The sequence below is a fragment of the Bombina bombina genome, chromosome 8 (assembly GCF_027579735.1).
Source record: "Bombina bombina isolate aBomBom1 chromosome 8, aBomBom1.pri, whole genome shotgun sequence".
Taxonomy (NCBI): Eukaryota; Metazoa; Chordata; class Amphibia; order Anura; family Bombinatoridae; genus Bombina; species Bombina bombina.
Window position 1 is genome coordinate 200,045,852 of NC_069506.1, and position 243,793 is coordinate 200,289,644.

A 243,793-nucleotide genomic window follows, 5' to 3' on the forward strand; every position below is an offset into this window, starting at 1 on the left:
GACCTTCTAACTCAGGGTCCATTCCTCCATCCAAATCTCTGAAGCTGACTGCTTGGAGATTGAACGCTTAGTTTTTTTCTGAGTCGGTCATTTACTCTAAAAATTTACCATAAGGTATGGCGTAAATACCTTTATAGGTGTGAATCTAAGGGCTACTCTTGGAGTAGGGTCAGGATTCCTAGAATTTTGTCTTTTCTCCAGGAAGGTCTGTAGAAAGGGTTGTCAGTCAGTTCTCTGAAAGGTCAGATTTCTGCATTATCTATTTTGTTACACAAACGTCTGGCAGATGTGCCAGATGTTCAATCTTTTTGTCAGGCCCCGGTCAGAATCAGGCCTGTGTTTAAACCTGTTGCTCCTCCTTGGAGCCTTAATCTTGTTCTTAAAGTTTTGCAGCAGGCTCCATTTGAGCCAATGCATTCCATAGATATTACGTTGCTATATTGGAAGATTTTGTTTCGTATTGCTATCTCTTCTGCTCGGAGAGTTTCAGAACTCTCGGCTTTTCAGTGTGATTAGCCTTACCTTATCTTTCATGCGGATAATGCGGTTCTTCGTACTAAATTGGGGTTTCTTTCTAAAGTGGTTTCGTATAGAAATATTAATCAAGAAATTGCTGTTCCTTCTCTCTGTCCCAATCCATCTTCTCATGAAGAATGTCTGTTGCACAACTTGGATGTTGTGCGTGCTCTAAAATTCCACCTATAGGCGACTAAGGATTTTCGCCAGTCTTCTGCCCTGTTTGTTTGTTTCTCAGGAAAGCGTAAGGGTCAGAAGGCTACTTCTACTTTTCTTTCCCTCTGGTTGAGAAGTATGATTAGTTTTGCTAATGAAACTGCTGGACAGCAGCCTCCTGAGAGAATTACAGCTCATTCCACTAGGGCTGTCTCCTCTTCTTGGGCTTTCAAAGATTAAGCTTCTGTGGAACAGCTTTTCAAGGCTGCAACTTGGTCCTCTCTGCATACTTTTTCCAAATTTTCCAAATTTGATACTTTTGCCTCGGCTGAGGCCTCTTTTGGGAGAAAGGTTCTTCAAGCTGTGGTGCCTTCTGTTTAGGTCCGCCTGTCTTGTTCTCCCTCCCTATTCATTCTGTGCCCTCTAGCTTGGGTATTGGTTCCCACTAGTAATTGAATGATGTTGTGGACTCTCCATATCTTAGGAAAGAAAACTAAATTTATGCTTACCTGATAAATGTCTTTCTTTTTGGATATGGAGAGTCCACAAACCCACCCTTTATTAAGACAGTTATTTTGGACTAAACCTCAGGCACCTCTACACCTTTGTGTTATTACTTTTCCATTTCCCTTCGGTCGTATGACTGGGGATCATGGGTAGGGGAGTGACACTTAACAGCTTTGCTGTGGTGCTCTTTGCCTCCTCCTGCTGGCCAGGAGTGATATTCCCACTAGTAATTGAATGACATTGTGGACTCTCCATGGGGTCTATTTATAAATGGCCTGTCGGACATGATCCAACATTGCGGATCATGTCCGCCAGACCTCGCTGAATGCAGAGAGCAATACACTCTCCGTATTCAGCATTGCACCAGCAGCTCTTGTAAACTGCTGGTGCAACGCCGCCCCCTGCAGATTCCCGGCCAACCGGCCGCTAGCAGGGAGGTGTTAATCAACCCGATCGGGTTGAATTGCGGTGATCTCTGTCCACCTCCTCAGAGCAGGCGGACAGGTTATGGAGCAGCGGTCTTTAGACCGCTGCTTCATAACTGGTGTTTCTGGCAAGCCTGAAGGCTCGCCAGAAACACAGGGCTTCAAGCTCCATACGGAACTTGATAGATATGCCCCCATATCCGGAAAGAAAAAAAATTATCAGGTAAGTATACATTTTGTTTTTACATTTATTTTTTTTAAATTCATTTGTGAATGGTTCATTACTTCCTGTCACAGCCCTACAATCAGGATGGGGTGTTTAAAGGAAAGGCTCCTTCTTTTCTCTTCCCTTAATGTGGTTGTTAATAGACACAAGCAAAAGCTCTAGTCAGTTTCTTGCCCATGCTCAGCAGATGACTTTTGCTGCAAAAATCATGCTTTTTTTTTGTTTTTTTCCTTCATTTGGGAAGGGTCCATTACTTCCAATATCGTAGATTGACAGTTAAATCATACCTGGCACATCATGTTCGACTAGGCTCATCAGTGCAGAAAAACTGGGTTAAATGTGATTGCTTTAGTTGCATTTTCAGTAGTTCGACTGGTGGTATATTTGACTGGTAACTGATGTATCATTTTTTGCGCCCAATGCATTCTTAAAATTCTCCTTCATCTACGTGCAATAAAGTTCTGCATAAATACAGCAGTAGAAATCATTTCTCTTTGAGCTTGTGTTGTGTGCACATCATGGAATACTTTCTGATTTTGGCTGCTTTCCACCTGCACAGACATTTGTTGAGAAAAGTCCAGATGAAAACGATGGTATTGAGGATGAAAGTGAGTTATTTCTTTGTTAAAGACTTAACTGACATCTATCCTCATGTTTATAATGTATTTTATATTCCTACACTTTCTTGCTTTCATGCAGCCACCTATGGATATAGATTAAATAATACAAATTATTTATTGATAAAGTTACATATCTTTTTCAACTACAGATAATAAAGATAAAACAAACGCCAATAACAAAGATGAAATAATGAAACGATTTAAGTGAGTGGAAATTACACTTATTTTTGATGACTGTAAAAGAAACACATTTTTAATGGTAAATAAGGTGCAAATACTAAATCTATTGGAGGAATTTATTTTTACTTCACTTTTTAACTAATATACGGCTTTTTTTCCCCCGCACCTTTTAAATACAGCTGGTATTTAGAATTCACAGAAGGGCTGCGTTAGGCTCCAAAAAGGGAGCGTACAGGCATATTTACCGCCACTGCAACTCTCAATACCAGCGGTGCTTACGGACGCGGCCAGCTTCAAAAACGTGCTCGTGCACGATTCCCCCATAGGAAACAATGGGGCAGTTTGAAAAGCAGCGTTCAGCTCCTAACGCAGCCCCATTGTTTCCTATGGGGAAACACTTCCTAAGTCTGCACCTAACACCCTAACATGTACCCCGAGTCTAAACACCCCTAACCTTACACTTATTAACCCCTAATCTGCCGCCCCCGCTATCGCTGACCCCTGCATATTTTTTTAACCCCTAATCTGCCGCTCCGTACACCGCCGCAACCTACATTATCCCTATGTACCCCTAATACCGCCGACCCCTATATTATATTTATTAACCCCTAATCTGCCGCCCACAACGTTGCCTCCACCTACCTACAATTATTAACCCCTAATCTGCCGACCGGACCTCGCCGCTACTCTAATAAATGTATTAACCCCTAAAGCTAAGTCTAACCCTAACCCTAACACCCCCCTAAGTTAAATATAATTTAAATCTAACGAAATAAATTAATTCCTATTTAAAGCTAAATACTTACCTGTAAAATAAATCTTAATATAGCTACAATATAAATTATAATTATATTGTAGCTATTTTAGGATTAATATTTATTTTACAGGCAACTTTGTATTTATTTTAACCAGGTACAATAGCTATTAAATAGTTAATAACTATTTAATAGTTACCTAGTTAAAATAATTACAAAATTACCTGTAAAATAAATCCTAACCTAAGTTACAATTAAACCTAACACTACACTATCAATAAATTAATTAATTAAATAAAATACCTACAATTATCTACAATTAAACCTAACACTACACTATCAATACATTAATTAAATACAATACCTACAAATAAATACAATTAAATAAACTAACTAAAGTACAAAAAATAAAAAAGAACTAAGTTACAAAAAATAAAAAAATATTTACAAACATTAGAAAACTATTACAACAATTTTAAGCTAATTACACCTACTCTAAGCCCCCTAATAAAATAACAAAGCCCCCCAAAATAAAAAAATGCCCTACCCTATTCTAAAATTAAAATAGAAAAGCTCTTTTACCTTACAAGCCCTTAAAAGGGCCTTTTGCGGGGCATGCCCCAAAGAATTCAGCTCTTTTGCCTGAACAAAAAAAACATACAATACCCCCCTCCCAACATTACAACCCACCACCCACATACCCCTAATCTAACCCAAACCCCCTTAAATAAACCTAACACTAAGCCCCTGAAGATCTTCCTACCTTATCTTCACCACGCCGGGTATCACTGATCGGTCCAGGCTCCGATGTCTTGATCCAAGCCCAAGCGGGGGCTGAAGATGTCCATCCTCTGGCTGAAGTCTTGATCCAAGCCCAAGCGGGGGCTGAAGACGTCCATCCTCCGGCTGAAGTCTTGATCCAAGCGGCGGCTGAAGAAGTCCATCATCAGGCAGAAGTCTTCATTCTATCTGGGCAGAAGAGGAGATCCGGACCGGTAGACATCTTCATCCAAGAGGCATCTTCTATCTTCTTCCATCCGATGACGAGCGGCTCCATCTTCAAGACCTCCAGCGCGGATCCATCCTCTTCTTCCGACGTCCTAAAACAGAATGAAGGTTCCTTTAAGGGACGTCATCCAAGATGGCGTCCCTCGAATTCCGATTGGCTGATAGGATTCTATCAGCCAATCGGAATTAAGGTAGGAAAATTCTGATTGGCTGATGGAATCAGCCAATCAGATTCAAGTTCAATCCGATTGGCTAATCCAATCAGCCAATCAGATTGAGCTCGCATTCTATTGGCTGTTCCAATCATGCTTAAAATTGTTGTAATATTTTTCTAATGTTTGTAAATATTTTTTTATTTTTTGTAACTTAGTTCTTTTTTTATTTTTTGTACTTTAGTGAGTTTATTTAATTGTATTTATTTGTAGGTATTGTATTTAATTAATTTATTGATAGTGTAGTGTTAGGTTTAATTGTAGATAATTGTAGGTATTTTATATAATTAATTTATTGATAGTGTAGTGTTAGGTTTAATTGTAACTTAGGTTAGGATTTATTTTACAGGTAATTTTGTAATTATTTTAACTAGGTAACTATTAAATAGTTATTAACTATTTAATAGCTATTGTACCTGGTTAAAATAAAGACAAAGTTGCCTGTAAAATAAATATTAATCCTAAAATAGCTACAATATAATTATAATTTATATTGTAGCTATATTAGGATTTATTTTACAGGTAAGTATTTAGCTTTAAATAGGAATAATTTATTTAATAAGAGTTAATTTATTTTGTTAGATTTAAATTATATTTAATTTAGCTTTAGGGGTTAATACATTTATTAGAGTAGCGGTGAGGTCCGGTCGGCAGATTAGGGGTTAATAATTGTAGGTAGGTGGAGACGACGTTGGGGGCGGCAGATTAGGGGTTAATAAATATACTATAGGGGTCGACGGTGTTAGGGGCAGCAGATTAGGGGTACATAGGGATAATGTAGGTGGCGGCGGTGTGCGGTCGGCAGATTAGGGGTTAAAAAAATGTAATAGAGTGGCGGCGATGTGGGGGGGGGGGGGCCTCGGTTTAGGGGTACATAGGTAGTTTATGGGTGTTAGTGTACTTTAGCGCACAGTAGTTAAGAGCTTTATGAACCGGCGTTAGCCCAGAAAGCTCTTAACTCCTGGCTTTTTTCTGCGGCTGGAGTTTTGTCGTTAGATTTCTAACGCTCACTTCAGCCACGACTCTAAATACCAGCGTTAGAAAGATCCCATTGAAAAGATAGGATACGCAAATGGCGTAGGGGGATCTGCGGTATGGAAAAGTCGTGGCTGCAAAGTGAGCGTTAGACCCTTTCCTGATTGACTCTAAATACCAGCGGTAGCCCAAAACCAGGGTTAGGAGCCTCTAACGCTGGTTTTGACGGCTGACGCCAAACTCAAAATCTAGGCATTAATTTTTTGTTTATTATTCTGGGTGCACGAGTTTGCTTGGATAAAGGTGATCTGAGGTGAACAAATAGGAGAATGACGAGGCGTATTGAGATTGAGCTTGATAAATCTAGCCCTAAGTGTTATTGCATTGTCTTTTTTATTATCCATTTGTTGATTATGTAATTCCACATTGTTGCTTTGATTTTATTTTAAAAGAAGATAACACTACACCAAATGCCTGAATTAAAGCTAAATGTATAGCTGCACCAGTCCAAATTAGAATTTCATGCACTGCAGTGACCATATTTCCTCATATTTATCCCATACTTCCGCGTCAGTTTTGGCACAGTGTAATTGTTTAGCTTTCTTCTGCCCTGTGAATTAGATGCTCATGTGAGAATGTTTCAATGAATGGCAGTTTACATCAACTTTCCCAAGTTCCCAGTCACTGTGAAAAGGAGTCACAGAGACAGCTCTTCCATTGGCTGAGGAGAGCTCTGCGTCTGATAAGAAGGTGGAGACAAGAGGACAAAGTCGTATCATTTTATTTTCTTGGCATTCCATATACCCCGAACAAAGTAAGTGTTATCTTTAAACCACAAATGTTTTGAGCAACTCCCAACTTAAGCCTGCAGCTTGCTCAGCTATTCTCAGGAAACAAGCGCTGCTTCTGTTCACACATTTGCTTACCGTCATGTGTCTCTTGGAAAAAACCCACAGTAAACAAGTCCAAAACCAAACACTGATCTTCAAAGAATGTGAATAATAAACATAAGATATAACGCTGGAGTCTCTGAAGCATGTTGTCACATTGAAAACAACGTGAAAAAAAACAACATAACTACAAAAAACAACTCTCATCTTGGTTTATTATACTCAGGGCAAATTCCAAAAAGTAGTATTAAAATGGTTTACTCCAAAGATCCAAATTGATATTAATTGTAGCCTGATATTTTTATTAATATTTCACATGAACATTTGCAGTTTTCTTTCATTTACAGTTGCATTTTGTTGTCTTTCTACGTGAAAAAGAAGTTAAAGGGACAGTATACTATTACATTTTCTTTCCCTTAATGTGTTTCCAATTACTTTTTTTTACCAGCTGCAGGGACAGCTTGGCCATGAGGCCAAAAATTTTAAGGATAGGTCGGGATACCACAGGCTAAATAAACTATTTCAAATGCCAATATAAGGGTAATGGAAATACTTGTAAACAATTTAATACACTCCAGCATGTAAAGTGGATCATTGGGAACAAATAAAAGGGGAGAATTTTTTTGAGTAAGCTGTCCCTTTAACACGTCTGAAAACTGCTTTAATGATACACAGCAAGTCTCAATATAATGCACAATCCAGAACAATTAGCATGGATCAAAAATAAAAATATAGAATTTATTGAAAAGTAAAAAACAACAACAAGCTTAGTAAAATTAACAACTTAGACCCATGGCTGCAACAGTTTATAATGTTCCAAAATATGCAGCCACCAATTAGCAAATAGCACCCAGGTGCTGAACCTACCTAGCTATGCTTTTCAAAAAAGGATACCTAAATAATGAAGCAAATTAGATAATAGAAGTCAATTTTAAAATTGTATGCTCTATCTGATTCATGAAAGAAAGAAATGTGGGATTGCTGGGATTGCTGTCCCTTTAACAGTGCAATAGAAGCACTTCAGGCTGTATAGCTCATGGCTAGATTTGATAATATATTTGTATTTCTTATTAATGCAGGGCATATATTAAACAATCTTTTGAATGGTTACTAAAATAAATTTTGACAGCGCTAACAGAATTATTTGCAAATTTTTTTAAAGATTGGTGGTTAATAAGGAGTATTTAACGTTACACTAAACCCAAATTTTTTCTTTCATTATTCAGATAGATAATACAATTTTAAACAACTTTCCAATTTACTTCTATTATCTAATTTGCTTCATTCTTTAGATATCATTGTTTGATGTTTTAGTAGGCCAGGAGCTAGTGGGTGTACCTTAAAGGGACACTGAACCCAAAATGTTTCTTTCATGATTCAGATAGAGCATGCAATTTTAAGCAACTTTCTAATTTACTCCTATTATCAATTTTTCTTCGTTCTCCTGCTATCTTTATATGAAAAAGAAGGCATCTAAGCTTTTTTTCTTGGTTCAGAACTCTGGACAGCATTTTTTGATTGGTGGATTAATTTATCCACCAATCAGCAAGGACAACCTAGGTTGTTCACCAAAATTGGGCCGGCATCTAAGGATGATCAGTTCGTTGTTTACACTAAAAAGTGTTAGTGTTATAATTGGATTGAATATTTAGCTTAGGAAGGACAAAGGAATCTGTTGTTTAGATGAAATGCAACTAGATATAAGAAGTATTTCAGTGACGTATTCTTTAGGAAAACGGAAACGAAGTTCCCAGTGGCTCAGCTGCTTGCTACTAACAAAATCACTAAGCACCTGAGAAACGTTAGCGTACAGAATATGTAGAGGAAGTGGGATGGGCTAACGATAGAGAAAATAGGTGACAAGCAAGTAGTTGAAAGAGGAAGGAGCTAGTATATTGACATGACCCCCCCTTCAAGCAAGCCGCTCCACGGCTTGGAGCTGAGGCCGCAGGGGATAACGCCTATGAAAGAGAGAGTCAAGCTTTGGGGCATTGATGTGTGTGTACAGTTCCCAAGTGTCATCCTCAGGGGAATAACCCTTCCATCGGACCAAGTATTGTAGTGTACCTTTGTATAATCTGGAATCAAGTTGACATGATTAGCTTGTACGTATGCAATTCCAGAGCTGTGTGATGTTTAGAGTGATCCGGTAATAATTACTCAATTCTGATGGTAAATATGCACAGCTCTGCATACAGGAAGCAAGTTGCCAGGATGATCAGTTTGTAGTTTACACTGAAAAGTGTTAGCATTATAATTGGATTGAATATCTAGCTTAGGAGGGACAAAGGATTTCGTTGTTTAGATGAAATGCAACTAGATATAAGAAGTATTTCAGTGACGTATTCTTTAGGAAAACGGAGACGAAGTTCCCAGTGGCTCAGCTGCTTGCTAATAACAAAATCACTAAGCACCTGAGAAACGTTAGCGTGAAGAATATGTAGAGGAAGTGGGATGGGCTAACGATAGAGAAAATACGTGACAAGCAAGTAGTTGAAAGAGGAAGGAGCTGGTATACTGACAAAGTGGATCTTCGGGGGTTAGTGTTAGGTTTTTTTCAAGGGTTTATTGGGTAGGTTTTATTTTTAGCTTAGGGTTTGGGCAGAAAAAGAGCTAAATGCCCTTTTAAGGGCAATGCCCATACAAATGCCCTTTTCAGGGCAATGGGGAGCTTAGGTTTTTTAAATAGGATTTTATTTGGGGGGTTTGGTTGTGTGGGTGGTGGGTTTTACTGTTGGGGGGTTGTTTGTATTTTTTTTTACAGGTAAAAGAGCTGATTTCTTTTGGGGCAATGCCTCGCAAAATGCCCTTTTAAGGGCCATTGGTAGTTTATTGTAGGCTAGGGTTTTTTTATTTGGGGGGGCTTTTTTACTTTGATAGGGCTATTAGATTAGGTGTAACTAGTTTAGATATTTGATAATTTCTTTTTTATTTTGTGTAATTTAGTGGGGGGTTATGTAATTTAGTTAATCGTATTTAATTAATGTAATTTATTTAATTGTAGTGTAAGGTTAGGTGTAAGTGTAAGACAGGTTAGGTTTTATTTTACAGGTAAATTTGTATTTATTTTAACTAGGTAGCTAGTAAATAGTTATTAACTATTTACTAACTAGTCTACCTAGTTAAAATAAATACAAACTTGCCTGCGAAATAAAAATAAAACCTAAGATAGCTACAATGTAACTATTAGTTATATTGTAGCTAGCTTAGGGTTTATTTTATAGGTAAGTATTTAGTTTTAAATAGGTATCATTTAGTTAATGATAGTAATTTTTATTTAGATTTATTTGAATTATATTAAAGTTAGTTGGTGTTAGGGTTAGACTTAGGTTTAGGGGTTAATAACTTTAGTATAGTAGCGGCGACATTGGGGGCGGCAGATTAGGGGTTAACAGTGGCGACTCTAGGAACAATATATAGGGGGGGGCACAAAAAATAGCAGAGACAAAACGGGGGGGCACTAATAATTTTCACCACAAAATTATGCCGCTGAAAAAAACTAAATAAATATAAATAAGATTCCAAAATACCAAAGTAATGCAGTATGCAGCTATACCTTTTTATTGTACTAACCTAATACTAAAAAGACAAGCTTACAAGATTTTTCCTTTCTTCCTCAAGTATAGCTTCAGACCTAAGAAAGAGAGGGAAACTCTCAAAAGCTTTTATTTATAGTTTAAAGCAATAACAGCATGACTCTGTAAATCAGGGTTCTTCAAACTTTTTTCCCCCAAGACCCAGTGCCATGATACCACATACCTTTGTGACTCTATTTTTGTGTTTGGTCTGAAAACACACACACACTCACCCTCATGCAACACACACAATCTTATACTACACACACCACACACTCACCCTCATTCAACACACACACCACACACACACTTTAATACAGCACACACACTCATACTACACACACTCAACATCATACTGCACACACACCACACACTCACCCTCATACTGCACACCACACACTCACCCTCATATACTCACCCTCATACTGTGCACACACCACACACTCACCCTCATACTGCACACACTCACCCTCATACTACACACACACCACACACTCACCCTGATACTACACACACTCACCCTCATACTACACACACACCGCACACCCTCATACAGCACACACACACTCATAATACACACACCTTACCCACATACTACACACCCTATATGGTATACCACAAGTTTTTTTGGGACAAATACTTTTTTTCAATAAAAGCAAGATGTGTTTAAAGGGACATGAAACACAACATTTTTCATTAATGGTCTAGAAAGAGCATGCAATTTGAAATAACTTTCTAATTTACTTCTATTATCTAATATGCTTCATTCTTTTGATATCCTTTGCTGAAAAGCATACAGTATATAGATAGGCTCAGTAGCTGCTGATTGGTGGCTGCACATAGATGCCTTGTGTGATTGTCTCACCCATGTGCATTGCTATTTCTTCAACAAAGTATATGTAAAGAATGAAGCAAATTAGATAATATAAGTAAATTGGAATGTTGTTTAAAATGTTATTCTCTATCTGAATCATGAAAGAAAGAAAAAATGGGTTTAGTGTCCCTTTAATGTCCTTTTAATCGTGAATATTCAAGTTTTCTACTGTAAATACTAGAATATATAAGACAATGTGTAAAAGAGTGAGTCAATTTGAATATTGAATGTACTGTACCACAATTACATGAAAACAAATTCTAGCTCTCAATTCATGGCAAGATTCCTAACTGAACTATTTAATAATAATGTGTTTCTGAAATGCAGTGTCTCATTCACTGAACATGTTGTTATCTGCAAAGTATTTATTAAATTGGTGGCCACAGAAAGTAATGACATAATTATTTTACAGTGCATTATTTATACAGTTCTAATCATAAATTATACTAAAATTATATTATATAAATAATATTAAATTATTCACAATTGCACCATTGCAGAATGCTGGCATGTGCAACAAATATGCTATTGTTTCTATGCCAGAGTTGTTATACACACCAGTATCCAGAAGATGGAGCCATAGAGAAAAATGTGGTGGAAAAATACTTGGCAAAAACGGAGTGTTATATTTTCTTGAAGAACCATACACTTCTCATTATAAACAGTGCTCTACTGATGGTATGAATGAATCTGCTTTGATATTAGCGATATTTGACCTGCAGGTAGTCACTTTGCACATCCACATTACCAAGAAGATATAAATTATTGGTAATAGTAAATTTAGGTATTCTTTTTTTTTAACGTTTACACTCCTGAGTCCTGAAACAGTGAATCATGTATAATGGAGGAAGGATGTGCTTGGCAATTGTTATGCTTTTTAGTGATATGACCTGCAGTCAACTAGCACAGAACACCCAAATTAGCAAGAAGATATGCCGGTAACAGTAAATTTGGGGATTTTTTTTTAACATTTACAGAACAGTGAGTGAATCATCATGCATTCTTATTCTTACCCCAGAATAAGATCTGCTCTATTTTCTTCGTCACAGATTTGATTATTCTTACTGTGCCACTGCTGGTGCTGCTGCATTTGATGTTCCCGCGCTTCTGCACACAGCACCAGCTGTCTGGCTCCTCCCTCTTCCTCTCCAATGGCAGTGAGTCTCCGGTCACAATTATGTTCCTTGTGCTGGCATGTGTGATAGGAACGCATGTGACTTTGATGCCTTGCCTGATACTCAGACTGGAGAAGGAGGAAATAGCGCACCAGCATGCACGGTATATTAGAGTGCCGTGGTGCTGCGTGTAGAGCCGGTGTGGTGGGTTCCAAGTGTGAACATGGGTTTGGGGAAGCGCGCTGTCACTGGGCAATTATTTACCTCAGTCTTCATTCTCAATTCACTGACTCAGTCACCCATCCCGCCCAGAGTTAAAAATAAACATAAAAAAAAAAAACTCCTCCAAGTCCTCCAGCATTATGTAAGTGCTGGGGCTGGTGGGGGGGAAAGCCATTTTACAAGGGGGGCAAGTGCCCCCCCTTGCCCCCCTGTAGCGACGCCACTGGGGGTTAATAAGTGTAGGTAGGTGGCGGCGGTGTCAGGGGCAGAAGATTAGGGGTTAATAAGTGTAGGTAGGTGGCAGCGACACTGGGGCGGCAGATTAGGGGTTAATAAGTGTAGGTAGGTGGCGGCGACATTGGGGACGGCAGATTAGGGGTTAATAAGTTAGGTGGCGGCGACATTGGGGGCGGCATATTAGGGCTTAATAACTGTAATGTAGGTGTTGGCGGTGTCGGGGACGGCAGATTAGGGATTAATAAGTTTAATGTGGGTGGCGGCAACATTGGGGTGGCATATTAGGGGTTAATAAGTGTAGGTAGGTGGCAGCGACGTTGGGGGTGGCAGATTAGGGTTTAATAAGTGTAATGTAGGTGTCAGAGATGTCGGGGGCAGCAGATTAGGGGTGTTTAAACTCAAGGTTTATGTTAGGGTGTTAGGTGTAAACATAAATTTTCTTTCCCCATAGGAATCAATGGGGCTGCGTTACAAAGCTTTAAGCTCCTTTATTGCAGGTGTTAGTTTTTTTTTAGCCGGCTCTCCCCATTGATGTCTATGGGGAAATCGTGCACGAGCAGGTAAAACAAGCTCAAACCGGCGCTGGTATTTGGGTGCGGTATGGAGCTCAATTTTGCTCAACGCTGCAATATTGCTTGCTAACGCCGGGTTTATGAAAACCTGTAATAGCAGCGCTATAGGGAGGTGAGCCGTGGCAATCAGGACCGTCTTTAACACAGGGCAAAAGGGGCAGCTGCCCAGGGCCCAGTCTTTGTTATGGGGCCCAAGAGTCCTAAAAAAAAAATTTTTTTTTTTTTTGGTTCATGCCAGACTGCTGATGTCAGTCCTAATACTGTCACAGTCAAAAGTTCTCTGCTTATATTTATTTGTGGGAAACTGTGCCAGACTGAGCTGGGATCATGTAACATGCCAAGCTAGTGCCATGTGCTGTTTTAGGTGTGCACTGTGCAGCACTGAATGCTAAGCCCTAACTCGGCATCCAACCAATCATACTGTATAAGAAAAGGTTCTGCTGGGGTTACGACTGTTACCAGGTAACTGCTCTGGTGGTGGGGATTATTCAGGGTAGGGCATACTGTAGGCGCATGCAGCAGAAAGCTGGAGCGGCAAGCACGTGAGGATTTGAACATATGTGCAGCTGCAGACACTGCTCTCTTCCGTCTTGAGGCACACATACATTGTATTTTTAATATTGGATTATATATTGGAGTGTGTACATAAATTTGTGTGTGCTCTGTAGTGTGTGTTTGTGTGTACATGTATATGTGTATGCTCTGGAGAGTGTGTGTGTATATGGGTTAGGGGAGTTTGGTAGCATTCCCTTGGTATTCATGAAAGTGGTAATTTTGCTGTACAGTGGCTGTCTAAACAATAAATATGTAGTGAATATACCAAAACTGGTGAGATGCTTTTAGGGGGGCCCAACATTCTTGTACTAGGGCCCTGTAGACATTAGGTCCGACACTGATTTTTACTATGCAATGCTGTGCATTGCATTAAATATTTATGTACTTAAACAAATATATAAATAAATTAAAAACCAACATTTAATTAATTAGTAAATATTTTAAATTAATCCACAGTGGAGGAATTTATATATTTATTTACTTATTAGTACTGCTTAGGTCCAGTTTCACATATTGCAATTTATTTCATATTTTTTTGAAAATGATTAGCCCAACAGTGGATGATCCACTGCTGGGCTAATCATTTTAAGAAAATAAAATAAAAAAAATTGATTTAGTTGTTTTTTGGAGTGTTGGCATGGAGAGCGAAATTGCATGGGCGGGGGGCCCAAGGAAATGTTTGCCCAGGGCCCAGTCAGTATTAAAGACGGCCCTGGTGGCAATAACTTGCAAATTAGCACTGAGCCGCTCATAACGCAAAACTCGCAATCTAGCCGATAGTCTATCGGCCTTTTAGACCGGCCCAGATTGTTCGTGATAGTCTATAGTAAAGAGCCTTACCGGTCCTCTGAATTGGAGTTCATAGGTGATTATGATCACTTTCAGTGTTGTCACCTAAATTCTTCCTGTCTTCAATGTTAGAGTTTGAGCTTCTTGCAGCGTATATACATTCACCATTGGTAACGGGTGTTCACATGACCTGTATCATTTACCAATCAGGTAACCTGTATCCCTTTGGCTTCAAATAAAAAGTGGAACGTTGGTGCAATAAAAATTATTTTCACTCTGAAAGGTTTCAAAATTTAATCCTTGAGATTTGTCACTTTGCCAAAGTATTCATTGATATTCAAACAAGTCTATCTTCTACGCGTTTCAGCATAGAATTCCTTTATCAAGATGACTTGTTGGAGTTAATTGCCCCCTTGTGTGTTCCAAGTCCATGCCAGTGCAAAATATAGCCAAACAGGGAGTCACATGTGTGTATGCACCTTCAAATAACTAATGTCGGGTTAGCGCACATGAAGAATTAGTGTACTCCAGTTGCGCACATAAACCCAGCAGGAGTACACTAATTCTTCATGTGCACTAACCCTTGTTAAATATAAAATGTTGAAAAATATGAATAATGTAACTAATTATTATAGATGTACTAAGATATTCTAAATAATCCATAGGAAAAAAAAAATATATAAAAAATTATATATATATATATATATATATATAAATAAAAATAACCCGTGAAGTGAGATTTAGGATCAGGGAACATCTAAACAACATTGAGAAGGATATAGATGTCTCAGATCTGGTCCATCACTTTATCACGATCCACAATAAAGTGGTTAAAACATTTAAATGACAAGTGATTGAACTAGTAAGAAATACTCCGCGAGGGGGTGACAGAACGGCGAAACTATTACATAGGGAGGCATTTTGGATCTTCACCTTAAGGACCAGACGTCCGCAGGGATTTAATGCAACAGGTGATATCATTAACCATTGGCAATTCTAAATGAGTCACTAAAGAATACACTATTTTTCTAAACACAACTTGGTTATAGGGTTAGGACTATTGGACTGGGACATCTTTACTTCACCTAGTATTGATTCTTATATCAATTAGATAGAAATACTGTAGTCTGTGGTTATTTAATAAATGAAATATTGAAAGGTCACCAGGGTATAAAATACAGGAATATTTAAGTTTCATATATATAAGTAAAGGTAGATTGTGGGAGATTGTGAATTAGATAACGACTCTGACCTATTAGATTTATAAAATGTATTGCCTTTCTGTATTGAAGTTTAAATTACCATATATTGTAATGAAATATGAAGGATTACAATATAGACCATTAGAGTGTATATATTCTGATAGTTTGACTAATTTCAATTAAACACAGACTTTTTCAGGTTAGAATCTAATACTAAATGTACTATCTATTTTGAAGGAGAGGTTGTCTAGTTGTTAGTATATCTAAGTCCACCTATCACATTATTGTCTGTACTCGTTCTCTGTATGTATTGAGTATGTTTGTTTTTGTCATTACACATTAAGAGCTCACATATCCAGACACAGCTGTTATCCCTTATAATTGCCTTTTTTCTGGCTTTATAAGGGTTAACACCGGATGTAGCAATATGGTCTATGATTAAGGCAGTTTGTAAGCCGAAACGCATAAGACCGGCTACGGCTTAATCTGGAGGCATGAGCTATTTTTTACAGTTTTATGCTGTTTGGAAATAATTTTGTACCTGGAATAAAATGCTGAAATTTTAAAGACGGCTCACTGGATTTGTACTTGTTCCATGTCATATATATATATATATATATATATATATATATATATATATATATATATATATATACATACAGTTGTGCTTATAAGTTTACATACCCTGGCAAAATTTAGGATTTCTTGGCCATTTTTCAGAGAATATAAATGATAACACAAAAACTTTTCTTTCACTCATGGTTAGTGTTTGGCTGAAGTCATTTATTATCAATCAACTGTATTTACTCTTTTTAAATCATAATGACAACAGAAACTACCCAAATGACCCTGATCAAAAGTTTACATACCCTGGTGATTTAGGCCTGATAACATCCATACAAGTTGACACAAAGGGGTTTGAATGGCTCACCTGTGATCTGTTTTATTGTAATTAGTGTGTGTGTATAAAACGTCAATGAGTTTCTGGACTCCTGACAGACCCTTGCATCTTTCATCCAGTGCTGCACTGACGATTCTGGATTGTGAGTCATGGGGAAAGCAAAAGAATTGTCAAAGGATCTGCGGGAAAAGGTAGTTGGACTGTATAAAACAGGAAGGGGATATAAAACGATATCCAAGGAATTGAGAATGCAAATCAGCAGTGTTCAAACTCTAATAAAGAAGTGGAAAATTAGGGGTTCTGTTGAAACCAAACCACGGTCAGTTATACCAACTAAAATTTCAGCCACAACTACCGGGAAAATTGTTCGGGATGCAAAGACAAACCCACAAATAACTTCAGGTGAAATACAGGACATGTGGTGTGGCTGTTTCAAGATGCACAATAAGGAGGCACTTGAAGAAAGATGGGCTGCATGGTCGAGTCGCCAGAAGAAAGCCATTACTACGCAAATGCCACAAAGTATCCCGCTTACAATACGCCAAACAGCACAGAAACAAGCCTCAAACTTTCTGGCACAAAGTCATTTGGAGTAATGAGACCAAAATTGAGCTTTTTGGCCACAACCATAAACTCTACATTTGGAGAGGAGTCAACAAGGCCTATGATGAATGGTACACCATTCTACTGTGAAACACGGAGGTGAATCGCTGATGTTTTAGGGATGTGTGAGCTACAAAGGCACAGGAAATTTGGTCAGAATTGATGGCAAGATGAATGCAGTATGTTATCAAACAGAACGCCTCATTTTTCACTTCTTGATTAGAGTTTGAACACTGCTGATTTGCATTCTCAATTCCTTGGATATCTTTTTATATCCCTTTCCTGTTTTATACAGTTCAACTACCTTTTTCCCACAGATCCTTTGACAATTCTTTTTCTTTCCCCATGACTCAGAATCCAGAAACGTCAGTGCAGCACTAGATAAAAGATGCAAGGGTCTGTCAGGAGTCCAGAAACTCATTGACCTTTTATACACACACACACTAATTACAAGCAAACAGATCACAGGTGAGGATGGTTACCTTTAATAGCCATTCAAACCCCTTTGTGTCAACTTGTGTGCATGTTATCAGGCAAAAATCACCAGGGTATGTAAACTTTTGAAGAAAAAAAAGTTCTGACGCGTTTCACGCCCCCTAGTGGCGCTTCATCAGAGTCTCTGATGAAGCGCCACTAGGGGGCGTGAAACGCGTCAGACGTTCAGTCCATGATGTACCTGTGTGCTTGAAACATTGCTCAATAAAAGTGAATTATTTTATCACTACTATGTGCTGCCAGAACTTTTTTTCTTCTTTGGACATTATTGGCAAGTAATCCGTTGCTTCACGGGCATTACACCCGATCACCGCAAGCCAGAGTGTGCGCAAGCTGAATGCGGAAGCGTCAGTGACGTCATCCCCAGGAGTCTGCCACCGGAGTATGGTGTGTAAGCTGGAAGCGGCCTCTCCTGTTACCTGATATGTAAACTTTTGATCAGGGTCATTCGGGTAGTTTCTGTTGTCATTATGATTTAAAAAGAGTAGACACAGTTGATTGATAATAAATGGCTTCAGCCAAACACTAACCATGAGTGAAAGAAATATTATTGTGTTATCATTCATATTCTCTGAAAAATGGCCAAGAAATCATAAATTCTGCCAGGGTATGTAAACTTATGAGCACAACTGTATATATATATATGTGTGTTTGTATTTTACAGTATCTATAAAAAATAAGAATAATTATTTTTAATATTGTTTTAATATTTATATTTAATAGTTACATAATGCACCTTAAGATAACTAAATCATCATGTGCGTTAACCCGACACCGCATTAGACTTAAAGCACGAAACCCAAAGCATGTTACGCATATTTTACATTCCTATGTTCTTCACGTATAATTTATTTTTACATTTTTTATTATTAAATATATAGTTCTATATGTGATAATGTTAATGTAAAATGTATATCTCTACCTATATATCTATGGGAATATAGATATATAATTATAAGTATATATAGATGTATATAGAAATATCTATTTAAAATAAAAATAACATTTTTCTGCATGTAAAGAACATTGGAATGTTAGAAATGGAAAGAACATTGGAATGTTAAATATTTACAGTAAATAAACAGTAAAACATATGATTAAATATTATTATAGAATTATCATTTAGACATGTGTGTGTATTATAGCCCTTTGCAATCAAATACATAACCATATACCATATACATTGGAACCCTTCTAAAAATTGTTTATTAATATTTATTTGAATATTTTTTATCAGACAGTGTTAGTTTTTAATAGTTCACATCATAGTATGGTACATTTGCAGACTGGCATTGCCAACCAATAAAATAGACAGCATGCACTTATGGAAATTTACACGACCTAACGTACAAGCATTTTAAAGGGGCATAAAACCCAAAAAAAATTCTCTCATGAGTCAGATAGAGCATACAAATTTAAAAAACTTTCCAATTTACTTCTCTTATCAACTTTTCTTTGATTTCTTGTAATCCTTTGTTGAAAAGCAGTACGGTAATCTCGGGAGTGTGCACGTGTCTGCATCACTATATGGCAGCAGTTTTGCTAGAATGTTATACATTAGCAAGAGCACTAGATGGCAGCACTATTCCCTGTCATGTAGTGCTTCAGGCATGTGCAGGATATCCTACCCAGATATCTCTTCAACAAATAATAGCATAAGAACAAAGCCAATTTGATAACAGAGGTAAGTTGGAAACTTTAAAAAAAAATGTATTTTCTATCTGAATCATGAAAGAAAAATGTTGGGTTTAAATGTCCCTTTAACATAAGGGATTATTAGGTGAGCAGATGTATCACAATTTCTCTTTATGCTCCCCCAGGCCTTATGACTCAGGAGTATAAAGGGTTAATGCTATTATCCTGTACACTATTTTCTGCCTCTTTCCCATTGCTACTTAGCTATATTAACCATTTCAGCTATGTCATTCCATGTTAGGCTGTTGCATCTGAGTTTCTCCTTAGCAAAGTCAGCTACTTCTGCTCACCTCATTCTGTTGCCTATTTGGGCTCCTGTTCCAGTTCAGTCTTGCTGCTTCTGTTTGAATAATACACACTGGGATTCTTTATCTACCTTTACATTCTACTGAAACCTGAGCCTATTCACCGGTGAGCTTTCTAAATCTGTCTTTCATTCTGAATACCTTTGCTAAGAAATGGTAAATATGTCCTAGGAAATACTAAACTGCATTAATAGAAACTAAGCTTACTTGAACTGCATAAATGTAATACAAGCATTACTTTCATTCCTTGTATCCACTTATAGTGATGTCCCGAACTGTTCGCCCGCGAACGGTTCACAGCGAACATAGCTTGTTCGCGTTCGCGTTTGTGGGCGAACACATGGCGATGTTCGATCCGCCCCTATGTGTCATCATTGTGGAAACTTTGACCCTTTATGTCACAGCCGCCTGACACATTAGAGCCAATCAACATCAGACACTCCCTCACAGACACTCCCAGCTACTCGGAATCCGCCATTTTAGACTCATAACGACCTTGCTTTTTTAATGATAGGACGTGTTATGTTTTTGCTCCTGACATTCATAGGAAAAACATAGCTAGGCTAGTGTATTTACAGTCCAGAAGGACTCCACTCATCTCTGCTGCAAGCACAGCACCCCAAAAAGCCCTTTTTAGGGCTATATTTCGTGCCGGGTTTTTTTTTTATTTCTTTTTTTTTTATTAGCATTTGCCTGGCTTTCAGCTGTGTGTTTAAGGCTCACAGCATATGCTGTGACTACTGCCACCACTGATATCTCCCTAACAACATTAGTTTAAATTTAACTAACCCAAAAATATAATTATTTTTCTAGTGTAATTTTTTTTCATTTTCTATCAGGCCAGTGTCACACAGCATATACTCTGGTTCATTGCTCTGTGCCAGCCAGCAGTGTTAATATCCGTTTATAACATTATTTTTAATTTAAAAAAAAACCACAAAAAATATTTTTCTAGTGTAATCTAATTACATTTACTATCATGCCTGTGTCTGTCAGGCTCACTCAGCATTAATATACCTCTTTTTTTTCAGTCTTTTGGTTAATTGGTCTGTGCCAGGCAGCCACCCAGCACTCATATCTATTTTTCTTTCACCTTAATTTTAATATATAAAAAAAAAAAAGTTTAAATTTGTTTGCTAGTGTAATCAAATCTAATTTTCTATCCGGCCTGTGTGTTTTGCTGACATAGAGAGCCTACTGTGTTTACTTGCTGCCCTCCCTAGTCTATGAGCCACGACTCATATGTGTTTAACCTTTTTTTAATTTCCCCCCCCAAAAAATAATTTCAATCATTTTTCTAGTGTAATCTAATAGTATTTTCTATCAGGCGTGTGTGTATCCGACATACATAGCCTACTGTTTTTAATAGCTGCCCTTCCAAGGCTATCAGCCACGACTCATATGTATGTGCTTAACCTTTTTCTTAAAATTTCCAAAAAAAGTCTTTAAATCATTATGCTAGTGTAATCTAATTGTATTTTCTATCAGGCCTGTGTCTAACTGTCTATCTGACTTACACAGCATACTGTTGTTATAATTGCTGCCCTACGTAGCAGCCAGCCAGTGCGACCACTCATAGAGTCATATGTGCATTGCACTTCTTAACATAATTTTAATATTAAAATCTAAAATTTTAAAATATTTTGCTAGTGTAATGTAACTTAATTTTCTATCAGTCCTGTGTTTTTGTCACTTACACAGCATACTGTGTTAAATTACTGCCCTACCTACCATCCACGACTCATATCTGCCAGCCTGTCTGCCAGGCCCAAGTAGCCAATTAGTGGCACCAATCACAATTCTTGTAACAGTAATAAAAAAAAAAAAAACATAATTTTTTGGACTGCAAATATTCAGTCTCCTAGGGCCATTGAATTTCATTTACCTCCTGCCTGCCACTGCCAGCCTTTTGTGCCAGGCCGTCTAGCCAACTATTTACACCAATCATAATTGTTGTCACAGTCAGACAGTATAGTTATTACTTTAAATAAAAAAATTTTTTAGTGTTGATCTTAACCCTCAGTTTGCTCGTGCCTTTGAATTGCAGTTTTCTACAGCCTTACAAGCCTGTGTGCCAGGCCTACTTAAAAAATATTTACACCAATCATATTTGTTGTGACAGTATTCTAATAATTAAAAAATAAAATTTTTGGTAATAGTTGCTGTGATTTGAATCCTCAGTTTGCTGGTGCCATTGAATAGCACTTTCCTCCTGCCTTGCAGCCTGCTGTGAGCCAGGCCCACCTAGCCAATTGTTGTCACCAATCATATTTCTGTTAACAGTATTGCAAAAATTGTCAATCATCACTGTTTAGACTGTCAGTAATCAGTCTCCTAGTGTCCTTGAATTGCATCTCCCTCCTGCCTGCCATCCTTTTGTGCCAGGCCGTCTTGCCAACTATTTACACCAATCCTAATTTTTTGTCACAGTATAGTTACTAATTAAAATTAAAAAAATCTTTATTATTGATGATCTTAACCCTCAGTTTGCTCGTGCCTTTGAATTGCACTTTTCTACAGCCTTCCAAGCCTGTGTGCCAGGCCTACTTAAAAAATATTTACACCAATCATATTTGTTGTGACAGTATTCTAATAATTAAAAATTTAAATTTTTGGTAATAGTTGCTGTGATTTGAATCGTCAGTTTTCTGGTGCCATTGAATAGCTTTTTTCTCCTGCCTTGCAGCCTGCTGTGAGCCAGGCCTACCTAGCCAATTGTTGTCAGCAATCATATTTCTGTTAACAGTATTTCAAAAATTGTCAATCATCACTGTTTAGACTGTCAGTAATCAGTCTCCTAGTTTCCTTGAATTGCATCTCCCTCCTGCCTGCCATCCTTTTGTGCCAGGCCATCTTGCCAACTATTTACACCAATCCAAATTTTTTGTCACAGTATAGTTACTAATTACAATTAAAAAAATCTTTATTGTTGATGATCTTAACCCTCAGTTTGCTCGTGCCTTTGAATTGCACTTTTCTACAGCCTTCCAAGCCTGTGTGCCAGGCCGTATAGACCTCACCAAATAGGGGGAGTTACAGAGATTAAAGTGCTAAGAATGGTAGTACTTAAAACACAACCTCGTTAAAATAGGTAGCAGACCACATGTCTTATTATTATAATTTTTCAGGGTAATCTGGCAGGCCATATAGAACTCCCCCGATAGGGGGGGGAACAGGGATTAAAGTGCTAAGAAAAGTACTAATTGACACAAGCTAGTTGGGTCCAAGAACGCATGTTTGATTATTAGAATTTATTAGGGTAATTATATATCTAACAAATCTATCTATTTCTCTTCTATCGATTCTATCTAACTATCAATCTATGTATATCTATCTATCCTATCTATCAATATCAATCTATCTTCTGTCTGGGATGTTTTGAGACAGCCACTTTGGGAATGTTAGTTGATTTAGACCCATTATGGCTTAAAAGCAGACTCTGCATCAACTATGTAATTTTCCATGTGAGTTTTGCCAGGGATCCCCCTCCAGCATGCAACAGTCCAGGTGTTAGTACCCTTGAAACAACTTTTCCATCACTATTGTGGCCAGAAAGAGTCCTTGTAGGTTTTAAAGTTCGCCTGCCTATTGAATTCAATGGCGGTTCGCGCGGTTCACGCGTTCGCGAACAATACCGGAAGTTCGAGTCCGCGGTTCGCGAACCGAAAATTTTAGGTTCGCGACATCACTATCCACTTATAACTATTTATTTTCTTCACAAATTATTCCTTCATAAATAATTGTTTTAAAAGCATTTACAATGGTTATTTTGTTAGAAGAATATGCCTTATTTTGCAGGACCAGGACACAGCCATTGAAAAGCCTTTTGCATGTTGCTTAGCTATGACCAATTGGTACAGATATAAGCAAACTCCTGCATATATCACAGTAGGAGTTGCAAGTTTCTGAATTACACAAAATGCACTCCAGCCTCTTAAGCCTCTACAGTAAAATCAGGCAAAACAAATACAGGTGGCCCTCGGTTTACAACGATTCAATTTGCGCTGTTTCAGAATAACAACCTTTTTTTTCAGTCATGTGACTGCTATTGAAAAGCATTGAGAAGCAGTGTATTGATTAAAATAGCCAGTAGGTGGAGCTGTCCGCTTGTGTTGCAACAAAGATATGCAAGCCAAGCAAGCTAAAATCAATCAGTATAACTAGACCTGAGCTATCCAGCAGCTTTCATAGGAACAAGATCTTCCTGTCTATAAATCAGTCCAGACTGGAATGCATAAAAAAGAATTGTTTGCAGAAAAATGCACGTAAAGTCTGTGTTGTGTGATTATTTTATTAGGTTTATAATGCTGTTTAGCAAATGGTTTTATTAATTTAACTTAGTTTAATTATATATTCTTTGTTGTGTGATTATTTTATTAGGTTTATAATGCTGTTTAGCATTTAAAGTCTTCATTTCAAAGCTTTAAACTCCCTCACTTCCCATTGACTTATACTATAAACTGGGTTTCAATTTACAACGGTTTCGATTTACAACCATTCCTTCTGGAACCTAACCCCGGCGTAAACTGAGGGCTACCTGTAATGAATGAATTGGAGCACTGTCATTTGAAAGAGCACTAAATGGCAGCACTATTTCCTGCCAGATAGTGCTCCAGTCAGACACCTACCTAGTCATCTGTTCATGGTAACTTTAAAATTGGTTGTCAAAAGAGACAGCAAACACAAAAGTACAAAACTAGATGTCTCAGTTTACAGTACACCACATGCAAAACCTGGTGTAACAATTTAACTTAAAGGGACAGTATAGAGCATGCTATTTTAAATGACATTCCAATTAACATCCATTATCAAATTTGCTTTGTACTCTTGGTATCCTTTGTTTAAAAGCTTACCTATGTAGGGTCAGGAGCAGCAAGCGCAATTGGTGGCTGCACATACACTCACCGGCCAATTTATTAGGTACACCTTGCTAGTACCAGGTTGGACCCCCTTTTGCCTTCAGAACTGCCTTAATTCTTTGTGGCATAGATTCAACAAGGCGTTGAAAACATTCCTCAGACATTTTGGTCCATATTGACATGATAGTTTCACGCAGTTGCTGCAGACTTGCCGGCTGCACATCCATGATGCAAATCTCTTGTTCCACCACATCCCAAAGGTGCTCCATTGGATTGAGATCTGGTGACTGTGGAGGCAATTGGAGTACATTGAACTCATTGTCATGTTCAAGAAACCAGTTTGAGATAATGTGAGCTTTGTAACATGGTGCATTATCCTGCTGGAATTAGCTATCAGAAGATGGGTACACTTTAGTCATAAAGGGATTGACATGGTCAGCAACAATACTTAGGTAGACAGTGGCGTTTAAACGATGCTCAATTGGAACTAAGGGGCCCAAAGTGTGCAAAGAAAATATCCACCACACCATTACACCACCACCACCAGTCTTAATCATTGATACAAGGCAGGATGGATCCATGCTTTCATGTTGTTTACGCCAAATTCTGACCTAACCATCTGAATGTTGCAGCTGAAATCTAGACTCATCAGACCAGGCCATCCTTCTATTGTCCAAGTTTGGTGAGCCTGTGCAAATTGTAGCCTCAGTTTTCTGTTCTTAGGTGACAGGAGTGGCACCTGGTGTGGTCTTCTGCTGCTGTAGCCCATCTGCTTCAAGGTTCGACGTGTTGTGCGTTCAGAGATGGTATTCTGCATACCTTGGTTGTAATGAGTGGTTATTTTAGTTACTGTTGCCTTTCTATCATCTCAATGTTACAAGACTAAGTATGGCGCCAAGTGTGGATTCCTAAGCTCCCTTACAGGCTAACTCTTCCCAAAAGGTAGCCAAAAAAATAAGAACAGAAATAAAATCAGTGGTTATGGAGCACTAATAAAGCTAAGAAATCCTAGAGGATAATAAAATAAAGTCCTATTATAGGTAAAACAACATGTTTATGAATGTAACAATTTATAAAACAGTATGTACAGCATAAAAGGAATATAGGGACGACTCCCTGGATGGCAAAATCTAATTAGATACCCAAAATAGTGCTTTTCTCATAATAAAAGCCAAAATTAACTTTTATAGTTAATATAAAACCGGATAAAAGATTGTAGCAATAAAACAAACTGAAATTCAATAAAACAATTCTGATTCCACCTTAAGACCTGAATTTGTCCGTATGCATGCAGCATAGTCACTTTCAGATGTGATGTATAAATCACTGAGATAGCTATTGCTTGTCAACACGGATCAAAATGGCACCTTGTAAGTCTATTTGACCTGAAGGATGAGTTCTGCCGGTCTGCAATACTTTCTGTTTGTAAGGATAAAAGGATTCAATCTTACCGGTAGCCTCAGACACGCTTATCTGCAAATTTAGGCTTGCAGTGTTCTTCTCCGGTGGTCCGTATACTTCGCGGCAACTCCCTTAGGGCCCACATGACTCTGATGATGTCACTTTCCTTTGTAAAAAACAGTGGACCCAGAGCCGCTACTATGTTGCACGCCCAAGCGTGTTGCAGGAACGTAAGAAAACAAACTGTAGTATTGCACCTTTCCCTGTACTTGGTATTCAAGATCTTGCAGGTAAAGGAATAAACTTCTTAGAATCCTCTATTGGCAATACTGGAACTCCTCAAATGGTGGTCATCAACAAGTCGACGCATTTCGCCCTAGTAGGGGCTTTATCAAGACATGTTCTTCTGTTCTGTTTAGGGGCATTTAAATAGCCCTCCTACTCATCTCATTGGTTGCTCACTTCAAAGTCTTTAAAGGTGGAATCTTTTTTTAAGGTGGAAATAGGAAGAAGATCTCATATTTCTAATATACCTATTTTATGTTTAACATATTTGTTCATAACATATTCGTTTAATTTACAACATATTTATTCATATGTGATTTGCCTTTTCAGGGTTTATAGACATAGGTTGAAATAGGCAGAAAATCTCGCATTTCTTATATATCTATTTACCTTATGACATATTTATTCATAATTAATTTCATTTACAACATATTCATTTATATGTGTTTTACCTCTTAAGGATTTATTGACATAAATATTGTCTTATTGACCTTTTTCTTAACAATATGAGAATCCATAACATTTCAAATGTATACTAATGTTTAGACAAAAATCATTCTACAAAATGATAATTCATGGAAAAGTGCATATATTCTAGTGGAAATGTTGTGGTATGACAGGTTAGGAGGTGAGGAATGGGGAGATATCTAATTCAGAATTCAGGCCCGATGGGAAGAGGATTTGCATGTTGTATATTAATTTTGCTTCTTTCTTCAAGAGTTTTGATTCAAAATTCCCACCTCTCCAATCGGGTCTGACTTTCTGAATCCCCCAAAAATTGAAGTCTTTTAGATTATTATTGTGCACTTCCCTAAAATGGGTGTACAGGTGTGTGTCTAAATTGCCCCTCTCTATGCAGGTTAGGTGTTCACGTATGCATTCTCTTAGGGTCCTGATGTATTGTCTATGGCATGAACGTTGAATAATGTAGACTACACCCTTAACCTGACACCTGTCTTTTATTTGGTGAACAAAACTATTTTGACTTGATTGTACTTTTTACACTTACTACTGTATTTGCAGGATCTGCATTCCAAAACAAGAGTAGAATCCCACCAGCTTTTTTCCTGTTAAAGGGACAGTCTACCATAGAATTGTTATTGTTTTAAAAGATAGATAATCCCTTTATTACCAATTCCCCAGTTTTGCACAACCAACACAGTTATATTAATATACTTTTTACCTCTGTCATTACCTTGTATCTAGGAACCTTCTTCCAGCCCCCTGATTACATGACTGTGACTGTTTATTATCTATTGTCTTGCATTTAGCATTGTTTTGTGCTAAATCTTAAATAACTTTCTGTGCCTGTGCACAGTGTTATCTATATGGCCCATGTGTACTTTGTCTCTTTGTGTTGAAAAGGAATTTAAAAAGCAAGAGGCAGCCCTCAAGGGTTTAGAAATTAGCATATGAGTCTGCCTAGGTTTAGTTTAAACTAAGAATACCAAGAGAAAAAAGCAAATTTGATAATAAAGTAAATTGGAAAGTTGATTAAAATTACATGTCCTATCTGAATAATGAAAGTTTAATTTTGACTAGACTGTCCCTTTAAGTCTCCCTCTATTGTTGGTCTCTTATCCATTTGTTTAAACTCACTCGGAGCTAACATGCTTTTTAGATTTTTTTATTTTTGTAGATCATCTGCGGATAGTCTGGCATTCTGTCCCCTATTACAGGGTCTGTCTGGATTAGGTGCCAGTATTTCCTCATTATTTTCTGTAAGAGGTGATAGTCACAGTTATAATAATTTCTATCATCTCAAACCAGTCTGCCCATTCTCCTCTGACATCAACAAGGCATTTTCGTCCACACAACTGCTGCTCATTGGATATTTTCTCTTTTTCGGACCATTCTCTGTAAACCCTAGAGATGGTTGTGCGTGGAAATCCCAGTAGATCAGCAGTGTTTGAAATGCTCAGACCAGCCCGTCTGACACCAAAAATCATACCACGTTCAAAGTCACTTAAAACCCCTTTCTTCCCCATTCTGATGCTCGGTTTGAACTTCAGCAAGTCGTCTTCACCACGTCTGGATGCCTAAATGCATTGAGTTGCTGCCATGTGATTGGCTGATTAGCAATTTGTGTTACCAAGAAATTGAACAGGTGTACCCAATAAAGTGGCCAGTGAGTGTATGTAACGAGAGGACACACTCAGTAAGGGTTTGTGATCATACTTCACGTGATACGAAATGTCAAGAGCGAAGCATGGCCTGCACAGACACCAGATCAGCTATGTGGTGTGCAGTCAATACACGCCAAAGGTATTTGGAATAAAGTTTGTGGCATTGCACATGCAAGGTACTTTTTACATATATTTTATTTGCAAAACTCGATCTAGATTCTCTTTCTCCAACATAGGTGTGTCCGGTCCACGGCGTCATCCTTACTTGTGGGATATTCTCCTCCCCAACAGGAAATGGCAAAGAGCCCAGCAAAGCTGGTCACATGATCCCTCCTAGGCTCCGCCTTCCCCAGTCATTCTCTTTGCCGTTGTACAGGCAACATCCCCATGGAGATGGCTTAGAGTTTTTTAGTGTTTAACTGTAGTTTTTATTATTCAATCAAGAGTTTGTTATTTTAAAATAGTGCTGGTATGTACTATTTACTCTGAAACAGAAAAGAGATGAAGATTTCTGTTTGTAAGAGGAAAATGATTTTAGCAACCGTTACTAAAATCGATGGCTGTTTCCACACAGGACTGTTGAGAGGAATTAACTTCAGTTGGGGGAACAGTGAGCAGACTTTTGCTGCTTGAGGTATGACACATTCTAACAAGACGATGTAATGCTGGAAGCTGTCATTTTCCCTATGGGATCCGGTAAGCCATTTTTATTACAGACAGAAAAAAAGGGCTTCACAAGGGCTTTTTAAGACTGTAGACATTTTCTGGGCTAAATCGATTTATATATAAACATATTTTATACTCCATAGCCTTGAGGAATTATTTTAATCTTGGGAATTTTGTAAAATAACCGGCAGGCACTGTATTGGACACCTTATTCTCTAGGGGCTTTCCCTAATCATAGGCAGAGTCTCATTTTCGCGCCTGTATTGCGCACTTGTTTTTGAGAAGCATGACATGCAGATGCATGTGTGAGGAGCTCTGATACATAGAAAAGACTTTCTGAAGGCGTCATTTGGTATCGTATTCCCCTTTGGGCTTGGTTGGGTCTCAGCAAAGCAGATACCAGGGACTGTAAAGGGGTTAAATAAAAAAACGGCTCCGGTTCCGTTATTTTAAGGGTTAAAGCTTCCAAATTTGGTGTGCAATACTTTTAAGGCTTTTAGACACTGTGGTGAAATTTTGGTGAATTTTGAACAATTCCTTCATACTTTTTCGCAATTGCAGTAATAAAGTGTGTTCAGTTTAAAATTTAAAGTGACAGTAACGGTTTTATTTTAAAACGTTTTTTGTACTTTGTTATCAAGTTTATGCCTGTTTAACATGTCTGAACTACCAGATAGACTGTGTTCTGAATGTGGGGAAGCCAAGGTTCCTTCTCATTTAAATAGATGTGATTTATGTGACACAAAATTTAGAGAAAATGATGCCCAAGATGATTCCTCAAGTGAGGGGAGTAAGCATGGTACTGCATCATCCCCTCCTTCGTCTACACCAGTCTTGCCCACACAGGAGGCCCCTAGTACATCTAGCGCGCCAATACTCCTTACTATGCAACAATTAACGGCTGTAATGGATAATTCTATCAAAAACATTTTAGCCAAAATGCCCACTTATCAGCGAAAGCGCGACTGCTCTGTTTTAGAAAATACTGAAGAGCATGAGGACGCTGATGATATTGGTTCTGAAGGGCCCCTACACCAGTCTGAGGGGGCCAGGGAGGTTTTGTCTGAGGGAGAAATTTCAGATTCAGGGAAAATTTCTCAACAAGCTGAACCTGATGTGATTTCATTTAAATTTAAGTTGGAACATCTCCGCGCTCTGCTTAAGGAGGTGTTATCCACTCTGGATGATTGTGAGAATTTGGTCATTCCAGAGAAACTATGTAAAATGGACAAGTTCCTAGAGGTCCCGGGGCCCCCCGAAGCTTTTCCTATACCCAAGCGGGTGGCGGACATTGTAAATAAAGAATGGGAAAGGCCCGGTATACCTTTCGTCCCTCCCCCCATATTTAAAAAATTGTTTCCTATGGTCGACCCCAGAAAGGACTTATGGCAGACAGTCCCCAAGGTCGAGGGGGCGGTTTCTACTCTAAACAAACGCACCACTATACCCATAGAAGATAGTTGTGCTTTCAAAGATCCTATGGATAAAAAATTAGAAGGTTTGCTTAAAAAGATGTTTGTTCAGCAAGGTTACCTTCTACAACCAATTTCATGCATTGTCCCTGTCACTACAGCCGCGTGTTTCTGGTTCGATGAGCTAGAAAAGGCGATCAATAATAATTCTTCTTCTTATGAGGAGATTATGGACAGAATTCGTGCTCTCAAATTGGCTAATTCTTTCACCCTAGACGCCACTTTGCAATTGGCTAGGTTAGCGGCGAAAAATTCTGGGTTTGCTATTGTGGCGCGCAGAGCGCTTTGGTTAAAATCTTGGTCAGCGGATGCGTCTTCCAAGAACAAATTGCTTAACATTCCTTTCAAGGGGAAAACGCTGTTTGGCCCTGACTTGAAAGAGATTATCTCTGATATCACTGGGGGCAAGGGCCACGCCCTTCCTCAGGATAGGTCTTTCAAGGCCAAAAATAAACCTAATTTTCGTCCCTTTCGCAGAAACGGACCAGCCCCAAGTGCTACGTCCTCTAAGCAGGAGGGTAATACTTCTCAAGCCAAACCAGCCTGGAGACCAATGCAAGGCTGGAACAAAGGAAAGCAGGCCAAGAAACCTGCCACTGCTACCAAGACAGCATGAGATGTTGGCCCCCGATCCGGGACCGGATCTGGTGGGGGGCAGACTCTCTCTCTTCGCTCAGGCTTGGGCAAGAGATGTTCTGGATCCTTGGGCGCTAGAAATAGTCTCCCAAGGTTATCTTCTGGAATTCAAGGGGCTTCCCCCAAGGGGGAGGTTCCACAGGTCTCAATTGTCTTCAGACCACATAAAAAAACAGGCATTCTTGCATTGTGTAGAAGACCTGTTAAAAATGGGAGTGATTCATCCTGTTCCATTAGGAGAACAAGGGATGGGGTTCTACTCCAATCTGTTCGTAGTTCCCAAAAAAGAGGGAACGTTCAGACCAATCTTAGATCTCAAGATCCTAAACAAGTTTCTCAAGGTTCCATCGTTCAAAATGGAAACCATTCGAACAATTCTTCCTTCCATCCAGGAAGGTCAATTCATGACCACGGTGGATTTAAAGGGTGCGTATCCACATATTCCTATCCACAAGGAACATCATCGGTTCCTAAGGTTCGCATTCCTGGACAAGCATTACCAGTTTGTGGCACTTCCGTTCGGATTAGCCACTGCTCCAAGGATTTTCACAAAGGTACTAGGGTCCCTTCTAGCGGTGCTAAGACCAAGGGGCATTGCAGTAGTACCTTACTTGGACGACATTCTGATTCAAGCGTCGTCCCTTCCTCAAGCAAAGGCTCACACGGACATTGTCTTGGCCTTTCTCAGATCTCACGGATGGAAAGTGAACGTAGAAAAGAGTTCTCTATCTCCGTCAACAAGGGTTCCCTTCTTGGGAACAATAATAGACTCCTTAGAAATGAGGATTTTTCTGACAGAGGCCAGAAAAACAAAACTTCTGAACTCTTGTCAAATACTTCATTCTGTTCCTCTTCCTTCCATAGCGCAGTGCATGGAAGTAATAGGTTTGATGGTAGCGGCAATGGACATAGTTCCTTTTGCGCGCATTCATCTAAGACCATTACAACTGTGCATGCTCAGTCAGTGGAATGGGGACTATACAGACTTGTCTCCGACGATACAAGTAAATCAGAGGACCAGAGATTCACTCCGTTGGTGGCTGTCCCTGGACAACCTGTCACAGGGGATGAGCTTCCGCAGACCAGAGTGGGTAATTGTCACGACCGACGCCAGTCTGGTGGGCTGGGGCGCGGTCTGGGGACCCCTGAAAGCTCAGGGTCTTTGGTCTCGGGAAGAATCTCTTCTACCGATAAATATTCTGGAACTGAGAGCAATATTCAATGCTCTCAAGGCTTGGCCTCAGCTAGCAAAGGCCAAGTTCATACGGTTTCAATCAGACAACATGACAACTGTTGCATACATCAACCATCAGGGGGGAACAAGGAGTTCCCTGGCGATGGAAGAAGTGACCAAAATCATTCAATGGGCGGAGACTCACTCCTGCCACTTGTCTGCAATCCACATCCCAGGAGTGGAAAATTGGGAAGCGGATTTTCTGAGTCGTCAGACATTTCATCCGGGGGAGTGGGAACTCCATCCGGAAATCTTTGCCCAAATTACTCAACTGTGGGGCATTCCAGACATGGATCTGATGGCCTCTCGTCAGAACTTCAAGGTTCCTTGCTACGGGTCCAGATCCAGGGATCCCAAGGCGACTCTAGTAGATGCACTAGTAGCACCTTGGACCTTCAAACTAGCTTATGTATTCCCGCCGTTTCCTCTCATCCCCAGGCTGGTAGCTAGGATCAAGCAGGAGAGGGCATCGGTGATCTTGATAGCTCCTGCGTGGCCACGCAGGACTTGGTATGCAGACCTGGTGAATATGTCATCGGCTCCACCATGGAAGCTACCTTTGAGACGAGACCTTCTTGTTCAAGGTCCGTTCGAACATCCGAATCTGGTCTCACTCCAACTGACTGCTTGGAGATTGAACGCTTGATCTTATCAAAGCGAGGATTCTCAGATTCTGTCATTGATACTCTTGTTCAGGCCAGAAAGCCTGTAACTAGAAAAATTTACCACAAAATATGGAAAAAATATATCTGTTGGTGTGAATCTAAAGGATTCCCTTGGGACAAGGTAAAAATTCCTAAGATTCTATCCTTTCTTCAAGAAGGTTTGGAGAAAGGATTATCTGCAAGTTCCTTGAAGGGACAGATTTCTGCCTTGTCTGTGTTACTTCACAAAAAGCTGGCAGCTGTGCCAGATGTTCAAGCCTTTGTTCAGGCTCTGGTTAGAATCAAGCCTGTTTACAAACCTTTGACTCCTCCTTGGAGTCTCAATTTAGTTCTTTCAGTTCTTCAGGGGGTTCCGTTTGAACCCTTACATTCCGTTGATATTAAGTTATTATCTTGGAAAGTTTTGTTTTTGGTTGCAATTTCTTCTGCTAGAAGAGTTTCAGAATTATCTGCTCTGCAGTGTTCTCCTCCTTATCTGGTGTTCCATGCAGATAAGGTGGTTTTACGTACTAAACCTGGTTTTCTTCCGAAAGTTGTTTCTAACAAAAACATTAACCAGGAGATAGTCGTACCTTCTTTGTGTCCGAATCCAGTTTCAAAGAAGGAACGTCTGTTGCACAATTTGGATGTTGTTCGTGCTCTAAAATTCTATTTAGATGCTACAAAGGATTTTAGACAAACATCTTCCTTGTTTGTTGTTTATTCTGGTAAAAGGAGAGGTCAAAAAGCAACTTCTACCTCTCTCTCTTTTTGGATTAAAAGCATCATCAGATTGGCTTACGAGACTGCCGGACGGCAGCCTCCTGACAGAATCACAGCTCATTCCACTAGGGCTGTGGCTTCCACATGGGCCTTCAAGAACGAGGCTTCTGTTGATCAGATATGTAAGGCAGCGACTTGGTCTTCACTGCACACTTTTACTAAATTTTACAAGTTTGATACTTTTGCTTCTTCTGAGGCTATTTTTGGGAGAAAGGTTTTGCAAGCCGTGGTGCCTTCCATCTAGGTGACCTGATTTGCTCCCTCCCTTCATCCGTGTCCTAAAGCTTTGGTATTGGTTCCCACAAGTAAGGATGACGCCGTGGACCGGACACACCTATGTTGGAGAAAACAGAATTTATGTTTACCTGATAAATTACTTTCTCCAACGGTGTGTCCGGTCCACGGCCCGCCCTGGTTTTTTAATCAGGTCTGATAATTTATTTTCTTTAACTACAGTCACCACGGTATCATATGGTTTCTCCTATGCAAATTTTCCTCCTTTACGTCGGTCGAATGACTGGGGAAGGCGGAGCCTAGGAGGGATCATGTGACCAGCTTTGCTGGGCTCTTTGCCATTTCCTGTTGGGGAGGAGAATATCCCACAAGTAAGGATGACGCCGTGGACCGGACACACCGTTGGAGAAAGTAATTTATCAGGTAAACATAAATTCTGTTTTCTCTGAAAGTTTATGGAAGTTTTTAATGACTGTTGATTTGAGACTCAGTTACTAAGACTACAAAAAGGGAAACAAGAAGGGTGCCTGCTAGTATAGCCAATAAGGTAGGTGTATATATAGGTAAGGGAAAAATTAATACTCACAATTCCCAAAGGCAAAGATAATGCCTAGGTACAAGGGCTGTGAACTCACTGACGTATCAGTGCACTGAGATGAATGGGAGACGTCCCTTTTATTATTAATATTACAATTTTATAATAAAATATTTCTGATTAATATTTATGTTTTATATGTGTGATTATTACTTTGGCTTTTAAATGCTGCTAAGTATATTTCTTTTGGAATGTATGAAATATTTTTTCTGCGCCTTTAATTAATTTAACAAAATCTTTGCCAACCTGCTTGAAGCCCTGTTAGCTTGAGATAGTGTCTCTGATTCATCCATTAATAGGTTATGTAAAGCAAGGAGACTTAGATATGTCAGCATGCGCCTTTCCACTATTGCCCTATGTTTAGAAAAGTGATTTATATTTTAATTTACACATTTTAGAATTTATAATTATTATAGCAAAGGCATTTCCTGTTCACGCATTTGTAGTATGTAGATTGCATTTGAATATGTTTTTAAACCTATTTATAAACCAGGAATTGTTAGAATACATTCTGATTTGCACAGAGCACATGCAAAAATGTGCTTCTCCACAATAACGAGAGAGAGCGAGAGAGAGACTGAGAGAGAGAGAGAATGAGAAAGAGAGAGAACGAGAGAGAGAGAACGAGAGAGAGAGAACGAGAGAGAGAGAACGAGAGAGAGAGAACGAGAGAGAGAGAACGAGAGAGAGAACGAGAGAGGGAACGAGAGAGAGAACGAGAGAGAGAACGAGAGAGAGAAAGAGAGAATGAGAGAGAGAGAACAAGAGAACGAGAGAGAGAGAGAGTCATTGTGAACCTCATTTGCATATCTTACCTAGAATCCATTGCTGCATTAAAAACAATGTAATTTAGTGGTTTTCTGTGGGGAAAAACAAGCCTTCTGGCCTGTCTAGATTTGTTAATGAACTACACAATGAGTTATTTTCTCTATATTTTGTGCGTAGTAGATATATATATATATATATATATATATATATACACACAGTATATAAATTTATTTATATATTTACGAGCCAAAACTTTATGTGATTTTTATTAAAAGCTACATTTTAATCTCCAGGGTGCTTGGAGTTGTTTTCATGAGTGGCCTTAGAGATGGTCTGTTGAAACAAGAAAGTGGTTTGGATTTAAAGGGATTTTAAACACTAAATACTCATGCACCTCCCTCTAATCATGGGTGCTGCCATTATGGAACCTAGGTGACACTGCAGGTATCTGAAGGAAAGTTGCTGCACATGTGCAAATAGATCAGTAGTGTAATGTACTGAAAGAAAGATTTAAACTTGGTGGCACCCATGACTATAGTGGGAGGCAGGAAATGACCTCAACACTATGTTTATAAAAATGTATTAAAGTGAATGTAAACTTGAGCGTACTCGCTCAAGTCATAGGATAGAATTTAAAAAAAGAGTGAGCCTTTCATTCATCAAATGGGTAATTTATCCTGATCTTCTGAGATTTTTACATTTTATGCCAGAACGATAAGCACCGTGGAATGCAGATTCGTCATCTGTCAATTAACTGAGGACTATGGCGGGCGGAGGAACGGCACTTATCGTTCTGGCATTAAAATGTAAAAATCTCAGAAGATCAGGATAAATTACCCATTTGATGAATGTACGCTCAAGTTTACATTCACTTTAAGTATTTAAGTATTTAATGTTGCACCAGAGATGTTGTTTATGTTTGTAGAGAGTGCATCTCCCAACAGATATACAGTATATATTTATATATATATATATATATATATATATATATATATATATATATACACATACATAAAATTATAGGTTTATTTGTATCAATATGGTTAGCTCAATGACGCTCTGCTGGCTGGTTCCTAAACAAATATAGCTGGCTGCTAAGTTATATATATATATATATATAGATATAGATATATATCTATATATATATATATTATTTAATAAAATTATATTGACAATGTAACATGAGTTTTGCACAGTCATAAAAATATCTAGGTAAACATTCTAATCTTTTACAGGTAACCGCTACAGTTCATTTATCTAATTTATGTGTGTTGGCAAGAGAAAACTCTCTTATTACAGCAAATATAAAGTTCTTATTATAACATATATAAATAAACTTGCTTATTACTGATCTAATCCATTCTGGGAACTTAATTCAGTAGTATTTGCTCCCTGTCATGTGTGTAAGCTGAAAAGAAATGTAATTATCTAACTCCTTTGCCACCAAATAATCAGCCCCACAATAACTATGGGGAAGCTATCAAACAAGTAAAACCATACTTTAATAATACCTTAAATAATAGCAGCCTCTGGACTTTCCCAATAACAATATAAATTAGTGAATTACCGTATGTTGCATAAAATGTGATTACCTTAAAGGGACAGTCTACTCCAGAATGTTTATTGTTTAAAAAGATAGATAATCCCTTTATTACCCATTCCCCTCTTTTGCAGAACCAACACGGTTATAGAAATATACTTTTTACCTCTGTGATTACCTTGTATCTAAACCTTTGCAGACTGCCCCCTTATTTCAGTTGTTTTGTCAGACTTGCATTTAGCCAATCAGTGCCCTCTCATTCATAAGGGAGTAATCACAGTGTTATCTGTATGGCACTCATGAACTAACGCCCTCTAGCTGTGAAAAATGCCAAATGCATTGAAATAAGGTGCGACCTTAAAGTGCTTAGAAATTAGCATATGAGCCTACCTAGGTTTAGCTTTCAACAAAGAATAACAAGAGAACAAAACAATTTTGATGATAAAAGTGAATTGGAAAGTTTTTTTAAATTGTATTCCCTTTCTGAATCATGAAAGTTTAATTTTGACTAGACTGTCCCTTTAAAGACAAAACAAAGTTCTATTTTATTACAAATACCTGCACTGTTCAGCTCTTGATTATATAGTTTTGTGGTATTTTATTGTTAATCAAATATTTTTAATGATTGATTTGAGCACAGGGTAAGGTCACAATAGATACATAGGAATATGATGAAATAACAATAGGCATATTACCAACCAGCAATAGTGTAGTCAGTCAGTGCTGGATAATAATTGTAAATAGATTGGTGCACCTTTTGTATTAACTTTTTACACTTTATGCTAGGCAAACCCGACACGCGCTAAATTTGTTTGCGTTTGACCTAATGCATTTACTTTCATCTTGTAATATGTGTGCTAGTTGGCGCAATCGCAGTATTGCTTATCATGACTCGCGCTAACAATAGCACGTCATTTAAAGGGACAGTCAACACCAGAATGTTTGTTGTTTAAAAACATAATTTATGCTTGCCTGATAAATTTATTTCTCTTGTAGTGTATCCAGTCCACGGATCATCCATTACTTATGGGATATTCTCCTTCCCAACAGGAAGTTGCAAGAGGATCACCCACAGCAGAGCTGCTATATAGCTCCTCCCCTAACTGTCATATCCAGTCATTCGACGAAAACAAACAGAGAAAGGAGAAACCATAGGGTGCAGTGGTGACTGTAGTTTAATTAAAATTTAGACCTGCCTTAAAAGGACAGGGCGGGCCGTGGACTGGATACACTACAAGAGAAATAAATTTATCAGGTAAGCATAAATTATGTTTTCTCTTGTTAAGTGTATCCAGTCCCCGGATCATCCATTACTTATGGGATACCAATACCAAAGCTAAAGTACACGGATGATGGGAGGGACAAGGCAGGATTAAGCGGAAGGAACCACTGCCTGAAGAACCTTTCTCCCAAAAACAGCCTCCGAAGAAGCAAAAGTATCAAATTTGTAAAATTTGGAAAAAGTGTGAAGCGAAGACCAAGTCGCGGCCTTGCAAATCTGTTCAACAGAGGCCTCATTTTTAAAGGCCCAGGTGGAAGCCACAGCTCTAGTAGAATGAGCTGTAATCCTTTCAGGGGGCTGCTGTCCAGCAGTCTCATAGGCTAGGCGTATTATGCTCCGAAGCCAAAAGGAAAGAGAGGTTGCCGAAGCTTTTTGACCTCTCCTCTGTCCAGAGTAAATGACAAACAGGGTAGATGTTTGATGAAAATCTTTAGTAGCTTGTAAGTAAAACTTCAAGGCACGGACTACGTCCAGATTATGTAAAAGACGTTCATTCTTTGAAGAAGGATTAGGACACAATGATGGAACAACAATCTCTTGATTGATATTCTTGTTAGAAACCACCTTAGGTAAAAACCCAGGTTTGGTACGCAGGACTACCTTATCTGCATGAAAAATCAGATAAGGAGAATCACATTGTAAGGCAGATAGCTCAGAGACTCTCCGAGCCGAGGAAATAGCCATCAAAAACAGAACTTTCCAAGATAAAAGTTTAATATCAATGGAATGAAGGGGTTCCAACGGAACTCCTTGAAGAACTTTAAGAACCAAGCTTAAGCTCCACGGGGGAGCAACAGGTTTAAACACAGGCTTAATTCTAACCAAAGCCTGGCAAAATGCCTGGACGTCTGGAACCTCTGCCAGACGCTTGTGCAAAAGAATAGACAGAGCAGAAATCTGTCCCTTTAAGGAACTAGCTGATAATCCTTTGTCCAAGCCCTCTTGGAGAAAAGACAATATTCTAGGAATCCTAACCTTACTCCATGAGTAATTATTGGATTCACATCAATAAAGATATTTACTCCATATCTTGTGGTAGATTTTCCTGGTAACAGGCTTTCGTGCCTGTATTAAAGTATCAATGACTGACTCGGAGGAGCCACGCTTTGATAGAATCAAGCGTTCAATCTCCATGCAGTCAGTCTCAGAGAAATTAGATTTGGATTATTGAAAGGACCTTGTATCAGAAGGTCCTGTCTTAGAGGCAGAGTCCATGGTGGAAAGGATGACATGTCCACTAGGTCTGCATACCAAGTCCTGCGTGGCCACGCAGGTGCTATCAGAATCACAGATGCTCTCTCCTGTTTGATTTTGGCAATCAGTCGAGGGAGCAGAGGAAACGGTGGAAACACATAAGCCAGGTTGAAGAACCAAGGCGCTGCTAGAGCATCTATCAGCGTCGCTTCTGGGTCCCTGGACCTGGATCCGTAACAAGGAAGCTTGGCGTTCTGGCGAGACGTCATGAGATCCAACTCTGGTTTGCCCCAACGATTAATCAACTGAGCAAACACCTCCGGATGGAGTTCCCACTCCCCAGGATGGAAAGTCTGACGACTTAGAAAATCCGCCTCCCAGTTCTCCACGCCTGGGATATGGATTACTGACAGGTGGCAAGAGTGGTACTCTGCCCAGCGAATTATATTTGAGACTTCTAACATCGCTAGGGAACTCCTGGTTCCCCCTTGATGGTTGATGTAAGCCACAGTCGTGATGTTGTCCGACTGAAATCTGATGAACCTCAGTGTTGCTAACTGAGGCCAAGCCAGAAGAGCATTGAATATCGCTCTTAACTCCAGAATATTTATTGGAAGGTGTTTCTCCTCCTGAGTCCACGATCCCTGTGCCTTCAGGGAATTACAGACTGCACCCCAACCTAGAAGGCTGGCATCTGTTGTTACAATTGTCCAATCTGGCCTGCGAAAGGTCATACCCTTGGACAGGTGTACCCGAGAAAACCACCAGAGAAGAGAATCTCTGGTCTCTTGATCCAGATTTAGCAGAGGGGACAAATCTGTGTAATCCCCATTCCACTGACTCAGCATGCATAATTGCAGCGGTCTGAGATGAAGGCGCGCAAATGGCACTATGTCCATTGCCGCCACCATTAAGCCGATTACCTCCATACACTGAGCTACCGAAGGGCGCGGAATGGAGTGAAGAACACGGCAAGCATTTAGAAGTTTTGATAACCTGGACTCCGTCAGGTAAATTTTCATTTCTACAGAATCTATAAGAGTCCCTAAGAAGGAGACTCTTGTGAGTGGGGATAGAGAACTCTTTTCCTCGTTCACTTTCCACCCATGCGACCTCAGAAATGCCAGAACTATCTCTGTATGAGACTTGGCAACTTGAAAGCTTGACGCCTGTATCAGGATGTCGTCTAGACACGGAGCCACCGCTATGCCTCGCGGCCTTAGAACCGCCAGAAGTGAGCCCAGAACCTTTGTAAAGATTCTCGGGGCTGTAGCCAACCCGAAGTGAAGAACTACAAATTGGTAATGCCTGTCTAGAAAGGCAAACCTTAGAAACCGATGATGATCTTTGTGAATCGATATGTGAAGGTAGGCATTCTTTAAGTCCACTGTGGTCATGTACTGACCTTCTTGGATCATGGGTAGGATGGTCCGAATAGTTTCCATTTTGAAAGATGGAACTCTGAGGAATTTGTTTAAGATCTTTAGATCCAAAATTGGTCTGAAGGTTCCCTCTTTTTTGGGAACCACAAACAGATTCGAATAAAAACCCTGTCCTTGTTCCGTCCGCGGAACTGGATGGATCACTCCCATAACTAGGAGGTCTTGCACACAGCGTAGGAATGCCTCTTTCTTTATCTGATTTGCAGATAGCCTTGAAAGATGAAATCTCCCTTGTGGAGGGGAAGCTTTGAAGTCCAGAAGATATCCCTGAGATATGATCTCCAACGCCCAGGGATCCTGAACATCTCTTGCCCACGCCTGGGCGAAGAGAGAAAGTCTGCCCCCTACTAGATCCGTCGCCGGATAGGGGGCCGTTCCTTCATGCTGTCTTAGAGGCAGCAGCAGGCTTTCTTGCCTGCTTGCCTTTGTTCCAGGACTGGTTAGGTTTCCAGGCCTGCTTAGATTGAGCAAAAGTTCCCTCTTGTTTTGAAGCGGAGGAAGTTGATGCTGCACCTGCCTTGAAATTTCGAAAGGCACGAAAATTAGACTGTTTGGCCTTTGCTTTGGCCCTGTCCTGAGGAAGGGTGTGACCCTTACCTCCAGTAATGTCAGCAATAATTTCCTTCAAACCAGGCCCGAATAAGGTCTGCCCCTTGAAAGGAATGTTGAGTAATTTAGACTTCGAAGTCACGTCAGCTGACCAGGATTTAAGCCATAGCACCCTACGTGCTTGGATGGCGAATCCGGAATTCTTAGCCGTTAGTTTAGTCAAATGAACAATGGCATCAGAAACAAATGAGTTAGCTAGCTTAAGTGTTCTAAGCTTGTCAATAATTTCAGTCAATGGAGCTGTATGGATGGCCTCTTCCAGGGCCTCAAACCAGAATGCCGCGGCCGTGACAGGCGCAATGCATGCAAGGGGCTGTAAAATAAAACCTTGTTGAATAAACATTTTCTTAAGGTAACCCTCCAATTTTTTATCCATTGGATCTGAAAAAGCACAACTGTCCTCAACCGGGATAGTAGTACACTTTGCTAAAGTAGAAACTGCTCCCTCCACCTTAGGGACCGTCTGCCATAAGTCCCGTGTAGTGGCGTCTATTGGAAACATTTTTCTAAATATAGGAGGTGGGGGAAAAGGCACACCCGGTCTATCCCACTCCTTGCTAATAATTTCTGTAAGCCTTTTAGGTATAGGAAAAACATCAGTACACACCGGTACCGCATAGTATTTATCCAGCCTACACAATTTCTCTGGTACTGCAACTGTGTTACAGTCATTCAGAGCAGCTAATACCTCCCCAAGCAACACACGGAGGTTCTCAAGCTTAAATTTAAAATTAGAAATCTCTGAATCAGGATTCCCCGAATCAGAGATGTCACCCACAGACTGAAGCTCTCCGTCCTCATGATCTGCATATTGTGACGCAGTATCAGACATGGCCCTTACAGAATCTGCGCGCTCTGTATTTCTCCTAACCCCAGAGCAATCGCGCTTGCCTCTTAATTCAGGCAACCTGGATAATACATCTGACAGGGTATTATTCATGATTGCAGCCATGTCCTGCAAGGTAATTGCTATGGGCGTCCCTGATGTAATTGGCGCCATATTAGCGTGCATCCCCTGAGCGGGAGGCGAAGGATCTGACACGTGGGGAGAGTTAGTCGGCATAACTTCCCCCTCGTCAGAATCTTCTGGTGATATTTCTTTTATAGTTAAAGACTGATCTTTACTGTTTAAGGTGAAATCAATACATTTAGTACACATTCTCCTATGGGGCTCCACCATGGCTTTCAAACATAATGAACTAGTAGTTTCCTCTGTGTCAGACATGTTTAAACAGACTAGCAATGAGACTAGCAAGCTTGGAAAACACTTTAAACAAGTTTACAAGCAATATAAAAAACGTTACTGCACCTTTAAGAAACACAAATTTTGTCAAAATTTGAAATAACAGTGAAAAAAGGCAGTTACACTAACGAAATTTTTACAGTGTATGTAACAAGTTAGCAGAGCATTGCACCCACTTGTAAATGGATGATTAACCCCTTAATACCCAAAAAAATAATAAAAGACAAAAACTTTTTTTTTTTTTTTTTTTTTTTTTTTTTAAAAACAGTCACAACAACTGCCACAGCTCTACTGTGGCTTTTTACCTCCCTCAAAAACGACTTTGAAGCCTTTTGAGCCCTCCAGAGATGTCCTGGATCATGCAGGAAGAAGCTGGATGTCTGTGTCTGTAATTTTTGCTGTGCAAAAAACCGGCAAAATAGGCCCCTCCCACTCATATTACAACAGTGGGAAGCCTAAGGAAACTGTTTCTAGGCCAAATTCAAGCCAGCCATGTGGAAAAAAACTAGGCCCCAATAAGTTTTATCACCAAATACATATAAAATCGATTAAACATGCCAGCAAACGTTTTATATTACATTTTTATAAGAGTATGCATCTCTATTAATAAGCCTGATACCAGTAGCTGTCACTGCATTTAAGGCTTTACTTACATTAGTTCGGTATCAGCAGCATTTTCTAGCAAAATCCATCCCTAGAAAAATATTAACTGCACATACCTTATTGCAGGAAAACCTGCACACCATTCCCTCTCTGAAGTTACCTCACTCCTCAGAATATGTGAGAACAGCCATGGATCTTAGTTACTTCTGCTAAGATCATAGAAAACGCAGGCAGATTCTTCTTCTAAATACTGCCTGAGATAAACAGTACACTCCGGCACCATTTAAAAATAACAAACTTTTGATTGAAGAATAAACTAAGTATAAAACACCACACTACTCTTACGACCTCCATCTTGGTTGAGGCTTGCAAGAGAATGACTGGGTATGACAGTTAGGGGAGGAGCTATATAGCAGCTCTGCTGTGGGTGATCCTCTTGCAACTTCCTGTTGGGAAGGAGAATATCCCATAAGTAATGGATGATCCGTGGATACACTTAACAAGAGAAAAGGTAGATAATCCCTTTAATACCCATTCCCCAATTTTGCATAACCAACACAGTTATGATAATACACTTTTTACCTCTGAGATTACCTTGTATCTAAGCCTCTGCAAACTGTCCCCTTATTCCAGTTCTTTTGACAGACTTGCATTTTAGCCAATCAGTGCTGACTCCTTGGTAACTTTATGTGTGTGAGCTCAATGTTATCTATATGACACACATGAACTAACGCCCTCCTAGTGGTGAAAAACTGTTAAAATGCATACAAAAGGAACCTTACTCAAGTTCCTTTTGTATCTAACGCCAACACCCCTTTTACTTGTGCACTCTGGAACTCTCGCTATGTTTGCAATAAGCTCACTTCTACCCAAGACCTCTTCATCACCCCATCCATTAACCTTCTGGCTCTCTCTCCTTTATCCACACCCTGGAAATAGACAGGGAGGAGGAATAAGTATATTTTCCTCTCATTTCACCTTTCAACAAATACAACCCATATCTTCCCTCACATTTTTTTTCTTCGAAACCCACGATTAGCTTAATCTCTTCCCTCTCTCTAAGAGTTGCGGTTACATATCACCACCTGGCTCCTCAACTCAATTTCTTGATCATTTTGTGGGCCTGGCTATCTTATTTCCTCTCCTCCGACATTCCAGCCTTCATTCTTAGGGACTTTAAACTCCCTGTTAACAATCCCACTGCCCTTGGAGCAACAGAACTTCTCCTGCTCTCTTCCTCTTACGGTTTTCCCATGGCCATTCAATTTGTTTTTAAAATTCTTTATTTATATGTCCAGCACTGAATAAGGCAACAAATGGTATGCACAACAAAATTGCAAAATATGATGACAAAAATTGCTACCAAAGACAGCACTGTATTTTCTTCTATAATCTATTAACATAGCTACTCCAGACATTACTTATCCTCTCTCTCTCCTCGTCTAACTTATTATAACTAATTCCCCCTATCTAGCAAGTCAACAGATAACAGTATAGCTTGGATAATATATTGGGTCCGATCAAAAGTTCTCCAAGAGTCTCTGATATTTTGTAGTTCTTTACAATCAGCAAGTCATTGCAGCTCCATTATGAGTGAGTCTCTCAATCGATGTTGGGTTTCATATATCAACAGATTAATTCCCCCCCCTCCCCATCTAGCTCAGCTTCCTACTCTCTCCTGAGTTAACCCAGGGCGCCCCCCCCAGGGTTCTGTTCTTGTCTCTCATCTTAGTCTCTTTATTGGTTTATTACCTTGTTAATTGGAAAGTTTAGAAAATGTTCCATTTGCCTCGTAACTGGGCTTCCAGAACGAATTCTGAGTTTTTGAGTGGATACAGAATTTGTCTCTGATGTGTTAAGTCTAAGCTGCTAATCAAGGGTTCCCATTTGTTGAGGAAATGTTTGGTTCGTTTTAAGATGTCACCCTGTGTGTCTACTTGTTCCCGAATCATTTGCTGTTGTAATTCTAGTTTGAGATGTGTTAGTGTTGGTGGATCAGGCTCCATCCACTTCTTGAAGATGTGCTTTCTGGCAAACAGTATGACATTATGTGTAAATGTCATATGCTTGTTTGTGTCCGACTGTGTGTGAAGGAATATTACTGCGTGAATGTTTAGGTCTATACTCCCTCCCGTAACTCTTATTGCCCATTTGTGTGCCATGTTCCAGAATCTCGTGAGTTTTGGGCATTGCCAAATCATGTGGAGAATGTTGGGGTTTGGGTGTGCGCATTTTGGACAAAGTCCCGAAGTCTCAGGACACCATTTGTGGAACATCTTTGGTGTTATGTATGCATTGTGTAGTAGTTTTGTATGTGATTCCCGGATGTCATTTGATAATGATGCCTTCCTCACCTTTTAAACACTTTGTTCAATGATTTGGTCTGTAACTGGATTTGGAGTCCAAGTGCTCCATTTATGTTGGATTTGATCCCTCGTAGCTTTATTAGTCAGCGTTTGGAGTGCTTTGTATGTATGTGAGATTGAGGTCAGTCCTCCTCTTGTCAGGGTCAGTAGCTTGTATATTTCGCAGTTGGTGTCCGGCATGTCTCCCATCCCCAGAATGCTTTGAACGTAGTGTCTTGTCTGTAGGAATGCGAAGTGGTGTTTGTGAGGTAGATTAAATTCTAATTGTAATTCGACAAACGATTTGACAGATTTTTGGTCTGGCGTCAGGACTTGTCTGATAGTAGTCAATCCCCTTGTTTCCCATTGTCTAAAAGGCGATGTGGTGAAGCCCGCCTGGAAATTTGGATTACCTCGTAGGGGTAGGTATACTGTATTTTTGCATGTTGTTTTAAAGGCCCTGCAGATTTTCCACCATGCTCTTACAGGTTGGAGGAAGATAGTATTGTGCCCCACTATTCCCTCTAGTTGTGTGCGAGTCATGTGTGGGAGCATTTTTTGTGACCACGGGGCAATAAGTTCTGTCTCTAATGTGCTATTGGTGAAAACATTTCTGTCCAAAAACCAATCCATTACATATTTAGCTAAAGCTGCCCAGTTGTAGTACTCTATATTTGGGAGTGCTAGTCCCCCCATCTCTGGTGTGCATGTCAGTTTTTTATGTCCTATTCTATGTCGTTTCCCTTTCCATAAAAAGTGTAGTATGTCTCTGTTCAGTGCCTGTAGGTCTTGTTTGTGGATGAGTTCGGGTAGCATTTGTAGTGCATATAGCAGTTTGGGAAACAGGATCATTTTAATTAGCCCTACTCTTCCCGACAGTGTCAGTGGTAGTGGTGTCCAATTTAGGAGTGTGCGTCTTAGTTCCTTGATTAGTGGTCTGAAGTTAAGTCCATACCACTGTCTGGGGTCTCTAGAGAGAATAATACCTAGGTACTTAAACGAGTTAGTTACAATCTTAAAGTTATCTTGTAGTGGTTCTGCTGGTGACTTATTCCGTAGCCACAACAGCTCTGATTTATCTTTATTTATGCAATATCCTGAAATTTGACCGAACTCGGTTATGGTGTGCATTAAAATAGGGATATTTCGCCTGGGGTCTCTCGTGTATAGGATCATATCATCTGCGAAAAGGGATATGTGGAGGGTTTCACTGCCTATAGTCAATCCTTCAGTGTTTTTCCTAATTTTGGTTGCTAATGGTTCAAGGGCCAGGTCAAAAAGCAGCGGAGAGAGTGGGCATCCCTGTCTCGTGCCTCTCATTAGCGGGAAAGAGTTTGATGGTTCGCCATTAACTAGAATTGCTGCTCGGGGTTCATTATACAGTGCGTAAGTGGCTGTCATAAAGTCGCCCTGGATCCCAAATTCCCCAAGACTTGTGAAAAGGTGGTCCCATAGTATCTTGTTGAACGCTTTTTCAGCGTCTACCAATAGTATACACGCGTCTCCTTCCCTCTGGTCTCCCTCCTTCCCTCCCTCCCCCCAGTAGTGTGACAGGACTAGCTGCAATTTTCTCATGTTCTTAACTGAGGATCTCCCCCTAACAAACCCTGTCTGGTCTTCGTGTAGCAGGTCCGGTAATATCCCCATCAGTCTATTGGCTAAAATTTTGGTGAACAGTTTGTAGTCTGAATTGAGTAGTGAAATTGGCCTATACGAGGATGTCAGTAGTGGGTCTCTGTCTGGTTTGGGGATGACTGTCACATTCGCTTCCGTAAATCTGTTTGATAGGTTTGCCCCTCCTTTCATTATGGCATTGAACAGTAAGGTGAGTGTCTCCGCCACCTCTTCCCTGATCATTTTATAGAACTCCCCCGGTAGGCCGTCAGGCCCGGGGGTTTTTTCTAGGGGCAAAGCGTCAATAGCTCTAGTAATCTCCAGGGAGTTCACTGGGCTATTTAAAGTCTGTAACTGCACCTCAGTTATTTGAGGGAGGGCTAAGTCCTTCCAAAAGTTTTGTTTTAAATCCTCATCTACCCTCTGGGGGCTATACAGTTTGGAATAGTAGTCTACAAATGTTTTATGTATATCCTCTTTCTTTGTGAGTATTGTTCCTTGTTTCTGTATGGCTGCTATAGTATTAGGTTTCCTGGTTAGTTTGGTGATCTTTGCTAGTAATTTACCTGTGCGATTACCATATCGATAGAATTTAGCCTGCATCCGGGTTTGGGCTCTGCCTGCTGTCTGAATTAGGTGAGTGTCTCTGAGGGTCTTGATGTCTTTGTAATGTAATCGGTTTTGGTCTGTCGGGTGTCTAAGGTATTGATTCCTTGCATTTAGTAGTTGGCGGAGAAGTAGTTCACCTCTCTTTCTGCTAATTTTATTTATTCTAATTGCATAAGTTGTGATTCCCCCTCTTAGCACCGCTTTTGCCGTTTCCCAAAACAATGAAATGTCATTTATGTGTTGTTTGTTAAGGTCTTTGTAAACTAACCACTCTCCCACCAAGTGTTTTCGCAAGTTGAGGTCGTGGTACAGATGCGTAGGGAATCTCCACCCACACATCTTTCTCTGAGGGACATCAGTAATTAGCTCTAGTGTGACTGGTGAGTGGTCTGAGATGGTTATGGGATCTATCATAATGTCTCCTACCCTAGGGCATAAGTGACTTGAGACTAGGAAATAGTCTATGCGGGAAAGTGTAGTTTTTGATGGATGTGCACATGTGTAATCGCGAGCCTCAGGGTTTCTTTCTCTCCATACATCTAAAAGACCCAGGCTATTTCTGAAGTTTTTAAGTATCAATGTTTCTCTTTTAGATCCTGTCCATGGCTGTTTGGGTTTTGTGTTGCTAGTGGGGTTACGGAATCTGTCCGCAGGTGTGTGTGGCGCTATATTGTAATCTCCACCCACTATAATGGGTAGGTCTGGAATTTGTAAGAGTTTGCTTTGGAGGTGTATTAGAAATTCTCTCTTCTGTGTCTGGGGGCCATATATACCGCAAAGTATCAGGGATAGTGTATCAATCTTTAGTTTTATAATCAGATATCTACCCTCGACATCCGAGATCACCTGTGAGATGTCATAGTTCAGTCCCTTTCGGAATAGCATTGCAATCCCTCTCGCTCTTTTCTTTTCATAGGGCGTGAAGAGTACTTCTCCCACCCATCCCTGCTTAAGTTTTTGATGTTCTATTTGCGAAAGGTGTGTTTCTTCTAGTATGGCTATATCAGTTTTTTTTGTGTTCAACTGTCTCAGGATCGCCTTTCTTTTAATAGGCGATGTTATCCCTCCCACATTCCAAGTGGTGATTTTCATTGTCCTACAGTGAGTATCTCGTTGTGTGTGGGTGTCACAATTTGTCCAGGCTGTGAAGTGTGGAGTGTTGTGTGTAGGTGTTGCAGTATAGTTTGATGAGCGTTACTTACTGTTTTCTGCAGTGTCCAAAGTCTGTCTACTCTCCCCCTGAGGGAGCGCCCTGAGATCTGATGGATTCTATCTATCACTATGATAAACAATAAGCAATCAGGTTAGTGAATCTTAACTTTTAAACTTTTAAAACCGGTTCTTGAATTTGTTCAAAAGAGACAAATACATACAATAAATTTCAACAATATAACAGACAATAAAAAGTAACGTTTTTTTTTTTTTCCCACTTCCCGCTCCCCCCCCCACTTGTAAAGGATATAAGTTGTCATGTCCTTTAGTTTTTAAGAGGCTTTACTCTGTGATTTCTGAGGCCTTCAACAGTGTCTCTGTTTTCAAGTGTCATCTGCTTGATCTTCGTGGTCCTGTTGAGTTAACATGTCTTAGTGTTTAAAGTGCTTTATTCTTCTTCTTTTATGGCCCTAGCAGCAGTTCTCATCTTCCTGAGGCAGAAGGACGGTTTTCTTGATCTTGTGGTTGTCCTTGTTCGTTCTCTCTCTGCAAATGTAGCTTGAGCTGCTTTGGTGACTCAAAGAACAGGGGATCATTGGTTGTGTGCAGTCGTAGTCTCGCTGGATATAGAAGGGCTGCTGTCCTGCCTTGCTCCATGAGTTGTTTGCAGTAAGGTGTAAATTCTTTTCTTCTGGCTGCTACTGCTGCAGAATAGTCTTGGAACAGATATACTTTCCTGCCTTCAAATTCTAGCGACGGGGCTTTTCTGTAGGCTTGTAGGATTGCTACTTTTGCTTTGAAGTTGAGGTACTTTACCATAACCTGTCTCGACTGTTGGGTATTTTCCCCCTGCTTTCTTGGGTCCCCAACTCTGTGGGCCCTCTCTACTATGCATGGAAGGCATGATTGAGGAATATGTAACATCTTTGGCAGGGTGTTTTCTGCAAATTCTATGAGTTGTGATCCTGGGAGGGATTCTGGGATTCCTACAATCCTTAAGTTGTTTCTTCTCGACCTGTTCTCCAGGTCGTCGATTTTGGCCCACAGCCTGTCATTCTGCTGCTGTAGTGTTTGAATATTGGTCTCAGCTTCTCTATGGCGAGTTTCTCCCTCCTCGACCCTTTGTTCCACTTGAGTTAGTCTGCCATTGAATGATTTTACTTCTGTTGTAAGTGAGTCCATCCCTGTTTGCAACTGTTCAATTTTCGGTAAGAACAATGCGGAGATCTGTGAGACAATTGGGTGGGTGTCCATAGGAATAGAGTTCGGCATGTCATCTGCCTCTACAGGTGTCTGTGTTGCCTCCACTTGATTCTTTTTCTTATCGGCATTTTTAAGTCTGCTCGCCATTGTTCCTGTCTTTTTATTATAGGAGTTATAGTATTTTTGCATGCAGCTTTAAAAGTCCCAGCTATTGCTGCCCGATAAGTTGTGTTTCTATATTTGTTTCACTACAAGTCTGCAGCTTCTGTCTAATGTCTTTCAGGTCATAGATTGATATCAAACTCAAGGTCAGTGGTATATTTGCTAAGCGGTGGGTGAGCGGGGGGGGGGGGGGGGCAGGCCCAGGCCCTCTAGCCCTGCATGGTGTAGTAGTTGCTGTTGGTAGTTGAAAAAGAAATAATAATTCTAGGGATTTTAGGTTTTAGCCGCCAAGACCCTCTGTGCAGCCTCTTCAAAATGTGCCTTAGTTCTAGGGCTGTAGTGAAGACGAGTTTCAAGGGCTATGTTTGTACTCTCACAAAGTTTGAGGGGGTTCTCCCTTTTCTTAATGTTTTGGCCTGTCTTTCAACGCCTGAGAGAGTATGCAGCATATGAGTTTATAGGCCCTTTTCCTTGTGAGACTATTCTTGTTTCCCTCTGTTCCTTAATTTTGTGCCCTGTGGTTCTGAGGTCTGCTGATTGTTTGTGGATTTATGTGGGGTGCTTTACGAGTGTGTCTTGCAGTATGTGTATGTCGGCACTGTTCTCATCAGCTTTCCGCTGTTTATCTAGTCCCCACTTCACTCCTGGGTAAGCTGTGGCCTTTATTACGTTGCGTATCTGGTAGTGGAGGCCAGACAGCAAATTGGCAAGATGGCGGCGTTCCCGCCGTTAGCCGGACCTTCCCTCCCGGCCCCTCGGGTGCCTTAAAGAGTTGTTCAGGGCTCTTACCGGGAACTTGTACGCCTGGCACTTGTCTCCTGCTGGCTGTTTGGGGGTTGTTTGGAGTCTGTCCCTGTCAGGTAACTTCGCGGCTGCAGCCGCAGCTTGTCCCTACTTCTTCTATCTGGCGGCTTCTGCGGCGGGGGAATCCGATGACTGATTCCTTGCTGATATGTCTCCGGGCAGTTGTGGCTTCCCCTGCCAAGGATTTCAGCTTTTTCTAGCGGCACTTTTGAGGTTTTTCACTCTAGTTAGGAGGCTGTAAGCAGCGGAGCTCTTTTCCCTGCTTCCACCCTCTGTGCCCTCCCACCGGAAGTCCCCGCCATTCAATTTGTTAACTATTTAAATCAGAGCGACAGAGGTATTAAATTCACCCAGCATTGGAATGATAAAGAGATGATATTCTTAGACCTACTCTTGATCTCTGATTTATTACACGTTTTTAGCAATGTGAACACAATCTTATGTTCGCATTGCTGGGAAACATTGCGCTCACAAGAGCGCGCTTCCATAGGCTCCTATGGGAGCCTCGTTCTGATGCCGTCAGAGATAGCAGCGAAGGGGGTAAGTAGCGCAACAATGGCTGCAATTTTGTAATATATATGTATATGATTATATACCTAGATATTTATGTATTAATATGTGTTTATGCACATATTAACACAGAAATATATATGTATATAAGCATATACATATATATTTACTGGGTACACACAGTTCCCATTGACCGTAATCATGTAAAGGCACTTTTCAGTGCCGTTTTTTTTCCTTACACCCCACTCCCACCAACTTTAGCCCCAAAATACTTCTTAGTGCAGCGATTGTATTAAAAATTAAAGATGTTGCTATCTTTATTTTTTTAATAAAATACGCAAGACTGTATTTGGGGGGCATTTGGGACACATTTCTCAAATTTACCAGAGATTGCGCGCCCGCAAATGGGCATAATTCAGCACTTTACTTGTAGTCTAGCTGCATATCTTTTGCCAAAGTCAGCTGCTGCTTATGGTGTCATAGGATAGTGCAAAGTGTCACTGCTCCCGCGCCTTTCCTTATATGCATTTGCACCCCCCTAAGGAGTCCTGCCTCGCACTTCGAAAATCACTGGCATAGGGTCTGAGGAATGAAAGGAGCGGTTGCTCTGTAAAACACATAGGTTCCATCTTCAGTGCAGATGAATTTGTCCTTTTTAAGGACCAGAAGTGGGAGGGGCAGGGTTATGTGTGGGATGGGTGGGGTGCTAAAATGGGGGGTTAATATTAGAAAAATTGCAATCATACCCTTATGCAATCACCATCAATATTAAATTATCTGTCATTTCTAATTTATTTTTGGTTGTAAAGCTTTTACTTTAGTAAAGACATTTAAACATCTATTCAGTTCCCCTGTTGTAGTTTTATGTCTGTTTTTCACACATTTACGTATTTGAGAGAAAGAAAAAAAAATAAAGTCTTAAAATATCATAATGCACCTTTGGTGTTATTAAAATTGATTCAGTATTTACACTAACTGAATGGAATTATATTGAAATCGATAAAATAAAACAATCAAACTGCTTTGTGATAGTTACAAAATCCAGGCCTAAAGGTTTCTATTCCAACAGCTTTAGTAAAAAGATTTTATTGAGAAGCAGTGCCACCTAGTGAATAGTTGAAAATACAGCAGTAAGATGTAATGAAAATCCTCTATTATGTATTGTTCTATCCATTAAAGGGACAGTAAAAAGGTGAATTACTAAAAACATATCAAAGAGAAATTATACAATTTATTGATGATTACGTGATTAAATTGTTAGTGAGCTTCACTAGATTTAAAACCTACCAACATTATAAAAAACATAATGTTTTGTGGATCTATTCGCGCTGGTGTAAACATTTTTGGGCCCCCACCCATACTGATAATGAACATGCTGCACTTTATAATGGTACTGAGTATTTATATTTAGTTTCTATACATTGATGGGTACACTGCTTTGTATAAATATGAAAAATATGTATACTAAGATGAATATGCTGTGCAGTATAATGAATCAATATATATATATACACTAATAGTGCTGTATAATCATGTGAGTATCTATATACTTCACAGTATAGTGATGATGAGCATCTATCTATACACAGATAATGACCATATAGGCACACACCTATGTATAAACTGGCTAATATGGGCCCCAGCTTTCTTACTGAAACTGGTACAGAGTGTGTGATGCTGCTCATTTCCTGCACGCACTCTTATGGCCAGACTGTTGTACATCATCCGTGTGAGACAGGTTGCAGTCTCAGAATTGTGATGTCATCACTTATTATTTAAAGGGCATTATGAGAATCTTGTAAGACGCCCTTTGGCTTATGTAATGCTCCAGCTGTTTTCCAGGAATGTATTAATGATGTTCTACGAGATATGTTGCAACAGTGTGTTGTGGTGTACTTAGATGATATCCTCATACACTCACCCACTCTTGAGGCTCATCGTTCTAATGTTACATGAGTACTTCAGAGACTATGTGAGAACGGCCTGTTTTGTAAACTCAAGAGTTCCATCAGACTCAAGGAACCTTCCTAGGTTATGTAATCTCCATTGCAGGGTTCTCCATGGATCCTGACAAGTTGTCTGCAGTCCTGCAGTGGCCTCGCCCAGTTGGTCTTCTCTCTATTCAATGTTTTTTGGGCTTTGCCAATTACTATAGGAAGTTTATTAAAAACTTTTCTTCCTTGGTCAACCCTATCACTGACATGACCCTTAAGTAGAATGATCCACTCCATTGGTCACCTACTGCCAATAAGACTTTTGAGAGTCTTAAGACTGCCTTTTCTGCTGCTCCAGTTTTGGCTCATCCTAACCCTGTCCTGCCTTTCGTTCTTGAGGTTGATACGTTTGAGACTGGAGTAGGTGCCCTCTTGTCTCAACGTCCTATGCCTGATGGTTCCTTGCATCCGTGCGGCTTCTTCTCTAATAAATTGTCTCCGGCAGAGTGCAATTATGAAATTGGCGACAGGGAATTACTGGCCATAATTTTGGTGCTCAAAGAATGGAGGCACCTACTCGAGGGTACTAGTGTACCAGTGCTCATTCTTACTGACCACAAGAATTTTACTTATCTATCCGAAACAAAACGTTTGTCGCCCGACAGGCCAGATCGGCACTATTTTTGTCTTGGTTTAATTATGTGGTCTCCTACCTGCCTGGTAGTAAGAATGTTAAGGCTGATGCCCTCTCTCATCAATTTTCGCCTCTGTCCAAGGAGGGGTCTGTACCAACTCCAGTTATACCTCCTGACCATATTTTGGCCACAATACTTACTAATTTGACTTCTCCCTTAGGGGAGGAGATCCTGGCTGCACAAACCAATGCACCTCCTGAGAAACCTAGTAGTAAGTGCTTTGTACCTAAGAACCTTCGAACTAAACTATTGCACACTTACCACTATCCTAAAGCCGCAGGTCACCAGGGCAAGAACCAAATGATTTGGTCTGTCACTCGACAATTCTGGTGGCCAGGTCTTCGTTCTGATGTTGCTGCGTATGTTGCCTCCTGCTCAGTCTGTGCACAGAATAAGCCTTCTTCAACCTATTGCTAATGGTGAGCGTCCTTGGACACATCTTTCCATGGACTTCATTGTCGAGCTCCCTGTTTCCAATGGCAATACTGTTATCCTAATAGTGGTTGACCGTTTTTCTAAAATGTCACATTGCATTCCCTTGAAGAAGTTGCCTACTGCTCAGGAGCTTGCTTCAATTTTTGCCTGGCAGGTCTTCCATTTACATGGGTTTCCCAAGGAGATAGTCTCGGACTGGGGTAGCCAGTTTGTCTCCAGATGTTGGCGTTCCTTTTGTGCTCAAATAGGGATCCAGCTTTCCTTCTCCTCAGCATATCACCCTTAATCCAATGGGGCTGCGGAACAGTCTAATCAAGCTCTGGAACAGTTCCTCCTTTGCTATGTTTTAGATCACCACAATAATTGGTCTGAACTGTTACCTTGGGCAGAGTTCGCTCGTAATAGTGCTATTAATGCTTCCTCCCAGTTATCCCCGTTCATGGCGAATTATAGGTTTCAACCATCCTTGTTACCTGATTCATTCATGTCTCAGGGTATTCCGGCTTTGGAGGAGAATCTCCAGCAACTCCGTTCTACGTGGGTGCAGACTCAGGACTGCCTTTATCGTTCCTTGCAGCGCCAAAAGTTCCAGGCTGATCGTAGGTGTCTGCCCGCGCCTTCCCACCAGGTTGGTGAGGGTTGGCTGTCCTCCCGCAACTTGAACCTTCATGTGCCTTACAATAAACTGGCTCCCCGTTATGTCAGACCTGTTTGTGAGTTCCTCTGTTCCAGTTCCTGTGTATTATCTGGCTAGTCTGACATCTCTTCTAGTTCCTGTTCCCTGGCTTGTTCCTGACTTTGCTGTTCTCCTTGTTCCTGATTCCGGCTCGTCTGACTACTTGCTTTGGCTCCTGACTCCGCTCGTCTGACTACCAGCTCTGGTTTTGACTCCTGGCTTGTTATTTGACTTGTGGACTTTTTATTATTTTTGTTATTAATAAAGGTGTGATTATTTTTGCACTTCTCGTCTCAGTCTGATTCCTGGCACCCTGACACCCCGCTGCCACTGCACCGGGTGCACCAATAGTAGTTCTGCCCCTGTAAAAAAATACTTTATAGAGTACAGCTTTTTGCATTTTTAGTTATGTTATCAAAAGTGAATACAGATGTAATAAAATGTCCTGAAAAAGCATTGTATAGAGACATCTGTCTTGAGGCCTCATAATTTTAAATAGTTATGATAGATTTTGATACAATGTTAAAGAACTGCAACTATCAATTCCTAGTGGGTGATAATCAAAGCTTTGCTTGATCAGACTTTAAAAAACACTCCACCAATGTTCCTCGAGTGCCGGCTCAAGGAATTGCACTGATAATGTGTTGCATTGGTGGTGGGTCAGAGAATAAAATAATGCCCCAACTCTCTTTCTACTAGAGTTTAAAACCAACCACTGCCTCCAAAAGTTAAACAAGAGACATAGATATATGCAAGTGATTTAGGCATTTTTATAGTATTTAAGTCAACCACATTTTTACCTTGTGCTGCCCCAGTCAAGTGTTACCTAGGTCCCATGGTCCTACTAGGGCCCATCAAGCAACCAGCCCTGGTGCCCTCAAGAAATTATTTTAAAAGAGTATGTTGTTTTGTGAGTTGCAAGATGTCTCCGATAGAAAGTAAAGGAGTTTGGTGAAAAGGGAAACTTCACTAGAGCGAGAGAATGTAGCAGGTGTGCACTTTAAAAACGAAATTCTGCAGCTAATACAGGTCAGATTACTGTTTTCAGTGTTATATGCATGAGGTTTTCTGTTAGAGTAGTAAGTGTTTTCGCATATTACAGAATTTTTTGGAGCTATACAAATAAATTATAATAACATTTTGACACAATTTACCAGGGAGAAAATGTTTAGAGAATATGCCAGACCATGCAGAGAAACTTCTCTGTAAAATTTTATTTTTCCATTAAATATAATTTTTCCAGAACAATTTCATTACAATTTTTAAAGTGATTAAACAATACAATTTGTTACTTAATATTTTTTTTCAATATTTAATCTATTCCTTCTTTGCTGTGAGGTGACATTTCCACCTCTTAGCAAATAGCCGTGCGCTCCAACTGGTGCCAAGCTGGATAGCCCGCACGGCTATTGGCTAAGAGGTAGAAACAATATAGCCTCTCAGCAAAATAGCGTTCTGCCGTGGACTGCCTGAGGCGCTCAGCGCGATGAATGCTTCAAACAAATAAAGGAACTTTCAGCATGAAGTATTTTATACTTCATGACTGAAAGTCCCCTTTATTTGTCCCACTGGTAAATGCTAGCATTTCACAAACGCTAGGATTTACCATCCCTTTAAGAGAATTAGGTCCGGGGCTTCATAGTACTGTAGTGATTTCTTATAAAAGCTCACAAGCCCAGAGAGCTTTAGATCATTGGTCCTTAGTCTCCTTTGCTATTTTCATTTAAAGGGACACTAAACACATTTCATGCACCTCCCTCTAATCATGGGTGCTGCCATTTTGTAACCTAAGTTACACTGCAGGTATTTGAAGGAGAGTTGCTGCACATGTGTAAAAAGGTCAGCACTGGTATGTATTGAAATTTAGATTTCAACATTGTGGTACCCATGACTAGAGGGAGGTGGGAATAACCTCAATGCTATTCTTAAAAAAATCTATTTAGTGTTTAATGTCTCTTTAAAATATTTACACTATTATTTTGTTTACAAGGTTTTGCAAATCAAAAGTAGCTTAGTTGATAAACTTCTCGAAAATCCAGGTGGAATCCATGTCCCTATTCTCTGTTGCTGTGGCAAATTAGGAACATATGTAAATTAATTTGTGTGCTTGTCTAATAAATTAGTGAATAGAATGCTGCATACTCAGGTAAGTTTGACTTTGATGGAAATTCCTGGCCTCCTTTGCTGTGACAAATTAGGAACAGGTCTAAATTAATTTGCACGCTTATATAACACTATGTAATTAAAGGGACATAAAACAAGTTGGGAGAGACAAAATATAATAATATGTACTTTAATTACTTTATGTGCAAATTTATACTGCAGTGCCTCGCCATTAACCCTTTCTTATTAGTTTCTGAATTGTAAAGCTCTAACTCCCCCCCACCAACACATTTCCTTCTATGGCTGTATCTATATCTATTGTTGTTTTGGCAGAATGCAAACATGAATAGGGATTATCTGCTGGAGCATGCCTAGAAGCTGTGAACTCAGATGAAATACAATGCCTGTGTCTAAACACTGATAAGGGGTGGAGGGGTGTAGTTGGCTGCTCCAGGCAGCTTAGCTATGTAATTCATTTTGCTTACTTGCCAGCAATTTTTAAACAATTTGTGTTATGCAAACTATTTTTAATTAATTAGCCCTTTTAGGATATGCACAGATCTCAACCTGTTTTATGTCCCATTAAAGGGACATTGTACAGTATTTTTTTCCTCCCCTTGCTTTTGAACAAAGGATGCCAAGAGACTGTAAAATAATTAAAAAATGCCTGGGACATGCATTTCCAACAATGAAAATTTGATAATAGAAGTAAATTGAAAAGTTATTTAAAATTACAGGCTGTATCTGAATCATGAAATAAATATCTGGGTTTTATGTGACTTTAACCATAATGGAAACTTTACCTTTAAGTTTATTGGAGTTTATGTCTATAAAGATACAAAGATAAGATAAAGCTTTTTCAAACACAGAAATAGAGCATTTTCTCATCCATTTAATACTTTGCAGCTGGTATAACAAGTCATTTGAAACGGGAAACCAATTTTACAGAACACCATCCCTTTAACTGATATTAAAGGGACACAGATCAAAATTAAACTTTCATGATTCAGATAGAGCATGCAATTTTAAACAACTTTCCAATTTACTTCCATTAACAAAATGTGCACAGTCTATCAATATTTACACTTTTTGAGTCACCAGCTCCTACTGAGCATGTGCAAGAATTCATAGAATATAAGTATATGCATTAATGATTGGCTGATGACTATCACATGATACAGGAGTGGAAATTGACATAACTTTAAAAATGTGTCAGAAAAAAATCTGTAGACTACATGCTATTGCATTGTCTTTTTATTATGCATTTGATGATTATGCAAATCTACTCTATTTACTGGTCCTTTAAGACCCATTGTGCAAGAAACAACCAGCAGCACATAGTATGTAGTTAACGAAGTGGGCTTCAAAAGGAACCTATTGCAATCAGTTTCCATCCTCACCACTACTGAAAATCACTGATTCTTACCAGCCTGAATATGAGCAGTTATTGTCTGAGTTTTTAGTGATTAAGATAACTGACAGAACTCATTGCCTCACCTGCTGCTAGAATCATATCACAGTGAACCAGTTCTGTGAGCAGTATATTGTTTGCTGGCTTCAGTATTTAAACCGCTAGAAAGACCGAGATTTGTTGAGAAATTATATGTTGAGAGTAATCAGGAAAATCACTGATCCATATAGCAGCCTGAATATGGGTCACATTAGATAAATGTTTGGCACAAGTAGCAAACTGAATGTAAGCCCTTGCTTTCTTCAAAAGCAATGGTCAGGAAATAAAAAAAACAAGCTTTTTCTTATAGTTTTTACCTGTTTACCGGAACCAAGTGTAACCCAGTTATGTAGCATGTAATTCTGCAGGTTTATTGAAATGAAACAGCCTCACATCTAATGGATTGAAATGCCACAAAAAAAAGGACACCAAAAACCTATTATTCTAACTAGCAAAGTCTGACCCTTTGTATTTTAAAGGGAAATATAACTCTTCAAGCTGGTATCACTAAAACAACAATAACTGTTTTAGGAATATTTTTGTTAATACATGTGACCTGGAAAAATGCTTCTTATCTTACCTTCATGTATATATTTCAATTGTAAGTTTTATATCCCTTTAAAATGTTGTGAAAGTGACACTGGTTCTATGACATCATTTCAGTTGTTTAATAGAAATCTAAAGCAAATGGGGGAGGGGTGCGCTCAAAGAACAGAGCAGTTAGTAGGACTACCTATAAATGCTTACAGGCTCGAAAAAATAGGATCTAATCAGTGAGGGAATACTATCACACTGTGTGTGTATTTAGGTAAAAATAAAATTATAATGCGAAACAATATATCTGGTGTCCGTGTGTGCTGAAGGCTCATTAAATAATGACAAACCTATGTTTAACCTATGTTGGTATGGCACTATCAAGTGAGTTGTTTGCTGTGATTATGTGGCTGGTAATATATTTGTGGCGGTTAATATACTTGTGGGTCCTCAATAGGTAAAATACAATATAGATGCAATGTGTAATCCAATATAGATGTGATACAAATGTTTGACCTATGTTGGTATGACACTATCAAGTGAGTTGTTGCCGTAATTGTGTGGCTGTTAATATACTTGTTGCGGTTAATATACTCGTGGGTCCTCAATGGTTAAGTACAATATAGATGCAATGTGTAATCCAATATAGATGTGATACAAATGTTATATAAATACAATATAAATGTGATCCAAGAAAGCAATAATCAAAGAGGGAAAATTATAAAGCTGGTGCAGGTTATGGGTAAAATATTTTACTACGAAAGGTCCTCATGGGAATCTGTTATACAGATAATATGTATATAGGTAAATACATACAAATAATTAAAACAATTAAAACAAATACACAATTATTATGAAGGTTGACACATAGCAATACATAAGCAAATAAAATGATACACTGTGTCGATAATGATAAAATAGCTTTGTGAGCATAGACAATAAAAGCGCTAAAAATAGCTGTTATATTAAAAGGACACTCTTGTCCGTATGAATAAGTCCTTGATCAACAATATCACAATTGCAGTTCAGCGTGATGTGTAAGATGTTAAAAGTTGTGGCCACAACTATTGTATGGGATCCAAGGAGCTAACTTCCAATATATGTAGCTTGTTATAATCCCATAATTAAAACTGAGTTATACAAAGTTATTTTGGTTGCTCACCCCTACCGGACTACCGATATCCCTTACCTCCTCTTCAAATTTCGTGGGTTATGGGAAGGCTGTAACTGTCCCGGGATGGTGTCTCTGTTCGGCGATGAGATGACAGACACTATTATCCTAATGAATACAACTCCAACTATAGTAGACAAAACCACTTTAGACATAATGATGGTAGATATTACCATCATGAGGGATATAAACCCAACTATAATGGACATCAAGGAAAAGGTGAGAGAACAGGTAATACACACCAAAACATTGAACTAAAAAACAGATATGAAGTATTAAATACTACAAATGAAAACAAAAATAACCATCATTTTTTAGAGATAAGACCAGAACAACCATCCACATCAAAAAATGTCAAGTTAGAGAATCAGGAAAGGTTAAAAAATCAAAAGAGAAGAAGACCAGAGGCTGTAGAGGAGGAGGGGGAAGAATCCACAGGAAATCACAAGAAATCGAGATAAAAGATAATATTACTGCTAATAGTGAGAACGATACCCCTGATAGTAATAATGGTATATTTAATCTGAGCGATAAAACACTGAACAAAGAACAAGAACACATTTTAGCAAAAGGATTATCCTTTGCTCCATCTACAAGACTAAATAAATTCAACACCCTAATCAATGCTAACCAATTCATACGCAAATTAACTCTTAAAAGACACTTTTTAAAGAATCCACAAGAAAGACAAACACATAAAACAGAATATTTACATACATCACTTAAAGCGAAATCACAATTTTACCCAATACAGGATAAAGGAAAACATATTGAGATGTTTGAGAAGTTGATAAAAGAAGACATACAAAAATGTGAAATTAATAAAAGGAAACCATTAAATCTCACTAGGAAAGAAAAAACTATTCTCAAAGAACTCAAAGATGACCCATCAATTACAATAAAACAAGCAGATAAGGGAGGAGGGGTGGTAGTACTAAACACCAAAGACTATATAAAAGAAGCAGATACAATATTAGGAGACACAGTGTCAGGTCTCAGTCAAGATCCTATATTTCCCTGTAGGGAGAAATATAACAATAGATTGTGAATCCAACTGTAAATAAAAGTTATCTTAGTATAAAAATAGTATCACTTTAAAAGTTAAAGGAGTGTGGAAGAATTGTTGACTTAGGAAGGAATTGGAGTTAAATGAAAATGGTTTCATTTATTAAGGCAACAATCCTACCCTTACTGTTAGGTTAACTTATCATAATCATAACCTATAGCCAATAGGTGGCAACAAGTTTGGCAGGTTATGTTATAAATAAAAACCTTGTGATAAATTTTATACGATACAATGTATAGACATATAAAATGTGGTTTAAGCAGAAAGTATGGATATTAACAGGCAAATATAAATTAAACCAATTTGGGTAACTGTACCAGAGAGAGAGAGTCCGGAGTCAAGGCTGCTAAGATATCGATACCGGAGGTAAAGGTTTACTTTTACTGCATTCGGAAGTCTTAACAATAAGCTGGAGGAGTAGAGGATCGAGTCTGGAACACGCTAGGAGAGCGCGTGGAACAAGCGTGAGCTGCGGCTTCCAGATGGTAAGAGGTGAACAGCTGAGAAGGCGGGTGACGTCACCGCTGAATCCGGCTCCGAAGGTAATGCAGACAGCTGCAGTAAACAGCGTGATTAGCTTGTGAAGCTGTCAGTAGCGTGAAAGCTGGAGACTGATTGTTCCGAGAACAAAATTGGAATGAGCTGGAAAAACTTAGTCACATTAGGTATTTGCAACAAAGTTTAGACTTCTTGTAGCAACGGTCCAAAGGCTTGTAATAATTCTTCCAAGAGAGGCTAAGGTAGATGACTGATATAGTCAAAAATTACTAAGCAATGAATGAACTGAGGGTGGGGATTTTATACAGATGGCAACTGGTGTCAGGTATCCTTAAAGGCACAGGTGTAAGTCATGACACACAGACACTTAGAAAAAACTACCATTTAATCCTATTCAAAAACAAATAAAAAAGTTTGAAAGTATCTTGAATGAAGCAAAACAAACAGAAATAATAAATAATCATGAGCATCAATTCTTGAATATTACACATCCCAAAACTCCTGTTTTTTACTACCTCCCAAAAATACATAAGACTTTAGATCATCCGCCAGGACGACCCATAATTTCAGGGATTGGCAGTCTAACCTCCAACATGTCACAGTATGTGGATACATTCTTACAAAAATATGTACAAGATCTACCATCATATCTTAAGGACACTACTGATTTTCTGAATATCATAACAAATATAAATTGGCAAACAGACTATACATTAGTCACTTGCGATGTGAACTCGCTTTATACAAATATTCAACATAAATTAGGTATTGCAGCTTCAGCTTTCCTTAATTTAGATTATGAAATGAAAACACCACAAATAAAATTTATCATAGATTGTATAAAATTCATTTTGGAAAATAACTATTTTAACTTCAACAACACTTTTTATTTGCAACTAAAAGGAACCGCTATGGGCACGAGGTTTGCACCCAGTTATGCAAATTTATTTATGGGGAGGTTTGAAGAAGAACATATTTTACACTCCCCATGGGGTGCAAACCTCGTGCTCTACAAGCGATTCATCGACAATATATTTTTTATCTGGAAAGGTGATGCAGAATTACTGCATCTGTTCCTCGAGGATATCAACTCCAATAATTGGGGAATAAAATTCACTCATGAATACAGTAAAGAATACATACACTTTCTAGATGTCCAAATAAAGATCAGTAACAATACTATCATCACTGAAACATATTTCAAACCCACCGATACTAATAGTTACTTACATCCAGACAGCTGTCATCTCAACAAATGGATCAATAATATACCTAAGGGTGAATTTTACAGAATAAAGAAAAACTGCTCAGAAGACCAAACTTTCCTTACAAAAGCTAAGACATTAGAAAAGAAATTTCAAGATAAAGGATATGGAGATAATGTAATCAATGAAGCAAAAACACAAGCAATAAAGAAAGATAGAACAGAATTATTAAAATACAAGAGGAAAGATGCCAATAAAAATACATGTAATCAAGTATCATTCATAACAGAATATAATGAAGACCATAAAACTATAAAAAAGATCCTAGATAAACACTGGCATATAATCAAGAAAGATCCACTTCTGTCAGACATTATAGATCAACATCCTACTATAATATATAGAAAAACCAAAAATCTAAAGAGTATACTAGCACCTAGCCAGTTCAATAAAAACATGAAATCAAGACAACAAGATTTACTAGGCAATAATCTTCAAGGTTTCTATCCTTGCAACAGCTGTAAAGCTTGCAAATTTGGTAAAAAAGATAAAGAAGTGATATCCTCTAATAATAATTATAAACATCTAATAAGAGAGACAATCAGATGCTCAGATATTAATGTAATCTATCTAATACAATGCCAATACAAATTACAGTATTTAGGACAAACTAGTAGACCTCTACACGATAGAATAAGAGAACATCTCTCAAATATAAAACGTGGTAACTGTAAACACTTACTCTCAAAACATTTTACAGAAATACATCATAAGAAACCAATAGGATTCAAGTATTGGGGTATCAAAAAAGTTCTGAATAACAGAGGAGGAGATATAGAAAACACTTTACTATTAAAAGAAGCAGAATTAATATTCAAATTTAATACATTGACACAGAATGGTCTCAATGCAGAACTCAACTTGAATCCGTTTATATAAAGTTAATACAGATATCTCACTGATTATGAAATAGTTCTATATAACATATAATCCTCAAAATGTATCTTAATATAAAACCCTCATTCTTACAACCTCTTTATTATACACAGACCCTACAACATCTATAAGGTTTAATATCAATCCCTAGATATGGCGACCTACTGACATATAACTGTATTATAATCATTGATATACAAGCACTTGGGTATATAACCCATCTAGATCTCTTACTACTGTGATCTTTTTACATATATACCCATTATATCTTTTTTTATATATAATTATTTGATATACATCCTTCTATATATAATCATCCGTCTAATGGTTTAGATCCGAATCAAACACCTCCTTTTTGTATAAGTGAATTTGTGCAAGAGTGAATATATGTAACTCTCTTACATATCGTAGAATCAATATAAGTACTAAGCGAAATACTGTTTGTTTTTATCTCTCAATATGCAGAATGATACATATGTGTTATTGTGATATCCTGATATTATCAGTTTTTTATTACGAGTTTTACTACTATTAGATGCATAGACAAATAGCCAATCAACCGCTTGAAATTTGATATCTTGGGAGGAGTTTTTCAACGCCCATACTACTAGAAATAGAGCCATAGAAAACACACAGGAATAGAAAGTCTTGATAAAGGCGCATACCCAGCGCTGAAACGCGTAGATTTTGACAATCTAGTGTGACCGAATTTGGCTCCAGCGAGAAAACCTCACAGAACCGCTACTGCACCACTCCCCCCATGACCCGGCTATCCGATTGGACCTCCGAGGACCACGTGATTACTCTGTGTACATGTCAGGGTAGGAAGGACTGACCCGGAAATTCAAAGGTGAGACGCCGACTATAACAAACCATCACAACTGACTTTGGCTTACACGGCAACACGCCGAACAGAGACACCATCCCGGGACAGTTACAGCCTTCCCATAACCCACGAAATTTGAAGAGGAGGTAAGGGATATCGGTAGTCCGGTAGGGGTGAGCAACCAAAATAACTTTGTATAACTCAGTTTTAATTACGGGATTATAACAAGCTACATATATTGGAAGTTAGCTCCTTGGATCCCATACAATAGTTGTGGCCACAACTTTTAACATCTTACACATCACGTTGAACTGCAATTGTGATATTGTTGATCAAGGACTTATTCATACGGACAAGAGTGTCCTTTTAATATAACAGCTATTTTTAGCGCTTTTATTGTCTATGCTCACAAAGCTATTTTATCATTATCGACACAGTGTATCATTTTATTTGCTTATGTATTGCTATGTGTCAACCTTCATAATAATTGTGTATTTGTTTTAATTGTTTTAATTATTTGGATGTATTTACCTATATACATATTATCTGTATAACAGATTCCCATGAGGACCTTTCGTAGTAAAATATTTTACCCATAACCTGCACCAGCTTTATAATTTTCACTCTTTGATTATTGCTTTCTTGGATCACATTTATATTGTATTTATATAACATTTGTATCACATCTATATTGGATTACACATTGCATCTATATTGTACTTAACAAAGGAAGAAGCAACCGTGATATAAATCACTGGGCTTCTATAGGAGGCGCTAAAGATATGATGGAATCCGTACATAAACACAATATGATATATATAAAAATCCCTGTATGTGCAAGTAAAAATAAAAAAGATAATACACAATAAAATAAATAGACTAGACAAGCCAGATATGTTAAATCCAACAGGTATCCTCAGACGTCCCAGAACTTGATAGGCCGCTCTCTGTCGTCACCCAAGGGGATGATGCACTTCTATGATGTTAAGACAAAAACAAAAACAGAGGCGCCACATGTGTAGGTCAAAAAAGATAAATAAATCCAGATAGCAGCAGAATAAGGGTACTCACAAAATTGGCGGCACTCTATTGTGCCAACAGGAGCAGGCTGGTATTCTACAGCGAACCAGCTGGCTGTGTGGAAGATCCCCACCGGATGCGTGCAGTGTTGGAATTTTCTGCCTGCAGGGCTTCTGAATAATACCCAATGGCAATCCTTCCTTTCAACTGGAACTGCAGGTGGAATGGAGAGATGGGCTAGAATGCCCTAAGGTTACTCACTATTTCCTCAGCTCAGCAGAGTAAGTTCTGTGTAAAAAGTTATAACTTTTGACCTACACATGTGGCGCCTCTGTTTTTGTTTTTGTCTTAACATCATAGAAGTATATTGTACTTAACCATTGAGGACCCACGAGTATATTAACCGCAACAAGTATATTAACAGCCACACAATCACGGCAACAACTCACTTGATAGTGTCATACCAACATAGGTCAAACATTTGTATCACATCTATATTGGATTACACATTGCATCTATATTGTATTTTACCTATTGAGGACCCACAAGTATATTAACCGCCACAAATATATTACCAGCCACATAATCACGGCAAACAACTCACTTGATAGTGCCATACCAACATAGGTTAAACATAGGTTTGTCATTATTTAATGAGCCTTCAGCACACACGGACACCAGATATATTGTTTTGCATTATAATTTTATTTTTACCTAAATACACACACAGTGTGATAGTATTCCCTCACTGATTAGATCCTATTTTTTCCAGCCTGTAAGCATTTATAGGTAGTCCTACTCACTGCTCTGTTCTTTGAGTGCACCCCTCCCCCATTTGCTTTAGATTTCTATATTTTCTGATACTGGGAGCATATCAGAATTAGGGGTAGCCCAGTTGAGTCCTGCACTCATATCACCACACACCAAATTAAACATCATTTCAGTTGTTAACAGCCTTTCTTATGAGAATCAGAAAACAATTAGGGTTATCTAATAAGGAAATGATTTATCATGTGTTGAACCTGATGACTAAGAGGCTAAAATTGAATCTGTCTATTCCTGGAAAACATGGTAAGTATATCCTTATCAAGAGGAAGTGTCTAAAAGCTATAGTTTATGTAGAAACTATGTGGCAGAAATCACAAAGAACACATTTTTTTAATATTATGAAGTGTAAACTAATTGGTAGATATGCAATACAAAATGCTTTAGTTTATAATTCTGTTGAATATTCCTATTTATGATTATTCCAGTTGTGAGAACTCACACCAGTCATCAAACTTTTTTCTTTTCTTTCATCCGATGGTGAGAGTCCACAAGTCATCATGTGTGGGAATTCCCCTCCTGACCACTAGGAAAAGGCAAAAGATATCCTAACACACCAGAGCTATAATTCCCTCCTATTTCCCATGATCCTCAGTCATTTTCTTTTATCTCCCTGATGAGGAGTGAGGTGAAATTTGAAGTGCAGATCTATTCGTCATTGAGAGGGGTCCTTTAACAGATCGAAGGCCCATTTACTCCTCCCACTACCTTACTGGTCAGAGTGGTAGACAAGGAGTTATCATCCAGGCAGTGAAAGATTTTTTCTCAGTAAAAAATTTCACATGCCTCCTAGGTGAAACTTATCCACCAAACCCCTGGGATGTAGATGCGGTACCTTAGATCTTTGGCATTGTGCTAGCACTTCCGAAGATGGGCTTGTCTACTGGAAGCAAGTTGCTGCAGCTGAGGTAAGCACTGTGGTTGAAGGTGATGACAGGTAAGTATTTTGCCCCTTCCTATCCCATTGTCTTCTAGAATGAACATGTGCACATGCTTCACATAGTCTGGGGACATATACAGTATTTGTACACAATGCAACTTACAGATACTACCAGTTTAGAACACTTTTTGGCTAGGAGTGTTTCCGAGCTGTCATCTTTTTCATGCAAACCTCCTTTTATGATTTCTTTTATCAGGATCAGTCTGTTCTTCGCACTAGCCATTTCTTTCTTCCTAAGGTATTATTTATTTTGAAATCTTTTTTATTAGAAGTTTTTAAAGTATTACAAAATTCAAATTGCTAACACATTATTATCTCAACAATGTGTCAATTTTCCCAAGTTAACTTCCCTTATCTGAATGTCTGTAATAGTAATAACACCAAAGACAAAGGAAATCACAATGAATAATGCATACTCTTTGTTACATATCATGGGGTAGATTTACCAAAGGTCGAGCGGACATGATTCACTGTAGCAAATCATGTCCGCTCGACCTTGCTAAATCCCGACAGCATACGCTGTCAGTATTTAACATTGTACAAGAATTTCTGGTGAAATGCTTGTGCAATGCTGCCCCCTGCTCACTCGGGACCAATCGGCCGCTAGCAGGGGCCGTAAATCATTCAGATTGGATCGGGATTATTTCAGTCCACCACCTAAAAGGTGGTGGAGAAGTTAAGGAGCAGCGGTCTTATGAGCGCTGCTTAGCTTCCGTTTCTGGCGCACTAGAAATGATGGGGCGTCTATGCAGCATCCACTGCTTAATAAATCGCCCCCCATATCTATACCTCTAGAATAATAAAAGTATAGATTTCTGTTGTTTTCTATAGGTTTCAAGAACAGAAATAGTGAATTGACTGTAAAAATAAAAACAACCCTATCTAGACAAAGAGAAGAGGAAATAAAAAAGAAAAAATACAAGTAATTAGATGCTGTCCCGTCAGATGTCTGGACTCCTATATGAAAGACATTAAAATCACCTGTGTCGGTTTTAATGTCTGAGATCAGTGTATTATTAGTTGGTATCATACATAATCCAATAAAACCATATTTTGGGAAAGGTCTCCTTTGTATTTTGCAGGTACGTTGCCTGTTTTTATAAAAATATTTAATTTTGTTAAGTATTTCATCCCAAGTGACGGCACCCTCTTTCCTATGACATGACATGCAAATCCTTGCAGCTGTAAAGGTTATCTTAATGAATTATGTACATTAATTCTACGAATACATTTGTGTAGAAAAGCCTGTTGTATAGATAGGTTTACAGAGCTGTTCAAAAGCGTATTTAAAAAATTGGATAATCTATCCCAAACATATTTTGTAACTGGACCTTCCCACAACCTATGGTACTATTAACAGATGCTATCAATCAAAAAAATCTGGATGTTGTGAGAGCTCTTGTGTGTTATGTGGAATCCACAAAAAAAATTCAGAATCTCTTCTTCTCTTTAGTTTATTCTCCTGGGCCTCAAAAGGGTTAGAAAGCTACGGCTGTTACTTGGGCATCCTGGCTTAAAGCCTTAATTCGTAAGGCATATTTGGTTGCTGGGAAACTCCCTCTGAGCACCATTCTGCTTATTCTACTAGAGCAGTTGCCACTTCCTGGGCTTTTTATAACAAGGCTTCTATTAATCAGATTTGCAAGGCAGCTTCTTGGTCTTTATTGCACACTTTTTAAAGTTTTATCACTTTGATATTTATGCTTCTTCAGAAGTTGCTTTTGGCAGGAATGTTCTGCAGACCGTAGAGCCTGATCTGTAACAGACCTAAACTAGACAAATGAAGTTTGGAATGAATAAAATACCAATTGCCGATCTGGTCTATAAAAGTAAATTGGGTGTAAACTGGGAAATGTTACAAATAGCAGTTATAGATAATATTAAAGTGTTCAACAAGCTATAGAGAGCTACAACCTACCAGTGAATTGCATGTTAATGATTAGCATGGTTATTCTAGCTAGTTTGCTTTGCTGTTGCAGTGATTTCATAGTTCTACTAATCAATCAGGACACTACAGTACCAGGCACCTCTGACTAGTCTAGCTGAGATGCAGTTGAGTTTAGCACATCAACCCCAATTTATTAATCCTGCCCAGAAAACTGTACAATCCGTTAAGTGAAATAACTACAGCCAACAACAGCTATTGAAGGACTATAAAATTAAATAACTACAGCCAACAACAGCTATTGAAGGACTATAAAATTAATTTCTTTCCTAAGATATGGAGGCCTATTTATCAAATGTCTGTCGGACCTGATCTGACATTGCCAATCGGCCGCCAGCAGGGGGTGTCAATCAACCCGATCATACTCAATCGTGTTGAATTGCGGCGATGTATGTCCGCCTGCTCAGAGCAGGAGGACAGATTATGGAGCAGTGGTCTTTAGACGGCTGCTTCATAACTGCTGTTTCTGACGAGTTTAAAGACTCGCCAGAAACACGGCCCTCAAGCTCCATTCGGAGCTTAATAAATGGGCCTCATGGTGAGTCCAGGGCTTGAGTAATTACTGTTGGGAATATCACTCCTGGCCAGCAGGAGGAGGCAAAGAGTGCCACAGTTAAACAGCTAAGTATCACTCCCTTACCCCCAACCCCCAGTCATTCTCTTTGCCTTCGGTGCATGGAGGAGGTGAAGTTTAGGTGTCTGAAGAAAAATTTTGATATAATCTACAAGCAAGTTTTGGGGTATAGCCGTATTCCATGTCATTCCTTGCAGTCGGGTAGTGGTGGCTTTAAAGCAATTAGGAACTTGTAAAGAGGTACTTACTGCGTTTTCCTAACAATTGCTGCCCTAGTTTAGAAAGCCAGAGTTGGCTACTCTGTTCTTTCTTTTTCAAAGGTCTCTGTGAGGAGCTGTGTCCTGTCATACCTTGTAACTGTCTACATGCCGGACAGCGGAGCAGGTAATTGCTTTTTCTTCCACACTGCTTTTTTATTTGGACATAGATAATCCTGGCAACTTTAATGTATTATACTTGGACCTTGTAATTTCTGATTACTTTTTGGAGGTTGCTTCCATCACTCTATTGCAATGTTTAGTAGTACTCTTTGGCTAAACATGAGTCTGAAATATATCAGAGTTTGCACAGTCCAAATAAAGTAGGCTCTTAGATACATCAGGTTTTATATTACATATTCAATTATCTATACTTATTCAAGGGTTTTCCTTTACCCAACAGAGTTCTTTGTCATTACCGAGGTGATTATAGGCTAAGTCCTTTAAATTGATAATTTTTTTATTATAAAAGCTTATAAGTTTAGATTCAAGTTACACCTATAACTCCTTCGTTTCATAAAAATTACTGACACTGGTTCTTGTTGCTCTCAAAACAGGGGTTTGAGATTAGCCCCCCAAATTATTGTACTTTATTGTTTTTACAGGGACACAAATGTTATACAGAGTATCCGTTTATAGTTAGCCATTTTCTGATTACTTTTTGTATATATGTAATGATATAAATATTATTTAGAATATTCACACATGGTTAAATATTCTTTATTTTTCTGTATACACATGTAATGAGTTGTTATCCTGTAATTAAGATGTTGGTTGGTATCTTATGCCTGATTTATTAGTGGTTCATCAATATGCTATTACTCACAGCTGCTAACCCTTATGAGGCCCTGATAGCTTTAAAAGGGTGCTTACCGGATATTGCAATATGGTCTATGATTAAGGCTTTTTTCTACAGACGAAACGCGTAAGACCGGTAGGAGCTTTGGGCCATAGCATCTTTAGCTCAACTTTTTTTCTTAAATATTTTACCCCTTACTTACTTGATATATTTGTGTATGTACCGCATGTATTAAACCCTCAATTCTTGGATGGGAGCTTGCTGGATTTGTGTGTTTTCTCGTTTGCATAGATAATCCTGTTGTATGGGTTACACTGGGGCATGAAGCTGGCACTGTAGCATGTGTGAGACTAACATTTAAACTCTTTTAAAAAGAAAGGGTAAAATGTTTTTATCAGGCTTTATTTTCTGACACATATTTACTTAATAAAACAATACAAGTTTAAACTGAAAGTAAGGCTGAATTTTCTATATCAGCAGCTTATTCATTTCCCTTTTGCTTTAAAATAAAACGATGTAACATTTTAAACTGTCAGGTTTGAAAACGGTTATTTCTGGTACTCAGTGTACCAGGAAACAGTGCCTCTCTGTGTCGCAGCAGTAATTTGAGCTAGGCAGTTGCGGTCACATGACCGGCTTTGCTTTATAACGTTTTTGAGGAAAAAGTTGTTTTTCTCAATTTCTGAATGATCCGGTCTTAATTGGTAGCGGTAAGGCACCTCAGTAATTGAGGTGTGGGGTTGCCTGAAGGGTATTTGAGAAGTTTATTTGATGTTTATTAAATGTTGTTTTTTTTTACTTTTCTCGCATAATTTTAGCTGGGGATCTATCCTAATTTGGGATAAAATTTAAAGTGTATTTTTTCCTTGGCTTATTTTAATTGAATATTAAAATCTTTGAAACTTATCTGTACAAGTTTATTTACTGTTTCACAACATGTCTAATATGGAGCAAGAGCCTGCTCTCATGAATTCATGCTTATTGTGTTTAGATGCACAAATTTCAGCTCCTATGCAATTTTGTTCTTCATGTGTCAAGAAAACCTTGCAAAATAAAGGTAACATTTTTTAGCCTAATGTCTCTCAGGATGATGCTGTTAAAATAATACCTCAGCTTTCTCCTGCTACGTCCCAAGCCTCAATGATGTCACATGCAGTTCCCTGCGGTTCCATTATAACTCCTAGTGGAGTTTAATTAAAAGCAGAAACTGCTGCCCAGGTATCTTCAGCGGTATCTGAGGCATTATCTGCCATTCCCAGAGAACAGGGAAAACGCAAGAGGAAATCTAGAAATTCAGAAAGTAAGATGCCTGTCCTCAGTTCTGCTTCCCAAGTTGCATTTTCTTATAAGTCTGATGAGGAAGATACATTGGGACTTTCTGAGGATAAAATCTCAGATTCTGACAGTATATTTCCTTCTTCTGAGACTGAGGTGGTATCCTTTAGATTTAAGCTTAAACACTTTTGTGTATTGTTAAAGGCGCTTTTAGCTACTTTAGATGACTCCGATAGCCCTGTCGTTATCACTCCTAAGAAATCTAGTAAACTTAATAGTTTATTTGATGAACCTTCCACTTCTGAGGTTTTCCTGTGCCGGACCATGCTAGGGAGATTATCTCACAGGAATGGGAGAAACCAGGGGTGTCTTTTCCCTGTCTCCCATTTTTAAGAAAAGTTTTCCTGTCGAGGACTCCATTAAAGACCCTTGGTATACTTTACCCAAAGTTGAAGGGGCCATTTCCACTCTGGCTAAGAGAACCACTATTCCTATTGAGGATAGCTGCTCTTTTAAGGATCCAATGGACAAGAAGCTGGAGGCTTATTTGAAAAAGATTTATGTTCATCAAGGTCTCCAATGGCAACCTGCGGTGTGTATTGCCACCGTGACTAGTGCGGCATCTTATTGGTTCAACGTCTTGTCTGATTCTCTTCAATTAGAGACTTCCTTGGATGAAATTCAAGATAGGATTAAAGCTCTTAAGTTGTCCAATTCCTTTATTGCAGATGCCATTTTACAGGTTCTTAGACTAGGATTTAAAAGTTCTAGTTTCGCTGTCCTAGCCCGCAGGGCGTTATGGTTGAAATCCTGGTGTCGCGCTCCGCTTCCTATCTTCCATTTTTTTCCAGGCAGTTCTGTCTCTTGCGCTGCTTTGCCTAGTAATGTTATGCACTTACTGAGCCATCCCAAATTGGATCTTCGAGGGGCTTATAATTTGGTTAGAATTCGTAAAGGCGACGAATGGAAAACTGCATTCAACACTAGATTCAGCCACTAAGAATATCTCGTAATGCCTTTTGGATTGTGCAATGCACCTGCTGTGTTCCAACACTTTGTAAATGAGATCTTCAGAGATTACTTAAACCAATTTGTTATCATTTATCTTGACGACATACTAATCTATTCCAGAACCTTACAAGAACATCTTCACCATGTAAAATTGGTACTCCAAAGACTACGTAAAAACTCTCTCTTCGCCTTCTTAGGTTATATTATTTCCCAATATGGATTTGAAATCGATCCTGATAAACTTTCTGCAATCAAAAATTGGCCCAGACCTACCACCCTCAAATCCTTACAAAGGTTTCTTGGCTTTGCCAATTAGTATTGAAAGTTTAGAAAAGATTTTGCTAATATTTCTTCTCCTCTCACTTCTCTTACCAAGAAAGGTCAAAACTGCATAGATTGGCCTAGTACTGCAATTCAGGCTTTTGAAACTCTGAAATCAGCATTTTCTTCAGCACCTATCCTCTGTCATCCCATTCCAGAACTCCAATTCATCATTGAAGTGGATGCCTCCTCTATAGCTGCTGGAGCTGTTCTCTCCCAACGTAACCCATTCACCAGCAAAATACATCCTGTGAGGTTCTTTTCTAAGAAATTCAATCCAGCTGAACTAAACTATGACGTAGGCAACAAAGAGTTACTTGCCATTAAGCTGGCTTTAGTCGAATGAAGACATTGGCTTGAGGATACTAGTCAGCCGTTTCTCATCCTAACTGACCACAAGAATCTCCTGTACCTCCATACAGCTAAACGCCTCAACTCTCGTCAAGCTCGGTGGGCTTTGTTCTTTTCCAGGTTTAATTTTGTACTTTCCTATGTTCCTGGTACCAAAAAATCCAAGGCTGATGCTTTGTCCAGGCAATTTCAACCTACTGATTCTGCGCTGTTGGATTCTGAACCCATACTACATCTAGTCAGTTTTCTTGCTCAATTATCCTCATTCCCTATGCAGGCACTACGTTCAGCTCAAGATAAGGCACCATCTTCTTACAAACTTCATCCTGGAATCCTTTATGTACCCCGTGAACTCTGCCTTAAACTTCTACGATGGGCTCATTATAGTATACTGGCTGGTCATCCTGGAGTAAATTGCTGCTTGTAACTCTTGTGCCTCCATTAACAGTCTTCTTGACTACCTTTTGGTTTATTACAACCTCTTCCTGTACCACATTACCCCTGGTCCCACATATCCATGGACGTTATTACAGATCTTCCTGTTTCTGCTGGAAATAAGACCATATGGGTAGTAGTAGACAGGTTCTCCAAGTCAGCTCATTTTATTCCTCTACCAGAACTACCCTCCGCTCAAAAACTCTCTGAGCTTTTCATCCTTCATGTCACCCAATTACATGGATTTCCAATTCGTCTCAAAGTTTTGGAGGTCTCTTTGCAAACAGTTCGGAATCAACATTTCTCTTTCTACTGCACATCATCCTCAGTCCAACGGTCAAACCGAACATGTGAATCAATCCCTGAAATCTTTCCTCAGGCACTATGTAAACCATCAACACTCCAACTGGTCACAGCTTCTTCCTTTAGCGGAATTAGCCCACAACTCTTGCCTCAATTCTTCCTTACAGACATCTCCTTTCAAGGCTGCTTATGTATTCGAACCTAGAACCTTTCCTATGTCTACTAGTACTTCTGCAGTTCCTGGTGCCGATCGTAGACATTGGCAGCGTATCCGTCAAATTCTACTCTTCTAGAAAATACAATAAATTTGCTGATCGCAAACGCTGTAAAGCTCCTTTATACCGCACTGGTGACAAGGTGTGGTTATCCATCAAATTTATTCATCTAAAGCAACCCTGTACAAGATTGGGTCCCAAATTCATTGGACCTTTCTGAGTCATTTCCAAAGTTTGTTCTTCAGTTTATCGAGTGGCTTTACCCAAGACCCTTAAGATCCATCCAGTATTTCACGTCTCTCTTCTAAAAACCGGTAGTAAAAAAATGTTTCCCCATCAAATTCAAACCTCCTCCACCGCTACTTGTGGATGGTACTTCTGAATTTGAGGTCAGTCAGACCTGGACTCCAAGTTATGGGGCAGCCAGTTGTACTACCTGGTTCATTGGAAGGGTTATCCCATTACTGACCATTCCTGGGTACCTGCCTCTTATGTTTATGCTTCTGCTTTTATCAAGACTTTTCACATGAGGCATCCTACCAAGCCTGGTCGGGTCCCCCGGAGGGGTCCTTGAGGAGGGGGCATTGTCACGCTCTGCTTCTTATCTTCCGGTTTTTCAGGCAGTTCTGTCTCTTGCACTACGTTGCCTAGCAACGTTATGCACTTACTGAGCCGTCCCACTCTGCTGATGTCAGACAGGGTTCTTATTCCGGCAGCTCGATCCTCTGGTGCCCGTTTGTTTAACTGCTGTGGCTATCCATGAGTACTCTAATCTGCTGAACTACCTGATTTCTTGTTATCGAACTCTTGCCTGCCTGACAACGCTATTGCCTTACCCCATTCAGCCTGATATCAAGTTTATGAACTTTTGCCTGCCTGACTACGTTTATGCAAATTCTTTAATGACTGATACTTGTTGCCAAACTCTGCTTACCTGACTACGCTGTTGCTTAACCCTAAATAGCCTGATTACAAGTTGCAAAACTCTGCTAGCCTGACTACGCTATTGCTAAACCCAAATCTGCCTGATTACAAGTTGCCAACCTCTGCTTGCCTGACTACGCTATTGCTAAACCCAAATCTGCCTGAACACAATCAGTCTGACTACGCCTATTCCTGACCCCACTCCACCTGCTATCAAGTTACCTAGAACACCAACTCTGAAACCTGAGAGCTACCTTTCACTATAGAGTGAGTACCTTGTTTATAGAAGCTGACATGGGATCACGTCCTGGTTTATACTCAGTGTGCTAGCATGTTATTTAAGTTCACTCTAGCATTTGGGTCTGATTCCGGACTTTACCTAACCTGACACCTGGTATGCGGACGTTTCCTCTAAAGTCAAGCTTCTGGCGATTCCATACAAGGGCAAAACCTTGTTTGGAGCCAGTTTGGCAGGAATTATCTCTGATATTACGGGTGGAAAAGGCTCTTTTCTACCTCAAGATAAGAAGAATAGGCCTAAAGGATGTCAGAATAATTTTTGTTCCTTTCGTAACTTTAGAGAAAAGCCTTCCCCTTCTTCTTCCAAGCAGGAACAATCCAAGTCTTCTTGGAAACCCAATCAGTCTTGGAACATAGGGAAACAATCAAAGAAACTTGCAGCTGATTCCAAATGAAGGGGATTGCCCCCGATCCGGGATCGGATCAGGTGGGGGGCAGACTTTCTTAGTTCTCTCAAGCCTGGATACGAGATATCCCAGATTCCTGGACTGTGGACATAGTATCCCAGGGTTACAAATTGGAATTCAAGACTTTTCCTCCCAGAGGCAGATTCCATCTCTCAAGATTATCTACAGACCAGATAAAGAGAGAGGCGTTCTTGAAATGTATACAACATCTTTCCTCCCTGGGAGTGATAGTTCCAGTGCAGGAACAGGGTCTAGGGTTCTACTCTAACCTATTTGTGGTTCCCAAAAAAGAGGCAACTTTCCGTCCAATTCTAGACTTGAAGTGTCTAAACAAGTTTCTCAAAGTTCCATCCTTCAAGATGGAGACTATATGCTCCATTCTTCCTTTAGTACAAGAGGGTCAGTTCATGACAACCATAGACCTAAAGAATGCATATCTTGATGTTCCTATTCAAAGGGACCATCACAGATTCCTGAGATTTGCCTTTCTGGACTAACATTTCCAGTTCGTGGTCCTTCCATTTGGTCTAGCCACGGCTCCCAGAATTTTTTCAAAGGTTCTGGGGGCTCTTTTGGAAGTGATCTGTTCTCTTGGAATTGCTGTGATACCCTACCTGGACGACATATTGGTTCAGGTGCCATCTTTTCAACAAGCAAAATCTCACACAGAGATATTGTTGTCTTTTCTTCGTTCCCACTGATGGAATGTGAATCTGGAAAAAAACTCCCTTTCCCCTGCTACAAGTATAGTTTTCTTAGGGACCATAATAGATTCTCTATTGAGGAAGATTTTTCTGAAAGAGGTCAGGAGAAACAAAATAATTTCCTCTTGCCTCTCTCTGCAGGCTACTGCTTATCCTTCAGTGGCTCAATGTATAGAGGTAATCAGTCTGATGGTGGCTTCCATGGACATCATTCCTTTTGCTCGATTCCATTTGAGAGCTCTCCAGTTGTGCATGCTCAGAAAATGGAATGGCGACCATGCAGACCTATCTCAGAGAATAGAGTTAGATCAGTCATCAAGGGACTCTCTCCCGTGGTGGATTTCTCAGGAACATCTGTCTCAGGGCACATGCTTTCAGAGACCTTCCAGGGTGATCATGCTGGGGAGAAATCTGGAACTCGTTAAACGCTCCGGGCCTTTGGACTCAGGAGGATCTGCTCTTCCCATCAACATCTTGGAGTTGAGGGCGATTTACAATGCTCTATTGGTTTGGCAACAGTTGTCCTCAGAAATTAGTTCAACACCTCTGATTGTAACAAAAATAGAACCCAATAATCGAAAAAACAGAAAGGCTGATGAAATAAGTGTTAAAACTTCACCTTTAATTGAAATTCCGTGAGTAAAAAACAAAGGCACAGCACACAGACCTGACTACCGCTGACGCGTTTCCTGCCCTATTGGGCACTTCATCAGAGCTACCTAACAGGTGTGTAAGGACTCCTTAAAAACAGGATGTAAGCCCTGCACACCTGCTGCATAATTAATTATAACAAAAAATGGAAATTTTGTGTGTATTGTGAAATAAACATCCAATCCAACGTGTAAAACAATAATAAACATTATGCATAATAAATAAACTTGAAAATATCGATCATAAACAAAAAATATATACATTATTATACACTAAGACTATGCTTTCATATAAAATTGTATCATTCAATAGGCACATTAGAAACGATAGTACAATTCAATGTGTGGGGGATAACGATTCTTACTGTAACTAAATACATGAATATTCGTCAATTAATAACATCCCAGTGTACTGAAGTTAATTTAAACATGTTGAAAACATATAATATGGAAATACAAAGAGGGAACTGATATTCTAATAAACCTTAGTAAATAAACGATGTGAAATGTACATTGTATATACATGTATTAGGTAACACACAGAGATCATAAGCAGTTAAGTTTACCAATGTGTATTACATCATATAAAAGTCAAATGCTATAAAGTATAAACACATTCAAAAAACATATACTGCCTGCTCTCCGGGTGACCAAACTTGAATAGTTTATCACTAAGATTTTATAAATAATCTGGGCGATATCAGAATTTATATCTATTATAAGTTCCAGATCCTAGGTCTATGTATTGTCAATGAACAATTTGATGTCACTTATTTTATTAATACCAAAAGGAGCACCGGTTTTTAAAGTGTGAATCCAGTAAACTTCTCGTTTACTCAGTGCTGCATATCTATTGCCTCCTCTGGGTCCTAGTTTAACTACCTCAATCCCTTGGAATGTAAAACCAGCTGAACTATTTCCATGTAAAGCAAAGTGCTTGGCCACAGGGGTTTTGGGAATTTCTGCTTCCAGGGAAAGTAAATGCTCTCTTATGCGATCTTTGAGCATTCTAGATGTTAACCCTGTATATTGATAATTACAAGACTTGCAGGTCAAAAGATATATAACAAAAGTAGAAGTGCAAGTAATATGCTCTTTAATCTTAAATGTTTGACCTGTACAAGTCGAGGTAAAAGTATCGCCACATGTGACATAGCTACAACTCTTACAAGGTCTGACATTGCATTTATAAAAACAGTTGTCCTCAGCCCAGTTTATCAGGTTCCAGTCAGACAACATAACCTCTGTGGCTTCCATGGAATGATGTCCATGGAAGGTTCTTCAAGCGGTGGTGCCTTCTGTTTAGTATTGCCTGTCTTGTCCCTATTTATCTGTGTCCTCTAGATTGGGTATTGGTTCCCAACAGTAATTGCTCAAGCCGTGGACTCACCATATCTTAGGAAAGAAAAACAAAATGTACCCGATACATTTATTTCCTTCCGGATATAGCGAGTCCAAGGCCCCACCCTTTATTTCAAGACAGTTGTTCTTTTGACTATAACCTTAGGCACCTCTACACCTTGTGTTACTCCTTTTACTCCATTTCCCTTCGGTCGAATGATTGGAGGTTGTGGGTAAGGGAGTGATACTTGGCAATTTAACTGTGGTGCTCTTTGCCTCCTCCTGCTGGCCAGGAGTGATATTCCAAACAGTAATTACTCAAGCCATGGACTCACCATACCCAGAAATAAATTTATCAGGTAAGCATAAATTTAGTTTTTTTATGACTTTGAGTTTAACACTTTACCAGGGTATTTATATATTATTGTTTTTTTTTTTGTTTTTTTTAAATATATTTTTATTGAGGAGAAGAAAACAGGTACAACATATGCAAAATGAAGGGCAATATCTCACAAGGAATAATACAGTTATACAGTCACAGACAACAGCTTAACATTTAGTAAGGACTTCGCTAGGACAGAACATTACCCCTCATCAATGCCTCTCATTTTAACATGTAAACTCTCTAGTGTCATCAATGTTACGAAGATCCCACTGAGGGATCTGAAAACCAAAACACATCTGAAGACATAGAAACTTAAATTAACATTGAAGGAGATCATGAGAATAAGCATGACACTCTGGAAATACATAAGAGAAAAAAAAACACTGCTTCAAAACAAGTCTGTAGAATGCTTCATAGAGTAGTCCGAGTACTAATATGAAAAACTGTAGCTAACATACAATCTACATCATTAAAAGAAGAGATAGAAAAATATAAAGGTTACCAGTGCTGAGGGTTATTATTATTATTATTTTTTTTTAAATGGTATATAGGGCAACCCTGCTTGTAAGAATCAGGAGTCCCCTGAGGGCGGGGGAATGAACATATAAGCCCAGAGGCAATCATTGATTCAACTGCCAGTTATTATTTGAAGGTTAAAAATCTTGGTAAGCTTGGCAAGGGCTTGTTGGCGAGGGAGCTACCGGGTCTTCTACAGGCTGCAAGTTTATATTAGGGTCGAGTTAACCAGTATTCATTATTTATTTTCCCATAAAGACCACCTTACCATCCACACTAGTCAGGGCTTCCCCCAGGGGGTGACTCTCTAAAGTGCATGAAAGACATATGTAGTTGCCGCACCTAAATCTCTTTGGACCTCAGGCATCCCAACATCAGCACTAGAGTTACAGTAGATATGTATGTAGGTTAAGAATAATTCCAAGTTTATTAGGGGAGACAAACTGCAGGCAGTTAGACACGCAAGAGATGTCGTAATAAAACTATCATTAATAGGATCCGGAGAGCCATTTTTTCACTACTAGTGGAACAAGCTTTGGCAAAGGCTCTACGGACAGGGCAGAGACTACTCAACTCTGCCAAAAGGAAGTATTTAGGATAAATTATTTATCCCTTACCCACATACGTGGGGGGGGGGAGGGAGTGACTAGAATCATATAATTTCTGGTTTACATACTGAGCAACTAAACATTAATGAAAGAATAATAAAGAGGCTTCTGATATAACCAGTTCTCATGTGCTCACATGGTAAATGGTATTCTATACGTACTACATATTTATAATTATAGAAGAAATAAATACAGAGGGCACTTACTCTAGGGAAGTTGATTATGTAATTCTCCTCATTGACCCAGAAGGCAAACATTAAATTACAAGCTACTTATAGATATAGCACATGCCATCTGCAATATATTATCCAAAGGGTTAGACTAGGCAGCCTCTGCGACTCCATCATCCCAGCCGCAGATGACAGAGAGGCAGTTGTATTTACAGGGTATTGTAAAAAAATAGCTGCTGCTTAATACCTTAGCCCTATGAAATACATAAGTTAGACCCAGTGGTAAGCACATAGCAGAGAATATGTATTTAACAGGGTAGAGCCAATAGTTTATGAAAGGCTGATCCTGAAAATATATCTGTCTAAAACTAACCCTGATGTTGCAAAACAATTGGTCAGATAAATGGCAAGTATCAAAAAAAATAAGAAAAACATAATTTGAGTATACACAATGCAATTCTTAAAGGAAAAGCAGGCCACTTTCAAAAGTCACAAAACACATATATTTCAAGCTTGGAGGCTGTCATTAAGTTAAAACATTTTGTGCTTCCAATGATAAGTCACATCGATGGGGGGATGTTTACCCTATGCCAGTTCTATAGGTGCAGTTCCACTGTAGATTGAAGACAAGCAGTGCCTGTTGCCCTAAGCAGGCTGCGTCCCCGTTTATGTACTGATTATCACCCGACTCCCACTGATTCACGGGTGTCGGAGAGCCATGTGTCCTCAAACAGGAAGAGCCTGAGTTGTGGGGCTATGACAGGGTTCAGGGCGACTACGGGACTCGTCACCCAGTCCCAGACCAAGAAGAGATTCAGGTCAGTAGATTGGCGGCGGACCACTATCTCCTTACTCATAGCGGCATCATCATGTTCGCGGGAGCTGGCTACACTCCATCTCACTCCTCCACCAGCAACAGCATCTGCGCCCGCCACCTCACAGCCGTAAGCGGGGGCTCCTTCGATCACATAGGGACTGTTCTCAAGTGCCCGTGAGACATGACGCAGCCCATCAGGTGAACCGCCAACACCGCCACAACTATCCTCCACAGCTTCGGCTTGCAATCGCTTTTCCTGAGGGTATATAGGCATATCCGGGCTATCCTCCATGTTTAGCTGCATGGTGATGAGCTGCACTCTGAGGATTGCCTCCCCCTGTACCACATGCTCAGGCCGCTTTGCATCGGAGTGCTCCGCTTCTATAGCTTCTATTAGGGAATCAAATCTTTTAAGTATTAGCAGCTCGTGCTTTGCAAACAGGGCTTGTATCTCAGAAAAGATGGCACTCTCCATGTTGGTGATACGACCTTCAGCTCAGACAGATGCTTCAAGCTTATGAATTTTAGGTTCCCCACTAAAGTCCCCAGCAATAACCCGCTACAGGGTGCACTTATCTTTAGGGACCCATCCTGAAACTTCTTAGCAAAATAGAATAATGTAGTTAAAAGTCAAATAAAGTCAGGAGCCTCCACTGTATGCGACTTGCTTCTTCAGCTGCAGGCTCCGCCCCCCATTATTGTTTTTTTTTTTGTTTTTTTTACTTCCCAATGCTAAGGACGGCCATGTTATTGTGGTTCAAAAGCCATCCATTTTGTGGTCAAAAATGGTTTTATATGCAATTTATTTTATCTTCTCTATAGCTTGATGAAGAGGATATGCCTGTTTTGGACTACAATCTGCATCAATTAGAATTTCACTAATTATTATCTTTATTTGTAATCTTCCCACAGATTCTGCAGGGCTATACAGGAATACAAATAACAAAGACAAGACAGGGAAGGCAGACTGGGACATTAAAAATTAGAATTCCTGTCCTAATATTAAAGGGATATAATAACTAGAATGATTTATTAATGGCTAGATTACAAGCAGAGCACTAAATTATGTCACAATAATTAATCAACCATCACAAGTGGCTGGGTTATTGCTACCGCGAGCTCACGGTAGCAATTAGCGCTTATAAAATTAACCAGAGATCAGATCTCTGGTTAATTTTATAAATGTGCCCCAAATGCCCCCAAAATACAGTGTAGTGTATTTTATTTAAAAATAAAGATAGCAGCATCTTTATTATTTTAATAAAATTACTGCACCAGACAGTTTTTTTGGGGGCTAAAGTTGGTGGGAGTGGGGTGTTAGAAAACAAACGGCACTGAAAAGTGCCTTTACATTGCGCTCTATGGGAACTGTGTGTTCCCTGTAAAAATATTTGTAAATACTTATATATATACACATATTAACACATAAATATATAAGCATATACATATATTTTTAAAATTGCTGCCATCGCTGCACTACTTACCCCCTTCACTGCGCTGAAGTTCTGATGCTGTTTCTGACATCATCAGAACGAGGCTCCCATAGGAACCTATGGAAGTGTGCTCTTGTGAGCACAATGCTACCCAACAAAATTGCTGTGAACTTGAAATACCAGCACACATTAGAGTGTGCTGGTGTTACACTGTGGAGTGCAAATATTGCTTTCATGAAAGCAATATTTAGCACTCCACTTGTAATCTGGCCCTAATTGTATTAATGGTATATGGGTAAGGTACGGTCAATGTTACAGCAATAAAAAAGCCTTTAAAGGGACACTAACATAGTAACATAGTAGATGAGGTTGAAAAAAGACCGAAGTACATAGAGTTCAACCTATACAAATTAATACTAGCAATCATATCCATGAATTTTGTTTATAGACAGAAATGTATCCAAATAATTTTTAAATGTATCTAGAGTATTGGCATTCACTACCTCCTTTGGTAATGAGTTCCACAATTTTATTGCTCTTACAGTGAAAAAACGTTTCCTTTGCAAGAGATTAAATCTCCTTTCCTCCAACCTTAAATTGTGACCTCTGGTCACAAACAATTTTCTTGGAATAAACAGAGCTTCTGCCATCTCTGTATATGGGCCTTGAATATATTTATATAAAGTAATCATGTCACATCTTAAGCGCCTTTTTTCTAAAGAAAACAGACCCTTTGGCTAGCATCTCCTCATAGGTTAAATTCTCCAATCCCCTTATTCAAATATTTTATTTTATGATTCAGATAGAGCATGAAATTTTAATCAACTTTCTAATTTACTCCTATTATCAATTTTTCTTCGTTCTCTGGCTATCTTTATTTTAAAAGCAGGAATGTAGATACTTTTGCCTTTTTTAGGTGCTCCTTCCTTCTATTAAGGAATGTAAATCTTAGCAGCCAGCCCATTTAAGGTTTAGCACCATGGATAATGCTTGCTTATTGGAGGCTTACATATACCCACCATTAAGCAAGCATAACCCAGGTTCTTAACCAAAAAAACTAAATTTATGCTTACCTGATAAATTTCTCTCTCTTGTGGTGTATCCAGTCCATGGGTTCATCCATTACTTGTGGGATATTCTCCTTCCCAACAGGAAGTTGCAAGAGGACACCCACAGCAGAGCTGTCTATATAGCTCCTCCCCTAACTGCCACCCCCCATTCGACCGAAGACAAGCAAGAAAAAGGAGAAACTATAGGGTGCAGTGGTGACTGTAGTTTAAAAATAAAAAACACCTGCCTTAAAGTGACAGGGATACACTTTAAGGCACTGGATACACCACAAGAGAAAGAAATTTATCAGGTAAGCATAAATTTTGTTTTCTCTTGTAAGGTGTATCCAGTCCACGGGTTCATCCATTACTTGTGGGATACCAATACCAAGGCTTTAGGACATGGATGAATGGAAGGACAAGGCAGGAACTTAAACGGAAGGCACCATTGCCTGCAAGACCTTTCTCCCAAAAATAGCCTCCGAGAAAGCAAAAGTATCAAATTTGTAGAATTTAGAAAAAGTATGAAGCGAAGACCAAGTCGCCGCCTTACAAATCTGTTCAACAGAGGCCTCATTTTTAAAAGCCCATGTGGAAGCTACCGCTCTAGTGGAATGAGCTGTAATTCTTTCAGGAGGCTGCTGGCCAGCAGTCTCATAAGCTAAACAGATTATGCTTCTCAGCCAAAAAGAAAGAGGAGATGCCGAAGCCTTTTGGCCTCTCTTCTGTCCAGAGTAGACAACAAACAATGCAGATGTTTGACGAAAATCTTAGTAGATTGTAAATAAAACTTTACAGCACGAACCATGTCAAGATTGTGTAATAGACGTTCCTTCTTTGAAGAAGGATTAGGACACAGTAACGGAACAACAATCTCCTGATTGATATTCTTATTAGATACCACCTTAGGAAGAAACCCAGGTTTGGTACACAAAACTACCTTATCTGCATGGAAGATCAGATAAGGGGAATCACACTGTAAGGCAGATAACTCTGAAACTCTTCGAGTCGAAGAGATAGCTACCAAAAACAGAACTTTCCAAGATAAAAGCTTGATATCTATGGAATGCAGAGGTTCAAACGGAACCCCTTGAAGAACTTTAAGAACTAAATTTAAACTGAATGGTGGAGCAACAGGTTTAAACACAGGCTTGATTCTAACTAAAGCCTGACAAAATGCCTGAACGTCTGGAACATCTGCCAGACGCTTGTGCAGAAGAATAGACAGAGCAGAAATCTGTCCCTTTCAGGAACTAGCTGACAATCCCTTCTCCAATCCTTCTTGGAGAAAGGATAATATCCTAGGAATCCTGACTTTACTCCATGAGTAACCCTTGGATTCACACCAATGAAGATATTTACACCATATCTTATGATAGATTTTCCTGGTGACAGGCTTTCAAGCCTGAATTAAGGTATCAATGACCGACTCGGAGAAACCACGTTTTGATAAAATCAAGCGTTCAATCTCCAAGCACTCAGCCACAGAGATATTAGATTTGGATGTTTGAATGGACCTTGGAGTAGAAGGTCCTGCCTCAGCGGCAGAGTCCATGGTGGAAGGGATGACATGTCCACCAGATCTGCATACCAAGTCCTGCTTGATCTTGGCAATCAGACGAGGGAGGAGAGGAAATGGTGGGAACACATAAGCCAGGCTGAAGGATCAGGGCACTGCTAGAGCATCTATCAGCGCTGCCTGGGGATCCCTTGACCTGGACCCATAACAAGGAAGCTTGGCGTTCTGACGAGACGCCATCAGATCCAGTTTTGATTTGCCCCATAGTTGAATCAGCTGGGCAAATACCTCCGGATGGAGCTCCCACTCCCCCGGATGAAAAGTCTGCCGACTTAGAAAATCCGCCTCCCAGTTCTCTACTCCTGGGATATGGATAGCTGATAGATGGCAAGAGTGAACCTCTGCCCATAGAATTATCTTTGAAACCTCCAACATTGCCAGGGGGCTTCTTGTCCCCCCCTGATAGTTGATATAGGCTACAGTCGTGATATTGTCCGACTGAAATCTGATGTACCTGACCACAGCTAGTTGAGGCCAAGCCTGAAGAGCATTGAATATCACTCTCAGTTCCAGAATGTTTATCGGAAGGAGGGCTTCTTCCTGTGTCCACGCACCCTGAGCCTTCAGGGAGTTCCAGACCGTGCCCCAGCCCAGAAGGCTGGCATCTGTCGTCACTATAGTCCACTCTGGCCTGCGGAAACTCATTCCCCTGGACAGATGGACCCGAGATAACCACCAGAGAAGAGAATCCCTGGTCTCTTGATCCAGATTTAGCAGAGGGGACAAATCTGTGTAGTCCCCATTCCACTGATTGAGCATGCAAAGTTGCAGTGGTCTGAGATGTAGGCGGGCAAACGGAACTATGTCCATTGCCGCTACCATTAGGCCGATTACTTCCATACACTGAGCCACTGACGGCCGAGAAGTGGAATGAAGAGCACGGCAGGAAGTTAGAAGCTTTGATAACCTGACCTCTGTCAGAAAAATTTTCATTTCTACTGAATCTATCAGTGTTCCTAGGAAGGAAACTCTTGTGAGAGGGGAGAGAGAACTCTTTTCTTCGTTCACCTTCCACCTGTGAGACCTCAGAAAGGACAGAACAATGTCCGTATGGGACTTGGCGATTTGAAAAGTCGATGGCCTGTATCAGAATGTCGTCTAGGCAAGGAGCCACTGCTATGCCCCGTGGCCTTAGAACCGCCAGTAGGGACCCTAGAACCTTTGTAAAGTTTCTTGGTGCCGTGGCTAACCCGAAGGGAAGAGCCACAAACTGGTAATGTATGTCTAAGAAGGCGAACCTGAGGAACTGATGATGATCTCTGTGAATCGGAATGTGGAGATAAGCATCCTTTCCACGGTAGTCATATATTGACCCTCCTGGATCATAGGGAGGATGGTTCGGATAGTCTCCATCTTGAAGGATGGGACCCTGAGAAATTTGTTTAGGATCTTGAGATCCAAGATTGGTCTGAAAGTTCCCTCTTTTTTGGGAACTATAAACAGATTTGAATAGAAGCCCTGCCCCTGTTCCTCCCTTGGAACTGGGTGGATCACTCCCATAACCAGTCTTGGACACAACGTAAGAATGCCTCTCTCTTTATCTGGTTTACAGATAATTGTGAGAGATGAAATCTCCCCTTTGGAGATGAAGCTTTGAAGTCCAGAAGATATCTCTGGGAAGCAATCTCTAATGCCCAGGGATCCTGGACGTCTCTTGCCCAAGCCTGGGCGAAGAGAGAAAGTCTGCCCCCTACTAGATCCGGTCCCGGATCGGGGGCTACTCCTTCATGCTGTCTTAGAGGCAGTCGCAGGTTTCTTAGCCTGCTTCCCCTCGTTCCAAGCCTGGTTAGGTCTCCAGACTGGTTTGGACTGGGCGAAATTTCCCTCTTGAAGTTTCGAAAGGAATGAAAATTATTCTGTTTGGTCCTTAACTTATTGGACCTATCCTGAGGAAGGGCGTGACCTTTTCCTCCAGAAATATCAGAAATGATCTCCTTCAGACCAGGCCCGAATAGGGTCTGTCCCTTGAAGGGGATGTTAAGAAGCTTAGACTTTGAAGTAACGTCTGCTGACCAGGACTTAAGTCATAACGCCCTACGCGCCAAAATGGCAAAACCTGAATTCTTAGCCGTTAGCTTGGCTAAATGAAAAATGGTGTCAGAAATAAAGGAGTTAGCTAACTTAAGAGCTTTAATCCTGTTTAGAATATCGTCTAGCGGGGTCTCCACCTGTAGAGCCTCCTCAAGAGACTCAAACCAAAACGCCACTGCAACAGTAACTGGGGGGAGGAGACCCTCCAATTTTTTATCCATAGGATCTAGGAAAGCACAACTGTCCTCGACGGGGATAGTTGTACGCTTAGCTAGGGTAGAGACGGCTCCCTCCACCGTATGGCGGCATCTATGGGAAACATCTTTTTGAAAGCAGGAGGGGGAGAGAACGGCACACCTGGTCTATCCCATTCCTTAGTAGCTTAGTATTTGTCCATTTTACACAATTTCTCTGGAACCACAATGGGGTCACAGTCATCCAGAGTCGCTAAAACCTCCCTAAGCAATAAGCGGAGGTGTTCAAGCTTAAATTTAAACGCTGTCATTTCAGAATCAGACTGAAGTAACGCCTTCCCTGAGTCTGAAATGTCACCCACAGATAGAAGCTCACCTGCCTCGGCTTCTAAGTATTGTGAGGGTATATCGGACACATGCATTAAAGTGTCAGAAAGCTCTGTATTAGTTCTAGCCCCAGAGCTGTCTCGCTTTCCTTGTAGCCCTGGCAGTTTGGAGAATACCTCTGAGAGGGTAGCATTCATAACTGCCGCTATGTCCTGTAAGGTAAAAAGAATTAGACACGCTAGATGTACTTGACGTCACTTGAGCGGGAGTTATAGGTCCTGACACATGGAGAGAGCTAGATTGCATAATCTCCCTCTTTTCAGTCAGAGAATCCCCTGGAGATAAATCTTTAAGCGCCATAATATGGTCTTTATAGTTTATAGAAATATCAGTACATTTGGTACACATTCTAAGAGGGGGTTCCACCATGGCTTCCAAACATATTGAACAAGGAGTTTCCTCTATGTCAGACATGTTTAACAGACTAGTAATGAGACAAGCAAGCTTGGAAAACACTTTAATAAAGGTGAAACAGCAATTAAACAAAAATGTTACTGTGCCTTTAAGAGAAAAAAACTAGCACTTAAACTGCAAAACAGTGTAAAAATACAGTAAAGTCTTTGAAATGTTTACAGTGTGTGTAAGGGTAAAGCAACATTGCACCCACTTGCAAATGGATGATTAACCCCTTAAGCCCCAAACCGGATTGAAAAACGTTAAAAGTCAATTGAGCACCTTGCCACAGCTCTGCTGAGGCTCCTACCTGCCCTCAAATACGATTTTGTGCAGAAATAACCCCTTTGAAATGGTCCTCAGATGCCAGAGGACTCTTCTAGGGAAGCTGAACGTCTCAGTCTGAATTAAAACTGCGCAGTTAGAGCGCTAAAATAGGCCCCTCCCATCATGTACTGGATGTCAGAGGGGCCTTAAGAAAATACTCCTAGGAGTATCTAACTACCCATGGGGAAACTAGGCCCCAAATAAAGACTTATCTCCCTCAGAGAAAAAAACGTCCTATTTATGAAATCATGTAAACGTTTTGTCACTAAGTAATATGAGTATTAACATGAGTATTGCCCTGTTTTGTAAGCATGATCCCAGTCGCTGTTAAATCACTGCATCAGGCTTACCTCAAATACACAAGGCTCTGTCAGCATTTTCTAGAACTTATTCATCTCTCTAGAAATAAAAATACTGAACATACCTCAAAGCAGGTAATCTGCAGACCGTTCCCCCAACTGAAGTTTTCCCATATTCTTCAGTTATGTGTGAGAACAGCAATGGACCTTAGTTACAATCCGCTAAGATCATCAAACCTCAGAATTCTTCTTCTAATTTCTGCCTGAAAGTAAAACAGTACAACGCTGGTACCGTTTAAAAATAACAAACTCTTGATTGAAGGTAAAACTACACTAAGTCACCACATATCTCTTGATACTTCCTTTCTTGTCGAGAGTTGCAAGAGAATGACTGGGGATGGCAGTTAGGGGAGGAGCTATAGAGACAGCTCTGCTGTGGGTGTCCTCTTGCAACTTCCTGTTGGGAAGGAGAATATCCCACAAGTAATGGATGAACCGTGGACTGGATACACCTTACAAGAGAAATGGGCCGGCTCCTATGCATCACATTCTTGCTTTTTTTAAATAAAGATAGCAAGAGAACGAAGAAAATTTGATAATAGGTGTAAATTAGAAATTTGCTTAAAATTGCTCTATCTGAATCATGAAAGAAAAAATTTGGGTTTAGTGTCCCTTTAATACTCTTACCTACAGATATGTAGCAGGGTTAGGTTTGTGAAGTCTATATTATAATCTCAAGGCATTCCAGATCCTCTTATTTACAGTGTCAGTGTGTACTCCCTTATTGCTCTCCCACAAACCTTTTATAAACTATTATTATTACTGCTCAGCAAAATGCTGAATAGAAATGACAACAATTAATTATTGTCATAGAATTCACAACAAACTATTTGTTTTTTCTTTTACTGTCACCAAAACACTAAAATATATATTTTCTGAACTATACATAAATGCATAAGTATTGCACTAATCTTGTATTTTACATGTTAAGTAACTAATCTATACGATAATCGCGTTTTGTAACACGTCTGTCGCCGTCGCCAATTGCACACGAATCCTCAAAGGAATGTTGGCTGCGCGAGGCAGACAAAAGAATGTTGGCTGTGCGTGCAGCCAAAAGAATCCACCTGGATGCAGTAAAGCTGCATCCCGGTGGATTCAGAAAACGGCAGGGCGGTGAAAGTATTTTCGGAATACACCTGGATGCAGCGTAGGCAAACAAAGCCTTAAAAAAAAAAAAAAAAACGGAACCGCCTGCATGAAATAACATAAGCACAAAGTATTAACAAAAAAAACTAACCGCCCGCATTCACACGAAGTATTAAAAATAAACATAACCGCCCGTAATAAGTATTAACAAAAAAAATAACCCTTACACCGCCAAACCCCCACAACTCCAACTAAATTACAATATTAACCCCTAAACTGCCAAACTCTACAACGCCAACTAATTATACTATTAACCCCTAAACCGACAAACCCCAACATCACAATAAACCTAATTAACCTATTAACCCCTACACCGCCAAACCCCCCACATAGCAATAAACCTAATTAACCTATTAACTCCTAAACCGCTAACCCCCACAAAGCAAATAACTAATTTAATTACTAAGCCCCCTAACCTAACACCCCCTAAATTAACCCCAATTACTATGAAATTTTACTTAAAATAAAAAATTCTAACATTAAATTATGTCAGGGTACCTGTGAAGTAACCTTAAATAAACTACAGATGTATTATGAAATCTAATATTTCATTTTTTTAGCTAAAATCTAATTTGACATGAATTGTGTGGACTGTAGCCATGGCAGACCAACCCCCACTTCTTCTTAGTTACACAAGAAAGAACAAAAGTTTTAATCCTTTGTATACGATAAGACCAAGAACTCATTTTTATTTGTGAAACTGTTTGTAAAACAACCACCTGTCGTTCTGAAACACAGATTTCAAGAACAAGGGAATCGCTTTCAAAGGTTTCCTACCTAAGGTGTGAAGTTAAAGTTCTTATCAGACAACCCCCTTTTTCCTGATTACAATACATCCAAACTAGGTACAAAGGGATAAACATTTGGTTTAATTAGTAAAAGGCAATCTATTTCAAGGAGATGTTCACTATATGGCTCTGTTTAAAGGAACACTCAATCAAAATTAAACTTTCGTTATTCAGATAAAGCCTGTAATTTTAAACAACTTTCCAATTTACTTCCATTAACTAAATGTGCACAGTCTTTTTATATTTAAACGTTTTGAGTCACCAGCTCCTACTGAGCATGTGCAAGAATAAGTGTGTATGCATTTGTGAATGGCTGATGGATGTCACATAGTACGAGTATGCATTTGTGATTGGCTGATGGCTGTCACATGGCACAGGGGGAGTGGAAAGACACATAACTCTTAAAATTGTCAGAAAAAAAATCTACTAATTTGAAGTTCAAACTAAGTTCTATTGCATTGTCTTGTTATCTTGCATTTGTTGATTATGCAAATCTACTGGGTTGACTGGTCCTTTAATGTTGATTTCCCGGCCAAGATGGGTAATAAACTTATCAGACCCTTGTAAATAACACTAGGTCGCTAGGTCTGGGAAAAATCTCTTTGAGGCCTAAGCATATTCAAAATTTGATTACCCCTGCTGTGTTTGAATACACAGCTGTACTGAGCCAAGCAGAAACACATATTATATTATATTGTAACTGAAATTAATTTTGAATTACAACTTGTGTTTAAATTTCAAGTAAAATATACCTCAGTATTGTATAAAAATGCATATTTCCATGGATCTAAGAAATGCCTTTCAGCTTGTAATAAATTAAATGAATAACTGCATTAGTATGTATACATGTTTGACTCATTTCAACATCTGTTTCTTTATTTTTCAGACAAGATGTCCTATGAATATTGATCATAAACATGAATCTATGCATTAAAAAAATATTAGAAACATGAAATGTGCTGTATTTATTTAAGATGCAATACAATACCAGGATGTTGAATGCTATGATTCTTTGAAGAAAGATGGATAACAGTGAGCTGCTTATTAATATGATGCTAGAAATAATACTCATATTTCATATTAAAATAATCTAAAAAATGACGCTATATGGTCCAATCTATATTAAAATTGTGACTGATACTGTAAATTAAAGTATTTGATAAACATTTTTAAGGTTAAATAATTAAGCTGTTGGCAATGTGGATGGTGAGACTGCATTTGTCTGCTGCCCCCTAGGGGAATAAAAATGGTATGACAGCCAAATGGATTGACTACTAGAACACATACTAATCCAAATGAACCAATGAGAGGGACAAGCTATGAGGGCCAATGGAAAGACAGCTTCGTTAAGGGCCTATCGTACATCACCAATGATTAGAATAAGAAAAGTGTGGGGTATATCACACAATATAACCTCATGCAAGGAGAGAGAAAAATGTTTTTTTTTGTCTGCTAACTTTTGACTGAAAACTTTGCTGCCATTTTTGGGATACAGTCACTATAATCAAAACCTGGGATTAACTTCTTGATCCATATTGCAATACCTTTCTTCATATGAGGTGACCTGAATCTACTTGGAAAAGGGGACATTTAATTTGGTTCATGTGGTGATGTATGACTGTTCTATATTTTTAATATTTTAAACAAAGGTATTCTAAGAATTTATTTCAGCTCAGATAAATTGTCTGTTTGCATTAATAATATATATAACTTCTGGTGTTTTAATTAGTTATATAGAATTAGTTATATAGAATCATTTGTGGGCTAAGTAGCTTAATTATATTTGTCTGGAAGTTAACAATCCATACCTTGGTATGTCATTGTGGTATTATAATGCAACTCTGATTTGGGAGATTATTGTGAATAAGGTAATTTGTAAAGGTATATTTTTATGATCTTTGTATAGAATATTGTAACAGTTTAAGCTTGTATTGTTTGATTCATAATCTGGTTCCTATAATTATAATTCAATGTGTTTATAACTTTAATATAAAGAATTTTGGAATAAAATATTTATTTTAATTGTTTTGTATATGCATTTTATTGGGGGTTTGTTTTAAAGAATAATTATTAAATAAATTGTATTATAACCCAGACATATACTGACAATTACAAAAAAATTATAAAATAAACAAAATTATCAAAAATAAAAAAATTAAACCTAAGAAAAAAGCCCCCAAAATACCCCCCCATTTAATCTAAACTACCAATAGCCCTTAAAAGGGCCTTTTGTAGGGCATTGCCCTAAGTTAAACAGCTCTTTTACGTTTAAAAAAATACTAAGTCCCCTAACATTAAAAACTCCCCACTCACCAAACCCCCCAAAATAAAAAAAAATAACACTAAAAAAACCTAAACTACCCATTGCCCCTAAAGGGGCATTTGTATGGACATTGGCATTCAACTTTTACTGCTCTTAAAAGGGCATTCAGCTCTTTTACAGCCCAAATCTCTAATCTTAAAAATAAAAAAAAATCCTAAAACTAAGCCCCAAATAGGTACTCACCATTCCTGAAGTCCGTCGGAGAAGCCTTTCTTCCAGGCCGCTCCATCATCTTCTATCTTCATCTGGAGTGAAGGGGGTGCGGAGCAGAGGTGCAGACTTGGCTTCCCCGATGCACGAATTCTCAGCAGCGGTGATCAGCGGCGTGGAGGCTCTTTTTCATGCGATCTTCATGAAGATTGAATGCAAGGTACCCCATTATTTATTGAAATCAGCCAATAGGACCTGGTTTGAATAGCCAATAGGATTTCAGTAGCTCTAATCCTAATGGCTGATTTCAAAAGGTCAGCCAATAGGAATGCAAGGTTCCCCAAATTGATTGCGGTACCTTGCATTCAATTTTTAGTGTACACCGGAGATCGGATGAAGAGGAGCCTCCACACCACTGAGGATCACCGCCGCTGAGGACTGCCGCTGAGAACCGCTGCTCTGGATCCGCACATCAGGGAAGACCGTTTCGCACCTCCACTCTGCGCCGCCTTCGCACAGGATGAAGATAGAAGATGACGGAGCCGCCTGGAAAAAGACCTTCTCCGCCAGACTTCAGGAACAGTGAGTACCTATTTGGGGCTTAGTTTTAGTATTTTTTTTTTAAGATTAGGGATTTAATGGGCTATAAAAGAGCAGATTGCCCTTTTAAGGGCAGTAAAAGAGCTGAAAGCCCTTTTAAGGGAAATGCCCATACAAATGCCCCTTTAGGGGCAATGGGTAGTTTAGGGTTTTTTTAGTGTTCGGTTTTTTTATTTTGAGGGGTTGGTTGGGTGGGGGGTTTTACTGTTAGGGGTAATTGGTAATTTTTTTTAAGTAAAAGCGGTTTAACTTAGGGCAATGCCCTACAAAAGGCCCTTTTAAGGGCTATTGTTAGTTTAGTATTAGATTAGGGGCTATTTTTATTTTGGGGAGGATTTTTTTATTTTTATAGGGGTATTAGTTTAGGTTTACATTTTTTATTTTGGATAGCTTTATTTTTTTTCTGTAATTTGAATTTTTTTACTTTTAGTAAAATTAGCTTGGGGTTTGGATTTTTTAAACATAGACTGCCCTCTGGGCAGGCATATCACCTAGGGGCCCATATATCAAGCTCTGGATGGAGCTTAAGGGCCCCAGCAGGCTCGCCAGAAACACCAGTTATGAAGCAGCGGTCCAAAGACAGCTGCTCCATAACCTGTCCGCCTGCTCTGAGCAGATGGACAAACATTGTCGCAATTCAACCCGATCGAGTACGATCGGGTTGATTGACACCCCCCTGCTGGCAGCCAATTGGCCACGAATCTGCAGGGGGCGGCATTGCACCAGCAGCTCTGCTGCTGGTGCAATGCTGAATACGGAGAGCGTATTGCTCTCCGCATTCAGCGAGGTCTGTCTTACCTGATCAGCAGTGTCGGATCAGGTCCGACAGACCTTTGTTAAATAGGCCCTCTAGTATTTAATAAGACTGAACTGTCCTGGTTTTGCTGCACACCAGGAAATTCTTTATGGTAAAAGTATGAACAGTATCCTGTACAAATCAGTGATATATCTACTTGTCATTAATGGCACTAGTCAATTGGATAATAAAACGTTTTATTGAAATATATAAAACAGACTTTAGTAATAATCACACCATGTCAGCTAATGCAAATTTGTTTCAGTAAAGAATACACTTGTAGGGTGCATGATATATACACCTGTTATAGCTGACAGAGCACAGGCTGGAAGATATTGGGGAGAAGCACAGCGAGAGCCAATATAACTGTAAAAAGTTTGCAGAGACTGGGTTATATCACTGTGGGTTATAGTCACTAACAGTCTCTCAATCTCACATGTTGTTCTAATAAATTGTCTCTGTAGGAAAACATAAAAACTGGAGAGTTTGTAGATACAAACTACCAGCATAAAAGCTTCTGTTTATTCCAAAATGTTTGGTTAAAGGGACATTTCACTGTAAAGTTTTCTGTCCGTTGTGTTTCCAAATATAAATTTTTACCAGCTGGAGTGTATTAAATTGTTTACAAATAGCTCCTTACCTAATTTGAGATAACTTGCCTTTTAAAACGGTCACCTACACTGAAAAGTAAAATAGTATTGGCTATAGAAAAGCTACGTAAACAAGAGGAAGCAGCTGTAACCATCCTGCCAGTAGGAGGTGGGAGAGACATATAAAAAAATATTTATATTCAATTGCTCTAAGTATTGGATTTTTGTATACATAGAGAGATAAGATAAGGTATTGCGTGTGTGTGTGAGTATAAAAAGATGATGCTTGCTCTCCTTTTTTTTAAAAAAATGTATAGTTTTGCTTATTTTTAAATAACATTGCTCTGATTTTCAGACTCCTAACCAAGCCCCAAAGTTTTAGGAGAATACAGACATATACCTACTCCAGCTTGCTTCTGTTTGTGTAAAGGGTCTTTTCATATGCAAAGGAAGGGGGAGGGGAAGTGTCTGCTATTTCCCACTTGCAGTGGGTGTTCCAGTAACCTTTTAAACAGAGCTAAACTGTAAGCTTCTAAGTAAGTTTTTAAAAAGGTTTTATACTGGATTTTTATATCAGTATCTGTGCATCTTATTCTTTATAGTAGTGTCTATTACATGCAGTTATATAAATATTGGTGTATACTGTCCCTTTAACTTCAAGAAGACATCTTAGAAACATAATCTCTGATTGGCTGTATCATCCTGAGCAATGATAACACCATCTGTTGGGGGAGGGCTGTTAGGAGGCTGTTTACTGTATAAATATACAAAAATTGAAAATGCGTGATTAAATATATCTGCTCTGTAGAACTTCTGTTAAGTAATGCATCAAATGCATTGATACTTTCATAACAATCCAATGTCCCTTTAATCACTCAACCTTTAATCACTCAACCATCTCTCAAATGCAAAGCAAATTTAAAGGCAAAAAAAATAATAAAGCAAAACAATAATATGCAAAGTATAAGGAAATGTCTATAAGTATCATAATGCCCTTTATTATGATAAAATAAACCTAGTCCTTTAAAGCATCCTATAAAGACAACACATTACCCCATAGGTTACATAAAGTAATTTGTTACTGTAATTCCTACTTTTGAGTAAATTGCTATTAAAATTCCTACTTTCACCATTACTTTTTTTCCTTTAAATGAATCATCACTGTAGTCCTCACTCATATAGGCAGCACTATAATCAACGTGAGTAGTAACTCTCATATATTCAGTTGATATTTTCTGCCATTATATATATTATAAAATCAGCAACCAATGGAAGCTTGAACTTCAAACCTATGTAAAAAAGAGCATTTTTATTATACACACAGTATGTTGTGAAGGCCACAGACTGACACACAATGCTTGTAAAGCTGACTATAGTCATATGGTTGTGCTTGTTGGGTCATTATTGCCTTTGTATGATTTCTAGACTGACTTTTTGTGTTCTAAGTTTACAGAATGAACTATGTATTTGTTATTGCTCAGCTCTACGGAATTTTGCAGCACTATACAAATGAATTATAATAACAATAATAATACTTGGTGCATGCTGGAGATACGCGACTTGGTTGTCAATGCCAAGCAAGGTATTATGGAGTTGTTCGCTTACAGGATGTGGCTATGAAGTAGCTAAGTTTATGTAGACTTCAATGCTAAAAATACATCAGTTCTTCATCCTCAAGAAGTCAAAGCATTTGGTCAAAGTTTTGTTATATAAACACTTATAATGAAGCCATTGTTTTAGATTGAAGAAGATCATTTCCACTTGCACAGCGCTTGATGTATCCAGTGATTATTCATCATCTGAGCAGAAGATTATTAGAAAAGACTCCACTTTTTGGAGCTACGTTTAAGCAGTTTGTTATCCTTGTGCATGTAAGGTATAACAACTGGGCACAAAAGAACGGCATAGGGACAGTTTATAAGATTTAGTGCGGGTTACTGTCACTATTCGTAATATTTTTCAGCTCTGAGGACTTGGCAGTACATCAGCATGGAGAATATCAATCCAAAAACCTAGGGACAAAAAACAGGAAAAAAACACATGTAAACTAATTAAGAAAAAAAACTTGTATTCAATGAGAGAGAGCATGAAAGCTCAGGATTTTTTCGCTCACCTGCACAATAAGGATACAGATGCCAAATATATACACAGAGAAGATATTTTCCTCTACCCAGTGCTGCACTTTCATATAGCAAGGCTAGAAGAGATAAAGAGACATGAAGTTGAGTATACAACAAATTACGCACTAAAATTAATCCATAACATAAAATCAACTATTACATGCACTACTTATTGTATTATATAATAGTCTAATGACATCATCTATGGGGAGATGGATGATGTCATCAGTGACTCCTGACAGGGTCACTAGGAGCTGTGGAAGACAACAGACAGGTATGATGTACTTCCTCCATTTTTCCCTATAAACAGAGAAAAAAAATATATTTTATTTTACCCAGATGCCCACTAGCTTGATTCAGGTACCTGGTATGGATACAGACAGCCAATAGGCTTGTTACTGATGCCTAAGACCAGTCCTGACCTTTTGACCCAAGTTCTGGAAATGTCTACAGGTCAATAGGATCCTTAAAGGGACATTATACACTCGATTTTTCTTTGCATAAATGTTTTCTAGGTAATCCATTTATATAGCCCATGCAGGTTCTTTTTAAAAAAAATGTATAGTTTTGCTTATTTTTAAATAACATTGCTCTGATTTTCAGACTCCTAACCAAGCCCCAAAGTTTTAGGAGAATACCGAGGTATATCTACTCTAGCTTGCTCCTGTTTGTTTAAAGAGTCTTTTCATATGCAGAGGAAGGAGGAGGGGAAGTGTCTGTTATTTCCCACTTGAAGTGGGTGCTCTAGCTACCCTTTTAACGGAGCTAAATTGGGAGCTTCTAAGTAAGTTTTTAAACAGTTTTATACTGGATTTTAATATTAGTATCTGTGCATATTATTCTTTATAGTAGTGTCTATTACACGCAGTTATATGAAAATGGGTGTATACTGTCCCTTTAAGGACTCATAATGCAGAACATGTATATCTTTTCTTCACATACATAAACTAAATGATGAGATTATTTTCTGTGAGAATAGGAGAATACAACACTTAAGACTAATGCAGAATGTATACTTCTGGAGCTTGACTACAAAAAAATATTTTTAAAAATCCCATCAATGCCAGTTCACAGATGGCTTAAGATATATCTTAATAAATCTAAAAATAACTGCAACTGCATTATGGTGACTATGATCAAAATTTCTATTCAAGTCTCAAACAGTTCTATAATACAAATATTTCAAGATTATATCATCTGTGAAAAGAAATTCAACAAAAACACTGCAGTCTATTGTTTCATTCAAGCAAGCAGGTACAGATTAAATTTTAGTTAAAAAAATTGTTGTTTTTTTAACCTTTTACCCTTGATTTCTTGGAACAACTTTGGTAACTTTCGGTTACGAGTAAGTTAGAAAAATACAGGTATCAGAAGAAGATCATGATGTCACGGATGATGAAAAAGGGGGGGAGCCAGACAGACATTTTCAAATGACAGCAACGGCAAAGTAAGTGATTTTTACTTGCAAACGGAATATCTGTAAAAACTGTGCTATATTTGTAAAAAACAATCTTATGGCAACTTTATAGCTATAAGTTAAAACTATTTTTGGGTTAGTACACTAACACCCATAAACTACCTATGTACCCCTAAACCGAGGCCCCCCCACATCGCCGCCACTATAATAAATATTTTTAACCCCTAATCTGCCGACCGCACACCGCCGCCACCTACATTATCCCTATGAACCCCTAATCTGCTGCCCCTAACATCGTCGACACCTACTTAATATTTATTAACCCCTAATCTGCCCCCCCCCAACGTTGCCGCTACCTAACTACACTTATTAACCCCTAATCTGCCGACCGGACCTCGCCCCCACTATAATAAATGTATTAACCCCTAATCTGCCCTCCCTAACATCGCCGCCACCTAACTTCAAGTATTAACCCCTAATCTGCAAACCGGACCGCGCCGCTACTCTAATAAATGTATTAACCCCTAAAGCTAAGGCTAACCCTAACACCCCCCTAAATTAAATATAATTTTAATCTAACGAAATAAATTAAATATTATTAACTAAAGTATTGCTATTTAAAGCTAAATACTTACCTGTAAAATAAACCCTAATATAGCTACAATATAACGAATAATTATATTGTAGCTATTTTAGGATTTATATTTATTTTACAGGCAACTTTGTATTTATTTTAACTAGGTACAATAGCTATTAAATAGTTATTTACTATTTAATAGCTACCTAGTTAAAATAATTACAAAATTACCTGTAAAATAAATCCTAACCTAAGTTACAATTAAACCTAACACTACACTATCAATAAATAAATTAAATCAATTAACTACAAGTACCTACAATTAAATAAACTAAATTACAAAAAAACAAACAAACACTAAATTACAAAAAATAAAAAAAGATTAAAAGAATTTTAAGCTAATTACACCTACTCTAAGCCCCCTAATAAAATAACAAAGCCCCCCAAAATAAAAAAAATTCCCTACCCTAATCTAAATTAAAAAAGTTAACAGCTCTATTACCAGCCCTTAAAAGGGCTTTTTGCGGGGCATGCCCCAAAGAAATCAGCTCTTTTGCCTGTAAAAAACCCCACAATACCACCCCCCAACATTACAACCCACCACCCACATACCCCTACTCTAACCCAAACCCCCCTTAAATAAACCTAACACTACCCCCCTGAAGATCTCCCTACCTTGAGTCGTGTTGACCCAGCCGGGCACTAATGGACCAAAAGAGGACATCCGGAGCGGCAGAAGTCTTCATCCTATCCGGGCAGAAGAGGACATCCTGTTCCGATCAGCCAATAGAATGCAAGCTCAATCTGATTGGCTGATTGGATCAGCCAATCCGATTGAACTTGAATCTGATTGGCTGATTCAATCAGCCAATCAGATTTTTCCTACCTTAATTCCGATTGGCTGATAGAATCCTATTAGCCAATCGGAATTCGAGGGACGCCATCTTGGATGACATCATTTAAAGGAACCTTCATTCGGCGAGTAGGCATCGTGGAAGAAGGATGGATCCACGTCTGCTGGAAGAAGATGGCTCCACTCCGGATGGATGAAGATAGAAGATGCCGCTTGGATGAAGATGTCTACCGGTCCGGATGTCCTCTTCTGCCCGGATAGGATGAAGACTTCTGCCGCTCCGGATGTCCTCTTTTGGTCCATCGGTGCCCGGCTGGGTGAACACGACTCAAGGTAGGGAGATCTTCAGGTGGGTAGTGTTAGGTTTATTTAAGGGGGGTTTGCGTTAGAGTAGGGGTATGTGGGTGGTGGGTTGTAATGTTGGGGGGTGGGTTTTTTTACAGGCAAAAGAGCTGATTTCTTTGGGGCATGCCTGCATGTTATTTTATTAGGGGGCTTAGAGTAGGTGTAATTGGCTTAAAATTCTTGTAATTTTTTTAAATTTGTTGTAATTTAGTTTAGTTTATATTTAATTGTAGGTACTTGTAGTTAATTAATTTAATTGATTTATTGATAGTAGTGTTAGGTTTAATTGTAACTTAGGTTAGGATTTATTTTACAGGTAATTTTGTAATTATTTTAACTAGGTAGCTATTAAATAGTTATTAACTATTTAATAGCTATTGTACCTAGTTAAAATAAATACAAAGTTGCCTGTAAAATAAATATAAATCCTAAAATAGCTACAATATAATTATTCGTTATATTGTAGCTATATTAGGGTTTATTTTACAGGTAAGTATTTAGCTTTAAATAGGAAGACTTTAGTTAATAATATTTAATTTATTTTGTTAGATTAAAATTATATTTAATTTAGGGGGGTGTTAGGGTAAGGGTTAGACTTAGCTTTAGGGGTTAATACATTTATTAGAGTAGCGGCGAGGTCCGGTCGGCAGATTAGGGGTTAATAAATGTAGGTAAGGTAGCGGCGACGTTGGGGGGGGGGCAGATTAGGGGTTAATAAATATAATAACAGAATTTATGTTTACCTGATAAATTACTTTCTCCAACGGTGTGTCCGGTCCACGGCGTCATCCTTACTTGTGGGATATTCTCTTCCCCAACAGGAAATGGCAAAGAGCCCAGCAAAGCTGGTCACATGATCCCTCCTAGGCTCCGCCTTCCCCAGTCATTCGACCGACGTAAAGGAGGAATATTTGCATAGGAGAAATCATATGATACCGTGGTGACTGTAGTTAAAGAAAATAAATCATCAGACCTGATTAAAAAACCAGGGCGGGCCGTGGACCGGACACACCGTTGGAGAAAGTAATTTATCAGGTAAACATAAATTCTGTTTTCTCCAACATAGGTGTGTCCGGTCCACGGCGTCATCCTTACTTGTGGGAACCAATACCAAAGCTTTAGGACACGGATGATGGGAGGGAGCAAATCAGGTCACCTAGATGGAAGGCACCACGGTTTGCAAAACCTTTCTCCCAAAAATAGCCTCAGAAGAAGCAAAAGTATCAAATTTGTAAAAGTTGGTAAAAGTGTGCAGTGAAGACCAAGTCGCTGCCTTACATATATGATCAACAGAAGCCTCGTTCTTAAAGGCCCATGTGGAAGCCACGGCCCTAGTGGAATGAGCTGTGATTCTTTCAGGAGGCTGCCGTCCGGCAGTCTCATAAGCCAATCTGATGATGCTTTTAAGCCAAAAAGATAGAGAGATAGAAGTTGCTTTTTGACCTCTCCTTTTACCAGAATAAACAACAAACAAGGAAGATGTTTGTCTGAAATCCTTTGTAGCATCTAAATAGAATTTTAGAGCACGGACAACGTCCAAATTGTGTAACAAACGTTCCTTCTATGAAACTGGATTCGGACACAAAGAAGGTACAACTATCTCCTGGTTAATATTTTTGTTGGAAACAACCTTCGGAAGAAAACCAGGCTCAGTACGTAAAACCACCTTATCTGCATGGACCAGATAGGGCGGAGAACACTGCAGAGCAGATAACTCAGAAACTCTTCTAGCGGAAGAAATTGCAACCTAAAACAAAACTTTCCAAGATAATAACTTAATATCTACGGAATGTAAGGGTTCAAACGGAACCCCTTGAAGAACTGAAAGAACTAGATTAAGACTCCAGGGAAGAGTCAAAGGTCTGTAAACAGGCTTGATTCTAACCAGAGCCTGAACAAACGCTTAAACGTCTGGCACAGCTGCCAGCCTTTTGTGAAGTAAAACAGATAAAGCAGAGATCTGTCCCTTCAGAGAACTTGCAGAAAATCCTTTCTCCAAACCTTCTTGTAGAAAGGAAAGAATCTTAGGAATTTTTATCTTGTTCCATGGGAATCCTTTAGATTCACACCAACAGATATATTTTTTCCATATATTATGGTAAATTTTTCTAGTTACAGGCTTTCTAGCCTGAATAAGAGTATCTATTACAGAATCTGAAAACCCACGCTTTGATAAAATCAAGCGTTCAAACTCCAAGCAGTCAGTTGGAGGAAAGCCAGATTCGGATGTTCGAATGGACCCTGAATAAGAAGGTCCTGTCTCAAAGGTAGCTTCCATGGTGGAGCCGATGACACATTCACCAGGTCTGCATACCAAGTCCTGCGTGGCCACACAGGAACTATCAAGGTCACCGAAGCCCTCTCCAGATTGATCCTGGCTACCAGCCTGGGAATGAGAGGAAACGGTGGGAATACATAAGCTAGGTTGAAGATCCAAGGTGCTACTATTGTATCCAATAGAGTCGCCTTGGGATCCCTGGATTTGGACCCGTAACAAGGGACCATGAAGTTCTGACGAGAGGCCATCAGAACCATGTCTGGAATGCCCCATAATTGAGTTATTTGGGCAAAGATTTCCAGATGGAGTTCCCACTCCCCCGGATGCTCCTCCATCGCCAGGGAACTCCTTGTTACCCCCTGATGGTTGATATATGTAACAGTCGTCATGATGTCTGATTGAAACCTTATGAATTTGGCCTTTGCTAGTCGAGGCCAAGCCTTGAGAGCATTGAATATCGCTCTCAGTTCCATTATGTTTATCGGGAGAAGAGAGTCTTCCCGAAACCATAGACCCTGAGTTTTCAGGGGTTCCCAGACCGCGCCCCAGCCCACCAGACTGGCGTCGGCCGCGACAATGACCTACTCTGGTCTGCGGAAGCTCATTCCCTGTGACAGGTTGTCCAGGGTCAGCCACCAACGGAGTGAATCTCTGGTTATTTGATCTACTTGTATCATCGGAGACAAGTCTGTATAATCCCCATTCCACTGTCTGAGCATGCACAGGTGCAATGGTCTTAGATGAATTCGTGCAAAAGGAACTATGTCCATTGCCGCAACCATCAAACCTATTACTTCCATGGACTGCGCTATGGAAGGAAGAAGAACAGAATGAAGTACCTGACAAGAGCTTAGAAGTTTTGATTTTCTGGCCTCTGTCAGAAAAACCTTCATTTCTAAGGAAACTATTATTGTTCCCAAGAAGGGAACTCTTGTTGACGGGGACAGAGAACTTTTTTCTATGTTCACTTTCCTCCTGTAAGATCTGAGAAAGGCTAGGACAATGTCCGTATGAGCCCTTGCTTTTGACAGAGACGACACTTGAATCAGGATGTCGTCCAAGTAAGGTACTACTGCAAAGCCCCCTGGCCTTAGCACCGCTAGAAGGGACCCTAGTACCCTTGTGAAAATCCTTGGAGCAGTGGCTAATCTGAATGGAAGTGCCACAGGTAATGCTTGTCCAGAAAGGCGAACCTTAGGAACCAAAAATGTTCCTTGTGGATAGGAATACGTAGGTACGCATCCTTTAAGTCCACCGTGGTCATGAATTGACCTTCCTGGATGGTAGGAAGGATAGTTTGAATGGTTTCCATTTTGAATGATGAAACCCTTAGAAACTTGTTTAGAATCTTGAGATCTAAAATAGGTCTGAATGTTCCCTCTTTTTTGGGAATTATGAACAGGTTGGAGTAAAAACCCATCCCTTGTTCTCCTAATGGGACAGGATGAATCACTCCCATGCTTAACAGGTCTTCTACACAGTGTAAGAATGTCTGTTCGAAGATAATTGAGACCCGTGGAACCTTCCCCTTGGGGGTAGTTCCCTGAATTCCAGGAGATAACCTTGAGAAACTATTTCTAGCGCCCAAGGATCCTGAACATCTCTTGCCCCAGCCTGAGCAAAGAGAGAAAGTCTGCCCCCCGCCAGATCCTTCCCAGATCGGGGGCCAACACTTCATGCTGTTTTGGTAGCAGTGGCAGGTGACTTGGCCTGCTTACCCTTGTTCCAGCCTTGCATCGGCCTCCAGGCTGGCTTGGTTTGAGAAGTATTACCCTCTTGCTTAGAGGGTGTAGAATTTGAGGCTGGTCCGTTTCAGCGAAAGGGACGAAAATTTGGCTTCTTTTTAGCCTTAAAAGACCTATCCAGAGGAAGGGCGTGGCCCTTTCCCCCAGTGATGTCTGAAATAATCTCTTTCAAGTCAGGGCCAAACAGTGTTTTACCCTTGAAAGGGATGTTAAGCAAAAGCGCTCTGCGCGCCACGATAGCAAACCCTGAATTATTCGCCGCTAATCTAGCTAATTGCAAAGCGGCATCTAAAATAAAAAAGAGTTAGCCAATTTAAGAGCTTGAACTCTGTCCAAAACCTCCTCGTACGAAGATTTTTTATTGAGCGACTTTTCTAGTTCTTCGAACCAGAAACACGCAGCTGTAGTGACAGGAACAATGCATGAAATTGGTTGTAGAAGGTAACCTTGCTGAACAAACATCTTTTTAAGCAAACCCTCTAACCTTTAATCCATAGGATCTTGAAAGCACAACTATCTTCTATAGGAATAGAAGTGCGTTTGTTTAGAGTAGAAACCGCCCCCTCGACCTTGGGGACAGTATGCTATAAGTCCTTTCTGGGGTCGACTATAGGAACTAATTTCTTAAATATAGGGGGAGGACAAAAGGTATGCCGGGCCTTTCCCACTCCTTATTTACTATGTCCGCCACCCGCTTGGGTATAGGAAAAACATCGGGGGGCACCGGAACCTCTAGGAACTTGTCCATCTTACCTAATTTCTCTGGAATGACCAAATTGTCACAATCATCCAGAGTAGATAATACCTCCTTAAGTAGTGCGTGGAGATGTTGAAATTTAAATTTAAAAGTTACAATATCAGGTTCTGCTTGTTGAGAAATTTTCCCTGAATCTGAAATTTCTCCCTCAGACAAAACCTCCCTCCTGGCCCCTTCAGATAGGTGTGAGGGTATGTCAGAACAGATATCATCAGCGTCCTCTTGCTCTTCAGTGTTTAAAACAGAGCAATCATGCTTTCTCTGATAAGTAGGCATTTTGGAAAAAATGCATGCAATAGAATTATCCATTACAGCCATTAATTGTTGTATGGTAATAAGTATTGGCGCACTAGATGTACTAGGGGCCTCTTGTGTGGGCAAAACTGGTGTAGACACAGAAGGGGATGATGCAGTACCATGCTTACTCCCCTCATTAGAGGAATCATCTTGGGCAATATCATATCTATGGCATTATTATCCCTACTTTGTTTGGACATTATGACACAAATATATCACATATATTTAAATGGGGAGACACATTGGCTTTCATACATATAGAACATCGTTATCTGATGGTTCAGACATGTTAAACAGGCTTAAACTTGTCAACAAAGCACAAAAAACGTTTTACAATAAAACCGTTACTGTCCCTTTAAATTTCAAACTGAACACACTTTATTACTGAATATGTGAAAAAGTATGAAGGAATTGTTCAAATTTCACCAAAATTTCACCACAGTAACTTAAAGTCTTAAAAGTATTGCACACCGAATTTGAAAGCTTTAACCCTTAAAATAACGGAACCGGAGCCGTTTTTACATTTAACCCCTATACAGTCCCAGGTATCTGCTTTGCTGAGACCCAACCAAGCCCAGAGGGGAATACGATACCAAATGATGCCTTCTATAAGCTTTTTCAGTGGTTCTTAGCTCCTCACACATGCATCTGCATGCCATGCTTTCCAAAAACAACTGCGCATTAGAGGCGCGAAAAACATAATTTATGCTTACCTGATAAATTCCTTTCTTCTGTTGTGTGATCAGTCCACGGGTCATCATTACTTCTGGGATATAACTCCTCCCCAACAGGAAATGCAAGAGGATTCACCCAGCAGAGCTGCATATAGCTCCTCCCCTCTACGTCACTCCCAGTCATTCGACCAAGAATCAACGAGAAAGGAGAAACCAAGGGTGAAGTGGTGACTGGAGTATAATTTAAAAGATATTTACCTGCCTTAAAACAGGGCGGGCCGTGGACTGATCACACAACAGAAGAAAGGAATTTATCAGGTAAGCATAAATTATGTTTTCTTCTGTTATGTGTGATCAGTCCACGGGTCATCATTACTTCTGGGATACCAATACCAAAGCAAAAGTACACGGATGACGGGAGGGATAGGCAGGCTCATTATACAGAAGGAACCACTGCCTGAAGAACCTTTCTCCCAAAAATAGCCTCCGAAGAAGCAAAAGTGTCAAATTTGTAAAATTTGGAAAAAGTATGAAGCGAAGACCAAGTTGCAGCCTTGCAAATCTGTTCAACAGAGGCCTCATTCTTAAAGGCCCAAGTGGAAGCCACAGCTCTAGTAGAATGGGCTGTAATTCTTTCAGGAGGTTGCTGTCCAGCAGTCTCATAGGCTAAACGAATTATGCTACGAAGCCAGAAGGAGAGAGAGGTAGCCGAAGCCTTATGACCTCTCCTCTGACCAGAGTACACGACAAACAGGGAAGACGTTTGTCGAAAATCCTTAGTTGCCTGCAAGTAGAACTTGAGGGCACGAACTACATCCAGATTGTGTAGAAGACGTTCCTTCTTTGAAGAAGGATTTGGACACAAGGATGGAACAACAATCTCTTGATTGATATTCCTGTTAGTGACTACCTTAGGTAAGAACCCAGGTTTAGTACGCAGAACTACCTTGTCTGAGTGAAAAATCAGATAAGGAGAATCACAATGTAAGGCTGATAACTCAGAGACTCTTCGAGCCGAGGAAATAGCCATTAAAAACAGAACTTTCCAAGATAACAATTTTATATCAATGGAATGAAGGGGTTCAAACGGAACACCCTGTAAAACGTTAAGAACTAAGTTTAAACTCCATGGCGGAGCAACAGCTTTAAACACAGGCTTGATCCTAGCTAAAGCCTGACAAAAGGCCTGGACGTCTGGATTTTCTGACAGACGCCTGTGTAACAAGATGGACAGAGCTGAGATCTGTCCCTTTAATGAGCTAGCCGATAAACCCTTTTCTAAACCTTCTTGTAGAAAGGACAATATCCTAGGAATCCTAACCTTACTCCAGGAGTAACCTTTGGATTCGCACCAGTATAGGTATTTACGCCATATCTTATGGTAAATCCTTCTGGTAACAGGCTTCCTAGCCTGTATCAGGGTATCAATAACCGACTCAGAAAAACCACGTTTTGATAAAATCAAGCGTTCAATTTCCAAGCAGTCAGCTTCAGAGAAGTTAGATTTTGATGTTTGAATGGACCCTGTATCAGAAGGTCCTGTCTTAGAGGTAGAGACCAAGGCGGACAGGATGACATGTCCACTAGATCTGCATACCAAGTCCTGCGTGGCCATGCAGGCGCTATTAGAATCACTGATGCTCTCTCCTGTTTGATTTTGGCAATCAATCGAGGAAGCAGCGGGAAGGGTGGAAACACATAAGCCATCCCGAAGTTCCAAGGTGCTGTCAAAGCATCTATCAGAACCGCTCCCGGGTCCCTGGATCTGGACCCGTAGAGTGGAAGTTTGGCGTTCTGGCGAGACGCCATGAGATCTATCTCTGGTTTGCCCCAACGTCGAAGTATTTGGGCAAAGACCTCCGGATGAAGTTCCCACTCCCCCGGATGAAAAGTCTGACGACTCAAGAAATCCGCCTCCCAGTTCTCCACTCCCGGGATGTGGATTGCTGACAGGTGGCAAGAGTGAGACTCTGCCCAGCGAATTATCTTTGATACTTCCATCATTGCTAGGGAGCTTCTTGTCCCTCCTTGATGGTTGATGTAAGCTACAGTCGTGATGTTGTCCGACTGAAATCTGATGAACCCCCGAGTTTTTAACTGGGGCCAAGCCAGAAGGGCATGGAGAACTGCTCTCAATTCCAGAATGTTTATTGGCAGGAGACTTTCCTCCTGATTCCATTGTCCCTGAGCCTTCAGAGAATTCCAGACAGCGCCCCAACCTAGTAGGCTGGCGTCTGTTGTTACAATTGTCCAGTCCGGCCTGCTGAATGGCATCCCCCTGGACAGATGTGGCCGAGAAAGCCACCATAGAAGAGAGTTTCTGGTCTCTTGATCCAGATTCAGAGTAGGGGACAAGTCTGAGTAATCCCCATTCCACTGACTCAGCATGCACAATTGCAGCGGTCTGAGATGTAGACGTGCAAAGGGAACTATGTCCATTGCTGCTACCATTAAGCCGATCACCTCCATGCATTGAGCTACTGACGGGAGTTGAATGGAATGAAGGACACGGCATGCATTTAGAAGCTTTGTTAATCTGTCTTCTGTCAGATAAATCTTCATTTCTACAGAATCTATAAGAGTTCCCAAGAATGGAACTCTTGTGAGAGGAAAAAGAGAACTCTTCTTTTCGTTCACTTTCCATCCATGCGACCTTAGAAATGCCAGAACTAACTCTGTATGAGACTTGGCAGTTTGAAAGCTTGAAGCTTGTATCAGAATGTCGTCTAGGTACGGAGCTACCGAAATTCCTCGCGGTCTTAGTACCGCCAGAAGGGCACCCAGAACCTTTGTGAAGATTCTTGGAGCCGTAGCCAATCCGAATGGAAGAGCTACAAACTGGTAATGCCTGTCTAAGAAGGCAAACCTTAGATACCGGTAATGATCTTTGTGAATCGGTATGTGAAGGTAAGCATCCTTTAAATCCACTGTGGTCATGTACTGACCCTTTTGGATCATGGGTAAGATTGTCCGAATAGTTTCCATTTTGAACGATGGAACTCTTAGGAATTTGTTTAGGATCTTTAAATCCAAGATTGGCCTGAAAGTTCCCTCTTTTTTGGGAACCACAAACAGGTTTGAGTAAAACCCTTGTCCTTGTTCCGACCGCGGAACCGGATGGATCACTCCCATAAATAACAGATCTTGTACACAGCGTAGAAACGCTTCTTTCTTTATCTGGTTTGTTGACAACCTTGACAGATGAAATCTCCCTCTTGGGGGAGAGAATTTGAAGTCTAGAAGGTATCCCTGAGATATGATCTCTAGCGCCCAGGGATCCTGAACATCTCTTGCCCAAGCCTGGGCGAAGAGAGAGAGTCTGCCCCCCACTAGATCCGGTCCCGGATCGGGGGCCCTCGGTTCATGCTGTCTTTGGGGCAGCAGCAGGTTTCCTGGCCTGCTTGCCCTTGTTCCAGGACTGGTTAGGTTTCCAGCCTTGTCTGTAACGAGCAACAGCTCCTTCCTGTTTTGGTGCAGTGGAAGTTGATGCTGCTCCTGCTTTGAAATTCCGAAAGGGACGAAAATTAGACTGTCTAGCCTTAGCTTTGGCTTTGTCTTGAGGCAGGGCGTGGCCCTTACCTCCTGTAATGTCAGCGATAATTTCTTTCAAACCGGGCCCAAATAAAGTTTGCCCCTTGAAAGGTATATTAAGTAATTTGGACTTAGAAGTTACATCAGCTGACCAGGATTTTAGCCACAGCGCCCTACGTGCCTGAATGGCGAATCCTGAGTTCTTAGCCGTAAGTTTGGTTAAATGTATTACGGCCTCTGAAATGAATGAATTAGCTAGTTTAAGGACTCTAAGCCTGTCCGTAATGTCGTCCAGCGTAGTTGAACTAAGGTTCTCTTCCAGAGACTCAATCCAAAATGCTGCCGCAGCCGAAATCGGCGCGATGCATGCAAGGGGTTGCAATATAAAACCTTGTTGAACAAACATTTTCTTAAGGTAACCCTCTAATTTTTTATCCATTGGATCTGAAAAAGCACAGCTATCCTCCACCGGGATAGTGGTACGCTTAGCTAAAGTAGAAACCGCTCCCTCCACCTTAGGGACCGTTTGCCATAAGTCCCGTGTGGTGGCGTCTATTGGAAACATCTTTCTAAATATTGGAGGGGGTGAGAACGGCACACCGGGTCTATCCCACTCCTTAGTAACAATTTCAGTTAGTCTCTTAGGTATAGGAAAAACGTCAGTACTCGCCGGTACCGCAAAGTATTTATCCAACCTACACAATTTCTCTGGTATTGCAACAGTGTTACAATCATTAAGAGCCGCTAAAACCTCCCCTAGTAATAAACGGAGGTTTTCCAATTTAAATTTAAAATTTGAAATATCTGAATCCAATCTGTTTGGATCAGAACCGTCACCCACAGAATGAAGCTCTCCGTCCTCATGCTCTGCAAGCTGTGACGCAGTATCAGACATGGCCCTAGTATTATCAGCGCACTCTGTTCTCACCCCAGAGTGATCACGCTTGCCTCTTAGTTCTGGTAATTTAGCCAAAACTTCAGTCATAACAGTAGCCATATCTTGTAATGTTATCTGTAATGGCCGCCCAGATGTACTAGGCGCCATAATATCACGCACCTCCCGGGCGGGAGATGCAGGTACTGACACGTGAGGCGAGTTAGTCGGCATAACTCTCCCCTCGCTGTTTGGTGAAATTTGTTCAAATTGTACAGATTGGCTTTTATTTAAAGTAGCATCAATACAGTTAGTACATAAATTTCTATTGGGCTCCACCTTGGCATTGGAACAAATGACACAGGTATCTTCCTCTGAATCAGACATGTTTAACACACTAGCAATAAACTTGCAACTTGGTTACAATCTTATTTAACAAAAACGTACTGTGCCTCAAAGAAGCACTAAACGATTAAATGACAGTTGAATAATGAACTGAAAAACAGTTATAGCATCAATCCTTAAAAAACAACACAACTTTTAGCAAAGGTTTGTTCCCATTAGTAAAGTAACAATAATTAAATTTGAAAATAAAAATTACAGAGCAACGTTTTTAATCACAGTCAATATATAAGTCTCACAGCTCTGCTGAGAGAATCTACCTCCCTCCAAAGAAGTTTGAAGACCCCTGAGTTCTGTTAGAGATGAACCGGATCATGCAGGAAATACAAGAGTAACTGACTGGAAATTTTTGATGCGTAGCAAAGAGCGCCAAAAACGGCCCCTCCCCCTCACACACAGCAGTGAGAGAGAAACGAAACTGTCACAATTAAAACAAGCAAATGCCAAGTGGAAAAATAATGCCCAAATATTATTCACTCAGTACCTCAGAAAATGCAAACGATTCTACATTCCAGCAAAAACGTTTAACATGATAAATACCTATTAAAAGGTTTAGTGTACTTTTAACAGAGTAATTCCGGTGAAATACCATCCCCAGAATACTGAAGTGTAGAGTATACATACATGTCATTATAACGGTATGGCAGGATTTTCTCATCAATTCCATTCAGAAAATAAAAACTGCTACATACCTCAATGCAGATTCATCTGCCCGCTGTCCCCTGATCTGAAGCTTTTACCTCCCTCAGATGGCCGAGAAACAGCAATATGATCTTAACTACTCCGGTTAAAATCATAGTAAAAACTCTGGTAGATTCTTCTTCAAACTCTGCCAGAGAGGCAATAACACGCTCCGGTGCTATTGTAAAATAACAAACTTTTGATTGAAGTTATAAAAACTAAGTATAATCACCATAGTCCTCTCACACATCCTATCTAGTCGTTGGGTGCAAGAGAATGACTGGGAGTGACGTAGAGGGGAGGAGCTATATGCAGCTCTGCTGGGTGAATCCTCTTGCATTTCCTGTTGGGGAGGAGTTATATCCCAGAAGTAATGATGACCCGTGGACTGATCACACATAACAGAAGAAATGAGGCTCTGTCTATGACTAGAAAAGGCCCCCAGTGAAAAAGGTGTCCAATACAGTGCCTGCCGTTTTTATTAAAACAATCCCCAAGATTTAACAACTATTAAAAGTAATAATCTGCCAAATATACTTAGTAAAGTAATCGTTTTAGCCCAGAAAAATGTCTACCAGTTTTTTAAGCCCTAATGAAGCCCTTTATTCTTTTACTTAAACTTAAGAAAATGGCTTACCGGTTCCCATAGGGAAAATGACAGCTTCCAGCATTACCGAGTCTTGTTAGAAATGTGTCATACCTCAAGCAGCAAAAGTCTGCTCACTGTTTCCCCCAACTGAAGTTAATTCCTCTCAACAGTCCTGTGTGGAAACAGCCATCGATTTTAGTAACGGTTGCTAAAATCATTTTCCTCTTACAAACAGAAATCTTCATCTCTTTCCTGTTTCAGAGTAAATAGTACATACCAGCACTATTTTAAAATAACAAACTCTTGATTGAAGAATAAAAACTACATTTAAACACCAAAAAACTCTAAGCCATCTCCGTGGAGATGTTGCCTGTACAACGGCAAAGAGAATGACTGGGGAAGGCGGAGCCTAGGAGGGATCATGTGACCAGCTTTGCTGGGCTCTTTGCCATTTCCTGTTGGGGAAGAGAATATCCCACAAGTAAGGATGACGCCGTGGACCGGACACACCTATGTTGGAGAAATAGGGGTCGGCGATGTTAGGGGCAGCAGATTAGGGGTACATAGGGATAATGTAGGTTGCGGTGGTGTACGGAGCGGCAGATTAGGGGTTAATAATATAATGCAGGTGTCAGCTATAGCGGGGCGGCAGATTAGGGGTTAATCAGTGTAAGGTTAGGGTTGTTTAGACTCGGGGTTCATGTTAGGGTGTTAGGTGCAGACTTAGAAAGTGTTTCCCCATAGGAAACAATGGGGCTGCGTTGGGAGCTGAACGCTGCTTTTTTGCAGGTGTTAGGTTTTTTTCATCCCAAACTGCCCCATTGTTTCCTATGGGGGAATCGTGCACGAGCACGTTTTAGCTGCTTACCGCTACCGTAAGCAACGCTGGTATTGAGGGTTGAAGTGGCGGTACATTAGGCTCAACGCACCCTTTTTGGAGCCTAACGCAGCCCTTCAGACAACTCTCAATACCAGCGTTGTCTTAAGGGTGCGTTGGGAAAAAAAGCGGCGTTAGCTACGCGGGTCTTTACCGACAAAACTTTAAATCTAGCAGATAGATAATATCCCGCTCTGGAGACGCGAGCATTGTACCTTGAGAGCAGAACACAGAAGATGAACCAATCAGGAGAAGCTGCATGATCTGATAATCGTCAGCTGTGCCATCCTCAAGAACTGCATTGCTTGCAGCTTCCAAAACAGGACTTTATCTATATGCTTAACTGCTTGTATTCTGCTAAAATGAGACCATGTAATATTTGTCTCTTTAAAGAGACATGAAACCCAATTTTTTTCTTTAATGATTCAGATAGGGCATACAGTTTTAAACAACTTTCCAATTAACTTCTTTTTTTCTAATTTGCTTCATTCTCTTGGTATCCTTTGTTGAAAGCATACCTAGGTAAGCTCAGGAAATGGGAGCTAGCTGTAGATTGGTGGCTGCACATATAGGCCTTTTGTTTAGTTTTTTTTTTTTTTTTGCTTTTTTCAAAGAAGTTAGCAAAATAATAATTTTAGTATGAGATAAATAAATGAACAGAAATGATAATGTAGTACATTCCATTAAACCAAACTGAATAAACAGGGCCAGTGCACTAATAGTTACGTGCAAGCGAAAAGGGGTTAATTGCGGCTGTTCACTGTCATTGGATGTAGCACTTGTATTACAAGTTGAAAGTGAACGAGATCACTTAAGCGCAATTGAAGTTAACGCACATCGGGATAGCGTATCCTCAGAGCTCTGGTTTACACATCAAAAACATAAATTATGCTTACCTGATCATTTCCTTTTCTTCTGATGGAAAGAGTCCACAGCTGCATTCATTACTTTTGGGAAATAAGAACCTGGCTGCCAGGAGGAGGCAAAGACACCCCAGCCAAAGGCTTAAATACTTCTCCCACTCCCCTCATCCCCCAGTCATTCTGCCGAGGAACAAGGAACAGTAGAAGAAATATCAGGGTGAAAAGGTGCCAGAAGAATATTAAGACACCCCCCCCCATAAAATTACGGGTGGGGAGCTGTGGACTTTCTATCAGAAGAAAAGGAAATTATCAGGTAAGCAAAATTTATGTTTTTCTTCTTAAATGGAAAGAGTCCACAGCTGCATTCATTACTTTTGGGAAAACAATACCCAAGCTATAGAGGACACTGAATGCTGGAGGGTACAATAAGCGGCCCCTACTGAGGGCACCAAGCCTGAACCTCTATCCAACAAAAAATCCCGCTTCATCCGAAGCCGAGATTTTTTTTTTTAAAGGAAAATCCCCAATGACACTGACTCGAGCTAGTCCAGAGCTAAACTAGAGACCACAAAACGGACTCGACTGAGCCAACAGTCCTCCAAGAGACACCGTCGCACATCAGACGGTCCCCCACCAATCACCCCACACAAATGAAGGGGAAACCAGCCAAAATCCTCAAGGGGACTAGGCAAAGGAAGACAGAGGAAACCGAAAGGTCCCTGAATACAACACCTCTAAGAGTGGGCCCAGCTCACAGAGACCCAAATGGACCCAAACAGGGAAGGAGGCCACACCTATACCAAGTGAAACCCAGGACAATACCGGGCATGGAGACAGAAAAGACGTCTCCCCATCACCCTGCAAGCATCCAAGTTTGAGAACACAGAGTCCATAACAGGACGAAACAGAGGGAGCTTGCAAGGAAAATAAGCAGTCCTCAGGAAACAGACCGCACAAAACAGCCCCTCGACAGAACCTAAGCCGCCGGACCTACTCACAGGTCCCTAAAAAGGGGAACACAAAGCCTCCATCGAGCCCCCCCCCCCCCGAGAAGGAGCGTACACCCTCAGAATCAGAAGGAAGAGTAAACCCTCTCCTATCAAAGAAGGAGAAAGGAAAATCCATTTCCTAGCAGACTGAGCTATCAGGATAGACTCTACAGCTCACCATCCAGAGGAGACTGCGACCCTTAGACCGCTCTGACATCCTGACCTACAGACCCACACTCAGCTGGACCAACCCAGCCACAGGGATCCATACAGGGGAACAAAAGAATACCAAAACTGGTACAGGAACGAGCGGAAAGATGGTACAGCCATCCCCCCAGAGTACAAGTACAACCTGACTCTGAAAACAGACAAGGCCGTAGACCTAAGGATCTATCAAAACAAAGCCCTAAAGTCTGACTTGGAGCCAGCAAGACTCTAGGTGGAACCAATTCCACTTGCTACTTCCCAACCAGGAGAATCCCCAAGAAAGGACTCTATAGGAAGAAGAATATCCCCTAAAGAAAAAAGGAAAGAGGCCGGAAGGGCAACAACTGTCCTCAAGGCCAAAAGCCACTGGCTTAATTTGGAAGACAAATCCCTAACACAAAGTCCTAGAAAAGGACCCCCCAACAAGTTGCTCTCCAAACAGAGGCACAGCCAACCCATTCACCTGTAGAGCAGAGAATCCATGGGTACACTGGCAAACTGACCAGGGGAATGCAACCCTAAGGCGCACCATAAATTGAAAATCCAACGCCAGCAGCTGGGTATAAACCCACAACCCTAGAGGTGCAAATCACACAGTTAACCCCTAGAAGACATGGGTTACTCTGTTGGAAAGAGTAATAAATACTCAGAAAACCAGGCCAACCCTGACCTGGTCAGGTAGATGGAGCAAGGATATAGCCCAAGTTCCCACTACCGTGGAACACCCCGACCAACCCTGAAATCCAAAACAACCCAAAACTAGGTCGGGAAAAGGAGCGAAGCCCCAGAAAGCAGAAGTCTCAGGGAGAAAAACAGGTCTGGGCACCTAATAGTTCAGACAGCATTCCCTGGAACTTAACACCCCAACTGGCCCAAAAGCCAGACAAAGGGAATGAATGCATATCCAGAGAATCCGGATAGTAATAAGAGCCTGAAAGTCCTGACCAAAGGGAGGAATAACCCGTAGCCAAAGTCCAAAGCTCCAAGGAGCAAGGCTAGAAGTCGATGAAGGTACTTCTCAAAGCCTCAGGACAACCGAAGGGATACCTCGAGGTACATAAAACCCTATTAGCAGGGCTAGTCTCCACATCACCTCCACACAGGCAGAGGACAAGGGAAGAGAAAGGTGCTAAGCCTTCTCAGCTCTGGTGAACCCCGAGCTAAACAAAGTCCCCACAGGGATCAACCATCATCTGAAACGCAGATCCCTAAAAGGAGATCTAACTCACCAGAAAACAATGATGGAAGACCCAAAGGTCCCATAAATCAGTCAGACCATACACGTCCAAGAGTAAGAGCTGCAACTAGATACACTAGAAGCAGCTTACACGTACACCTATAAGGTGCCAAGAGCTGCAACAGGTTTGAAATTGCAAAACCTTCCGCACGCTGGACAGCTACCCCATACAAGCTGTAGAATCAAGTCCCAACAGGACCATCCAGAGGCCTAAAACTGAAGGTCAAGCCACACAAACAGCGGTAACAGGGCGCTAAGCCTGCCAACCCTCCCCCACATGGAGGAAGAACTCTAGGTTCTGAGGAATCAGAAGTCAGATTGAATGACACAGCGGAACACTCCCCTGCCCGGTCATCTATGACTGAAGGCTATAAGGACTGAAACAATCCTTCCCGCCTCACGGACCCACAGGTCCTCTCGAATACTTAGGTGAACATGTAAAGAAATGATAACCGAGCACTCGGGGCTGCTACCGAACTGGCTGTGCAGAACAGCGCCACGTGCCTGAACAGTCACAAGACAGAACGAACCCAACAGGCCCAGCCTGTACTCAGGGTCCTAACCGGCAAGCTGCATAATCCTTCAGAAAGGAAAAAACAGGCATTATTAACATAGGACTAACATGTCCAAAACAACTTCCGAAGAAGTAACAAAGAGTATCGATCCCAGAAGGTTCCCGAAGGAAACATAAAAATAAAAAACATCCCATCGGATACAAATAAAATATAAGGCAACCCAAAGGTTAACGCCCAAAGAAAGACACAGGCCTACCCGTAGGACCAGCCAAACTGAGCCCTATATTTCAAGACTGGGAAATAATTCTAAACAAAGACAATAGGAGATTACCTACTCCCCACATGTCTAACGAGTCGTACCATTTGGATTATCAGATGGAAAATTCCTGTACCTGAGAACTATAGGGCCATTCAGTAACAAACAGGCGCGCAATCCAGTAACGAAACGCACAACACTCCGAGACAGAACCCTCAGGATACTGCGGAGGCCCACCCCAAGGCGGAATACCCGGGACAATAGGGCACGAGCACATTCTCAAAGAAACGTCTGGACCCTGCAGACGAGCAATCGCCAACATTATCTGAAAGTGAAAACGTGCTGCAAGCTCCGGGGGGAACACGCCACCCTGCATGGAGGAACCATAAACTGGGTTACCCGCATGTGTAGGAGGAAGAATCGGTAGGGAACTCGCCCCCTGGAAGACAGGACCCCCAGAGGCGGATGGCTTAGCAGACCCCTGATTCCCGAGCCCGAGGAACCCGGGTGCTCTCATATGACATATGGAACAAGACTGGTTGACAGAAGTCAACGAGGCCAAACCGGATTCGTCACCGGACAAAGAATCTGAATCTGATATAATAATCGTCTCGGTATCAGACTCCTCCGTAACTGAATCTGAAACAAGCATCAGAATCCCCCACAGTCGCCCCACATTCGGGAATGCAGAAATGGGAAAAGAGAGTAACCACGCCCGGACACAAGGTGAACCGTACAGTCCAAACAAAAGCGCGCCCAACCAAAAGGCTGCGTCACTTCCAAAGGCCTCAAAGTTCCAAACCACGAGCCCATACACCTCACACATAAGCAGGTTGAATCACATAACAAACATGATTATAAACCCCCCTGTCCAATAAACCCCCTCAGGAGATATTAACCCTCGATTCCAAGATACTAATAGAGACTCACTGAGACCCTTATGTTATTAGTTAAACACACAAGGTGATAGCCTCACGGGAAACATTCACATTACAGTACATTGAATAAAGTAAAATGAAACAATCTTACCGGAATCTATGCCGTGGAACAGGAACACGGCCTTTCAAGTATGACGGATAGTAGCATCACCTCCGCCATGGACTTGAGAGAAGAAAGCAGGCAGCTGAGCGAAGTTTGACAACGCCGATTGCTCGAGGAGCTGTTAACATGAGTCGGGATAGTTTTGCAGAAAGAAACTTCCTGCATCTCCGGACTCTAACTATCATCCAAGCCCTCACTGAGAGACTGTCAGGACTACTTAAAACTCCTGTCCCATGTCGAAGAGTACTACCCTCCATAAGAGACAAAAACAAAAAACATAATTTATGCTTACCTGATAAATTTATTTCTCTTGTAGTGTGTTCAGTCCACGGGTCATCCATTACTTATGGGATATATTCTCCTTCCCAACAGGAAGTTGCAAGAGGATCACCCAAGCAGAGCTGCTATATAGCTCCTCCCCTCACATGTCATATCCAGTCATTCGACCGAAACAAGACGAGAAAGGAGAAACTATAAAGTGCAGTGGTGACTGGAGTTATAATTTTTAAAATTTAGAACCTGCCTTAAAAAGACAGGGCGGGCCGTGGACTGAACACACTACAAGAGAAATAAATTTATCAGGTAAGCATAAATTATGTTTTCTCTTGTTAAGTGTGTTTAGTCCACGGGTCATCCATTACTTATGGGATACCAATACCAAAGCTAAGTACACGGATGATGGGAGGGACAAGGCAGGAACATTAAACAGAAGGAACCACTGCCTGTAGAACCTTTCTCCCAAAACCAGCCTCCGAAGAAGCGAAAGTGTCAAATTTGGAAAATTTGGAAAAAGTATGAAGTGAAGACCAAGTTGCAGCCTTGCAAATCTGTTCAACAGAGGCCTCATTCTTAAAGGCCCAGGTGGAAGCCACAGCTCTAGTGGAATGAGCTGTAATTCTTTCAGGAGGCTGCTGTCCAGCAGTCTCATAGGCTAAACGTATTATGCTACGAAGCCAAAAAGAGAGAGAGGTAGCCGAAGCCTTTTGACCTCTCCTCTGTCCAGAGTAAACGACAAACAGAGAAGAAGTTTGTCTAAAATCTTTAGTTGCCTGTAAGTAGAACTTCAGAGCACGGACCACGTCTAGATTATGCAAAAGACGTTCCTTCTTTGAAGAAGGATTAGGACATAATGATGGAACAACAATCTCTTGATTGATATTCCTGTTAGAAACAACCTTAGGTAAAAACCCAGGTTTAGTACTCAGTACTACCTTGTCTGAATGAAAGATCAGATAAGGAGAATCACAATGTAAGGCAGATAACTCAGAGACTCTTCGAGCCGAGGAAATAGCCATCAAAAACAAAACTTTCCAAGATAAAAGCTTAATATCAATGGAATGAAGGGGTTCAAACGGAACACCCTGAAGAACTTTAAGAACCAAGTTTAAGCTCCACGGAGGAGCAACAGCTTTAAACACAGGCTTAATTCTAGCCAAAGCCTGACAAAAAGCCTGGACGTCTGGATTCTCTGCCAGACGTTTGTGTAAAAGAATAGACAGAGCGGAAATCTGTCCCTTTAGCGAACTAGCGGATAAACCCTTTTCTTAACCCTCTTGTAGAAAAGCCAATATCCTAGGAATCCTAACCTTACTCCATGAGTAACTCTTGGATTCGCACCAATATAAATATTTACGCCATATCTTATGGTAAATTTTTCTGGTCACAGGTTTCCTAGCCTGTATTAATGTATCAATAACCGAATCCGAAAACCCACGCTTTGATAGAATCGTTCAATTTCCAGGCAGTCAGCCTCAGAGAAATTAGGTTTGGATGGTTGAAAGGACCCTGAATTAGAAGGTCCTGCCTCAGAGGTAATCTACCAGCACCGCTCCCGGGTCCCTGGACCTGGATCCGTAACAAGGAAGCTTCGCATTCTGGCGAGATGCCATGAGATCCAGATCCGGTTTGCCCCAACGACGAATCAGTTGAGCAAATATCTCCGGGTGAAGTTCCCACTCTCCCGGATGAAAAGTCTGGCGACTTAGGAAATCCGCCTCCCAGTTCTCCACGCCTGGGATGTAAATCGCTGACAGGTGACAAGAGTGAGACTCTGCCCAGCGAATTATCTTCGAGACCTCCAACATCGCTAGGGAACTCCTGGTTCCCCCTTGATGATTGATGTAAGCCACAGTCGTGATATTGTCCGACTGAAATCTGATGAACCTCAGTTTTGCTAACTGAGGCCAAGCTAGAAGAGCATTGAATATTGCTCTAAATTCTAGAATGTTTATTGGAAGGAGTTTCTCCTCCTGAGTCCACGATCCCTGAGCCTTCAGGGAATTCCAGACTGCTCCCCAGCCTAGAAGGCTGGCATCCGTTGTTACAATCGTCCAATCTGGTCTGCGAAAGGTCATTCCTTTGGACAGATGAACCGGTGACAACCACCAGAGAAGAGAATCTCTGGTCTCCTGGTCCAGATTCAGCAAAGGGGACAGATCTGAGTAATCCCCGTTCCATTGACTGAGCATGCATAGTTGCAGCGGTCTGAGATGCAGGCGCGCAAATGGCACTATGTCCATTGCCGCGACCATTAAGCCGATTATCTCCATGCACTGAGCTACTGATGGGCTTGGAATGGAATGAAGGACACGGCAAGCATTGAGAATCTTTGATAACCTGGACTCCGTCAGGTAAATCTTCATCTCTACAGAATCTATAAGAGTCCCTAGAAAAGGAACCCTTGTGAGTGGTAACAGAGAACTCTTTTCCACGTTCACTTTCCACCCATGCGACCTCAGAAATGCTAGAACTATCTCTGTATGAGACTTTGCATTCTGAAAACTTGACGCTTGTATCAGAATGTCGTCTAGGTACGGAGCCACCGCTATGCCTCGTGGTCTTAGTACCGCCAGAAGTGAGCCCAGAACCTTCGTAAAAATTCTCGGGGCCGTGGCTAACCCAAAGGGAAGAGCTACAAACTGGTAATGCCTGTCTAGAAAGGCAAATCTTAGGTACCGATAATGATCTTTGTGAATCGGTATGTGAAGGTAAGCATCCTTTAAGTCCACTGTGGTCATATATTGACCCTCTTGGATCATGGGTAGGATGGTTCGAATGGTTTCCATCTTGAACGATGGTACCCTCAGGAATTTGTTTAAGATCTTTAAGTCCAGGATTGGTCTGAAAGTTCCCTCTTTTTTGGGAACCACAAATAGATTTGAGTAAAATCCTTGTCCCTGTTCCGATCGCGGAACTGAGTGGATCACTCCCATAATTAAGAGGTCTTGTACACATTGTAGAAATGCCTCTCTCTTTACTAGGTTTGTTGATAACCTCGACAGATGGAACCTCCCTTGTGGAGGAGAGGTTTTGAAATCCAGAAGGTATCCCTGAGATATAATCTTCAACGTCCAGGGATCCTGCACATCTCTTGCCCAAGCCTGGGCGAAGAGAGAAAGTCTGCCCCCCACTAAATCCGTCTCCGGATAGGGGGCCCTGTCTTCATGCTGTCTTAGGGGCGGGAGTAGGCTTTCTGGCCTGCTTGCCCTTGTTCCATGACTGGTTGCTTTTCCAACCCTGTCTGTAACGAGCAGTAGTTCCTTCCTGTTTTGGAGTAGAGGAAGTTGATGCTGCTCCTGCCTTGAAGTTACGAAAGGCACGAAAATTAGACTGTTTGGCCTTTGGTTTGGCCCTGTCCTGAGGAAGGGCGTGGCCCTTACCTCCCGTAATGTCAGCAATAATTTCCTTCAAGCCGGGCCCGAATAAGGTCTGCCTTTTGAAAGGAATGTTAAGTAGCTTAGATTTGGAAGTTACATCCGCTGACCAGGATTTAAGCCAGAGCGCTCTGCGCGCCTGTATGGCGAATCCGGAATTTTTAGCCGTAAGTTTGGTTAAATGTACTACGGCATCTGAAACAAACGCATTAGCTTGCTTAAGGGTTCTAACTTTTCTCAAAGCCTCATCCAATGGCTCTGTGCGAATCGCCTCTTCCAGAGACTCAAACCAGAATGCCGCTGCAGCCGTGACAGGCGCAATGCATGCAAGAGGCTGTAATATAAAACCTTGTTGAACAAACATTTTCTTAAGGTAACCCTCTAATTTTTTATCCATTGGATCTGAGAAAGCACAGCTATCCTCCACCGGGATAGTGGTACGCTTGGCTAAAGTAGAAACTGCTCCCTCCACCTTAGGGACCGTCTGCCATAAGTCTTGTGTGGTGGCGTCTATAGGTAACATTTTTCTAAATATCGGAGGAGGGGAAAAAGGCACACCGGGTCTATCCCACTCCTTACTAATAATTTCTGTAAGCCTTTTTGGTATAGGAAAAACGTCAGTACACACCGGTACCGCATAGTATCTATCCAACCTACATAATTTCTCTGGGATTGCCACCGTGTCGCAATCATTCAGAGCCGCTAACACCTCCCCTAGTAACACGCGGAGGTTCTCAAGCTTAAATTTAAAATTAGAAATTTCTGAATCCGGTCTCCCCGGATCAGAACCGTCACCGACAGAATGAAGCTCACCGTCCTCATGTTCTGCAAATTGTGACGCAGTATCAGACATGGCTCTCGTGTCATCAGCGCGCTCTGTCCTTAACCCAGAGCTATCGCGCTTGCCTCTTAATTCGGGCATATTGTATAATACTTCTTTGATAACATTAGCCATATCATGTAAAGTGATTTGTAAGGGCCTTGATGTACTTGGCGCCTCAATCTTACGCATCTCCCGAGCGGGAGACGCAGGTACTGACACGTGAGGAGAGTTAGGCGGCATAACTTCCCCCTCGTTGTCTGGTGATAGTTTCTCCATCGGTACAGATTGACTTTTATTCAAAGCAATATCAATACAATTGGTACACATCGTTCTATTGGGCTCCACATTGGCTTTTGAACATGATGAACAAACAGTTTCCTCTGAATCAGACATGTTTAAACAGATTTAGCAATGAAACTAGCAAGCTTGGAAATCACTTTCAATAAGTTTACAAGCAATATAAAAAACGCTGCAGCGCTTCAAAAATACAGATATAAGTAAAACAATTCTTAACAATTAGCAGAAGATTGCACCCATTAGCAAAAGGATGATTAACCCCTCAATACCCAAAACGGATAAAACGGATATCAATTAAGATTTAACGCTTTTAATCACAGTCAAACACACTGTCACAGATCTGCTGTGACTGATTACCTCCCTCAAAAATGAATTTTGCAGACCCCTGAGCTCTCTAGAGACGTCCTGGATCAAGGAGGAAGAAGCAGGAAGACTGTGCTAGAATTTTAACTGTGCAACAAGGCGCTTAAACAAGGTCCCTCCCACTCCTATTACAACAGTGGGAGCCCTGATGTAACGGTTTCCATGCAGAAAATATATGTTAGCCATGTGGAAAAAATCATGCCCAAAGAGATTTATCACCAAAGTACCTCACAAAAACGAATAACATGCCAGTAAAGTTTTATTAAAAAACAACATTTTCCAATGTCATGTAAAGTTATCACTAAGCCTGCTACCAGTCGCTACCACTGCAGATAAGGCTTAAGTATTATTTCAGTTTTAACAGTATTTTCTCAGTCAAATTCTAGTCCCTAGAAAATAACTTGACTGCGCATACAATATCAGCCTGATACCAGTCGCCACTACTGCATTTAAGGCTGTACTTACATCATACGGTAACAGCAGTATTTTCTTAGTCAATTCCATTCCCAGAAAATAATGTACTGCACATACCTCATTTGCGGAGGACCCCGCATGCTATTCCCAGTTTCTGAAGTTACCCCACTCCTCAGAATGTCGAGAACAGCCAGTGGATCTTAGTTACGCCTGCTAAGATCATAGAAAAAAACGCAGGCAGTTTCTTCTTCCAAATACTGCCTGAGATAGAAAAAAAAACAGCACACTCCGGTGCCATTTAAAATAACAAACTTTTGATTGAAGAATAGTTAAGTAAAAACTCCAGCTCCTCTCGCGACCTCCTTCGTTGTTGAGGGTTGCAAGAGAATGACTGGATATGACATGTGAGGGGAGGAGCTATATAGCAGCTCTGCTTGGGTGATCCTCTTGCAACTTCCTGTTGGGAAGGAGAATATATCCCATAAGTAATGGATGACCCGTGGACTGAACACACTTAACAAGAGAAATAAAAATTCTGACATGTCTCTGCCAAACTCCTCAGACGAAAGGCAAAGAATGACTGGGGGATGAGGGGAGTGGGAGGAGTATTTAAGCCTTGGCTGGGGTGTATTTGCCTCCTCCAGGTGGCCAGGTTCTTATTTCCCAAAAGTAATGAATGCAGCTGTGGACTCTTTCCATTTAAGAAGAAAAATACATTACACAAAACAGTTACACGCATAATAACACTATCTAATAAAAATTATTATAAAAAATACTGCACAAAAAAAAGTTATAAGGGCTCAAAGATATGAGGTCTCAAGATGGCGGTTGCCCAGTATAAAGATGCAGAGCTTTACCAATTGGCTTCTGTAATCAGTTGAAGTAACAGTATACTGTATAATTGTTTTTCCCTTATTAAGTTTCAAATTACTTCTTATACCAGCTGCAGAGTATAAACTGTAAGGGTAATTGCTCCTTTAGATTTATTTTTGCATATCAAAATGTTTTGCTCTTTGAAACCAGTGCCACAACTCATTAAAACATACCCTTTGAGAAAGCCGTGTTAGACCGCGAAACATGTTAAGGACTCGGCGAGGAGTCAATTGGAACTCCTGTGTTTTAATTGCCGTTTTTAACTGTTCTATCTATATCACGACTAGATTAATTTAAGTGCATGGCGTGTAATTACAATGTTGGGTGAGAACTTACTCACCACTAGAGATACTGATAGCGGTCGTTTGCACTTAAAGTGAATGTAAAGTCAGCTTCATGACTAAGGTTCTCTGTAACAGTTATTTATAAAAAACTGGACTTTCATTCATCAATTTGTAAATATTTAAATATATACCTTTATTTTTAATAATTTATGTTGTTTCCCATTATTCTCATCCTCCACCCGGCATTCGCGCTCCGTTCGTGTTGATTATAATGGACGTCTTCCGAGCCAATAACGGCTCTAACCACAGGGGGACCCACCCCCTTAGGATGACGTAATGAGTCCTTCTTGCGCTTGCGTTCTATTGTGGTTCTCAGCTCATTAGCGTAAGCGAGTGCACATTTCGCGCATGCGCAATAGACTAGTATACAGAGTTTTTTTAGTATAGCAGTATAGACTAGTATACAGAGTATTTTATTTCTAATTTGCGGTATTACAGGCTGGGGGTAGGAGATCCTGTCCTTCGCTTCGCAACGATATTATTCATTGAATGTACTGATTCAATGAATACTATGTTGTTTGACAGCGGAAACAGGAGTAATGCATGCTCAATGGCAGACTTAAACGGGAGCGCGCATTGCCGATACGTAAACAGCGGGTGGGACCGCTGTATACGTAATATGGAGGAGAATAAGGAAACAGTGAGTGGGAGGAGCGGGTAAAGTAAATGAACGATATTTACTATATAAAATTAAAAACAAATTAATAGTTTTATTAAAAAATTATATTGGCGGTATGCTTAATAGGATGATTGTCTACATAAATATATCATCCAAACCGGAAAAATTGACATTCACTTTAACTGTGGGCTCCTTGGAGCAATTAACTACTTGAATGTGAGCTGGTCAATTATAACGTGAACCATACATATATTTATATGTGAAAGCCAATTCCCTTTTATTTGAAATCCTATTAGATCAACAGCTGTTGATTACGTCACATTAACTACGTAACAATTAGGTGTTAGCCAATATCAACAAACAGTATCCATCTTATACACTAATTTGATTGAACTGAACACGTATATAATGTGTATCTAACTTTTAACAAAAACAGGTTCTAACTATTTAGGCTCTGGCTGGTGGCTTACCAATATTATGACAATACAATACTTGCTTTTGCCTATAAGTGTATTAATAATTCACTCTAGCACCAAGTTTACCTGCAATATGTGTTCTTCTGATATAGCATATATATGGTATTACTGAGCTATGTGATTAGCCAACTTATAACGAATATCAGTTATTATTTGAACTTTCAATATATTGACACATTTCAGATACAATTTCCAACACAATTGCCAGTGTTACCATTAGTAGGAATTAAACATTTTACCTGCTCTTATTTAATACATTACCATAATAACCCCCTCTTTCATTGTAGGTTTAATGGGGTTCTCATAAATCTGTTATAGGGCGTTTACACCTTTATTGGGACCCTGTATATATCATTTGAAACATTGTTGCAAAGTACAATTCAAGAGTAAATTTTACTTATTCGTTTCTGCTTATTATAAGACAGATATTAAAAATTAACCAGACTACAGTTTTGCAACTCCATCGGAGACCCATATTGTGATACTTTTCTCACTCCTTACCACTGCACGCCATTGCAGTTTTGCTTGATACTGTGATTGAAGTAGAATCAGTTATTAGTGTGTATTTTTAGCCTTTTTTCCCCCCTTTATATTTTAATGTAATTTATTAAAAGTTATATTTTATTAATTTGGATTTAGTACCACCTTACTTCATATCATATTCTCTAGATATATATTTAGAAGTGATTCTTGAGTGCTATATGTGTCTTCTATTATAAGGGGCTCCCTTACCTCCTAAGTGTTCTCATTAAAACAGGCTTAGCTGTCAGAGAGAACAGATTTCATTATCGTTTGATAGAAGAATTGAAAATAATAATTTTAGTATCTCTCTGTTCCAACCCCAATGGGCACATGATATTTTCAGTATAGGCAAGGATACAGGAAAAAATGCTATTTCCAATGACAAAAAAAGGTAAAAGGGCTATTTGGGAACAATTTAATAGACTCCAGCTGGTAAAATGAATCATTGGGAACACATTAAAGTGGAGACAATTGTTCAGTGAAGTGTCCCTTTGAAATAAAAAGAATGGCTTTAAAGAGAGCTGCGGTACATGAGGAAAAATTATAGCATGGTGAGTAGTTTGCCCCTTTAAAGCAGTACCATTTAATCTATAGCCCATGGGCCATGTCTGGCCTTCCACGTTTTTTATGTGGTCCTCAGCACCACTGCAAAATAAAGCAGCCATCCATACTTTATCAATGAAATATTAGTTCAACAGTTATCTGAGGTAATTAAAGGGACATTATACCCAGAATTGTTCTCTCATGATTTAGATAGGGCATCGGCTTCAGTTGGTATAAAATGTTCCATCAAGACTGCTTACTGGTTATTTAAACTTTTTAGTCCCGCTATCCCATAAAGCTCTGCATGATCTGGGACGAAGCTATTTAATTGAATTACTGGCACCTTATGTCCCAACTCGCACACTTAGATCAGCACATGCTCGGAACCTAAATGTGCCAAGAATTCACAAAAAATATGGTTTGTGAGCTTTCAGCCATGCCGCCCCACCACTGTGGAACACTCTCCCCAGCACAGTGAAAGAAGCCACTTCTATGGGCATTTTTAAACAAAGACTTAAAGGGACAATCAATTCAATGCATAGACATTTTTCTTTCATGATTCAGATAGAGAATACAATTTTAAACAACATTCCAATTTACTTCTATTATCTAATTTGATTAATTCTCTAGATATCCTCTGTTGAAGAAATAGCAATGCAAAAAGGTGAGCCAATCACACAAGGCATCTATGTGCAGCCACCAATCAGCAGCTACTGAGCCTATCTAGCTATGGTTTTCAGCAAAGGATATCAAGAGAATGAAGCAAATTTGATAATAGATAAATTGCTTGTTCTATCTAAATCGTGAAAGAAAAAATGTGGGTTTAATATCCTTTTAAGCCCTACCTGTTTACACAAGCCCTTTAAGAATAAAATGTGTAACTTCTAACCCTCTTATGTAAATCTACCTTGTGTAAATCGCTTTCATTCCAAAGAAAAATGCTATATATGTTTTTATTATTATTAGCTCCAGACAAGTTGTACATTTGATAATAGCACATTCTATCTGAAACTTTTGGGTAATGTTTGTCAGCTTTCATAAATGTGAGCAGTATCTACAATTAAACTAATTGTAATTAATTTTCTATATAATTTGGGGCTTAACCCTTTCCGGTCCTTTAAATATATAATTGGTGCGGTCGGCTGGTCTTACTTACTTTTCGCGCCAATATTTTCGAATTACACAGCTAAATAGCAAGTCACCGCTAGATGTTGCTCATTAGCTGTGAAATTCAAAAGCAGCAAAGTCGGAATATATCCGATATTTGAACGCATGCGCTAAAACCCTTTGTCGGATATATTCCGACAAATGACAGCAAAGGGTTAAGAAGTGATCATAATTAAATTGTATTATAAGACATTATCTTTAGCATAAGTGTAAGAATATGGAATCTGGTGTCTGGACAATCCCAGGACATCTATACAAAAAAAGTACTTGGGCCCCCCCAGGTTTAAAGGATACCTTAAGAGTTAGATTTATCATTGGGCAAACATATAGATCATTTGAAGGCTCGCTCATTTGAGCCTGCAACTGATATTAATGAAGCAGTGGTTTAAATGCAGCTTCATTAACCCTCTCTGTCAGCTAGAGTTGGTGGTTGTAAATGAGTGGCTGCACGAGGGTAGGGTCGATGGCATTGCATGAACATTCGCTCATGCAATGGTAAATATGGGAAACAAATGCGCCCCACAATTTGCGATCAAACGTGGACAAGTTCACAACATGTGAATCCTTTCCGTTCACAAATTGATAAATCTGTCCCTAAAAATAATCTACTTTTTTCAAGCTAAAAACACTGGACTCAACACTTCACCGCAAGATATCACCATTTTCAGGCTAAGCAGTGGGAAAAAAATAAACTGAAAACCAAAGCAGCTGGCTGGGATGATATCCTGTCGATTCCATTGTTTCTTGTACTTGAAACATGCAAGATTTTAAATAAAGCTTTCCATTACAAAATATTCTTTTTACCTGGTCTAACACCACTAGGCCTGGTTTTGTAAATCATATTTCACTGAATCCTTGAACATGTTATAAAAATATGGTTAGATGCAGAGGGAAAAAAAACTTAGCACTCAGAGCACGTAGCATTATGTTTATCAGGTGGAACATACAGAAATTCCCCCAAGGATAAAAAACGGAAATCAATTCAATGCATAGACAAGTGTACAAAGCAGAAACAGAGAATCCATTCAGACTGTAATTGCTGCTATATGTGTCACATACCCCAGATGTACAGAGCTTTACCTGACACACAAAACAATAGCCATCAAGAGGCCTGCAATTTAGTATCATGAAGATACCACTACAGCAAGTCTAACAGATATCTCTCCCTGAACAGAGGTCACCTGACCAGTAACAGACCATCATTTACTGGTGCAGTACAAGAAATACAGGGCATACTACTTCAAAATGTATAGATCTCTACTGGGGGATTATGCACAAGCAATATTTACATATGCTCCATGCACAGTAAAGCTGTGACTTAAATGTTTGCGTAAAATGTCCCTTTAACAGAATAAGTACTGGTTTCCAGCAGCATGCAGGGAGCCGCAACTAAAATGCGTACACCACAGTTCACAGCACATAGCTTCACCCTAATTTGCTTTAAAGACATATTAATGTTGGGGTATGAAATAATGTATCTATGGTGCACAGCTTAAAGCATGTGGTGTACGATTTTGCTGGGACACAAATTGGTATGTTTCTAAAACACATCATTTTCATATGAGCAATTTCTGTATTGTTGTCTTGAGGTCACATCAAGACTTGGAGTACAGATGTTTGTACAGAATCCTGTCCAATACATTAAAAATAAAAGAGGGATTTCACCTCAAATGTAATGTTTTTCTTTACGCTTTGTTCTTAGTGAACCTACTACATCTCCAGCTGTAATTGCAGACATTTATACAGCAGGGTCTCTTTGAAATCTTAAGGTAAAATCAATACACCAGCAGAATAAATCAATAAGGTCATCTGATACACGCACACATGAAATATAAACAACAATATATAAGGGTTCTCAGAACATTCATCCCTGGTGAATACTTATTGTAGATCATTGAAAAATAATTACATTACAAATACTGCTGTTTTGACGCTCTATTACCAAATTCAAAAAAAGATAAATATCTTTAAAACTGCGTTTTATGTTACGGAATCTGGGTTTTAAAGATATTTCTGTAATAAAATTTTTTTTATTTACTTGGCAATTAGCTAACTGGTAATGGTTTTATTGGTCTGCAAATAATTTCATTGGAATGTATCAGAAAAAAAATATACTGACATATACTTCATTTAATTAATTCAGGGTAAAATGCAAAACAAACCTCTGGTTTCTAATTTCCTTCTCCCTGCTGCTAGGATAAAGTACTAAGATTCACTGCTAGCTGCCCAGGCAACAAATTATTCTGCTGAATGTACCCTTTCCTCATGGCTGTCAGCTTAGACTGTAGGGAAGGGAAACAGGCAGATATAATATGTTTTATAAGTTACAAAAGCCAGAGGGATTACTCTGTGAGTTTTGGATTTTCATAAATAATTGTGAAATGTAAAGAAGCCATCTCCTTACTACTGGGGATAGTAAGACGCTTATATTATATAGCTACTCTAGACTTTAGGCAATGTGTCTTCTAAATGGTCATGGTTTGCTGTTAAAGAAACACGAAGAGTATTTTATTCTACCTTTGTTCTAAAAGATCGAATGTGCATATGATGGAGAAATTGTACACTTGTGTCAATTTTCCCCTTTTGCCCCTTGGATTGGTGAGCAAATCGTAGCAGCCACTGTCTGCACTGCGGCAAAATAGCGAGGAATAAATAAAAATGATTTCCTTCACACAACAGTAATATGAAAGAATGTATTTAAAACAGAAAACATTCTTTTCCCACAAGAACAAATACAGGGAAAGGTCAAGTCAGACAATGCGGCTTCCAGCATACAAGCTCTCTCCACCTACACCTGTCCTAGGGACAGGAATACAAATAATGTTATAAAGCCCAGTGTGTTACCTGCAACTGGAGGAATTGGCTTTTACTGCAAGTGAAAATATATTACGGGTTTTGGAGAATGTGGTAATCATGAGCTAAGTATCAGCAAGAACAACCCAGTTTGTTCACCAAAAATGGGCCGGCATCTAAACTTACATTCTTGCATTTCAAATAAAGCTACCAAGAGAATGAAGACAATTTGATAATAGGAGTAAATTAAAAAGTTGCTTAAAATTGCATGCTCTATCTGAATCACAAAAGATTTTTTTTTTTGGTTCAGTGTCCCTTTAACTGAGGGAAAACAATACATATGCCTTTTATGCATTAGTAAAATAACAAAGCTTTATAAAAATACTTGAACACTACGTTGTCATTAGCAACCTGTAAGGCCATGATGGACAGTGAAAACAAAATAACCATATTCTTTCCTAATTACAGCTGACTAGAGAAAGATACAAAAAATGCATTTATCATGTGATAGCTACGTGCAAGCCTTACACGCACCAGGGCAGCTCCATCACACGTGGCTATAGGTACCAGGTTCACCACAACCTCTAACGCAGAGAACAAAACAATCTTTACTGATACCATATAGTTGGGTGAAGGTAGATAGGAAAGTAGCTTGAGCAAATGTTTTTTTCCAAGCACTTCCCTCTATTTACTAATAAAGCGGTTAGAACTTTCCTTATAAGTCAGTTGGAATATATGTGGTTGTAGCAAAAGAGCCAAATTGTTGACGGATTTAGACATATTTCTGACACTTGTAATAATGATATTTATTTTACGTTACACAAGCAAAACTTCCGGTAATAGAATTAAATAGAATTAAACAATGCTGCCTTCTTGCAATATTGCTCAGTAATTAAACTAATCCATACTCACTTCTTTCCACCAGGAGCTGGGGAAGGCCTCACATTTTACAATGTGCTCTGTGCAGCAGGAATGAGGAACAGTAGAGTTGATTCCCACATCCATCCAGTCTGTGTAATTTTTTACTCCGCAGCACCGGAACTGAGTTATAAAAAGACAATACAAATAATGAGACACATTTCACAGAAGTTTGTCTTTTTCATTATTAATGCAGTGGTTTTACAACATAGGATTATCTTGTTTAAAGGGACATCAAACACAACATTGTATTATAAAATATGCATTGTTCTCTTAGGTTCAGAACCTGGGTTGCACTTGCTGATTGGATGGCTAAACGTAGCCACTAATCAGCAAGCCCTATCTAGGGCACTGAACCAAAAATAGGCTAGCTCCAAAGCTTTCATTCCTGCTTTTTCAAATAAAGATACAACGAGAACGAAGAAAATTTGATAACAGGAGTAAATTAGAAAGTTGCTTAAAATTACATGCTCTATCTGAATCATTAAAGAAACAATTTGGGTTTACTATCCCTTTCACTTGACAAATTATGTCATTTTAAATCTTACAAGAGTGTCCCCTGCTTCCTCTGATCAGAGAGAGAATAAGCTCATGCTACTCATTGCTCCACTCAAAGCTTGTTACCACATTACCATTCCTTGCTTCTGTACAAAAGGGATCATTAAAGGAATAGAAACATGAAGAAGAAATGTGCACGGCTACATTTCAATTTTAAATAGAAGCATTTTTGCAGTATACTTCCATTATTGGTTTTCGGTGGCATACGCACATATCCTCTTTGGGCCGTGCACCAGTATTCAAACACCACACCTTCTCAATACAGCACTCTGAGCAGGCATAGGGGGCCTATTTAACAAAGGTCTGTCGGACCTGATCCGACAGTGCGGATCAGGTCCGACAGACCTCGCTAAATGCGGAGAGCAATACGCTCTTGTGTGAGCTGCTGGTGCAACGCTGCCCCCTGCAGATTCGCAGCCAATCGGCCACCAGCAGGGGGGTGTCAATCAACCCGATCGTACTTTTACTAGAAGCCTTTTTGCTGATGAAAGTATATTGCAGAAATGCTTCTATTTCAAATTTAAATTCACCTATGCACATTTCATTTTTGATCTGTCAATCCCTTTAAGCCTGTAGGCACCATGTTACTGATTCTGCCATTGACACAAACCTGCTGTACTGATCAGGGTCGGAGTGTGAGAGAGTGTTAGGCTGCTGACAAGCACCTCATGAGCCAAACCTCTGGCAGTGATCTGAGTGTCATTCTGAGAGTCACGTACAGTTTGCAGACATGGACTACAGCCCCTCTCTTGCTACTGGAGCAATTCTGAAGCTCTTTTACCACTTCACTTTATTTAAGGGACAGTAAACTGCTGAAGATTTTTTTTATATACAATGTTTAGTTATTCAAAGTAAAACTACTTTGCAATATACTTTCATTATTTATTTTTCTTCTCAAGGCAAACCCTACTACATATATTTCCCTAACTGGCTTTAATTGATAACAAATGCAAAACAAAGCACATAATGACTGTGGATAGGCTGGATTCTCCAAATAAAACAAGTAGTGGGTGGACTTTGGCAGTTAAAAAACAATTGCTGCAAAGAAGATTTTAATTTGTTTTAAAATGTTTACACTTTGCTGATGTTATTCTATAATAGAACAACAGAAATGCCTTGTAATTACAAAGGCCTAGATTTAGAGTTTGGCGTTAGCCGTGAAAACCAGCGTTAGAGGCTCCTAACGCTGGTTTTAGGCTACCGCCGGTATTTGGAGTCACTCAAAATAGGGTCTAACGCTCACTTTCCAGCTGCGACTTTTCCATACCGCAGATCCCCTTACGTCAATTGCGTATCCTATCTTTTCAATGGGATTTCTCTAACTCCGGTATTTAGAGTCGTTTCTGAAGTGAGCGTTAGACATCTAACGACAAAACTCCAGCCGCAGGAAAAAAGTCAGTAGTTAAGAGCTTTCTGGGCTAACGCCGGTTTATAAAGCTCTTAACTACTGTACTCTAAAGTACACTAACACCCATAAACTACCTATGTACCCCTAAACCGAGGTCCCCCCACATCGCTGACACTCGAAAAAAAATTGTAACCCCTAATCTGCCGACCGCCACCTACGTTATCCTTATGTACCCCTAATCTGCTGCCCCTAACACTGCCGACCCCTGTATTATATTTATTAACCCCTAATCTGCCCCCCTCAACGTCGCCTCCACCTGCCTACACTTATTAACCCCTAATCTGCCGACCGCAAAGCGCCGCCACCTACGTTATCCTTATGTACCCCTAATCTGCTGCCCCTAACACCGCCGACCCCTATATTATATTTATTAACCCCTAATCTGCCCCCCACAACGTCGCCTCCACCTGCCTACACTCCTTAACCCCTAATCTGCCGACCGGACCTGAGCGCTACTATAATAAAGTTATTAACCCCTAATCCGCCTCACTAACCCTATCATAAATAGTATTAACCCCTAATCTGCCCTCCCTAACATCGCCGACACCTAACTTCAATTATTAACCCCTAATCTGCCAACCGAATCTCGCCGCTATTCTAATAAATGTATTAACCCCTAAAGCTAAGTCTAACCCTAATACTAACACCCCCCTAAGTTAAATATAATTTAAATCTAACGAAATTAATTATCTCTTATTAAATAAATTATTCCTATTTAAAGCTAAATACTTACCTGTAAAATAAATCCTAATATAGCTACAATATAAATTATAATTATATTATAGCTATTTTAGGATTTATATTTATTTTACAGGTAACTTTGTATTTATTTTAACCAGGTACAATAGCTATTAAATAGTTAAGAACTATTTAATAGCTAAAATAGTTAAAATAATTACAAATTTACCTGTAAAATAAATCCTAACCTAAGTTACAAATAAACCTAACACTAGACTATCAATAAATTAATTAAATAAACTACCTACAATTACCTACAATTAACCTAACACTACACTATCAATAAATTAATTAAATACAATTGCTACAAAGAAATACAATTAAATAAACTAGCTAAAGTACAAAAAATAAAAAAGAACTAAGTTACAAAAAATAAAAAAATATTTACAAACATAAGAAAAATATTACAACAATTTTAAACTAATTACACCTACTCTAAGCCCCCTAATAAAATAACAAAGCCCCCCAAAATAAAAAAATGCCCTACCCTATTCTAAATTACTAAAGTTCAAAGCTCTTTTACCTTACCAGCCCTGAACAGGGACCTTTGCGGGGCATGCCCCAAGAAATTCAGCTCTTTTGCCTGTAAAAAAAACATACAATACCCCCCCCCAACATTACAACCCACCACCCACATACCCCTAATCTAACCCAAACCCCCCTTAAATAAACCTAACACTAAGCCCCTGAAGATCATCCTACCTTGTCTTCACCATACCAGGTTCACCGATCGGTCCAGAAGAGCTCCTCCGATGTCCTAATCCAAGCCCAAGCGGGGGGCTGAAGAGGTCCATGATCCGGCTGAAGTCTTCATCCAAGCGGGCCAGAAGAGGTCTTCCATCCGATTGAAGTCTTCATCCAAGCGGCATCCATCCGGAGCGAAGCGGCAGCATCCTGAAGACCTCCACCGCGGAACATCCATCCTGGCCGACGACTGAACGACGAATGACGGTTCCTTTAAATGACGTCATCCAAGATGGCGTCCCTCGAATTCCGATTGGCTGATAGGATTCTATCAGCCAATCGGAATTAAGGTAGGAATATTCTGATTGGCTGATGGAATCAGCCAATCAGAATCAAGTTCAATCCGATTGGCTGATCCGATCAGCCAATCAGATTGAGCTCGCATTCTATTGGCTGATCGGAACAGCCAATAGAATGCGAGCTCAATCTGATTGGCTGATCGGATCAGCCAATCGGATTGAACTTGATTCTGATTGGCTGATTCCATCAGCCAATCAGAATATTCCTACCTTAATTCCGATTGGCTGATAGAATCCTATCAGCCAATCGGAAATTGAGGGACGCCATCTTGGATGACGTCATTTAAAGGAACCGTCATTCGTCGTTCAGTCGTCGGCCAGGATGGATGTTCCGCGGTGGAGGTCTTCAGGATGCTGCCGCTTCGCTCCGGATGGATGCCGCTTGGATGAAGACTTCAATCGGATGGAAGACCTCTTCTGGCCCGCTTGGATGAAGACTTCAGCCGGATCATGGACCTCTTCAGCCCCCCGCTTGGGCTTGGATCAGGACATCGGAGGAGCTCTTCTGGACCGATCGGTGAACCTGGTATGGTGAAGACAAGGTAGGATGATCTTCAGGGGCTTAGTGTTAGGTTTATTTAAGGGGGGTTTGGGTTAGATTAGGGGTATGTGGGTGGTGGGTTGTAATGTTGGGGGGGGGGGGTATTGTATTTTTTCTTTTACAGGCAAAAGAGCTGAACTTCTTGGGGCATGCCCCGCAAAGGGCCCTGTTCAGGGCTGGTAAGGTAAAAGAGCTTTGAACTTTAGTAATTTAGAATAGGGTAGGGCATTTTTTTATTTTGGGGGGCTTTGTTATTTTATTACGGGGCTTAGAGTAGGTGTAATTAGTTTAAAATTGTTGTAATATATTTCAAATGTTTGTAAAAAAAAATTTATTTTTTGTAACTTAGTTCTTTTTTATTTTTTGTACTTTAGCTAGTTTATTTAATTGTATTTCTTTGTAGCAATTGTATTTAATTAATTTATTGATAGTGTAGTGTTAGGTTTATTTGTAACTTAGGTTAGGATTTATTTTACAGGTAAGTATTTAGCTTTAAATAGGAATAATTTATTTAATAAGAGATAATTAATTTCGTTAGATTTAAATTATATTTAACTTAGGGGGGTGTTAGTATTAGGGTTAGACTTAGCTTTAGGGGTTAATACATTTATTAGAATAGCGGCGAGATTCGGTCAGCAGATTAGGGGTTAATAATTGAAGTTAGGTGTCGGCGATGTTAGGGAGGGCAGATTAGGGGTTAATACTATTTATGATAGGGTTAGTGAGGCGGATTAGGGGTTAATAACTTTATTATAGTAGCGCTCAGGTCCGGTCGGCAGATTAGGGGTTAATAAGTGTAGGCAGGTGGAGGCGACGTTGTGGGGGGCAGATTAGGGGTTAATAAATATAATATAGGGGTCGGCGGTGTTAGGGGCAGCAGATTAGGGGTACATAGGGATAATGTAAGTAGCGGCGGTTTACGGAGCGGCAGATTAGGGGTTAATAATAATATGCAGGGGTCAGCGATAGCGGGGGCGGCAGATTAGGGGTTAATAAGTGTAAGGTTAGGGATGTTTAGACTCGGGGTACATGTTAGAGTGTTAGGTGCAGACGTAGGAAGGGTTACCGCATAGCAAACAATGGGGCTGCATTAGGAGCTGAACGCGGCTTTTTTGCAGGTGTTTGGTTTTTTTTCAGCTCAAACAGCCCCATTATTTCTTATGGGAGAATCATGCACGAGCACGTTTTTGAGGCTGACCGTGTCCGTAAGCAACTCTGGTATCGAGAGTTGAAGCTGCGTTAAAAATGCTCTACGCTCCTTTTTTGGAGCCTAACGCAGCCTTTATGTGGACTCTCGATACCAGAGTTATTTTTATGGTGCGGCCAGAAAAAAGCCGGCGTTAGTTTTTCGGGTCGTTACCGACAAAACTCCAAATCTAGGCCAAAGTGTTTACTGTCCCTTTTTGTATTATAAGGCAAGCGTCCACTGCTGTATGTATCATTACACGCAAGTGAGTGTGTAAAGCCCGCCCCTTCTCTCGCACAACTAATCGTATGAGAGAAGGGCCTGTCAATCACCCTAAATGAGCAAGTTAGGGGAGACTTCTCTTCGCCACCTCAGAGGTGTTATAAGCAGCAGTCTAATGACATTGCGTGAAGCAGGCCCGCATGTGCGTACATGGAGCCCTATATGACTAATGTCATTTGCCTTTGTACAAATATACTCTTTTCTTTCTAAACTAATAAGTACAACCTCACATTTTCTACTTTATTTTAGTTCTGCTACCACTTAAAGTAGTTTATATTTATGGGATACATTTTGCTATATAGTATTTGTTTTATTATTATTATGTTTGTCATTTACAGGGTTTTACTAATCTGTTCACATTAGTTTGTTTTTGTAATATGATTTATACATTTGTGTGACCACTGACACTGGTTAGTTTTTTCTCCTTTCTAATATATTGACAGCTGCTCAGTTTGTCTGCAGCCTCTAAATTATTTTTGTATTTCGGTTACACTAAAGAGCATTCCATTAGTGATACACTATTAATGGGACACTAAGGTCAAAACTAAACTTTCATGATTCAGATAGAACATGCAGTTTTAAGAGACTTTCCAATTTACTTCCATTATCCAATCATGCTCAGTCTTTTTATATTTACTCTTTATATTGTGCCAGCTCCTATTGAGCATGTGCAAGAGTTTAGTGTATACATATATGAGTCTGTGATTGGATGATGGCTGTCACATGATAGAGGAGCAAATTGAATTTGTCCCCAAAAAAAGAGTCTAACGCTCATTTAAAATTCAGTGCTATTGCACTGTCTTATATTATGCACTTGATTATGTAATTCTACTGTATTTAATGGTCCTTTAAAGAACATTTTTATTATAGAACATCAGTTACACAGATATAGGTTTATAGATTTTCAGTAAGCAGCATTGTTTCTCTCACCTGTGTCTGCACTATGTCCCAGGCATTCGTCAGTCCCAAATTTCCTTCTGTTTTATATAGTTTTAATCCCTTTTTTAGGTCTTCCTGAGCATAGTCGTGAAACTGGTAGAAAAAAGCAGATTAGTGATCAGGTGTTATATAACTATATGAATTCTGAGATAGAAGGCAGCAGCAAAAACATAATTTATGCTAACCTGATAAATTCCTTTCTCCTGTAGTGTAGTCAGTCCACGGGTCATCATTACTTATGGGATATTAACTCCTCCCCAACAGGAAGTGCAAGAGGATCACCCAAGCAGAGCTGCTATATAGCTCCTCCCCTCTACGTCACACCCAGTCATTCGACCAAGAACCAAACGAGAAAGGAGAAACTATAGGGTGCAGTGGTGACTGGAGTATAATTTAAAAATTTAGACCTGCCTTAAAAAACAGGGCGGGCCGTGGACTGACTACACTACAGGAGAAAGGAATTTATCAGGTAAGCATAAATTATGTTTTCTCCTGTTAAGTGTAGTCAGTCCACGGGTCATCATTACTTATGGGATACCAATACCAAAGCTAAGTACACGGATGACGGGAGGGACAGGCAGGATCTCTATACGGAAGGAACCACTGCCTGAAGAACCTTTCTCCCAAAAACAACCTCCGAAGAAGCAAAAGTGTCAAATTTGTAAAATTTGGAAAAAGTATGAAGAGAAGACCAAGTTGCAGCCTTGCAAATCTGTTCAACAGAGGCCTCGTTCTTAAAGGCCCAAGTGGAAGCCACAGCTCTAGTAGAATGAGCTGTAATCCTTTCAGGAGGTTGCTGTCCAGCAGTCTCATAGGCTAAACGTATTATGCTACGAAGCCAAAAGGATAGAGAGGTAGCAGATGCTTTTTGACCTCTCCTCTGTCCAGAATAAACGACAAACAGGGAAGAAGTTTGTCGAAAATCTTTAGTTGCCTGTAAATAAAATTTCAGGGCACGGACTACATCTAGATTGTGCAGAAGTCGTTCCTTCTTTGAAGAAGGGTTAGGACACAATGATGGAACAACAATCTCTTGATTGATATTCTTGTTAGTGACTACCTTAGGTAAGAACCCAGGTTTAGTACGCAGAACTACCTTATCTGAATGAAAAATCAGATACGGAGAATCACAATGTAAGGCTGATAATTCAGAGACTCTACGAGCCGAGGAAATAGCCATTAAAAACAGAACTTTCCAAGATAACAGCTTGATATCAATGGAATGAAGGGGTTCAAACGGAACACCCTGTAAAACGTTAAGAACTAAGTTTAAGCTCCACGGCTGAGCAACAGATTTAAACACAGGCTTAATCCTGGCCAAAGCCTGACAAAAAGCCTGAACGTCTGGAACTTCTGACAGACGCTTGTGTAAAAGGATGAACAGAGCTGAGATCTGTCCCTTTAACGAACTAGCAGATAAACCCTTTTCTAAACCTTCTTGTAGAAAAGACAATATCCTAGGAATCCTAACCTTACTCCATGAGTAACCCATGGATTCGCACCAGTGTAAGTATTTACGCCATATCTTATGGTAAATTTTCCTGGTAACAGGTTTCCTAGCCTGTATTAAGGTATCAATTACTGGCTCTGAAAATCCACGCTTTGATAAAATTAAGCGTTCAATTTCCATGCAGTCAGCTTCAGAGAAATTAGATTTTGATGTTTGAAAGGACCCTGAATTAGAAGGTCCTGTCTCAGAGGCAGAGACCAAGGTAGACAGGATGACATGTCCACTAGATCTGCATACCAGGTCCTGCGTGGCCACGCAGGCGCTATTAGAATCACTGATGCTTTCTCCTGTTTGATCCTTGCAATCAAACGAGGAAGCATCGGGAAGGGTGGAAACACATAAGCCATCCTGAAGGTCCAAGGTGCTGTCAAGGCATCTATCAGGACCGCTCCCGGGTCCCTGGACCTGGACCCGTAACGAGGAAGCTTGGCGTTCCGGCGAGACGCCATGAGATCCATATCTGGTTTGCCCCAACGTCGAAGTATTTGGGCAAAGACCTCCGGATGAAGTTCCCACTCCCCCGGATGAAAAGTCTGGCGACTTAGGAAATCCGCCTCCCAGTTGTCCACTCCTGGGATGTGGATCGCTGATAGGTGGCAAGAGTGAGACTCTGCCCAGCAAATTATCTTTGATACTTCCATCATCGCTAGGGAACTTCTTGTCCCTCCCTGATGGTTGATGTAAGCCACAGTCGTGATGTTGTCCGACTGAAACCTGATAAACCTCAGAGTTGCTAACTGAGGCCAAGCCAGTAGGGCATTGAGAACTGCTCTCAATTCCAGAATGTTTATTGGAAGGAGACTCTCCTCTTGAGTCCATGATCCCTGAGCCTTCAGGGAATTCCAGACAGCGCCCCAACCTAGAAGGCTGGCGTCTGTAGTTACAATTGTCCAGTCTGGCCTGCTGAAGGGCATCCCCCTGGACAGATGTGGCCGAGAAAGCCACCATAGAAGAGAATCTCTGGTCTCCTGATCCAGATTCAGCGTAGGGGACAAATCTGAGTAATCCCCATTCCACTGACTTAGCATGCATAATTGCAGCGGTCTGAGGTGCAGGCGTGCAAAAGGAACTATGTCCATTGCCGCTACCATTAAGCCGATTACCTCCATGCATTGAGCCACTGACGGGTGTTGAATGGAATGAAGGGCACGGCAAGCATTTAGAAGCTTTGTTAACCTGTCCTCTGTCAGGTAAATTTTCATTTCTACAGAATCTATAAGAGTCCCCAAGAAGGGAACTCTTGTGAGTGGTAAGAGAGAACTCTTCTCCTCGTTTACTTTCCACCCATGTGATCTCAGAAATGCCAGTACTAACTCTGTATGAGACTTGGCAGTTTGAAAGCTTGACGCTTGTATCAGAATGTCGTCTAGGTACGGAGCTACCGAAATTCCTCGCGGTCTTAGTACCGCCAGAAGAGAGCCCAGAACCTTTGTAAAGATTCTTGGAGTCGTAGCCAACCCGAAGGGAAGAGCTACAAACTGGTAATGTTTGTCTAGGAAGGCAAACCTTAGATACCGGTAATGTTCTCTGTGAATCGGTATGTGAAGGTAAGCATCCTTTAAATCCACTGTGGTCATGTACTGACCTCCTTGGATCATGGGTAAGATTGTCCGAATAGTTTCCATCTTGAATGATGGAACTCTTAGGAATTTGTTTAGGATCTTTAAATCCAATATTGGTCTGAAGGTTCCCCATTTTTTGGGAACCACAAACAGGTTTGAGTAAAACCCTTGTCCGTGTTCTGACCGCGGAACTGGATGGATCACTCCCATTAGTAAAAGGTCTTGTACACAGCGTAGAAACGCCTCTTTCTTTATCTGGTTTGTTGACAACCTTGAAAGGTGAAATCTCCCTTGTGGAGGAGAAGCTTTGAAGTCCAGAAGATATCCCTGAGATATGATCTCCAACGCCCAGGGATCCTGGACATCTCTTGCCCAAGCCTGGGCGAAGAGAGAGAGTCTGCCCCCCACTAGATCCGTTACCGGATCGGGGGCCCTCACTTCATGCTGTCTTAGGGGCAGCAGCAGGCTTTCTGGCCTGCTTGCCCTTGTTCCAGGCTTGGTTAGGTTTCCAGCCTTGTCTGTAGCGAGCAACAGCTCCTTCCTGTTTTGGAGCAGAGGAAGTTGAAGCTGCTCCTGCCTTGAAATTACGAAAGGCACGAAAATTAGACTGTCTAGCCCTGGGTTTGGCTCTGTCTTGAGGCAGGGCATGGCCTTTACCTCCCGTAATATCAGCGATAATTTCTTTCAAACCGGGCCCGAATAAAGTCTGCCCCTTGAAAGGTATGTTAAGTAGTTTCGATTTAGAAGTTACATCAGCTGACCAGGATTTTAGCCACAGCGCTCTGCGTGCCTGAATGGCGAATCCGGAATTCTTAGCCGTAAGTTTAGTTAAATGTACTACGGCATCAGAAATAAATGAATTAGCTAGCTTAAGGGTTTTAAGCTTAAGTGAAATCTCATCTAATGTCGCTGAGTCAAGGGTGTCTTCCAGAGACTCAAACCAAAATGCTGCCGCAGCCGTGACAGGCGCAATGCATGCAAGGGGTTGTAATATAAAACCTTGTTGAACAAACATTTTCTTAAGGTAACCCTCTAACTTTTTATCCATTGGATCTGAAAAAGCACAGCTATCCTCCACCTTAGGGACCGTTTGCCATAAGTCCCGTGTGGTGGCGTCTATTGGAAACATTTTTCTGAATATAGGAGGGGGTGAGAAAGGCACACCGGGTCTGTCCCACTCCTTAGTAATAATTTCAGTAAGTCTCTTAGGTATAGGAAAAACGTCAGTACTCGTCGGTACCGCAAAATATTTATCCAACCTACACATTTTCTCTGGGATTGCAACTGTGTTACAATCATTCAGAGCCGCTAACACCTCCCCTAGCAATACACAGAGGTTTTCCAGCTTAAACTTAAAATTTGAAATGTCTGAATCCAATTTATTTGGATCAGATCCGTCACCCGCAGAATGAAGCTCTCTGTCCTCATGCTCTGCATATTGTGACGCAGTATCAGACATGGCCCTAGCATTATCAGTATACTCTGTTCTCATCCCAGAGTGATCTCGTTTACCTCTAAGTTCTGGCAATTTAGACAAAACTTCAGTCATAACATTAGCCATGTCTTGTAAAGTGATTTGTAATGGCCGCCCTGATGTACTTGGCGTTACAATATCACGCACCTCCTGAGCGGGAGATGCAGGTACTGACACGTGAGCCAAGTTAGTCGGCATAACTTCCCCCTCGTTGTCTGGTGAATGTTGCTTAACATGTACAGATTGACTTTTATTTAAAGTAGCATCAATGCAATTAGTACATAAATTTCTATTGGGCTCCACCTTGGCTTTTGAACATATTGCACAAAGAGTTTCCTCTGTGTCAGACATGTTTAAACAAACTAGCAATTAGACTAGCAAGCTTGGAAATACTTTTCAACTAAATTTACAAGCAATATGTAAAAACGTTACTGTGCCTTTAAGAAGCATACAAAAACTGTCACAGTTGAATAACAATGAACCGGATTAGTTATATAAACCAAATTTAGCAAAGGATTGCACACATTAGCAATGGATGATTACCCTTAATATCAGAAAAAAAACGTATAACAATTGACAATATAAACGTTTTTATCACAGTCAAGCACAGTCTCACAGGTCTGCTGTGAGTGATTACCTCCCTCAAAACTAGTTTTGAAGACCCCTGAGCTCTGTGGAGACGTCCTGGATCATGCAGGGAGAAAAGGACAGACTGTGACTGATTTTCTGATGCGTAGTAAAAGCGCCAAAATAGGCCCCTCCCACTCACACTACAACAGTGAGGGAAGCTCAGTAAACTGTTTTAATTTAAAACAACGACAGCCATGTGGAAAATAAAGCCCAAAACAATTTTCACCAAGTACCTCAGATAATTAAACGATTAAACATGCCAGTAAACGTTTAAAATCTAATATATGAAATGTCATTAAAAAGCCTGCTGCTAGTCGCTCACACTGCAAGTTAGGCTAAAAGTTATATGCATACAGTATTTTCCCAGTGAAGTGCCATTCCCCAGAAATACTTAAGTGTTAACATATATACATGTCAGCCTGATACCAGTTGCTACTACTGCATTTAAGGCTGTACTTACATTATATCGGTATTAGCAGTATTTTCAAAGTCAATTCCATTCCTTAGAAAATAATATACTGCAACATACCTCTTTGCAGGTGAACCTGCCCGCTGTCCCCTGATCTGAAGTTACCTTACTCCTCAGAATGGCCGAGAACAGCAAACGGATCTTAGTTACGTCCGCTAAGATCATATACAAAAAACTCAGGTAGATTCTTCTTCAAATTCTGCCTGAGAAGGAAACAACACACTCCGGTGTCGTTTAAAATAACAAACTTTTGATTGAAGATATAAAAAACTAAGTTTAATCACCACAGTCCTCTCACACATCCTATCTATTAGTTGGGTGCAAGAGAATGACTGGGTGTGACGTAGAGGGGAGGAGCTATATAGCAGCTCTGCTTGGGTGATCCTCTTGCACTTCCTGTTGGGGAGGAGTTAATATCCCATAAGTAATGATGACCCGTGGACTGACTACACTTAACAGGAGAAATTGTATACATTTAACAAGCACTTGAAACACAGATTGCTTTTATCATAGGCTCACCATATATGTTCAGCTACACTATATGGCCGAAAATTGACTATCAATTGACCATCACACCTTTATTAGCTTGTTGGACATAACATTCCAAACCCATGGCCATTAATATGGAGTCTCCCCAGCCCCACTTTGTAATAGCTGCAACTTTTCTGGGAAGGATTCCAACGAGATATTGGAGTATCTGTGGGAACTGTAATCATTCACACAAAGGAGCATTTGTGAGGTCAAGCCCTGATGATGTACAAGAAGGTCTAGCTTGCAATCAATGTTCCAATTCATCTTAAAGGTATACAATGGGGTTGAGGTCAGAGCTTCTGTGCAGACCACAATAGTTCTTCAGCACCAAAGTTACTGGACCTTGCTTTGTGCACAAGGGCACAGATATGCTGAAACAGGTAAGGGCCTTCCCAAAACTGTTGTCACAAAGTTAAAAGCACCCAATGTTCTGAAATGTCTTTTTATCCTGTAAAACAGCCTCAGACCATTATACCTCCGGTAGGTAGTGTTCTTCTAGCATCTGCTACACATAGATTATTCCATTACACTGCCAGATAGTGAAGTTTAATTCATCAATCCAGAGAACATGTTTCCAATGCTCTAGAGTACAGTGACATCACTCCAGACAATGCTTGATCATGTTAATGTGAGGTTTGTGTACAGCTGTTTGGCCAGGGAAACCCATTTCATGAAGATCCTAACACACAGTTTCTTGTGCTGATGTTGCTTCTAGAGGCAGTTTTGAACTTGAAATACCGCCACCTCCTCTCCCTAGGTCTTTGCCGCCTCCGCTTCTCTGGTCCTTGCCATGTCCGCATAAGATTGTTGTGTGGCGCGCAACAGTGACGTAATTGCCGCTCGTCACGAGTGCCGCTCTGCTTGTCTCCTTGCACACCTATGTGTCCTCCTTAGCGTGAGCCTATTTAAAGGGACAGTCTACACCAGAATTTTTATTGTTTTAAAAGATAGATAATCCCTTTATTACCCATTTCCCAGTTTTGCATAACGAACACAGTTATAATAATATACTTTTAACCTCTGTGATTATCTTGTATCTAAGCCTCTGCAAACTGCCCCTTTTTCAGTTCTTTTGACAGACTTGCAGGCTAGCCAATCAGTGCCTGCTCCCAGATAACTTCTCGTGCATGAGCACAGTGTTATCTATATGAAATACGTGAACTAACACCCTCTAGTGGTGAAAAACTGTTAAACTGCAATCTGAAAGAGGTGGGCTTCAAGGTCTAAGAAATTAGCATATGAACCTCCTAGGTTAAGCTTTCAACTAAGAATACTAAGAGAACAAAGCAAAATTGGTGATAAAAGTAAATTGGAAAATTGTTTAAAATTACATGCTCTATCTGAATCATGAAAGTTTATTTTGGCCTAGACTGTCCCTTTAAGGTAACATCCTTCATTCTTTAGTTGCCCTAGTATAGGTTGTGCTGGGTTTACTCCTGGGTGCGCCTATTCTATATTGTAAAGTACTGACTGTCTACCTGTTGCTGAACCCTGCTCTGCTTAACCCTTTGGTACTCCGTAAGATTGGACTGACTACCTGCTGCTGAACACGGCTCTGCCTAAGTGACTACTCTACTGCTTAGCCCTTTGGCACTATGTAAGATTGGACTGACTACCTGCTGCTGAACCCTGCTCTGCCTAGATACCTTCTATATTGCTTAATCCCTTGGTGCTCTGAATACTTAGTTTGCTTTCTGCTGCTGTCTCCTGCTTTGCTGTGTGGCTTACTTCTTTGCCCTGTCTCTTATTTTTTTAGAGCTCTGTATTATCTATTAAATGCTGTGCCTGCTGTGCCTGCCCTACCTCATTCTTTTACTGTAAAAATTAGTTCTGGGATGTTTCTTTGTCTTTTCTTAACCTGATGCCGGTATAAGAAGACGGCTGGCCAGGATTGGTCTGATAAAGAAAATATCCCACAAAGTTACAGAACTGGGAAAAAACCCGCACGGCTCCTGGAACACCTCTGGGGATCGGTCATGAACTCAGTCCGAAAACGGAACAAATGGAGCAAAGTAACCGCTCCTAAAGATTCCGCTGAAGTCTGGAGGTGCACACCACAAGAAGGGATGAGTGAATCCGGAGAGTAACACCAGAGAGTAACAATGAAAAATGAAAAAGGCAGCACTCTTGGTATCTCAGAAAAAACTGAACTTTTATTCCAGCATATGAAAGTCGTTACAAACACACAAACACGAGGAGAGGAAAAGGGGCATGTCCTTACGCTTTTCGTGCCGTGCGGCACTTAGTCATAGGAACCATTATAGAGACCAGCAGGAGTATAGATACCAGCAGTATAGAGAGCAGCGGTATAGAGACCAGCGGTACAGTTACCAGCATTATAGAAACCAGCAGTATAGAGACCAGCAGTACAGATACCACCAGTATAGGGAACAGCAGTATAGAGACCAGAAGTATAGATACCAGCGGTATAGAGACCAGTAATACAGTTACCAGCAGTATAGAGACCAGGAGTATAGATACCAGCAGTATAGAGACCAGCGGTATAAAGACCAGCAGTACAGTTACCAGCAGTATAGAGACCTGCAGTATAGATAGCAGCAGTATAGAGACCAGCAGTACAGTTACCAGCAGTATAGATACCAGCGGTATAGAGACCAGCGGTATAGAGACCAGCAATACAGTTACCAGCAGTATAGAGACCAGCAGTATAGATACCAGCAGTATAGAGACCAGCGGTATAGAGACCAGCAGTACAGTTACCAGAAGTATAGAGACCTGCAGTATAGATACTAGCAGTATAGAGACCAGCAGTATAGAGACCAGCGGTATAGAGACCAGCAGTATAGAAACCAGCGGTATAGAGACCAGCAATACAGTTACCAGCAGTATAGAGACCAGCAGTATAGATACCAGCAGTATAGAGACCAGCGGTATAGAGACCAGCGGTATAGAGACCAGCGGTATAGAGACCAGCAGTACAGTTACCAGCAGTATAGAGACCAGCGGTATAGAGACCAGCGGTATAGAGACCAGCAGTACAGTTACCAGCAGTATAGAGACCTGCAGTATAGATACCAGCAGTATAGAGACCAGCAGTACAGTTACCAGCAGTATAGAAACCAGCAGTATAGAGAACAACATCCAAATCTTTCAGTCCGAATATTCAGAAAAATTTGATTTCATTAAATGAATGTAAATGTTCACCTGTAGCTTTATACACTTACCTCTAGCGCACTGGGGAGCCGTGCTAATCTTGACACTTCTTCCCAGAGCCCAGGGAATAGAAAGCTTAGCACATGCTAAACCTTCTATTAGCAGAGCCCAGGCTCTGTAAAGAAGCGTCGGATTAGCGCGGCTCTCCAGAGTGTTAGAGGTATATAAAAAGTATTTTAACCGCTAAGGTAATTTAAAGGAAATAAATTAATACTGAATTTCATCAGTATTTATTCATTTTCTTTAAATTTCATGGTGCATTAATTCGGATATTTTCACAGAATGAATATGTTTGCATTAGTAGTGAAACAAATGCACATGTCTAGTACAGGTACATTCTAAAGCAAAATATACATGTTCCAATTCATTAAAGTATGTAATTTTATATTACTGACCCTAACTATGGTCTTGTTTCCACTGCTGTTGTAATCTGCAGGCCTCTGTGTTTAACTCCTGCAGAGGTAGTATGATTGGCTGGTCGTCTGACTATTGCACCTGATTGGCTGAGCAATGGTTTCCTGCTTGCAAAGTGTTTAAACACATTGGCCTCCATTTATCAAATGTCATGCATACATGATTCGCTGTAGCGAATCATGTCCGCTGGACATCGCTGCTTGTGCAATGCCGCCCCCTTGTCACTGGTGGCCAATCAGTTGCTAGCAGGGGCTATCAATCATCCTGATCCTTCTCGCCTGAAATAATGGGCCTCTGAAGCAGCAACCGCTGCTTGATAAATGGAGCGCATAAGGTCAGAAATACAACGATGACATGATCTAACAAATGAAAGTGTTACATTTTTGTTTTAGAATTGACCTTTAAAGGGACACTGAACCCAAATTTTTTCTTTCGTTATTTAGATAGAGCATGCAATTTTAAGCAACTTTCTAATTTACTCCTAATATCACATTTTCTTCATTTTCAATGTATCTTTATTTGAAAAGCAAGAATGTAGGTTTAGATGCCGGCCCATTTTTAGTGAACAACCTGGGTTGTTCTTGCTGATTGGTGGATAAATTCACCCACCAATAAACAATTGCTGTCCAGGGCCTGAACCAAAAATTGTCTGGCTCCTTAGCTTAGATGCCTTCTTTTTCAAATAAAGATAGCAAGAGAACGAAGAAAAATTGATAATAGGAGTAAATTAGAAAGTTGTTTAAAATTGCTGATCTATCTGAATCACAAAAGAAAAAAATTGGGTTCAGTGTCCCTTTAAGCCTAGTTCTAGGCCAGCAAATCTAATGCATTCAATAAGTATAACATTGTCAATGTGATTGGATTTAATTTTCAGGCAGCCTTCTCATATTTTTGCTATGCAAAGGCATGATCAGAAATATGAAGGTTGAATTAAACAAAAAAAAAGTGCAGAATAAAACAAAATACACCTTTAATCACAGGTACACACAAGGTGAGGAATATAAATCTTTTTTTTTTTTATAACTTTACAATAATCTTGTTTTTTTTATAGTTTTTCCTACTAAAGACTGTGGGCCAGATTCTGTAAAGCTCTCTGGGCTTGTGAGATTCCATAAGAAATCTCTCCAGTACTATGAAGCCCCAATCCTAATTCTATAAAGACAGCTTTAACATCAGTGTGTCTCGCAGAAGGGTGTTACCTGCTTTAAGTATGTGAGGGTGATGAATACATTACAATAGGGCTCACAAATAAAAACAATTTTAAAATTGCATAAAACAAATAAATGAAGTATTGTGCAGGAACCAAACGATTTAAGGTGCACAGTAGAAATCATAATAAAACTACACTGCACATGCAAAAAAAAACTGAAATTCTTATTTGTAATATGAAATTCAGAGTATTATTTTTATTATTGAGTATTATTTTCATTATTGTAAAATTAGTTTCTATGCCTCTGCTAGTGAGCTGAACAGGGGAATAGCTGAAAATTTGAGCGCTAATTGTCCCCCATTACTATTTCCGTCCATTAGATCCTGTTAAGTGATCTGAATAGTGAGCTTGATTATTTTATTTGGTGCTGTTAACTATATCACATCCAGATAGCTGTAAATTGACCCCCCAGTTCTGTTTGATTCTGTAAACATTTTCTTCCTGCAGATCTCGATTTCTTTTTCCCAAACTTAAAGATGGAAAACTTGTGTCAAAATAAGCAAAATACTAATTACCCTAATAGAAAAACACATGTATACGAAAATAGAGGCGATTGTAAGATACTAAAAGCAGAGTAACCTGATTTGTATTGAGTGCAATATTTAATGCTTAAAGTGTGTCCCTTGCTCCCTGATAACTTTACTCACCCCAGCAAAATTCCCAGAAAACTCCAATACTTTCTATCGGAGACATTTCGTAACTTGTAGGGACTGTCCCTTTTTTATAGAATTCCATTGTTGACATGAAAAATCACATCTGACCAGCATAGTTTTTATAATTGGGCTCTATGTATTTAAAAGCCATGGCAATAAAATACAGTCTATTAAAATATCTGTGTGCATATTGTCCTTAAGGGGAGATTTAGGATTTATTTAGAAAGTTTGCAGTCTGAATATATATAATTGTGATATATTTGTACAGAAATTTAGTGTAACTGAATTAGCATTTATGTATATTTGGTGACAAAAAAAATTATATTCTTTATGTTTTTTGAGTATTCCTTTATGTGAATGAAAAGTAATTTAGCCAAAAACACCTACCTCATCCTTGTAAGCGAGGAAAAGAATCATCCCAATAATTTCAAGGAGGAAGATAATCAATAAAACCACAAAAAACTGGAAAGAGATGGAAGAAAAATTATATTAATTTTATACATTAAAAATAACCTAATTTTTATTATTATTATAATTAATTAATATAGCCCCACATTTGACAGAGCTGGACACATGAGTACATTAATATAGGATGAAGATCTTACAATCTATACAAAAGTGAATCGGTATCTACATGTATATTACAAATATGTTTCTATCCATTGGAGCCTATGTAAACGCACCCTCATGAACGCTTGGCTTTCGGCGAGGTCACGTTCGCATTGAGCCGCACCTGTAATACCAGAGTGAAGTGCAGATATCGTGCTCGCGTAAGCGCACTATTGCGCTCCATTCGTAATCTGGCCATATAGCTGAATAACGTTTTTGACTTTACTGTCCCTTTCAAGGTATATGAAACCCAAACAAAATTATTTTGTGATTCAGACAGAGCAAACCATTTTCTTTTTAAATGTTCCCAATTTACTTCTATTATAAAATTTGATTCGTTCCCATGGTATTCTTTGTTGAAGACACACCTAGGTAGGTCTCTGGAGGCTACATGGCAGGAAATAGTGCTGTCATTTAGTGCTCTTGCAAATGGATAACATAATTCTAGCAAAACTGCTGCCATATAGTTCTGCAGACACGTGTACGCTCTTGAGCTTACCTCCATGGTTTTCAACTAAGGACACCAAGAGAACAAAGAAAATTTGATAATAGACATAAATTAGAAAGTTGTGCTCTATCTGAATCATGAAAGAAAATTTATCTTTAAGTCAACATAAGACAGAGAAATAAAGATTCAAAATTATAGACTATTTCTATATAGCTCACCACACAGCTTTACAGTTATAGAACACTCTATATGTGACATTTGATTCCAATTAAAACCAGATATTGTGGGGATACTCCCTCCTGGCATAATCTTATAATGATACATTTCCTTCTCACCTACACCAAAGTAAACATAAAAATAGACTCAAAGGGATAAATTATGGAGGCTTAAAAGGCCTGTGGTATGTGTAGTGTTATTGCACATGAATAAAGTGTGCCATTCATGGTTGTTTCCTGGCCAGCATGTTTCTTCACCGCCGTTCAACTAAACTGATTAAAAACACTGAATGTTGATGATTAGTGATGAGTCAGAGACTCACTTATTTCAGTGACAGAAAGAGTAGAGCCAGAAGACGGCAGTTAAGGGGGAGAATGATTGTCCAATATGCTTGATCTAACCAAATGTTTATCCAGCAACTATGTACGATCTCCTGGGATCAAATCGTGCTTTAGGCAAAAGCTGTATAGGGACAGGTTTCTTTCCAACATGCTATAGTTTTATTGTGGTTTATAAATAATTCTGCAACGTTCATTATATCAGCATAATTTATTTAGGTTCATGCATAACTCTGCTAAAAACGCCAATATTTTTTAAATGCTGTAACATGAGTATCTTTAAACCGCGTACATTTACTTTTCCTCCAAGAAGAATAATCTGAAGTCTAGAAAATGCATATTAATTCAGTAGGATTAAGTTTGGGCTCAGCTTTATTTTATAAACATGAACAGTACAGGTGTATAGAAGATATTGCTGGGAAACGGATGAGAACTCAAAACTACTTTCAAACAAGCAATGGGAATTCTACAGATGTCTGCTTTTTTCATGTTAACACAGATTAGAAGACTTTAGAGCACTTTTTATTATACAAGAATAAATGTAATCTTTGACTCCTTGGGAGCAAAAGACGGCTGCAGCACTAAAAACAGGTACACGGAAGTAAAGTAAAATATTAAGGACATTCTAGACAAGTAAGGGTCAGCCTTTTTAAAAGGGACACTAAACACTAAAAAAGAATGTTAGACATAGGGGTAAATGTAACAGGTGTTGCCATAACTAACGGACAGATTACGAGTTTTGCGTTATGAGCGGCTCGGTACTAACTTGTAAGTTATTTCCACCGCTTACCTCCCTATAGCGCTGCTAATACAGGTTTGCAAACACCCGGCGTTAGCAGGCAATTTGGCAGCGTTGAGCTCCATACCGCACCCAAATTCCAGCGCTGCTTTGAGCTGGTTTTACGTGCTCGTGCACGATTTCCCCATAGACATCAATGGGGAGAGCCGGCTAAAAAAAAGCCTAACACCTGCAATAAAGGAGCGTAAAGCTCCGTAACGCAGCCCCATTGATTCCTATGGGGAAAGAAAAGTTATGTTTACACCTAACACCCTAGCATAAACCCCAAATCGAAACACCCCTAATCTGCCGCCCCGACATCGCTGACACCTACATTACACTTATTAACCCCTAATCTGCCGCCCCCAATGTCGCCGCCAACCTACCTACACTTATTAACCCCTAATCTGCTGCCCCTAACATCGCCGCCACCTACATTACACTTATTAACCCCTAATCTGCCGTCCCCAATTTCGCCGCCACCTACCTACACTTATTAACCCCTAATCTGCCGCCCCCAACGTCGCCGCCACTATACTAAAGTTATTAACCCCTAAACCTAACACCCACTAACTTTAACATAATTAAAATAAATCTAAATAAAAATTACAATTAATACCTAAATAATTCCTATTTAAAACTAAATACTTACCTATAAAATAAAACCTAAGCTAGCTACAATATAACTAATAGCATTGTAGCTAGCTTAGTTTTTATTTTTATTTTACAGCTAAGCTTGTATTTATTTTAACTAGGTAGACTAGTTAATAAATAGTTATTAACTTTTTACTAACTACCTAGTTAAAATAAATACAAATTTACCTGTAAAATAAAACCTAACCTGCCTCACACTAACACCTAACATTACACTACCATTAAATAAATTACATTAATTGAAAACACTAAATTACACAAAATAAAAAAGAAATTATCAAATATTTAAACTAATTACACCTAATCTAATAGCCCTATCAAAATAAAAAATTCGCCCCCAAAATAAAAAAAACCCTAGCCTAAACTAAACTGCCAATAGCCCTTAAAAGGGCCTTTTGCGGGGCATTGCCCCAAAGAAATCAGCTCTTTTACCTGTAAAAAAATACAAACAACCCCCCCAACAGTTAAACCCACCACCCACACAATCAAACCCCCCCAAATAAAACCCACTCTAAATAAACCTCAGCTCCCCATTGCCCTGAAAAGGGCATTTGGATGGGCATTGCCCTTAAAAGGGCATTCAGCTCTTTTTCCTTGCCCAAAACCCTAATCTAAAAATAAAACCCACACAATAAACCCTTCAAAAAACCTAACACTAACCCCCGAGGAAAAAGAGCTAAATGCCCTTTTAAGGGCAATGCCCATCCAAATGCCCTTTTCAGCACAATGGGGAGCTTAGGTTTATTTAGATAGGGTTTTATTTGGGGGGTTTGGTTGTGTGGGTGGTGGGTTTTACTGTTGGGGGGGTTGTTTGTATTTTTTTACAGGTAAAAGAGCTGATTTCTTTGGGACAATGCCCCGCAAAAGGCCCTTTTAAGGGCTATTGGCAGTTTAGTTTAGGCTAGGGTTTTTTTTTATTTTGGGGGGGCTTTTTTATTTTTATAGGGCTATAAGATTAGGTGTAATTAGTTTAAATATTTGATAATTTCTTTTTTATTTTGTGTAATTTTGTGGTTTTTATTTTTTGTAATTTAGTTAATTGTATTTAATTAATGTAACTAAGATAGATACAATGTAACTATTAGATATATTATAGCTAGCTTAGGTTTTATTTTATAGGTAAGTATTCAGTTTTAAAATATTATTTATGTATTAATTGTAATTTTTATTTAGATTTATTTTAATTATGTTAAAGTTAGTGAGTGTTAGGGTTAGACTTAGGGTTAGGTTTAGGGGTTAATAACTTTAGTATAGTTGCAGCAATTTTGGGGCAGCAGATTAGGGGTTAATAACAGTAATGTAGGTTGCGGCGATGTTAGGGACAGCAGATTAGAGGTTAATTATATTTAACTAGTGTTTGCGATGCGGGAGTACAGCGGTTTAGGGGTTAATATGTTTATTATAGTGGCGGCGATGTCCGGATCGGCAGATTAGGGGTTAATAATTTTGTTTTAGTGCTTGCGATGCGGGAGGGCCTCGGTTTAGGGGTTAATAGGTAGTTTATGGGTGTTAGTGTACTTTGTAGCACTTTAGTTATGAGTTTTATGTTACGGCTTTGTAACATAAAAGCCATAACTACTGACTTTCAGTTTACGGTACGAATCTTGTAGTTATAGGCTGTACCGCTCAGGCAAACTCGTAATACCGGCGCTATGGAAGTCCCATTGAAAAAGGACTATTTGTAAGGTGCGGTAGTTACGTTGCGTTACAGCTAAAAAAGTGTGCGGGACAGTTATACCTACAAAACTCGTAATACCAGCGGTAGTGAAAAAGCATCGTTATGAGGCTTTTTCACTCATAACGCAAAACTCGTAATCTAGCCGTACGTTATTATCGGTTAACTGTTTTTTCTTATATAAATCAGCCATCAATCTGGGGCGGTTATAAATGTCTGAAAAGTAGCTGTCTCAGAGGGTTTAGTGTCCCTTTATGGATAAAAAAAACTACTTATCTCATTTTTTTTCTTTTCAAAATCATTGGAGACACCACTGTTATATTTCACTGAACTGGCAATGTGCGCTCTGGGTAACTGCAGGCACATTCACAGCCAATGCAGGTCTGATACATTCCACAAGAGGGCGCCTTTGGAGGGCAAGGAAAAGAATGTGATGCAGTGGTGCTTTCTGCGATTTAAAAAAAATAAAAATATTCTAAGCTTATAAAGGCCTGCTCTGTTAAATGGCCCTTTATTGCAGCACTTCCAACCAATGTGAGATTTAAAGGACTCAACTGGATGGGGTGAAGGCACTGTGTACTCCCTGCCATTTAGGTTTGTGCGCAGTACGTATAATTATTTGGGACTTTGTGTATTTTTAGGTACATATCCTTTTCTCTTGGACTGATTAGCCCAGTACATATAGACCAATCACAGTCTTTGTATCCTCCAGGTAAATACTATGACCATAATAAAGGCGCCAGTTAATTAACATATATGTTGTTTTTTGTCTCTTTAATGCTTTATTGTAATTTTTTTTTAATGTAAATCTAGTTTTTATGTATAATAATTTTAAACTCACCGGCTTTGCAGCTAATTAAATAGCCCCTCACTGTTTTAACCTGCTCTTTTTTTCTTGAATTCCATAACAACACAGCCATAGCTAAGCTGTATCATATGAGCCACAGAGCAGCACTAAATATGTGTTCCCAGGGCTGGTCTTTGCCTAGGGAGATTGCTTATACACAGTCTTTCACAAGATCTTTGTAAAGAATAAAGTATTCTGAGTATTCTCAGTATCCCTCTAGCCGTGTGTATTCAATCCAGTCCCTGGCTCAGGTGATACAGCTTCTGTGCTGAGCTGCCTTCTCCAATAAAAACAAAATTAAAGGGACATAAAACCCCCAAATTATCTTTCCTGATTCACATTGCACTGGTTTTTCAAACCTGTCCTCTGGCCTCCGCTACATTCCAGGTTTTCAGGATTACCCTGGATGAGAGCAGGTAACATAACTACGTTTACTAATCAGCTGATTGTTTCACCTGTGCTCCAGTTCAGATATCCTCAAAATGTGGCCTGTTAGGGAGGCCTGAGGACAGGTTTGAAAACCAGTGACATAGAGCATGCAATTTTAAAGAACTTTCCAGTTTACTTCTATTATTTCATTTGCTTTGATCTTTTGCTATCCTTTGTTAAAAGCATTCTTAAGTAAGCTCAAGAGCAGCAATGCATTACTGGGAGCTAGCTGCTGATTGATGACTGCACGTATATGCCTCTTGTCATTGGCTTAGCCGATGTGTTCAGCTACCTCTCAGTGCTGCATTGCTGCTTCTTCACCAAAGAATACCATGAAAACAAAGCAAATTTGATAATAGAAGTAAATTGGAAAATTGTTTAAAATCACACACTCTGTCTGAATTTAAAGAAAAATATGGATTTTGTATTCCTTTAAATTGAGTGTCGATCAATAGATTAGAGTTTATGGGGCCCATTTATCAAGTTAGCAAGTGGACAGACATTGCCGAAAATCAACCCGATCGAGTACGATCGGGTTGATTGACAACCCCCTGCTAGCGGCCGATTGGGGGCTCAAAAGGGCTGCTGGTGCAAGGCTGAATACGGAGAGCGTATTGCTCTCCGCATTCAGCGAGGTCTGGCGGACCTGATCCGCACTGTCGGATCAGGTCCGCCAGACCTTTGATAAATATCCCCCTAAGTATCACTTTCATGCTAAACATCAGAGCATTTTAACATTTTCATATATAATATCATTCTATATATTATTAGCCATTTCAGCACATACCGTGAGAAGCAGGCAGCGGTGCTCAGTCACGGCGCCAAGACATCCAATGAAGCCCACCACCATTATTACAGAGCCGGTAACCATGAAGAGACTGGCAGCGGAAAGAGAGGGGAATGAAATGGAGAGGGTGGCAAACTTCCCCTGGGTAACTGCCAACCACACTCCAACCCCAAGGATACCACATCCTCCAAGCTAGAAAGAAGAACAAAGAATTAGCAAGAATTATAAACGACTCCTTTGCCTCTATATATCTATGGGTACAATAAAAGGCTTTGTCTACTCTCAAGGGCAGCAGCATAAATAAACAAACATGTATCACAGTTTGTACTTCTAATAAATAAAAAATATTGATCAAAGACATCATCATAAAAACACAATCAACACCTTCCTATTCAGCCAGCTCAAATGATTTATTATATATTTAAATATGGATAAAAATCCCTCTTGCAGGTTCTAGTACATTAAATTATATATGGTAATGAGTAAAACACAGGTCATAACTACAAGTTAAATAGCAGATCCCTCTTTATTACAAATTTAATATTACTTTATCTTCATGATAAATAGTCTAATTTTGTTTCACTCAGTGTTGTTTTATAGTATGTACTTCTTAAAGGGACAGTGTATTGTAATACTGGATTCCCTTTAAAGCAACATGAAACAGTTATGTTATATGTTAAATCAAATTAAACATATCCCTTTATTAAAGGGGAGAACATTTTACAGTAAACTGTTCTTTTAACTAAACTTGAATACCTAAATACAAGGATATAAGATTGTTAAATAAATAGCCATGCAGCCAGTGTATAGTGCAGTGTTCTACACAGTTTGCCTGTTGTTGCATTATGAAGTACCCGGGTGGAAGCAGTGTAATACATTGAAACATTATTTAAAGGGATACTAAATGTAGCCCCAATAAGCAACACTATCCAGGGTGCTAAACCAAAAATGGGCCGGCTCCTAAGCTTTACATTCCTGCTTTTCAAATAAAGCTAGCAAGAGAACGAAAAAAAATGATAATAGGAGTAAATTAGAAAGTTGCTTAACCCCTTAATGACCGAGGACGTGCAGGGTACGTCGTCAAAAAAAAGGCAGTTAATGCCTGAGGACGTACCCTGCACGTCCTCGGTGTGGAAAGCAGCTGGAAGCGATCCTGCTCGCTTCCAGCTGCTTTCCGGTTATTGCAGTGATGCCTCGATATGGAGGCATCCTGCAATAACTTTACACTCTGTGGCCCTCCCTGCACCGGACATCGATGGCCGGTATCGTTGGTGGGTGGGAGCCGACTTGGGAGGCGGGTGGGCGGCCATCGGTGTATGTTCTGCCATCAAGGGGGGCGGGATCGGAGGCGGGGGCGCGCGCGAGGGCGCGCGGGAGCGCGCACGTGCACGGAGGTTGGCGGGTGGGCGCGTGCACGGGGCGGGAGCGGGTGGGAACCGCTACACTACGGAAAATACTGATAGGATATTGATAGGAAAAAGGGCCCAATCTTGTTTGTGCAAAAGCACAAAAATAGATCGTGGAGGGGTGGGGGGTTGGTTTTGTGTGGGGGGAAGCTACACTACAGAAAATTGTAATAAAAATAAAAAAAACCCATATTTTCTTCTAAACTGGGTACTGGCAGACAGCTGCCAGTACCCAAGATGGCGCATATTAAGTTAGATTGGGAGGGTTATAGAGCTGTTTGGGGGGGATCAGTGAGGTTGGGGGCTAAGGGGGGGATAGTACACAGCAGCATATGTAAATATGCTTTTTAAAAACACAAAAAAACAACAAATATAGCTTTTATTTTAGTACTGGCAGACTTTCTGCCAGTACTTAAGATGGCGGGGACAATTGTGGGGTGGGGGAGGGAAGAGAGCTGTTTGGGAGGGATCAGGGGGTCTGATGTTTCAGGTGGGAGGCTGAGCTCTACACTAAATGTGATATTAACCCTGCAAGCTCCCTACAAGCTACCTAATTAACCCCTTCACTGCTTGCCATAATACACGTGTGATGCGCAGCGGCATTTAGCGGCCTTCTAAATACCAAAAAGCAACGCCAAAGCCATATATGTCTGCTATTTCTGAACAAAGGGGATCCCAGAGAAGCATTTACAACCATTTGTGCCATAATTGCACAAGCTGTTTGTAAATGATTTCAGTGAGAAACCTAAAATTGTGAAAAATTTAACGTTTTTTTTTAATTTGATCGCATTTGGCGGTGAAATGGTGGCATGAAATATACCAAAATGGGCCTAGATCAATACTTGGGGTTGTCTACTACACTACACTAAAGCTAAAATTACCCCAAAAAGCTCCCTACATGCTCCCTAATTAACCCCTTCACTGCTGGGCATAATACACGTGTGGTGCGCAGTGGCATTTAGTGGCATTCTAATTACCAAAAAGCAACACCAAAGCCATATAAGTCTGCTATTTCTGAACAAAGGGGATCCCAGAGAAGAATTTACAACCATTTGTGCCATAATTGCATAAGCTGTTTGTAAATAATTTCAGTGAGAATCCTAAAGTTTGTGAAAAAATTTGTGAAAAAGTGAACAATTTTTTTTATTTGATCGCATTTGGCGGTGAAATGGTGGCATGAAATATACCAAAATTGGCCTAGATCAATACTTTGGGATGTCTACTAAAAAAAAATATATACATGTCAATGGATATTCAGAGATTCCTGAAAGATATTAGTGTTCTAATGTAACTAGCGCTAATTTTGAAAAAAAAATGGTTTGGAAATAGCAAAGTGCTACTTGTATTTATGGCCCTATAACTTGCAAAAAAAGCAAAGAACATGTAAACATTGGGTATTTCTAAACTCAGGACAAAATTTAGAAACTATTTAGCATGGGTGTTTTTTGGTGGTTGTAGATGTGTAACAGATTTTGGGGGTCAAAGTTAGAAAAAGTGTATTTTTTTTCAATTTTTCCTCATATTTTATAATTTTTTTATAGTAAATTATAAGATATGATGAAAATAATGGTATCTTTAGAAAGTCCATTTAATGGCGAGAAAAACGGTATATAATATGTGTGGGTACAGTAAATGAGTAAGAGGAGAATTTCAGCTAAACACAAACACCGCAAAAATGTAAAAATAGCCTTGGTCCCAAACGGACAGAAAATGGAAAAGTGCTGCGGTCATTAAGGGGTTAAAATGGCATGCTCTATCTGAATCATGAAAGAACAAAAAATTGGGTATAGTATCCCGTTCATTTTTGTGCAACAAACATTGAAAAAAAATATACATATATTAGCTCGTTTTAGCTTAAAGGGACAGTCTAATCAAATTTAAACTTTGATGATTCAGATAGGGCATGCAATTTTAAACAACTTTCCAATTTACCTTTATCATCAAATTTGCTTTGTTCTCTTGGTATTCTTTGCTGAAAAGGCCACCTCTCATCAGAGCATTCTGATAGTTTTTTCACAGCTAGACAGTGCTAGTTTATGTGTGCCACATAGATAAACATTGTGCTCACACCCATGTAGTTATTTATGAATCAGCACTGATTGGGTAAAATGCAAGTTTGCCAAAAGAACTGATATAAGGGGGCAGTCTGCAGAGGCTTAGATACAAGGTAATCCCAGAGGTAAAAAGTATATTAATATAACACTCAGCAGTGTGGCAAGATCTGTGTAGGTAGCGTGTCAGAGGATTATGCTAGGGCTGAGGATGAGTGTGTGATTTTCAAGCTTTAGCAGGAGGTGCCAAGTTGTCAAGGGCTGATGTAAGAGTGGACTTGTAATTACAGATAGATTGGTCAGGGCAGGAAAAGGAGGAGACAGAAGAGAGCAGAGGTTTAAGAGAGTTTGAAGGATGTTACTGACCTTCTGAATGAATGCTCCTGTGGAGTTTGATATGAGGGATAAAACGAGATAGAGTAGTAGAGAGTGCTGTGATGTTGTGAGGAGCTGATGGTCAGAAAGAGGAAAAGGGGAATTTGTGAAGTTGGAGAAAGTACATCAATAGGTGAAAATCAGATCAAAGTAATGTCCATCTTTGTGAGTGGAAGAGTCGGTCCATTGTGATAGACTGTAAGAGGAAGTGAACTGGAGACTTTTTGTTTTTCCAGGGCAGTGGGATTATCAATAGGAAGGTTGAAGCCCCCAATAATGAGGGCAGGGATGTCTCAGGAGAGAAAATAAGGTAGACAGGTAGCAAAATGATCAAGAAACTGAGTTGAGAAACGGGGGGCGGTATATAATCGAAACATGTAGAGAGGGGGGCAGAATAAGCGATAAGATATTGGTTGTATTTCTTAAAAGGTGCAATGAGAGTAAATTAAAATACCTACACCACCTCCTTGTCTGTTTCCAGATCTAGGATTGTGGCAGAAGCAGAGACCCCCAAGTGACAATGCAGCAGGGGAGGCGGTGTCTAAAGAAGAGAGCCAAGTTTCTGAGAGAGCAAGAAGGCTGAGGGAATGAGTGATGAAGAGGTCATGGATATAAGTGAGCTTGTTGCAAACAGTTCAAGAGTGCACAAGTAAAGGGGGTGTTGGCTTTAAATACAAATGGAACATCAAAAACGTTTCCAGAGTTCTGGTTTCTGTGTCTATCTAAAGTCATAAATGGGTGGGCGAGATTAGGAGGTTATGGAGGGCCAGGATTGGGACAAATATCACCAGCAGCTAGTAGGAGCAAGAGGGAGAGTGACATAAGATCAGATACAGATTTGCAGTATTGAGAGTGACTTTGGCATGTGGTGCAGGTAGGTAAAGGAGAGCTTAGGAATGTGTGAAAGAGCAAAAGTGAGGTGGGGATCAAAGGGATGGGCCAATGATTAGTGCAGGTGGTAAGGGGGAAGAAGTAAATGAAAAATATAGTTTGTTGAATAGACAAGAGGGAGCAAAAATTAACATGTCCCTTTAACTATGTTAACTTGTTTTAAATAAAGGGACAAAATAAATAATGCAAATATATTGCAAAGTAGTTTTATTATGCATAAAAAATTCAAGGTTTTTACTATCCCTTTAAAAAGGTATTCCAAGGATGGAAAAATAATGCAAAGCTCACTGACAAAATGAGTTTAAAGGCTTTTAAAAATGTATTTTTGTATGCAGACTATTTGCAATGCAGTGTTTAATAGCTGAAATATACTATGCATATTTAAAGAAAATGTGTCCCTTTAATTGTATCTCCTAAATAGACATTAAACAGTATGAGATTGTAATATAACATTTTTAATTATGTTTAATAACAAAATAAACTTTGCAATATACTGTCATTATTTATTCTGACCCCCTTTTCTTGTAATTTAAAGGGATATTAAACCAAAAATATTTGTTTCATGATTCAGATAGAGCATGCGATTTTTCTCAACTTTCTTATTTACTACTATTGTTAATTTTTTGTTGTTGTAAAAGAGAAAATGTGTATATGTGCGCTAACAGCTAAGGGGTAAATGACTAAATGATAATCCAAGGGAAAACAATGTCTAAAAACAATATTTAATCAATTTTTATAAATGGTATTTAATCAATAATATAAATGTATAGTTCATCAACTATATAACGGTATTAAAATAAATCCTCATATATGACCGGTCATCTAAATTTGCAGGTTATATTTATACATCTGCTTATACCCCGTTTTGGTTAACAAGGAACACCTCCAGCAAACATAAGTTTCACTAGTAACACCGACACAAGGTTGGATCTCAATTTAACCTTTTAAAGCCGTTATGACGTTCTATTCCGTCATAATTAGACTGGGCTTTAAAGCCGTTATGACGGAATAGAACGTCATAACCAACGGCTGTCCTGAAGCCTTCTGTGCAGTCAGGACTTGATCGCGGTCTTGGGGGCATTCCTAGGGTTGTAGGGACGCCCCCCCAGACGCAATCCAATAATTGAAATCTCACGATCGTGTGGTTTCAATTTGTCTACATCGGAACAGTTGTTCTGATGTAGGCACTTTAGCCCAGACTCGAAAGGGTTAAAGCTATAAGTGGATAATATTTCTAATAGAAAAGGGAAAGCGGTGTTTACCATGATCAATGACTTTCTCAGTGCTTGTAAATACAAAATATATTTTAGCAGTTTGGTTACATGGTAACTTTTAAGGTGGATATTATTCACAATTATTTATTATTGTTTTATGTGTTTATTTTTATTTAGATGACCGGTCATATATGAGGATTTATTTTAATACCGTTATATATTTGATGAACTATACATTTATATTATTGATTAAATACCATTTATAAAACTGATTAAATATTGTTTTTAGACATTGTTTTCCCTTGGATTATCATTTAGTCATTTACCCCTTAGCTGTTAGCGCACATATACGGCACTTTCTGTTTTATGGGAGCAGATAAGTGTATGTGCAGGGGCTAGATTTGCGCACCATTTCCCCCCCAATTTTCTTACAATTTTTTGTTGTTCTCTTGGTATCTTTTCTTGAAAAGCAGAGACGTAAGCTTAGGAGCCGGCCCATTTCTGGAGCACTACATAGCAGCAGTTTTACAAGAATGTTATCCATATGCAAGAGCACTAGAGGGCAGCACTATTTCCTGCCATGTAGTGCTTCAGACACTTACCTAGGTATCTATTCAACAAAGAATATCATGAGAACAAAGCAAATTTGATAATAGAAGTAAACTGGAAACCTTTTTAAATGGTCTGCTCTGTCTGAATCACAAAACACATTTTTTGGGGTTTCATATCTCTTTAACTGCAATGTTTGAACCTAGGCTTTCCTTTTATCTATCTCGTCGGTTGAGGGCAGTTATGGACAGGTATAAAACAGGCAATACAAGAAAGTGTGCAAACGAGGCTGTGTGGAAATCCTGTTACATAGTTAGTTTAACATTCTTATAGTCCACACAGGCTTGGTAGCAAGCTCTCTTTTATTTTATTATATATCTGTCCCTAATTGTCCTCAACAAAAAAGACAGATAAGCAGAAAACCTAGGTTCCAACATGGTGGCTCTTATTACTTTAAGGAAACTAAAGTACTTTATATAAAAAAATACTTTACACTTTGTTTTCAATACCTAAAGGGACAGTCTACACTAACATTGTCATTGTTTAAAAAGATAGATAATGCCTTTAATACCCATTCCCTAGCTTTGCACAACCAACATTGTTATATTAATATACTTTATAACATTTAAACCTCTACATTTCTGCCAGTTTCTAAGCCACTACAGACAGCTTCTTATCACATGCTTTTTAATTAGCTTTTCATAACAGGAAACTGCTAGTTCATGTAGGCCATATAGATAACATTGTGCTCAATGCTGTGAAGTTATTTAAGAGTTAGCACAACACAGTACTAAATGCAAGTCAATACATAATAAATAAAAAGTCATCTGATCAGGGGGCTGTCAGAAGATGCTTAGATACAAGGTAATCACAGAGGTGAAAAGTGTATTAATATAACTGTGTTGGTTATGCAAAACTGGGGAATGGGTAATAAAGGGATTATCTATCTTTTAAAACAATATAAATTATATTGTAGACTAGGATGCCTACTTATCAAGCCGTCAACTGTGCTGCATTCGCCGGCACCAATACGCTTGCCTGACATCACCTAACATTCCGGCCGCGGACCTGAATACGCTCTCCATATTTAACAAAAAAACAGGTACGCTGGGTCGGAATATTGGCGAGCGTACCTGCTAGGAATTTTTTAACTAGCAAAAACATAATTTATGCTTACCTGATAAATTTATTTCTCTTGTAGTGTGTTCAGTCCACGGGTCATCCATTACTTATGGGATATATTCTCCTTCCCAACAGGAAGTTGCAAGAGGATCACCCAAGCAGAGCTGCTATATAGCTCCTCCCCTCACATGTCATATCCAGTCATTCGACCGAAACAAGACGAGAAAGGAGAAACTATAGGGTGCAGTGGTGACTGGAGTTTTAATTAAAATTTAGAACTGCCTCAAAAAAAGACAGGGCGGGCCGTGGACTGAACACACTACAAGAGAAATAAATTTATCAGGTAAGCATAAATTATGTTTTCTCTTGTTAAGTGTGTTCAGTCCACGGGTCATCCATTACTTATGGGATACCAATACCAAAGCTAAAGTACACGGATGATGGGAGGGACAAGGCAGGAACATTAAACAGAAGGAACCACTGCCTGTAGAACCTTTCTCCCAAAAACAGCCTCCGAAGAAGCAAAAGTGTCAAATTTGTAAAATTGTGAAAAGGTATGAAGTGAAGACCAAGTTGCAGCCTTGCAAATCTGTTCAACAGAGGCCTCATTCTTAAAGGCCCAGGTGGAAGCCACAGCTCTAGTGGAATGAGCTGTAATTCTTTCAGGAGGCTGCTGTCCAGCAGTCTCATAGGCTAAACGTATTATGCTACGAAGCCAAAAAGAGAGAGAGGTGGCCGAAGCCTTTTGACCTCTCCTCTGTCCAGAATAAACGACAAACAGAGAAGAAGTTTGTCTAAAATCTTTAGTTGCCTGTAAGTAGAACTTCAGGGCACGGACTACGTCCAGATTATGCAAAAGACGTTCCTTCTTTGAAGAAGGATTAGGACATAATGATGGAACAACAATCTTTTGATTGATATTCCTGTTAGAAACAACCTTAGGTAAAAACCCAGGTTTAGTACGCAGAACTACCTTGTCTGAATGAAAAATCAGATAAGGAGAATCGCAATGTAAGGCAGATAACTCAGAGACTCTTCGAGCCGAGGAAATAGCCATCAAAAACAGAACTTTCCAAGATAAAAGCTTAATATCAATGGAATGAAGGGGTTCAAACGGAACACCCTGAAGAACTTTAAGAACTAAGTTTAAGCTCCACAGAGGAGCAACAGTTTTAAACACAGGCTTAATCCTAGCCAAAGCCTGACAAAAGGCCTGGACGTCTGGATTCTCTGCCAGACGTTTGTGTAAAAGAATAGACAGAGCAGAAATCTGTCCTTTTAATGAACTAGCGGATAAACCCTTTTCTAAACCCTCTTGTAGAAAAGCCAATATCCTAGGAATCCTAACCTTACTCCATGAGTAACTCTTGGATTCACACCAATATAAATATTTACGCCATATCTTATGGTAAATTTTTCTGGTAACAGGTTTCCGAGCCTGTATTAATGTATCAATAACCGACTCCGAAAAACCACGCTTTGATAGAATCAAGCGTTCAATCTCCATGCAGTCAGCCTCAGAGAAATTAGGCTTGGATGGTTGAAAGGACCCTGAATTAGAAGGTCCTGCCTCAGAGGCAGAGACCATGGTGGACAGGACGACATGTCCACTAGGTCTGCATACCAGGTCCTGCGTGGCCACGCAGGCGCTATCAGAATCACCGATGCTCTCTCCTGTTTGATCCTGGCAATCAGTCGAGGTAGCAACGGAAAAGGTGGAAACACATAAGCCATGTTGAAAACCCAAGGGGCTGCTAGTGCATCTACCAGCACCGCTCCCAGGTCCCTGGACCTGGATCCGTAACAAGGAAGCTTGGTGTTCTGGCGAGATGCCATGAGATCCAGCTCCGGTTTGCCCCAACGAAGAATCAGTTGAGCAAATACCTCCGGGTGAAGTTCCCACTCCCCCGGATGAAAGGTCTGGCGACTTAGAAAGTCCGCCTCCCAGTTCTCCACGCCTGGGATGTAGATCGCTGACAGGTGACAAGAGTGAGACTCTGACCAGCGAATTATCTTCGAGACTTCCAACATCGCTAGGGAACTCCTGGTTCCCCCTTGATGATTGATGTAAGCCACAGTCGTGATGTTGTCCGACTGAAATCTGATGAACCTCAGTGTTGCTAACGGAGGCCAAGCTAGAAGAGCATTGAATATTGCTCTTAATTCCAGAATGTTTATTGGGAGGAGTTTCTCCTCCTGAGTCCACGATCCCTGAGCCTTCAGGGAGTTCCAGACTGCGCCCCAGCCTAGTAGGCTGGCATCTGTTGTTACAATCGTCCAATCTGGTCTGCGAAAAGTCATTCCTTTGGACAGATGAACCCTTGACAACCACCAGAGAAGAAAGTCTCTGGCCTCCTGGTCCAGATTTAGTAAAGGGGACAGATCTGAGTAATCCCCATTCCACTGACTTAGCATGCATAGTTGCAGCGGTCTGAGATGCAGGCGCGCAAATGGCACTATGTCCATTGCCGCAACCATTAAGCCGATTACTTCCATGCACTGAGCTACTGATGGGCTTGGAATGGAATGAAGGACACGGCAAGCATTTAGGATTTTTGATAACCTGGACTCCGTCAGGTAAATCTTCATCTCTACAGAATCTATAAGAGTCCCTAGGAAGGGAACCCTTGTGAGTGGTAACAGAGAACTCTTTTCCATGTTTACTTTCCACCCATGCGACCTCAGAAATGCTAGAACTATCTCTGTATGAGACTTTGCATTTTGAAAACTTGACGCTTGTATCAGAATATCGTCTAGGTACGGAGCCACCGCTATGCCTCGCGGTCTTAGTACCGCCAGAAGCGAGCCCAGAACCTTTGTAAAAATTCTCAGGGCCGTAGCTAACCCAAAGGGAAGAGCTACAAACTGGTAATGCCTGTCTAGAAAAGCAAACCTTAGGTACCGATAATGATCTTTGTGAATCGGTATGTGAAGGTAGGCATCCTTTAAGTCCACTGTGGTCATATACTGACCCTCTTGGATCATGGGTAGGATGGTTCGAATAGTTTCCATTTTGAACGATGGAACCCTTAGGAACTTGTTTAAGATCTTTAGGTCTAAGATTGGTCTGAACGTTCCCTCTTTTTTGGGAACCACAAACAGATTTGAGTAAAAACCTTGCCCTTGTTCCGTCCGCGGAACTGGGTGGATCACTCCCATCACTAAGAGGTCTTGTACACATCGTAGAAATGCCTCTCTCTTTATTAGGTTTGTCGATAACCTTGACAGATGAAATCTCCCTTGTGGAGGAGAAGTCTTGAAGTCCAGAAGGTATCCCTGAGATATGATCTCCAACGCCCAGGGATCCTGGACATCTCTTGCCCAAGCCTGGGCGAAGAGAGAAAGTCTGCCCCCCACTAGATCCGTTTCCGGATAGGGGGCCCTTTCTTCATGCTGTCTTAGGGGCAGAAGTAGGTTGCAAAAGAATGACTGGATATGACATGTGAGGGGAGGAGCTATATAGCAGCTCTGCTTGGGTGATCCTCTTGCAACTTCCTGTTGGGAAGGAGAATATATCCCATAAGTAATGGATGACCCGTGGACTGAACACACTTAACAAGAGAAAGTAGTCAGATAGTGCCGAATTTGAATTCAGAACATCTGTAGTGACGTAAGCATCGTTCTGTGTCGGACTGAGACCGGCGGATCGTATATTACGTCACAAATTTGATAACTAAGGGGAATCAAGCTCTCCACAATTACGCTGGGGAATTCCAGTGTATTTGCGGTTGACGGCTTGATAAATAGGCCTCTAGGGCTGCACGATTAATAGCGGATGTGGTTTTAAACCGCAATTAATCGCCATGGTTTTAAAACCGCAAGAGTATGCAATTTTTAACCCTGCCCCTTTTGACGTACAGGAGGGGGCTCGTATAGGCTAGCTCTCTGCTGTCAAGTAAACCAGGTCTGTGCAAGCACCTTCTCTTTCCTCTCACTATGGCTGTTCAAACTAGAGCTTGTAAGTCTGGACTCCTGGACCACCTTCTGCATGATCACTGAGTGCGTGTACAGGCTGAGCTAACAGGGGAAAGCGTAACCCTGACAACGGAACCAGAACCTTGTGGAGCACTCTATAATCTCAGTAATTATTAATCAGATTTAACCCCATCCTTTTACAGCATTTCCTTCCTTTAGTGCTCTCCCCTGTTCCCAGCTCACTTACAAAGCCGGAGGATTTGCTGAGTCTGCACTCTGCATGCATTTATAATCAGTTTTACCTCGGTATTAATAAGGAATATCTCACACTTATGTACACTCCTGTCAGAGTATCCTGGGGATAGGCTATGTCATTTGCCTTTCTTCAGTTAAAGTTGAATCTTGGGAATTTGAAAATGTCAGTTTGTTTTGTTCTAAATTATTTCTGACAAACAGACCCTAACACAGGTATTTAAAGCATCTGCTATACAATTAATTAACAATTAATGCATTTTTTAGTGAGAAATGTATGTTTAACAGTTATTTTTTTTTTAAATCTCAATCACGTTTTTTCTTGGTCCAAAATCACAATTTTATTTTTTTCCGATATCGCCCAGTCCTATTGTAGACTGTTCCTTTAAACAACTAATATAATTAAAAACATCCTTTTACATATTATTCTCAAGCTAATATTTTCTGTGAAGATATCACGATGACTAGCATTTTATTTATTTATTGTTTAAAATCCCTTTAACAGTGGTGGCTGTGTCTCTCTTTAAAGCTGTAATGATATTTTGGCAACTAGTATTTTAAATACAGTAAAAACATGATTTATCTGCTATCCCCATCATACCTTGTTCATTACATGATGCACATACAAGATTAGAGATGTACTCACCCAGAAAATGAGGTTAAAAATGAACATGGTGATTTTGATACAGAGAAGGCAGCTCCTTGTCATACTCATTTTCTTCAGCTCTAGAAGTAAAAGAAAGGAGAGATCCAGGTACAAGACAATTACTTTGCTTTCTTTTTGGGTTTCCCCAGCAGATGTCTCTTCTGTATTTGCCTGCACCCCGCTGAAGGAAGAGCTTCCTGCGACCCCCCATCTCCCGCTGTACACTCCTTTCCAACGAGCTCTGCGCCCCAATGGGGGAGAACTCTGACTGCAACTAGGCTCTTCGCTACTAGAAGTGTGCATCTTTTGTGCTGGTGATTTTCAGATTAAATTTAAATGAACTGTATTTTATTTAGGGCTGCTGCCTTGTCTATTTTGTATGCCCAGATTGCAGGATGGACTCAGCTGTAATTAGGCTTTGCCTATAACCCCTTTATGCATTTAATTCCTACACAACATATTATATTTTTCCTATTTAAAGTAAAAAAATAAAATGGTGGGTTTATAAATTAAAAAAAACAAACTTTTTTATTATGTAGGTGCAGACTTGCTGGATATGTTGGGCCAATATAAATAACATAAGGTAAAAGGGAATCTAACAGAAAGAAACTTTAATAATTAGGACAAAGGAATGTCTTTTCTGAAGAGCTAACACTCTACACAGAATATAGATCCTGATATGGAGGAAACATAGATTCAATGCATAGGACTGACTGTATGCAACAGGAATTGGCACAAACAAATTGAATTGATTAATGCTTTTGATCTCCTGTGCTGCCCATATGACGGTAGACAACCAAAACTAATTAGTAGTTTAGCACTCACATATCCTTGGGCTCATTCTCATGTTATTCCCTTGAAATCCCAAGATAAAAGGATGAAGAGGAACTATATACCATTAAAACATTCAGACTGAGAATTAAATAACATTGACAATGAAAATTGAAGGGTTTAAGATGCTGTAAATTTACTACTTGGATGATAAGTACAGATTAGTGACTCCATACTAACCACAAATGTACAAACTCACATAACATGCAAACCACAAAAGCTTTAGAAATGGGTTATGAATTATCTTGAATAAGCTGCCCTTTTCTAAGATACTTCTAATATATAATAACAAAAATAAACATAAATTAAAAAAGAGTTAACCACAACCCACCAAACTGAATTTGGCCCAGCTCATAAAGGATTCCACAAATCACTGATACCAAAGAATTTGTGGCACATTGATTTTGGAATCTGGTACCCAATGTTTTAGAAATTATATATATATGTGTGTGTGTGTGTGTGTGTGTGTTAGTGCACATGCACCATTCTCTGGTTATTGACTAGACTCTTTGGCTTCTAGCGTATCCTCTTCCCAAGCTTATCAAAAAAGTAGCAAAATCAGAAGGAAGTGACCTAAATCTCCCAGAAACTGTTTTAAAAGGGTCAATATGTTTGTGGCTTATCAGGGTTAATATTTGAAAAACTGTCACCTAATGCAATTATTTGTATGTCCTTTGGATTTCTAAATGGACATTTGACAACAAATAGTTGACCTTACAGACAGTTCCATATTCTAATTAGTCAACTTTCAAAACATATAGGTCAGTTACCATTCCCAAATACTATATCATATATAAACCTCCAACATTCTAGTATAAACAAATGGGGTTAAAACATCTCAGATTTAAGAAGGGGAAATAAACCATATCAATAAAAAAAGATAAATTAACTATAAAGCTTTAGCTATTTTGTGCTTATGATATTTCAAAAGAACAATTTTTACTTCTACATTTGAATGGATAAGTGTATATAGTAAAAAAACAAAAACAATTACAATTGCAAAAACAGTTGGAAAAAACGTGTTTCTCAGTGGGGGATTTCCAGTTAGGAGCCAGAAACAACAAAATTTCTTGGCCAGGTCTTTACAAGATTATCACTATAAGAGATCCTGTGAAGCTAGCCTTAGCACAAGCTTCATATTACACAATGATGAAGAAGAAACAAAAAAACACTGTGCAGTTTACCAGAAATACTGGCGAAACCAAAAATGTATGCAATGCAGAGAGTAATAGTAAAGCTTAGAAATAAACAACAAATATATTTTTTTTCCAACTGGACATTACCATTATATATATATATATAGTCAACTACATACTTTATCAAGAAATGAATTAATTAAAGCCAAACAGTTTCTTAATATACACTCACTTTTACAAACATCTATGATACGTTAAAAGTCTATATTTTAGGCCTGAAGAATAGATCATTTTAAATACAAAAGATATTTGTATCTGACAATGGCAGATCTCTGCATTGCTGTAAAACATGTCATTTATAAACTGGTCATTTTTAGAATCAGCCTTATTCTTTATTTATAACTATATCTTACTATTAAAAAGTGCTTCTTTAATTTAATGTTTTTTGTCTACAGTTTGAAACAAGACAAAAATTGATTTTTAACACAGTATATACTAAAGTAGTGCATCTCTGTTTTTAGGCTAAATTTTAGTAGCACCTATATCAGAACAAAGAGGTAGGGCGACCAAAAAGGTCTAAAAACGATTGGTCAGTGTCCCAAACAAACAAAATAGTATGAGGTTAAGGGCACCCACAGATAAAGAGCAGAGGAAAATAGACAAGCAGGCAGGAGTAACTTAAAAGTAAAACTATACTGAAACTATAAAGGAAGTAACAGTAAATTAAAATGTAGAGGATAAATTCACGCTGACCCGGAGAATCTAGATTTATGGTTCAATATTTATAACGATTCCATTCACAATCCATAAAAACGCCATATTAAAGAAAGATCTGATAAAGTCCTTCATGTAGCAAGCACTTCCTTGTGATGACTGAAAACCCTAAACCCTAAAAGACTCCGTAGATTCACTAAATGTCCTTCACAATCTCAAGTGCCACACGTCCTTTATGTCCAATAAATTTTCTGTTTGCTCAAGAGCAACCACAGTGTCTGGTAGAGAAGTAACCTTCCCTGATATAGCTCTAGATTATTTGCCTTATCTATTTGTAAAATGCAAGAAGCTGCATATTTCTCCATAAGCATTTGGTGAGTGGAAGCCCTTAACAATCTGAGCTTTTGTCATCATGCAGACTTCAGAGACATGCGTTGCAGCTGCATTGCTAACTTAGTGCTGTCTGAAGCTTTCCGTCGGCTAACACAGATGCAGTATATAAAGAGGGGGCTTTATTAATTAATAATCTGCTTAGTCCAGTTTTTGTGTGGATGACCAGCCTGAGGACACAAAAGATAAAATCACACATAATGGTGGAACCTAAACAACAGAATTAGATCTGGATGCAGGAAAGGCTTATACATCTTGGGTAGACAGCCTTTTGGTCACAGATAATGTTTTCATTATCTGTTCTGCAGTCTCAGCAGAAAATCTTCCCCTGTACAGTTTGCTTTTATATCCTCCAGTGTTGCAGCATTAAATCTTCAAGGAGCGATGCAAATTCCAAAAACACTTTCAGATGTATTTTAAAATTAATCTTATAATTGCCATTGTTAAAAATTACAAAATCATTCCAGTTACGAGGTCCCAGAATCCTTGTTACACAAACAGATCTCTTTCGCTTGTTTTACAATGCTTTAGTGCTGACAGCTTCTGCTATAGCAGTACAGGGGACATGGATAGGTGAGAGAGAGAAGGGGAGAGATTGGTAATCTAATCACACACATAGAGAGGTGGGTGAGAGGCAAAGGGAAAAGAGAATGAAAGGATGGGGAAAATATAAAAAAATAACAGGCAAATAGGACATAATATTAGACAAATAAACACTGAAAATGTGAGACAGGAAAATAAGATCAAATTGCTAAAAAAAAGTAGAGCAGAAAAGCTGATTACAAAAGAAACCATCAGATTCCCCTGCAATGCAGTAATTTGTAGTTTTAACTAAAAAACAAGAGAACAACTAGAGAGGCATAAACTGCACTTAGTCTGTTCCTTATACAACTGTGTGCAAAGGAAAATCAGTGTCAGATTCAATGCATGAGGCAGATGGGAGCTAAATGGAAGCAATATGGGAAATTATTGCCAACATGCTGCTCTCCCCCTCCTTTTATGTTGGCAGAACTTCAGTATCATTAAAATAATCTAGAAAAATGAGTTACAGTTCACCTCTACACTAATGTGCTTGTATGTGATTAGATAGAAGCACTGCAGTCCTGTCTGGCAGTGAAGCGAGTTAAACATGTCAGAGCTAAAGTCATTGCCAGGTGACACTGGCACATCATGCCAGAGTGTCACTACCAATACATAAGTTAACTTGCATTTATTTATAATGTTATCATTTATTAATGACACAAACTTCAAAGGTTGTCTTTTCATGAGTACATTTGACACTTCCTCGCGCAGCTCCATTTTCAGTTAATGACTTAATCAATTCCGACTGCAGAAAGATATATCAGATTATAAACTGGCAGGACAAATTGATTTGTTTTGTTTATGGATGTTCCATATCTGGCACATCTGCTTAAAGGAAGAGATTATGAATAAAACTGCATCACTTGCAGTCCAGTTGAGCAAATTACAGAATGTCAACATATATGTATGTTCTTATCTTAGTTAGGTTTAAATTATAGTCCAAAACTAATTGTGTGCTTCTTATTTGTTTGTATTTGAGGCTGTAGAAGATCCAGGTAGTCAGACAATGGGGTCTTAGGTGGCGAATTTCAATCTCCCCGGTCTCGTCCGACCAGGGAGATTGACGGCTCCTGCCTGCTAGTGATTGGCTGCGCGCGGGCAGGGGGTGGTGTTGCACAAGAGCGCAAAATTGCGTTCTTGTGCAATGCTGAATTCCGGCAGCGTATATGTCCCCCTGTCCACCATAGCTTGATAAATCAACCCTAATGTGACACTCACACACACACACACTCACATGCTCTCTCTCACACACACATACTCTCTCACACACACATGCTCTCTCTCACACACACACACACATGCTCTCTCTCACACACACACTCACACAACCATGCTCTCTCACACACACATGCTCTCTCACATACACTCAAACATGCTCACATACACACTCACATGCTCTCTCACACACACATGCTCTCTCTCTCACACACACACACACACACACTCACATGCTCTCTCTCTCTCTCTCTCTCACACACACACACAAACACACAAACATGCTCTCTCACACACACACATGCTCTCTCTCACACACACACACACACATGCTCTCTCACAAACACACTCTCTCTCTCAAACACACACACACTCATATGCTCTCACACACACACATGCTCTCTCTCACACACACACACACACAAACATGCTCTCTCACACACACATGCTCTCTCTCACACACACGCTCTCTCACACACACACTCTCACACAGCCATGCTCTCACACACACACATGCTCTCTCACACATGCTCTCTCTCACACACACACATGCTCTCTCACACACACACACATGCTCACACACACGCACGCTCTCTCACACACACTCTCACACAGCCATGCTCTCACACACAAACATGCTCTCACACACACATGCTCTCTTTCACACACGCTCACACAACCATACTCTCTCACACAAACATGCTCTCACACACACACGCTTTCACACACACACACACTCACATACACATGCTCTCACACAGACACATGCTCTTTCACACATACACACACACATGTGCTCTCTCTCTCACACACACGCACGCTCACACACACACACACACTCTCACACAGCCATGCTCTCACGCACAACCATACTCTCACACACACACATGCTCTCTAACACACGCACACTCACACAAACATGCTCTCTCACACACACACGCTCTCTCACACACATGCTCTCTCACACACACACTCTCACACAGCCATGCTCTCACACACACACATGCTCTCTCACACACACATGCTCTCTCACACACACACATGCTCACACACACGCACGCTCTCACACACACACACACTCTCACACAGCCATGCTCTCACACACAAACATGCTCTCACACACACATGCTCTCTTTCACACACACTCACACAACCATACTCTCTCACACAAACATGCTCTCACACACACACATGCTTTCACACACACACACTCACATACACATGCTCTCACACAGACACATGCTCTTTCACACATACACACACACATGTGCTCTCTCTCTCACACACACTCACACTCACACACACATGCTCTCACACAGACACATGCTCTCTCTCACACACTCACCCATGCTCTCTTTCACACACACACATGCTATCTCTCACACACACACTCACACAACCATGCTCTCACACACACATGCTCTCACACACACACACATGCTCTCTCACACACACACACACTCACACAACCATGCTCTCACACACACACACGCTCTCTCACACACACAAATATGCTCTCTCTCACACACACAAACTCACACATGCTCTCTCACACACACACTCACACAACAATGCTCTCACACACACACTCACACACACACACGCTCTCACACACACACATGCACTCTCTCTCTCACACACTCACACACACTCACACAACCATGCTCTCTCACACACACACACACACATGTTCTCTCACACACAGATGCTCTCTCTCAAACACACACATGCTCTCTCACACACACACTCACACAACCATGCTCTCACACACACACACATGCTCTTTCTCACACACACATGCTCTCTCACACACACTCACACAACTATGCTCTCTCACACACACATGCTCTCTCACACACACACATGTTCTCTCTCACACACACACACACACATGCTCTCTCTCACACACACACACACACACACTCTCACTCACACACACACAAATGCTCTCTCACACACACACACACTCACACAAACATGCTCTCTCACACACACACACACACATGCTCTCTCTCACACACACACACACATGCTCTCTCACACACTCACACAAACATGCTCTCACACACACACATGCTCTCTCTCACACACACATGCTCTCTCACACACTCATACACACATGCTCTCTCTCACACACACACATGCTCTCTCACACACACATACACGTGCTCTCTCACACACACACTTACAAAAACATGCTCTCACACACACACATGCTCACTCACACACACACATGCTCTCTCACACACACACACACACACACTCACACAAACATGCTCTCACACACACACATACAAATGCTCTCTCATACTCACACAAACATGCTCTCACACACACACATACTCTCTCACACACACATGCTCTCTCACACACACACTCACAAAAACATGCTCTCACACACACACATGCTCACTCACACACACACACATGCTCTCTCACACACACACTCACACAAACATGCTCTCACACACACACACATACAAATGCTCTCTCACACACACACACACTCACACAAACATGCTCTCACACACACACACATACACATGCTCTCTCACACACACACACATACACTCACTCTTTCACACACACACACACACACACACAAAAAGACACTGACAAACACAAAGGCACATACTCTCACTCACAAAGACACTCCCACACACATATGCAGACATGTGCAGTATGTTGCAAATGCACAATGTCACCTTTCTGACTGTGTATGTTTCCCACATTCCTACTGGTCGCAGCTGAGGAGATAAGATAAACATACTCAAGAGTCTTTTATGGCTGTATAGCTGTATATCATTGTGAATTTCAGTCCCACTGCGATAACCAGGTTGCCATAATACGATCATGTACATACTATTGCCACAACAATGCCATCTGTGAGATACTGCAGTTGAGGTGAATTACCCAATATGAACACCCTCCTGCAAGGTGTCCAGCAGCTCGAGTGCTCAAAATAGGCAAAAAACAGAATTTATGTTTACCTGATAAATTACTTTCTCCAACGGTGTGTCCGGTCCACGGCGTCATCCTTACTTGTGGGATATTCTCTTCCCCAACAGGAAATGGCAAAGAGCCCAGCAAAGCTGGTCACATGATCCCTCCTAGGCTCCGCCTTCCCCAGTCATTCGACCGACGTAAAGGAGGAATATTTGCATAGGAGAAATCATATGATACCGTGGTGACTGTAGTTAAAGAAAATAAATCATCAGACCTGATTAAAAAACCAGGGCGGGCCGTGGACCGGACACACCGTTGGAGAAAGTAATTTATCAGGTAAACATAAATTCTGTTTTCTCCAACATAGGTGTGTCCGGTCCACGGCGTCATCCTTACTTGTGGGAACCAATACCAAAGCTTTAGGACACGGATGATGGGAGGGAGCAAATCAGGTCACCTAGATGGAAGGCACCACGGTTTGCAAAACCTTTCTCCCAAAAATAGCCTCAGAAGAAGCAAAAGTATCAAATTTGTAAAATTTGGTAAAAGTGTGCAGTGAAGACCAAATCGCTGCCTTACATATCTGATCAACAGAAGCCTCGTTCTTAAAGGCCCATGTGGAAGCCACGGCCCTAGTGGAATGAGCTGTGATTCTTTCAGGAGGCTGCCGTCCGGCAGTCTCATAAGCCAATCTGATGATGCTTTTAAGCCAAAAAGATAGAGAGGTAGAAGTTGCTTTTTGACCTCTCCTTTTACCAGAATAAACAACAAACAAGGAAGATGTTTGTCTGAAATCCTTTGTAGCATCTAAATAGAATTTTAGAGCACGGACAACGTCCAAATTGTGTAACAAATGTTCCTTCTATGAAACTGGATTCGGACACAAAGAAGGTACAACTATCTCCTGGTTAATATTTTTGTTGGAAACAACCTTCGGAAGAAAACCAGGCTCAGTACGTAAAACCACCTTATCTGCATGAACCAGATAGGGCGGAGAACACTGCAGAGCAGATAACTCAGAAACTCTTCTAGCGGAAGAAATTGCAACCTAAAACAAAACTTTCCAAGATAATAACTTAATATCTACGGAATGTAAGGGTTCAAACAGAACCCCATGAAGAACTGAAAGAACTAGATTAAGACTCCAGGGAAGAGTCAAAGGTCTGTAAACAGGCTTGATTCTAACCAGAGCCTGAACAAACGCTTAAACGTCTGGCACAGCTGCCAGCCTTTTGTGAAGAAAAACAGATAAAGCAGAGATCTGTCCCTTCAGAGAACTCGCAGAAAATCCTTTCTCCAAACCTTCTTGTAGAAAGGAAAGAATCTTAGGAATTTTTATCTTGTTCCATGGGAATCCTTTAGATTCACACCAACAGATATATTTTTTCCATATATTATGGTAAATTTTTCTAGTTACAGGCTTTCTAGCCTGAATAAGAGTATCTATTACAGAATCTGAAAACCCACGCTTTGATAAAATCAAGCGTTCAAACTCCAAGCAGTCAGTTGGAGGAAAACCAGATTCGGATGTTCGAATGGACCCTGAATAAGAAGGTCCTGTCTCAAAGGTAGCTTCCATGGTGGAGCCGATGACACATTCACCAGGTCTGCATACCAAGTCCTGCGTGGCCACACAGGAACTATCAAGGTCACCGAAGCCCTCTCCAGATTGATCCTGGCTACCAGCTTGGAAATGAGAGGAAACGGTGGGAATACATAAGCTAGGTTGAAGATCCAAGGTGCTACTATTGTATCCAATAGAGTCGCCTTGGGATCCCTGGATTTGGACCCGTAACAAGGGACCATGAAGTTCTGACGAGAGGCCATCAGAACCATGTCTGGAATGCCCCATAATTGAGTTAGTTGGGCAAAGATTTCCAGATGGAGTTCCCACTCCCCCGGATGCTCCTCCATCGCCAGGGAACTCCTTGTTACCCCCTGATGGTTGATATATGTAACAGTCGTCATGATGTCTGATTGAAACCTTATGAATTTGGCCTTTGCTAGTCGAGGCCAAGCCTTGAGAGCATTGAATATCGCTCTCAGTTCCATTATGTTTATCGGGAGAAGAGAGTCTTCCCGAAACCATAGACCCTGAGTTTTCAGGGGTTCCCAGACCGCGCCCCAGCCCACCAGACTGGCGTCGGTCGTGACAATGACCTATTCTGGTCTGCGGAAGCTCATTCCCTGTGACAGGTTGTCCAGGGTCAGCCACCAACGGAGTGAACCTCTGGTTATTTGATCTACTTGTATCGTCGGAGACAAGTCTGTATAATCCCCATTCCACTGTCTGAGCATGCACAGGTGCAATGGTCTTAGATGAATTCGTGCAAAAGGAACTATGTCCATTGCCGCAACCATCAAACCTATTACTTCCATGGACTGCGCTATGGAAGGAAGAAGAACAGAATGAAGTACCTGACAAGAGCTTAGAAGTTTTGATTTTCTGGCCTCTGTCAGAAAAACCTTCATTTCAAAGGAAACTATTATTGTTCCCAAGAAGGGAACTCTTGTTGACGGGGACAGAGAACTTTTTTCTATGTTCACTTTCCACCTGTGAGAACTGAGAAAGGCTAGGACAATGTCCGTATGAGCCCTTGCTTTTGACAGAGACGACACTTGAATCAGGATGTCGTCCAAGTAAGGTACTACTGCAATGCCCCTTGGTCTTAGCACCGCTAGAAGGGACCCTAGTACCCTTGTGAAAATCCTTGGAGCAGTGGCTAATCCGAATGGAAGTGCCACAGGTAATGCTTGTCCAGAAAGGCGAACCTTAGGAACCAAAAATGTTCCTTGTGGATAGGAATACGTAGGTACGCATCCTTTAAGTCCACCGTGGTCATGAATTGACCTTCCTGGATGATAGGAAGGAACGTTCGAATGGTTTCCATTTTGAATGATGAAACCCTTAGAAACTTGTTTAGAATCTTGAGATCTAAAATAGGTCTGAATGTTCCCTCTTTTTTGGGAATTATGAACAGGTTGGAGTAAAAACCCATCCCTTGTTCTCCTAATGGAACAGGATGAATCACTCCCATGCTTAACAGGTCTTCTACACAGTGTAAGAATGCCTGTTCGAAGATAATTGAGACCCGTGGAACCTTCCCCTTGGGGGTAGTTCCCTGAATTCCAGGAGATAACCTTGGGAAACTATTTCTAGCGCCCAAGGATCCTGAACATCTCTTGCCCCAGCCTGAGCAAAGAGAGAAAGTCTGCCCCCCACCAGATCCTTCCCAGATCGGGGGCCAACACTTCATGCTGTTTTGGTAGCAGTGGCAGGTGACTTGGCCTGCTTACCCTTGTTCCAGCCTTGCATCGGCCTCCAGGCTGGCTTGGTTTGAGAAGTATTACCCTCTTGCTTAGAGGGTGTAGAATTTGAGGCTGGTCCGTTTCTGCGAAAGGGACGAAAATTTGGCTTCTTTTTAGCCTTAAAAGACCTATCCAGAGGAAGGGCGTGGCCCTTTCCCCCAGTGATGTCTGAAATAATCTCTTTCAAGTCAGGGCCAAACAGTGTTTTACCCTTGAAAGGGATGTTAAGCAAAAGCGCTCTGCGCGCCACGATAGCAAACCCTGAATTATTCGCCGCTAATCTAGCTAATTGCAAAGCGGCATCTAAAATAAAAAAGAGTTAGCCAATTTAAGAGCTTGAACTCTGTCCAAAACCTCCTCATACGAAGATTCTTTATTGAGCGACTTTTCTAGTTCTTTGAACCAGAAACACGCAGCTGTAGTGACAGGAACAATGCATGAAATTGGTTGTAGAAGGTAACCTTGCTGAACAAACATCTTTTTAAGCAAACCCTCTAACCTTTAATCCATAGGATCTTGAAAACACAACTATCTTCTATAGGAATAGAAGTGCGTTTGTTTAGAGTAGAAACCGCCCCCTCGACCTTGGGGACTGTATGCTATAAGTCCTTTCTGGGGTCGACTATAGGAACTAATTTCTTAAATATAGGGGGAGGACAAAAGGTATGCCGGGCCTTTCCCACTCCTTATTTACTATGTCCGCCACCCGCTTGGGTATAGGAAAAACATCGGGGGGCACCGGAACCTCTAGGAACTTATCCATCTTACCTAATTTCTCTGGAATGACCAAATTGTCACAATCATCCAGAGTAGATAATACCTCCTTAAGTAGTGCGTGGAGATGTTGAAATTTAAATTTAAAAGTTACAATATCAGGTTCTGCTTGTTGAGAAATTTTCCCTGAATCTGAAATTTCTCCCTCAGACAAAACCTCCCTCCTGGCCCCTTCAGATAGGTGTGAGGGTATGTCAGAACAGATATCATCAGCGTCCTCTTGCTCTTCAGTGTTTAAAACAGAGCAATCACGCTTTCTCTGATAAGTAGGCATTTTGGAAAAAATGCATGCAATAGAATTATCCATTACAGCCATTAATTGTTGTATGGTAATAAGTATTGGCGCACTAGATGTACTAGGGGCCTCTTGTGTGGGCAAAACTGGTGTAGACACAGAAGGGGATGATGCAGTACCATGCTTACTCCCCTCATTAGAGGAATCATCTTGGGCAATATCATATCTATGGCATTATTATCCCTACTTTGTTTGGACATTATGACACAAATATATCACATATATTTAAATGGGGAGACACATTGGCTTTCATACATATAGAACATCGTTATCTGATGGTTCAGACATGTTAAACAGGCTTAAACTTGTCAACAAAGCACAAAAAACGTTTTACAATAAAACCGTTACTGTCCCTTTAAATTTCAAACTGAACACACTTTATTACTGAATATGTGAAAAAGTATGAAGGAATTGTTCAAATTTCACCAAAATTTCACCACAGTAACTTAAAGCCTTAAAAGTATTGCACACCAAATTTGAAAGCTTTAACCCTTAAAATAACGGAACCGGAGCCGTTTTTACATTTAACCCCTATACAGTCCCAGGTATCTGCTTTGCTGAGACCCAACCAAGCCCAGAGGGGAATACGATACCAAATGATGCCTTCTATAAGCTTTTTCAGTGGTTCTTAGCTCCTCACACATGCATCTGCATGCCATGCTTTCCAAAAACAACTGCGCATTAGAGGCGCGAAAATGAGGCTCTGTCTATGACTAGAAAAGGCCCCCAGTGAAAAAGGTGTCCAATACAGTGCCTGCCGTTTTTATTAAAACAATCCCCAAGATTTAACAACTATTAAAAGTAATAATCTGCCAAATATACTTAGTAAAGTAATCGTTTTAGCCCAGAAAAATGTCTACCAGTTTTTTAAGCCCTAATGAAGCCCTTTATTCTTTTACTTAAACTAAGAAAATGGCTTACCGGTTCCCATAGGGAAAATGACAGCTTCCAGCATTACAGAGTCTTGTTAGAAATGTGTCATACCTCAAGCAGCAAAAGTCTGCTCACTGTTTCCCCCAACTGAAGTTAATTCCTCTCAACAGTCCTGTGTGGAAACAGCCATCGATTTTAGTAACGGTTGCTAAAATCATTTTCCTCTTACAAACAGAAATCTTCATCTCTTTCCTGTTTCAGAGTAAATAGTACATACCAGCACTATTTTAAAATAACAAACTCTTGATTGAAGAATAAAAACTACATTTAAACACCAAAAAACTCTAAGCCATCTCCGTGGAGATGTTGCCTGTACAACGGCAAAGAGAATGACTGGGGAAGGCGGAGCCTAGGAGGGATCATGTGACCAGCTTTGCTGGGCTCTTTGCCATTTCCTGTTGGGGAAGAGAATATCCCACAAGTAAGGATGACGCCGTGGACCGGACACACCTATGTTGGAGAAACAAATATCAGTATTTAATGCTTATAAATAAGTTTTATATAAATAGTGCGGAACACTACAGATTGTTTGGAACGCTGTGCTTTATTACTACTACTACTACTACTACAATGTATATTAATTGATAACAACATGCTTGTCACTACGCCCTTTGTCAGTTCTATTATATTCATATAAACATGCGTTTTATTTTATTTTGGAAAATTATTAATTGAACCCATAATCCCAGGCATGTTCTGGCTTTTGTTTGCTTGAGAGCTAAAACTGTAAAATAAAAATAATAATAAAACATGCTCGGGGAGAATATAAAGTGCTGCTATTGAACCCTCATTTTTAAGGTATTTTATTGTATGGGAAACTATTTGGTGTGGTCTTCATGGGGCTATGGAATAAGGATGCTGTCACTTCCATGTGGGAGTTTTGTTTTTTTATAAGAGGGAGATTGGCAGTAAGAAGTTAAAAAGAAAATGATCTTAGAAGAAATAATATCAATAGTAATGTTTTACTTTCAGAAGTTATTGCCAAGGCTGATATTTAAAGAATCTATGTAAAATTATGTTATAGATTTTTTTTTCTTTTCTTCAAATATACAATTTAAACAAAAATGCTTAAAGGGAGATGAAACTCATTTTTTTTTCTTTCATGATCCAGATAGAGCATGCGATTTTATGCAACTTTCTATTTTATTTCTATTATCAAATGTTCTTAATTCCCTTGGTATCTTTTATTGAAAAGCAAGGATGTATGCTTAGGGCACAGCCCATTTCTAGAGCACTATATGGCAGTAGTTTTGCAAGAGTGCTAGATAGATAGCAGCACTATTTCCTGCCATGTAGTGCTTTAAAAACCTACTTAGGAATCTCTTTAACAAAGAATATCACGGAACAAAACACATTTTATAATAGGAGTAAATTGGATTTTTTTTTTAATGATATGCAGTGTCTGAATCACAAAATAACATTTTTGGATTTCATATCCCTTTAACCCTTTGATGACAGGGTTACTTTGTCTACATCGGAACAGACCCTCCAGACCGTGATAACATCATGGAAGCGCCGTTGGCTTTAGGACAGCCAACGGTTATGACGTTCTATTTCGTCCTAACGGCACTAAAGCCCAGTGTAATTATGAAGGAATAGAACGGCATAACAGCGTTAAAAGGTTAAAGGCACAAATGTTATTTCAAATGAAAATAAACTAATTAATTATCCTTAATGGGACATGGTTCAGATAGAGCATGTAATTTTTAAGATACTTTTTGATTTACTTCTGTTATTACATTTACTTTGCTCTCTTGTTGTCCTTTGCTGGAAATCATTCCTAGGTAGGAACAGGAGCAAAACTACAATACTGGGAGCTAGCTGGTGATTGGTGATTACACACATAAGACTCTTGTCACTGGCTCAGCAGATATGTTCAGCTAGCTTTCAGTAGCTACTCTGGCGCTGGCATTAACTATGTTTTTAACATAAAAAGATGCTTGTTGTATACAAGCAATAGTGCAATAATAAAATCGTCTACCACATTACAGAATTTTCTATTGCACTTTTATACTTAAAGGGACATAAAATCTAAATGTTTCCTTTCGTGATCTTTCCAATTTACTTCTGTTTTCAGATCTTCTTTGTTTTCTTGGTATCCTTTGTTGAAAAGCAGGAAGGTGAGCCCAGGAGTGTGCACGTGTCTGCAGCACTATAAGGAAGCAGTTTAGCAAGAATGTTATACATTAGCAAGAGCACTAGAGGGCAGCACTATTTCCTGTCATGTGCTCCAGACGTGCATAGAATTGTTTTATAGGTTGTATGCACTGTCTGAATCACAAAAGAAGAATGATGGGTTTCATATCCCTTTAAATGGATATTAAAGCTGCAATATGAAAATACTCTAATGTGTTTTAACATTTTCTTATTGCAATATTGTTTGCTTAAGTGTTTAACCCCTTCCCCAAAGGGGTTAAACACCAAAGGAATATGAAATCCAACATTTCTCTTGTATGATTCAGGTAAAAGCAACGTTCTAATTTACTTTTTGTCATCTACCTTTAAGCAAAATCTTATTGAAAGTGGTAAAAATGTAATTGTTTGACATAAGGCATTTACGGGTTTGAATTTCATCTTTGCAATATTGATAAAAAACATTGGAGTTTCATGACACTTAAAACTACATGCTGATTTTATATATAGAAGCTTAATAACAAGGGATTTGGAAATTCGTATTTAGAATGCATTTTACAATCCCCACATACATTGCAACATAAGACAGATGGGAACAAATATTCCCATTATGAAGATAAAGTAAGAAAATATGCGTCATGTCACCATGACATACAAATAATTATAGCTTCTATCTGACAAGACATATTCCACCTGCTGGTGAAGTGCCCCATGTAAATATTTATATTCCAGTTCAGAATCTCCAGTCCCCTGGGGTGCTGGTAGTCATATTTAAAGACTGTCTAGTGAGTCTTAATTTCATACCGTACAGAAGAGGTAGGCAGATTGTAAGCAAATATTTCATGATGATCACAGTACTGGCTGCCTGGTTCCCAGACGTTTTTGACTTTCCTTCTTGAAACATCTGTTGGCCAAATGAGATTCCAGCATCTGTTTTCTGGTGTTCTCAACTTTTAAGAAATGATGTGACCTTTAGGGGCATTCCTGACCTAAATCTCAATGTATCTAGAGATCTCCAGTTTAACTAAACAGACCTGGGTGTTTGCACAATGACTGACAGCCTTTTAGCTATCTAATTTACACTCAGAGGTTACAGGAAGGTCAGGGCACAGGATGGTATAGAGCAGCAGCCTTTTAGACCTTGCTTGTCCAAACTAAGGCCCTCCAGTGCTTTATATTAGGGGCTAGATTTATTATAGCTGAGGCATACAGGGGCGCGTATACTCGCCCCTGCACGCCTCAGCTCGCCTGTGGCGGGGCGAAATTACAATTTTGCGCTCGTGTGCAATCCTGCCCCCTGCCCACGCACAGCCAATCACGCGCGGGCAGGAGCTGTCGATCTCCTCGGTCGGACTCGACCGAGGAGATTGAATTTCGCCAGTTTAGAGGTGGCGAACAGCTTAGGGAAGCAGCGGTCTTGTGACCGCTGCTTGATAAATCACGGCGAGCAAGTTCTAGTGAGAACTTGCTGCCGTAGGGCTGCTGTAGGGGCTTCATAAATCTAGCCCTAGGTCTCTTCACTCTCCCATAAGATTATACTTCACTCACTTCTTTACAGAAAGAAAGATTAATTCATGAAATACACTTCTATTAGAGGTTGTAAAGACAAACACTGTGAGAATGCCTCGATTAAAGGGATATGAAACCCACATTTTTTGTTTCATGATTCAGACAGAGCATGCAAGTTTAAGAAACGTTCTAATTTACTCCTATTATCAAATGTACTTTGTTCTCTTGATATCTTGCTTTGAAAACCAGGAATGTAAGCTTAGGAGCCCGCCCATTTTTGGTTCAGCACCTGGGTAGTGCTTGCTGATTGGTGGCTAAATATGGCTAAGTGCCTAATTTGCGCATGCATAAACGGTTCTATTTATATTTACATGTGCAGTGTTAATCCGTGAAGGCAATACTTAGGGTTGCCACCTCAGTAGGCTGACCATATTGCCGCTTTAAAAAGGGACACATATGAAAAATACATATGTCAGGGCTGTTTTCAGGGCTGTTTAAAGAAATGGTTTTGTAGAAGAACCCTCACATATGTATTTTTCATATGTGTTCCTTCTTAAAGCGGCAATATGGTCAGCCTACACCTCAGCCATGTTTTCCTGGACACTTATGAGTTATACATTCTGCAGGGTGTGCAGGTAGAAACATGAATGTCAACCCTGGAAAGCACACAAATAGTGACACTGAACAGCACTATTCATGTTCCTCTCTGCACACCCTGCATCATGTATAACTCATAAGTGTCCAGGAAAACATGGCCGAGGTGGCAACCCTAGCGATACTGCCATCTTAAAGGGACACTGTAGTCAGAAATGAATTCTAAATACAATGTTAATATACATATAAATAAGTATTTTTCTCCAATACATTCTTTACCAAATATGTAGCGTTAATGAAATATTGCTATAGGAAATATTTATAATTTCCAAACCTACTTCTAAGTCAGCCGTTACGGATTCCCAATCCGTGCTGACAACTGCAGTTGAAAGATGGCGCCTTTGGTAAGTAATGCGCATGCGCGAGTTAGCGCAGCGTCACAACCAACGTCACCATCTGCAGATACATTAGGCGAGGAGAATCTATAGAGCAGCAGTCGATCGAGCTGCGCAACTAACGTAAGTATTGTTCTTGCTGACGCTTTGAGAATCGCCCTAGAATAAACGAGCAAAGGGTCTAACTTAGATACCATATTCAATACTTAGTTTATGCTAAATTTCAATTAAAGCGACTTTCCACTAAAGAGAATCCCCCTTGAAACAAACGAGCTAAATATATATATTTTTAAACGGCTGGCAAATCTTGATGATAAGAAAATAAAAAATCAGACCATGATGTATACAATTTGTAATTAAAAAAAAAAAAGTCAATACTTATGTAACAAATTATAAAAACGCATTATATAAACTATTATTCTTATAGTTCTATTGAGAGATTAAAAATATATATTCAATACTATTGATCTTCATAATGTATTTAAAAATTATATCTATAGTATTCAGATATATATTTCGAATTCTTTTTACACCTTTTAAAATTAACACAAAATTACTGCTTTACTTCTTTTTAATCGTTAACAGACATAACACATTTGGCAACAGATAAGACGTTTCACGTTTCTATCATAAGTAGAAAGTCTGGCTAACCGATTGCATAGATTGTTCCCTCCAATGCGCAAGCATCAAATGAACTATGGTGTGGGTAACTTCGGCTTCTAGGATTAGCAATGCGCATGCGCGATTTACCAGAATTGATGCGCAGGCTTATTAGGAAGGGTTATGTGGCTAATTATATGCATAACATCGATCTGCAATTGGTCAAAGTGTTCATATACAGACAATGCCGAAAACGGTGGGCTGGAAGAGGTGACGTCATGGCCGGGTAATCTATCTTAAAAATATAAGGTTTTAAAGCTTTGTTTTAGTACAAAAATAGAGGGGTAGGTGTTAATAGATAAAGATTAACCAAAATATGTGACTATTGTGTATTGAAAAACGGCAAAAACAGTAATCCTTTAAGCAGGTCTCAAACTTTTGAGTAAGCTGAAGCTGGGGCGGTGAAGAAAGCGCGTGAGTGTACTATACAAACTGTGCACATGCACCGCTGACTCCAGACGCCATATTTCTTCCTGGAGAGGAGGGTTTGGAAAATTAAGAAATTTCAAAGGGAAATTCAAAACAAATTAAAGAAAAACACTACAAAGAAGAACAATGTTATAGTTCGGCTTCTTTGCATTGCTGCAAAGTTTTTTTTCAAGTTTTATGTCCCTTTAAATTTAATGGATGAGGCCAACGTACACCCAATAGAGTATCTGTTTATTGGCGCAGTACTTAGAGGTACAGCAGCAGTGTTATACAATTGTTGCAAACACTGCTGCCATAGATACAGGCACGCTCATGATGTACTATGAACCTACCTCCCTTTAATCTGCAATAAAGGATGACAAGAGAAAGAAGCAACATTAGAAGTAAACTGGAACGTTTTTGATAATGATATGCTCTATCTAAACCATGAATAATTTTGCCTTTACTGTTTTTTTAATGATTTGTTGTCAGAAGACTCTTTGCCTTGCATCTAGCTATGGAAGTTAATACATTTACATTATTGTTATAAAAAACTTATTTGACTTATTTTATTTAGGTTATATGAGCATTTGTACATTTATTAAAGAATTAAGCCACAAAGAGCCAGGAAGTTTCACCTTTATGCAGTTTATATGATGAAACGTAAAGGAACATACAACAATCTGTTTCATTGGTGAAATAATAAAGCACTAAGCAGTGGGTTATACCTAATGGCAATCATTGCAATGTGTATTATTCGTCATTTTACAAGGATTTTACCTTTTTTTTTTTTTTTTTTTTTTTTTACTTTATTTGTGCAGGGTCCATTACCTTCTGTCACATCCCCACAAGGGAATTGTGGTTTCTACAGGAAGGCAAAGGAGTAGATTTGCCTTTAAAGTGGTTGCTAGGAGACACCTGCAATAGTTGCAGTCAGTTTCTTGCCCATGTAGAATACTTGTACTGCAAAAATCATGTGACAGTAGATCTTAAGTTCTGTAATGTCAGTTCTCTTATCTAGCTGCAGGCAGTGGCTACACTGAGCATTTCTACATTTTCATTTAACAAGAAAATAAGTTGTTTGCATTTGTTAACAATCCATTTCTATTTATGTTTACTGATTTAACTGGTTTTTTTTTGTTTGTTTGTTTTTAACTAAAGGAACACTGTTTCATATCCCTTTAAATGATACAAGCTATGTGAAAATGTACATATATACTATGTAGTCTGACCTTGGGATGTGGAAGTTATGAAAGCAATAAATTAGGGATGACACAAGAAAGAGATATATATGTTCTAGTGTGTGGCAAAGCTAAAAAAAAATGATAGCAGTCAGCTACACAGTAACTTAGCTGCTGCAGATGAGTTGCAGTATAAAATATACAACTGTGATCCAGATAAGTTTCTAGGGCTTTAAATTCTTATTCACATGATTTCCAGCTAGGGTTGCCACCTCAGCCATGTTTTCCTGGACACTTACGAGTTACGCATGTTGCAGGACAAGCAGGGCAGAACGCGTATAATGCCTCTGGAAATCACATGAATAGCGCTGATGAATAGAACAATACATGTTCCTCCCTGCTTACCCTGCAGCATGCCTAACTCATAAGTGTCCAGGAAAACATGGTGGAGGGGACAACCCTAATTGCAGCCCACTTTGATAGCCAAATGGTTACAAAACCTGTCTCTGGTTAGGGCTTCAAGCACATAATAAAGCATGTAGTTAGTCTATGACTTCTATAATGTTCACAAACTTCACAATATGTTACTCAGATAAAATATGTTGTTATTTTGTATCATAACATATTTTAAACCAGCAGTTATAGTATTTAGTAATATAAGTTCTGCTAAGTACCTTCATTGGATCTCTTAGTGTTCCCACACAGGTCTCAAAATCCCTTCTGGACATAAATAGGTTAACATAAATAACTGCCGCTAATTGGGGAAGTCATTAAATGAGAATCTATGGGTAACCCCTTACTACCAGAGAGGACTGCATTACATTGCATAGCTTTGTGGTGTAATTCCCTGCCACAGCCAAAGAACAATGGCAGTGACCAATTTACATTTAATCTTTGACTTAAAGGGACAGTTCACCCAAAAACTTTCTCCCCTTTAAATTATTCCCAATGATCCTTTTTACCTGCTAGAGTGTATTAAATTGGTTGCAAGTAGCTCCTTTACCCCTATTTTGGCATTTGAAATAGCTGATTTAGCTTGTAGCTTCCCAACCTATACTGAAAGTTTTAAAACTGGAGTATACGCTATTGACAAGCATAAGTAAACACAGCCAGCAGAATAAGTTACAATCTCAGTGGGATACAGGATAGTTAAGTAATAAAATGATAATTTTTCATTGTTCTCTCTATGTATTGAGCTTTGGTGATCCAGACAATTATAAGATAAGGAAGCAAGTGTGTGTACATAAAGTTATAACATAATGAGATCTGATATTACCTTAAAGGATTACTTTCTGTTATAATTTTTAAGCTAAACAACTAACATATTAAAGTTAATAAACATTAATTAAAACCTACTGACCTATATTTTCTCCAAAATGAAGTTTCATAACGTTCTAAAAGTTATATCTTTTATTCGCCGATGATGTCACGTTATCCTGCCCACTATTTTCAGCACTGTGTGTTCAAAATACTTAAACCAATAACTTTGTGTTTAAAGCGCCATTTTGAAACCTAGGTATTGTAAACGGATTGGTAAAGAGCAAAGGATACCCACGGAGTGGGTTTGGAAAACAATTAAATTTGCAGACAAGATTTCTGATATACGGTAGAGATATGTTAATGAAATGCTATAGATAAAAAGCGTATTTGGGGTAGTTAGTTAGTAACAGGCATAGAAAATATTTACTTACAGTGGCCCTTTAAGTTCAACCCCTTGTAATAGGCTGTGGTTTCAAAGCACAAAACCAGCTACTTCATATACACAAATAAAACCGAAAATGCAATTTCTCAAATATTTTATACTCTGCAGCTGGTATAACAAGTCATTGCAAATACATTAATGGAAAAACAATTTTACAGTGTACTGTCCCTTTAAAAGGAATCTGTTTATTAGAATGAAAAAATTTACAGAAGCCACAATATTACACATGACTAGCTGAGCAGATAAACACAAGTCAAAGTGGGTAAATAGTAGATACAAAGCCACATAGGTCACAGGCAGTAAACTGCACAAACAACACTAATGTGATTACAGTTGCTTTTTGTTTATAATTCCCCTTATGTGATAATGAGGAAATACATACTGTATCCTTAGATAAAACCTCATCATTGATCAACCATGGAGTAATGCTGACAACCTCTAGGTTACCATATGTCAGTATTTTAAAAGTATAGCAAGTAATTCTAAGGTTCAGGCTAAGGCAGTGAATAATTTGGGGATTAACCAACCAGGAGCCAGGGAGCTGTAGTCACTAGAACTAATATTTAGGCTACTGCACATACAAATCATTAGAAATTAATAGTAACAATTTTACTTTAGTTACAAAAATGTTTTTCCAGATTAGTATAATTGCAGAGCTCTAACCGTCTTGCAATATGGAAGAGTTGCCACAAATTGGAAACTCTGTGTCTCTGTCCCTCCTTTCTTTAGTTCACTTTCATTTATGCCTTGCTTTCCTTCAGAGAAACGTGGGACCTAACCATGAGCCTGGATTGCCCAGCTCACACCCATATTATTGAGACTCCTTGCATGCCTGGCTGTCACTTGGTCACAATCTGCCCCCTTTCCCCTACATATGGATCAAAAAATTCAAATGTTGGGATGTAATTAGTAATGTTTTAAATAAAACTTATCTATCAACCTATTGCTTTATATGCAGTGCTATTCCAGCTCACCCTCCGAGGAAGAGGTGTCCAACCTCTCACACAAGGGTTGACAACTGGAAATGTCTTCCCTGGATATTTAGTATGGGCCACCTCGGCCATGTTTTTCTGGACATTTAGAAGTTGCAGGGTAAGCAGGGTGGAACATGTATTGTGCTGTTCATCAGCACTATTCATGTGATGTCCAGAGGCATAATACATGTTCCCCTCTGCACAATCTACAGCATGTGTAACTCATAAGTGTCCAGGAAAACATGGCCGAGGTGGCAACCCTAGTGTAGGGTCATATAAATAACTTCATACTGCTATCCTAGAAGTTCACCCTGCTGACTTAGATCTTTAGGTGAGGCCACCTTGCGCTGGGGCAGGTATAGCACAACTTTTAGTTTGTGTGCCCAAACTGGTAATATTCTTAAAAAATAAAATCTTGCCAGTGTTACCTTTTTTTAAAGTTTAAAGGGTCCTGAGATCAAGTACCAGCAGTCATACCATAGGTACTCATGGCATAAGATTGCCACCCCAACACTAGAGGAGGTCATTGTATACAACTAAATCACAAGGCCGGTGCAGCTTGTGATTGGCTTTATCTAACATACCTGCACATTAGCTTTTATTATGGAATGTTTGGGAATTCAATGTTGCACTAGTGTTGATAACTTAACATTAATTCAAACACTTTACATTCCTACCCTTTATGAGTTAGGGTGTATAGTATAGTATTTATAGCAGCCACTAATTAAATGGGCAGTGGGCACATGAAGAAAATCCAGGAATTTCATACATAGAACTGGAAATATAATGGTTCTATACTACCATGTTTTTAATTATGTGATGGTGAGAAGAATAAATAAAACCTGGGCAGTGTAATAAAGAAAGTGCACCACTGAAATGTTACTTGATTTAAACCAGTAACAATGTTGTGTATTTTAAAATATTGTTGCATATACTGGGCCATTTAAAACATGGTAAGCGGTTAAAAAGACATGGAAGTCAAAATAAAAATGTCTTGATTCAGAGTGAGAGTATGATTTAAAAAATAAAATCTATTTACTTCTATTATCATTCTCACCTTTATCTCTATATGATTTATATGCTGAAACATAGCTCCTTTCCATCAAAAGCATATCAAGATAGGCTCAGGAAAGTGCACGTGTCTTGGGTGCTATCTGTAATAACATTGTTACAATGTTGAAGACACTTTAAACCAAAGAGAAAGAAAAGGTAGATTTGATATAAAAACATTTTCTTATTTTCCAAATTGCACACTTTATCTGATTAATTAAACTTCGGTTTTTACTTCCATGCCCCTTTAATATTTTTGCACTGTGGTAAACCGGGGTAGTGACAGGAATGTGGTACACTTAGGATTAACCCTTTGGCTTCTAGGGGATAGCTAGTCTGTGGAATTTTTGTAGACATGGATCAGACATATCCACCAGTACCTATCTGCCATTTTTTTTAACAGGAATATATTGCATCCCATAACATACAGAAGCCAAGTAATCATTTAAATAAAGGTCAAATATTAAACAAAAGGTCACTTAGGAATTCTGACAGCCTCACATAAAGGAAGTGTACAGCATTTAAATTAACACATTTCTTATTGACCTGTTTAAAGATGAACTGCTAGTGACCCACTCCTAGGGTGGTATGGCAAATTATATTTCTTATGGTGTAGTACATTGGTTTTCAAACCTGTCCTAAGCCCCCCTAACAGACCAGATTTTCAGGATTACATTGGGTTAGAGCAGGTAAATAAAATAACCATGTTTACTAATCAGCTGATTTTTTCACATGTGCTCTACTTCAGATATCCTCAAACTATGGCCTGTTAGGAAGGCCTGAGAACAAGTCTGAAAAGCAGTGGTGTAGTATAAGGAAAGTGTGATCAGTAATGGTGTAAGGCAGAACATAGCCTCCTGTTTTTGTCAGGTAAGGCTTGTGTAGTGTAAATGCACCCATGCCATTGTACCATACTTATCTAACAGAGATAAAGAACTAGAGACAAGCAGCACAAGAAAGAATCCCTACAAATAAAGAGATCAGGAATGCTAGCATTGCTTCCCCACACATTTGAAACTCACCAATAACATGTTTTATTAAAGGGACACTGAACCCAAATTTTTTTCTTTCATGATTCAGATAGAGCATGCACTTTTAAGCAACTTTCTAATTTACTTCTATTATCAATTATTCTTCCTTCTCTTGCTATCTTTATTTGAAAAAGAAGGCATCTAAGCTAAGGAGCCAGCAAATGTTTGGTTTCAGAACCATGGACAGCACTTGTTTATTGGTGCTGTCCAATCAGCAAGGACAACCCAGGTTGTTTACCAAAAGTGGGCCGGCATCTAAACTTACATTCTTGCTTTTCAAATAAACATACCAAGAGAATGAAGAAAAATTGATAATAGGAGTAAATTAGAAAGTTGCTTAAAATTGCATGCTCTATCTGAATGACAAAATAAAAAATTTGGGTACAGTGTCCCTTTAATTATATAATAAAAGAACAACAACATGGAGTTTAAAACCTTAGTTACTGAGCTGCGACAATCTTAAAGAGACATCTCAAAATGAAGGTTTCATGATTCCAACAGAATCTGCATTATTCAAACCAAAAAATAAATAAACAAAAGAAATTTCAATTGAATTCTATTGTCAAATTTTCTTGGAATAACTTCTTTCCATGGCAGGTGCAAGAGAGTACCATTGTTTTGAGCATTATATTTATTACATTTTTACAGACAATGCAGGCACTGCTACTATATAATGTGCTAGAAACGTGCACGCTCCTACCTCAGTAGCCTCTCAAGGAAAGGAGCTCAATTTGTTTTCTTTCGTGATTTAGAAAGAACATACAATTTTAAACAACTTTCCACTTTACTTATATTATCTAATTTGCTTCCTTGATATCTTTTGTTGAAAAGCATATCTAAATAGGCTCAGTAGCTGCTGATTGGTGGCTGCACATAGATGCCTCGTGTGATTGGATCACCCAAGTGCATTGTTATTTCTTAATCAAAGGATATCTAAAGAATGAAGCAAATTAGATAATAGAAGTAAATTGGAATGTTGTTTAAAATTGTATTCTCTATCTGAATAATGAAAAACAAAATTGGGGTTTCATGTCCCTTTAAGTCAATTAGACAAGTCAATTTTTTTTTATTTATTTTTTTAAGTAAACCATCTCTGAATCAAAGTTTAATTATCACCTAAGTGTCTCTAAATTCAAAGCCTCCAGTTTTTATCTAGAAACAAACCAGTTTATAATGTATAATTCATATGTGATAAGATTATGTTAACAGATATCCATTTTTTAATAATATAATAAAAATTAAAGCAAAAACTGCATCCAAAAACCAGTCATATAATTAACCCCTTATCTACTGCAGGACCATAACAGTCAAACAGTTAAACTTTAAACAGCATAAAAACCTGACTGATGAGCATCTGTTTCCAATTGGGTACAAAAATGGCTATTAATTAGGTAGCCATAGCAACCAACAACAAAACAGCAGAAAGTTATTAGAGGTATGAATGCTCATACACATGGCAATTTTCCTGCAGGACCGATATGTTAATCTGCAATTTTGCTGAGGTCCACATTCCAAGTATGTCATTCTAAAATAGGAAGCAGTGATGATTACTATTATTCTGTATATTTTACAATGGTAAAAATAAAATCAAAACATTTTGATGAACGGTTGATCTTCAGGGAGGAATTAGGAGCTAAGCAAAACATCTTCATACAACTTTCAGCATTTAGTGACCTATATACCCTGAGCATTTTTGTAAGAAACATCTCTGCAATTCCTATGCTATTCTATAAAGTTTAAGGTATTTTAGACACTGTTTCATTGATATAAAAATCACTAAGCAGTTGCCTGTACTTATTAGAAATTGTTGCAATATGTATTATTCATCTATTTAAATGGATTGTATCTTATTTTTTACACTACATTTATGCTTCCTGTCACAGCCCTACAAGGAGGCGGCCTTTGCAGGAAGTTTTATCTTAGCCTGATGTCATAGAACTTCTAGACTAGTGAATAGACTAGATAACAGGCAATCAGATTTGTTCATGCCCAGAACTGACAGAATAAAAACTTAGGTTTTGAAAATACCACTGCTCTTCAAACACTGGGGGCAGAGAGCTACACTGATAATTTCTAAGTGCTAATTTTGCAAGAAAACAAGTAAGTTATTTGTTGGGGAGTTTTTATACAATCTATTCCTTTTTTATATTTACTTTGCTTTAACATATTTGTTTTTACCAAAGTTGCACTGTTTAATATCCCTTTAAGTAAAAGTAAAGTTTGTCATGAGACTGGAAATAGAGACATTGTAATACTGTATTCCTAATGAGTAAAGTCCAATTAATGGATTTATTATTATTTTTATTGTTTTGAAAGTTTAATCATCACAATTAGGGCTATGTATTATGGGGAAAAGAAAAAAGGGCTAAGTTAGCAAAATACCAAGTTTATTTTTTTACTTTCAATAACCTTTTACCAACATTACAAAAGTGAATACAAATTAGTCCTAAAGGGACAGTAAATTTAAGATTTCACAGATTATAATGAGAAAAAAAAAACGGAGGGCCAAGCAATATGACACATTTAAAGATAAATTTTGCAAGTGTGAGTATTTACTGAGCTGTTGCATGTTTTACAATAAATTAATTTACTGAGATTCAGTTTAGCGTAATGTTTACAGTCCCTTTTTAAATACTTTTTTTTTTTTTTTTTTTTTTTTTAGCAAGACACTTCTTACTTGCTTCAATACGATATAAAAATTATTTCAATGAGCCTTTGCGTGATTTATACAGACTGTTTATACTACTGTGTTGTATTGTAAGAACATGGTCATTGGAATTTCATTTTAACTAAATGCCAAACACTGGGGGGGGTTATCATAAAAAATAAACCAGTCTGAGAAGTTTAAATTAATGGAAGAAATTAATATAATCAGTAGCTGTATTAATGTTTGGGACAGTGCAAATTACAATGTCAAATTAGCTGACTATGGGAATTGCAAATTGTAATTATCAATGCAGTATATCCGTATATCTCGCACAGGAATTCATGCTCTAGCAGACAAAAGCTTCAAGATTGTGACAGATCAATTCTAACAGCCTAAAAAAGGTACTGGTGCTATTCCCTAATGAAACAAAATGATTTTTATGAAATAGCAGAACCTGCTAAATTGAAACCAGAACTAGATCGATTTCCCCCACTTTCTACCGCAGGCAGGAAATTCCTTAGATTAGTCATAGAAAACAATATGCAGGAATTTATAGGAGACCCTAAAAAGGGCATGAGCTGTAAGCAAACTTCACAGCATGAAATAGATTCCTGTATGTGACTTGGTTAGGGAGTGCGGCTGATGTCATCACGTAGTAAGCAATGGTGGAGCACAGCTTTATAGTTCTGAATAGTAATAACAATACAAAAACCCTCATGTGTGCAATACCATTAAATAGAACATTACTGTCTGTAGATGCATATGGTTACTTTAGCTCAAGTACTGACCTATCATAAAATATCAATAGATGGCCAAAGTCCTTTTATAAAATGTAATGATGTATTGTGAACATACTTTATTCATACTGGAGAGCAGTGTTCTTCACAGGAAATACAGCATTTCAAGCCGGGTGGCATTATTAGCACTGCGGAATCTGTTGGCGCTCTACAAATAAATGATGGTGATAATAATGAAGTAGATGAGAGGAGGCGGTGTAATACTTCAATATTAAAAATATTTTCCGATATTTTTAAATGTTACTTAAAGGGACATAAAACACACAAAAAAAAATTTCTTTCAACAACTTTCCAATTTCTTGTTATACTTTGTTGAAAAGCAAGTTCAGGAGTGTGCACATGTCTTTAATACTATATGGCAGTAATTTTGCAACAATGTTATACATTAGCAAGAGCATTAGATGGTAGCACTATTTCCTGTCATGTAGTGCTCCAGACATGTGCAAGCTACCTACCTACGTACCTCTTCAACAAAGAATAACAAGAGAACGCCAATTTGATAATAGAAGTAAATTGGAAATGTTTATAAAATTGCATTCACTATCTGAATCATGAAAGAAAAATTTTCAGTTTCATGTCCCTTTAAATTAACCAAAGTTAATTTAAAGGGACCGTCTAGTCAAGATTAAACTTTCATGATTCAGATAAACCATGCAATTTTAAACAACTTGCCAATTTACTTTTATCATAAAAATTTGCTTTGTTCTTTTGGTATTCTTTGCTGCAAGCTAAACCTAGGTAGACTCAAACTGATTTCATAAACTGTTTAAAAAAACGGCCTCCTATCTCAGTGCATTTTGACAGTTTGTCACAGTTAGGACAGAGCTAATTCATGTGTGTCATATAGATAAGATTGTACTCGCTCCCGTGGAGTTATTTAAGAGTCAGCACTGATTGGTTAAAATGCATGTCTACTAAAGGACTGAGATAAGGGGGCAATCTGCAGAGGCTTAGATTGGTAATCGCACAGGTAAAAAGTGTATTATTATAACTGTTTTGGTTATGCAAAACTGGGGAATGGGTAATAAAGGGATTATCTTTATAAACAATTAAAAATTCTGGAGTAAACTGTCCATTAAAAGATAATTTGTGCAACAAACATTGGGGAAAAAAATATATGCAAATGTTATGTTAATATTGGCTTACATTTTAGTCTGGAGGTCAGTAAGATCAGCCAGGGTATGGACACTGGATGGTGGCTACACAAATATGCCACCCCAGAGTTGCTAAAGAGTTGTGCTCTTTAACTTTTTCCATATACAGGTGTTAACAATATAGGTAAACTTTTTGTGTTATACCAGACATACGATCATTTTATTATTGCACCATTATATCCGTTAAATATAGAAAAATTCTAAACCATTGGCGTTATTATTAAGCAGGGCTAGGCTGAAACTTTGAACTACATCTCTCCATTCTCTATTGGAGGTTCAATTATATATTAAACCTGACAGAAACCTTTACTTTAGGGCACTGTTTTTCAAACCTGTTGACCTCCATAACAGGCCAGATTTTCAGGATTAAAGTACTTTTTATTTTGAATTTGAAACAATCTATTCTATTCTATTGGGTACTTGTAAAGCGCAAACTAATCACCCGTGAGGGTCTCAAGGCGCTATGGGAGGGGGGGAGAGGGGGGCTAAGGGAAGACGATTCAGTCAAAGAGCCAGGTCTTGAGGTCCTTCCTGAAGTTTGTAAGGGAGTTGGATTGTCTAAGGTGCAGCGGGAGGGAGTTCCATGCCCTTGCTGCCATATAGGAGAAGGATTTTCCTCCAGCTGTTTTTTTCTTGATGCGGGGGATGACTGAGAGTGTTTGGTCGGCAGAGCGGAGTTATCTGGAGGGGGTGTAGAAATTGACACGGTGGTTGATGTATTCAGGACCAATGTTGTGGAGGGCCTTGAATGAATGGGTTAGGAGCTTGAAGGTGATTCTCTTGTTGACGGGGAGCCAGTGTAGGTTCCTTAGGTGTTCGGTGATGTGGTTTTAGCGAGGGATGTCGAGGATGAGTCTGGTCAAGGTGTTCTGGAGCTTGATGGTGGACCCGGCGTAGAGTGCATTGCCATAGTCCGGTCGACTACTGACGAGGGCGTGGGTGACAGATTTTCTAGTTTCGGTGGGGATCCACTTGAAGATTTTTCGCAGTAGGTGGAGTATGTGAAAACAAGTCGAAGAGACGGCGTTGACTTGGCGGTCCATGGAAAGTGATGAGTCGAGGATGACGCCTAGATTTTGTGCGTGGTGTTTTGGAGTTGGAGGGTGTCCGAGGGCTGTGGGTCACCAGGAGCCATCCCATGCAGATTTGGTGGGTCCGAGGAGGAGGGTTTCGGTCTTGTCAGTGTTGAGTTTGAGACGGTTGTTGTTCATCCAGGTGGCGATTGCTGTAAGTTCTTACATAGCTGTTCCTTGGTGGATAAGGAAGCCTCCCATAAGAATAATATTTATTTTCAGCACAGGAACATTTTTTTTTATTTTTTTTTTTAATGAAAGATAATATACCGGGCTTGTTATATCAAACACCAAAGCAACAGTGGTTGCCAAGAGATTTTGTTCCTGGTGCCCAGGAAAATGATCTATTTTCCCATGGGAAAAGAGAGATGCAGGACTCACACTTGCACCTCTTCCCTTCAAGCTGTGTGTGTGTATATATAGCCTTCTTTGGTGCCCACAGGCGGCTGAGGAACTACCCACTGAGCTGCTGGAGCAATGAGTGACAGCACAGACCTGAAGTCAGAACCATGGCAACAGATACATCCCCCATGTTTCCTATTAAAAACAAAACTCTATGTGACAGCTAGCAGTAGCGGGAAGGTTATGTAGGAGTCAGCAAGTGTTGGAATCCGTGAATGAGGCAGAGGTCCCTACTTGTCTATGCATTGCATTCTGCACCAAGGGTGTGCAGTCTCCCCTGAGGTAAAAAGGGTAGAGAAGCCCCTCTTCCCTCCCTCATCCCTTCTTTCACTTGTTTTTCTGAGCAGTTCTCCTTTCACCTTAAAGGACCAGTCAACATTGTAGATTTGTATAATTAACAAATGCATGATAAGAAATGAGTAGTAATTTTTGTTAAATAAATTGCAAAATTATGTCTATTTCCACTCCCCCTGTATCATGTGACAACCATCAGCCAATCACAAATGCATATACGTATATGCTGTGAATTCTTGCACATGCTAAGTAGGAGTTGGTGACTCAAAAAGTGTAAATATAAAAAGACTGTGCACATTTTGTTAATGGAAGTAAATTGGAAAGTTGTTTAAAATTGCATGCTCTATCTGAATCATGAAGTTTAATTTTAACTTGAGTGTCCCTTTAATTAGCTACTTTCCATGACGTCTCAGGCAGACTTACAAGATTTTATATTTGTGCCTCTTTCCTTGGGAATTATTTTATTGGCAGAACTAAATGACCAGTGTTGTTGAACAATGGACTTTGCAGTGCATTTTGATCTACTTGTGTGTGTGTGTGTGTGTATGTATATGGATATAGATATATATATATATATATAGAGAGAGAGAGAGATGGATTTTTAATCGCAAGATGAGCAGAAATAAATAAAAAAAAAAAAAACAAATACAGCATCTCACTGCTGGCCAATACTTTTTTTTTTTTACTGATTTTAAGATTATCTCCCCTATCCATCCCCACAGCTTTGTAAGAGCAGAGGTCAAGAAAACCCAGAGGAAGGAAATAACGTAGATAAGCACAGCATGGGCAAAGATTATCTCTGTTGCTTAGCAGACTGTATTTGTTGGTTGTACACAGTGATTTGTGATACATAGTGTGTGTGTTTGTTTCTGAGTGACTGTGTGTATAGGAATGTCAACAGATTACCACACACAGGCCTCTTAAAAGTGTACATTGATTGCACTTTTGTTTATTGTATGGAGATTAATGTGTGCTAAACACTCCAGTCATTAAAAAGCAGTAAAGCAAAGATTAATAGCTGTTGTCCCTTTAATAAATATGATTGGTTCCTGTTACTTTGCTATTTTAAAGATGTGATTAGCAACAAGATGGGACTCTAACCCTAGGTGGTTTATGTTAAATTAAAAGTGAATACTTTTGTAATTTTGAGGCCACACCCAAATCCCACCTTATCCCTCCCAGCCAATGGTACACCCTGACTCTGCCATTGATTGCTTCCACCAGTCTCCACATCCCGGGCAGCTGCCGGGTTTTCTCTCTTAGGGCCTGATATTCAAAATCTCACTGGCATGGAGAGATCACACACAACCTTTGGGAGTTGTATTGTAATGTTGGTGTCTCTGTTTCACATAAAAAAAAATACATAGCAACATAAACATTTCTCTAGATAAAATTAGTGTTTCTACATTTTTTTTAAGGGCCTTCCCGCACCGTCTAGACTTCTTAGATCTCATCACCTGAGCGGTTTTGAATTTAAGGCCCTTACACACATTCATCAAGGCTGAGCCTAATTAACATTTATTTTGAGAGAACTTATAAAGTGTTACAGTTAAATGGTAAAAACACTTTAACTGGTACAGGTGATTTTAGTAAATCTGAATGAAGATATTTGTTTCATAATATAACATCAAAAGATGAATCTTTATTTTTTTCCTCTTATGTTATAGAGTCAATACAAATGCATAGGCCATCAGTCAAACATACTAGCTATTGAAGATTACACATGAATGACAATGCTGGCCAGTGTGCCTGCTGATTGTCAAATTCTGTTATATTAATACACTTTTTACCTCTGTGATTACCTTGTATCTAAGTCTCTGCAGACCTCTTCCTTATTTCAGTTCTATTTACAGACTTGCATTTTAGACAATTTGAGCAGACTCATGAATAACTCCACGGAAGTGAGCACAATGTTATCTAAAAGGCACATATGAACAAGCATCGCCTTGAAAAAAAGACGTCCTGCATGGGATTAGAAACGGGCAAAAATTTAGAGGTTTAAAGGTTAAAAAGTATATTAATATAACAATGCTGGCTGTGCAAAGCCGGGGAATGGGTAGTAAAGGCGTTATCTATCTTTTTAAACGACAATCATTTTGGAGTAGACTGTCCCTTTAAGTGCGTTTAGACTACAGGTCATGACAAGTGGTAATTTAAAGCCAATGGAATTTTCCCAGAGTGACAATGTGACATCATTATTTTGGGAGTCATTAAGATCAAAGATATGTGGCTACTGTCAGGCAGAATCCTGCGCTCAACATTGAATAACGGAATATGCAGCTGGTGGGTCTAAGGTTCCTTGTCCCAGCCCTATACATCCTGTTTCAGCTCTACCTATAAATAATTCTACATGTGGCACTCCCTTCCGATTCTGGGACACACAAAAAATGGCACTTTTAAGAACCAAGCTGTAATATGCCAACATTGTAATCCACGGCTAATAGGAAAGGGGGAAACATACCCAGATGAACATAGAAGAATTAACCCCATAGCTGCCATAAACCGCAGCAGCACATTGTTACACAAAGCATTGCAGCTATCTTTCTGTAAGAGATAACACATTTATCTGACAGCACATTTTGCTTACAAATAAAATGTTCTTCATAGTTTATATCATCTTGTGACTTGATTTCCGCTTTTGTTAAAACGACTGACTGAGAAAAACACATTGTCTAAACTGTTACTTAATATGTAAATATTTAACAACAAATTGCATTTTCTGAGCAGTGTCTTTTTCAGCAAATTACCAGTAAACAAAGTGCCATTAAAATTAAAGGGACTTTCCAGCGTAAATTATATAAATAACCCCAACCAAGTTTCAAATTCATTGGCTGTTAAATGGATTTTCTAATGCAAAAATCCCATGCTGTGCTTCCTTACTGTAGGTATTCTTTTGCATTACTGACTCTACCTTCTTATGGGCTAGATTACAAGTAGAGCGCTAAATTATCGCGCGCCTGCAAACGGCAAATTTGCCTGTTTGCAGGCGTGTGATAAATAACCAGCCATTACAAGTGGCTTGTTATTGCTACCGCAAGCTCGCTGTAGCAATTAGCGCTTATAAAATTAACCAGAGATCAGATCTCTAGTTAATTTTATAAATGTCCACCAAATGCCCCTCAAATCAAGTGTAACATCTTTATTTTTTTTAATAAAATAACTGCAAAAAGTAGTTACATGGGGTGAAAAAAAAACGGCACAAAAAAGTACCTTTACATTGCTCTGTAGACAATATAAGAACACAGAAGCGCCACGTGGCCCAATATTGTTTGGTAACAAATTAAATAAAGTGTCAGTTAGATACACTCACATTTGGTGCAGCACCCCTAGTGGTGCAGATGGGGTGGTCTGGGGTCAATTAGCAGTCACCCAGAAGACTGGCCTCCGGTAGATGTTCAGTAATCTGCAGGTAAAGACACAAGAGTGCCTATATGGCCTAGTATTGTTTATACAGGCAAAAAATAGTCTGGCAGCAAGTGGTAAGTATATAAAAAAAACTACTTACTTTATTTAAAATAATACAATTGTATTATTTTAAATAAAGTATTTTTTATATGCTTACCACTTGCTGCCGGACTATTTTTTGCACTATCCTGCTCACTACTGTCTACATCTGTACCTGTGATCCTGAGGAGAGCTCCAGATCTATGGTTATAAGTCTGCTGGTTGACTGTATTGAACCCAGTCTGCACCAGACAAGGTGCTCCACCAAATGGGAGTGCTATATATATCATTACATTTGATTTTTCCTGTATAAACAATACTAGGCCATATAGGTACTCTTGTGTCTTTACCTGCAGATTACTGAACATCTACCGGAGGCCAGTCTTCTGGGTAACTGCTAATTGACCCCAGACTGCCCCATCTGCACCACTAGGGGTGCTGCACCAAATGTGAGTGTATCTAACTGACACTTCATTTAATTTGTTACCAAACAATATTGGGCCATGTGGCGCTTCTGTGTTCTTATATTGTCTACAGATTGCTGATTTTGGATCGTGGCCTTGATCCCCTACAGATAGCTGCCTAGACCTGCAACATCATCTACCCAGTGTGGACATTTCATCTCATTTTATTACATTATCATTTCTAGTTGAGACCAAATCTGTGTTTTGAATTGCAGATCATACACTCACTAGTTATGTATTTTTATTATCAATTCATTATCTTGTCAGTATATTGATATCCCAGTAGAGATTTTAATACAACTATTCACGCATCATCATTATATTTAGTATTACAATCCTATATAGACACACTATTGTTTTGTATCTTGTGATCAAGAGGTGTGTGCATGTGAGCTTTCACACACTACTAATTGTTGTGTATTTACATATACACATCTCTACTTCTTTTGTGTGTCATTTTGGGCGGTTGTGTGTGTGTGTATTTGTATTTATATTTTAGCACATTCACATATGCCATACAGCCCTCATCATTTAATTTGACCTAAGCCTCAATCTATTATATGATCACATTGCACATAGTATTATAAGGGCGCCCCCTATCTCATTTTTGGTACCTTTTACATTGCGGTCTATGGGAACTGTGTGTTGCCAGTAAATATATTATTATTATTATTATTCTTTATTTATAAAGCGCCAACAGATTCCGCAGCGCTGCCCATGGTAACAAGGATAAAAGTACAACGGAGAAACAATACAATAAAAGACAAAATTGTACAGACAAATACAGGGGGAATTGAGGGCCCTGTTCCCATGGGAACATACAATCTAGATGGGTAGGAGGATGGGAAACAGGAGGTGGTGACTGCAAAGGTGAGAATGATATTAGTGAGGAGATAGATGAGGGCAACTGTTAGGTAAGTGAAGTTCATTTGTTAATGAGTCGGGTGATAATCTTCGCTGAACAAAAAGGTCTTTAGGGAACGTTTAAAAGAGGAGAGGTTAGGGGAGAGTCTGACAGCTCGAGGTGGGGCAGCATTGGTGAGGGCTTTGTAGGTCAGGGTGAGAATTTAGAATTTAATTCTGCTGTGAATGGGGAGCCAGTGAAGGGACTCAGAGAGGTGCCTCAGATACAGAGCGTCGGAGAGAGGTGGATCAGCCTGGCAGATGCATTTAGGATGGATTGAAGGGGAGAGAGGCGGGAGAGAGGGAGGCCAGTTAGTAAGTTATTACAGTAGTCAAGTTGGGAAATTAAAAGGGAGTGGATTAGCTGTTTAGTAATTTCATCACTCAGAAACGGACGAATATGCTTATATACATATATATTTAATAATGCTGCCCATCGCTGCGCTGTGTCTCACGGCATGAGAACAAGCTCCCATTGGAGCGTAATGCTTTCTAGCAATGTGAACGTAAGTTTGCATTCGCATTGCGCTCAACTTGGAATACCAGCAAACATTAGCGTTCGCTGGTATTACTCAGTGGAGAGCAAATATCTCTTTTGCGAAAGTGATATTTACCGCTCCACTTGTAATTTAGCCCTATGTGTCTAAACACTGCTGGGGACAGTCAACCAATCAGGAGGGGCAGTGACACATAGCGACCAAACATCAGTTGTGTTCTGTTCAGAAGCTTTAATTTTTGTTGCTTCCAAACAGGACTATGCATATGTGTTTAACATTCAGGGGGCCTATCAGCCTAGCGGGAGCGGCAGTAAATTGCAGCCACCAATCACTGACTTTGTCCTTCTCTGGAGCTGTAATACTTGCGCTACCAAGCAGGATTCAACCTTTCTGTTTAACCCTTTTTGGGGATTTTAACACTTAGTCAGTAATACAAAATATGCATTGCTCTAGTAAATTAGAGATTGTCATTTTTGTTTTAGAATGTTCCTTCCAAAAGGCAACTTTTATCATAGTGTGTCAACGTATTCAGTTGTTACAACAAAACCCTTCACTGCGGTTTAACGTACAAAGCAATTACAGGGGTCTTAGAGGTGTTAATCGAGACCGGACTTCTTAACCCTTGCAATCAATATTTGTTTGTTACAGGAGAGCTTAGCTGGATGGGAGGAACTTGGTTGCACAAGCTCCACCTGCATAAAGTAGCCCTCACAAAACTGATACAGTGTAAGAAAAGTGTATAGATTTGCCTTTATAAATATAGTGGCTCGGTTTCAAGATGGCCGTCACAGTGTGACTGTACTGAAAAACCTACCAACGCATTCGTACAGGATGGCTGTGTAAGGGCATAACTAACTTGTAATCACAGATAAGCAGTTCCTTTTGATATGTGGCTGCTGGCTCCGCATCTGCTGATTTCCCACAGACAGAAAGGAGTCTGCTGAAATAGGGGCACCTTTACATCCTTTGCCTAGTAAGTTTAAGCTACACCCCTGATTTCACAATGAGTAGTGCAAAAATGACTTGCTCTAAGGGCTTACAGCAAGTACTTTCTGCATTAGTCCCTTTAAAACCATACAAAAAGTTTTTTTTAATGGTCTAAAAATGGCTTTGATTTGAAAATGGTTTATCACCCCGCAAAATAAAAAAATGAATAAATCTACAGAATGGAATAGAGTTCAATAGAAGTAAGCACCCTGATACAAAGCATATATTATTCCTGCTTCTTTATAAACCTGATAGTTGTAAACTGATTTAAAATGCTAGAGAATTTGTTTCTCCTCTGGGCCCCAAAAACCTTCTGCTAACTCAAATCTGACCAATTCCCCTTGCTGAGGCATTGGTGAGACAGTCCTACCTAGTCAATGAACCAGAAACAGGAATATATTTTTAAACCTAACACATCATTGACAATGGTGGTAAGAAACATTGGACCAAGGTTTGTTTATTTTTTCCTATTTAAAAAGTACAAGAGCACTGATACAAAATGCTAAGATATTTAGCAGCAAGGAAGGAACTTGGTCATTTAAGCTGCATGAGTAATTCAAAGGATAAGAAACCAACACACCCAGTCTGTTGCTCTGAAGGAATTTTATAAGCAGGATTTAAAGGGACATTACACTGCTGGGCACAACTACTATTGTATAGTTACTACTGTAACCAATTTTTGTTTATCCTCTTATTTTAACCCCTCAATGGTTATGGTAGGTCAATCACCACATTTTTAAACTGGGCACTACCATCTTGGAACTTAGGTATTCTTGCACTCTGTGACAGAAGTGTTATTCACAGATCAGAGAATAAACAGTAATACACTTTACATGGCACTTTCCTGTTGATCATTTTATGTATAGATGGTTTATAGCTAACAGTGACTCAAGGACAGGACCCTGCTTTATGTAAATGTCTTCTATTATTATACTGCATAACTGTATACTTAATGTTACAGAGCTGCATAATATATTGGTGCTTTAGAAATAAATTATAATAATAGTTATACTACTCCCCTCCCTCTCTTCTACACTTACATGTATACTCACACACATTTTCAACATCTCCCTCAGCACCGGTATATTTCCTTTATCTCTAAAACATGCACTGATCACTCCTATCCTCAAAAAAACCTTCTCTCGGTCCAACCTCCCCATCCAACTACCGCCCTATTTCCCTACTCCCTCTTGCTTCAAAGCTTCTTGAAAAGCTGGTATATGCACGCCTATTCCAGTTCCTTACTTTAAACTCTCTCCTTAACCCACTGCAATCTGGATTTCGCCCCCCATCACTCCAGAGACAGCAATCGTTAGGGTTACCAATGGCCTACTTACAGCAAAATCCAAAGGCCACTTGTCTCTGCTTATCCTCCTTGATCTGTCTGCAGCCTTTGATACTGTTGACCACACTCTTTTGCTCAAAACCCTCCAATCCTTCAGGCATTTGTGACACAGCCCTCTCATGGTTCTCTTCCTACCTGTCTAACCGTACCTCTAGTGTAGCCTTCTCTGGGGCTTCCTCTACCCCGTCACCACTTTCTGTTGGGGTACAGCAAGGCTCTGTCCTCGGTCCCCTTCTCTTCTTAATATACACGTCATCATTAGGTTCCTTAATAAAGTCTCACGGGTTTCAATATCATTTGTATGCTGACGACACTTAAATGTACCTCTCTGCACCAGACCTATCTCCTTCCTTGCTAACCCGTGTCACTAACTGTCTTTCCCACATCTCTTCCTGGATGTCCTCTCATTAACTTTAAGCTAAATCTCTCCAAAACTGAGCTCCTTATTTTCCCTCCTTCTTATAAAATCACCCCCCATCTCTTTATAACTGTCAAACTCCATCATTACCCCTACCCCGCATGCTCAATGTCTTAGGGTCACATTTGATCCAGATCTTTCTTTCACTCCTCACATTCAGTGCTTGGCCAAATCCTGTCATTTCCACCTTAAAAACATCTTTAAAATTAGACATTTCCTTACACTAGACACAACTAAGATTTTAATCCACTCTTTCATCCTTTCCCACCTCGACTACTGCAACTCCATCCTCTCTGGTCTCCCTAGCTGCCGCCTAGCTCATTTACAATCCATAATGAATGTCTCTGCCAGGCTCATCTTCCTTACACACTGCTCTTCATCTGCTGCACCTCTCTGCCAATCCCTTCACTGGCTTCCTCTTGCCTCCAGGATTAAACACAAAATTCTCACTCTGACATACAAAGCCCTCAACTGCACTGCTCCCCCCTACATCTCAGACCTTGGGGCATATGTATCAAGCTCCGTATGGAGCTTGATGCCTCCGTGTTTCTGGCGAGCCTGCAGGCTCGCCAGAAACAGCAGTTATCAAGCAGCGGTCACAAAGACCGCTCCTCCATAACCTGTCCGCCTGCTCTGAGCAGGCGGACAGACATCGCCGGAAATCAACCTGATCGGGTTGATTGACACCCCCCTGCTGGTGCAATGCTGAATATCGCCGTATTCAGCGAGGTCTTACGGACCTGATCCGCAGTGTCAGATCAGGTCCGCCAGACCTTCATACATATGCCCCCTTATCTCCAGATTCTCTCCCTCCCATTCTCTTCGCTCTGCTCATGACCTCCTACTCTCTCCTCTCTTGTTACCTCCTCACATGCCTGTTTACAGGACTTCTCCAGACTGGCTCCCATCTTGTGGAACTCTCTGCTTCATTCCACAAGGCTCTAAGACATGTTTTTGCAGCAACACAACATGTATCAGTTTGTCTTTCTCAGAATTTAAAATATCTTTTTATTACGAGCACAACAGAATCTTGATCTTGTTGAGGATGTCCTCTGAGTCCCATTTCAAAAGAGATTATTGCTATACATTTGGAAAAGTTTTTAAAGGGATATGAAACCTAAATTGTTTCTTTCGTGTGTTCAGATAGAGCATGCAATTGTAATCAACTTTCTAATTTACTCCTATTATCAATTTTTCTTTGTTATTTTGGTATCTTTATTTGAAAAAGCATGAATGTAAGCTTAGGAGCCAGACCATTTTTGGCTCAGCACCTGGGTAGCGATTGGTGGCTACATGATTTTATATTTATATATATATATATATATATATATATATATATATATATATATATATATATATATATATATATATATATATATATATATATATATATATCTCTATATATCTCTATCTCTATATATCTATATATATATATCTCTATATCTCTCTATCTCTATATATATATCTCTATATATATATCTCTATATCTCTCTATCTCTATATATATATCTCTATCTATATATATATATCTCTATCTATATATATATATCTCTATCTATATATATATATATATATATATCTATCTAGAAATATATAGATCTATTTAGAAATATATAGATCTATTTAGAAATATTCTGCTATGTGCAGAACATTTGAATGTTGAATATTTACAGTAAATACACAGTATAACACTTTATTAAAAATGAATATTGCATAAATATGCTTTTTTCATGTTTTTATCTACTTAACTGCAAAGGGCTCCAATACACTTTTTTTTATTTATTATCTATTGACTTGGATTTGTAGCCAATTAGTGCTGTGTTGTGCTGACTCATAAATAACTCCACGGGATGTGAACACAATATTATCTATATGGCCCACATGCACTAGCAGTCTCCTGTTGTGAAAAGCAAATAAAAAAGCATGTGATAAGAGGCTGTCTGTAGTGGCTTAGAAATAGGCAGAAATTTAGAAGTTTATATGTTATAAAGTATATTAATATAACTGTATTGGTTGCCCAAAGCTGGGGAATTGGTAGTAAAGGCATTATCTATCATCATTTTTTTTAACCCCTTAATGACAATGGACGTACCAGGTACGTCAGTCAAAAATTGTCACTTAATGATAATGGACGTACCTGGTACGTCCACCGGTAAAACAAGCGCTGGAAGTGATATTGATCGTTTCCAGCTGCTTTCCGGTTATTGCAGTGATGCCTTGATATGGAGACATCCTGCAATAACCATTTTGACCCCTCCGATGCAGAGAGAGCCACTCTGTGGCCTTCTCTGCACTGGACATCGATGGCCGCATTCGTTGGTGGGTGGGAGTTGATGTGGGAGGCGGGTGGGCGGCCATCTATGGGTTCTGCGTCTGGGAGGGGGGCGGGGTCTCCAGGTGCGCGCACGGGGGCCAGCGGGCGGGCGGGCAGGTGGGCACGTGCACGGGGAGGGAGCGGGTGGGAATCGCTACACTGCAGGAAAAACAAAGTATAAGTGGGAGAAAGGGGGGAGGGGATCTGGGAGGGGTGGGGGTTGGTCTTGGGGGGGGGGGAAAGCTATACTACAGAAAAATATATATATACATTCCCTATATTGTAAACTGGGTACCCAAGATGGCTCCCAAGAAGGTAGAGGGGGAGGTTAGAGAGCTGTTGGGGGCTAAGGGTGGATCCTACAGAGCAGCATATATAAATATGCTTTTTTTTTAATTTTATTTTAATCAGAGATAGCTTTTATTTTAGTACTGGCAGACTTTCTGCCAGTACTTATGATGGTGGGGACAATTGTGGGGTGGGGGAGGTAAGAGAGCTGTTTGGGAGGGATCAGGGTGTGATGTGTCAGGTGGGAGGCTGATATCTACACTAAAGCTAAAATTAACCCTGCAAGCTCCCTACAAGCTACCTAATTAACCCCTTCACTGCTAGCCATAATACACGTGTGATGCGCAGCAGCATTTAGCGGCCTTCTAAATACCAAAAAGCAACGCCAAACCCATATATGTCTGCTATTTCTGAACAAAGGGGATCCCGGAGAAGCATTTACAACCATTTGTGCCATAATTGCACAAGCTGTTTGTAAATAATTTCTGTGAGAAACCTAAAGTTTGTGAAAAAGTTGACTATTTTGGAAAAATGTAAAGGGTTTTTTTTTTTTTTTTATTATTTTTTTTTTTTTTTATTTGATCACATTTGGCGGTGAAATGGTAGCATGAAATATACCAAAATGGGCCTAGATCGATACTTTGGGTTGTCTACTACACTAAAGCTAAAATTACCCCAAAGCTCCCTAATTAACCCCTTCACTGCTGGGCATAATACACGTGTGGTGCGCAGTGACATTTAGTGACCTTCTAATTACCAAAAAGCAACGCCAAAGCCATATATGTCTGCTATTTCTGAACAAAGGGGATCCCAGAGAAAAATGTACAACCATTTATGCCATAATTGCACAAGCTGTTAGTAAATAATTTCAGTGAGAAACCTAAAGTTTGTGAAAAAGTGAACGATTTTTTTATTTGATCGCATTTGGTGGTGAAAAGGTGGCATGAAATATATAAAAATGGGCCTAGATCAATACTTTGGGTTGTCTACTAAGAAAAATGATATACATGTCAAGGGATATTCCAGGATTCCTGAAAGATATCAGTGTTCCAATGTAACTAGTGCTAATTTTGAAAAAAAGTGGTTTGGAAATAGCAAAGTGCTACTTGTATTTATGGCCCTATAACTTGCAAAAAAAGAAAAGAACATGTAAACATTGGGTATTTCTAAACTTAGGACAAAATTTAGAAACTATTTAGCATGGGTGTTTTTTGGGGGTCAAAGTTAGAAAAAGTGTGTTTTTTTTTTTTTTTGTGTTTTTTTTTCATTTTTTTCCTCATATTTTTTATATATTTTTTTTATAGTAAATTATAAGATATGATGAAAATAATGGTATCTTTATAAAGTCCATTTAATGGCGAGAAAACGGTATATAATATGTGTGGGTACAGTAAATGAGTAAGAGGAAAATTACAGCTAAACACAAACACCGCAAAAATGTAAAAATAGCCTTGGTCCCTAACGGACAGAAAATGGAAAAGTGCTGTGGCCATTAAGAGGTTAAACAATAACAACTTTAATGTTGACTGCCCCTTAAATCAGAGCTCTGAAGTCACGGTAATCATTCTAGCGTAAATCGCGATTGCACTCAAGCGATCACGTTTACTTTCACATTGTAATACGAGCGATAAGCCTGACAAATACAAAAACTTTCAATAGACCCCTTATCGCTGTGCGCAAATGTTGCGCTCTCCTCTGACCCATAATTGGAAGCCAGAATATGACCAATCACAGAGCACAAAAAGCAGATTGATTTTAGAGTTCTTAAATGTACAAGTAAATTGATGCTGAAAAGATCAGTAGTGTATTTCAGATTTGATGTGTAGAATTTTTGCAGTATACTTTGGTAAAAATGTAATAATCTACAAAAAAAACTATTGCCTAAATTCTTCAGTTCCTAAACAAATATGCAATGTTTGGAAAACATTTGTTATTTGCAAACAAATGTTGCATATTGGTAAATATCAAATGTGGCATTCTAACACTAAATGTAGCACTTAAATATCAAATGTAACATTTAATCTAAAGGGGCGTTAAAAGTTATATTTTTTTATATATATATGCACAGTATATACAAGCAAGGCTTTGCATAAACATCTCAAAATAAATAAATATTTTGAAAGCATTTAAACCAGTGCTCTCAAAGTACTGGCCCTGGGGCCATATGCGGCCCTCAAGATAGTTTAATCTGGCCTTCCCTTGTTTATTAGGTAAATGATGAATTTGGCCCCAATCAATTTTTTTAGGGTTCTAAGATGTGCAACAAGTTGATGTTCTATATAGGCACTCACAAGATAAATATAAAGACCAGAATGCATTGTCCAGTGTAGACTCCGATTATGCACTGCTTAGATAAATGTCACTTTTTATTCCGTTCCCGAATTATCACTTTACTTGGCACTCAAACGATAATTATACACTGTGTATGTCTATTCTGGACTACAGCTCCTACTATACACTACTTCTTGGATAAATGTCACTAACAGCTTTTAGTATATCCAGTTCCAGAGCACTGTTCAACTGGCCCCCATAGGAGAAGAACACTTTGCCAGTGCCCCCCCCCCCCCCCGTATATAATGAGTTTGATACCCCTGACTTAAACTATCATAATATTAGGAAAATTTAGAGCCATTGGACATACCCCCTGACAAGCACTGAGTATGTTTATTTTATCTTTTGCTGTGTCCAGTTAGTTACAGATATAAATCATCTTCTGCATTTATAAATCAATGAGCAGCACATTGCAGCTTTTGGGTTCTGACTTTTGTGATATGCAATCCAATCTCTCTGGGGTCAGTGGGAAAACAAAACAGGAAATTAAAATTACAGTAAATGCAGAAATGTTAGCATTTTGGAGGGAATACAATCTTGAGCAAATATTCTACCACTGAATTGTTGGAATATAGACATTCATATATCCCTATAAAATGGAGGCACTCTGACAGAAAGGGAGGAGAATTAGTGATTAGCCAGCACCAAATCCTTTCCCTTGAACAACTGCTGACACCTACAAGCAGATATAATCATAGAACAATAGTTTAGTAACATAACTGGCTTCAGTCACTTCCCAATTTTAAGCACTGCTTCCTGTTTGCTGTATTTTCCCTGCCCTGTTCCTCTGCCTAGCTTTGCTGCTAGCGGGGAGGATGATTAGAATTGACACTCGCTGCTCAGTCATTGCAGATCTGGCTTTGAGTCAGACATTGCCTGAAAAAGACCATTACAGTTTCCCGTTCCAGTAGGGATTACGAGTTAAATGGCTGGGATGTGTTACACTTGTTATGTTTGGCACATAACAGTGCTAGTGTCAGACTGTGTATATTTCTGTTTAACCAGACCTGACAATTTTAATAGTGTGCACTAGCTAGCCTAGCATATATGAAATATTTTATATAAACTGGATGCAATATACATATTGCACCTCCCCTAAAAGTCATGATTCAGACAGAGCATGCAAGCATAGAAGACCTTTTAATTTGTTACTAGTTTCTAATTCTGGGGTCAATCACAACCCTGTAGAAAACTTTATTACATGATCTATCTACAAAAATAGAGCCAGGTTATAAGTGGGGCACTAAATATATTTTTCGTTTGCAAACTATAGAGATAGAGATAGATATATATATTTATTTTTATATTACTATATATATATATATATATATATATATATATATATATATATATATATATATATATATATATCTATGTATTTATATTGCTATGTATTTATATTACTATATATATATATATAAATATATTAGGGGTGTGCATCTTCACTGGTCTCACGATTTGATTCGATTATCCTGTCAACGATTCGATTCTGCGATGCATCGCGATTATTGCCCATGATTTTCATGAACTTGCTCTATTCCATATTATATATATATTAATACACACACGGTAGCTACAATTTGATGGTCAGGGTGTCATCTACTATGGACTGCAATGCAAACATAGCAGTAACTGCTCTGTCTTAATCATGAATATTAAAAATTTGACTTCACTGTCCCTGTAAATCTCTTCCTCCATTATATTGCTAAAGTACACTCTGACCCTAATTTTTGCAGATAAGCAATGAGCATTGCACAGTTAAAATACCTTAAACCCTTCTTTAACTATACATTTTCTGCAGACATCTCCTGGAGACCATCCCTAACTACACATTTTGAAGACCCCTCTCTCTAATGCAGTGATTTGCAACCTTTTTTTGCCGTGGCACACTTTTTTACATTAAAAAATCCTGTGGCACACCACCATCCCAAAATTTTACAAAATCACACATTGTAGCCTAATACAGCATATACAGGGAGTGCAGAATTATTAGGCAAGTTGTATTTTTGAGGATTAATTTTATTATTGAACAACAACCATGTTCTCAATGAACCCAAAAAACTCATTAATATCAAAGCTGAATAGTTTTGGAAGTAGTTTTTAGTTATAGCTATTTTAGGGGGATATCTGTGTGTGCAGGTGACTATTACTGTGCATAATTATTAGGCAACTTAACAAAAAACAAATATATACCTATTTCAATTATTTATTTTTACCAGTGAAACCAATATAACATCTCAACATTCACAAATATACATTTCTGACAGTCAAAAACAAAACAAAAACAAATCAGTGACCAATATAGCCACCTTTCTTTGCAAGGACACTCAAAAGCCTGCCATCCATGGATTCTGTCAGTGTTTTGATCTGTTCACCATCAACATTGCGTGCAGCAGCAACCACAGCCTCCCAGACACTGTTCAGAGAGGTGTACTGTTTTCCCTCCTTGTAAATCTCACATTTGATGATGGACCACAGGTTCTCAATGGGGTTCAGATCAGGTGAACAAGGAGGCCATGTCATTAGATTTTCTTCTTTTATACCCTTTCTTGCCAGCCACACTGTGGAGTACTTGTACGCGTGTGATGGAGCATTGTCCTGCATGAAAATCGTTTTTCTTGAAGGATGCAGACTTTTTCCTGTACCACTGCTTGAAGAAGGTGTCTTCCAGAAACTGGCAGTAGGACTGGGAGTTGAGCTTGACTCCATCCTCAACCCGAAAAGGCCCCACAAGCTCATCTTTGATGATACCAGCCCAAACCAGTACTCCACCTCCACCTTGCTGGCGTCTGAGTCGGACTGGAGCTCTCTGCCCTTTACCAATCCAGCCACGGGCCCATCCATCTGGCCCATCAAGACTCACTCTCATTTCATCAGTCCATAAAACCTTAGAAAAATCAGTCTTGAGATATTTCTTGGCCCAGTCATGACGTTTCAGCTTGTGTGTCTTGTTCAGTGGTGGTCGTCTTTCAGCCTTTCTTACCTTGGCCATGTCTCTGAGTATTGCACACCTTGTGCTTTTGGGCACTCCAGTGATGTTGCAGCTCTGAAATATGGCCAAACTGGTGGCAAGTGGCATCTTGGCAGCTGCACGCTTGACTTTTCTCAGTTCACGGGCAGTTATTTTGTGCCTTGGTTTTTCCACACGCTTCTTGCGACCCTGTTGACTATTTTGAATGAAACGCTTGATTTTTCGATGATCACGCTTCAGAAGCTTTGCAATTTTAAGAGTGCTGCATCCCTCTGCAAGATATCTCACTATTTTTGACTTTTTCTGAGCCTGTCAAGTCCTTCTTTTGACCCATTTTTGCCAAAGGAAAGGAAGTTGCCTAATAATTATGCACACCTGATATAGGGTATTGATGTCATTAGACCACACCCCTTCTCATTACAGAGATGCACATCACCTAATATGCTTAATTGGTAGTAGGCTTTCGAGCCTATACAGCTTGGAGTAAGACAACATGCATAAAGAGGATGATGTGGTCAAAATACTCATTTGCCTAATAATTCTGCACTCCCTGTATATGTGTGTATATGTGTATGTGTATATATGTATGTATATATATATGTATGTGTGTATATATATATATATATATATATATATATATATATATATATATATATATATATATATATATATATATATATATATATATATATATATATACACACACACACTGTACTGTGCTGTCATGCCATGCCTCCTACAAACTATACATGACATATTGACATTCATTCACAAACAATCATAATGATATAATATATATTTATACACACACACACGGATATATATATATATATATATATATATATATATATATATATACATACACACACACACACACAGGGACATATATTATATACACACACACACACACACACACACACACACAGGGACATATATTATATACACACAGGGACATATATATATATATATATATATATACATACATACATACATACATACATACATACATACATACATACATACATACATACACACACTATCTATCTATATATATGTCCGTGTGTATATATATATACACACACACACACACACACACATATATATGTGTCTATTGTCTGTTCAAAAAATTACAAACCCCCAAGCTAATGTTACAACAAAATAAAACAAAATTAATTACAGAAAAAATAAACAAAGCTATCCAAAATAAAAAATAAACCTAAACTATTACCCCTATAAAAATAAAAACATCCCCTAATCTAATACTAAATTACCAATAGTCCTTAAAAGGGCCTTTTGTAGGGCATTGACAGCTCCAATTACCCCCTAACAGTAACCCCCCCCCCCCCAAATAAAAAAAACAAAGTCTAAAAAAACCTAAGCTACCCATTGCCCCTAAAGGGACATTTGTATGGGCATTGCCCTTTAAAAGGGCAATGAGCTCTTTTACGGTCCTTAAAAGGGCAATCAGCTTTTGTACCATTAAATCCCTAATCTTAAAAATAAAAAAAATAAAGCCCCAAATACTGTAGGTAATCACCGTTCCTGAAGTCCGGCAGAGGTCTTCTTCCAGGTGGCTCCATTATCTTCATCCGTAACGAAAGTGGCGGGGAGATGCAGAACGGTCTTCCCTGATGCGCGGATACGGAGCAGCGGTCGTCATCGGCGGTGATCCTCAGTGGCGTGGAGGCTCCGCTTCATCCGGTCTCCGGCGTACACTAAAAATTGAGTGGAAGGTACCGCAATCAATTTGGGGTACCTTGCATTCCTATTGGCTGAAATTTTGAAATCGGCCAATAGAATTAGAGCTACTGAAATCTTATTGGCTGTTCAAATCAGCCAATAAGATTTCAGTAGCTCTCATCTTATTGGCTGATTTAAAAATTTCATCCAATAGGAATGCGAGGTACCCCAATAAATATGGGGTACTTTGCATTCAGTTTTCTTCAGTGTGCGACGGACGATCGCATGAAGAGGAGCATCCACGCCGCTGAGGACCGCCGCCACTGAAGAACCCCCGCTGAGGATCCATGCATCGGGGAAGCCATCTCCGCACCTCCTCTCCGCCTTCGCTCCGGATGAAGATGATGGAGCCGCTTGGAAGAAGACCTTCTCCGCCGGACTTCAGGAAGGGTGAGTACCTATTTGGGGCTTAGTTTTAGGATTTAATTTTTTATTTGGGGGGGGTTATTTTTAAGATTAGGGATTTAATTGGCTGTAAAAGCTGAATGCCCTTACGAATGCCCCTTTAGGGGCAATAGGTAGTTTAGGTTTTTTTAGTGTTAGGTTTTTTATTTTGGGGGGTTTGGTGGGTGGTTTTTACTGTTAGGGGGGACTTTAGTATTTTTTTTAATTTGAAAGAGCTGTTTAACTTAGGGCAGTGCCCTACAAAAGGCCCTTTTAAGGGCTATTGGTAGTTTAGGGTTTTTTTTATTTTGGGACTGGCTTTTTTATTTTCATTGGAATTAGGTTTAATTTTTTTAATTTTTGATAATTTTGTTTATTTTTTTCTGTAATTTTAGAGTGTTTTTTTATTTTAGATACTTTTTTTGTAATTTAATGTTAGGTTTTATTTATTTAATTGTAACTTGGTATTGGGGTTATTTTAGGGGGTGTTAGGGGGCTTAGTAATTAAATTATTTGCGTTGTGGGGGGTTGACGGTTTAGGAGTTAATAGGTTAATTAGGTTTATTGCGATGTGGGAGGTTGGCGGTTTACAGGTTAATATTTTAATGTTATTTGCGGATTAGGGGTTAATTACTTTATTAGTTTGCAATGTGGGGGTTGGCAGTTTAGGTGTTTGTTAATATTTCGTTTGCAAGGTTAGTTTTTTTTTGTTATACTTCGTGCGGGCTTTTTGTTATTTTGTGTGGTTCGTTACGTGGCTTTTTTTTGTTTTGTTTTTTAAAGCTTTGTTTGCCTACGCTGCATCCAGGTGGATTCTTTTGGCTGCGTGCGCAGCCAACATTCCTTTGAGGATGCGTGCGCAACTGGCGACACTGATGGACATGTTACAAACGCGATTATAGTGTGTATGTGTGTATATATATGTATATGTATATGTATATGTATATGTATGTATATATATATATATATATATATATATATATATATATATAATTTTATATACACATATTTAGATATATATGTATACCTTATAGACCTTTCCAGTTGAACACCTTGTCATATACCATATATATTTTAACCCTAATAAAATGTTAATATTTATAGAAATATTTTTTTATCAGAAAATTTACTAGATACACTTTTCTACCCCTTTTTGTGTTTGCTTGGTATCCTTTTTTTTTTTTTTTTTTTTTTTTTTTTTTAAACATAGCATACAATAAATCTCTCTCACATCCCTACCACCAGGAGGTTTAGTTATGCCGCATTATCCTGTTTACATAGCTTTTCTATAGAGAATGCTGCAGTATTCATATTTTTCAGTGTATGTTCTGGTTGAGGTAAAATAACAAAATCAATTAGCTGTTTTGTAAACTATTTAATACAATCCAATAGGTAAAACTGATAACTGGAAACTCATGGGAGCGATTTATCAAGCTGAGGTGGACAGGGGCGCATATACGTGCCCCTCTCCGCCGCAGCTCGCCTCTGGCGGTCTGAATTCTCATGGAGGAATTCAGCATTGCATGGGGAGATTGAATTTCGCCAAACAAGAGGTGGCAAAAAGGTGTGAGAACCTGCAGCCGTAGGGGCTCAAAGGCTGGGGAAAGCCTTTGATAAATCGACCTTTTAAAAGGTGAAGATTTTTACTGTACAATGCCACTTTAATTTTAAAGTGATATTAAAGAGGCATTCTGGTAAAAACAAAAATGCTCTTTTTTTTGTTTGTTAGACTATTTCCTTATTTATCTAAAAAAAAAAAAAAAACTTATTTCACTTTGTGCTTAACTCCAAAACGAAGAGTTGGAGTCCTGGAACACTCCCATTCTGCTCCAGATGAACAGCCAGGAACATACACATGTATGTGTGCTTCTCATTTGCTAACCACCTGTATCCTCATCTGGAGGAACACAACTTTTATATGTTTTAAAGCATATAGTTAAAAAAATAAAAAGCTCTAATGAAATAAATAATGATTAAAGTAGAAAATCCATTTTAAAAAGGCAAGATATGGCAACTTAGTATCGGGAGAAAAGTTTCAAGGTTTGTTTGTTTTTTGTTTTCTTTTGTTTTTTCTCTCTTCCCTTTCCCTTCTTTCCTGCTCACTCCCCACCAGCTATATATAACACACTATAGTTGATATAGCGAGAATTCACCTTCTTTACTCACAACCGGAATGTGGATAGGTCATAGTCTTTTTACAATCAGTGTTTAATGGTTTTGACACATGATCTGTAAGTTACTACATGTAGAAATAATAATACAGTCTTATTTATGGAACTTATGGTCAAGAGACTCACCAGCTACCAAGCCCTTCAACCGGAAGGACTCTACAAAATGTTAAAGCTCTACCTTGTTTACAATATCCTGTAGTCACTGTCATATCGTATTCCATGTTATATACGCTTGGTTTGTCATTGTGGATCAAAAAACTAATTAATACAAACTATTAAAAAAAAAAAGTTTCAAGTCATACAGAAATCAAGGCCCCAAAATATAAAAATGTTCACCTTTTAGATCCTCAAATGACAAGTAACTGCCATGACAGTATTTTTCCTCAAATCAACACCCCGTGTATAAAGGGTGCTGTGTACTTCATCTGGTGGAGCCATTTATTAGTGGCGTTACCTCCTTGCTTGCTAAATGCAAAGCACCGGAAATAAAGGGACATTTTACACTAGATTTTTCTTTGCATAAATGTTTTGTAGATGATCCATTTATATAACCCATCTGGGTCAGTTTTTGTAAAAATGTATAGTTTTGCTTATTTAAAAAAAGAAAAAAAAAACATTGTGCTGATTTTCAGACTCCTAACCAAGCCCCAAAGTTGTAGCTGTATACTGATGTATACAGATTTCAGACTGCTTCTGTTTGTATAATGGATCTTTTCATATGCAAGGGAGGGGGGTTCTGCTATCAGCCCCTTTCAGTGGGTGTCCCAGGCTTATCTCATTAACAGAGCTAAACTGGAAGTTTCTAAGTAAGTTTTTAAAAGGTTTTACACTGTATTTTTATATTATTATATTAGTGCATATTATTCTTTATAGTAGTGTGTATTACGTGTAGTCAAATGAAAACTGGTGTGTACTGCCCCTTTAAGTCTTCTTTGGCACTGAAGTTGGTTAAAAGATAGCAAAGTATATAGCGTTAAGATTTTGGGCACACACAGTACATTCAGGGGAAGAGACTATTATCATTTGGAGCATTAACTCACAATCTTGTTCACCAAAATCTGTCTCAAACAGAAATTCTTAAAACATGGACAGGAAGCCTTGCAGTGGATATAACAAAGCCTCAAACAAAGACTAAAGGGGCAATAGATATTCTATGCACTCATTATGAATCTACTGAGTGTTCTGTGACTTTCCCAGACTAAATAAACATTGCAGACGTGAGAGTCAAAACCTCCAACTGAGAGCTGTCATGTATTATTAATCAGAAAGATAGGCACTCAAGAGGCAAATGGCCAGAAGTATCATTTCTTTTTTATATATTTCACCTATACTAGACCAGGGTTTTCCGATTCTGAAAAATGTTACCAACAGCTCCAATTCTTTTTTAGATTATTCGGTATAAACCATTATACGAAAAACATTGACCACTAAAAAGATCCAGAATTTGATATAAATTAGTGAAGCCTTGAACTTAAAGGGGCAGTAAACTTACGTAGTGCAGAATTATATGACATTAGCTTATCGGCAGATGTATACATTAAAGTATTACAGAATTTTTTTATGTATAAGTTCATTTTACCAGAACGCCGCTCCTTGCTCTACTGAGCGGGTCTGATTTTTACACAGCGCATCGCGACTGGTGTAGTAGCGGGAGCAAGCTACATTCATTTTAATGGCGCGACCGGGCACGCTATGACCTGACAGTGTTGCGCTGTGTACAAACCAGACCCGCTCAGTAGAGCAAGGAGCGGCGTTCTGGTAAAAATAACTTTTACATAAAAATGTTATGCAATACTTTGATGTATACATATGTTTCATTGTAATAAAAAAGAACTAAGCAGTGATTTATACTTAATAGAAATAATTGCACTATGTATTATTCATCTATTTAAATGGATTTGACCTGTTTATTTTTAAACTTAATTTGTGCAGTGTCCATTACTTCCTGCCACGGCTCTACAAGGAGAATGTGTTCTATAGGAAGAAGAATGATGTCCTAAATCTTCCAGAGTTACTTAAAGGAATAGTAAAGTCCAAATTAAACTTTCATGGTTCAGATAGGGCATGTAATTTTAAACAGCTTACTAATTTACTTTTATTATCAAATTTGCTTTGTTCTCCTGCTACTCTTTGTTGAAAGCTAAACCTAGGTAGGCTCATATGCTAATTTCTAAGACCTTGAAGGCCGCCTCTTATCTGAATGCATTCGACAGTTTTCACAGCTAAAGAGCGTTAGTTCATAAGTTTCCTATAAATAACATTGTGCTCATGCACTAATTGCCTGAAATACAAGTCTGTCAAAAGATCTGAGATAAGGAGGCAGTCTGCAGAAGTTTAGATACAAGGTAATTACAGAGGTAAAAAGTATATTTCTATAACTGTGTTGGTTATGCAAAACGTGGGAATGCTAAATAAAGGGATTATCTATCTATTTATACAATAACATTTGTAGTGTTTATTATCCCTTTAAAGGGACACTGAATCAAATTTTTTTCTTTTGTGATTCAGATAGAGAATGAAATTTTAAGCAACTTTCTAATTTACTCCTATTAGCAAATGTTCTTCATTCTCTTGGTATCTTTAATTGAAAAGCAAGAATGTAAGTTTAAATGCTGGCCCATTTTTGGTGAACAACCTGGATTGTTCTTGCTGATTGGTGGATAAATTAATCCACCAATAAACAAGTGCTGTCCAGGGTTCTAGACTTTCTTTTTCAAATAAAGATAGCAAGAGAACAAAGAAAATGTGATAATAGGAGTAAATTATAAAGTTGCTTAAAATTGCATGCTCTATCTGAATCGCAAAAGAAAAAATTTGGGTTCAGTATCCCTTTAAGTATTAAGTGAATAGACTAGTTAAACAGGGAGTCAAATTTGCTCATGCTCAGAACTGCCAGAACAAATCTTAAGTTTAAAAGAATGTTCCACTCTTATCCCACTGGGGGCAGGGGCTACTGTGAGAAATTCTAAGTGCTAATTTTGCAAGAAAACAAGTAAGTTGTTTGCTGTTTTTTAATACAGTTTGTTTCTTTTTATTTTAATATATTTGCTTTAAACAAAGGAACACTGTCTAATATCCAATAAAATGGCTAATTGTGCATGGTAAATCAAACTATGCAATGTATTTCCGTTTTTTATTTCACCAGCTTGTCATGTAATTTACCTTTTGAAAATAGTAGTTTTTCCACTTCCAGTTAAAGGCTAGTATGTATCTTCCAGTATGCAGAGCTCTGACCCAGCTACATGCTACACAGTACTTGTTTGTTTGGTGCACTAACTTTTTTTATATTTGTCCCTATCCGGTCAAATCAATAAGAATCATACTCAACAAAAAATATTTGCAAACATTTGTTTAGCAGATTTGTTTGCAGTGTAGTACTTTACCCCTTAAGCCTTTTGGACGTAGCTACTACGAGCGTGCTCTAAAATTTTACCTACAAGCTACTAAAGATTTTCCGCAATCTTCTGCCCTGTTTGTTGTTTTCTCTGGATAGCGTAAGGGTCAGAAAGCCACTTCTACTTCTCTGTCTCTCTGGTTAAAGGGACACTGAACCCAATTTTTTACTTTTGTGATTCGGATAGAGCATGCAATTTTAAGCAACTTTCTAATTTACTCCTTTTATCAAATGTTCTCCATTCTCTTAGTATCTTTATTTGAAAAGCAAGAATGTAAGTTTAAATGCTGGCCTATTTTTGGTGAACAACCTGGGTTGTCCTTGCTGATTGGATAGCACCAATAAATAAGTTCTATCCGTGGTTCTGAACCAACAATTGTCTGGCTCCTTAGCTTAGATGCCTTTTTCAAATAAAGATAGCAAGAGAACAAAGAAAAAATGATAATAGGAGTAAATTAGAAAGTTGCTTAAAATTGCATGCTCTATATGAATCACAAAAGGAAAAAATTGGGTTTAGTGTCCCTTTAAGAAGTATGATTCGTTTTGCTTATGAGACTGCTGGACAGCAGCCCCCTGAGAGAATTACGGCTCATTCCACTAGGGCTGTCTTCTCTTCTTGGTCTTTCAAAAATCAAGCTTCTGTGGAACAGATTTGCAAGGCGGCAACATGGTCCTCTTTGCATACTTTTTCCAAACTCTACAAATTTGAAACTTTTACCTCGGCTGAGGCCTCTTTTGGGAGAAAGGTTCTTCAAGCGGTGGTGCCTTCTGTTTAGGTTCTCCTTCCTTGTTCTCCCCTCCCTGTTCATTCCGTGTCCTCTAGCTTGGGTATTGGTTTCCACTAGTAATTGGAATAACGTTGTGGACTCTCCATGCCATAGGAAAGAAAACTAAATTTATGCTTACCTGATACATTTCTTTCTTTCCGGGCATGGAGAGTCCACGACCCCGCCCTCCTTTTTTTTTTTTTTTTTTAATTATAATACAGATTTTTTTTTTGAGTAAACCTCAGGTATTTTACACCCTTGTGTACGTTGTTGACTCTCCATGCCAGAAAGAAAAACATTTATCAGGTAAGCATAAATTTTGTTTTTGCACTTTTATGTGTCTTTAAGTTTAATTTGCCTCTAAGCAAGATATTCAACAGGAAAGATTAGCTTTTGTACTATTGAACAAAATGGTGAGTAAACCAATGGGAACAAACGGATAAAGGCAGTATGCATTTCTGGGTTTTGAGAAAATATAGAGGCAGATTTTACATAAAACGTAATTCCATAAAGTACCTGAAGAACAAGGTAGATTCTGTAGATTGGAGTTTGAGGAAATAACTTCAACAAGAAGCAGTTCTTATGAACAAAAGGGGTTAATCAGCTATTTGTAAGCACTATAACTCTCCGCAGTCCTGAAACAAGTGGAAATGGTTTTATTGTTAATTATGCAAATAATAGAATGTTTTAAAAACTTCTAATTTTAAACATTTTGTTAGCAGTCAACTTTTCCATCTATTGTTCAGTGCTTTGTTATTTTTATTATTAGAAAAGGCTGACTTGTTCTGTGCTTCTTGCTGAGTAAATAGCCACAGTTAATGGATTCCAGATGTGAGTTTTGTAGGATTAAATGGCTGAGACTTGGCCAGAGTCCCCATTGAAAGGCGCACACACAGGAGGGGGGGGGGGGGGACATGCCTTCTGTTCTGGCTTCCAATGCTCGGGGCTTTTTCATTTAGATTCCAATCTAAGCCCCTCAATGTATCTTTTAGTCACTGAACCCCTTTCACAGCTATACAACATAGGGCCTTCTTTTTGCCCTTAAATGGTAATTTTCTCCTCTGTAATGTGTTCCCAATGATCCATTCTCGCTGCTGGAGTGTATTAAACTGTTTACCAATAGCTCAATTGTTGTCATTTAAGGTGTCTATTTTTGCTTGTTGAAATTGCCACTTGCATTGAAAATGTCATGCTGCAGTATTGGCTAAAGAGAAGCTATGTAAATTAAGAGACCGCAGCAGAAATCAACCTCACCGTGGAGGCCATCTAAAAAGGATGCTCTTGCCACATTCTCTAATACAGTGAACTCTTATCAGGATCTTGCTCTAATTTGTTGGAGCATGCCATTTTTGCATTACTTACACTTTATAACTGTGTGTTAAACACATAAGTAAACACACAGTTATCAGGAGCTGAATGACTGATTTGAATGTGCAACTGCTCTTCCTGATTGGCTCAGCAGTCTGGTTCTCTTCAAGAGCTGTAAGGCTTGCATCACCTGATGCAGGAGCTAAAACACATGGTTATCTATGGGCACCAATGCAAACAATGCATACTCTATCACACTGGAGCATGTTACTGTTGAATCAAAATGCCCCTTTAAACAAAATTTAAAAAATAATAGTCAAGCTCTGCAATTATGCTCATCTAATCCTAAAATACGTTCTGCATCTTTCCTCTTCTGCATTATCATTTTTCTTACTGTCAGCATTTACTTTTTTATTTCGCACAAGTGCCACAAACACACATATAGATGCACAGAGCCAGAATCCTATAAATATATCCACCTGGAGCCAGCTTTAGCTACCAGCAGTGTACATTAGGGACTGCAGACTCTGTAAATGGGGTGAGATACAACAGGAGTGTAGAATAAAGACAACTGGTTTAAACCCAAACTTGCATGATTCCAACAGAACATGTAATTTTAAGACAGTTTTTAATTCACTTATTTTCAAATTTACTTTGTTCTCTTGGTATCCTTTGATGAAAAAGAATATGTACATATCCTACACTATTGGGAACTAGCTGGTGATTGGTAGACACACACACACTTGGCTCTTGTCACTGGTTCACCAGATCTGCTCAGCTAGCTCTGATCTAGTGAGTGAATCCCAAGAGACCAATGTGTGCAGGCACCAATCATCAGCAAGCACCCAGTAGTCTAGGCTATGTACATATTATTTTTCAACAAAGGATACCAAGAGAACAAAGTACATTTGAAAATAAGTGAATTTAAAAGTGTATTAAAATTACATGTTCTATCTGAATCATGCAAGTTTCATTTTGACTTTCCTATCCCTTTAAATTATTTTGTGTGTGTGTGTGTTTTTTTTTTTTTTTTTTTTTTTTTTTTTTTTTTTTTTTTTTTTTTTAAACACTTTCCATGCCCCTGCTAATTACTGTCAGAACTTTATTAGATAATCCTACAACTATATAAATAAACCATTTATGTGTGTGTCAGCTGGCTGTTCAGTTAAACCTATCTTTTTTCTGAAATAATTAGTCCTGGATCTCTAAGCCACTAAATTGCTGGGTCACTAAAGGTGTTAAAGGGACAATAGACACAAAATATGTTATTGTTTAAAAATATAGATAACGCATTTAGCTTTACTACCCATTCCCCACATTCTAATAAAATATCAAAATTCACAAACGTTAAGCACATATTTAGGCTTGCACACTAGACGCATTGCCAAGCTGGTACTGAGCAGGATCATGGCTGGAGATTGGTAGCTACATGCATATGCCACTTCTGATTGGCTCACCAGTCTTCTAGTCAGAAGTGTCAATTTAACACTGTGCTTAATGCTTTAGTGCAATAATAAAATAATCTGGTGAAATAGAGCATTTTATAATAGAATTAAAATCTCTTACTTTTGTGTAAACCTTGTGCTTGTCCAACGCTCCCTGAGAGGTCATAAAGCAAATTCTGTAACCTGCAAATCAATCAGCTGGTTAAGGCAATTTGCATCAACTTAAAAACCAAGGTTATTGATTTAGTTTTTTGGCCTCTCTAGGGAGCGTGGAAGACACAAACGCATGTTCATATAGGCAGAAAATGGAGTGCGAAAGAGACGTGTTTTGTGGGCTGCTCCCGCAATCACAGTTCTCGTGTAACAATAGTTTCAAGCAAAGCAATAAGAGGAAAATTTAACTATATAGAGGGAGAACAAAAGAGGGGGGTAAAGGAACTGGGACAGACATCATCCACAGTTCTTTAAGTGAGATCCCTGGGGCACAGAAAGAAATATAAAATATATAAAGCTAAGAGGTGCTGGGGATACAGAGCCCACATCACACGCGCGGCTCCATCAGTCCTGGCCAAGGCAGTTTCTGTTGCCAGCACGTGTGTGTAATAAAATGAGCAAGGAGGGGGGCGATTCATGTAAAATCCAGATGTGTGCTTAACATCCCCCGCACAAGGGCCTCAGCACCTAGTCTAAGTGCAGAGCACTGGCTTTTACATTTAAGTTTTCTTTAGTTATTATCTAGAACACATTCAGTAATAGATTTAGGGCCTAACTTGGAATAGCAAATTCAGGTTTATATTATGCTATATGAAATGTGTTTCAAATAGATTAAAGGGCCATTATAGTTGAAAAATGACCTGCTCTAATTTGTATCATTTGTATAATCGGAGCTATGGGAGTGCAGTTATGGATGCTCGTTGTCATGGGAACCGACAGTGACTGAAGCGCTCTGCATATGCACAGTCCTGTGTAGCTCCAGAAAGAGATTTATTTGAAATCATGCAAAAAAAAAAAGACTGGTGTATTTTTTACACTACGGTGAGTTAGAAATTATGCACTCAGCTTAAAGGGACGTGGAAGTCAAAATTTAACTTTTGTGATTCAGGCAGAGTATGGAAAAAAATAAATTGTAATTACCTTCTATTGACAAACTTACTTGATTATCTTAGTATCAGATGTTGAAAATTAGCTCCTTTCCATAACTAAATACCTAGAAAAGACTCGGGAGCATGCACGTCTTGATCACTTTATGGCTGGAGTTTGCAATAATGTTTGTAACAGTTTTATACATAGTTGCAAACACTGCTGCCCTTAAGTGCTTAACAGAGGTTAATTGAAAAAAAAAATACAAAAAAAAATTCTGTAATCTATGTGAATAATGAACGTTTTGACTTATATGTCACTTTGCTGTATCACTTTCACATTTTTTTTTATTTATTTTTTCTGGACTTGGGTTTCAGAAATTGCAGCAACAGATAACAGAAATTAAAGGGACATGAAACCCAAAATTTTTCTTTAATGATTCAGATAGAGAACACAATTTTAAACAACATTCCAATTTACTTCTATTATCTAATTTGCTTAATTCTTTAGATATCCTTTGTTGAAGAAATAGCAATGCTCATGGCTGAGCCAAACACACAAGGCATCTATGTGCGGCCTCCAATTAGCAGCTACTGAGCCTATGCTTTTCAATAAAGGACATCAAGAGAATGAATCAAATTAGACAAAAGAAGTAAATTATAAAGTTGTTTAAAATTGCACGCTCTTTCTAAATCATGAAAGAAAAAAAATGTGGGTTTCATGTCTCTTTAAAGAACCACTAAATACAGTAGAATTCCATAATTAAAAAAGTGCATAATAAAAAGACTGCAATAATACTTACTCTGAATCTCAAATAAGCAGTAGATTCTTTGTTCTGAATTTTTTTTTTTCCCACCCATTTGCCAGCCCCCGGTATCATGTGACAGCCATCAGCCAATCACAGACCAGTATACGTATACCCTATGAACTTGTGCACATGCTCAGTAGGAGCTGGTGCCTCAAAGTGTGTGTATAAAATTTGCTAATTGAAGTAAATTGGAAAGTCTTTTAAAACTGCATGCTAACAACTTGAACTATTCTCCAATCGGCGCTCTAGCTACAAAAAAAAGTGCAGTATGGCTAGAGCGCCGATTTGGAGAACAGTTCAAACCGTTCACTCACAAAAAATATGAGTTTTAAAATAGGCAGCCAGGACACGGGGTATTAGAATGGCACAGCTGTATTAAAAAGTAAGTTACAGTGCATCTCCATTCAAAGTGATCAATTAAAATCAATCTAAAATATTTCTTGGATTGCAGACCTGATTTTAAAACATGTCAAGTTTACCATCCCTTTATCTTTATATAGGCAGATGTTTTGCCCTTTGATGTTATTTGGAAGAGCAATCAAAATAATTTTATAAAAGGCTGGAGTAGTTGCATGCAACGTTATCATCAGTCTTATCTCACTTGCAGGGGTGTTGTCTCCATCTTTGTAATCACAGAGTCTCTAAAAGCAACAAGACCATTTACTGGAAATATAATTCTCCTTGCTAAGCAAGAAATAGGTGCAACATCTATATGACAAATAACTGATAATGGAATTGAAAATATTTTAGAAATGTATCTGGAAAAAGAAAATTACTTTTTTTGGGGGGGTTGCATTTAAACAGGGCAGGAGAGACAGGGAATATTTTTTTCAGATAATTTAGCAGAACTGTATAATGACTATGAAGTACATCTTTATTTCCTTAAAGGATTACTTTCTGTTATAATTTTTAAGCTAAACAACTAACATATTAAAGTTAATAAACATTAATTAAAACCTACTGACCTATATTTTCTCCAAAACAAAGTTTCATAACGTTCTAAAAGTTATATCTTTTATTCGCCGATGATGTCACGTTATCCTGCCCACTATTTTCAGCACTGCATGTTCAAAATACTTAAACCAATAACTTTGTGTTTAAAGCGCCATTTTGAAACCTAGGTATTGTAAACGGATTGGTACAGAGCAAAGGATACCCACGGAGTGGGTTTGGAAAACAATTAAATTTGCAGACAAGATTTCTGATATACGGTAGAGATATGTTAATGAAATGCTATTGATAAAAAGCTTATTTGGGGTAGTTAGTTAGTAACAGGCATAGAAAATATTTACTTACAGTGGCCCTTTAAACATTTGCAATTCTTTGACAAAAACCTGGTATAGGTGAAATTCTATGAAACGTCACCCACAGTCACCTCACCAGCACGGTAGCTATGTACTTTATGCTATACAGAATTCTTAATAAGCTCAGCTCCCAGTGCATGAATGGTGGTGGTGGGGGGATAATCTTCAAATATATGTGTTTGTAAATTGATCATTTGCCATATGAAGCCTGGTAAGAAAATGTAACTTCTTATTTCACGTTTACATCACTTTCAAGTATAAGTTGCAGACATTTTAAAGGTTATTTGAGCATGACCTTAAATGAAGACACAGAAATTTTATTTCTGTAAATTTTAAGGGATTGTTTATCCATTTAAAAATCATTTAACTTTAGCTTGATCAGATTTTACTAAATTTATTAATGAAGTCCAAAGACGTAACTATGGGGTAATACCATTTATAAAGAACAAAATATTAATTGAAGAGTTGTTATAGTTAGTGATTTATGATGCTGTAAGTACTCTGGTCTCTGTGTTATGGGCTCTGATTGAGGAATAACTAAATAAACCTAACCAGATTTATTCAACTGTATTCAATTAGAGAAATCATTGCAGACAGACATGGAATGTCCTCTGTAGCTTATATATTGGTATTTATTTTTTTATTTTTTTTTTCATGAAAAAGTATCCAGATCAGATATAACATATTCATATATTTTGAAATTCCTGAAAATTGTCTTAATGTTAAACAAAAATAAATAAAAATTTGCTGGTAACTTTATATATAAATCGGGCCCCTAAATTTATGGGCTGTCTCCTAGATTTTGAACAAATTTGTCAGGCTCTGCAGTAGATTGTGTAATTTAACAAATTTTATGGGTTTTTAGAACTAAAACAGCAATGATTAATATTATTGCTCAGTAACTTTTAACAGGTCCAAGTGCTGTAAAAACACCACAGGGATTCTAAGTAGACGGCTAAATTAGATTAAACACTTGTTGAAGTCCTGACCTGAGACTGAGCTGTCCAGATGTGTGCGATTACACTAATCTGTTTGTCTGTCAGAAAACATACACAGGACACACCTACGCTCCTGAAATGATGCGAGAGATCATTTCAAACAAAGAATGTTCCAGAAACATCAAAAAGTGTAGAAATTTTAGAATTTTTTAATTGGAAATTGTTGCTGAAGATAATGCAATAGCACTTATTCCAAATTTTTTAAATTTTAGTAGTACTTTTTTTTTTTTTTTTTTTTTTATTTCAAACCTTACTTCAATTTTCTATCCTTGTATCATGAGACAGCCATCAGCCAATAATATATCTATACACTGTGATCTCTTGCACATGCTCAATATATATAATCTGCTCCGTAACATTGAGAAAACCAAAGGGACAAGATTATTTACAACGCTTGATGTATTTTGCAGCCCCCTCTTGTGAAAACTAGGCTATTTACTTGATGATTACACATATTACCTCTTATGAGTTGGCAGAGGTGGGGGTACTTGGTACAGGTGAGTAGCCCACAAAAAAAGCCCTGCTTTAATAAAAACAGGAAAATTGTAAGGCTGAGTTAATTTTACCAATTATTACACAGGTACTTACAAAACACAAGCTATTCTGAGGCTAAAGATTGCCAATTTAGTTTAAATCTAAAAGGGACAGAAAACACATTTTAATTACAACATTTGTTTGAACCATTTCAATTGAATAACATATGAATATTAAGTTTATTAGAACAGATTAACACCTTTTTTTGCAGCAATTGTCAACCCCCCCCCCCTACATTCCTTATTTGGAGAAGCCAATCAATACTTGAAAATGGGAAAAGACAGGATTTACCACTATCATTGTGTTAACAAAATGTCAATTTTGAATTTTGTGAAGCCTCTCATGTGCCCTTTCATTTTTGAGAACTGGAAAATCCACAATTTTCAGACTTAAATAACAAATTAAATAATGATAGTAGGTTGCAAAGTTGTTTTACTATGCATAATTTAAGTGAAAGTCTATCCTAGCGTTTTCACCACTTAATCAATAACTGTGCGGTAAATCCAGCTTGGCGCCCATGGGAGCCGGATTTACCGCACGGTTATTGGCTAAGAGGTGAAAACGTCACCTCTTAACAAAAAAATATTAGCCGTGGGCTGCTGTAGCAGCTAAGAACAGCGATCGATAGAAACAAATAAAGGAGCTTTCTACATGAAGTATCTTATACTTCATGAATGAAAGTCCCTTTTATTCGTTTCAATAGTTAATCCTAGCGTTTGTACAACGCTAGGATTGACTTTGACTTTAAGTTTTTTATATTGCAACCTCAAAGTGCTTACTTCCCCTTTAAAGGGACATAATACTCATATGCTAAATCACTTGAAATTGATGCAGTATAACTGTAAAAAGCTGACCGGAAAATATCACCTGAGCATCTCTATGTAAAAAAGGAAGGTATTGTACCTCACAATCTCCTCAGCTCAGCAGAGTAAGTTCTGTGTAAAAAGTTATAATTCAGCTGCTGCTGAAGAAATGAACAGGAGCCAATCAGCATCAACAGTGCTGCGGTCATGAACTCTCTTACTGTGATCTCATGAGATTTCATAGTAAACTTCCTTAAACTGATTGGGGAAATAACATGAGTGTGCATGAAGCTCTCTCCTTTGCCTGTCCTGGGACAGACATACTGATTTGCTGCTTAGAAGTCCTTTACAATGGGAGGTGGCTACTGAGGAACTTTTGAGGTAAAATATCTTTCTTTTTTACATAGAGATGTTCAGGTGATATATGCTAGACAGCTTTTTACAGCTATGCTGCATCACTTTCAAGTGTTTCAACATTTGGGTATCATGACCCTTTAATATGATCTTAAAAATGACAATATTTTTAATCCCAAAATTGTCACAGTTTTGTGCACTAGGTGCCAGTATTGTAAACCAAGCACCATAGTAACAGCTGGGACTTCCCTTTTTAATGAGCTACTATAGATTCAAATATTAAATTGCTTCCCTTTCTCACACTAATAATTAATACAATTGTGCAATTTAATAGCTACATAAGAGTAAACAAATAGGGGGCACATATTTTTATGTTATTGCTGATGATTAAACTTTGCTTTTTTTTTTGTTTTTGCATTTTTTGACTAATAAATTCTGAACAGTCAAAAAATATAGCCTGGTGCACCAAAGGAAAATCTCTTAGCACATTTTATGAATAATAAAAGGGGGGGGGGGAATCACATTTGCCTGTTTGTCATGAAATGTTTATGATACTGAACTTCAAAGTGAAAAAAGTTTTCAACATACATATGGAAAACTGTAAGAATTGGGAACGGCATTTTCCGTTTATCATGATAACTTGTGAGTTAGCAAATTCTAATAGTTCCCTAAATGTTTGTTTTAATGCAGAATCAGCCAACACCAGGCACCATGGAGCCTAAACATTCAGACCTGTTGTCTAGTGAGCTGTCCCTTCTCTATCTCTGGGTTGGACCCTAGCTATGAGCATAAATTAGAGCATCATTGCTGTCAAGATCTGCCCAGCTGCTATGTATGGATCAGTCATGACTTCTGCTCAAAGCCCCTTCCCTCCAAGTCACAGACCTGACCTGTGTACAAGAGATAGTGGTAGTGCTAAGAATGTTAGTCACATTTGACACATTGTTCCTGATCATTTAGCTCTGTAGGTTGAGGTTGGTGATTAGATAGTGGAAACCTCACAAACATTTTTACTAGTTTTTAAACTAAACAAAATGAATAAACAAGTAAAGTTTGTACCTCCCCTCTAGAAAAATAATGCTCCTTTTTCTTAAAGGAATACTAAACAAACAAAAAAATATTTTATGATTCAGATAGAGCATGCAATTTACTAATTTACTCCTATTATCATTTTTTCTTCATTCTCTTGGTATCATTATTTGAAAAGCAGGAATAAAAACTTAGGAGCCAGCCCATTTTTGGTTCAGACCATGCATAGCACTTACTGATTAGTGGCTACATTTGGCCATCAATCAGCAAGGGCTACCCAGGTGCTGAACCAAAAAATGGGCCGGCTCCTAAGCTTTCATTCCTGCTTTTCAAATAAAGATACCAAAATAATGAAACAAAATTGATAATAGGAGTAAATTAGAAAGTTGCTTAAAATTGCATGCTCTATCCGAATCACAAAAGAAAAAAAACTGGGTTTAGTGTCCCTTTAATACATATGTATTAAGACAGACCTCCAAGCAATACTCTTTTATAAATCCACTTTCTCTATCGTAAAAAAAGGCTCCCAGTACTAATGATACAGGGTCTAAGAGGGCTGTTTAGTCGGCAAGGGATATGTGCCTTCTGTCTGCACTTTTGTTCGTCCCCACCTTCTTTACTTTCCACCTGGAAGAGGAGGAACTCAGGTGGCTGATGTCATTGGTGAACTTACAAGGCCCTTGGGGCTACTTCAGAACATAATGCCAAGAGTGGAGATCTGAACTGGCTAGGGGGGGGGGGCACACCATATTCATAAGATTGCACCCCAGGACCCCCATGAAAGGGTACAGGCACAGCAGCCAATAAGCATCTGTAGAGGAGCCCACACAATATAGAGTAGTTTTGTGGGGGGGGGGGTTGTTTTTAACTGAGTCCATAATATTTTATGAATGTGGAATTTGTCAAATAAATATACTTAAAGTAAATCTTAATATTTGGATCATACAAACAAACAGAACACATCCTGGGTTATGAACCTATTGAGAAATCATTATTTTTGTGGGACAAAGATAACATAATCAGCATATTTTCTCATATATAAATTTAAGACTGGTTGGTTTAAGTGGTTTTGTTTATGGCAGGTGATGTAAAAATGAATCGCTGTAAAACCACAAATCAGTTCTGTATAACTAAACAAAAGTTTCCAGCTTTCAGTTTTAACACACAGATACTTTAAATACTATAAAATATAGGCAACACATTTTAAAATCCCACGATGAAAGTCTAGTGACATATACTTAAAATATAAAAGCTGTACTCTTTAAAAGGAACAACTTTGTAGTGAAGGGACCAAAAATAACCAAGCTTAAAACTGAAAAGCATTAAAGGGACAGTAAAGTAAAAAAAAATGTATTTCATGATTAAGAAAGAGAATGAAAGTTTAAATAACTTTCTAATATACTTATATTATCTAATTTGCTTCACTCTCTTAGTATAATTGTAGAAAAGCATACCAATGTATGCTTAGAAGTAGCAATGAACTAAGTGCTTGCTGCTGATTGGTAGCTGCGCACATATACCTCTTGCCTTTGGCTCACCAGATGTGTTAAGCTAGTTCCCAGTAATGCATTGATGTTCCTTCAACAAAGAATACCAAAAGAATTATGTAAATTTTAAGTAAAATAGAAAGTTGTTCTAAACTGATTTTGAATCAAGAAAAATGATTTAGGAGTTGTATGTCCATTTCAGCACTCAATCAAGAATACAAATGCTTTATTTTGGAACAAATTCCTTATTCTTATTATGCATTCAACTATTGCAAAGGGGTTAAACGCACAGTAAAAGTTGTACACTTGCCACTCATTTGTGCTGCTCTGGATAAGGATATGGCTGTCAAGGATAGGGTTAAGCTAATGAAGAGCAGACATACTTAAGTATGCCCTGTTATCAGCCATAACCTCATCTAGAATGACACAGGTGTGTTTAAGGTTCACCACTAGCAAGCAATGCACTTAGTTCTGTTCACGTATCTTGAACACTTCCTATCTTGGGCAGTTTATTTTAAATGGGTAGGCTCTGTCTAAATCAAACATATTTTTTATTTTTTAATTTAACTTTCATATGTTATGGATAATATCTGACCAAGTGTAGAAGATCTCACAACACTTTAAAGAATATGCCCTTTACTGGGGATAGCAGTTTCTCTAGTTGAAATAAAGATGTCACTCAAGTGAACAGAGCAGCTAGACATACTACACAAAGTCTGTCAGGTTTACTAAATATATTTAAATCCCATGCAGTAAATAATGTCCCAAATCTGCAGGACTATTCCTTGCCAGAATGTTAATCCAACTGAAAATGAATTATTAGTACTGCCAAGCTTTAGATTTTGCGAATTGTTTTGGAATCAGACCTTATTTCCATTTGTGCACATAAATGGTTCTGTCATGCAGACAGTAAATAAACAAAAATATCCAACTAACATCCCAGTTTGGCTGAAATATTTAGAATATTAGAATAAATTCCAACTTTCCAATACTCCATGTTAAAAACATCTTACTTTACACCTAGTGGATGCTGAGTGACATTTATGATTACAAATACTTGTGCACTAAAGTGATGTAATGTTTGGCATGAGCCCTCACTGAAGAATTTTAAACAAGAAAAAGAAAACTTGAAGTCACTATTAAAAGGCTTTTAAACTCTCTGATTTAGCATTATTTTTTATAAATAGCTACTTTATAGTGGAGTATCATAAAAGGCTGAAGCAGATTAGAATTGCTTGTGTGCGTATGTGTGTGTGTATATATATACACAGACACATATATATATATATATATATATATATATATATATATATATATATATATATATATATATATATATATATATATATATATACACACTCACATACATTATACACACACACACGATGGAGTTTGGTACACACACACATTATATATATATATATATATATATATATATATATATATATATATATATATATATATATATATATATATATATATATATATATATATATATATATATATAAAATGTGTGTGTGTGTGTACCAAACTCCATTGTGTGTGTGTGTATAATGTATGTGAGTGTGTGTATATATATATATATGTGTGTGTATGTGTATATATATATATATATATATATATATATAATGTGTGTGTATATATATATATAATGTATATATCTTTAGATACTAGATTGTAAGAATTGGACAATAAGCAAATGCCCAAACAATAAACTTTAACTAGCCAAATTCATCAACACAATGAAATATTTTCATAAGTATTAGAAGTACTGATAAACATGCCAAATAAGAAAACACAAAGGTACCAACTAACCAGTTCATACTGACTCTAGGTTTACACATCTAAGTAATTACACAGGAACAGAACTTTATTTAAAAGTACAATAGTTACTCTTGGGTAAAAGTATTTTGTTTTTAACCTTTATTTTATATATATAAAAATAGCTCCATGGGGTCGTACATTTTTGCTATAAATGTAAAACTAGTGACAGCCTCAGCAATATACAAAAAAACCCCCAAGTCATTGATGTAAGTAGCGCATACCCTCTTTGCATCCCATAATTAAAACGCTTGCATCCCTCTCCTATACAGTAAAGTAGGACTTTGTTCTTACCTCTATATACCGCTGTGATGAAGCTGAATAACAGACACGGTATCTGACTCTTTTGTGCCTTCAAGTAGTTTCTCAGGCGAACAGCAGAAGCAAATGATTTGGACTCACTCTGCAAAGCAGATATGATGTTTTGTTTGTTCTTCTGTTTCTTCACAGTACCATGAACTATGTCTTAATCCCAGTAACTTTCCGAGCTGTCTGACTCTCAGTGCGACTGTCAGCTCAGCAGAGTCTGTAGAAGGGTGGGGGCTGCCCCTGGTCATGTGAGGGGGAGTGAGTAGGTGAGGGTCCTGAAGGAAATGGGAGTGTGCTTTCGGCTCTCTTTAGGCACGCAGCAGGGATGTCATACTTATGTGCTAGTTTAATGAGGGTGAAAAGTTTGCAAGTTTATGTTTCTATGTGAAAGAATTTATTTTTTCCTTTTTTTTTTGCAGGAACAAACTTCATTTTTGGCATACAGTAAAGTATACAAATGTAGAACAAGAAAACGCTTTAATAATTTATTATTTAATTCTTGCACTATTCCTTGCATACCACTGTATGTTTAACCACTGCAAATGTATTTGTATACAATGCATTAAAGTGATGGTAAACTTTTCCACTTTTTATAATCAGACCCTGAATGTTAGTGACTGATAATTTAGATGGACTTTAATTGATCACTTCTAATGAAGATGCACTGTAAATTACTTTTTAATCTAATAAAAAACATTACTTTTTGAAGTGTGCGGCGAGGAGTGTACGGTGTTAGAATGGCGCTGCTAGATTAAAAAGTTAAAGAGCATCTTTATTAGAAATCCATCTAAAATATCACTGACATTCAGGATCTGATTATAAAAAGTTGAAAGTTTACCATCACTTTAAAGGGACAAAAAACCCACATTTTTTCGGAACGGTGTAAAAGCCGGAACGGAACAGGCCATTTATGAAGGAAATTGATTTAAAATATAATGGGATGTGTTAGAGACTCTTGAGAACAATTTTAGGAACAAGAATATTTGTGATATAATTATTAATTAACCCTTTAACTACCAAAATAGTGTCTGGAACCAAACATAACAGCCCGGAACAGCACCTTCCCAGTAAACCAGATACATCAAATTCACAAGTCACATGTGACTAAATGTAATAAGTGTAATCGGCCACAAACCATCCACAGAAACCACATTATAATATCTGTTCCAGCCTTTAATACACTTTTTTATAAAAAAGTGACGGAACGGCACCTTCCCAGCAAAATATACAGACCAAATTCACCAGCCACACATAACTAGATGTGATAAGTGTAATCAACTACAAACCATCCACAGAAACCACGTTCCAATACCCGTTCCAGCCTGTAAAGCGATTTTTCAGGAAAAGTGACGGAATGGCACCTTCCCAGCAGATACATCAAATTCACCAGTCACACATAACTAGATGTGATAAGTGTAATCAACCACAAACCATCCACAGACACCACGTTCCAAAACCTATTACGGCCTGTAGTACACTTTTTCATGAAAAGTGATGGAATGGCACCTTCCCAGCAACATATACAGGCCAAAATTACCAACCCCACTTAACTAGATGTGATAAGATTAATCAACCAAAACCATCCACAGAAACTACGTTCCAATACCCGTTTCGGCCTGATACACTTTTTCATGAAAAGTGATGGAACGGCACCTTCCCAGCAACATGTACAGACTAAATTCAACAACAAAACAAAACTAGATGTGATAAGTGTAATCAACCACAAACCATCCACAGAAACCACCTTCCAATACCTGTTCTGGCCGGTAATACACTTTTTCATGAAAAGTGACGGAACGGCACCTTCTCAACAACATATAAAGACCAAATTCACCAGCCACATATAACTAAATGTGATAAGTGTAATCAACCACAAACCATCCACAGAAAACATGTTTCAATACTTGTTCCGGCCTGTAATATGCTTTTTCATGAGAAGTGACGGAACGGCACCTTACCAGCAACAGATACAGACCAGATTCACCAGCCACACATAACTAGATAAAATAAGTAATCAACCACAAACCATCCACAGAAACTACGTTCCAATACCCGTTCCGACCTGTAAATTGCTTTATCATGAAAATTGAAGGAACAGCACCTTATGAGCAAACCAGATACATCACATTCACACATGACTAAATGTATAAAGTGTAATCAGCCACAAGCCATCCACAGAAACCACATTATGATATCTGTTCCAGCCTGTAATACGCTTTTCATGAAAATTGATGGAACAGCTCCTTCCCAGGTTTCTGTGTATGGTTTGTGGTTGATTACACTTATCACATCTAGTTATGTGTGGCTGGTGAATTTGGTCTGTATATTTTGCTGGGAAGGTGCCGTTCCGTCACTTTTTATAAAAAAGTGTATTAAAGGCCAGAACAGATATCATAATGTGGTTTCTGTGGATGGTTTGTGACTGATTACACTTATAACATTTAGTTATGTGTGACTGGTGAATTTGGTGTATCTGGTAAGGTGCCGTTCCGTCACTTTTCATGAAAAAGCGTTTTACAGTCCGGAACGGGTATTGGAACGTGGTTTCTGTGGATGGTTCGTGATTGATTACACTAATCACATCTAGTTATGTGTGGCTGGTGAATTTGGTCTGTATATTTTGCTAGGAAGGTGCCGTTCTGTCACTTTTTATTAAAAAAGTGTATTAAAGGCTGGAACAGATATCATAATGTGGTTTCTGTGGATGGTTTGTGGCTGATTACACTTATAACATTTAGTTATGTGAAACTGATGAATTTGGTGTATCTGGTTTGCTGGTAAGGTGCCGTTCCGTCAGCTTTCATGAAAAAGCGTTTTACAGGCCGGAACGGGTATTGGAACGTGGTTTCTGTGGATGGTTTGTGGTTGATTACACTTATCACATCTAGTTATGTGTGGCTGGTGAATTTGGTCTGTATATTTTGCTGGGAAGGTGCCGTTCCGTCACTTTTTATAAAAAAGTGTATTAAAGGCCGGAACAGATATCATAATGTGGTTTCTGTGGATGGTTTGTGGCTGATTACACTTATAACATTTAGTCATGTGTGACTGGTGAATTTGGTGTATCTGGTTTTCTGGGAAGGTGCTTTTCCGGGCTGTTATGTTTGGTTCCAGACACTATTTTGGTAGTTAAAGGGTTAATTATTATATCACAAATATTCTTGTTCCTAAAATTGTTCTCAAGAGTCTCTAACTCATCCCATTATATTTTAAATCAATTTCCTTCATAAAAGGCCTGTTCCGTTCCGGCTTTTACACCGTTCCCATTTTTTTTTTCATGATTTAGAAAAAGCGTGTAATTGTAAACAACTTTTTAATTTACTTTTATGATCTAATTTGCTTCATTCTCTTGATATACTTTGCTGAAAAGCATATCTAGATAGGCTCAGTAGCTGCTGATTGGTTGCTGCACATAGATGCCTTGTGTGATTGGCTCACACATGTGCATTGCTATTTCTTCAACAAAGGATATCTAAAGAAAGAAGCAAATTAGATAATAGAAGTAAATTGGAATGTTGTTTAAAATTGTATACTCTACTTGAATCATGATAGAATTGTTTTGGGTTTAGTGTTCAACAATATTTTATGGGCCAGATTACAAGTGTAGTGCTAACTATAGTGCACGATGCAATAAGCGATATCGCCACGCTTACATTAGCACACAACTTGATATTACAAATCCATGGTTAATCCCATTTACCAGAGAAGGGTTAGCGAGGCTGACATCACTCTAGTGCAACCTATAGTTTCAATGGATATTGCATACCCCCCAACTGTTGCGATTTTCATGGGAAAGTCCCGGTTTTTAGGGGTCTGTCCGGCATTACCGGGTTGCTAGCCATCTTCCTGCATTGCCCCATGCATTAAAAAAAAAAATATATATATATATATATATATATATATATTTATTTATTTATTTTTAATTCTTTTGGTTCTATACTCAGAAGCAGCTGGCTTTTCTTTCCCAGGGTTATATACCTGTTAGATTCCCTGTAGAAAAGGAATGGTATGTGGGTTAAGCAGGAGTAAGAAGGCTGTATACCCACTGACCTAAGGTAATGGTGACATCTAACCTCTGGTAGTGATGAAGTCTAACCCCTGGTGATAATACTAGCAT

General features: G+C 39.2%; 1 protein-coding gene across 2 annotated transcripts; it reads right to left on the minus strand.

Annotated features, from left to right (window-relative positions):
• Positions 1–95,985: 95,985 nt before the first annotated feature.
• LOC128638710 (tetraspanin-4) lies at positions 95,986–239,900 on the minus strand. Of its 2 annotated transcripts, XM_053690835.1 has the most exons (8): positions 239,662–239,900; positions 170,850–170,929; positions 158,429–158,620; positions 152,035–152,109; positions 140,012–140,113; positions 133,320–133,448; positions 98,509–98,592; positions 95,986–98,407 (listed from the first exon to the last, which is right to left on the minus strand). In XM_053690835.1, the coding sequence occupies exons 2-8, from the start codon at positions 170,916–170,918 to the stop codon at positions 98,339–98,341; spliced, it is 720 nt and encodes a 239-aa protein (XP_053546810.1). In that variant the 5' UTR covers positions 170,919–170,929; positions 239,662–239,900; the 3' UTR covers positions 95,986–98,338. The 2 variants fall into 2 exon arrangements, with proteins under 2 accessions (XP_053546810.1, XP_053546809.1); XM_053690834.1 differs by lacking the exon at positions 239,662–239,900 and having other exon boundaries at positions 170,850–171,167.
• Between the last annotated feature and the right edge of the window lie 3,893 nt (positions 239,901–243,793).

Excerpts from the sequence above, each read along its gene's own strand:
- LOC128638710 (XM_053690834.1), bottom strand. The coding sequence starts at position 171,152 with ATGCACACTTCTAGTAGCGAAGAGCCTAGTTGCAGTCAGAGTTCTCCC. Across the intron at positions 158,621-170,849 it reads TTTTTAACCTCATTTTCTGG|CTTGGAGGATGTGGTATCCT; the intron begins GTGAGTACATCT and ends TCTTCTTTCTAG. Across the intron at positions 140,114-152,034 it reads TCCTCGCTTACAAGGATGAG|TTTCACGACTATGCTCAGGA; the intron begins GTAGGTGTTTTT and ends TTTTTCTACCAG.